Genomic DNA, 227,396 nt, shown 5'->3' on the forward strand with positions numbered 1-227,396 from the left:
ACTTTTTAGCATTATGTAATAGTAATTTCTGCTTTACTTTCCCTTTTGTTTTACATCTGGTGGCTGTAAAACTATTTTCACCCAATCTTGTTGCCCTAGAAGCTCTACTGCAGGGCTAAAGTTACAAAAGAGCAGTTGCAATGTAAAACAGCTGCCCTTATGCGCTTGTATATAGATACAGGTTGTTTCTGCAGATTGATGTTTTAATAATCGGCCTGACAAGCAAATACTAATATGCACAAGCCTAAGATATGGTCGGCAATCTGGTGGTGTGATTATTATTTGATTTTGCGATTGTGTTTTGTTAAGCAACTCTGCTTCCGTGAGTGACGTTACTAAAAGTGATTAGTTGTTATTCATTTAGTACACCTTTACCATGATAACTCTTTTTCCTTCATATCAATTCTGACCAGCTTCTTTGTCCCTGCTGAAAAAAGAATTCCCACAGCATGATCCTACCAGTACCATGTTTCACCATGGGGATGGATGGAGCTGTGTTTAAACAGTTAAATTACATACATGTGGATTCTGTTTACTAGCTGGGTGACTTCCATGGAGTTTATTTAGGTGTAACAGTATAAAGGAGGCTGAATACAAATGCATTAGTTTGTGGCTGTAGCTTCACAAAATTTGGAAAGGTTTAAGGGGTATATTAATATGTTTGCAAAGCAAGGTAGGTTTCAAAGAATTCACACTAATTTAATTTGACAATTTTGTCCGTTTTTGATTTATGGAACAGATAATTACATCACAAGAAGTCTCATTAATTTCTCCAGTCAGAACAAAGTCTGTCACTGGAGAGAGTTTCTCCTGATTACTAGAAAATGATAGTCTTCCTGTTCCTCACGCCACAGATTAGTAAAGTGACATTTTATTTCTGGGTTTTAAACTTCAAGAGTATTAAGAAGGATGAAGCAGATCAAATATTGAGGGATCTATCTCCTATCCTTTATTCCCATGTTTGATTCTTTTAAATCATCCCCTTGGCTCTGTCAACTCTATTACCATCCAACCAACAAATATGTAAGACAAATTGAGTTGCATGCACCCAATACCCACCACAATTATAGAAGGCCCAATAAGAAAATGAGTCATTTGGAAGTATAATTGGAAATGTTCTTTGCTTGGTCTCTCTGGTTTCCCAGAGGGCTCTCTTCATTTGGTGGCATGCAAGGCCGGCTAATTCTGCTTTTAATCACTGACAAACTGCAGAATCAGGTTAGTCCTCAGCCAATCAAAAGAAGGAGGGAGTTTAGTAAAACTTGTAGGGAGCTGCTTAATGCCTTTAAACTTGTTAACCATCTGGACCCAGAGTTCGGAATTTACTTTTTGTCACATCATCAGTCTGGATCAGCTTTACTGGTTCTGAAGCTTTAATGTTACAGTAAAAGATCTACTGTAAATGGGTCACTTTTTAAATTTCTCAAACGACTAAACCCCAGTTTCAGGCATAACCTTCTCAAAAACTGTATTGGGAACAGAGAGAAATCCTAATGAAAAAGAGGAGAAAAAATCAGTGTGTGTTGAAATTGAAATGGTGGCCTTAATATAGCACAGAGGGGGAGACATTATCACGCATCTGAGGCGCCCATAATTCCACATTCACGCGTCTCAACGACTTGACAGCACTTGAGAGACAAAGCCTGTGACCCAGTTGCAGGATTCCAATTAGCAGGGTGTATGCAACAGTTGATATGAAAAGAGAACAGGGTCTTTACAGAGCCCCAGGGCTGTCTGATTACTGCCTGAAAATACAAGTCTTTTGCCCATGACAAAGGGTGGAGGGACACAGAGGGAGCGGCAGGCCTCAGCTGCTTTCCAGGCTGAGGATTCTGAAGAGCTCATTTCATCTCATCTAAGCCTGTATTGCGAGCCTTTTTACATTTCAGCGAGAGTTAAAGTGCATGGTAGCATCCGGGTTAAGATGCTTTTTAGATGTGTCCAATGGGTGAAGTGGTAGATGTTCCTCCCAGACTGGGGTGAAAATGAATGACCTTTAGCTCAAAAGCCCATAGGGTCATAGGAAAAGTATATTACATACAGGTCCTTCTCAAAATATTAGCATATTGTGATAAAGTTCATTATTTTCTATAATGTCATGATGAAAATTTAACATTCATATATTTTAGATTCATTGCACACTAAGTGAAGTATTTCAGGTCTTTTATTGTCTTAATACGGATGATTTTGGCATACAGCTCATGAAAACCCAAAATTCCTATCTCACAAAATTAGCATATCATTAAAAGGGTCTCTAAATGAGCTATGAACCTAATCATCTGAATCAACGAGTTAACTCTAAACACCTGCAAAAGATTCCTGAGGCCTTTAAAACTCCCAGCCTGGTTCATCACTCAAAACCCCAATCATGGGTAAGACTGCCGACCTGACTGCTGTCCAGAAGGCCACTATTGACACCCTCAAGCAAGAGGGTAAGACACAGAAAGAAATTTATGAACAAATAGGCTGTTCCCAGAGTGCTGTATCAAGGCACCTCAGTGGGAAGTCTGTGGGAAGGAAAAAGTGTGGCAGAAAACGCTGCACAACGAGAAGAGGTGACTGGACCCTGAGGAAGATTGTGGAGAAGGGCCGATTCCAGACCTTGGGGGGCCTGCGGAAGCAGTGGACTGAGTCTGGAGTAGAAACATCCAGAGCCACCGTGCACAGGCGTGTGCAGGAAATGGGCTACAGGTGCCGCATTCCCCAGGTCAAGCCACTTTTGAACCAGAAACAGCGGCAGAAGCGCCTGACCTGGGCAACAGAGAAGCAGCACTGGACTGTTGCTCAGTGGTCCAAAGTACTTTTTTCGGATGAAAGCAAATTCTGCATGTCATTCGGAAATCAAGCTGCCAGAGTCTGGAGGAAGACTGGGGAGAAGGAAATGCCAAAATGCCAGAAGTCCAGTGTCAAGTACCCACAATCAGTGATGGTCTGGGTTGCCGTGTCAGCTGCTGGTGTTGGTCCACTGTGTTTTATCAAGGGCAGGGTCAATGCAGCTAGCTATCGGGAGATTTTGGAGCACTTCATGCTTCCATCTGCTGAAAAGCTTTATGGAGATGAAGATTTCATTTTTCGGCACGACCTGGCACCTGCTCACAGTGCCAAAACCACTGGTAAATGGTTTACTGACCATGGTATCACTGTGCTCAATTGGCCTGCCAACTCTCCTGACCTGAACCCCATAGAGAATCTGTGGGATATTGTGAAGAGAACGTTGAGAGACTCAAGATCCAACACTCTGGATGAGCTAAAGGCCGCTATCGAAGCATCCTGGGCCTCCATAAGACCTCAGCAGTGCCACAGGCTGATTGCCTCCATGCCACGCCGCATTGAAGCAGTCATTTCTGCAAAAGGATTCCTGACCAAGTATTGAGTGCATAACTGTACATGATTATTTGAAGGTTGATGTTTTTTGTATTAAAAACACTTTTCTTTTATTGGTCGGATGAAATATGCTAATTTTGTGAGATAGGAATTTTGGGTTTTCATGAGCTGTATGCCAAAATCATCCGTATTAAGACAATAAAAGACCTGAAATATTTCAGTTAGTGTGCAATGAATCTAAAATATATGAATGTTAAATTTTCATCATTACATTATGGAAAATAATGAACTTTATCACAATATGCTAATATTTTGAGAAGGACCTGTATGAGGACATGGTGAAAAAAATCAACTGCTCTTTACCAGGTTCTAAAAATAGTTATATTTAACCTGAACAGTGCAAAAACACACAAGAGAGTCCATGTTTATATTATGTATTAAACCAAGATAAAGTCCTAAATTATCTTGAAGTGGTTGTTTTCTGTTGATCATCCTCTCACATCAATGTAGGGGAATTTTGGCTCCCTTTTCTACACCATTGCTTCAGTTCATTGATGTTGGCAGAGATTTAGGCACACCTCTTTTCAGGTCCCTGCATAGCATAGCATTTAAATATAGTTTAGGTCTGGGCTTTAACTGGGGTAATTAAAATCTTTGCCAGCCATTCTGCTGTAGATTTGCTGCGGTATTCAGGCTTACTGTCCTGTTGATTACCCAGTTTCAGCCAAACCAGAGCTGGTAAGCAGATGGACTTACATCTGACTCCAGACTATTTTGATGTACAGAGGAGTTCATTGTCAACACAATGACTGTAAAGTCATCAGATCTAGTGGCTGCAAAAACATGCCCAAATCATCACCCCTCCACCACCATGCTTGATAGGTGGTATGGGGTTTTTTGTGCTGATGTGTTTGTTATTGACCAAATATAGTGCTGTGCAGTAAGCCCAGAAAGCTCTACTTTGGTCTCATATGTCCAAACGACAATGTTCCAGAAGTCTTTTGGCTCTTTCAAATGCATCTCTGCAAACTAGTGGTGCCATATTGTTTTAACAAAGGATGCATTTTCCAGAAAACCCCCATAAACATGTCATATTTGTTAGATGTTTTAAATTGTACCATTTACTGTGCTGAGGTTTGAAGAGTATGAGATGTTCAGTTTCCCTGAGCGTTGCACAATCTGACATTTCAGTAAATTCTCTGGACAACAATTGCTTCTCATCAAGGTCATTTCTGATGTCCTTTCACCTTAATGTTGTGTAAACGCACACCTGAATGCTTAATTGTCCACAAACTGCTAGAACTACTGCTTTTGTAGAGGTGATCCCACTTTCTGATGACCAAATAGTAAACTGCATTTATTTAACAGGTCTGTCTTGAGGAGATCCCATGGCAGACATATATATGCATAAATAAGGGTTAAAAAAACACTACTGGCCTCTTTAATTCAAAACTGCAAAACTGAAAAAATAATATCCGAAAGTTTGCATATTTACATGGACATTTAATAATTCATTTTTATTCTTTTTTATTATTACTTGATGTATATGCACACAAGGTTTAGTATGTTTGTAGATAGTGTTTTATTTCTGCATCAATCTCGCTTTTAAATTTATAACATTTTATTACAGTGTAACTTTAAAGGCTTAAATAACTATTAAAAGCAGGTTGGTGAGACTTAGTTAAGAAACAAAATGAAACGTTACATAAATCGGCTGTGCTTTTGGAGTAGAAATATGAAGATTTTAAAATCTGGGAAAAAGACAATGTATCTGTGGTAAATTATTTGATTCTTTATCAACATTTCCAGAGCGAAAGCAGGGATTTAACAAGAGAAGCATTAAGATCAGAACTCTGAAGAGTTAATAGATCAGAACAGCAAAGAGTGCCGAGACTGAAGCAAAGCCTTTCTGACCTGAAAAATAACCTTTTAGGATTGATGTGCCAACAATTGGGACTCCTAGCTTTGATAATATGCTTGGAAGACTTGTTTTATATAGAGCCTCTGGGAGCAGGGAGGCAGCCTGTCAAACAGATGCAAGGGTTAAAATTTACAAGACCCTCCAATCATCACCACGTAATGCACACATTTTCAGTCAGCAGGGCTAAGCAAATATTAAAAGAGCACAAATCGCAAAGAGAAACCCCTGTGGACAAAAAAGAAGGAAGAAGACAAACTCTGGAGTCTACACAATTGCAATAAATTGCTTTAATCTTCTCTACTAAAATTGAAAAATTGTTCCTTATTTATTTATTTTCAAATTAAGTTTCCAGCAAAAAATAAATCTGCCATTCCATCATTAGAAGTGAAATTACACTTTTTCACTATTCATGCAAGTGTCACTATTTAATATTAAACATGATAAATGCAGCAAATCCAATATGAACCATCATATGCAAAGAAGCTCCTGTGTATTGCAGACCAGGTGATGCTGCAGCCTCTGTCATTTGGTTCCCTCCTTTCCTTTCCTCCCCTCTCCTCCCAGCATTAACATTCATGGAGCCAGTGGAGTGTGGCGAGCCGCATACATCGAGCCAACCACGAGATGCAGCATGAGGGTTGGAGTGGGTGTGGTGGGGGCTTCCATGATGTGGACGGTACAAGAGTGGGGGAGGGTCACAGGGGCATGATGCTGAAGGTTGCCCAGTGTTGGATGGTGGAAAGGTCAGCAATCAAAGTGCCACGCCTATACGGTCATACATCACAATTATCACTGTGGGTCATTGAGTGCGGAGGAAATTATAGGAGCAGGGACAGGTTCATGCTGGAAGAACGGGCAAGGCCAGGTTAGCTGCTCTTACTCGGTCTTGAGGTAAATGTCAGGACAAATATGGCTCGAACTGTAGCAGTGACGGGCCTCTGGGGAGGGAAAAGTTGGCCTTGTGGTCTGCAACCTGAAGCCATGCTAAAAAATATGCCAGAGAAATACTCCAGAAGAATTTCTCAGATTTTTGGTAAAACCATAAAATTACTTTTAGTGCAAGTGAGACGCACCAAAAAGGCACCATAAAAAATTTACAATTTGAAAATTGTTGTCTGATTTTCATGAATTCAGGAGTAGCATAAAAGGAGGAAGAGGAATTTTTAACATTTTAAAGTTTTATTTTGTTTCGTGGGATTTCAAAGCAAAAGCATAAATGGACTCAGCATGCAGGAAGGTGATCATGCAGGAGATCTTTTCAACGTGTTGTCAAGACTGTTACATAGGCTAGATGCAGCTCATCTTTCAATAAAATGTACCAAATCAAACGAGCAAATCTTTTCTGGTTCATGATTGAAAGATTTTCATGGAACAAAAGTTTGTTGCCATTACAAAAAACAAACAAAAAAAAAAACATAATGAATCAAGGTTATAGAGATAATTTTACCTCTAAATGTATCCATTACGAGTTACTGTAGACTTACAGTTGGTGGGTTTATAAGTCGTAGTTCAATGCAAACTCCAGTCCAGCGGTGGTTGTTTTTGGGATATGTACTACATTAAAATCTAAGCGTTACCAGCACATCAGCGGAGCGTGGAAAGTCAACTCCACATGGAACTGTTTGTTTGTTGGCTTCTCGTCGCCTCTGTGAAATAAATTGAGTTGTGACCTGTGTCCTCTGTCTTTAAAGGACAGAGGCAGCTAGAAATTGTAATGCTTGAAGGCACTTTTGCTTGTGTCATGTAGCAGCCTTTGCAAGTTCTCAGGAATTTGTGCCACCTCATAAAAAGATGCAAGAGTAGAATGGTGCAAGAGCTGCAAATAATCTGTTAGTGTAGGATGAAGAAACAACTACTCATATCCTGTTATTGCTGAGCATGGACAAAACAAACGTTTTAAATCAACAAAACAGTAAACAATCAACCCCAGAAAATTAAGAAATTGTATGCCATTTTTTATGTTGGATGTTGAATGATTTACAAATCCCTCAGTCCCTCAGACTATTTTGTTTCAATAAAGGAGAGGTAAAAATATAAACAAAATCTTTACCAATGTATTTTTTCATTTTTTTAAATAAAACAGAAGCAAAACATTTGTGTGGCCTGCAAGTGCTTTCAGCTTGGTGATTTTGGCCTGTGTGGTAAAATGTTTGGACACCACTGGTTTAGGTTCAGCCGAGAGGCTTACGGGACCTTGCAAAAGTGTTCTTAGCCATAAAACTTTTCTGTCATGTTACAACTAGAAACTTCAATGTATTTTATTTGGGTTTTATGCAAAAGGCCAACACAAAGTAATTTATAAATTTGAGTTTGAAAGAAAAGGATGCATGCTTTTCAATTTCTGAGTGTGGTCTGCATTTGTAATCATTCTCCTTTAGTGTTATACTCCTAAATGTAATCCAGTGCAAACACTTTGCTTTCAGAATGTATAAATGCTGTTGTTCTTTGAAGTAAGTTCTGTTTGTGGTGGAAAACTAACACCAAACATCACCCTGAATACACCATCCCCACCGTGGTTCTACTAATGGCTCTGCAAAATATCCACTCAGGAGTTCTGTATATAAATGCACCCATCCTTTTTAGATTTTTATTTATAAACTTGTCAACATAACTTATTATTTTTATTCTACTTTATTATTATGCTCCACTTTGTGTAAAATCTCACTGAAATTCACTGCAGTTTTGACTGAATACTTGATATATTTACTGTATAAATATCTGTGAGCAATTTTATGTTAAAGTAAACTGCTTCCATAAACATTTTGACAGTGAATAAAATGGATTTCTTCTACTTCACGTGAGGAAATTCTTCTTTCTTTGTTGAAGTGACAGAAAGAAAAGCAGAACTGGGTGTAGGCTACATCCCCTATTCTGGCACCTCCGTCCTGCTCTTTCACCCCATTACACACATGTACGCACACGTTCATTGTAGCAGAGCAGTTTTTTCACACTTAAACACTGTGTTGTCTCGTCGTTTTAGTTTTCCTACTAGAATGCTCAGAGCTTATAGGTAAATCAGTCTATAAAGTAAATCACCTGGAGACCAAATGAAGCCAAAATGTTTCAGAGAAATTATTGTTGGTGTTAGGGATCTCTTTAGGTAAACCTATATGAAGAAAAAGCAGAAATTGTTCATTTCATGGATTAGCAGTGACAATGCTCGCAATCATGTTATCTTATAGACAAAAATTAGGATCTGTTTTTCAGTTTACATCACTGCTGTGGGAAATCTCAATCTCATCAACATAAATGTGGAGCAAGCTTCCTGAACATCCCTAAAAATGAGCACTAAGTGATGGAAATCTTAACAAGCAAAGCGAGGCTGCTTTTTCTCTGAATGAATGACTAGTCAGCATCTATGGTTGAAATCTGCTCCTAGGTCTCGCAGCTTAAACACCAGTGGAAAAGACAGTAGGTGGGGAACACATAATTCTGTCCTCTTCAACTTTAATCAGGAGTACACTGACGCGCCGCAGCCCCCTCCACGTCTTTCATAATAATAGGCCGCTAAAAATTCAGGAGGCAGGCTCCACATCAATCACTCGCCAGATTTGAGTCCAATGCAATAAATATGTAAATGAGGAGAAGCCAATGTCTCATAGCTCTGAGATCTACACAAGGAAAGGCGGGGAGGCAGAGGAGGGCTAGAAGGGAAAACTGTATTAATTGCCCGTGGCCAGAGGAATCCTATTACTGTGGGCATTGATTATAAAATTGTACGTGTGAATGATTTTCATGCAGAAAGTGGATGGCCGAGCCCGGGGCAAGAAGTGTAGACAGAGTTGAACTGGATTGGATTGTGGAACGAATTAAAGGGAAACAGTCACAACAAAAAGGCCAAATCTAAGTTGAAGCAAGATTTAGATTAAGGAATAAAAAAGGATCTGGCTCCAATTACAGAAAAATAATTATTCCGTTATGAATTGCTCCATTGTACTGTTTCTAGAAACTAGTTTAAGCAGTACAGCAAACTATGGATTCCAACGTTTTGGGTATCCTTCTAAAATAGTAACTATAACATTAACTGAGTCAGGTTTGCAGACCACCTTGCTCGCACACACCTTTTCAACCACAAGCTTCCTATGGGATGGAGATCACAGAATAATATTGGATACTCCAACTGTGTTGTCCTTATGCCACTTTGTAACACATGTCGTGTTATGCTTAAAGTAATAGTCCATTCATTTCCTGTCTGATGTCTTGAGATGTTGCTTCAGAATTTTCACATGTATTATTTATCCCTTGTGATGCTATCTATTTTGTGAAGTAGATCAGTCCCTCTGCACCAAAACACCAACACATCATGACGCTGCCACCCCGTACTTGACAGTTAGGATGGTGTTTTAAGGCTTGTAAGCATACTCCATTTTCCTCCAAATGTAGTGGTCATTATTGCCACACACTTTAGTTTTTGTTTGTTCAGACCACAGGGCATGTCTCCCAAAATAAAGACCTTTGTTCCTGTGTACATTTGCAAACTGTAATCTGAATTTTTAAGTAGATTTTGGACTAATGGCTTGATTTATTTCTCTTAGATCACTTTTAGTCATTTCCCCTTGTTTAGTAGTTTCTTTTTGTCTTAGTTTAGCTGTTTAACTGTTTATTAGTCTCCCTCCCTCAGCTTCTCTTTTTTTTTTATTTTGCCACAGCTGTTTCACATCTCCACTGATTAACTGATCTGGTTTCTTTGTCATTTTCCACTCCTGCCTCAGTATTCAAGCTCCTGGTTTTTCACCGTTTGTTCCTGGATTTTCCTGTTACTCTCTGTATTTCCCTCTTTGTTTTCCAGGCTGTTTCTCTGTCTGTGCTCCATGACCATATGATCCTGTGATTCCAACTTGTAAGGTCTAATTCTTGTTTATCATTAAAGAACTATGTTTACTACTGTCAGTCTGTGCACCTTTTCAACTTCACCATGACAGTATATTTAAAACAACTCTACTACCAGCCTATTCATACAAAAGCTGCTGTGTTATTTCTTTAAACCAGATGCTAAATTTATGTTTTTGGGAACAGAGTTTTTACTTTTAAATAAACATTGTTTCAAAACGTTGTGACCCAGGTTTTTGTTTAGAGAAAAAATAAAATAAAACCCATTTGGAACAATGCAATGACCTAATCAGATTTTATTAAACTACATCCATAGGTTGAAATAGGGAGTGCTAATATGGTTAATTGATGCTGCATAAAAATGTTAATTTGTCTCCTTTTTCATTGTAAAAGTGACATCTGTTAGATATGCTACTGGTATTGTTTATTTTATGTCAGCTGTATGTTTGTCTATGTGTAGCACCTTACTACAAAAGCAAATTCCTCGTACATATTAAACATTACTTGGCAATAAAGTTGTTTCTGATTCTGATTCTGATTCTGATTCTGATACATCTAGTATTGTACTGTAGTTGTCTCTGTTGTCCCTGCTGGTCATGTTGTCTTTGAGCAGTTTGAACCAGTGTCTTTTTATTAGAACAAAATTGTGCAACACATAATAGCTATCAACTGCCCCCTTGACTTTCATCCTAAGTTGTTGAAAGAAGTTTGATACTGTCAATCATTTTGTCTCACTAAAGCCACAATATTGGAATCCCCTCAAATGGTTTACATCCTTTCTGACAGACAGGTCTTTCAGTTATGATTAATAACTTATTATGGTCCAGTGCTCCTCTGTTATATGGAGTGCAACAGAGTTACATTCTTGGTCCCCTCCTTTTTTCCTTTTATCTGCTGCAACTTGGAGCAGTTACAACTCTGCATCAACTGTCTTTCCACTGATATGCAGATGCTGTTCAGATTTACCTGTCTTTAAAACCAAGTAACACATTCAACACTCCTTTCCTGATAGTATCTATGTAGAAAACAGTGGTTAGACCAAACTGTATTGTTTTTAAATGAACAAAAGACTAAATACATTTTGTTCAGTGAGAATGGAACCATTGATGTTACTGTTCTAAATTTTAAATCTGGGGTTGTTTTTCAACAAGGATTTTAGATTCCACAAACAAGTTGATTCAGTAGTCAAATGAAGCTTTCACCACCATAGTCTTTTAGCTAAAGTTAACTCTTTTTTTAAACCATGCTGATCTTTTGAAGGATATACATGCCTTTTAAGTTCATTAATTGGATAGTGTAACGCTCTTTATGTCATTGTCTCTCAGTAGGACCTTAACAGGCTACACTTGGTCTAAAACGTGGCTGCATGTCTTGCCCCTTAAACTAAAACCTCCTGACGTGAGCATATCACCCCTGTTTTATCCTTCCTCCACTGGCTGTATATCTGTTTTGAATGCATTTTAAATTTTTATTGTTAATTTTTAAAACTCTTAATCCTTTGGCCCTACTCTACATTTCTGACTTATTGAGTTTGTGCATGCATGGTAAACCCCCTAGGTCATCGTCTCACTTCTTTTTGAATGTTCCAAAAACTAAACATTCACTTAATTCAGAGCATACTTTTTTATTCCTCATTAATTCAAATTTATTAAGCCAAAATATAGTTTGTAGTTTCTCGGGCAAGCAAAGTCTCAGATTAAGTCAAATCTGTCATAGTGTGTGGAGTCGGTGGAGCAAGGTGCAGACAGGAACTTGGGAGCCACATGGTGAGTAGAAGGCTTAATACTCAGAATTGAAATGTTACAGGGAACACTTTAGGCATGAAACAAAGAACAAGTAGATAAAGAATCCAGAGAACAATGATTATGAGGGAAAGAATAGGGTAACAGAAGATTGGCAAAGAAACATTGAACCAACTGGTATATATACACAGGGAGTCAGTGAGAGAATTGCAGGGCAAGCAGGTGAGGGTAATCAGGTCAGAATGAGAAACAGCTAAGGGGAAAATTAAAGCAGGGAGCTGGAGGAGAAAGAGAATAATAGCAGGGGCAGACAGGGAGGAACATGGGGAAGAAATTTCAGAATATATAATAAATAAAATAAAGCAGGAGAATAAACTATAAACTAAGCACAAAGGAATTAAATGATAAGGCAACATCCAGCAAATGAAATACATGGAAATAAGGAAACAGAAGCATAAAACTAAACTTAAAAACCCCCACAAATCAAATATTTTGAATATTTCTGTTTTAATGATTGACCTAAAAACTTAATTTTCACTGTTATGGATTTTAGAGGAAATAATTTTGGCTTGACCATCTTTAAACAAAAGCAGTGCAGCCTTTCAGGCCAAGCCCAGGAACCAGTCCCCTCTAACTAGGGGAGACCTCCCAGAGCCCCAAACATGTCAGACAGGCACCAGCTCACCACGGAGTTGACCATGGTAGGAGGGGCACGTTGTATTTCACTTTGGGGGGCCAGTCCCCAAGAGGTCTAGAGGATGAAACACCCACCAGAGCCTAGTGCAGCCCCTGCGGTCCTCACATAAGCACAGCGCTGACTGAGGCCAGGGACTCCCCAGAGGTCCCCAAATACACCAGGAGGGAGCACAGAGCAGTGGAGCAGGCAACACAAGAGGGCACAGCGGCCCATTGCCCAGATGCGCCTCAATGACTGCAACCTCTGACACTCCCATGCCAGTCCCACTGCCCAACAACCAAATGGCCAGACCACCTAGGGACAGCACCGCGCCAGCACCAGCATCCCCATACCCCCGCCCCAGATGACCATACCCCCTGTGCCACTAGGTGTGTAATTAGCAGTCAGTTATTAGAGAACAAACCAATTTGAGGTTATTTTGTTGACTTTCTCTCCATAGAAACAAATTCTAATACTTTTTTTTTAAAATGCATATTATTTAAACTACTTATTTATTCTTCCATTTTTTAAGTATTATTTTTTGTGCAATGCCCAGAACTGCAATAAGGATGTTGCATCTTTTTGTTTACAAATCTGCCTTTGTGATGTCACCAAGAAGGCAAAGTAAGGGGCATATTGGAACTGTATACTTAAAGCATTCACATAATTTTAGCCAGAAGTCATAGATGGGCGTACAGTGCCAGAGAGCATGTAGATAGTCGTCAATTCCCATGCAGTTTGGACATGTGTTGGTAAGTGAAAAACCCATTTTAAAACATCCTTTATCCTGTGTAGTGCATTCTATGAAGGATTTTGCATTAAAACTGCTGAAGGTTGGCATTTTTGGTCATTCTAAAGGCATTTATGCAAATTTTACTCCAACAGTGGTTTGATCTTCTGTTAAGATTTTCGAGAAACTTGATGTATAAAAACGATCCTTCAGTTAATGTCTCACTTGATCAGCTGCACTGATTTCCTTTTTAGTCAACATTGCTTCGGGATTTGACACTCAGCATTCGTTCTGTCCTCCTTTGTTGTTCTTTAATCTTCCCCGTCTCTAAAGCAGTCCTGCAGCCATTAGCCTCTTCTTCACTCCTCACGTTGGTGTTTCAACACCTGCATCTGGTGACATCTCAAAAGGATTATTGCTCACACATCCCTTCATCGTATCAAATTCCACACTTGGCAGTGTTGTAATTCTTGAAATCCCTGTGGCTATAACAACACATTCATTAACTAAAGTACCAGTACAAACTACATGTGCATTAATCACAAATATTTGAGCAAACTCACCCTTAATTAAAGTACCTTTATTGGGAGTGTTCTGATTTTGAATCCCAGCCATGGTCTTTTTGCCTGACATTTGAATGTTCTACCTGTGCATGATGATTCTCTCTGGGTACTCTGGGTTCCTTCCACAGTCTAAAAAAGTGCATTGTAGATTGGCATCTCATATCCTTAAAAGTGAGTGTGTGCTTGCATGGTTGTTTATTCTGTGTGTCTGTGATGGACTACTGACCTGTCCAGGGTGTAGCAACCTCTTACCCAGTGAGATAAGGATTAGTCAACATGCAACCCTGACAAGGAATAAACTGATGGATAGGTTTAGCTGATTGAGAAAATTAGCACAGAAAACATCACTTGTACCAATTTTAGTCCAAATGTGTTTTACAGCAAGAAACACTGTCAAGATCACCACATGCTGCAGGTCCAGTTTTATTGATAATGCAGATAATGGCGAAATTCTACAAAAAAAACAAATGGCTGTTTTTTTAACCCACACGATAGGTTTATGCTATTGGGAAATATGTAGGGTAGTTTTAACCAAACACTGGGTCAAAAGACCAAGTTTTCTTGGGTTAAAGACAGTTAGACTGAGCATCATCATTCTTCACAGACATCCATTTTGGACAATACCATGATGTGATTGGACTTCACTAACCAGTCAGTTGGGGCAGATGGCCGCTCACACTGAGCCTGGTTCTGCTGGAGGTTTCTTCCTGTTAAAAGGGAGTTTTTCCTCTCCGCTGTCGCTACATGCATGCTCAGTATGAGGGATTGCTGCAAAGTCAACGCCAGTGACTGTCCTCTGTTTCTACATGCTCATCCAGGAGGAGTGAATGCTACAAGTCACTGACTGGATGCAATCTGCTGGGTTTCCTGAGACAGAAAAACTTTTTATCCAATTTGAATAAATAACTGGATCTGACTCCACTGTTCAATGATTAGGATTTATTGGAATGTATGTACCTGACTTTTGTGAAGTGCCTTGAGACTACATGTGTTGTGAATTGGCGCTATATAAATAAACTGATTGAATTGAATTAAATTTGTTCCATAGGATCAGATAACAGATGGTAAAGTTATGCTCTGTATTAATGTTCACACTTCAGACCGGGGCTGTTCACATGAAAAATAGTCTGTTCCCTGATCAGCTAGTGCAAGCTAGAAGTAACTACTTTCAACAATCCATCTTCAACCAAAGAACTGGTCATCTAGTTAATGCAAAAAGGCTAAGAAGCTTTATTTGTTTGTGCTGTTTTCTTGCATTTGTGTTACAGTATTACTTTTTAGCTGAATTCATGACATGATTTATTTTTTATTTTTATTTTTTTTTACCACTTAGTATTATTCTTCTGTTCAAAACAGTGTTATAATTTAACGGTGATGTATGGTGTCCAAATTAAACTGTTTGTGCAAAATAAAAGTATTAGATCTTATATTTATTTTGTTACAGTAATAAAATATCCAAGCCTAATGCACATCTACAAGGCTTAAGTGGTTATAGAAATGAATGGATGGATCATTGATTTTGACACAGATATTGCTTGTTTAGAACATCAGGCTATGGGTTATTCTTTTCAGTTCACTATTTGGTAGTCCACTCATTAGTCACTTCACCCTATTTTTGGGGTTGAAAACTTAACCCAGTATTCTGAATTAAACCCATAACCTAACACTTTAGTGTTGAATCATCAGAAGCCTTGGTCAGCCCATTTTTGACCCTGGGCTAGGTTAGCAAAATAACACAGGTTGGGTTATGTTAGCAGCTTCTAGAGTCTAAAGAATACATGAAACAAATGTAAATCTCTTTATAGACTTAAATTTAGGGTTATATATCTTCTATTTTAGCAGTCATATAATGAAGGTTCAACAAGATGCTTAAAAATTTGACAATCTAACATTGTAGAAAACAACTAATAAAATGTTATTCAACGGTATTATATAATCATTAACAAATTAGACATTTTGTTATAAACAGCTTGATCGATTCCAATACCATAATACGGTTTCAGTATGAGGATCTATTGTGAAGGGATTTTGGTTTCTACAAAGGATATCCCAAGTGTGTTATATCATCAAAATATGATGTAGTCCAACAAAGCCGTATATACAGTATCTTTATAAATAAACTTAATAAGGACCATTTTAGCCCTCAAATTGATCAACAGCTTACAAACTTCTTTTTTTAAAATAATCAATAAGGCAGCAAAGCTTATATTGTAGTAGGGAAAACATTTCCTGTAGCATAGAGTGCTGTGAAACCCATACATTTTACATTTGAATCAGGCTGAAAACATCTCACAGAGTTTGCTGAGCTTGTATGAAATGGATGGCTAAAATGCAGGACTGGATCCATGTTTTGCCTTAAACTTTCCAACAGAAAGAATTAAGTTCACCTAAATCAAACACTCGAGTAACAGAGCCTTAAGAAAACCGTTTACTGTTCTGTACATTATTCCTTCATAAGCCACATACAGTTGGACTCACGTTGAGGCCAAATCATCTTTCTTCGCCAATATAAAATCATCAGACTTACAAAGATATCATTCTAAAGGCAGACATGTAAAGACGTTACAAAAAGAAATCTGATCACAGTCCTGAGAGACATACCGTATTGATCAATTAAGCGTCACAGTCATAGTTTGTGATTTGTAACCAAATGATAAAATCCCGTTCCACATAATTACAAAGAGACAGAGTTTTTTGTGACAGTTTGTATAAAACATATACAGTGTATCATGCATGTTCATGTTAGAATCTCAGACAAATACATCCTAAGACAGTTCTGCAAAAACTTCAAAATTATTATGTAAAATAATACCTTAAAATTTTATAAATTTAACTGAAGACAAAGTGCAATGTAAACAAAGTAAAGCAAATAAATGCATTTACATTGTCCTCCTAAAACCAACGTCACATTCATTTAGTTGAACACATATTTTAAGATATACCGGGCAAGTTTGTTGCAGGTCTCATTAGAATTTTGTTACAGCTCTTTGTTACTTTCATGAAGCCTAAACTACCTTTGGGTCTGCTAATCTGCTTTAAACCACAGACTAATCCAAAGAGGCTGAGTTTGGAGATTGTTGATAATGACTTTTGCTGCCCAGCTTCTGAAACTAACAAAAAACCCTTTTAGTTGCATTTGTTTATTGCTTGATCAATGAGGCCTAGACTTCTGAAAATACTGGTGGACATTCACATTGCAACTTTTTTTGATGTCTGTTGCCAAAAAGAAATGCGTTAATGATAGATAAATAAATAAATAAATAAATAAATAAATAAATAAATAAATAAATAAATAAAAAGTGCTTTCTATTGGTTAGATTACCAGGCAGTGCCTTCACTCAGTTCCGAGGAGGGCTGTGACAGCTGGTTGGTGTATCCGTTGTCATTGAGAGACACGGCGAACGGCGTGCCGGGGCCACACATCTCGCTGGAGATGCTGTGAATGGAACCGGGCCCGCTGGGCTCCGGGCTGGGCGAGTCCGCGGGGTGGTGCGACGTGCCGTCCGAGAAGCACGGAACGTCTGCGCCGCAGTGGTGCTGTCCCACCCCTGCGTGTTGGTGGTGGTGGTGGTCCATGCCTCCTAACGGCGTGCCGGCGGGGACCGTCGAGGGCACAAAACCCAAATCTGCAGGGGTCTGAGCCAGGGACGAAGGCGGGCCTTGGAAGTACTCGTAATTCCCTCCTGAGCCGTAGTAGTCACCCGGATAATCTGCGTTTGTTAAAACATGGGATTAGCTCATGGATCGCGCCAAACCACAAAGAAAGAAACAATTTACAGCAGTTTTTTTGTTGTTTTTTTTTTTATGTTTACAACGTGGAAGTTAAACTAATAACAGATTTAAACGCCGTCAAGTATCTGACCTCCATAATAAGAGAAATGGCCCAGCTCTCCTGGCTCCAGTCTCTCTCCCAGAGCTCTCATCCTCCTCGGACTCCGGAAAAAGACGTGTCTGCGTGCGCTCAGCGCGCTCAACTGCTTCATGCGCCGCTCTTTGGACCTCCGGTTTTGGAACCAAACCTTCAGGAGAAATGAATTAACACTTTCACTCACTAATACAGTGCCACCTGTATCTATTAATAAAATGGATACAGGTGGCACAAAGAAATCCCCCTGCGTGGGCCATTTCCTCTTATATTATGACTCCATATTTAGATCTTAAAATAGATAGGTGAAAAAAGAGAGAAGAGAAAAAAGGTAGCAATAAAAAAAATCATGCAACTTTATTCTTTTATTGTGCTAAACACACCAGAGATTTGAATAGTTTTAATGGTGTGGGCAAATGAATTAAAGAAAAACATTCAGAAGTTAATTAAGTATTAGCCATTAAATTGTTTAAATTTTATCCAAGAATATTAGTTTGTAAAAGAAATGTTTAATAAAGGATCAATTTTGACATTTTGTTGTTACCTCATTTGGTAATAAGTCCCAACAGTTTGCCTCATTACTTGTGTGAAGCTCTACAAGACAATGACTGATAAAAAACTGATAAATAAGCTCTTAGAATTTAACCAATCGAAATTACTGTAACAGATTGCATACATTTTATTTGGGGAGTTTTTATAATTATTTCTGGGTAGACATTTTGTAGGTTTGGCAGCTAAACGATGCTTAAACAAGTATGTAAAATTGCAATAGATTTTTAAAATGTACTTACTGAACTAAAGCTGCTAAATTCTAACAAATTATTTCAATAATTTTTGTTCAACTGGTTCATTCAAAAGAAACAATCCCAACCACGGCTGATGGGGTTAAAAAGCTAAACTTGCCAGCAAGTTTGACCTCATCCCATATAAATATATATCATCCTTATTGCTCTCTGCTAGCAAACAATACAGAACAAAGGAGGCTGACTGCTGACTTCACAAAAACTGTACTCAAATTGTCTAGGCAGGATGTGTTACCAAAACAAAGTAGTAAAAACTGGTAGAATTTAGGCATTATAGATAATACCAATACATTTTTTTAACTGATTTTTCAATGGCCGATATTTTAAACTGTAAGACTGTAAAAAAAAAAAAAATTTTTTAGAATGTAATGTGTTTATATGGAGGGCATTAATGTATCAGTTCAATAAAAGGTCCCAACTGCCAAACGACCTGAGTGATAAAGTTCCTTTGACAAAACAAAAAGTTTGTATGTCGATTTAAACTAAAGCTAGCTAACATCAAACTCATTAGCTAAGGCAGCGGTTACCAATGAATGACACATGTGGTCAGGAAATAGGTTTAGTTGCAAACTTGTCACTCTACATTAAGGTGTATTACTATTTCAGGTACCTTGTATGCCTTGTAATTATAATTATTTAGACTTGAACTAATTTAGTTCAGTAAGTCAATTTAAAAATGTTGTTGGTTTATTTGATTGTATTTTAGATTTAAAATTTATACAATCACAACTCATTGTTGATGAATTAAAAACTATCCCAAATAAAACATGGAAATTGTTACATGGATATTACAACAGTTTGTTTTATTAGTGTTGGAGAGAGAGATAGACACATAAGCAAATAATATCGATCAGGTCTTTTGATTGGGGAAAAATAGAAGGGGAAAAAATGGCAATAAAGATATGATAATTAAACGGGTAAAGGCCTGCACTTGGTTTCTGTAGTCTAATTTGAAGCCAAATACTTTCTCGAACCTGTCATCACATACTGGGCTTTTCCTGTCTGCTGTAAGATACCTTAATAAAAACGGTTTACAAAAAAGGGCATCTTATTTATTAACGCTTTCAGCTGTTGACTATCCCGAGTCTGGCTGCCTTCTCACCTGGATCACCCTCATGTTTAGGCCGGTCTCCCGGGACAGCTGCTCCCGGATGTGTCTAGTGGGCTTCGGTGTGGCAGCGAACGCAGCCTTCAGTGTCTCCAGCTGCTTGGCCTTGATAGTGGTCCGAGGCCCGCGTCGCTTGCCGACGGCGCTCTGCTCGTCGTTGTCGTTGCCGCACGCCTCCTTGTCGGACGCGTGTCCGCCCTCCGAGTCCTTCCCGTCGTCCTGCGGGTCTTGCGAGTCCGGGGAGAGGCTCGGGTCGCTGCACGTTGTAACTGTCATGAGAGTAAACTGTTATAGGTAAGAATGTTGCTTAGCAGTGAAATATAAATGTGATCTTCACTAAAACAATAATGCTCGATTCAACTAAAGATGCATTTACCTGAAAGGAGGATTGTGTCCTTCCCGTTGTTGTTCTGATAGTCCTCCTTGCAGACAAACTTGAACTCGTCCAGGATGTACAGTTCCTCACCAGTGGACAGCTGCTTGTTACACATCATACAGGTAAAACAGTTTAGGTGAAATACTTTGCTCTTGGCCCTGCGGACAAGATCACTGGGCAAAATCCCCTGCGAGCAGCCTCCACACTTGGTCCCAAATCTCCTGTTTAGGAAAGAGCAGAAAAAACAGGAGAAAGTTTCAGTAGTCTATAACCAAATCAATGCATATATTTATATGTATAAGTAAGTAAATACACATTTTAATAATCGTAGCCCTTGTGTAAAGCACAGACTCTGTTTTTCAAACAATATTGTAAAAACTCTAATTTTATTTATGTGACCATAATTGTCAGGTTCAATGTTAGCCGCTGGTAATTTATCACAATGTCTACCTGATTATTAAGAGAAGGAATACTCAACCATATAATAATAAAATAATAAAATAATAATAGTATAGCCCAAGTGTAAAGCAAGAACAGAATCGGACCCTCAGCAAATCAAAAGCCAATATATCTTATATATAAATTCCACTAATTCCATCGTCTTTCTATTTGATCATCTGTTCTAATTTTTCTAACATTTCCATATTTCAGTTTATCTGGAAAAAAAAAAAAATCCTACATCTGTATTACATGCCCCCTTCCTTCTTTGGTTGAATTAAAGAGATAAACGCTTTTAAGGCTTACCTAAAGAAGTCATTCTTACAATACAGTCTCCCATCCCTAGAGAAGCACTTCTCTGTCAGACTACATTTGCACTCGCAGCACTGGACGCACTTGATGTGCCACGGTCGGTCCAAAACTTTGAGGAGGAACCTGTCCAGAATAGGCTTCTCACAGTCGGCACAGTGTAGCATTGTCCGGACTCTGTCCCGGTCCAAGCTGATTAGAATTGTACTGTTTGTGCCCCCCCCCTCCCCGCCCCTCAACGATCTTCGATCGCCCGAGTGTTTCCGATATCCGTGAAATCCACTAGGTCCAAGTTGCTCTGAATAACGAGGCTACATCACCATTCGTGTGCAGGGTCCTGTAATCCTCATCCAGACATCGGCTCCGAACGAAAGATTGTTTGCATCATATACCAAGAAGCATCTCTGGGAGCAAATTGTTTATTGTAAATCAAAGCCCGTCAACATTTTTCTATGTTTGCCATTTTATCGGAGGGAACAAAAAAAATGCCGAAATAAAATAATAATGAAAAAAAATTATAAGATATCCCCAGTGCTGTCTGAAGAGCAGAAAAATAATGAACAGCAGTCGGAGCGCTCTCTCTCGTTGCTTGTGCTCCTCTTTTCCTCTGATGAGGTCTGAGCCTGAGAGGAAGGCTGTAATGAGCTCACCTTGTGCTGCTCAGTCTATTGCCTAATAAGGAAGAGACTACGTCATCACCACGAGAAACCTATGAGGGCTCATTTCTGTTTTTGTTTTGGTGCACATTAATGTGATACATCAGCTATACAAAATAAACATAAACGAATTTTGTTTTAAAACAATGAAAGTTGAATGACAATAATACAAAATGAAAAATAGGCCACCTTTTTAGTCAGGGCCTACGCTACAAAAGAATTTGGAGGGTATTAAACGTCAGCCAAACATTATTGACAATTTAGTCACAACATATTATGTTATAAATGCAACGTTTAACAACAGATACATTCTAATGACGTGAGCTATTTCATTTTTGAAATAAATCTTTGGGGACTCATTTGCTCAGTCAGCTGTTAGCTCCATTGATGGTTTCAGGTGTCCAACAGAGGCTCGTATGTTTATGTGGGTGGTATTCCGAATAAAAATACAAACTTAGCAAATGCTAAGAACTGTCAATAGACTTGTGGTTGAGGCTGCTTATGTTTGTATCCAGCCTTAATTAGTTTAGCAACAGCACTTGTTGCTAGTGAACATCACATCTTAGCTGTGGTTGTCAGGGAAACAGTTTACATGCCACCTTGTTAGCATCAACGTTATTACTATTTAAGTAGCGTTTTATACTTTAATAACAAATCAGTTTACATTTTCATTATGTATGCAAGCACCAGTTTTATTGGTTAAATAAAATCTGACAGTTTGTTTTATCAGTGTACATAAAAAAAAAAGATGTTGACTCTGCTTTAGAGCTTTCTTATTTCTTTTTTCTGGCTGTACACTACTCTAGTTTTAGAAACAATAAGAATATCATCTTGAGTCAATGATGATGTCATGAATATGTTTTCCTTGGAAAAGGGCTTGGATGCGCTGGCAGGTGACTGATGATCAGTAGGTCTGTCCCTTCAGCATAGAGGAGAGGACAGATAGATTAATGTTGTGGCCCAGCATTATTCTTCATTCCTCTGAAAGGACGAGCATCACTAATGGTTATAATTTGAGGCGATAGGCCGTCTTATAGATCTTATCGGATCATGTTGGTGCACATGGGGACGCAGATAGCGCACTTCCCCCTCCCAGGCTCCCAGCTCTGTTTGACTCTGATAGCTGCAGCTCCCGGCAGCAGGAGGAACTGTACTGTAGGGAAATGTAAGGCCCCAATTGTGAAATCTTTCTTGAATTAAAAACATAATATAGATCAGATATTTTCAGATTTTCTTTGTTTTCATTTACTCATATCTATTTTGTGTTGATCATTTATTTTTATGTGGAAAGAAAATGACAGAATAGCATTTTTTCCAGGATCTTAAGTCCTTCTTTCTGTATAAATATATATTTTTAATCTATTTACATTAATCAAACACAGTCAAATAGAATCCTGTCAGTTGGATACGGAGGTGTTGATTTACTCTCTTTTAAACTCTTATTGTACTTATTTGACAGGTATGCATAATGGATATGGAGTGCACTGCAAAACAGGTTTAAGACATGCTAGAAAATTTCAGATTTTCCCTGCAATTAGATTATTTTGATATTTTTGTAAATGAAGTAATACCACATGAAGTCAATCTATGTTATTCTCATTATTTAGCATGCCTTACCAGAGACAGGTTATATACTGTATAAAAGAAAATCACAACACACAAAATTTCTCTTTTATTCTGTTTGGAAACCTAACCGCAGTAGTCGCATATATGGCAATACAAATGTAAAGTGGGAAAGATATTCCTTTCAAAGTAAGTGGGATCTCCTTGATGAGTGTGTCTCAATGGAGCCCCACCATCACACTAAAAAGGTCTCTTTGCAGTGCTGGAATCTGGCAGTATGTACACTGTTTGTTTTGGAATGAAAAGAGGCACGTCATTAGTGTTTGTTAATTGCAGCTAATTGGTTCTAACAAGCTGAACAAGACCACCCACTGGGACCAGTCACACAAATAAATTGTAGAAAACAAAATTAATTACTAGATGCTAATTAAAATCAATTAAAACTGATTAGGCAGGAGTGGGATGGGAAAGTTATAGAGAGCAGGAAAATACCTGGCAGCACACAATATGGCATGCCAAGTAAGTCTGGCAGCATCGAAAGAGACTTGCTGTGAAACATGATGGCTCACCTCCTCTCATATATAGGTACTCAGAAGAGCTGATTCCTTTACCTATTTGGCTTAAAGAACAACATGATGATTAAAATAAAAGCCAAAGTTGATCTTTTTCTTTTATGCTGTCTAATACATGAAACACTACTTATTATTCTATTTTTTTAAAATTTCTATTGTATTTTTTAAAGTCTTCTCCGTATTTCGGGAGGTGGCCTTTGAGTTGGGGAATTTCCAGGTTAAAAGGACCTCTTTGCCTATCCTCCCCCCTTCTCCTCTTTATTAGTTGTCAATCCCACTGTTTCTTCCCTGATTTTAGCCTACAACTATAAGTTTTTCTTAGCTGAATGTCCCAGTAAATTTCTTCAGTCATACTTCCTTCATTTTTTGTGATTTGTTTTCTGCCAGTACTATGTGGTGTAACACAGCCCATACCATAACATTCCCACATGCAAACTTCACCATTAGCATGGCATTTGAGGATCATGTGCAAAACCATTCATTCTCTAAGCACGATGTGCACACTGACATCCAAAGTGTTCTGCTTTCTCCTAATCTGACCAGACGGTACTCTTCTAGTCTTTTACTGGTTTGTCCAAATTTTCTGCAGCAAACTTTAAACATGATTCAACATGCATTTCCTTCAGCATTGGAGTCTTGGACAGTGAGTGTTTATAGAGACTATTGTGTTAGAGTGCAAAAACTGTACCAGCTATTTCCAGTGCCATCCCAACTGCTCATTGGCTCTTGCACAACTCTTTTGATTATTCTTTTGACTCCTCTGTCATAAATATTATGGGACACCTTGCCATGAATGGTTTATGTTAAAATGATGGTCTTTCCACTTCATGGCTCCAAAGGTGCTCACTGTAATATTCAGAATTGTAGACTTGCTGTTGCAACCAAAAGCATTAGTACATTTTGCAACAGTCATTTTTTTTTTTGTGAAGGCCTGTTTGCTTTTACCAATCAAACCACAGAAAGTGGTAGTAGTTAATATTTAACCAGCTGAAATTGATTTGCCTTTATCAGCAGGAATGCTTTCTAAATACAAACAAATTTAAGTAGGCATATTGGCTTTCTTTGCCTTTATTACATATCCTTTTCCTGATGTGTTTAGTACTTAGTCCCTGTATTATTCCTTCCATAATTTCATTTTGGGACTAATCCAATAAGATTTCTTTGTACGTGTGGATAATTTGGCTTGCTTGACCCATTAGACATATTTAAACCAAGTAAAATTTTTAAGTATTCAATACTTAATTAACAACTCTATGTATCTTCAATTGTAGAAATAGTTTGTAATTATTTATCATGATCTCTTTTTTTACATCACCAAACTCTGGTTATTTAAACAGCAGTGCATAAAGTGCACCAGCCAGTTTTAAACAAAGTTTATTATTATTTTTCTGGCAAAGTGGTAGACCATCTGTACCTTCTCTCCTCTGTGCCAAATGACCTGAAAGCCTCAATATTTTTAACAGAAAAGTAGAGCAGCTTAGCAAGTCATTGGCAGTTCAGCAGAAAACACACATATCTCTCCTCCTACTGAACGCACTCTGCTTCAATCAGCTATAATTTTATAAGAAGGACAGAGCAGTACAAGACTAATCAGTAGTCAGTTCTCTCCACAAGTTTCTCAAAGATGAATATATACATTAACAGATTATGTAGGGTGCCTTATAAAAATATTCATACATCTTAAACTTTTTGACACTGTTTTGGGAACCATGAACATCAGTATATTTTTTGGGGGATTTCATGTAATAACCCAACACAATGTAGCAAATAATAGTGAAAGAAAAGCGATGCATTCTTTTTACTCTGATGGCCGTGATTAAAATCCAGTGCAACCAACTGCTTACAGAAGTCACCGCATTAGAATACAAAATACAATTCATTTGTGTGTAATTTTACCTCAGCGAGCTATAAAAATCTCATGGAGCACTGTTCAATCCATTGTCCTAAGAAAGAAAACAGTGGCACGACTGCAAACCTAGACAATACATGGTTGTCTAATTAAATTGACTAACTCTGGAGGAGCTGCAGAGTTCAAAAGCTCATGTGGGAGAATTTGTAAACATTACAACTATTAGTTGAACACTTTGTTTTAAGGGAGTCCTGTATGCAGTTCTACACAACTCATGTAGGTACCTTTGCAATTTTTCTTGTCTACCTACTAAACTCAACATGTGTTGTAAAACAAACACTGCATGTCTCCCTGAACACACCATCTCCATTGTGAAACATGGTGGTGTCAACATCATGCTGCTGAGATGCTTTTCTTACACAGGAACAGGGAAGCCTGTCAGAGTTGATGGGAAGATGGATTGAACTTAATACAGTTCAATTCTCCAAGACAGCCTGCTAAAACCTGCAAAAGGCTTGAGACCAGGGTAGAGGTTTACCTTCCAGCAGGACAATGACCTTAAACACACAGCCAGAGCAACAATGGAGCAATTAATTTTTTTAATTCAGATATCCTTTATCAGTCTAACAACTAAGGAAGATTATTAAATGTAAGGATCCTCTATGTATGTTCTAAAAATTCTTGAAAAGAACAGCATATGCTAGGTTAATGATAAAACTCCCATGTGTATAATCCAACAGCTCTTGTGAATAAGATAAAATCACATTCGCATACGATAACCACTATAAAATTATTCTTAAAAAGGCAAAATCTCAGCTCTAATACTAAGGTGATAAAATCCTGCTCACATCTTGACATTCAAAAATAGTTTGTAATTATATTTTGTTGATGACGGTTAGAGGCAGTGTTGAAGTAGTGAAACATTGTTTGCATGCACGAGTACGACTGTGAGGTACCCAGGGCGACGAGATGGAAAACGACCCCATATGAGAGGAGTAGGGAGAGAGTGATTCGCCTAAGGGGCTGTTCGGTAAGAGGGCCCAGGGGACTAGGGGTGCCCACGGCCCCGGCGGTGATGATAGTGATTGATGCAGGCACAATTCAGACAGCCCAGACGCTGCAGCAAATTAAAAGGCTATTTTGTAAAGTTGTAAAAGAGCAGAACGGCAAAGGGGAGTGACGAGCCCCCGACAACTAGCACGCCCCACAACCCCCACCCCACTTGAATGTTCTGTCATAACATCAGCTCCTGTTTGGTTTCCTTGGCATCATCAGTCCCGCGGGGAGGAGAGCTATCACAGGCCTTTCATGCTCATTCATACTGGATGAGTACATTGCTGATGCTGCTTGTGGACGTATGAGAGATTGGATGAGTGTGATATGAAAGTAAATGACTTTAAATTCCATTATTTTCCTTAGTATAAATACAGAGCCTTGAAATTACACAAATAAACCCTTTCACATTATATTACATTAAAACTACAAAACAATACATATATTTTAATGGTATTGTGATAGATCTACAGTAAGCATTGCTTACATGTGAGGTGGAAAGAAAAGGACAAGATTTTCTAAATGTTTTGTAAAAGCAAACTGTGGTGTTCTTTTGAATTTATCTCTCTTTACTGTGAGAACCTTAAAAAATCCAGTCAAACCAGTTACTAACAAAAGTTGCCTAATTACTGTATAGTGTCCCCGTGTGTGAATTTGAAAAAACTTACAATCCTGGCATGAAGAGAACAGGACATGGAACAAGCTTGAATGAAACAGAAGAACCCAGTAATGAAAAATGCAAACCAGGGAGCTTGTATACTAAGGCAAGACTGGGAAATGGCAAAGAAACCAGGTGAGCTAATCAGAAGAGATGTAGAACAACTGTGGCAGAATAAGAGCAGGGATACTGAGGGGAGGGAGACTAACTAATACAAAGGGAGCAGTACTAAGACTCAAAAGGCTATACAAACCGAAAGGAAAGATGCCTGAATCGCAAGAAACGTAAGAAACTAAACACAAAGGATGAATGGACACTGAAAACCCTACTGACAATAATAAATTGAAAATGCCAATATTTTACAATAAACTCAGAAAAATCCAGAAAAAATCTTAAAGGAAACAAAAGATAACCAAAACACTAACAGTCTTGGATTATGATAGCGTCTTATTTGATCTCAGTATAAATATAGCTGTTCTGTGAAGGTCTCAGGAGTTTGTTAGAGAACATCAGTGAACAAACAGCATAATGACGATGACGGTGAACACATCAAACAGGTCATGGACAAAATTGTAGAGAAGTTTAAATCAGGGTTCACTTACAAATCAATATGCCAAGATTTTAACTTCTCACAAACAGTCTTCAATTCATCATCTGAAAACGGAAAGGGTATGACAAAACTTACCAAGACTTGGCTGTCCATCTAAACTGACACTCCAGGCATTGAGAGCATTATTTAGAGAAGCAGCCAAGAAGCCATGGTAACTCTAGAGGAGTTGCAGAAATCCAAAGCTCTTGTGTGAAAATCTGTTGATAAATACTACAACTATAAGTTGTAATCTCCTAAAATCAGTCCCTTATGGAAGAGTCAGAATAAGAAAAACATAGTTGAAAGAAAGCCAAATGCAGCTTGCCACAATGTAGGCAAAACAGCAAGACATAGTGGCAGCATAATGCTAGGGAGATGCTTTTTCTCAACATGATGCAGTATGATTCCAAAGAAGATGGACAGAGAAACTGGTCAAAGTTGATGAGCAGATGGATGAAACTAAATACAGGGCCATCCTGGAAGAAAACCTGCTAGAAGCTGCAAAATCCTTGAGACTTATGCAAGGTTGACCTTTAAGCAGGACTCCCAGTCAGTTGTTACAGATGGCTGCTCACAGAGCCACGTTTGACTGGAAGTTTCCTCCATTGAAATTGCAGTTAGACTCATTGAATATTATGTTCATAACATTACAAAAAGTCAAAATCTATGGGTTACAAATAGTTTTGCATTGCACCACACATATTGTATTGTTGGGTAATTTGTTATTTCGGCTTCCTTTTATACGCTGTTATGTTTTCTCTTCTTCCTTTAATTTGGAAAGATGGCATAAAGGTTGAATTAAAGTGCTTCATAACTTTGCAATGACCTGTTAATAGATAATTAATTATCACTGAATATTTTTTAGTGCTTCTGCAGCTTAAATATAAATCTTAAAATGTAAAAATGAAATGAGCAGTAAGGTATACCCTTTTCACATTAGTTCCTTATTTCAACATCATTTCCAAATCATTCAGTCTTAGTTTGAATTGAATTAACCTGGTTGACCTTTGTCTTGCCTGGGAGCAGTAAACAGTGTGTGTGGTTAAAGTAGATAGACAGACAAACTGTGTCAGGCTACAGGCAGAGCAGCCTTTGGGGAGGACAAGTCACATGCTTGAGGTCAAACTGGTGTCAAGTGGGGAGTGAAGACAGCTGAGCTGCCTGGCCTGAACATTGTGCTCATCATTGCAGCTGCTGTCACTTGTCACGAGTGTGAGGCAGGAGAAAATGGCCGAGAGGGGGGTTGCTGCCTGCTTGAATAAAAAGGAGCGTGCCTGTGTGTAAGTTAGAGAGTGGTGGGTGGGGGGATTGTTGGAGCTTGGGGGCATATGGGCCAGAATGGGGAAAAGATCTTTCGTTCATGCAACACATGTTGACTTTCTCGCAAGCAGGTCACCTGCTTTAGATCTCTAATTATCAATGTCTTCAATTTACTATATATATATATATATATATATATATACATAGTACTGTGCAAACGTTTTAGGCAGGTGTGAAAAATGCTATAAACAATGCTTTCGGAAATATAAATGATGATTGTTTATTTTTATCATTTTACAAAATGCTAAGTGAACGAACCCAAACATACAGCCAAAGTCATTAAGAACTATCTTCAGCATAAAGAAGAACAAGACTTACTGGAGGTAATGGTATGGCCCCCACAGAGCCCTGATCTCAACATCTTGGAGTGTATCTGAGATTGCATGAAGAGACAGAAGGATGTGAGAAAGCTTACATCCACAGAAGATCAGTGATTGAAGCAAACTACCAGCCGAGTTCTTTCAAAAACTATGTGAAAGTGTACCTAGAGGAATTGGTGCTGTTTTGAAGGCAAACGGTGGTCACACCAAATAATGATTTGATTTAGATTTCTCTTTTGTTCATTCACTGCATTTTGTTGAGTGATGAAAATAAAGGAGTAACACTTCCATTTTTGAAAGCATTCTTTGTTTACAGCATTTTTTCATGCCTGCCTAAGACTTTTGCACAGTACTGTATATATGTATATATATATATATATATATTCTCTGTCTATGATTTAGATTTTAGTTGACAAATCAAAGTCTATTAATCCAGTCACATTCCTAACCTGCTTTGTTATATTTAGGGCCAAAAGGGATGTGAACACTGTTTGAGTGTTTATTAGTAAATCCATCCATCCATTTTCCATACCAGCTTCTTCCAGCGGTCTACGGGTGAGAGGCAGGGTACACCCTGGACAGGTCGCCAGTCCATCGCGGGGCAACACAGAGACATACAGGACAAACAACCATGTACACACTCATTCACATCTAAGGGCAATTTAAAGAGACCAATTTACCTAACAGTCATGTTTTTGGACTGTGGAAGAAGCCGGTGTACCCAGAGAGAATACACGCACAGGGAGAATATGCAAACTCCATGCAGAAAGACCTCCGGCTGAGAGTTGAACCCAAGACCTTCTTGCTGCACGGTACAGTGCTACCAACTGCGCTACTGTGCAGCCGTCATCAGTACATTTATACTTAAATTCAATAACAGACAGGTGGACTGTATTTACTGTAAGTGACATCTGAATGCGATTCACCGCACCGGATTTCATTTATTGTTGTCAGCGTAAAGGTTGCTTATGTTGCTACTGAATTAAAGCAGCCCTACATTAAAAAATTGTAGTGGCAGCATCATGCTGTGGGGATGCTTTTCTTCAGCAATAACAAAGAAGAGTTCTTCACACCACACATTGAATTTAGAATTTCATAAAACAACCGCATTTATACAGACATCGCGTTAAACACTAGAGGATTTATTGCATTCGATTTTATTTCAGGGCATTAGAAATAAGGTAGGCTGAATACAAAGGTAAGTCACATTTTACAGATTTTTCTACCATTAGGCACTGCCCTGTATTGGTTTATTACAAAATAATAAAATCTATTGATGTTTGTGGTTGTAATATCATATAATATGGACATGACATTACAACCACAACCAAAGATCATGAACAAGTTTGCAAGAGACTGTATAATTAAAATAATAATCAGGATAAAAACTGAACATAATTTTTGTCATTATTTCTTCTTGCAGCATGGTTGCTAATTCCTGTTCATCATTATTTGTACTCAATAAAGCAAATTTTAAACATACAGTTTTTACAAATCACAGTTTGGCACTATGCCACAAAATAACTCCCTCAGTAACATCTCAGTGAACTGAATAAATCCTCTGATATCATAAAATAAAATCCAAATCAGAATATCTTCCATTCCAGGGAAACAAATATGTGGCTTTAAATTAACAAAACAAAACAGCTTGGAATAACAAAAGATGGTGATGGTAGAGTAAGAAAAAAATCCTCTTAATCTAATATAGAATTCTAATAAGTTTATATTGTAGTTTTTACTATTGTGCCGTAGTGTTTAGAATCTCTTACATGGCTGTTGTGCTCTCAGTCAGTGGTGATATGTATATTATAGTGTCGTATGGAGGCTTGATTCCCAGACGGCGCAGCCCTGGCTAAGATATAATCAGCCTTTCTGCAATGGGGTCACGACTCTCACTGGAAGAGGTTGACTGGCCTGCAGAAGCTTATCACCTGCTCCCAACCAAGCCAACGAACTCTGACAACACAGACGGTGCAGCCCACTGTATAAATCGATCTGTGCTCACACAGATATGCCCCGCCAAGGGGGACACCAAGGATGGGTAATGTGTGCACTGTCAAGTCAATAGGAAAATATTAGCTAAACAGCTTAAGAGAGAAAGAGAGAACACAGATGCTGCATGCATGAAAGGATGGAGCTTGTGTTGGACACCCCAGTCTGCTCTTCTCGGTGCATCTGTCGGTCTCTGATCTCAGCCTTGTATGCAGGCTGGGGAGTCATAGAAGCTGAATTAGAATAAGAGTGGATGGCGGGAGTGCCTTAGAGGCAGACGGTTTCCTGATGCGGCCGCCCACCCTTGTCTCTTCAGCTGGTTCTTCTCATGCTGGCCTCTTTCATTCCTGCAGCTCTGGGGAGACTGGGCTCGTCCCAATGCACTAAACAGATGGGCGTTTCACAATAGGCTGTGCTTCTTCGCAAGCTGGTGTACTACATGGATGATTACTCCTAAAAACTGAACCCAGAATTGATACAGTGGCTCTCAGTCACATTATGCAACGGGTGTAGAAACGTTGAAAAGACTATTAATGTTGAAACCAGTATGCATTGTTTACTAACATAAAAGTTATATATAATGGTTTTTTTCATGAGAAATGCAAACAGCATTATTTTACTGGGATTTTGTGTGGTATGTCAATAAATAGCACTGCATAACAATGAACTGGAAGCAAAAAGGAATTACCTCTTATTTTTATAAAAAAGAAAACGTCAAAAGGATCTGCATACATCAATATCCATTTTTACTCTGGTACCCCTAAAAATCTAGTGCAACCGATTAACTTCATAATTTATTTCAGTTCGGTTTATCTAGCACTAATTCACAGCAAACTTTATCTCTAGGCACAAATAGGACAAACATTTTTAATTCATATTCACACAGTATACATACCGTATATGGCCAAAATTTTTGTTTGTCTACTTTTACATGTACATGAACTTTGGGAAAATCCTATCCTGAATCTGTAAGGTCCTATTTGTTGATGGACCCACGGTTGACAGCAATAGAAACTTTAACTATTCTGTAAACATCTTCCACAAGGTTTAGGAATGTGTTCATAGATGAGAAAACCAGAATTGCAGCCTCTGCTCTAATTCATCCCAAAGCTGTTCAAGAAGGTTGGGGTCAGGACTTCTTGCAGGCCAGTCAAGTTTCTCCACACCAAACTTTTTACACCTGCAGCCATGGAAGTGATTATAACACCAGAATTAAATGATTTAGTGGTGAGACCCAATACATTTGGCAATATAGTGTATATTTGGAAATCAGACCAATACAATCAAATAGACACAAAATGACTTAATTAAATGCATTCCTATTTGATCCCAGGTATAATACAATCCTAGTTAGAACATAATGCATTCAAATTCAGTTTATAAACCCAAAGTTCTTTATAATCTGTAATTCTACAATCAATAATACTAGTGTACCTACAGCTGTTTTATGAGGGCATCAAATGTTAGTAGTGAACATTAGTGACAGTCGTAAAAATGCTATGTATTTAGGAAAACACTGCCTATTGCCCTCAATACACCATCCCAACCATGAAGGCTGCTGTGAGATTTTTTTTATTTCTTCAGCAACTATAAGGACACCTTTCAGAGTTTATGGAGAAATGGATGCAGTTGAATACAGGAAAATCCTGGAAGAAAACCTGTTAGAAGCTGCAAAAGTATTAAAACTGGAGCAGAGGAAAATGTCAAAAAATGAGCAAGAACAATGCAATGGTTAAATGAAAGCATCTTTATGTGTTACTATGGTGCAGTAAAAGTCGAAACTTGCAGTAAATCTAAGTGAGAACTTGTGACAAGACTTGAAAAGTTCTGTTCATGGGTACTCTCTATCTCTGTGCTGTTGTATAATAAAACCACATGAATGCTCATCTTTCCATTTGGAGGAAAAAAGGGAGGCTTGCAGGTCTGAGAACACCATCTCAACTCTTAAGTATGGGTTCACAATTTTGAGGACTTTGAAGTGAAGAATGCAGATTTTTAAGTGTGGAACGTCAAGAGAACCTAGCTCATTCAACTATGCTTTGTTTGGGAGTGATCAAAAGAAAATAATTACACTGTTTTTTTTTTTAGGCAGCTTTGGCTATTTCACAGAGAAAGAACTAAAACACTTCAGTCAGACACTCTGTCTCTGCAGTCTGTGCACACGCGGTCACAGAGACGCAGTTGTTTTTGAGGACCTATATCTACCTCGCTTACCCATCGTAAGGATTTTTTTACACTCAGGGGTTATTTGCTGCCCGATTTTTCTGCCCTTTATGGACAAGAGATGGAGCAAACAGAAGAGAAGCTGTAGCTTTGAACTCTTCTCTCTGACCATCTTGTGGTTAAGTAACTGAAAGAACAACAGGGATGCATTTAATTTACACAATCAAAGATGATGTCAACTAATGTGTTGAAACAAGATTTTATTAAAGATAAACATTGTGGTGGGTTGACTTCCTTATGACCAAAATTATAAACAGGTGATTTGAATTCATTTTGTGGTTTGTAATGTGAAAAATTTTCACATTACAAGGGGTTCAATGGGTATAAATACTGTGATATTTTATCACTATGGGAACATTAATCATCCCACTGTCAGCAATCTAAAATTAGAGAACTCCTTGTTGCTGATCAGCTAACTCAGCATCATGTTATTGGATATAAAATCCTCACTGCTTCAAGTCTCTTCACACTAATTACTCCAGAACGCTGCCATCTTTTATGTTACATGTGCTAAACGATTCTGTGGATAAAATCAGAACTCATGCATTGTGATTTGAGTTCTTACTTAAAATGTGTATATTTTGCAGTAATTTCCATAATATGAAACAATAGCATTTGTTATGTACAGAGGGATGTACATAATTGCAAATAAACATTCAGGTTACTTACTTATTTCATGAGGCAGATGAGAATAGGCAAGCTTTATCCTTCATCACTGAGATAGGACTGTTGTTGATGTGTGTCTGTATATCAATTCACATCTAGTGCTGTGCATATTAGATAGAGAAGGACAGAGCAATGGGAGAGTCTACATGCCTATAGCCAGACTCACCACATTTTTTATCAACACAAGAAGAAAAAAAAGAAGGGAAAACAGGGTTCTTATCAGCAACTGTGTCCTTTCCTTCCTCTCAGACTACCCTCCCATCCTTGTCTGGCCTCCCAGATATGCTAATCGCTATGTAAGAATATCCTGTTGGATAATTACCATACATTACCCCGTGCTCATCTCCGGATTAATTCTTCATGTGCATAATCGCATTTTGGGCTTCTTTTCCAGCGTAATGTTAAAGGTGAAATGTGGGTAAATACAATTTACCCCGGTCGAACATTATTGCTTGGAATGTGTTGGCAGTTCCTAGCTCCGGGACATTGTCTGCAGCCAGAGATGGCTGAATGAGGAGGATAATCTCCTCAGTCATAAACTGTCTAGGTTGCTGGTTCTTAGAGAGTTGTAATACCACCCAAGGCTGTTTTCAGTAGTGGATATGCTTGCATTATCCTTTGTGTACTTGCGGTTTTTGCTTCTTTTGGACATGAATGGTTTTATTGATCTTTTACAAGGGAACAGCACAAAATCCCTAATTACAAGAGTTAAACTTTCTCAACAAAGAATACAGCTCACATTTAACAAGCAATGTATTTAGAGGTGCCAAGTTTTATGATTGCGGTTTTGTTATTGTTTTTATTCATTTATTTTGCAAGAAGTTGAGCAGATGAAACTATTCAGAGCCAGCATGAGGCAAAAGCAATCCAAGAGCTTCATATGACCTGAAACCAGCAGTGGGTCCCCAAGAGAGCATTAATTGTTAAATAAATTAGGTTTACAAATGTATATTTTATATTGCTACCACATAATATGTGTACAGTTTGCCAATTGTCTTGTTGTGAGAACACAGTTAACTGCAGTAGATGGTTCAACAATGCCGTGAAAATAATTTTCACACATATATTTCTTCCTTGTTGCTTTTTTGACACACTTCAATGTTACAAATCTGTAAATAAAATGTTGATACCATACAAAAATGACCTGAGTAAATACAAAAAAACTGTTTTCAAATGTCATTAATTCTGGGGAGAAAGCTATTCAAACCAGCCTGGTTGTAAGTGAAGATATAACTAACCCTTTGTTACATTGACTGTAATTAGTTCACTATTCACAGCCAGGTCGAATGACTATCTGACCCATAGGGTCATGAAGTAACTACATGATGCAGACAAACAAATTTAGAGAAGCAAAACATTATGCCCCAGTCTAAAGAAATTCAAGAACAGATGAGAAACAAAGTTAATGACATCTATCAGTCTGTAAAGAGCTACCATGCCATTTCTAAGGATTTTGTACTCCAGCAACCATATTATGAGCCATTATCTGCAAATAGACAAAACATAGAACAATGGTAAATCTTCCCAGGAGTGGCCAACACAATTACTTCAACAGCACATTAATGATTCATTGAGGAGGTCACAAAAAACCCCAGAATAATATCAAAAGCATTTGCCTCAGTTAAGGTAATAGTTTGGGATTTAACAATAGGAAAACGAGTGGGCAAAAATAGCATCTATGGGAGAAAATTACTGCTGGCCAAAAACAACACTTGGGGCTGTCTCATATTTTCTAAAAGACGTCTTGATGATTCACAAAACTTTTGGGTAAATGTTCTTTGTATTGATGATAAAAAGGTAGGCTTTTTGGTAGATGAACATCCTGTTAAATCTGCGGTAAAATAACAAAGCTTTTCAGAAAAAGATCATCCATATAGTCAAACATGGTGATGGTAGAGTAATGGTCTGGGGCTGCTTTGAAATTAGTTCAACATTCATTAAAAAGTGTTTCAGTATGTTAACAATACATTCAGCGCTATCAATATGTAAATCATCTTAAGTGACTCACATGAAACCGACAGAACAAATGTAATTAATGTGATATATTGTGTGTTTACTTACACTTTAGTTGTAAACTATAATAATTATTATGTTATGTGTATTACACTGAAATGTTCAAGGATAGGTGATTTAACATAGATATGAGTTGAGCTGTGACGAGCAGGATGTTTACCACAATTCAAATTCTGTTTACGGCCCTATACAACGTTGGGCTGGCTGTAAGCCTATGAAATAACAAAGGCGTGTGTGTGTGTGTGTGTGTGTGTCATTTTTTTCAGCTAACTATTCTAAAGTGTGCTGCCTTTTTTCATTCTTTAAATTACACGTGGCATAAAAAAAACATCTGGCTGTCGCTTTTGATCATTGCATTCTGGTCAATGATGCTGCTGCAAAAACCAACCCAATAGCAATAGGGCTTTTCTTATTATTTTTTTTTATATATTGAGTGGACCATCTGTAATCCATTTATCAACATCACAAAGCTTTTTGACCAGTCACTCCTCCCTTTGGCCCTACCTCCAGAAAAAGTCAACACAAGCAATCGTGAAAAATTGGCATCCCCTACTGTGGTATTACTTTGGATATTTGATATTTAATATCAATTTTAGTTTGAGTACTGAGAAATTCAAATACATACAAAAAAATTATAAAATTAATGTACATAAACAATGAACAATAACAGGTGTCAAGCCTTGATAAGAAGACATATTCTGTTTTGTGGTTGTAACTTTAGACTCATCTACAGAGAGGTCAGAACAGTTTTATACAAACATTTCTGCCTTGTATCTGTAATCAGACATTCACAAACTGCACAAAATTAATTCACAAATAAAACCTTTTCTACAGACACACATACAAACCTGAACTATTTTTGTAGTTTACAGAGATGGATTTTCAAGCACAAAATGGCTATGGCAGCAAATTGTGGCCATAGTCATCCACCATGTTTGTCAAAAATATCAGGCTGCTTCAGCACAACCTCAATCCAATTGTAAAGCATGATGGTGGAAGGCATATGACTTCAAGAGTCAAATGTATGCTCATCTGTCTGACAGAAAGCGTTTGGCCAACATTTGGTCATCATCAAGACAATGATTTAAAACACAACTGCAAATTAGCAGATTAGCAGAAAAAATCAAGGCATTGCAATGGTCCAGTCAAAGTAGGGCTGATAAAGCCATAGAGTGAAGGACTACTTAGTCCATGCCATGCAATACATGCTTTGTTTTTGTTTAATGATAGGCCTGGATATGTGCCTGAATGTGGAAACAGTTTTAATGTATTCTTCCTGACAGCTGATGTGTAGTCCCTGTATGTAGACCTTTCAGCAAAGCCTTGTTGTGGCCTCATGAACAAACCATAAGACCACCATTACAAGAGTAATGAGTAATTTAACAGTTTGTTTCAGCACACCTGGGTTCCAGATAAGGATTGTATATTTCCTCTGACAGTCCCAAACATCTCAGAGTAGCCAAGCAGAACATAACTGGCAAGGTCAACATCCCCAGAGAGAAAAGAGAGAGTGGTTTAAAGATGTGATGCATTTCAGAGCTCCTGTTTGTGGCTGTATAAATGCCATAGTGGAGGACAGCTGAGACTGGGATCTATCTATCTATCTATCTATCTATCTATCTATCTATCTATCTATCTATCTATCTATCTATCTATCTATCTATCTATCTATCTATCTATCTATCTATCTATCTATCTATCTATCTATCTATCTATCTATCTATCTATCTATCTATCTATCTATCTATCTATCTATCTATCTATCTATCTATCTATCTATCTATCTATCTATCTATCTATCTATCTATCTATCTATCTATCTCTATCTATCTATCTATGAGCCGTGTGTGTTTCTTTAATCATACAAAAACAGGCTAAAACTGAATGTTTTGTACCTGATGCAAAGTATGAGCCTTAATCATGGTCTCATTTGCAGAAGTTTCTTTGTGGTTTAAATTTTTTACTCAGGTCTAATCATGTCAGTTTTCATAAATCATAAACTCAAGGTTTGTGGATGGATGCATTAAGTGCCAACCTGAATCAGCTGTCTCAATTTGAATTGAAAATAGACTGAACTTATATAGCACTTTTCCAGTCATACAGACCACACAAAGCACTTTACACTAGAGCCACATTCACCCAATCACACTCACTAACACTCACACATTCATACACCAATACACAGATCAGTAGGCAACTTGAGGTTAAGTGCCTTGCCCAGTGGCACATTGACGTATGGCAGGAGGAAGCTGGAAATGAACCCACAACCTTCAGATTGCAAGACAACTAGTCTTCCTACTGAGCCACGGTTTCCTAGCTACAGTCATTTGCCCTACCAACTGATCTTTCTTCATCAGGTGCATGAAACAACACAGCACTCCATCCACCTTTTTGTGAAGACAGATTACTCTGCAGAACACCATGGAAGAAAAGTCCAAACACAGATGGGTTCAAATGATAGTATGTCTGGCACTTTTTTAAAGATGCTTCTTGGACTGTGAATTAATTTTCTAACAAGTAACCCACCAGAAAGGTTTTTCCCACATAAAACATGATTGCGTGGGAATTCCTGTCTGTGGTTCTCACTTGTTTTGTATTTATATAAATTAGGCTTGATGATTATTGTCATAAATGGTGTTCTATAACAGTTCTTTCCTCTGTGCTGAGATCCTTAGGCTATGTTCACACTGCAGGTCTCGATGTTAAGTCGTGACTTTTTGCTGCAATTTCTCCGGTTGGCGTTCAAACTACAAATAAAATGCGACCCCCATCAGACTTCGGTCTGAAGGGTTCACGACCCCTAAGCGACCCGCATGTGCAGAAGTAGAATGTAGATGTCATACAGCAGCACACTGTTTACGGAGGCAATAATGTGTTATTATTAATTTGTTGAGCAACGGGAACCGACAATAGTATGACCACATCATAACCAGACGATGAAAAGTAAAAAAAAAAGGAGCAACTAATTATAATGCCCTTTGTGGCGACTACTACTTCGGTAGAAAAGTCTGTGTGGATGCAAAGTCGGAGCCAGGGCAATGACGCAAAAGTCGGATGAAATGCAACATGACATAAATGAAACTATCGGATATGTATCTGATTTAGTACCACATATGAAAGTGGTCACATTCTCTTAGTTTCCCTGTTCTGGTTCTTCTCCAGCTGCACTGCTTTCTCCTGATTAGTTGCACCTGGTTCTCATGCCACTCATCAACCCTCTCATAGTTTAAAAGTCTGTTAGTTTCCTCACCTCCTCTCGTTTATCCTGTTCTCCGTGTCGTACTTCCTCCTTGTTAGTTTCCCTAAATTGTATCATATACCGTAGAGACAGTTGATGTAGTTCCACTCTGTCCCTGTTCCCCATGTTCTGTAAGTCGTCATTAAGTATAATTTCATCTCAAACATCAGACTTACATTGTCTTCTCTGCACTTGGGTCTGGCTACTACACAAAACCTAACACTTTCATACAAGTGGGTATCCAATGTGTAAAATGTGTAAAATAAAGTTGTAAAATATTTCTGGTAAAGAAACAAACACTGCTAATCAGCCAAAAAAACAAAATCCTACAGTAAAACACAAGGTGGGCGAGTCTTGCTAAGGGATGCTTTTTCTTGAGCAGGGATGGGGAAGTTGTTCAGAGTTGATGGCAAAATGAAAGGAGCTACAATAGGGGTAAACTAGAAGACAACTTGTTATAGTCTGCAGACTGGGGTGAAGGTTTGTATCTTAAATATGCACGGCAAGAACTGCAATGGGAGGGTTTAGATCAAATCATATTTACATGTTAAAATGACCCACTTAAATCAGTTTGAGAAAATTTGTCAAGGCATGAAAATTGATTTTTACAGATGTTATCTGTCTAATTTAACTGAGTTTGAGCTATTTTTGGGGGATAAATGTCAATCTGATAGAGACAGGCCTCAAAAGACTTGCAGCTGTAATCGAGGTGGTTCCTCAAAGTTTTTATTCAGGGTGACTGAAAACAATTGCACTTTCCACTTTTCATATTTTTATTGTAAAAATCTGGAAAACTCTTTTCATTCTACCTCTCAGATTTGCACTACTTTGTGTTGGTCCAGTACATAAAATCCAAATAACATGCAGTTAAGGAGAATGAATGCTTTGAAAGCGGTGATCTTTTTTACGTTTATCTAAACAGGAGGAGCTTTAAAACTAGCTTAGAGCAAGAAAGGGCAAGGACTCTGGAAGGATTTTTTATTCCATCTCTGATTTGCTGTCTTTCAGTGATCCAATAAAGAATGCAATATATATATATATATATCATTAAAAAAAACATTTCTTTACATAATATTTTTATGTTGTGTTTCAAGCTTTTGTTTAACTTTTTTTAATATGCCTGTTGATAAAATCTGCATGTTGATTTAAGGCAAAAGGTTTGCTTCCTTCCCCCATGTGGCTAAAATAAATACTTAAATACCTCATATAAATTAAATTCTAACTTATTACCTGTACACATGTTTAAATAGCAATGAAAAATACAATGTAATGTCTTCTCTCCCCTATTGTCTCTGAGCAAGTTATAGATGTTGACAGTCAGAGGTGTTCAAAGAGAAAGGTGCTAGTAGTGCATCATAGTGAAACAGCTGATTATAGCCATCAGTCTGCCCAGCTCTGTGGTATATACTTCTCCACATCTGATATAATCCAGCTCCGGTACCCCTCAGCCGATTTATTCAGACCACCAATAGTATTCCAGTTAAAATCCTCTCGGCCACCAGCCATGTCTTCCCACCAAAGCAAACACACGATTAGATTTTTTCCAGTTCATTCATACTCATAAAATCTCTCAGTATCAAGACATGGAAATATTGCATATATTTCTAATTTCTAATATATATATATTTCTAAAAACCCATTGCTTCCATATTATAATCTTTGTTTTTGTCCAATACCATTTAACTGAACAGCCACAGTTATGCAGATGTCGTGTGCACAATGTCAATACAGCTATTTCTATGCAATTGATCTGTTGGTGTCTTGCAGCTCCCATGAGAAATGAATGATAATCAGAGTGAGAGACAGAACGCATGTGAGAAGCACCTTTTCCCATCTGACCTCAAGAACTGTGATCTGATCCTTTCATCGTCTCACTGGTGATGTGGCTTTGGTTAAAAAAAAAGATTGATGCAGTCTTTTAAAATCTATGTAAAAACTGTGGAATTGGTTTAGCATATGATAAGTGATTATGAAGTTTAAAAATACAGTGTCCTTTGCTGCTGTCATTGGCCCTCCTAGTGAAAGTAAGAACAAAATCTCAAGTAAATGGTAAATGTATAGGTAGGTATTTTCTTAATTATAAAGATCAGAGCACTGCATGAATTGAATGTCATGTTCTCCTGGCATTCCCATTTTGTAGAGTGGGTAAGAAAAATGGGCCTCAGTGCATGTCCTGTTTATACCTCCGGGAAGTCATGGATTACTAATTAGTAACAAGTATGTATACATGTAATTAGTAACATGTACATTTTTATAATCCATCCGTCCGTCCGTCCATCTTTGCCTCCAAACAATAAAGGTGTTGTTTTTCCTTTGTTTTCTTTTACTCAATCCAAAATGTCATATCATTGAATGAGCTGTTAGCAAGACCATAAAGTGCAGTCACAAAAATCTGGGCTAATATAGTAGACCACTTACCAGTTACCTTCTGGATCTTTGCAGGCTTTTGTAATTAAATGGTATTTAACATCACCCAGGCATCACTGTCAACTGAAGACAGATAATGCAGTATAGTCCATAAGAACAGATCACTGCACACAACATAATATAAATGATCAGTGCTTCAGCCAAACGGCCTTTGTCTCTTGCTTTTACACCACTTCTTTTTTTTTTTTTTATATATATCTTAAAGTTATAAACATGTACTTGAAGCTTAGTGGTTTTTAGCATGGCTTCTTAAATTTTGTTATTCTCAAACTACTCAGTTTGGTGTTGTTCAGAAAATGGGCTCAGCTGTTAAGTGAAGTAAAAAAGGCATCCTACATCCTTCCATTACACATAAAATATTAGTGTCATATGAGTTGGCGCTCCATCCTTAAGTGTGTTTTACAGTGTTGGTCCAGCCCTTTCAAGTGAACACACTGGCTCCTCAGGAGGGGTTAAGTATTGACTATAAGAGGAGAATAAATCAACCTTTGCAGGATGTGGAGCATTAATTACCTGAGGGACATAATACAGAGAGATGGAAAATGGAAACGGGGACAGCCTGTCACTGTTTGTGATAAATGGAAATGGACCTCTCTTCTTCATCCTCAGCAGTCTAGCATTTCCTGCTTCCTTGAATGACATATTTCTCATCAGTCATGTTTTTGGACATTTGTTGCAAATAACTCCACTCGACATTGCTGGCATCTGTCTGTACCAGAGAAAGAAAGCGTGATGTCTAACGGACAGCTGATTGACAACAACGAGGGGACCCAACCAGCAGCAGAAATAGGGAAAAGAGAAAGAAGAGCCAAGGATGAGAGAAGCTGGGAACCCTTTTGAACATAAATCCCCCTGGGTAAAGCTGAATCAGTCAATCTGGGGCTAATTCATGTCAGAGTGTGTATGTTATCTCACTGAGAGGCCAGCAGAGGGTTGAAGAAATTCAAGCGGGTGGACAAGTGTTTAGATATAGCACAAGTGATGAGAATAGATGTTTTAATAATATTGTGCATTAGTATCTGATGTTCAAACTGATTATGACCCCATTTCCAGCCTTATGTGAAAATGATTCTCTTTAAAGTATGACAGTACATTTAGGTTACCATTTGCACCAAGTTTTACAGCAAATTTTCTATTTTTGTCTGAGTTCTGCTTAAATTGCTAAAAGAAGATAGAAAATTAGATGGTGAAAATACGCTGCAGGAGTTCAGGGAAGGAAGATAGGTTCTCACCAGTCACAGCAGGCTGGTTAGAATTTAGAGCAGATGGTGACATTGGGGCTCTGTGTTGAGTGTATAATGTGCCCTCAGGCCTGGGGAAGCAATGTCTAAATTAATATGATTTGTCCACCTTTGATATTTAAGAGGATTATACCTTATACTCCAACACATGGCTGTGAATGGACTTAGATGAAAAGTGACACATAACAGAATAGAATTAGAGGGTCCTGAAGGACCTTTACATTCATTGTTAACTTCAGTCCTAATCCCTATTAGGATGTACAGGTCTGAGGGAACAGGCTGTGGCTAAAGGGACATGCTTCCCATTGTGCCAGTGATGGTTAATTGTGCTGCCATGGTAGGAGGAGGAGAAAGCAAGTGGAAGGAGAATAAGGGATCAAGAAAATGCATTAAGCCCCCCTGCTTTTATGGGTGTTACTCAGTCTGGCTTTTCTCTGATCCTCTATATTGCTGAATATGAATTGCGAAGGACAATTAATGGCACGCTTTTATGAACTCATGAGGTACGTCATATGTGTTTACATACAGAAATTTGAAAAAAATAAATAAATACAAGCGGGTCCACAAAAAGAAACACGAAGGCTTTACTGAAACATTTCTAAATATGGATTTCAAACTTTCTTTCTGCTGACTGGAAGTGATTGTAATTAGGTTGTGGTGGTATAAAGCAGCTGCTTTTAGTTTAGATTAGGCGCTATAGCTTATATGATGCCTGTAAAAAGAGGAAAAAAAAGTTGCTAAATGTAAATCTGTTTTGAAGATTAACTTTGTAAAAAATATCTTGTGTTCGAAAGCTAATTGAAATGTAGGTTACATGCCAGCTGAAATTTATAACCGAAATAATATGTCCCTACAACTGTTATAAGACCCTTCTTGAGTCTGTAACTTTCTCAGTTTCTTGGTACAGTTCCTTGGAATTGTGTTGCCAAGGACCTGGAATAATTCTGACTGGATATTTGATGATTATTCTTATCAGAAATGTTAGACTTCATTTAAATGGGTGTGTTTCCTGCAATTGGCTCATATATGTAGAATAGTTAATCAATTCTGGAACACTGTGACAAATGTCAAGCATGGTGGTAGCAGCAATACTCTGACAGTTTGTTTTATCCTCTAGTGGTGCTGGTGCATTGCACACAAGAAAAATTGCCTCAAAATTCTTAAACCTCACTTCTCATTAACAATAAAAATATTATAATTGGACACAATTGGGTATTCCAGTAGGACTGTCATCATAGCCACACCTTAAAACTGGTTTTGGACTGGATAAAGCCTGGCTATCATTAAGTTTCTGGAACCAGATTAAATTTGTATGGATTATTTTCAAAAGCTGTGACTTTGCTAGGAAACTTAATTTCAACTGATAAAATAAACTCCATAAATCCAGTCAGGATTATGTTTCAAATAAATCATTAAAAGCTATGTCGATAGTGATGTGAATTTCAACAGTATATGCAAAAAGTCTGGTCATGTTCATAGTTTATGTATAAAAGACACAGCAAGTATTTTGTTAAGGTAAAAAATGTTCACATTCTTTGTCTTCTATTTTATTATAGGTTGTCAGTTTGCTGGTTTCTTATAGGATGTGCCAACAAACTGCACAATTTTTAGGTTTATTGTCAGACATTCTGAAATAATTCGTTTGTTTAACCCCATTTACATTAAACTACTAACATATGTTACAGGAAGAAAATAAGGTGCTGAATTAGATGTTAACATCATTTTTATATGGGGGACCAAGCAAACATGGGGAACGTGCTGCTTTGGTCAGATAAGACCAACGTTTGCCTGTATGGCATATGTGTAATTTGCTTATGTGTAACAGAAAGGTAACACCATCCAAACGGTGAAACATGGTGATGGCTGTATCATGTTGTGGGGTTTAACAGGAAAAAGGAAGCTGGTCAGATGTAATAGCAAGATGTATGGAGCTAAATACATGGAACAAAACCCTGTTAAATGCTGCAAAGACATACAACCTTCACCTTCCAGCAGCACAATGTCCATAAACACACAGATCAAAGCATATGCATGCATTAGAATCATACAGAATGGCCCAGTCAAAGTCTGGACAGAAATTAAAAATAGCAAGACATGATGCTTTTCACAGACACTCTCTTTCCAATGTGACTTTTTTGCAAAGAAGGATGGGCAAATATTTACTCTCCAGATCTCCAAAGAATAAACTCAATAACAACATAATTACTAAACCATCATTAGGATTTCTATTCTGGGCAGGACAGACTACCACTGGAAGACAATTATTTACTTATTAGCACAACATGGAAACTTATATAAAAAAAAAGCTAAAAAACAGTGTAGTACATTTAGATGCATTTTAATATCTGCTCTATGCCAGAGTGCTAAACAATGTGTCACATAGACAAGAATCTCTTGATTAGGGTTATACTTGTATAGTTAAGTCCTGAACTGTTTGTTCATCCATTATGAAAGCAAAAAAAAAAAATAAGAAAATAAGAAATAAGAATTGCAGAAGATATTTTTTGGCTGAATAAAGTTTTTTATTATTTTCGTTTAAATTAATTGAAACAGATGAGTACTCTAACCCTTTCCCTCGTGTCACTTTTTAAATAGATTTTGCAGAACTGTAGACACTGTTCTAATTATCAGTTTATGTGTCTCTGGCTTTTGTGAACCTTTGCTTACATCTTTTGTCAGGAGAGAAGCATTCGTCCTTGCTTGTGTGCACACAGAATATTGGGGTCACTGTAAGCTGTAAGCCAAGTCATACAACAATTCAGCGCAGGCCTTTGTTCAACAACCATTACCTTTTGCAATGAGAGACATAGTTGCTCCCATTTAATATTGTAAGTCTAAAAAAAATAAATGGCATAATGGTGGTGGTTAGAGCAAATTATGACACTTGTAGTTGTGGGTAAATGCTCTGCAAACTGCCATTAGAGGTGAGAAGGCTCTCTGAGCTCCATAAAACAGAGCAGTGAGCAGGTGGAGGGGTGGCGAGCTTTACCCTCAGCAATCTGCTGTAATCACACCTCCACTTACAATACAACACCTCCAATCTCCCGTTTTTCTGAGTTGCAGAAATAGTATATTGACAGCTTCAACAACGTTTCTTCTGATACCAGACACATGGTGTTAAAATTGGTCTTTGCTGAATATTTTTTTACCCAATTTTAATACCTGCCTTTAGTCTGAAATAGTTAACAAAATAAACAGGATCTGTAATTGTGAGTAGATGTAGCAATCTACGGTCGCAAAGCTTAGTAATGTTGGTCTTTTTTCCCAAAAACTGCATTCATGTTTTCATTTTTCTTTTTCTTTAAAAACTTATCATAATGTGTCAAACACTTTTTAACCATAAAGTTATTGTGAAAATATTCCAACACATGTATAAAGTTAGAAAGGAAGTTCTGGTTTAATTAAAAACTAGCTGAATCAGCTTTTTATTCTGTGGTTGCTCCTCAAAGCTTCTGATTTCAATAATTACACAGGTAATGTTGTACTTGTTTTCAGTGACAAAAAATGTGCTCTCAGACATGCAGAGAGCAGATTATGGCTTACTAAGGTTACAGACTCTGTAGCTGAAGCTCCAAAGTAGTGATATTAATTAATCTGTGCAACGAGCCACTTATGTAATCTTGGAAAACCCTCTTCTTTGTCATCTCTTGTAAAGGTCCTCACCACTGGAATTCCAAGAAATAAATCAAAGAATTTCTCAACTTCACCAAAAACAAGCTTTTCATGATGATGATAATGATGATTCTTCTTCTTATTATTATTTATATTCCTGGTTTATTTTTAAGCTTTCTTTGTAAGTTGAGGTTCCATGTTACCATAGCTTAATTATTATTATTTTTTGGTCTGCTGTCCCCTTTAATTACACATCAAGCCTGTACAAACATGTATACTTAATTGATATGTCATTAGGAAATAAGACAAAATATTGCTCCAAATACAAGTCATATATCAGTAAAATTGTAATGAAACATATTCATTAGTGTGTCTGATTTGGACTTTCCCTTCAAACACTAGATGTCCATGGGCATTATTTTCATTGACATTTCAGGCTGGCCAGGTAATTGCCTTAGTTTGAAAAAAGAGGTTCACATTTTTAGCCCATACATCAGGTCCAAATTTAGCCTAAGTGAACATGTTAAAGGTCAGGCCTGGTTACCCCATTTAAACAAACTTAAAATTTTTTCACTCAAATTTAGACATCAGGAGAAAATAAACTTTCACCCTTCACTTTCAATCACCTTTGCATATTTAGGAATATGACCAAGTGATATGCCTTTTGTAATGTAACTGTGCGGTGTTGGTAGGTTACCTAGCTAACAATGTAACAGCTAGATTTATTCACATTATTTCTATAACTCTTTTGTAAACTGGGTATCGGTTGTTTACACTTTTAAAACATTTGCAGCCATCTGAGTAATAACCTGTTCTCACTTTACACATACTTTACAGAGTATGTCTTCTGTGCATTTTGCACTGTCTGGCTTGTAGGAATAGAATAGCTGAACATTTTGTAAACTGTTATTAAAATGTATGGCTTCCAGGTTATATGAACATCTCCCAAATTCATGTCAGATAAGAAGTTCATTAATGCTTTTAGCCTAACACTATTGTTCACAAATGGCTCGTTAAATAGAAGCAGACCCCTTGATTATCTTAGCATAAAACATATTTATATATGTTTCCATGTAGACAGGCACTAAGATTGCAACGTAGAAATAAATACCCTCAGGCTTCAAAGCAAGACTTAGCTTTGTCTTTAAATAAGTAGTCTTCTTTTCTTGTCATAGTGTTACTACAGTACTGACAGTCTTGATGATGGACTCCCTGCAGCACTGTTATTCCTCAGCAGTGCTGGCCCAAAGCATTGGTTACACTTGTCTGTCATAATGATATTCATGGCAAGACATCTAATAACTATGCTAATTATGAAACAAAGAAGAGCATTTCTTTCTGGTTTGGTTATCTTGGAAATAACAGTAAAATCAGGAGCAGTGTGTCAATTTGGAATGGAGACAAAAAAAAAGCACTCGGAGGGAACTCAACGAGGAGCTCATGCTTTATCATTAAAGCAACTCAGTCCATTACCCAAATCTTAAAACACTGCAATTAACCCTGCAATCATTTATTTAGGCTCTATATGTGTGAGACTCATAATTAATCCCCTGTATGCAGTTAAGCCTAGGCATCATCAACTAAGCCTGTCATGAAGTTAGTCTGCCTAATCTTCTTGACCCCCACCTCTTTACTGGCTTTTCTTATAGTCAGCAGGAGTTCCTCATTGCTACACAAAATATGCCCACTCTAACATAATTTACAATAATAATTTATTCTGTTCTATAAATTCTTACTATTTCATTACAGAATTTTACTGGTGAACATGACTAGGTCAGCAGTCAAGTTTGAGGAACACATGACATAGTTTAATATGTTAATATGATCAAAATGAAGTGATGTGAAAATCTAACTCTTAAATTTATTTAAACATGTAGGTAATTCAGGAGGCTTTGAGAGCTCAACGAAATGATAACTATTATTGTGCTACAAATGCAAATTAATGTTTTTCAAGGCTAATGGGAAATATGTTGACAGTTCCGATCAGATATTTAGACAATCTGCACTTTACCACTGGCATGAATGCCATACTAAGCTGCAGTATAGGGAGTTCTGTGAAAATCGTGGACTTATCCTGAAAATCTAAGCAAGCAGACCTTACAGGTCCCTCCTCCTTGCTCCCTTCTGTGCCTGCTCAGAGCAGAGCCTGCCGTGAACAGGTAGGGCCGCCGAAGACGGTAGATAGGCAGCTATGGCACATTGACTGGTAGGGACAAAACATCAACAATATGGATTACATTGACTCTGGCCTGCCTTTACTTGGTCCTCAAATTATTAGCACAGCACCATTTGCACAGCTCATGCTCTAATTGGTTGTTTCTGACCAGGGGTTGTGCATTTCTGCAAATGGCAGTAGGACCACTGGGAGGTTCCAGAGGAGCTTGAGTTTTTTCACAGATTTTCTGTTTCATATTCTTCTGTCAGGATATAGTTACAGTTTTAAGAAATATGTATAAAATACATTTTAACAAAACTTGCCTACTGCAGCTTTAATTTGGGGCTCTAAATGATTGTATTGAACAGTCAGAATGATTATATAGCATAAAACCTCTGTGATTTTATTTTTAAATTTGGTGCAGAAGTTTAAATTTAACATGAATTTTCTCCTCACAGAGTCAAAATATAAATATGTATGGTCAAATTCATACACCCCCCACAGCGGTGGTTCTTGCATGAATGGCTGCCATGGTGAGCCTTTCCTTCCACTGCCCTCCCAACCAACTAAAATGCAAAAAATCATGTGACAATCTGTTCTGCAAAAAGCATATTTCCTAATCCTCTTATTCTCAGCAGCAAGGAGGGGGCACCAGGTTAAAACACACAGCTGCACCAACTCTCAATTAACTGCACATGCATAAACGCAATTGAAAACTTGTTCGAGGACAAACTGACAGTTTTTTATCTGGTGCTGGCACGTCTCCCTTCTAATGCAGCCCTGGGCAACTACCCACATGGCTCTTATCAAAAACAGTCAACGCACCCCACACAAATATTTAGATAAATATCCCAGAGCAAAATGCACAGAAACTATATGTTTCTGGATGCAAATAACCAGGTAATGGCATCATTCTGTACTGAATACCAGAAATAGTTTGTTTAAATTGGTTTGTTTTCTATCATGCTTCTAGGGATAGTTTATAAATTTCTGGAAGGGTTAAGACGAGAACTTTGGCAAGCCTGGCAAGGATTGAAAGTGGACTGAGCATCTTTTCTGTTTATGGTATTGTAAAACCTACTTCATTGGTGACAAGGACATTAGTGTTAGTTTCCATGTTATTTTAGGCTTAAGCCAGTTCAGTGACATTTTATCCTGGCAAAGCTGCAGGACAATGTTAAACCACATCCTGGAGGTATAAAAATCTGATCATGCATTAACGTTTGTGTTTCAGTATAAAGTGCAAAAGGTGAGACGCCTTAAATAATAAATACATTTTACAGGAAATTACTTTAACAGCTACACTAAAATTACATTCATTAAGTAAGTAGAAGAGAAAATCAATCACCTGAGCTAATTAATATATAATACACAAAGTGTAAATCCTATTGCTATTATACAGCTGACTTAAAAATACCATATAAGCAGCATAGAATATGGCCAGTCAGTCAGTCATTTTCTACCACTTATTCCATAGTGGGTCATGGGGGAGCTGGTGCCTATCTCCAGCAGTCTATGGGCAAGAGGCAGGGTTCACCCTGGACAGATCGCCAGTCCATTGCAGGGCAACACACAAACAACCACACACACACTCATTCATACACCTAAGGCCAATTTAGAGAGACCAATTAACCTAACAGGCATGTGTTTGGACTGTGGGAGGAAGCTAGAGTACCCGGTGAGAACCCACGCATGCAAGGGGAGAACATGCAAATTCCATGCAGAAAGACCCCCAGCTGGGAATTGAACCCAGAACCTTCTTGCTGCAAGACAACAGTGCTACCAACTGCACCACCATGCAGCCCATGAAATGAAATATGGCACTGAAGTTAAATGGACACCGGTAAATCAAGCAGTTAAATTCCAGTTGCAATTATGAGAGCTTTATTAAAAGGATGTCTTGCAAAACTCATTTAAGCATGAAATACTGTTTTAACAGTAGGACTGATGTAGCCTATTGATCTGGTCTGACATTCTGGGAGCAATGTATATGTTTTTATTGAAACATTTTCTTTAAAACAGAATCAATTTTCTTTTAAACTGAAAAAATTCCCTCACTTCTTCTTACTGATAAATATCTGAGCGCAATGGAAATTAACTGATTAATTATAGTATAATTTGAAAGTGCATTTCCTGCTTAGTGATTAATCAAGACACTTACATGATCTTTTACTACCTCCTGGTTAACATATTAAAGAAGGAATTAAAGTTTAATGTTTAATTATAAAAAAGATCTAAGATTAAATATTGATGACATTTGATGAATAAGGCGTTGATTGTCGTTCTCACATTTTACAAATAGGATTTTAACTTCTTTTTTGAAATTCTTAGACTTTGACGCAAAATGAAAATAATTATAAGCTCTATTTTTCTTTTAAGTTGACTTTTTGCCACAAGACATGCGTGCAGCAATCTTATCGTGCATGCTAATGGTTTGAACATAGAGCCCTTGACAAATGAAGTTGAACTTCAAACCAACGCTGGAGTTATTAATGTTTTAATTATCTACTCCACTCAGTCAATTTAAAGTGATCTTCCCTTTTCCTTCTTTTTTAGAGCTTACCACCCGCTGTCTTCTACTTTCCGTCTGTCATTCACTGCAATATTGCATTTTCTTCATTAATATTTGATCTCTCTATCTATCTATCTATCTATCTATCTCTCTATCTATCTCTCTATCTCTCTATCTATCTATCTCTCTATCTATCTCTCTATCTATCTCTCTATCTCTCTATCTATCTATCTATCTATCTATCTATCTATCTATCTATCTATCTATCTATCTATCTATCTATCTATCTATCTATCTATCTATCTATCTATCTATCTATCTATCTATCTATCTATCTATCTATCTATCTATCTATCTATCTATCTATCTATCTATCTATCTATCTATCTATCTATCTATCTATCTATCTATCTATCTATCTATCTATCTATCTATCTATCTATCTATCTATCTATCTATCTATCTATCTATCTATCTATCTATCTATCTATCTATCTATCTATCTATCTATCTATCTATCTATCTATCTATCTATCTATCTATCTATCTATCTATCTATCTATCTATCTATCTATCTATCTATCTATCTATCTATCTATCTATCTATCTATCTATCTATCTATCTATCTATCTATCTATCTATCTATCTATCTATCTATCTATCTATCTATCTATCTATCTATCTATCTTTGTAAGGTACTTTTTGTTGGTCTAACTTGTAAGTTGCCCAAAAAGTACAAGTACAAATAGAAGTTTATTGTTGGAACATGACAAAATACAAAAGGATGTTTGCAAGAAACTCTGCTTAAAATGCTTAAAATTAAACATAAAGACTCATGACTAAAGTTTTAGAAACACACAGAGTGGTGGCTGTGCGCAAACACTGTCTAGTTAACATTGTTTGCATCTCTCAGTAAATGTTGTGTTGTAATTACACCACATGAAGACAACTTTACTTCGCATGACTAGTAACAGCTAAAAATGATTCTGCATCACTGGTCTGAATTTCTATACAACTACAAGAGGTGAATAAAATCGATACAAGCCACACGTTCTTCCCTTCCATAGCAGAAAGGGGATCTATTATGGTGAAATCATGATTTATGTCAACGGCAGAAGGGATGTCAGGTTGAGCAAGGGATGGAGGTAAAAGCCAATAATGATAAATGCCCTCATGAGTGCCCACATAGCCCCTCCCCAGTCCACATACACAGTGTCACAAGTGCTGAGGCTTTTCAGGACCTGTCTGAATCCCTCCTAACTCTGTCACAACAATGTTTTAGCTCTCATTAGTTTTTGACCACAACACCTTTCAGCCATGTCTCCTTTTTTCTTCTGATCAGATGTAGTTATTAATCCCCTCTTGTGTCGCCCATCTCTTGCTGTCCTTCCTGTGAGATCTGTTTATGTGGAGGCAGGGGCTATACGGCCCATGATGGATTCCAATGATGCAGCGCTTTGGGGAACACAGACCGAGGCAGTCACCTTTAAGCTGAGGTTGAACAATCTGTCCTTGTCAGACATCTCCTGGACATACAATATGGGCCAGATATTAAATTAGTGAAAGTGGCAGGAGATAAAGAACATAAGCCTCCAATGTGTTTTTTTTTCTTTTCAAAAGTATATATTCTGCTAAACCTTTTCACATTTTTTATAATACAACCACAAACTTTTATGTAAATTGAGGGAATTTAAGTTGATAGAACATCACAAAGATTTGCATAATTGTAAAGTGGAAGAATTATGCATTGCTTTTAAAAAGAGTTTACAAATAAAAATCTAAAAGGTCAATAATTTACAGAACCATGTTTTGCTGCTATTAGAGGTTTCAAGTTATGTCTCTACTAGCTTTGCACATCTACAGACTCAAATAGTGCATATTCTTCGTTGCAAAACAAAAGGAACACAGTCAAGTTGGATGGAAATTGTCTGTGAACGTCAATTTTCAAATCTCACCAAAGATTCTCCTTTGATTTACAGTAGGTCTGGACTTTGACTAGGCCATTCTAACACATCAACATGCTTTGATCTGAGCCTTACCATTGTAATGCTGGCTGCATGTCTGGAGTCATCCTTCTGGAAGGGGAACCTCAAGCACAATTTTCAATTTTTTGCAACCTCTAACAGATTTTCTTTTAAGACTACCCTATACTTTAGCTCCAATCATCTTACTCTAACTATTTTCCCTGTCCATGCTGAAAATAAGCACTTCCCCACCCCTAACCACTCTTCTATAAGGTTCAGATTTGAACAAACCAATAGTTGTACTGTAAGCACCTTACCACATTTCTTTAGATTTTTCTGACAGCTTTAGTAGTTATGAACCCCAATTATCATTAAAATGAATGCTTTATTAATGTGCATCACCAATTGCGAATGGTACTCTGTAATTACTTTGTTTTCTTAGAGACAATTGATATGTTTTGAAAACGATATTCACTCATTATCCAGGTTATCTTGACCTCTGCTTATTACGTTTCCCCCATCCTTCACTCACAGAGTAAAGTGTAAGTAATTGCCATTCAGTATTAGCGTTAAGCTTTGCTCCCCGTCCAGGGAATCAGACGTTGCCACCTCTCCTCTCTCAGGAACTTCTTATTAACTCCCTTAAATAGGAATAAGCAGGCTAAGTCAATGAATTAAATCAGGATTGTCTACAGAAGCCAACTCTGCACCTCACTGCCTATTCAGATAGATTCATTAAGTGTCTGCTGTACATGCATTGTTGGATGTGTTTCACTGTTTGGTTGCATGAGGGCACAAGGTGCCAAGGGTGTGTAATTGATGGAGACAGATAGCAGTCAGATGAAATCGGTTCCAGTTTGGTAAGCAGTCCATTGCTATCATGGCTGACAGAAGAAAACAGAGAGGTGCAAAAACAGCAGCGAGATCCCTACTTTAGCTCTTCTGATCATAGAGAATACAATCCTAATACTGCAATGCATTGAAAAATAATCCTTCTTGCACATGACTTAGTTTCTGCTTTTTTTTGTCACACTTCAATGTTTCGCATGATCAAGCAATTTTTTATTATCAAACTTAACCTGAGTAAACACAAAATGCAGTTCTCAGGTGATGATTTCATTGATTAAGGAAAAAAAAAACTTAGACATATGTACAAAGTATTTGCCCCCTAAACTTAATAACTGGTTGTGTCTTCCTTGCTAGGAACAACTGCCATTAAATGTTTGCAGTGACTGAGAATTAATATTGTATATCACAGTGAATGAGTTTTGTCCTGCTCTTCTTTGCAGAATTTGTTTTTTTAATTTGGTCACACTGTAAGATTTGAAGCATAAACAGCCTGTTTAAGGTCATGTAACAACAACTTAATCAGATTAAGGTCCAGACTTTGACTAGGCCACTCCAAAACATTCATTTTGATTTCTTTTAACCATTCAAATGGTGGATTTACTGGCATGCTTCAAAAACTTTTCCTGCTGCATAACCCAATGGTGACTGGGTTTAAAGTTGCAAAATAATGGTCAGGGGATCAAGATTTTATGCTAAAGAGCATAAATTCCAGAGAGTCATCCAGATGTGATGGGATGGACAATTTCCAAAAAAGTTCATTTGTCACCTGGTCAGTCCACAGAATCTTTTATATTTGTTGCTAAATTTCAGATTGGCTTTGTCTTCCTTTTGGTCCACATTGTTTTTCTTTTTCATGGAAATCTTTCATGGATAGAGGCAACTAATGCCTTGAGTGCTTCAGATGTTTGGTCGGCTGACTGTCCGTAGGAGGATTGATTACTGTTCCACGATTTCTCTTTTTTGCTATAATGGCACTCATTGTAGTTTGCTTGATTCTCAAAGCCATTGAAATGGTTTTCTAAACCTTTCCAGATTGCTCAATTTCAGTGACTTTTGTTTCTCTTCTGTTCTTCCATTTCTTTAGATTGGGGCATAATGCAGTCAGGCAGTATTCATACCTGGATGTGGCTAGTCAAAATAAGCTTATCTTTCGAAAGAATACGCAGATGTGCAGTTAATAATGATTTCACAAGAAGGAAAATAAGCACATTTTCTGCTTTACACTTTTCTATGTTATTTGTGACAATCAACTAAAATGTTAAAACTTTTACATTTAAAGAGTATAATTTTCCTTTTTGCAATTATTGTAATTAATACCAATGCTGATGGTAAAATAAGCTGGGTAGACTATTTAGCATGCATAGGTGAAGATGACAGGCGTACACATACGCCATGCCTCCATATTTGCAATGTGGCAAACAAATGCCTCCCATCTCTTAAGCTTTCTGCAAACAGGGCTGTCAGGTGGATATTTACATATGGAATAGATGAGCTATGATCTGGCATTGCACTTCGACAAAAATGTGTTGGAAGCATTCAAAAAAATCTATGTATGCTTTAGAAAAACAAGTATTTAATAACAGGAAAGTATGACGTTATCATAAAACATTTATTTTTCAACTTTATTTTTTTAACATTAGCATATCGTCAGTTGATGTTGTCTCACTGCATTTGCTCAAAAAGGTTTTTTAGGACATAAATAAGTTATCCTCCCTTAGCAGCAAAATGTCTAAAGTTGATTATTCTAAAGGTGCCATTATAATTTCTCTGGAGAGGACAGAGCAACTGCAGACGTACTTGTGCCCAAACATCTGACAAAATGTTTCTTCTGCTGGACATGATCAAAATACTAATCAAACATCATTTACAGCTGGCTTTATTCGAGACTCCTGAGAGGCTGTCCCGTCCCGCTTCTTCGCCATGGTAACCAGAGATTCATTTCAGAGGTGTCATGCTGCATTATCATCTCACCGGCTCATCCAGTACCCTCCGCCCTCTTGCTCGCATGCTTTTGTCCCCTCTCTGTTCAGACCCCTCAATCTCAAACATGCCCGGCATCCTGAAAGGAAAACATCGCCTATCTTGCTCAAGCTCAGATAAGACACCGATTTGATTTCTCTGCCTCGGCACACATGCAGAAACAGACACACTGAATGCAGAGTAGCAGTGGACACAAAAAAACAGCTACACACATCCCCACTTTCAGAGGATTCACAGCATATGTTAAAAAGGAAGCAGTCTGACATGTCTTTAAAGTGTGTTATTGCCTTTCAGAAATGTAAAAACTCGAGAAAGATTTGTACTTATAAATGTGCTTCCGTTCTCAAGCCAACTTTTTGCCGGGGGACCTGTGTTTTTGGATTCAATCACCATCTGAGTTAAATTTGTAGTAATGCATGATCTGGTTCATCATAGCTTGCAACTTTTCTCATGCAATCAAGGAGTCTCACTCCTAGATAACTGTTTGCTTTCAGTGACAACATCTCCTGTACAGTTTTAATAAACTACAGATGTTTTTGGCTCTTGGTCGTTTTGCAGAGGGTCTTTGTGAAGATTATCATTTTCTCTCCACAACCATGATCTTCATTATGATAATTCAATATCCACACAACTTTGTATTTATTCTTTCTTTAATTTTTATGTTGTCTTTCTTGTATCTTAACTCTTTCATGGTATAAAATGGCTAACTGCTGCCCGATTCTGTGTGCCTGTCTTAGATTACCTGTTAATCTCAGACAGCAGTCTAGTACTACATTCAAACAATGCATCAATAAAAATCAGTTTTCAAGTATTTATATGTAAACAAATTTATTTAAGCCCAAATATGAAAAGCAAAATTATCTTTATGATTTATGAATGTATTTCTCAGAGAAGACTCAGACTTTTTACTTATGCTCAAAGGGATCTTGCCAAATAAAGAAACAAACACATGCCAAGGGCTCAACTTTTGTGAAAAAAAGGTTTTCTAAAGCTTCAGTTTTTTAAGACACTAATCACTGTCTTTAAATATGACAACACTGCTCCACCACTGTTCCTGAATCCTAAATACACTGAAGAACATCAAAATTAGAAATAATGTCTTAAAGTGTAAGAATAAACCATCAAACCTTAATTGCAATAAATCTTACGATTAACCTAAATTATAAAGCTTATATTTTTGTTATTTGAAATTAACAGGGGTTAGCTGAACACATCTTTAGGACAAGCAACTAAAATTGTACACACTGAAAACAAATTTACTGTGTAACACATTGGGATGAGCGTTGCCTGGGATGCAGGCAGCACCTCTTGCAGTAATGAAAGCAACTGAAATGCAGAAGCAAAGAATAAGGGTTTTTATTAGTAGAGATGCTAACAAAAATGTTGCTAGGTGTGTTGCAGGTTTGATGCGAGAACAACAAATACTAACCCCCACAAACAGAGATTAAAATGTTGAAGCTGTGCTTCATAAAATCCTCTTGAATAATCTTATGACTTGAATAAACGGCAGTGACACGGCAGTCAGGGGAGGCAGGTCATCATGACAATGACAAGAGAAAATCAATTTGTCCATTCCATTGTTCTATAAATTATTTTCTTTTATTATTTCAATATTTTATGGTCAAAATCTGTGAATTTATGCCATACCGATTTAAATACATGGTAGAAAAGCTGTGCATCACCTGACTGATGCAGGCAGTTGGATCATGCCCATTGCTATCTCTCTTTATTTCACCAATATGCATGCTGGATAACACATGTACTAAACATGCCAACATTCCACAATCTTTTTAATTTGTTTAATAAATGTGTGTGACATATTTTATCTTTCTAATTGGCCATAAATGCGCAGTAACTCTTCAGCTACGCACAGGGCAGGTGTGTTTTCATTGATAAAACATGTAAACCGTACTCTTATTTAAATTTGGAGTGGTACACCCAAAAAGAGTGAGGAGTACACAGATTCAACTTGGCATTGAACAGACAGCACAGACTAATCATTAGCTTCCATGGACTTCATATACAAATAAAGATAAGATCATACACAATTTTCAATAAAAAAAAAAAAGATCAGCATAAACATTATTTTTAAAAATCTATTTTGACCTAATATGAAACCTACTGTGGTATTGTCGAACAGTATAGAATTGATTTAAAACAATGAAATGATTCAATTAAGGTCGATATCAATTAATCATTTGTACATCTGACTCCAGAGGAGTCTGTGTGTGTCGAGTCATGAACCCATCGCACGTCACTTAATATAAGACACACAAAACGCCAGTATTGGAGGTATTCAATAATCCCACTCCGTCTCCAGTTGCAGGCTTTTGTAAACTTTGTCATTTGGAATATTTAAAATTTTAATAAATGGGGCTGCACGGTGGTGCAGATGGTAGCACTGTTGCTTTGCAGCAAGAAGGTCCTGGGTTCAACTCCCTGCTGGGGGTCTTTCTGCATGGAGTTTGCATTTTCTCCTCGTGCATGTGTGGGTTCTTATCAGGTACTCTGGCATCCTCCCACAGTCCAAAAACATGACTGTTAGATTAACTGGTCTCTCTAAATCGCCCTCAGGTGTGAATGAGCGAGTCCATAGTTGTTTGTCCTGTGGTGGACTGGCGATCTGTCCAGGGTGTACCCCGCCTCTCGCCCATAGACTGCTAGAGATAGGCACCAGCTCCCCCGTGACCCAATGTGGAAGAAGCTTCATAGAAAATGAATGAAACTTTAAAATATAAAAAGACATTACACTCAAAATGTGCCTCCCCCTTTCAGCAAAGGTGTCTTTGTTGAAACCACCTTTAGATTTAATGCCAGCATTCAACTTTGGGTACACAACTGATTTTCTTGACATTTACTCATTTGCATGCCTTAGCTAAGTAAAACATGGAAAAGATGATTTCTCTTTGCAAAAGTATCATTCATGGGGAGAGGTACAAACACATCCACAGTATTGCACATTTTGCACCGGTGGCTCAGGAAAAATAGTTGTCCATGACAGGAGGAAAAAAAGGACAACAGTTAATTACCAAAACTTGGCAATTAGCCACCACTGTAATACTTTCACCAACAAAGACCTATCTGTGGCCAGTGTCCATAGGACAACAAATCTGTGAAAGCTAAATGATTAGCCCTTTGCTTAAGAATCAAAATATGACACAATATGAAAAAATCCCAGTTCAAACAACTCAAAAATAATTATTTTAATGAGTATTGATACATCAGATTAAATGAAATGGTTCTTTAACATTTAGGTGTGAATGCAAGTCAAAGAAAAAACAACTAAACATGAAATCAATCCTTGTTTCTTCTGCCGCTGATAAAACCTTTTCATGGCTGCACAAAATAAACATCCTTGGGTTTTATTATAGATGTCCATTTCTTCCTTTTCAATCTTAAAAGTTTAGGGATTAGAGTAATTCCTAAAAAACAAATCCCAGGGAAGAAGAGCTCTCTTTCAGTCAAGTTAAATAAATGAATACATGGATAAATATGAATGAATGAAATAAATAAATGAAAGTAAATCTGATTAAACTACAAAGCTTACAACAAACAAAGGGATGAAAAGGTTTATTTTTCTTGTTTTTAGTGGTAAGTCCAGGACAGAAATTGTGTCTTTTAAGACAACTTCTGACCCGACACTGCATAAAAAAAAAATGTAATCATTATCAGTTTTGTTCCATTTTATTCCATTCACAGTGTATATATTTTACAGTGCAAAATCTGACTCTGGTTCTGACTTTACCAACATGGTCAGCGGACACTGCACCCCGTGAGCTTTGAATGGGTCATTACATTAAACTACATTTACCAATCAACCCTTTGGTGAGAACGATGCGCCCTGGAGCAGCCGACACAGAGCGGGCGGTCTGATAGTCTACTGTATTAGCAGGTTAATTGTCTCGTCTTGGTCCTGGATTGTGAGCAGGACATTTTACTTTAATTGTGAACCATCTGCAGCCTGCCACTTGTGCACGGTGGGGACATTAAATGTCGGAGATGGTTTCATGCATTTGATTCAAAGCTGGTCTCTTTTCAGACATCTGAGTTGGTAGTGTGCTGCCATCTGTTGGCATTCCTGAAAACTGCTGTTTGGAAACAATGGAGTCCACACAAAGGACAAATGCTTTTTAGACTGAAGCTGTACTCAATCTGTAGTCAATCTTTAACATTCACTTTCATTGGTGACTCGCAAGAGGAATCTGGGAAAACACTTTATGCATAAAAAAAGACACCTCCTGACTATGTAACAATATGTTTATGCAAATGCATCTGTTTTCTAGATGGTATTGCAAAAATATGTTCGAACGTTGAGGAATATGCCTATTGTTTTATTTTCAATTAAATTCTGAAGCTGCATTAAGCATTTCAGGTAAATAACAACGAACAATACAGAAACTAAGTATTGCTGTGTGTGCAGCACCTCATGCAGGGACAGAGACACACACAACAGTGTATTCACTGCAACAATAAGAAAAAACGAACAAAACAAAAGTACGTTTTTTCAGTGAACTTTTAGGTTATCATTGGCAAACTTCAGGTCTATGAGAGCAAATGTCTGACTGCCCTGCCAGCGATCAACATATAAACTAAAGAAAACAAGTTAATAAATGAGTGGACTCTCAGTGTGCTCCCCTCCTCACAGACGCATTTTAATGGCTCAAGCTACTCTACATGTCCCCCTGCATCAGAGTGAAAGCTCAGCTAAAATCATGGGTGACTGCTTCCAAATGATCCACGGTGATAAACCGACTGCCACATAAACACAGATACAAAAAACAAAAAAACCCATGACATGCACGTAAACCCTTCTTGGTTGGATGCACCTCATATATAGCAAATCGTTTTATAAGATGTAATTTACTGTGATGCTAATGAACCAGAGGGCCAGAGTGAAAGAACAGTTTGTCAGGACAGAATAAGGTTAAACTTTATGAAGTTTTTTTTTTATTGTTTTGTTTTCTGTCACATTTACATACTTGTGGGTCAGTAGATGACAGCTAGAAAGCCTTCTGTTCAGGTGAGATCTAGTTATTTGACTGTCTCCAAACATCTGCTGCTTTCACAAAGCAACATCCATCAGTGGCCTCAAACAAAGAAAAAAAAAACTATTTTAGAAAATTATTTAAGAAAACTAAGCTATGTTGCCTAATTAAACACTAACAATTTTAGTAGCAAATATGGGACAAAACAACAGGCATGTCCATGCAAAATAATTATTTAAAATCATGATGAAAACTTAGTTAGTCTGATTGTATCATTCAGTCTCAGTCAGTATAATTCATCTGCCAGCATTGTACAGTACAATATAGTTCCCCTTTGGCATATACAGACTCTTGCAAAAGGATGAATAACTATGGAACTTATTCACATTCTTTCATAGCCATAAATTTCAATAGGTTTTATTGGGGTTTTATTTGATAGAACTACACAAAAGCAGAGCGTAATTGTGAAGTACATTGTTTTTAAATATTTTTTACAAAAAAACAATAACTTTGGACTAGTTTGGCTTGGTTTTGCATTCAGACCCTATGAGTCAAGACTTTGTGGAGCTTTTATGAAAATAGATCAAATTCACTCAGATTGGATTTATATAGACTGTAAAGAGCAATTATCTCATCTTGCCCTAAATTTTGCCACAGATGGGCTTTTGGTCTCGAGTTTTACTGGGCCATGGATGTGCTTTGATCGGAACCATTCCATTGAAGATTTGACTGTAAGTTTAGGGTTCACGTCCTGGTGGAAGGTGAATTTTTACCTCAGTCACCTGTTTTTTTTTTTTTTTGCAGGTCTCTAAAATGGTTTCCACCAGAGCTGCCCTGTTTTAACTACGTCAATCTTTCCATCAACTCCACCAACTTCCCTATTCTTGCTAAAAAGAAACATCCCCACATTGTGAAACTGCCACCACTGTCTTTGTTTTGGTGCTGATGGTGTGCTCATGGTGATGTGCAGTGTTAGTTTTCTGCCACACATTGTTTTGCATGTTGGCCATTAGGTTCAGTTTTGGTCTCTTCTGACTAGAACACCTCCTCATGTGTTTGCTAGCTCTCCTTTAAGGCTTGTGGCAAACTGCAAACAGTTCTTATGGTTTTTCAGTAATGGCTTTGTTTCTTTTCAGTTTTTACAGACCAGATTTGTGGAGTGTCCAAACAATAGTTGTCCTCTCAACATATTTTCCCCCCTGAGCTGTAAATCTCTGAAGCTCCTCCAGAGAAACAATGTGTATCTTGACTACTGCTCGGATTAATTGTAGGGTTGCAGTTGTGCAATACTCCTTAAATTTCAGAAAATGGATTGTGCAGCACAGTACTTTGTGAGAAGTCCAAAAGCGTGGGACGTTAGTTTTATAACCCAAATCTACTTCAAACTTCACGACACCTTTATTTTTCACCTGTGCTGTGTTCCTCAGTTTTCAATTGTATTTATACAGAGATTATTTTGATATGGTGAGATTAAATTGCAGTAACTAAGAACTCACTTACTTATTAGGGGACTTCTAAAGGGCATTGGTTTGACAGAATTTTATTGTAGGGATATGAAAACAAAAACGCAAGGGATTGTTTTCCAGATTTGTATTGTACAAATTGTACTGCACTACTTTGTGTTACTCAATCACCTAAAATCCTGAAAAAAATACATTAAAGTTTGGGGTTGCAATGAGACAAAATCAGAACAAGGTAAAGGACTAAAAGCACGTCTCTAGGCATATCTATATACAGTTCACTTTTCAATATTTAAATGGTTTCTTGTTGGATATGTAAGAATAAAAAAAGTATTTAGTTATTGAATAATTATGGCCATTTCTAAACTTTTTAAAATGTGTGTTTATGATAAAAAAAGTTTTTAGCACAAGCAAAGATGTGAAAACATGATCTTCCCTTCAGTTGTACAGCTTTCAAATCTTACCTGTTACTCTGCTCCCATCTAGAGGTTAAAACGTGTAACTACGTGTAACTACGTGTATCTATTCTTCAGCCATACACCCACACTGCTACATTATTTTAATGTGCAGCTAGGACACGTTGCAGTACTATCAGACCCAGTCTATTTGAGAACAAATAATTTTATTCTGCTGACATTAAACCATGGCTTTGTTCCAAATAATAATGGAAAATCATGTTAATTTTCACAGCACTTGTTGTAACATGTGGAGTGCTAGTATACAAAATAAATTCACTCAAGGAGTCAATGACAGAGATTAAAACAGTTGTTGTTTTTATTATTATTCAGGGAATCATATATACACTTAAGGTGATGTGGTTTCCTGGGTGTGGCTGCAGTGGCTGTTAGGCTGAAAGAAAATGGCTATCTCAACATAAAGTCAATGCACAGATAAGATAAATACATCCATCTTTAAATTCAACACAAGCAGATGCAGAACACCTTTATCGTCACTCATCAGTTTTATATGTTTTATTTTATACACTGCGCTTTACAAGTCATTTTGTAACATCGTACAATTAATCTGATACTGTTTTTATATGTTAAAACTGGGGGTTATATTGTCAGGAGCTGCAATCACCTGTTGCTATTGATGCTTTGAGGCAGACTTTAAAATGGGGCATACAGTAGTCTTTACTGGCATTCATAACTGATAAAAAAAATATCTGAGGCTATATGCTGTTGGAAACCACACATCAGCTGGTGGGAAATCTTTCCATAAATATCTTGTAGAGAGATTTTATGAAGGTAAAGTGGAGTGCTACTTTAAGCCGAAACAATATAAGATAATAGTTAAATCTAGATTCGAGTTGTACAGATGTTTTCATGTGTGATCTCTCAGGTTATAGTCAGTCGTGAGGCACTCATATCGGACAGGCAGTTTATTTGTCCCATATACACACACAAAGAAAAGAAAAAGAGTAATGACAAAATTTACAAAAACTGTGAAATGTACAGGGATACTAAAAAAAACTACCTTTTCCCTCTTCTTTAAATGTAGCTTGCTGAGGCCATCAAAAAGTACTCAAAACAATCACCAATGGTCGACAACTTACTTTATAAAAATATCACCATGGCATCAAACAGATTCACAGATTTGACTGTGCAGGAAAGAGAGACTTATTTACAATAATACAAACATAGCAGAAGATGAAACATAGATTAAATAAAATAAAAGGTTGGAGATTAAACATAAGCAGTGCAGAGAGGGTCCCAAAAGCCAAAGCTTGAGCAGTTCTTGCTTTAAATGGACACCTCTAAATGTTTCTCATTTGTCCTGTAAAAACCAGAGAGATCATTGATTAAACATTTCATGAAAATTACAGCTAGAGTTTGACAGGTTTAAACAAAGCTCTCCTAAAAACAGTATACATTGTTTCCTGACTTGACTGACACATGCAACATGAGTTTAAACTTTTCAACTAATCTAGAAAAGCAAGATGAAATATTTTTATTTTTCTCTGTTCAGTACATGGCTTCAATATCTGGAACAGAGTTTGTGTTGTTTGTCGATGCATTCATAAATATCCTGCTTAATTGTTTCAGTTACAGTTCAGTATGTTCTGCGTTATAATGTCAATACAAAAACCAATACTGTAAGTAAATAATTAAGAAATAGGCTGTTGAGGATAGCTATTGATTGCAGTAGACTCACTGTAATAGAGCAGACAAAACAACAATAATCAACAATGTACATCAGTGGCAATTCTTGGTTGAATAGCGCCCTGGTCACCCCAATCCTGCTGGGCCCCTCCAACCCCCTAAAGCATCTTTTTGTGTTTTCGCATAAAGAATTTGTGTTTTAAAGAATCTCTGTGCACTGTTGAACAATCATATTCCGCTTTGCTCCGTTTATGATTTTATTTTAGATGATCAAAGGCATTCCAGATTTCCTACACAAAACATTAAAGTAGCCCTTTAATTTACTCTGATTTGGAAGCTGCAAATCAGATTCCAACCAGCCACCCGTTATGAATGGCTATATACTGACTGAACATGCAAATAAGCAATAGAAAATTTGTTCTGGTTGCATTTGACAGGCAACTCATTTACTTTAAATACTTGTCATGGCCCCAAGACCATGCTGCCCGGGGCAGTGAGCCATATTGCGTCCGAACAAAGAAGTTGTCCTGTTTGCAAGTGACAGAGATGTCATTTTTTGCTACCAAATTTACTGATTGTTTGACATGAAAGAGAAGCAGAAGGGGAAAAACATCTTTAAGTAAAAACAAAAAAAAAAAGTTTAAATTAAAATCTGTATATAATTGATAAGATACCAAGGGATGCCCCGATGTTTACTAGAGTCCTGACTAATCTCGACTGCTGACACCTGTTGGCCTGTTTGTTAATATGCCAGCCGAACTCCCAGGGAGCTGTGTGGCTGTATTTGTACATTTGGAATTGAGTTATATTAAATATATTCACAGTTTTTAAGTAAATCATGTAGTATGGTATTTTACAGTTAAGAGCTGCTAAATAATCAACCATATAAATAGAAATAATTTTAATCATTTATTAGGATTGCACTTGGTGTTTGCAAATTCCTATACTTGAATGATTAAGATCCATATTGGGGACAATAAATCCCGGTTCAGGCATCCCTGCAAAACTGTTCATATTAAAAACAAATTACAAATACGTAGTATAAGACACAAATAGAAATTAGATTAATATGTGTGAAAAGATTTTTAGAGAAAGCTAAAAACATGTGGCAGGAGGATCACTGGACAGTGAGCATGCTGGGCTCTAGATGTTAAAGAGAAATCTCACCTTGTAGTTGTTGTGTAGTAAAGCCAAAGTGGAAATACTGACAGGATTTAGTATCTACAACGGGTCTGCCAATGCTAAAGAAGCAGAGAAAAGAAGAATAATGGGGAACGCTTATAATTGCTAATACAAATATCAGCCATGGATGTGTGCTGCATTATAAAAGGATTTGTCAAAATATACATACCACTTTTTGACATTTGTCACGTTACAACCAGAATCAGTATTTTGATGTATTTTAACACTAATTAGTGGATAATTGTGAAGTCGAAGGGCATTATACATACAACTTTTGTACTAATACAATTTGGAGTGCATTTGAATTATGCCCCCTTTACTCTAGTACCCCTAAAAGAAATCCAGCCCAATTGCCTTTTAATAGATAAAGTGAATGTAGTAAGGCAATTAGCTGCAAAGCATTGTATTCAGGCTGATCAGAATAAAAAGGGTCTGCATAGAAATGCATAACACTTTTCTGATTTTATTTGTAAAAAAAAAAAAAAAAAACTACCTCTACTCCACCATAGTGCACTACTTTGTGCTAAAAAGTATTCTGAAGACGATTACTTGGGGTCTTCAGAATAAGAGTTGTATATAAATGCAACTTACTTCATCTGCACAATTATGCTACTATGTGTTGGTCTATCATGTAAAATAATACAAAAATGAATGAAGTTTTGTGATTATAATACAAGATGTGTTTTGGTATAAGCAGTATGAATACCTTGGCATGGCAGTGTATATTCTGTGTATATTTGTGGCTAAAGTTAATGCAAGCAGAAAGCAGAGGGTGGTGGAGTATAGAAATGCAGTTTAAAATCCCTAGGCATGGCTTTCAGTGGTAATTATCATGTGGTTAGGTAACATGTCACCCTCTTTGTCAGGTTAAAAAAACGACTGCGAAACAAATAACATTGCAGTACATCTGCATACATCATAGGAAATAGAAAGTACAACATGCCCCTATCTGCATGGATACAGTATAAAATATCCAGCAGGCCACTGATATCACAGCAGGGTAAAGAAAAGTGTCCATTATTTGCTCTCACTGATGGTATGGTGGAAGATGAAGGTGCCCTCTGCTGGTGGAAAATGAGATGACGTTGGGATGAGAGCCACGGATGGGAGAGGATCAGGACAGCACACTGGTGTTCTGTGAATCAACGTCCTGCATGCTCATGACATCTATACTTACTCCGCTCTCATAAATAGGGTTGTCGAAAGCCGACTCTTCCGTCATGTTGTCATAGGGTGGAGTGGATGTCGGCATTCTGATAGACTTGCCCTGAAATCTGAGCAAAGAGTGGAAAAACAGAGTACATCCTGTAAAGTCTCCTTTGATGCAAAGACAATATAAGAACTTTAAAGATATTACTCACTTCGCAAAATAGACATAAATCCCCAAAACGATCACCATGACGACTGCGGTTGGAATAAAAACTGCAAGAGTAATATTGGTCCCCTCCATGCTGTAATCCATACTAACAACTGAAAAAAGAAAAACAGTGCAATTTTGACAACAAAGAAATATCAATATTAACTGGGTTTGTGATTCTTTGTAACATGGCTCACCATCAAGCCTTCGTTCATTCACATGGTTTTCTGAAGATGCTACAAAGACACCAAATCATCTTTGTCAAGGATATGTACAAAAGCACAGTGCACACCTACGTATAGTACTTAGGTGTAGAAATAGTAAGTCGTCCTACAAACAGCATCAGAATCAATACCAGACAGCTGTGTAATTCTAAGTATTTGGACAAATACTAACAAAGGCAATGATTTGCAAGAGTCGATGTTTCACCTCTGCAGACAGGAGGAGTGATGTTCCACTGAGACGGGTGTCCGGGGACACAGTACATGGTGGCCCCGCCCCGAAGCTCATAGCCAGCATGGCAGGAGAAAGTGAGAGTCTCCCCTGCTTGATAAAAGGCCTTTTCAGAGCTCTGGATGCTGGTGGAAGGTGCACCGGGATTTCTACATGGCTCGTACTTTTCAGCTGGAGAGCAGAGAAGAAAATCAACCATTCTCAACGTCAGTTAGTGTGATTTGGGGCTCTTACATACTTAAAATGTAATAAAAGTAGATGTGAGACACTTACAGACACACTTGGGCAGTCTGTCGCTCCACTTGGGTACTGCTGAGTCCCGGTTGTAGCAGGTGAGGAGACTGGAGCCGGAGAGAACGTAGCCTTTATTGCAGATGAACTGCACGGTTGAGCCGACATTGAAGCGGGTGCTGGTGATCACTTTTCGACTGTGCTCCACGTTTCCTGGATCTCGGCATGTCAGAACTGATGTATAACAATAAACAGAAAATTATGACTTGTTTATACCCTGTGGCAATGACGGCAGCAGAGTTTAACGATAACTCTATATATAAAGGGCATTAAACGAACAATTTAAAATGACGTCAGATCTCACCTGGAGAAAAAATTATGTATATTGATACTGATATGGAATGGCTAATGTGTTAGGAACAATAGAATGCCTCACATTATTTGACGAAAATGAAAATCACCAACTCACTGAGGACTTAATCTAAAATCAGCAAGAAATCTCAACTGTCACAACCAAGCTCATTAGTTATGACAAAATAGGGAAAAGACACCAGAGAAGAATTTACAAATACTTATTTAAAATTAATTAACAGAAACTAACAACAGTTTAGTGTATGGAGTCAGTAAAATCAGCCATGTCAATGCATATGAGCGGCAATGTTAAATGCAAACCTTGAGTGTTAAATTAAGCAAACCAAATTTAAGCAGACCAAGCCAATGCAAAGCAATGCTAAACTAAACTAAACCAAACCCTGGACGACAACCATGGCCAAGAGGGGTAGAGATAAGCCCATTCCCCCCTGTTGTCCAGCACTCAGGTCTTTATATAGGGGTGAAGGACAAACTCAGGTGTTTCCCCTTAGTATGCCTGCTGCACTCCAACCAATGGATACATTCCTGCAACAGCTCAAAGCAATTAGTTACCCATAGTGCTGTCACAAAACTGAAAACCTGATGCAACAGGCTAGTCCAATTTGCTGTAATGTCACTGGAGCAATTCAAAATGGTAGTTGTCTGTATGACTCCTACATGCTTGTACGCATGCTTGACAATGCTGGGGCATGCTCCTTGATAGATGACGGATGGTGTCCTAGGCTATCTCCACCCAGATCCTGATCAGGGCGCCACTGAGCTCCAGGACAGTCTGAGGTGCAACCTGGTGGTATTGGATGACCCTATACATTATGTTCCAGAGATGTTCTATAGGATTTAGCTCAGGAGAGCAGGGAGGCTAGTCAATGGTATCAACTCCTTCATCCTCCAGGAACTGCCTGCATACTCTTGCCATATGAAGCTAGGCATTATCATGAACCTGGAGGAACCCAGCATCCACTGCACCAGCAAAGGGTCCAACAAAATTACTCCATGCAAAACTACTGAAAGCAGTACAAAAAAAGGTATCTGGTCTCCACCTGCAAAACTATTCCTGTTTTTGAATTCGTCTCATTGTTGCCTCTTTAGTCCACCTGTTGTTAAGTTCAGTGACACCAAAATGTCAACCACCCCCCTCTACTACTTGTTTATTTTATCATTACAGCATATCTCAGCTACGTAGTAACCTTAAAGCTATGTTTCTTTACCACACAATGCTACTTGCCATGAAAAGTTAAAAAGGAAAATTTACCCAGTGTACCTAAAAGCTCTCTAAAATCATGAGACCTTGCAAAATGTTTTAGCCATAAACAGTTAATTAATGAATTTAAGAAATGTTGTCATGTAAATTTAAACTGGTTTTAAATTATTTTAATCTTTCAAATAATATCTATCCTCAAACATTTCACTGGCCTTTTCTATGATTTGCCTCAAGTGTCCTAGTCTGTTGTTAACACAGAGGGTGTGAACATTAACACAAAAACGACTGAGTTGTTACTTTAATCCAAATGCTTATTTTGTGCTGTTTGGACTAAATTGGTTCAGAAATGGTGATCCAGTTTGTTGGGTTTGAGAAAAGACTAGAAGGAGCTTCATCATTCTTCAGAAGCAGCATTTTTGAACCATACAAAAACCTGACCAGACATCACTGAACCTCTTCCTTCCACAGGATGAAATATGAAATGGTAAGATGATGAGGCTAAAGGTTATGTTTTTTATAGGTTTTTCCCCTAGACTATTTTGTTTAGAGCCTCAGTAACAAGTGTGCACAACTTTCTGAAAATGCAAATTTTGACACCCTCAGTGTATATCAATACCTGAGAGGACATCTATTGATTTCCTCTCACCTTCATCACACTTTGGTACATCACCACTCCAAGTAAGATCCCACTGGCACATGAGTATCTCAGTGCCTGCCAGCGCATATCCTGGGTAGCACTGGTAGGTGACCACTGTGCCATGGATAAGGTCAGGATGAGATGTGCTCTTCCAGCCGTTGGGGATCTCCGGCAGTTCAGGACAAGTGTCATTCCTCGGCACCTCTGTTGACAATTGAGCAGTGAACCAAATAAGAAAAAATAATAGTACTAGACAAACTAAAGGATTTAAAAAAATATATACAAAACACAATTGCATAAAACAGCCTTAAGGAGTGTGAAGCATTAATATTTAACAACCTCTGGAGGGAAATAATATGACAATTGTGTGTGTTTTGCTGTGGTCTAAACAGCCACTGTTATAGTGGAAATCTAAATAGAAGGCGTGTAATGTGCTGGAAGGAACACGGCATGTGGTTTGGCAGCCTTAAATCTCTTCATAGATGGCCAGCAGCATAAAAACATTTGGCAGAGGCAGTTGATATAGATGTTTGCAATATTACTGTGTTTATCTGTTTGCTGTTGCCTAATTTTATGCATCTGACACCTTTTTTTTGGTCCTTTTTCATCCAAAAGATGTAGGTTAATACTCATTTTATTTAGACATCTAATCAAAAAAATGCAATAACTCTTCCATCTCAAAGCCACAAGCAACAGTTGAATTAATAAAGGTGCAATGCCTTGCAAAAATATTCATACTCCTTGAACCTTTTCATAGTTTAAAAGCCAGAGAAAGGTGCTCTGGTCCGATGAGAACATTTGGTCTATATGCAAAACACTGTGTGGTGGAAACAATGTACATCACCTTGAACACACCATCAACATCATTTAATCAATTAAAACTTTATTTATAAAGCACTTTAACATACCATAAGGCAACCAAAGTGTTGCACAGGTGATTAGAAAATATGAGACAAAATCATAATAAAAGCAGTAAGCAATTACAACACAATAAAAAACAATGAAATAAACAAAAAAAGAAAAATGACAGTTCTCAGGAACTGGATTTCCTAGCGAGCATTAGAAGGCATTTATAAATGAACTCACCTCAGATTTGTGTACAACGTACAATTATGCCCTCCAGAGGTGGCAAAATCGTGGTCCAATGCTATTATAACTGGAAGGGAAAGACCCTACACTATGTTTAAGTGAGCGAGCAGTAAGCCTGTTATGGGGGAACTTATCAAAGTAGTGCAAAAATATGTAAGAAAATTAGTTAATCCCAATTAAACAGTGTTTGTCAGTGGATGTAATGGCACAAATTCTATTAGGAGGTCCGCAAAGTCCTGAAGAAAGTCTGTATTAAATTTGGGCAGCCGGTAGATCATCACACAAATCAGCAGGTATTCACATTTTATCTCAATCTGAAAGTTGAAAAAACTTTTAGATGGAAGCTGCCGTCAAAAAAAACTTGATTAGAGCAATCCTCCCCCTTTACTTGCAGTTTGGCAGGAGCAGAGGAAACCACAATCAGGAAAAAAACTTTCTGAGAATAGGTTGAGCTCACTAACTAAGAGCCATATCTTTGTCAGAAACATAAATTTGAACTCACATAATGTTAAAAAGTGATTCAGAATATATGGTTTGTTTGCTGGAGATCTAGCATTGAAAAGAGCCGAGTTGACAACCACCTCATCCACGGCTGTAGAAGGAACAGGGATGCTGCTCAGGGTTGATGGAAAGATGAATGGAGCTAAACAGTATAAGCCTGGAGTAAAATCTATTAGATGCTGTAAAAAAGACTTGAGACTCGGGTGAAGGTCCACCTTTTGGCAGGAAACATACAGTCAGAGCTGCAATTGAATGATATAGATCAAAGCATTCACATGTTCGAATGGTCCAGTCAAAGTCCAGAGGAAATATACTTGAGAATCTGTGGCATGACTTAAAAACTGATATTCACAGATGATCTGCACCCAATCTGAGCATGAGCTATTTTGCAAAATAGAAGGGGCAAAAAATTTTAGGCTCTACATGTGCAACATACCTCAGACATACCCCAAAAGACTTGGAGCTGTAATTGCCTATAAAGTTGGTTCAACAAAGTATTGACTCAGGGCACTGAATACAGATACAAACCAGACTTTTCAGATTTCTGCTAATTAAAAAATTTAAATAAACAAACTTCTTTTAATGCACAATTATACCCTATCTTTTGTTGGTCAATCACATAAAATTCAAAAATTATACATAAAAATATGTGATAGGATCTGACAAAATGGGTAAAAGTTAAGAATTTATGCATGCTTTTGCAAGGCAATGCACTTTAATGATTAAGTTCAAATCTAAAGGAACAGCTTTCTAATAAATACAATAAAAATTAAAGCTGCAATCTTACCAAAGAAATGAACTACAAAGCCGTTGTTGTAGCCATAAATGTTAGTTGCAGGATCTGACTGGAACTGAATAGTGACGTCAGCCATGGACGTGTAGAGCTTGAGATGTGGCCGAGCGCCGCTATACTGGCCCAGGATGTTGGCTGTCAGGTCATCACCATCATAGAAAGTCAGTTGGTCATTCTTACCCAGATTGAGCCTGAATGAAAAGAGACGTCTGTTAATGCATAGATAAAAATGGCATACAGTTCTGTGATAGTGTATGTTTATTAACGGAAGAAAGCAGAAGCTTATAATAAAGGGTGATGTCAGCAATATTTTGAAAACTGTAATTCTGTTTATATTGAAACAGAACTGATGTGGAGTAAACACTAAATAATTTATAGCCTGCTAGCCTCAATTGCCTCATGAATACTTTCTAATGTGTATATATATATGGGCAAATGATTATAGGAGTGAGGAACATATTAACGAACAATATAAATGTTGGAAAAATGTCAACAATTATTGGAAACTAAAATCTGAAAATTAAAATTGGACAGAAGGACATAATTAATAATAATAATACTGAAATGATGAAAAGTAATCTAAATGCTGAAATCTTACATAGTTTACCTCATCTTGCAAACGTATTTATAACCTTTAGACTTTTTCACTGTTTGTCATGTTACAGCCACAAATCTCAAATTATTTTACCTGGATGTTATTTGATAGATCAACACAAAATAGTTCATAAATGTGGAGGAAAAATCATAAATGGTTTTGAATTTTTTACACTAAAAACGAGTTCTAGTCTTTCACTAGTTATAGCAGCATGTCTTTTGGGGTATGTCTCTACCAGCTTTGAACATCTAGATACTGAAATCTTTGCCAGGTCTTCTCAGCAAAATACCTCCAACTCAATCACATTGGATTCAAAGTATCTATAAAATCAATTCACAAATCTTGTTACAGATTCTCATTTGGATTAAAATCTAGACTTTGAGTGGACTTTTTTAACACATAAATATGGTTTGACATAAACCATTCTATTGTAGCTCTTGCTGCATGTTTTGGGCCATTGCTCTGCTGGAAGTCTCAAATCTTGTGCTGCCACTAACAGGTTTTCCTGCAGGTTTGCCATTCATAATACGTTCTTCTTTGGATCAGGAAAGATTGGAAATACTCACATACAGAGGATGGAAAATTGGAAGACTTGAGAAAAAGAAATGTTAGTTCCCCAATGAATTGTAAACATGAGTTGGATGGTACCTAACGATGTTGGTAAAAGTAGCACTGTTGTTTGTTTATATAGCATAATGTAACGATCAGGTCAGTGTTAGGATTGGAATTTATATATTAGAACTACACCACCCAGTGCAATTTCTGTACATTGGCCGTAGGTGGAGAAAAAAAGATTTTCTGGATATATACCAAATGTACCTCACCTTACAAAATGCTTGATCAAGCTGCCACTTAGGAACATATTGAAAAACTATGTTTTACTTTTTCTTTGAATTTAATAACAAAAACTGGAGTTAAGAATACAAGACAATTATAAATTGGATGGTGCGGGAGTTGATAAGAGGGACTTGGATTGAGTACACAAAAACAAAACTAAGAGATGAAAAGTTTAACAGTGACCAAATACAAAGCATCTATGCAATGGGCCTAGATTGTGTTCGGCAGCAGTCTAGGATTCTAGAAGTGTAAATGATCTGAGCTTGAATATTGTCCAGTCAGGCTGTTCAGTCAACCTTTTTGGATAAAATCATTTGATGTCAGTTTGCTTGCATGAGAACAAGAGAAAGCATTGCAAGATTTTACACAAAATGTCTCACAAACAAGACCTGAGAGCGTTTCTCTAACTGCATGTGTAGACACTGACCATTGTTAGCATCGTCTGTTGAGAAGCAGCTCTGCTCATTTGAACATCCAGTTCTTTTCATCATCGTCATCACATGTGGACTCTGTGTGTGCTGAAAGATTATTCTGGCTTGTGCAGCATGAACACTCTGGTAAAAAGCTGTGCCAAAACCTTTTTTTTAATGAGGGACAGCCAGTGGGAAAGCTCTAACACTCGGCTGGCTGACCGCTTGAGTCCCTTCATCAGTCAGTCAGAGGCAAAGAAATTTGTGAAAAATGCCTGCAAAGCCTGCACACTCCTGCCAAAACCCATCTGAGTCACAAATGAAGTGCAAGTATTAAAATATCCGAGATTTGCTATGATGTAGGAATCAACAGCACATAGACATGTAAAGTAGTTTTAACAGGCCCACAAAAGCAAAATAAATCCATTTACGTTTGGGGAGATTGGGATAAAGTTCTTGTGTCAGAAACAATAATTGGCAATATTGACTTGTTCTACAAAAAACAACTTCTAACTGGTTACATAATCACTACAGTGGGTTGCAGCAGTTTTCATATCCCATAAGCTTTTTAGCAAACTTTAATGTATTTATTCAGATTTTGTGTAATACACCAACACAAAGTAGTGCATAACTGTGAAGTGCCAGGAAAAATATTTAACTATTAACTATAAGTTTTAATTATTTTTAAAAATACAAACAAAAAAATCTGGTGCTCATTTGTATCAGTGTTCCCTTTACTCTGATATCTTTAAATTAAATCCAGAGGAACCAGCTCCTATCTCCCTTTAGATGTTTTTAATGAATCACCCAAATAAGGTACAAAATTTAACAAAAAACTTCTCTCCACACATTGGTGTAACATCGTAGTTGATGCAACCATTCAAACCCCCAGTCACAGGTGATTTGTTTTCCCTTTTTTTCAGCGCAGTGGTGCTTTCATTGTCTGCAGGTTAACAGCCCTCCAGATGGTCTCACCCTATTTAGTCAAAATAACATTTCGGCATCGTCTGTGAGAAACACAGGAGACTAGTGCAAACAGTTGGTTTATTTTTCAGTGTTTCATTTTATTTATGTTTTTCTCTATCTGCTGATTACCGTATGTCATCAAAGCTTTCTCTGCATTTTATTGTTTTCACTCCAAAAAAGTCCCCTTGATTTCAGGCTACACTAGAGAGAAATACATTTTTCTTCCAGTTGGCAGTCTCGCTGAGCTATTACCTTCGGTCACAGTATCTTATCTCCTTCAAAAGACGTTCCTCCTTTTACTGTGAATAATTCAGTATTTGCCATCATAGCTAGTTTAAATGCATTATTGTATCCATTCAACAGATTGCTTTGAGTGTGTCCCCAATCATATTGCCAGAACAGAAAATCCAAGTATGTATTGCCTTTACTGTGCAGTTACAGACCTCTGACAGCTGGATCTTTCAAGACTACATAACTGCCTTTTGCTAGAGCACCACCACCCAAATATCCCCCATCCAAAATTCTTTACTGACATTTGCATTTACATTTCTCTGATTCTTTAAAGGTTCATCTCAGGATACACAATTTTAAAATAATTACAGTGTTTATTAGAATAATGTTGGCCCACTGTTTAATGCACGTCATGACTTGCAAACAGCGAGTGGCAAGTACAGATTAAAAATGGGTAACCCATATGAGAAAACTGTAACAAATAACATACATACAAAATGTGTGTGCCTTCTTGAAATGTTGAGACAAGGTTTGATTAGTCTGCTGCTATGATGCCTTGGAAAAATATTCATCCCATTAAACTTTTACACATTTTGTCAAGTTACAACCACAAACTTTGCTGTGTTTTATTGGGATTTTATCAACACGTGAAGCAGAGCAGCTTCCATGCAGAAAAAATGCATTCCAACAGCATGATACTGCCACCACCAATGTTTAACTGTAGTGATGGCTGAACTTTGACTTTGTTATTATAATACATCGATATGCCTTAGTCCAACGTATTCCACTGCAGCTTTGTCCTGCTGGAAGGCAAACCTCTGGCCCTGCTGAGGACAAACATCCCCTGATCATGGAACCTTTGCCACCATTTGTCACTTTGGAGATGTTATGTTCAGGATGTTGGCCAGTATTAATTTTGTGCTAAAGATATAATTTTGCATGTTAAAAAGTAAAATTTTGGACTCATCTGACCAAAACACCTCCTTCAATATGTTTGTTATGTCCTACATATGGTTGGTGATAGGACTCTTATGACTGTCTTTTATTTAAGGATTATGGGACATTGTTTTATAATCTCCCCTTACGTTAAATTTCGTTTTCCTCAACCTGTCTGGTGTATTTTTCTTCATGTTAAAGTAGTTGTTTGTTCACTAGTTTTCTTAAACAAAACTCACACTTGTTCATGGCTATATTAATACTTAATTTACACATTGTTAAACTAATAAGCTGACTTTTGAAAGCATTTAGTTACCCTGGATTTTATTTAGGGGTATCAAAATAAAGGGGGCTGAATAAAAATACATACCAGACTGTACACTTAAAAGCCCCCTTCCACTTCACAATTGTGTACTACTTTGTGTATCTACTTGGTCTGTCACACAAAATCCAAATTTAATGCTTTGATGTTTGAGGTTGTAAGGTGACAAAATGTGAACATGTTGAATAAATATTACAGATTATTGAGTAGTCTTGCATTGCACTATATCTGATGATTTTCTTTTGCAAACCTGGTCTTGGCCTTTTCATACTTTTAGAGTGTAGTTTAAAAAAGAACGGAGAAGTTCTCTGCATACCAATCACACTGACTCAGTTCAGCAGAAGGGATGAGGGGAGAACAGTTGTTTTTCAAAGGCCTCCAGGCATTTGTCTCCTTCACCAACCTGACAAGTTCAAAAAAGCCACAGCTAATCTCCAGCAACTCAGACAGAATTGGAATTGTTTTCTTTGTGGTGCTTTTATAGGAAAGCTTATAAATCTTCTTAACATACAGATTATACATTTTCTTTTGTTTTTGTTGTATCAAACACATTTTAAGCACTTAAAGGCACCAAGTGCACAGTAAATTGACTTGTGGATAGCATGTAATTCTTAGAGATTCCACCAGAGGTTGCAACCCAACCAAACTTAAAGGTTCCTGTTCCTGGTCCGTAAACATACATGCAGTGCAATTTGAATGCTAATCTATATCTGAAGAATTTACCATGGTGTATTCTACAGGTGGGAATATCAGTCATAACCTCTTGTTTCTGGCTCCTGGTCGCGCCATGCTCCACACTAATTAGCAAAGAGCCAGCCCTCCTGTTTGGCCTAAATTAATTAATCAGTCCTCATTATGCACACTGCTACTCTGTAATTGCCAGCACAGGCACAGTGATGAATGATAACACAGAAAACATTCTCATTAATGTGGAAAAGTGTGTTCCCACCCTTATAATGAGACAGCTCTTATCCACAAGAGCCTTTTGCGCACAAACACACATTGACACAAATTGCATGTTGACCAAGCTTTTAGGAATGCTGTTTCTCAAGCTAAACGAAGCAGACACAAAGGTAACGGTGAGGTTTGCAGGGATCAGAGGGCTGCTTCAGCTGCCACGACAGACACGCCTGACCAACTTTGAGATAAACTAAAGCCGGCCACAGCACTATTAATTTACAGTGAGCAGCCTCGTGCGGCTCAGATTAAACAAATATTGAAGACAATATTTACAATTTAAAGAGATTTAAAGAGAGATTCCTGAATTAAAACCAGATTATTTTAAATCAAACTTGTTTACTTCTGCTGTGTAAAATCCCCTCTGATCTTTTTGATCCTAGGTACATTGGTAGACTTTCAACATCAGACATTAATCACAGAGTTCTATGCAAGTAAAATAGTCTCATTAGAATCAGATATTTTTTAGACATTGAATTTATAACACTGAATTTTTATCCTGTGCAATTATGTATGTGAATTTTTTTTTTCTTAAAAATTGCCAGCAAAAATGCACCTGCAAGAATCCACCTGAAAATATTCACCTGCAGAAATTCACCTGCAAAAATTCCCCTGGAAATGTATTGACCTTCTCATGACTCAAGCCAAAGCAATCAGCACTCGATCGAGTCGAGCGTCTTTTAGCCAATCAGATTACGCTTATTTGATCACATGACACACCATTGCCTTGGGCAGAGGCGAGTCTCTTAACAGTTTGCTGGATAGTGGCTTAATGAAGATCAGTGATGAGATTCAAATGGGTGTTAATTACCTGGTGTTTTGTAATAATATATTTTTGGCAGAAAAATCTCATCACTGATCTTCATTAAGCCACTATCCAGCAAACTGTTAAGAGACTCGCCTCTGCCCAAGGCAATGGTGTGTCATGTGATCAAATAAGCGTAATCTGATTGGCTAAAAGACGCTCGACTCGATCGAGTGCTGATTACTTTGGCTTGAGTCACGAGAAGGTCAATACATTTGCAGGCGAATTTTTGCAGGTGAATTTCGGCAGGTGAATTTTTGCAGGTGAATTTTTGCTGGCAAATTTTTGCTGGCAAATTGTAAGTACAAAAAACAATTCACATACATAATTGCACAGGATAAACATTTCAGTGTTATAAATTCAATGTCTAAAAAATGTCTGATTCTAATGAGACTATTTTACTTCCATATAGTTCTAAACTTGATCTAAAGAACAGAGAGGGATGTGGGGTCACAAAAGCCCCATGTGGCATTCAGACACTGTGCACCTTTTGTTGATATACTCTCATGCTATTATTTCTTCAACTGTGCATCACTCAGAGTGACAACTCATATCTCAGTGGCTGTAAGCCTAAAAGATGCATTGGTAAATTCATGTGTTTTCTTGCTGAGGCAGGCTACACAAAACCAAGCATGTACACAAACCATACACTTTTTAATAAAAGTCACTGAGAGATTTGAAGATGTATTTGTTTCATATGCTTATGTCAATACGTGTAAAAAAAAAATCTAAAACAAATAAACTGTAGAGAAATAAATTCTTTTCAGGCTAACCTTTTTTGAAAAATTCTGTTGATTGTTTTACAGAATGATTTTTGAATCCCACACTAACATGGATGTTTAGCAAAACTGAGATTTTGTTGAGATTTTGTTGATGTGTTTGTGCTTCCCATTCACAGGCAAACAGAGTTTTTGGTGACTGAATTAAATGGAAAGGATAACATGTACAAAAACCGCCAGGATTGTTTTAAAAGAATATTTTCAGTCTTTAGCCTGCTCTGCTTTAGTCTGGCTCAGGATCGTCCAACAATATTTAGCTCCCAATTGTCAACATCATTCTGAGCCCCTGCATCAGAAAACCAAGTTTGGTTCTTGCAAAACATTAATGTTCACAGCAAATGTTATCTTCTGATTAAGGTCTTTGCATCCAATAATTAATAATAGGTTATTTAACAACACACAGAAATACAGTTTGTGTTTAAGGTTAGGGGTGGGGAAAGTGGTAAGGATTATGGTTAGATGTCAAGGTTGAAATTAAGTTTAGGGGTTACCCAGTGAGCATTGTTTTGTTGAAAATGCATCTAAACAATATCATATGGTCCATAGACATATAGGCTAAAATTTGAATACTTGGGTAAATATAAATTATATTTATGGCATCCCATAAGCCATCTTTTAAGGAAGTTTTTTATTGGGTTTTAGCAAAGATAGACAAGCATACAAAAAAGAGAAAAATTGTTGGGTTTGAACTTAGGATTTTGATCATTTTACTTATAACCTTATGAATTTCTAAACCAGGTCTATATGTAGCCTTAACAATGTTTCCAGGTCTATTGCTCAGCAGGTATGGCATAAATTTATGAAAGAGACAGGACTGAAAGTGGTGGGGCCTTAAAATGTGCTGCCTTAGAATAACACCAGACACTTCTGTGGTCTTCCTCTTTTAAATTTGGCTTTTGTGAATGTTGAGGTTGTTGCCATCTATTGATGACTAGGTATTACAATATTTCTGACTGAAATTCCAAATTCCCAAAAAAAAAAAAAAACTGGTGAAAAATATCTGTTTAGAGCAACACAATATACTGAACAAATACTAGTAAAAAATATAATGTTGAATAAACTTAATTTTCCAATAACAAATATTCACCAAAATTGGTAACAACATGTCACTAATGGTGGTTTGGTCCATAAGAGACTCTGAAAATGATAATGACTTGATTTACATCATCTGTGGTCTGTTGCAATAAAGGTATTTTCTCAGTGTCCAAAAATAAATTATGGATATGAAAAAGAGAAACTTAAGGAACCAACTGCAAGCTTGTATAAATGAGAATGCAACCAATATCTCACACCAGCTATGGTTACCATCTTTTCATTGTCTTTGTATGCTGGACGTATTCCTACCAGTATAATTTTAACCTCTCTCTATGCTGTATTGTTTTGTGTTAAGATGGATGTACATGCTGAAATGTTTGGAATCCCTCATCCGAAACAAACTCATGAATCTATATAAGATAATGAGACAATATGTGGATTTTTTTATGCACTTGAACTTGAACACTTTAATCATTTTGGTTTTAGAAAAATGCTCAATGCACCATAAAAGAAATCAAGGTGATGAGATATTTTTCACCTAATTTAAGACCAATAGGAGGTGCGGATATGAGAAAGCAGATGTCTCTGTGTTTGTGCAAGTTTGATCATGTGAAATGGGGCTCATGAAGGTGAAGAGTGAAGGTAACACAGTGTGCATGTGTCCATTATGACATCTGTACGTGTTTGCTGGATTCCGTTTGGGTAGACTGGATAAGTGGCTCAGAGTAGTTCACTTGCCAGAGCATATTCATTTCAAAGCCAACTCCAAGGCAAACACCAGGGAAGTGGGAGCAGGGAGGCTTACTGGCTAATCTGGTCAGAGAGCGAGCTGGAAGCAGCACAGAATCCTTAATGTAGGCGCATGTAAAGATTTAGAAAAAAATGTAGTTAATGAGTGCTGTCATAGAAAGACTTCTCTTTGTGCACATGCCTGCTGAGAAAATAACAAAGATGAGGAAGTAACAGAAAAGTGTGTGTTTGTAGCAAGAGATGGAGGGTTAAATGTTAGCAGCTCAATCTGACCTCCTCCCTGACTCCCCCTTTGTGAGTTCCAGTCTGAGACCTGTGTATGGACTCTTACACTTGGATGTCAAGCATGATCCTTTTGTCCTCTTCCACATGGATACCCCAGATGCAGTCCTGCCCCTTGTCGTAGGCCTCAGGCCAATTAGGAGACAACACCACGCCAGCAGAGTCTGTGATCTCTCCACTGCACACAGCTGTAACACACAGAGACAGCAAAGTCAACACAAAGAAACAAACTGTAACCAATTTACAGACAAAAAGTATGATCAAGCTGCTCTAAAAAAGCATACACTGGTGCAGGCATACCTTTATTTAATTCAATGAACCTTGACTTTAAAGGTTGTGTGTAATGGAATGTGAAGCTGCTCGGCTGGATCGCTGTGAAACTGTGTACTAACAATAAACCACTGGGTGACCATGATCTTAAAGAGCAAAAAATTTAATTTTCCTATTTCTAGCTTTACAAGAACGCTTTTCAATATCACTCTGTGATGGAATAACCACGCAGGCATTACAGCAACCAGTAAGGTCAGCAAGTGGTGTGTATGTGTGTGTATACAGGATGAGTGTGAATACAGAGGGAAAGGTTTAGCAGGCTGTTAGTACTGTGCATAGTCTGCGTTCTGCAGAGAGTTCAACTCAGGGCAGCTATTGTGTGCCTTTAATCTTGAGCACTTGAAAAATCTGCCCTGCAAGCACAGATATCAAAGTAAATCATTTCTATTATAAGGAAATTTATCATGGATCAGTGCATACCAGCTTAGAAAGACACAGTTAAATGCTGTTTGGATTTAATGTTTGAACAAAAGACATCGCCACCTACTGAAATGATCAAGCATATACCATTAAATCATTAGATTCATAGGTCAGACATATTTGACTAGGCTTATTGTTGAAAGCATTTTTTATAAGTTGAGGTTTTATAGCAGAACATTGCTGGATTCATTCTCCAGCGTTACCCCTATTCATAAGTAACTTAATCTGAAGTCACAAATGGGCATGGGCCGCTATGAGATTATCATGGTATAATAACCTTGTATTAAAAATACCACAGTAACCTGAAGTTTCATAAAAAATATTATATTTAGATGTAAAACAAAAATGTAGAATATTATCTATTGCACTGCCTTTATTTAAAACACTTTTTAAAGCTGTTTAAATAATCTAACATATTAATTACAGTTGTAATATTTTTAACATTTATTTAGAAATGTAGAATATAGAAAATATAGAAGAAACACCAACTGAATTTAGTAGCAATTACAAAAAAGTTCTTAATAGGCAGAATATAATTCATAAGAAGTGGATATTAGCTGGTTAATTAGCTATATGCTCAGGTAGCCAGCCTGCAGTCAGCTTCTTAACAGACTGTAGCTGCCTGTATCTTACCAGCTGAAAATTTAAGATAGTGCCCTTTAGTTTCCAAATAATGAGTATCTGTGTTTTTTACAACCAGAAACCTTTCTAAACTTCCACGCAATGACAGATTTTTATGCGAGGGACAACCATAGAGTCCTTATTTTAGCTAGCTGACCTTCAGTGAACAACTGGTGGGGGAGGGGCAATGCTGTTTTACTATGTGCTTTAAACAAACCGCAAGAACTTTGGTTACTCTGGTAGGTTATCTGGCCTCTTATTAGAAGGACTTTCAGCAATAGAAACCACCGGACGGAAACTTTTAGTGGTTTAAAAATCATAGCATCTCTAATCATAAAGTTTAGGGATACCTAGTAAGGTCACTGTAAAATCTAGTTTTATGTACTGACTTGTATTAAAGTTCTTAACAAAATTAATGATCCTTAACAAAAAAAAAACCCAGAGAATATAGCATTACATTTATGGGTTGAAAATGTTTTACTGTCAACAACCAATACCATGCCTAATTATTGTTATGATGATATACATTGCCTTTGAAAACACATCAGATCTCAAATAGAATTAGAAAAAGAAATCATGGGGGATATCCATACTGACATGGAACGGGTAATGTGCTAGGAACAAAATGATGCAACAACATTTGATGAAAATGAAAACTATTAACCACAGATGGCCTAGTTTGAAGTCACCGAGAAATTTAAACTCAAAAACTAATGCAACAGGCTAGTCGAATTTGCTGAAATGTCACTGCAGCAACTCAGAATGGTACTCAGTAATATGTATGTTCCCCATGTGCATGTATGCATGTCTGACAATGTCAGGGCATGAGATGAACAATGGTGTCTTGGGATTATCTCCTCCCAGATCCTGACATGGACATCACTGAGCTCCCAAACATTCTGATGTGCAACCTGATGCCGTTGGATGGACCTAAACATGTTGTACCTGACATGTTCTATTGGATTTAGGTCAGGGGAGCATGAGGGCCAGCCTTTATCCTCCAGGAACTGCCTGCATATTTTTGCCACATGAGGGACCCGCAAAGGGTCTAACAGTGAGCCTAAGGATTTCATCATGATACCTAATGGCAGTCAGGGTGCCATTCTTTATGCTGTACAGGTCTGTGCATCCCCCCATGGATATGTCTGACCCTCCACCAAACCTACTTTTAATTTTTTTGAGCAGGTTAATAGTGCAGGTTAATTTTTCTTTCATTCCTTAAAGTGCATATATTATATAGCAGCCTTGCATGCCATAAATGGACAACTTGGTGTTGTGACAATTTACATCATATTAACTTCTAAAAAAAGTATCCCCTTTTTACTGTGGAATATTCTCACAGCTACTTGTATTACGTGCCACGGGATGGGAGTGGTAGGAGGCTTGGTAGGACATGTATGGGTAACACAATGCAATGTGAGCCTTATTCCCAGGCATGAACACTGTAAACACAGAAGAAGGCCTACTGAGCAGGGTGTAGGTTAAAATGGAGTACAATCAAAATCTGTTTACTTACCCCTACAGGCAGGCTCTGTCTCATTCCATTGTGGGTTTTGAGCATCTACACATTCAATCACTACAGAACCTTGCTCCAGTGTGTAGCCAGGATTACAAGAGAATTCAACTACCGCTCCCATGCTGTAGCTGGAGTCGCTGCTGCTAAAGTTGCCATATTTTACAAAAGGCTCATAGCACATCCCTTTGGCAAAGGCTGCATGAACAAAGTAAATACAGTTAGGGATGTGTGACATGGCCTGTACAAAATGTATAACTGCAGTCTGTGTGATTTGCTTGCCTTCGTATCTGATGGCTGCGCCAGTGGAAGTCATTGTCCCATCTGTGGTGAACTCCACAAACAAGTAACGGTCAGTACTGAGCACACCCTCATTTGGCAAGTATTCTACTTCATAGGAGTCATACACAGGGGGAGAGTCAATGTTGTTCCCATTTTTAATTATCAACCTGTATAAACACACACAATAGAAACAATATGGTCGTGTGAATTACAATGTACTGGAATTAGTAAAAACAAAATGTAATCGCTTACTCTTCTAGTTCCAGTTGTGGCAACTTTGTGTTAATATCTTATATCGCTGTTATAATGAAGCGAATGGCCTTCCATGACAGCAGCCATTTGGATCAGCAAATTCAATTGAAACTATAATGAATCTACTGTCCCCTATTTCATGCTACATCACTCTCCTCAATTCGCTGGATTTAAAGAATGCTCTTAAAGGATTGTAGTGACAATATGTGCTTTCAAATTCATCCATTACTCTAAAGACTTTGGTCATTAATGACCCTTGAGAATGTAATGCTCTGTTCACATGGATAATGTTGTTCAGATGGTGAGTTTAGGGCTTGATACTATCAGCTATTAGCTTAAGAGAAAAACAACAGCAAGTTCAATGTGTTGACTTGGCCTGTACATTCTTTGGATCTCAATCCCACCAAGCATCTGTTGGATGCAGTTTACAAACAATTACGGTGATTTAGCCTCAATTTTGAAACTGGCAGCACCTAAATGATCCATTTGTAAAGATTTAGATAAGATAGTTGACTACTGTAGGGGTAATTGAGACTCTTTCTTGATGGATCAGGGCATGTTTTTTGGCTGGCAACGCTAATGTTTAATTTTAACATGTCATTATTTGAGTCTTTTTTTTTGTTATTATGTCAGCTATAAGTCACCTGTCATCATCCTCTGCCAGAGCAACCTTCTCAAAGTGAATGTGAAGCCGGTGGCCTTCTGGGGCTTCCAGTACCCAGTGGCAGGTCAGATTGTTGCTGTAGTTGCCAGGGAAACCAGGAGAGACGATACGACCATAGGTGGCATTCTTTATCATCCCCCCACAGGACGCTATATTGGAAGAAACCGAGCAGGAGAAGGGAGCAAGAGGATAAAGAGTTAGAGGGTAAAAGCTAGATGAGAAATGTAATGAAACTATGGAAGGGGGATTTCAGAGAAAGTCACTGTCTGTGCAAAGATTGCATCAATATCCAATGGACTGTGGCTGTGCAACACCAGGCAGCTCTCCTGGGTCTAAGAGTATCTTAACGCGGCAAAATGGCAGCAGTAACCCTATCAGCTGAGAGCAGCTGCAGGCAGGCAATGTGAAAGGCCGGAACAGGAAGATGAGCCTTTACAAGCAAGAGACTGACAGCCACATGTTCTAATCAAGGCAGCCAGGTCCGACGGCTTTGTTTTGCCCCTTCTCTAAAGAATAGCTCTCTGTGCACAGTTGCTCTCTCAAATCAACTCAGTGGGAGACAATCTGGTGAAAGTGTTCATTAATCACAATTACCAGTTTTCTTCAGGAAGGCTGGAGAAATATAAGGCTCACTTAGTTTGTTTTGGAAGGCACCATTTTGATTTCTATTGTCAAAACTGTAAAAAAAAGTTCTTATTAACAAGATATTTGTTTTGATTATCATTTTGTAAAATTGTTTGGAAAAATGTCATGCAGATTGGTTTAATACAAATACTAAATCTACAGTTGACTAGAAAGTAGCTATGGGGCATTGACACATGTCAAAGTGTAGCGACATGAAAAAGTATTTGCCTGCTTATATTGCTTCTATTGTTTTTTTTTCTTTGTCAGACATTGTCAGATGTTAAAGTATTTTTATATGAAACAAATATAACCTGAGCAAATACAAAATTCTGTTTTAAAATGATGATTGCAATTATTAAGAGAAAAAAGCTACCCATAATAACTTTCAATCCTACCCCATAAATGTCATAAGGACAACTAAATTATTATATATAATTAATTTAACTATGGTACTCAATGGTATTGTACAATAAGAACATCATATCCGGCAATGCCAACTTGAAGGATTCACTTAAACATACCTAGCAAAGGTACTAGTTATCTTACCTACACATTGTGGTTCTTTCCCACTCCAGTAAGGTGTGGTTGCATTGCGACATGTGAGCATTTTCGGACCTTGCAACTTGTATCCAGTAAAACAAGTGAAGTAGGCCTCTCCACCAGCATGGAGATGTGTCACCGAAACTTCTCCACCCGCAGGTTCTTTGGGGAATGCACAGCTGAGCACAAATGCTGGAGAGAAGAGAAACAGAAAGAAAGAAAGAAAGAAAGAAAGAAAGAAAGAAAGAAAGAAAGAAAGAAAGAAAGAAAGAAAGAAAGAAAGAAAGAAAGAAAGAAAGAAAGAAAGAAAGAAAGAAAGAAAAAGAAAGAAAGAAAGAAAGAAAGAAAGAAAAAGAAAGCAGAAAACAAATGCTTCTCTAATCAATAACACTATGAATTAGTCAAACAGGCAAATTGTGCATGGTGCTTGGCAGTGGCGGTTCTTGCTTCAAAAAAGACTGTTTGGCACAAGCCAAGGCAGACACCTTGGCTTGTGCCTCACAATATTATATCTACAACTACAAAACAACATTAAAAGAAACATTGTTCTGGGTGAGTCACCCAATTATAGCACAAACTTAGGGTTTCCAAAAGGACCAAATACAATGCAAAAAATAAAGAAATAAAACATACAACACAGTTCAAATGGTAAATACTGTATGCAAAATAGCACAAAATGACTACAGAGAGGCCTATAATTGCACCAGAGGTACAGATGTCCATAAAGAAATAAATGCATAATGTAAATAATATAATTTAATAATATTATATTATAATATATATATATATATATATATATACATATATATATATATATATATATCAGTGAGTCATTTTCTACTGCTTATTCCATAGTGGGTCGCGAGGAAGCCCTGGACAGGTCGCCAGTCCATCGCAGGGCAACACACAAACAACCATGCATACACTCATTCACACACCTAAGGGCAATTTAGAGAGACCAATTAACCTAACAGGCATGTCTTTGGACTGTGGGAGGAAGCCGGAGAACCCACGCACGCACGGGGAGAACATGCAAACTCCATGCAGAAAGACCCCTGGCCCCAGGACCTTCTTGCTGTAAGGCAACAGTGCTACCAACTGCGCCACCGTGCAGCCCCTATATATATATATATATATATATATATATATATATATATATATACATATATATATATATATATATATATATATATATATATATATATATATATATATATATATATATATATATATATATATATATATATATATATATATATATATATATATATATATATATATATTAATAATTATATATATAATAATATGTATAAAACATATATAAAAACATGAGCAACTTAAGCCTGCTGTCTTTTAATCTACCTGTAATGTCATTCTCATATTTTGTTTATCTTCCGGCTTTATTTTTGGAATCTGTCAGATTAATATGCATGTCCTACCATGTGTACAGTCACCACTATTTTGTATGTGTGTTTTGAATGTGTTCACCACGCTGCCCCCCCCCCCCCCTCTAAATTATTGTTAAATATTTGGATACAGAAGGGGAGCTGGCTTTTGTTGCCCATTATTTCTTCAAACAAATCAAGCACTACATTTTGGCCAACTGTTTTAGTCCTCCTCAAACACATATTCACACAAATAGAGTTGGTCTGAAACCAACCATTAGTTCTCTTTCTAGACTCCATCTGTTATTTGTAATTTGTCAATAAATGTGATATGCAAATATACAGAGAGATGTTTGCAGCCCTGGTAAATAATGGCACTGTTTGATTCATGTTGCTGCAAGAACATTGACAAATGGAGCTATTGCTGATAAGCTGAACATCCCAATGGCTCTGTAACATGATAGTGGGAGGAAGAATAGCCTATGTAACGTCTGTCCAAGAGTGACTATTGCTGTGGGGTAAGATCAATGTTCCTGGAGTAGCTTTGCATTGTTGTCCTGTCCCTGTTTTTAAATAAATAGTGTAGAATTGGATGAAGTTAGCAAAGATAATGAAGTAAGCTAAGCAAGACTTTAATGGAAGCTATTAAACAACCTTCTCCTCCTGTCTAATAACCACACTGTTCTATCTCATTAGTGTAGGCACTTTAATGACCACACAAAAACTTTCAAACTTCTTGAAATGTGTGAACAACAGAAATAACAATATAATTGGATCCACTATGACTGGCGCTACAATAACGAAGGCATTGTGAAAGCCTCATGAAACAGAAACTATTTTAGAACTAGAACTTTGCCAGCCTAATTTGAACAATCTTCTAAAAAAGAATGTTACTAATGAAGAATTACCAACAATGATGCAACTATAGTTCAGCAGATAGCAGCAGGTGCAAGGCAGCACAAGGGATAAAGCAGGTTCAAATCCACACAGAGCTAAAAGGGAACAGCGCACATTGAAGGTGAAGCACAGTTATGCTGCAAGTTGCTAACTGCTTCTGGACAGCATTTGTACAATTCATTTGACTTGCCTTGAATAGAAATGGTGGAAAAAAGGTGTTTTTATAAATTCTTAATTATAAAAATTCGGATAATCTGTTGGCAGCAACTAAGTTATGTGATACACAAATCTGGCCTTTAGCAAGTGGATGAACCTATTGCACTTCAGCCCATTAACACAAACCATTGTACTGGTTCATTAGTCTATCAAGTAGTTCTCAGCATTACAAATTGTGGAATTAATCTAAAGTTATTGACAAATACTGTAGCAAATAACCTAAAAGAACGAGGCTCAAGAGAAAACAATGTGGAACTCTAACCTTTCACCAACCAATTCAGAGTTCAACTGAAAGTTCAACTCCACAAAAATTAGAGCCAGCTCAGCTCAAGGATTTTATGCTATTACCTTGAAACTAAAATGTCTATCTGTATATTGCCTTTAAAGTAAAATAGCACTAAAAGGGAAAATAGCACTAAATGTTTAATGGCCATGAAGGTTTCTCAAAGTACGGATTTGTAAATTTCTTTTGAGCAAACCGCTGGTTTCTTATGAAAGAGGGCTTTGCTTTGCAGTAAATCAGTGAGCCACGGGGACAAAGCACTCTGCCCTTGGGTCATCCATTCCATTCATAGATTATCACTAGCTCCAATGAACCTAGTTATTGCCATTATCATAGCAGCATTTAAATCCCTATTGAGCATACGACAGGGGAGCCAGAGGCAAAAATCGTGCAGCCAATTCCTGAAGTATTAAATTACGTGCTGCTTCCATTCCAGTAGATGTGGTGCTGGGCCATAAAGTCTGATTGTTTTGCCATTAGAAATAATAGATCCACGGTGCAGGCAGCCACGAAGATTAGCTGCCAGTGCTGTAGAGCCACAGGAAACAGATGTGGAGTTGATGTCTGTTTTTTGTTGTTTTCTTGTAAAGAGTTGAGGAGAAGACATACACACATATATGCTAAGGTGTAGAGCTCAACAAGTATGAACCAGAACTTCAGACCCAATTTTAGAATCTTACAAAGAGCAAATAGATCACAAAGAGCAAATCAACTTTATTTACTCTTAAATAATGCACATTTGGTGTCCTTTAGATCATATAATGTTGACGTTAACATTATGACACATGAGGATACTAACATATCCAACTGTAAACAGTGTGTCACAGCATTATGTTACAGTGTCAGGATAATGGTAGTATAGAATAAAACATTGAATATTGCTGACAAATTGCTGCCCTCACTCTCTAATTTTCTGTAAAGTACTGAATCCTGTTCCGGGTCACTGTGGGGCTGGAGTTTTTACTAGCAGTTATCGAGTAAGAGGTAATTCCTGGACAGGTCAAAGATCCACCATTTTGACACGCAAAGATCCAAGAAAGCTGTCATGGTAAATTTAGAATTTCCATTCCACGTATTCTAAAACACACCTGGGCTAAAAACAACCTGAATTAGGTTATTGTGCTAGCATAATAGGATCATATTTTAATCCAGAGGATGGGTTGAGATGAGTAATGTTAAAAGTATAGACAAAGAGTGGGTTGAAAAAATATCAAATAACCTGGATTACCAAAGAAGTAATACTTGGGGTTTAAATAACTGATTTATGTCCATCCATCTATTTTTCTATAAGCTCCTTATTGTTGAAAGGTTGCCGAGGGACTGGTGCCTACCTCCTGCAGTCAATAGGCTAGAGCCGGGGTTCACCCTTGAGAGGTTATTAGTCCATCACAAAGACAAACAAAAAATTACTGCAACCTCACACACACGCCTAAGGGTAATTTAAGATGGCCAATTAACCTGACGTGTATGTTTTTAGATGACGAAAGGAAGCTGGAGCGAAGATGCAAACTACAACCTAAAGATTATTATACAGCATCATTTTAACAATCTTGCAACTTATTTTGTCATGCGGTGCAAGAATATGTTGCGTAGTTCAGAACAGTAGTCTGTGTAGACGTCTCTTCTACACTCTTCTCTAACCAACTAACTGGGTTATAATTATCAGAGATGTTCACAAGTAATTTTTGTGACAAGCCTTAACACTTTGAGGAGCAAGGAACAAGTCTTTCACCCAGATTCATAATCAAAATAATTTTAACACTCACATTCTACCCCAGATGCTGCTACACCCACTGTATCTGCTGCTGCTGTGTAAACCTTCCCGATCTGTGAAACAGTCTAGCACCTTTCACAGATTAACAAACTAACAATAAGTGGACACACTTATTGTTAATTTAATTAATACCTTCCTGTCCACAGGTGATGCCCCAGTTGTCTTTAAGCATGCTGTGGTCCAACCACTTCTTAGGAAGAACAACTTTTGTCCCTTTTCCACTGGCTCGTTTTAGGTGGCGCAGCTCCACTTTACTCGGTTTTTCACTCGCATTGATTTGTGTGTTTTGAAGAAAATGTATGTGCGTCTGAACAGCTGATTTTATGTGTGATCAGCTAATTTAGGATGTTATTAAATACAGTGCTCTGCCTGAGTGTACTTCAGAAAGCTAATGTGTCCTTTTTTCTTTCAGCCTTCAGGCATGGTTTATGATTTTTAAATAATAAAATTATATTTCTGTTTGACCCGCTCCAGCCATTGCCTTAAAATTATTGAAGTTGATCTTGATTTTCATTAACTTTTCCTTGCACTATCTCTTTGAAAATCTTGTAATTTCTTCTGGGGCCATGGCCAATCGTGAACAGGAGTCACGTCACATGTAGTCCCTACTCAGGCCCTTACATTTGTGACTTAAGTGTGACTTGACTTGGAGTCTCGGACTCGAGTTGTCTTCTCTGCCCAATTTTTTATTTTGTTTTTGTAGCACTAGTGGCCTTAATTTTTCTCATTTTTTGACAATAAGCTGACAGGAAAAGGGTGGAGCCTGCGACTGGCTGCTTGGAGGACTGAAGCCTCTGAGTATGGATTGCGTGTTTTACCCCTGTGCTACCGCCGCTCCCATTTCTGCCCATTTTTGACCCAATGTTTGGTTAAAACTACCCAATTTTTGTCCCATTAGTATAAATCTAGCATTTGTGTTAAATAAACGACCCAGCAGTGTTTCAAGCATGCATATTTCTTCATTGTGAGGACAATGCGTGTATCTGGAGTAGAAATGTTGAATCTGAGACGTTTTTGGTTGTGAGGAGAAAGTGCTAAACACCATTACATTGTATTTAAAGCAGAACAATGAAAAAAAAAGTTAAAAGCAACTCTGATTTGTACACTCACCAGCCACTTTATTAGGTACACCTGTCCAACTGCTCGTTAACGCAAGTCTCTAATCAGCCAATCACATGGCAGCAACTCAATGCATTTAGGCATGTAGACATGGTCAAGACGATCTGCTGCAGTTCAAACCGAGCATCAGAATGGGGAAGAAAGATGATTTAAGTGACTTTGAACGTGGCATGGTTGTTGATGCCAGACAAGCTGGTCTGAGTATTTCAGAAACTGCTAATCAACTGGGATTTTCACGCACTACCATTTCTAGGGTTTACAGGGAATGGTCCGAAAAAGAGAAAATATCCAGTGACCGACAGTTCTGCGGGCGCAAATGCCTTGTTGATGCCAGAGGTCAGAGGAGAATGGCCAGACTAGTTTGAGCTGATAGAAAGGCAACAGTGACTCAAATAACCACTCGTTACAACCAAGGCATGCCGAAGAGCATCTCTGAATGAACAACACGTCGAACCTTGAGGCGGATGGGCTACAACAGCAGAAGACCACTCCGGGTGCCACTCCTGTCAGCAAAAACAGGAAACTGAGGTTACAATTCGCACAGGCTCACCAAAATTGGACTATAGAAGATTGGAAAAATGTTGCCTGGTCTGATGAGTCTCGATTTCTGTTGCGACATTCTGATGGTAGGGTCACAATATGGCGTCAACAACATGAAGGCATGGATCCATCCTGCCTTGCATCAACGGTTCAGGCTGGTGGTGGTTGTGCAATGGTGTGGGGGATATTTTCTTGGCACACTTTGGGCCCCTTAGTACCAACTGAGCATCGTGCCAATGCCACAGCCTACCTGAGTATTGTTGCTGACCATGTCCATCCATTTATGACCACAGTATACCCATCTTCTGATGGTTACTTCAAGCAGGATAACGCGCCATGTCATAAAGCACAAATCATCTCAGTCTTGTTTCTTGAACATGACAATAAGTTCACCATACTCAAATGGCCTTCACAGTCACCAGATCTCAATCCAATAGAGCTCCTTTGGGATGTGTTGGAACTGGGGATTCGCATCATGGATGTGCAGCCGAGAAATCTGCAGGATCTGTGTGATGCTATCATGTCAATATGGACCAAACTCTCTGAGGAATGTTTCCAGTACCTTGTTGAATATATTCCACGAAGGATTAAGGCAGTTCTGAAGGCAAAAGGGGGTCCAACCCGGTACTAGCAAGGTGTACCTAATGAAGTGGCCGGTGAGTATATACCACAGTGTTGAAAATAGAAAAATGTTTTAAGCTTCCTCGTCTGCTGACTTTCTCAGTAGCTTTTATGTATGTGTATTAGCAATGGATTATCACTTGGGGAAAAAAATGGCTGCAGTTGTGCCAACAAATACAAACCATGAATGAGTATTTTGTATTCAACTGTTATTTTTGCCAGTTCCAGATAATCAAAAACTGGTAATCATTCAAAAACATCATCCACTTCCAGAAAAAAAGTATCTGTCGTTCACTCACACTTTCATCAATGATATTTTTTTTCTTCTAATGCATGCACATTTTATTTGCCTAAATACTTAAAATTGTGTTGGGACCCAGCCATGGATTTCAACATTAAACTCCAGTATGGACTTTCAAAATAAATAGCATTTAACTGACTTCCAGCAACTGAGGAAAGGGTGGTAGCAGCAGACTTCCCATGGTGCCTCTGTCTGAATAAGAGCACCGCCTCTCCAACAAGCCGACCTCTTCCACACCGGTGTTCATCGGGATAGGAGGGGGACAAAGCGCGCTAATGTCTTTTGCTGGCAAAAAACATAAACTCTTCAAACTGGATCCAGGAGTGTCATAAGATCACGCGATCATATGCACAAGTTAAGTATGAGTGAAGCACTGTTTGTGTACCCGATGATTTCATTCATAAAGAGGAGAAATTGAGGTATAAGCATTGCTGACTTTCTCTCCGAGCCCTGCAGAAGCAAATGGTGTTTGAGAGAAACCCCTGCAAAGAGGCGGTCTCCCAGTCTGGAAGGAAGACAGCAGAGACCGCATCATCGTGTTAACCCGTGTGGTCAGCGGACAGGACGGGCCGCCCAGCTACAGCTCCGGAGCTAACCTTTTTGTTCACAGAGCGAACGCACCTTCAACCCCCCGCGAAGCTACCGAGCTAACCGCTTGTTGACTGACTGTGGACGTTTCTTCAAACTTCGCCCCTTGGACAACATTTCCTCACCATGGTCAGAGGTTAGGTTTGGGCAGATTAACAGTTAGGATGAAATGATCTGAACGTTTTCATTCTATGAAGTCTGGTTTTATTTGTGTGAAACTCGGCTATCTTAGTGCTAGCAGGCTATCTGCAGCATACGTGCCCTGTTTGTGTTCTGTGTTTTTGTTTTTAAAGTTAAGTCAAACTTTACTTGAAGGGTGATTTTAAACACAGAAGATTGCTCATAACGCGCCGTCCGCACATATGCATTTTAACCCTTTTGTTAACTGTATTTTTAAAGGTGTGTGTTTTGATTCTGGTGCTAAATAATATTTACCCAAAAAGGTTTAGTCTTCAATCCAGTAAATGATAGTCCCTAAACATCATTTACTAGATTTGATAACTAAGTAAACACCATTAAGCCCCATTTCTCCAGAAAGATCTGGCCCGTTTCCAAAATACTCCCTTAATCATATTTCTTCAAATATTATTTCAATAAATAAAGGTTGTTAATTAGACACTGTTGAGAAATGGTCATCCAGAAGGTTGGTTTTATTCAGCAGATCATTATTTAAAACATTATTTTATTAAAACAATTTATCTGATCTTGCATTGTGAGTGGTTGTCTAAACGTTTGTTGATTATTGCCTAAGTTAGTTCCAAGACTAACTTAACTTCCTTTCCAGATTCTTAAAGATAATCCTTGGTTCTCAAACATAAACATTGCATGGTAATGTTGCATCACTCTTTTGGTCAACTTGTTTATATTGTCCAAAGCCCATTAATCTTCCCTATTCTTTAATTCTGCTTAGTAGTTTTAGTTGGATTGTTTTAGCATAGTAAAGAGTTTGTTGATTGAAATATGTTTGACTTTGAGTTGACTTATTTTTGTTAATAAATTCTGGTATTTTAAGAAATTGTGTGAATTCATTCCATGTGTGTGCAAAGTTTATGCTGTTCAATAATGTCAGAGCTCGTCTCACACCTTTCTATTTTGTCCTAATACCATCGCCGTACTGGGCTGGTATTCACAGGACAACCCTTAACAGACCGAAATATTATTTGCTAAAATATTAAAAAATAAATTTTAAATATTAAATAATATTATCAGATTAATAATCACAACAATTGGGAATGCGTCTCTTCAACCAGTAAGGGACAAATGCTGTGGGGGAATTGTTGAGGTGAGAAAGCTGGTAATAGTGAGTTACCCAATAAAAATGTGTGTGTGTGTGCATATTTAGGTGTGTTGCCAAAATGAATCCCATCACACAAGGAGCTGGAATTGGATCAAATTGGCCAAGGTGAGGGCAGGAGATAATGAAATGGGGTGACTGAAAACAAAACAAACCATGAATGTTGTGTGAATTGGTATTATTATTTAATGGAAGTTTATTTGTGGAGTATCATTTATTTTCTATTACATGGACATTTAAAGTAAAATGTGTTGTCAGGGGAAAAGTGTGCTATTCCAATGAATAGTCATTTCCTGTCAGGAACTGTTGTGATGAACAGATTCAGCAGCAATTCTTTAGGAAGCGACGTGTGGGAGGAGGTGATTGTCATTGTATCCATGCCTCTTGTCCATGGCTGTGCATCAAGGCATTGCCTTTTATAGAAAAATCAATGGTGTTGTCCCAGGGAAAGTGATTCAGTTGTAGAAAGTCAAAACATAGCTCTGGCCTATTGATATTTACGTGGTTGGGTAAAATCTTACTTAATTTTAATTGTCATTTATTCAATAAAGGTTTTTTTGTGGCACTAGTGGCCTTTATTTCACAGTATAGACAAGCAAAAAGCAGGGAGAGGGGGGAGGACATGCAGCCAAAGTCCCATGGTTGGGAATCGAACCCAGGACAGCTGAGTCTAGGGCTCATAGCCTCTGTACAGTATATGGTGCACACAAAAATCCATTGGAAACAGGATTTCTTTTCAGTTTCTGTTAGCACATACATTTGGAAGTTTTAATTACAATCTCAGTTCATACGTCAACAGTAGACTGGTGTAAATCTTGTAATTCCCCTGCCAGGTTGATATCTATGTCTTCTGTGGGTTTCAAACTGACCGACAGCCATTAGGTGTTGCCCGCGCGCATTAATTTCCACTGATTTCAGTCATACTGTGCATGATGCATGACATCTTTTTGGCCTGGAGAACAGATGCACAACCACACGGTACATGCAAGAACTGTATGTAAAAGATAATGGTGTGGAAACATGCTGAAAGTAGTTACTCCTCCTTCATTCCCCACGCCTACTTCCTACTGTCTTTGCATTAAACATAAAACGCATCTTAAATCATGTTCCAAGTGTCAGGCACACTGCTGATGTAATAGAGGCATCCATCAGTGTGTCATCACAGAAAGAGCTAACGCTGTAGAAGATATTAATTACCTTGAGCTACGAAGAACCTCTCCACGGTTCTGTCTTCTTTTCCACGCTTGTCCGTTCACATTACTCACAACCCATTCTGAAGGATAAGGTGATATTCTGCTTACGATGCAGAGAAACACAAACTAAAAAAATCTTCTGTCTCCAGCACATTTTTTTTCTTCATAAAACTGCCTTTTTTTTTATCTTCTTAACAGAATTTGTGGCACCAACATAAATTTGTACCATTTTTGCCTATTTTGCATTCCTGGCAAATATCACACAAAGCAGTTTTTATGGTAATTTGATACCTTACAGCTTAAGATCACAAGAGCAACCCGTGAGGATTTCACTTCAGAAACACATTATTTATTGAAGATGCTGTTTTTATTTATTATTTTTCCTACTTTTATTACCCTCTGCATGATCTCATATGTCTCTTTATGTTTAAAAGTAGCATGCTGTTTTAGCTGTAAGTCTCAACATGTCAGATATTGAGCACTGGAATACATGCTATTGTCTGAACTGAAAAGCAGAAAAGAGTTTAACAAGTGGACACCCATGGTAAACAGTTACTTTACCAAAGTGCATATTTACAAACAGTTAAGCCCACAGGTCTTCGTATTCCTGACAGATTTAGGTTTAAAGTCATTTTAATTTTTAATATTAACAACACTTTTTTTCTGACTGGAAGTAAAATTACCACTTAGTAGTGACCCAACCACAGTCACTACCTGACTCTGACAGAAAAACTGTGTAGGGAGCTAAAAATTAGGGTGACAGCAAGGAGACCTAACCTCAAAGACTTGGAGTGTATCACTTATGATAAATTCTCAAAATACTATTTGAAAGATGCAAAAGGACTGTTCCAAAATTTTTAGAAGGGTTTGATTACTGTACTTCCAATAAAGACTTTTCCATCCATTACTGGATGGGTATAAATTATTTTCAACATGCGGTTTTTCAACAAAATTTACACACCTTTTACATTGTTTTATTATCTTTCAGAGATGTCTGTCTCATTTACTATTAAAAATTAACTTCTTTGTAGAAAAAAAAAATATTTTGAAACTTTAATCTGACAGGGGTAAGAATATTTTGGCCTTAACTGGACATAAGTCAACATAGTTTCCAGTTTTCTTTTAGTTACGTTTACATTAATTCGCAAGTGATAATCTTGGCTCTATGAGCAGTTTCCATGCTCACTGCTTAGAGATGGAGTGATATTTATAGATAAGCCAGATCATTGCAGATATTTTAGTGTGGAAAATAGTGTGTAGAAACATTTAAAATCAAAACATTATAGTAGTTAAAGCTAGCGATGCTATCAAATTTTAAGGGGCTAATTGCTAACAAAAGTTGTTATAACCATTTCAATCTGAAAAGACTCACAAAGAAAATGGATGGCAATTAAAAAAGTTTTAATGATGTGAAATTACATGGATATTTCTTTGGCGCTCGGACCTGGGAGGAATACATGAATGCTGAGAATGACATGAGTTAAGATGAACATTTGTAAGGTTTAGATTTAGAGATGTCTTCACCCTGGTCCGACACTGGTGGTGGATTGGAGGCCAGGGAGCGAGGAAGTCGGGAGGAGATGGGAAGTAAGATAGAGGAGGTGGGGTGGAGGAGAGATGAGCTCAACTGACAAGCAAGGATGCACATCGCTGAAGGTCCTTTAAAAGCAAGGCATCGGAAGGTGATTGGATGGAGAATCAGGCGGACAGGTTGCTGATTGGAAGGCCGGGAGACGCACAGAAGAGTCATTGGAAGGTGGAGGTGAGTCTTTCATTCTGAATTTTCATCTAAACTCCATTTGTCGAAAATTCCACCCATTGTTTGATTGTTTCACGTAAACAGTGAACTAATTTTTCAGCGTCAGGAGTGTTGCCCTGACTTCTCTCATTCCCTTACTACACACATGTTGTTACTTATTGACCATTTGCAGCAGAAAAGGTAATTAAACTGCACTATGAAAAGTGGCTTTTTAGACCAGTTTATCACCACCACTTTAGACCTAATAACGCCACAAAGTCATTGGGCATTGACTTTCATTGTGCCCCCAAAACTCCTTTGTCCCAGCAATCTGTATACAAATCCGTATTTAAGACTATAAATATAGATATGGAGTGACGATTATGAGGGTTTGTTGTGCAATTATCAGTCTTATAAATATAAATACTGTTATATTTGCACTACCTGGACCAGAGCAGCTGACAGTTCCTGGCTGATTTAATTATATACGCTTATGCGACATCATGACAAACGCGACTGTTGTGTGTTTTGCTTCCCCGGCCCAAAGCAAGTATCCTTGGCCTGGTACTATACTATTTCTTTGCCTTGTCCTCTTTACCCCCAGCCAGTTAAGCCAGATGGCCACCTTTCATGACCACGGATCTTTTAGAGGTGTCTTCCTTTTAAAAAACAGGAGGTGGGAAGTTAAACCAAAATGAAGATCTAATGCAATCAGTTGGCATCTTTAGGCAGTCAACTTTTTTACAAATCAGGATTATATAAAAAATTTACTAAAACTGATTCAAATAAATTTAATTACAACTGGGATGAATTGAAATGTGTTAGTTTTAAATTGTTTAGTTTAAATGGCAATAAATGTAACTGAATGTATTAGAATGGAGGAATTAGTAATAAAATTGATTGAGTTTGATTCTATGTAATATTATTATTTTTTCTATAAAATGCACTTTTGCCTTAAAGTGACACCATATAAAGCAGCTTTCTAGAATAAACTACACTTCATATTGTTGTTGCTTTCAGTGCCATGCAGCCTTAAGCAGAACATGTACTGTACATTACACCCAGAAAATAAAAAAATAAAAAATTTATTTGGACTATAACTAGTCCAAAAATGGTTATTTCTGACCCATTGTGCCAGTTAAATGCCAAACTAAAATATACAAACCATTATGTGACATTTTGATTACAAACATATTTAAAAAGTCTATTTGTACTTCCTGTGCGTTTCCAACTCATCCACAGTCATCCACGTTCATATCAAGTGACTCTTCTCCTACAGAGTGTACTGCAAACAAAAAGATTAAACTTTTTTTTGGTCAATACATTGTATAACTATTTTTTCTGCAGTTACAGCTGCAAGTCTTTTGGGCTATGTCTCCACTGGTTTTGTACCTCCAGAGACTGAAATGCTTGCCCATTCGTTTTTGCAAAAAATGCTAAGAATTTAGTTACATTGGATAGAGAATGTTTGTGATTTTTTTAAACCCTTTTCAGTTTATTTTGGTTCCGGACTTTAACTGGGCAATTTTAACACATGACTATTGTAGAGACATAAAGCTGTGTTTGCATAGATTAAAAGTGTTATTATTGTGTTTACCATTATAAGATGAGTTCTGTCAATTCTTTCTTCTGTGCATAAGGAAACAGGCTTGTCTGGAAACAGATTACATTAGGGAAACGTTCTTGGCGAGAGGTAAAGACTAATGAGCTTGTTATTGCAGGAAATCTTGTGATATTCTGACTCTGCCAGGTCAGTGTGACATGGAATGATAAGAGCTTGCATTATGTTTCAGCTGGGAAAGTTTTGATATCCCTAAAAGTCCTGCCAGGTCAATTTGACCTGAGAGTTTGCATCCAGATAAAGTCATGAGAGTGTTATAAAATGTCACTTACACCAATCTGATGTCTTCCAGATGTTGGGCCGGAGTGTATTCTCGGAAAAATAGAGAAAGCAATGTTGTGGATGCCAGATGTATTACGTAAATGAATATGATGTATTTCAATTGGCCAAGAGAATCCAAATACACACCAATGCTTTGTATCTGTATAAAAACCGCCCCGTAAAGACTGAATGGGAGGGAGACTTCTGGAATTTTTTATGAAGATGATTCTGTGTGCTTTTCGAAGAATAAAGTCCCCTCTCGTGAGGGCTGTTTGATGAGAGAATTCTCTGAGTTTTGTTTTAATTATTTTAGTTCAGTGATCAGACTGCTCGCTCACAAACTATGTTTTCAACTAAAAATAATATGGCTCACCTGACCTAAAGGGTGTCATGGGAACTTGGAATATATACAATAATAAGTTAACAGTTTAATCCCAAATTAGTTTTCTGCTGCTTATTTGCATGTCCTGTCAAAAGGAAGTGGGTGCCTCACAGCGTTAACGCTTACAGAACATTTGGCCATACATCTTATCTTGCTAGTCAAGATAAGGTGCCAGTCAAGCTGTTATGTACTTTGATACTCCCAATTCTGCTCTGAATTCAATACTTTTTTTGATGAGTCTAGATTAAGTATTTAAGTCTGATTACAGATGCTTTAAAACAAAGTTGGCGATATTTAAAACCTTTACTTCTATGTACACTCACCGGCCACTTTATTAGGTACACCTGTCCAACTGCTCGTTAACGCAAATTTCTAATCAGCCAATCACATGGTAGCAACTCAATGCATTTAGGCATGTAGACATGGTCAAGATGATCTGCTGCAGTTCAAACCGAGCATCAGAATGGGGAAGAAAGATGATTTAAGGGACTTTGAACGTGGCATGGTTGTTGATGCCAGACAAGCTGGTCTGAGTATTTCAGAAACTGCTGATCTACTGGGATTTCCACACACTACCATCTCTAGAGTTTACATGGAATGGTCCGAAAAAGAGAAAATATCCAGTGAGCAGCAGTTCTGTGTGCGCAATGCCTTGTTGATGCCAGAGGTCAGAGGAGAATGGCAAGACTGGTTCGAGCTGATAGAAAGGCAACAGTAACTCAAATAACCACTCGTTACAACCAAGGCATGCCGAAGAGCATCTCTGAACGTACAACACATCAAACCTTGAGACAAATGGGCTACAGCAGCAGAAGACCATGCCGGGTGCCACTCCTGTTATCTGAAACAGGAAACTGAGGCTACAATTCACACAGGCTCACCAAAATTGGACAATAGAAGATTGGAAAACGTTGCCTGGTCTGATGAGTCTCAATTTCTGGTGCAACATTCGGATTGTAAGGTCAGAATTTGGTGTCAACAACATGAAGGCATGGATCCATCCTGCCTTGCATCAACGGTTCAGGCTGGTGGTGGTGGTGTAATGGTGTGGGGGATGTTATCTTGACACACTTTGGGCCCCTTAGTACCAATTGAGCATTGTGTCAACGCCACAGCCTACCTGAGTATTGTTGCTGACCATGTCCATCCCTTTATGACCACAGTATATGCATCTTCTGATGGTTACATCAAGCAGGATAACGCACCATGTCATAAAGCACGAATCATCTCAGTCTTGTTTCTTGAACATGACAATGAGTTCACTGTACTCAAATGGCCTTCACAGTCACCAGATCTCAATCCAATAGAGCTCCTTTGGGATGTGTTGGAACTGGGGATTCGCATCATGGATGTGCAGCCGAGAAATCTGCAGGATCTGTGTGATGCTATCATGTCAATATGGACCAAACTCTCTGAGGAATGTTTCTAGTACCTTGTTGACTACTGGAAAAGCAAGCTGGAGTCATAAGGCTGAATAATGCACCTTCTCATGTAATATAGCATAATACATGGGCTTTGACATCAACACATTTGTCATTGTCCTATTGTATCGCATTAAAGATTCACTCTTTAGATGTTTACAGTAAAATACAATTTATCATCATCTGTCTATAGCTATTCTGCATCACTACACACAACTTGTGTAATCTGTAATGACTTGTCACTGTAATGACCTGTCATTGTCATCACTGGGCCTGACCACACAGTGATATTCATATAACAGAGAAGAGCTGATTCATCTCATGTCAACAGCAATGTTTTGGTGCTTTATTTCATTTTCTAACTGACCAAAATGTCCTATTAAAGTAGAGGAGTGAATGCTTTGTACTCCAGCTTCCCCCCATCTGCTAAAATCGATGGGCCATGTAATTGGTGGTCGCTTTGTGTTATTGCTAAGATAAACAGACATTGTTAAAGGCACTGAAGATCAATGTCAAGCAGAAGCAAGTGTCGGATATGGAGTATGTATGGACCATATTTATACTGATTGAGAACAGAGTAACTTTATTTCTGGTGACATGCTTTGTACAACTGTCATTGGACTATTCGATCACTTTTAAAGGGGACATAAAACGCAAGATCCACTTTTTTAGCCCTTAAATACATTTTGTTATGGTCTTCAAGTCTGTGGGAGTGCAGAAAGGCTGACTTTAATCTCTCCAGGTGCTACATAGATATCTTTATATTTTGTTTGGGTCGTATCTGTCAATCCATTCAGTTTTTGGTATTCTCTGGTACGCTTTTTGAACTGTTACATCACAGTATTTGCTGTGGAACAGCTAAACAAGGTCATGGACGTCTGGCCACCAATTTTGCGCATCCTCCATTTTTATTTTTCACTGCGATTTTGTAGTCCACACTCAACTATGCTAAAGCTGCAAGTGGATAGGTCTAAATGTTCATTTTTTGGTTATATTAACCCACACAATTCATTACACCGTCGCTAAGCATCAGAACCACTTCAAAGTGTCTGGTTAAATTTTATTTTTCACGGAAATGTTCCCACATCAGTGTGGCAACTGGATTTGCCAAAAGACTTCATCTGATTAAGGGGTCAGTTCCTTCTTTCTATGGAAATGATGGTCACAGCAAAGTGGTAAGCTGCAAATAACGCTAAAAGGATGGCAAACTTTATTTAGACATTAATTTATTGTGTGTTGATATTACATCCTGGCCACTGTTTTTATAGCAGTAGCATCATGCCTTCTACTTATGTTACTGCTTTGTGCTTTCTTTTAGCTCCTTGAGGACATAACCATACCGCGTATTCTGAATAATATTATTATATAAACAGTTTTGCATCGTTTTTGCTGTTTTTGTCTTGTGTCTGTGCTGTTAGATACCTGCATCTCTGCTATCAAACTACAAAAATGGGCGAACGGGTTAAAGTGAAACGCTCTTTGACCTGGTGGGGGACAGGGTGTGAAGTATCTCAATGAAGAGACCACACGAAAATGAGTCACTCTCAGACACACCTCAGAACAGGGGTAAAAGAGGGGCCTGTGGAGCTACAATAACAAGGAATTCAGACCAAAGCAGTTCCATGTTACATAGATCCCAACTGAATGATTTAAATGTAAGTTGGATTGCACTTTTCGGTAAAAAAGCTGTTTTTATGTATGTTTCTGCAGGTGTAGAAGCAAGCAGTGTGTTATCTTGTAATCTCTTCATCCTTTCTCTTCCCCATTCTTTTCTCTTTCTCTCCTTTTCCCCTTTTTGCCCCACCTCTCTCTCTTTCGTACTTCTTATTTTTTCCTTTTCGTTTCTGTCTCCGTGTCCGTAACAATTGAAATAATCCCATAGCAGTTTATAATAAAGTTTATTTTGTGAATATCAAACAGAGCAATAAAGCATTAGCTCTAATGCTCCACTCGTGAAAGAAAATCTGTTGGGCTTCTTCTTGGCAATCAGACAATTCTGAGGGCTACTCTGTTGGACAGGACACAGTTTAAAAAAAAAAAAAAAAAGAAAAAGAATATATATATATATATATATCAGTATCAAGAGTCCCTAGGGAAACTCAGCCTCTGATTACTGGTCTACTTGCCTAGTGCACCTAAAACATTGGTCAGAAACTTTTGTCACAATAAAAATAAAGCCCTAAGTGTATGAAGCAAGAAAGCATTTTCTCCAAGTTCTATCTGGACATGTTACAAGGCCATTGTTAGTTTTACAAGTCATTTCAAAACAGAGGGAATAACATTAATCTACCACTTCAGCAAAGTATAAACAGGTAGAGCAAGGTCAGGAGGAGCAAGATAGGAATTTATGGAAGACTGTAGGTGTATCTATTAAGGAACAAATGTTGAAGCTGTGGGTGTTTTGGGTTACATGTCAGTATCTTATAGCAGCTTTCTTGATCCGAGTTATCTTATATTCAACAAGCATATTGTGGCTGTCCTGTAAAGCCTCCAGTTGGAATGAGATATCTTTTGCTGTCAAGATACATGGATAGGTGACACTGCAGCATCCTGAACATCATTGGGGAACATTTGCTGCAGTGTATATATTACATCTCTAAGTTGTGACACTTCTGCCTCCTTGGCAGCCTGGGTTAGCTGGAGGTCACATTACATGCTACAATATCAGATGTGTAGAAAAGCAATGCAGGTGCATCATTGGCACAAAGCTAAAAAAAAAATCCAAACTGAAACAGAAGACAGACATGCAGTTGTGTGCAGGGGTATATGTTTTTAAAGTCACTTTTTTAAATGAAAAATGAAAACTAAATGCATTATATGTGTCCTGCTAAAGCTGATAATTATTTTCATCTTAGATTAAATGTCCACTGTGCACTGAACTGTAATGCTTTATATCTCCACAAACATGATAAAAAATGAATGTGATTGCTGTACATGATTTATTGCTTTTTCATATACTTCCAAACACTTCTGTGGGACACACACTTTTCTACAAACCAACTTAAAAAAAGTTTACTTTTATGTTATTGCATTGCTATAGCCCAGAGACTATAACACAGAGACTATGAAATAAGTCCCTAATTTTGTATGCCAAATTGTTGTGAACAAGATGAATATAACAACTGTTGAAAAGACTTAGCTCACCTTGGTAATGCAGCAGGAGGAATCCTGAATTGAGCCGCTGATTGCTACGGAAATGAATCGAGATTTGGTTGCTCCAGCTGCGAAGAACAAGGCCCCTTAACAGGATTGACTCATTGGCGAGGAGGAAAGGTTCTTGACCACCTGTGTCCTCCACTGTTATCTGCTCTCCCTCGATCACACTCACATTCAGCACCTAACAAAAAGACAATGAGGTTAAATATGTGCTTCTTAGCCTGGAGATGAATGCAAATTGTATGATGGTACAGAAACAAGGTGTATCCTAGAAATCTAGGCTCTGATTTTTCAATAGTTTCAGTATATATTTGAAACCAGATGTTTATATACAACTAACCTTTTTTCTTACTGTTTAAGATAGAACAAGACTAAATCGTTCATGTTTGAGGTCAGTTGGGATGACCACAGTTATTTCTGTTTGCTAAATATGAGAACAATTAGAGAAAGAAATGGAGAGATGTTCACAGAGAGAAGTCAGAAGTTTACATTCAGTTAAGCCCAAAATGATTATTTTCATGACAGATTTGGGTTAAAGGGATCTTTTAATTTTACCAATGTTGTTTTTGTTCTGGCTGGAAGTAATATTAAGCCAGAGCCTTAACCTGAATTTGAGAATGTGCAGAGGGAGCAAAAGATTAGAATGATCGCAAAGAGGCCTTCCAACATCAAATGACTTGTTTCTTGTCATCAAAAAGAAAACATCAAAGTATCAGCTAATCAAGGGTTTGATTAGCTATAACGCCAATAAAGATTTTTCCATGGGTTATTAAGAACATTATAGATATTTTTTGACATGCCATTGTTGCCATAAAATGTGAACAAAAGTATTTACTTTCAAACTGACACACCTTTTACATAGTTTTGTTATCTTTTAAGAGGAGTTTGTCTTATTTCTTAGCAGAAATATAAATCATAATTAAATTAAAATAATAGTTCATCTAAATTGGCAAGAGTTATGAATTATATTGATCATAACTACACATTCAGATTACTATGCCTTTAAATAATTGGGGAAGGCCTAAGCTATGATGTTGTAGCTTTGTGAGCTTTTTATTGGTTATAGGTTTTATAGGTTACACAGCATTTATGTATTAGATGCATTTTAAGGCTTGTGTGAGAACAAGAAAAACATCTAATGATATCAATCAGGACATGAGGAAGAAAATTGTGATCCTCTAGAAATCTGGTTAATTCTTATGTACCACCTAGATACCACCTGTACCATAAGTATAAATTGTGTGTATCTACCCCAGGACAATGGCCAAGGCCTTGTGAATAAGCTGTCTGATTCTGATAAGAGAGTGTCGTTATTCATAGTAAAACAAGTCCTGATATGGCATGAAAGGCCACTCGGAGAAGAAGAAGCCATTATTCCAAAAGTAACATAAAAAGCCAGATTACAAATGAACTAAGGAACAAAGACTTTTATTTTTGGGATACATGTCCTGTAGTCTTATGAGTTAAAATTGATTGTTAAAACTGCAGGAAAAAAGGGGGAAGCTTGCCAGCCTGAGAACACTGTCCCATCTGTGAAGTGCAGGGGTGGCAACATCATGTTGGGGGAATGCTTTGGTGAAGCAGGAACGCTTCACAAAATAGATAGCATGAGAAAACAACATTAAGTGGAAATACTGAGGTGTCATCTTAAGGCATCAGCCAGAAAGTTAAAGCTGGTGTTGAAATGTATCTTCCAAATGGACAACAACTTTAAGCATACCACCAAATTAGTTAAGGCAATCGAAGTTAATGTTTTTGAGATTTTATTACAAAGCCCAGATCTCGATTGTAAAGGAAATTGGTGAGCAGAGCTAGAAAGGTGTGTGCAAGCAAAGCACCCTGCAAACATGACTTGCACAAGTTCTATCAGGAGGCAAACATTTTAGCAAGTTGTACAGCAAGAGAATTCTACAAAATAATAAGGAAATACATGTACATTTCTGAATTTGAAGAAAGTTAAAAAATGTCTTTGCAAATACAACGTATTTTGGTAATCCTGGGTTTAATCTGATTAAGTCTCCATAAATGGGAAAAATATTGCTGTCTTTTGTAAAATGTATGCAAATATCTGGTTTCAACTATAATCACTACTTTTCTTTGAAAAATGCAAATAGATGTCTTTTGACTGGAAACTATGCCTTGAAATGCTTTCATAGTAATGTTCATTTATTCCCTGAAACCTCAGTTTACATAGATTCAATTCTAAATAAGCACCCTATACTGCGTATGCACTTACAATCAAGCTTAATCAGTTGCAGTTGCTGTGAAAAATTGGGTCACCTGCTGAGTTAGTTTGCAGACATGTCTACCAACGCAATTATTGATAGAAACATCTAGCCAGTTATTTTTTGCTAACCTGCTCCCAGGCTGTAGACATGGTTTTGAGTAATTGTAGAATCTGTCTGGGTCATTCCACTTATGGTTTGTTGCACAAATGATTCATCCGCTGTGCCTGTAAGCAACTCTGTCAGCAGTGCTTTATGTCTTCAACAGGTTGAACAGCATCTGCAGCTAAATCTGGTGAAGAAATCTCAGGAGTACAGCATATAGTTAAACTGTCTGGATAACAGAGCACTAACACCCTTTGGAGCAGCATCTTATTTTTCCCTGTAGTTTTATGGCTGCTAGTCCAACAGCAGGTCATCTTTATTTTTCTATATGGCAAAGGAAAATGCTTTCACTTTGAGTTTTAAGAGTTTTCTTACATGAAAATATAACCCACCCTTGAGTTTTTTTCATAGAGTCAAAACCGATCATATGAAATGTTCATGAAGTTTTGCTAGTGTAACTAGTGGAGAGAAGCCGGCACACTTGATCTTCACAGTATTTATTGATAACGTTTCAATCATGCATGGATCGTCAAGTGAGACATCTGGATGTCAATGAGACGCACCCATATAGAGGCAACCCACAGAGATAATAAGCTTCATCTCATTGAAAATTAGTATTTGTGTGATGAAAAACATGTTATTTCAGTAACATCTGCCCACCTCAGCTTATTACCTCTATCTAAATGTTTGACCAGATGAAGATCAAAGTAGGATCAAAATGTTGTCAGTATGCTGTGAAGATCAATTGTGGGGGACTTACCTCCATTCCTATACATTTACAACCTTCATAGCCCTGCACCTTCATCTGTTGATGGTCATGTAAATATCCTTATTCATAAGGGTCCAATGAGTGCAAAGACATCTTGCGATTTTTATATGCAAAAGATTTTCTCATCAAAGTGAAGCTGGTATTAACTTGTGGACAAAGTCTAAGCTTCTACTATAAGCCCCAGATATGAAGGTAAGTGCTTTAAACCTGGCAACTATTTTGAGATTCTTATTTTGAAGGAAAAAAGGAAATAGTTGAAGAGTTGTCCTGGTGTGGTGAGTTGCCTGACTATTAGCTAGTAGGGCCCAGCCCCTTTAAATTGTTTGTGTGGCTGCATTTTAGGTACTCAGTAGTAGGGCTTTGCCACATAACACCATCAAAGATAAAACCAGGAAAAATCATTATGTGGTAGAAAAATGTTATTAAATGTTATTTATCATGATGAGACAACAACTCAACTGCATGACCCAGAGCACACACAATTCCTGCACATTCTTAGTTCCAGTTGGTGGCAGTGATGCATTTTTCACCCAACATGGTGGCTGCTTTAAAAACTCAGAAGAACCACAGGAACAATAACATCTCTTATCATTCACATGTTAACCCATTTGCCAGTGGACTAGCTGAAAAGTCTACCAGACAGCATACACACTACACACTGCAGATGACCAGACATGTTCAGGTCACAGATTGGACCTGGTGAGGTTTAAGAGCAGGGAGTTGGGCTCAAGAAGCTGCTTATTTTAAATGAGATAATGACAGGACATGAGGAGGACACTGAAGCAGCTGCACGTGCAATTATGATGACAGCAATTGCTAGGAGCACTCTCAGTGACACGAAAATCAAGACATTTTTTAGTATATTCTGGTGCCTCATAATACTGTTTGCCAAGACTTTGATGCCTGCAAGACTGTTAAAAATCCTGATAGATTTGCACACAAATTGCTCTTTCTGTAAACGTATTTTTATATTAATGCTCAGTTTTATAAGTGACAGTCATGTTATTCTTTACAAACAAAGATAAAGCCAATTTAATAACATGAAAAACTAAGTACACCCTAAAACCCTAAACTATAAAATAACAAATTTCAAGAGATAAAAACACTAATAATGGTAAAATAAACTGCTAGTGCCACCAGTAACTTTTCATCATCTCGCATATTTTTTAAGTATGCTTTTAAATGATTTAATTATGGCCCGTTACACTGACTGAAGATGGTGTTTAACGGGTAGTTGATGAGCCCTACAGGTGCATCATCTGGCAGGTTTGTTCCATTCTCATTAGTAATTTTCACTCTGAGATGCAACAGCGTATCGTTGAGATCCAGATACTTTTCTCCGTCTCCCGGAATGAAAAACTTGATCGGGCCTCCATCAGTGATTGCTGATAAAGGCTGGATCTCGGTGTAAATTTTATCTTCGATCGATAGCTGCGTCATCGGGGCAGAAAATAAGTCCAACTCTGCCAGCGTGCACTCTGATGATTTGTTATGTAAAAGAGCCATTATTTAAATATATCAAAACTTGCGGATGACTTCCTTCCTCTTCGTTTGTCAGCTGCGACTGATCTCCTTTTTCGCGTTTGTTGTTGTTTTTTAACCGTCCTTAAACGATCACCAGGGGGTCTTGTTCTGGGTCTTTTGGATAAAATCATAATTCCTGAACCTTCTTGACCGTCGGTGTGTGTAGAACCACTCATTTTACTCACGGCTCTACCGATGACATCCGAAGCGATATTTGATGCAGCCGTTTTAAGATGGGGTTTTGCAATTGCAAATCCTTTTTTAACCAGAGGGGATACGAAGCGGAATAATTTTGAAAATAATAATCCAATTCCGCGTCCGTACATGACCGGGGCCCCATAAAACCCTGGCAGATTACCGCCTGATTGACTTACATAGTAATTTACAAAGCGATTTGGATCACGTCTCAGACTTAGCTGTGCCATGTTCTCTCTTGCCTGCTTGATGCAGTGTTGAATGACCAGCGTAATATGAATGATAACCAATCAGTCTTAGAGGTTATATACATATCTCTGGAATAGTTTATACAAATAAAATTTATCTCAGGCTACGTTGTGATATCACCGGTCTGAAGTGTAGTCTTATGACGGTCTTTCCATAGACTAAATTTACAGGAACGTTTTGGTCCGATTTAATTTCTATATTGATATATTCAATATGTCTTCTGGAGACTGGAAGGTAGTGGGCGGGGTTAAACGTCTGAGTAATCATATCACTGAATTTGCCTTGTACTTTGACGGTCCGCAGTAAAGGTGCAAAAGTGTCGCCTACTATTTGTGGGCTGACCACATCGCTGTAACAGTATAGGTGATAGAAACCAGCCTTTATATCCGCCGGAAAAGGAGCCAGTTTTGGTTCAGAAACATGAATCCATTCCCCTGGTTTCACGCCCATCATATAAGCTAGAGTGCTGAAGAAGCGTATTTCATACGGACTGTTTGCTTGAAATGCAAATCTCTTTTGAACTTTGCTGAATTTAATGCGTAAACCCGATTTCAATTTTTTGAAAAACATTTCCATCTCTGTCTCGAGTTGAATAACGCTGTTATAGTAGCCACTTCTGATCCTTTGCGTATTGATCTCCACATCACCAACCTTCCTCCATTCAAAGTAGGCATCACAATCCGGTAAATTATGCCATGTATGAGGATATGAAATCTCTGCTAATGCAACCATCCATTGGCCTTCTAAATCAATATGTTGAGCTAAATTTACACGGAAACTTGAACTGGTATTATTTTTAAACACTTCTATGCTAGCATTAGATGGAAGAGTAACGTAAAAGTCATCATCCTCTACCTGACGGTTCATGATGCTGTGTCAACTGTGAGGTTTAGTGCAAACCTTTTTTATACGTTTCGAAGTTCATCAAACTTGATCCAACTGTTGAATTTCTCAGGCCAGTTTTTCCAACTTACAAAAACCTGTTTGACTCCCTTGACCGTACGTCGTTTTAATATTTTTTCCACTTGATACATCTTGTCGTTAAATATTTTTACTTTTTGAAGTTCCTCAGCGTAAAAGGAACCCTCGATAGGTTCTCCATCCAAATCTTTGAGTTTGTATACAGGAGGAGAACGGGGTATCCGCTCATACACTGTAAACACTTCATCCGTAAAACTCTGTTCGTATTTTTTGTCAAACACTCCACGGACCTTGGATATTCTGACAAGATCCCCTTGTTTAAACGTTGTCACTGAGTCCTTGCAATATCTGTTGGACTTGACATCATACAGATTCTGAAACACTTGAAAGGCATTTTCTGGGGTCACTTCCATAGGGCTCATTTTAATGCTGGAGTGGTAGGAATGGTTGTAGCTTTTAGCTAGGTTTTGCAGTACATCGACGTACCGCCGGGTATTGTTAGCTGTAAAATATCTCCACATCCTTGTTTTTAATGTGCGGTTAAATCTCTCGACCACTGAAGCTTTTGCTTCACTCGCTGTGGCAAAATGTTCAATACCGTGTTTCTCCATTAAAGCCTTACATTTCTTGTTAAAAAATTCTTTACCGGCATCAGTCTGAAGTTTTTTGGGGATCTGACTTTCTGTAAAAACTGATTCAAAAGCCTTTACCACCTCAGCGGCTGTTTTCCTCTTCAAAACTCGTACATACGCCCTTTTTGAAAAGATGTCAATGACTGTTAATAAATAATTATAACCATCATTTTCCATGGCCAGAGCTTGCATGTCACAGAGATCAGCCTGGAACTGCCTCAATGGTCTGGTGACAAAAACTCTGTTTCTCGGGAACTTTATTCTTGCAGGTATCTTCTCCTGATAAAAAATCTTTAACTTTTTCAACCGCAACCTTCTTTGCCGTTTCATCTTGCATAACCCTCCTCAGCCTATCTACACCCCCAAAACATCCCGGATTTGAAGGGCTATAATATACTTTCTTCATCAGCCGTCTTCCTGCCATCTCTGCCTTCTGCTCACTCTGCCGATTACTTGTTAAATAATGAGAAAAAACACACAGGAGGGTAGATTTATCCTTATTTTTTTAATTTATTTTTGTATTTAATATAAAAAAAAAAACAACCAAAAAACAAAATCAGATAAAATGCAGATTAATGCAGATGAATTCAAACACTACTAGCTTTTAAACAACACTTTCGGGAAAGGTTACTATGTTCCTACTTTAATTGTATTTAATAGTAAAAAGAAAAAAGAAGAAAAATCATATAATGCAGATTAATTAAAGTACTGGAATACTAAAAAAAAAAATGATACAACAAGTCATCAAACATGTGAGATCAGTTTGTCAGTCCATAGCACTCTGAACCAGAATTAAGTTGTTTGAGATGTTTCTCATCGACCATGCGATCATAAACGTGCGCTATTGCACTGTGGATGCCTTGTACCGATTTCAGTTCATATAAAACCGTCTTGGCAATCGTCTTCACTCTGAAGTCATCCGCTTGTATGCGTCGAAGTACCAGAAGATTCTGAATAGCAGGAACGAGTTTGGGGGTTACGAGTCGTCGTACGATGCGTTGAAAGTTGACTGCGCTAAAGAGAGGTTCTCTCTCAGCTATTTCAACATCGGATGGTATATGAAACATTCTTGCCCGTTTTACAGGTCGAGGAGACAGTTCATTTTCTTCTTCTTCTTCCTCCTTCTCCTGCCTTGAGACTGTTTCAGGGCTATCATTAAGGTGCAGGATTGCAAGCCTTAACACAGCCCAGTCACTGTGGGTGAGAGTACACAGAGCCAGTGATCCATTAAATACCTCATCTTGATCCAATTGATACAGGCAAAGCTCTCCTATTTCATACATGAAAATATAACCCCAGCTGCCAACCAGGCCATATGGCTCCAAAGACCATTCTTCCTGCAGAGTGTCGAACGGGGGTCTTTGTACCCTGCAGATGTAGTATGTTGATTTCTTAGGAGCATTCAATTCACAGGATGAATACTGGTAGACGGTCACTGGGGTTTCGCACAGAACTGACATACCTCTTGGCCGACCCGAGGTCTGATTTTCAACCATGGTTGTTGAAGTTGATGTTGGATCCTCATCATCGGTAGAGTATGTCATGACGGGAATTCCTCCGTTGAGGAAGTATATGATGCAGTTGCTTGTTCATCATCATCATCATCTTGGCACGCGTTGCGTTTCTCCTCCGCTTGACGATAAACTCTCTTAACTCTAGCCATTGTTGAACAGGTGTTCTTTTTTTTCCAACGAATGCTGCATGTAAAGTGCAAAGTTTTATCTCTGTATTTAAAGTAAACACTAAAGCACGCCCTATTGTTTTCATTGGGTTATTCAAGGTTTAACGATGCTTACAAACACACCCCCTCTATTTTTAATTGGTGCTGATGCCAAACAGTTTCCGATAATACCATATTTGTCTTGTTCTATTTATAACAAACACACCCCTGTGTTTTAATTGACTCATTTAAGGTATCGCCCCTAATGACGACAAGCAATCAGCATCCACGGTTACGCCCCCTTGGACACACCACCTGCTTGACCACGTGACCTCCTGCCCACATGGCACCCACATGGCGCCAACCGGAAATCCCACCCTCACCAGAAGTCCCACCCACCTGTCAAAAAGTTTGATGAAAGGGTGTACTTAAATTCTCTGTTGTTGTTATTCTTCTGTTTCCTTTAGTTTATGGTTATTATAGTATTCGTATGCTTCATTTGATTATTTATCTTTGTCTATAAGTTTGCTTGGTCTGTGTTTCTCTTTATTGTTAATTAGTCCCTTTGCCATGTGTTAGTCTATGCATTAGTTCCACCTGTTCCTTCAGCTTCCCTGCATCCTTGTCACACCTGTTCTTAGTTCCTTTGATTACCTGCCTTTGTCTCCCTCAGTATATTGGTTGGTTTTGTTTCATTGTGTGTCGCTGGTTCCTCTGATCACAACCCCTAATTAAGTTCAGTGTTTTTTGCTACGCTCCTGCAGTGACTAAGTTTTTGGACTGTCTCATGCGTGTACCTGCAGCGAATTTTGCTACGTTTTTGCTATGTTTGTAATCACTGCATAAAACTGAAGACTGATTCAAAATGCTGCTACCAAGCTCTTGTCTGCACCCCTAAACCCCATCGTGACAAAATTAAATCTTTAAAACACTGAGATTAATTAAAACCGTTATTATTTTTGACAAAATATAAAAAGGACATTGTGACTGCTTGTTTGGCCCCAGAGCAGGCCTTGGATTTGGATAAGCTTAAAAACAACGATGTGTGAAAGAGTAAAACCTGGGCACGATTATTTTAAGTAATATTTAGGATTCTAATAGGATTCTTTTGATGGTGATTCTTAGTTTTACATGGACCCCAATATTGTCAATTAACTTCAGCATATTGTATTGTTTTATGCCTAGTTATATTAGGTGTGTATCATAAACTTTTTAACTGATACAATAACCTTGTTGGGAAACAGGTTGTCATATATCTGCACAATAAAACTTCTTAATTTACTTCAGTTTTATCTGAGATATTTTGTGCCTGCAATCTCTGAGAGAATGTGTCTTCTAAGGGCTTCTCCATGTTTAGCCACCTGCCAGCTGCTCTGTTTTCTTTTGGGCTCTCAGTCGGATTTTAGAGTAGACTCTGTTTAGCAGCTGCCGCTACAGCTATAAACAACATTAAGAGTTATGAGAGCTGTAAGCCATAAAACAATGACCCGAGATACACCATAAAGGCATCGGTGCAAATAAATGCTAGATTTCTTTTTTAATTCTAAAAAAATGCACAAAATACATCTATACACCTTTTACAACCCAGCGAATCCGATTATTCTCAGGCAACATTGAGACAGCTGGGGAAAAGGATCTGTTACCCATCATAGCCAATTCAGCCACATCTTTTTCAAAAGCCTGTTGAATTCCTGACACATTCTTTAAGCCGGTGCTGTCATAGGCAGTGGGCTCAGGTATGCCATGAGGCAGAAAAGGCTTGCCCTCCATAGGCTGGAGTCCCTGAGGAAATTTGTAAGCAGAAGTGTTAGAGCACTGGCCTAGAAAAGCTGAGACAGTGGTCAGGTTGAGCACTATTCACAGTGTTGTTGGCAGCAAAATGAAATTGGTCATGTAGGCTAACTGTCACTCAGTCGAACAGGATTTGCCAGTTGAGGGCAATAAGTCTAATGGATGCTGTAGGACTGAGTTTAGAGGTGACCTTTTCCAGAATGATTCATGAGATCAGCAAATTTGATTGATTTGTTGTTTTTTTTTTAATCACCAGACTTAAACACAACAGCACTCTAGAGGTATTCTTAGGCACAGTTAATAAAGAAAAGGGACAACCATGCTGGAGGTTTTGCATCTGTGTTAGAATGATCGCTCTGTGAAAATAATAACAGAGCATCACAGTGAATAATAAATGACTACCTTGTAATTTTAAAATGCAAGATTCTCCATCCCTCAAAGGCATGGCAATGACAAAGCCTTAGGCAATTTTCACATGTCCTTTTTTTCTTATGGTTAATACGTAGAACTTGACTGTTTTGCAAGTGGTGTTTCTTCTCCACCTTTTTCGTTATCTAAGTGTAAGTGTCCTTCTAAAGTACTCAGATATTTTTTTATTAAAATGTTCAACATAAGACTGTACTTTGCAAAAAAACAACAAAATGAAAAACACACACAAATTGGTATTGAGATTTCATCAGACTAATTGGAAAATCAATAAAAAGCAACTATAACGCATGTTTGTAATTGAAACCAAACATTGATGGTGGCTTAAACTTCAGATCTCATATAATTAAGAAGATAATCAAACCGGTATGCCAGCTACAGGCCTGTTCATGTTAGCAGTAACCTCACAACAACTACAATGACTTCTCTCTAATTGAACTCTGTATTAAATTACTTTGACTTAATTCAAACAAAATAACTTTACTTAACCCTCAGATCCTAATTACTGTTAGTATTATTAAACAAAAAAACCCCACTTCTAACGTATCAAAAAAATGCTCTGTTCTTTCCAAAATTAGTCATTCTCATTCTCTGCATCTTGCAGTGTAGTAAATTATAGAGTATCACGCAACATGTTTACTGTTTAGACTTGACCACACAGGTTTTAAGTTGTAAATTTAGAACATTGTTTTCCAATAATCTTAAAAATGCTCCAACTCAGAGTGAGAAGAAAACTATCTAAACTCTACACAGCACAGTATACAGTGCAGGAGTGGACAATACAAACACAGGGATTAAACAGCAGCAACTATGTCATGATAAAGAGTATATAAAAGCATTGAGTCATTAAGAATTTTGACATTTTAAGGTATTCATCTTTCTATTGTTTTTCTTTGAACATAAATGTGTTTTTATATTTTAATGGGGTAAGCTGTAAAAAAATTTAAGGGGTTGGACAATGAAACTGAAACACCTGGTTTTGGACCACAATAATTTATTAGTATGGTGTAGGGCCTCCTTTTGCGGCCAATACAGCATCACTTCGTCTTGGGAATGACATATACAAGTCCTGCACAGTGGTCAGAGGGATTTTAAGCCATTCTTCTTGCAGGATAGTGGCCAGGTCACTACGTGATAATGGTGGAGGAAAACGTTTCCTGACTCGCTCCTCCAAAACACCCCAAAGTGGCTCAATAATATTTAGATCTGGTGACTGTGCAGGCCATGGGAGATGTTCAACTTCACTTTCATGTTCATCAAACCAATCTTTCACCAGTCTTGCTGTGTGTATTGGTGCATTGTCATCCTGATACACGGCACCGCCTTCAGGATACAATGTTTGAACCATTGGATGCACATGGTCCTCAAGAATGGTTCGGTAGTCCTTGGCAGTGACGCACCCATCTTGCACAAGTATTTGGCCAAAGGAATGCCATGATATGGCAGCCCAACCCATCACTGATCCACCCCCATGCTTCACTCTGGGCATGCAACAGTCTGGGTGGTACGTTTCTTTGGGGCTTCTCCACACCGTAACTCTCCCAGATGTGGGGAAAACAGTAAAGGTGGACTCATCAGAGAACAATACATGTTTCACATTGTCCACAGCCCAAGATTTGCGCTCCTTGCACCATTGAAACCGACGTTTGGCATTGGCATGAGTGACCAAAGGTTTGGCTATAGCAGCCCGGCCGTGTATATTGACCCTGTGGAGCTCCCGACGGACAGTTCTGGTGGAAACAGGAGAGTTGAGGTACACATTTAATTCTGCTGTGATTTGGGCAGCCGTGGTTTTATGTTTTTTGGATACAATCTGGGTTAGCACCCGAACATCCCTTTCAGACAGCTTCCTCTTGCGTCCACAGTTAATCCTGTTGGATGTGGTTCGTCCTTCTTGGTGGTATGCTGACATTACCCTGGATACCGTGGTTCTTGATACATCACAAAGACTTGCTGTCTTGGTCACAGATGCGCCAGCAAGACGTGCACCAACAATTTGTCCTCTTTTGAACTCTGGTATGTCACCCATAATGTTGTGTGCATTTCAATATTTTGAGCAAAACTGTGCTCTTACCCTGCTAATTGAACCTTCACACTCTGCTCTTATTGGTGCAATGTGCAATCAATGAAGACTGGCTACCAGGCTGGTCAAATTTAGCCTTGAAACCTCCCACACTAAAATGACAGCTGTTTCAGTTTCATTGTCCAACCCCTGTATTTGTAAAATGTTCCTGCGTTAAATCATGCCTGAAGATGAAATGTACAGCATTTTAAATCATAACCTACAGCAACCCAGTGTTATAGGCAGGCTAGATTGCATGCATTTGATGAGAAAGTGTTTATTTCAGTGATTACAGACTAGAGTTTGGAAAACAACCAATGGACATTACTGATTGCTGACCATTCCCATCTTGATAAAAAACTTTTTTTTAACTAGAGAATTGCAAAAACTAAAAAAGGTTTGTCATGTACTTCTTAGACTAGAAGCTAATTAAAGCTGATTGCCATTCCAATATGATTCCTACGTTTCCCTGTCAGTCTGTGAAGTGATTTTCACCTACATCACTGAGAGAGTTTTTTGCAATGCAATGCAACAATTATGTGGTTCTATCCATTAGTTTGCTTGCCAAGTTCCAAAAGGTTTACAATGTGGCAGCAAAATTCTGTTGCACTAATTAAAACTGCAATTTTTAAAGAAGCTTTAAAAGAAAAAGTCTCCTGTCTGTCAAAGAGTATTATACCAAGTCGGACAAAATGAAGGTGTTTTGTCCAGAATTATTGTCTCTTGCTGTCACAGAACTGCACAAGCCTTTATTTTTCCCTGCTTGAACACCTGTGATCATTTGATTCCAGTGCCGCTCCACTGAGTCCAGCTGGTGGACAACTTTGAGGCTTGAACCAGTACTAAGAAATATGAGCAGTAATTCTGCAGCACTGTGAATTTTAAAATTATTTCATGGTAGGTTTTAAGCTAATTTAACCGTTTCATTGCTTCAGCATGCAGCATTTTATTCAGAGCATATCATTGATTTTTGTCTTACTAGAGCAGGAAGACAATTTCAAAGAGGACGTATGTAAAAAACAAACAAAAAAAATTAATAACAAGGATATTTACGTGTATTTCACACATTTATGAAGGTTGCAATGAGCAGAGTTGTATCTGCCACGATGTATCCATCCAACCTGTGGAAGCAACATAAACCTTTTCTGTGGTTTTATATTGGAGCTTTTGTTCCAGCACCTAACGAGAAAGCCAGAGTCTGCAGTGATAGCTGTTAGCGCTTTCACTCAGGAAGAAAACAATATGTGGTGTCCTCAATTTCTGTAAAACTGTTACATTGCCGTCATGATCTAGAAGTCATTCGTATAATCTTGAATAATTACTGTTGCATTGCAAGAATTTACCAATTAACAAGTTTGCTGTTAGTCCAAATGTTTTTAGTACTTTTAGTTGTCCAGTAATCTGCAACTGCCTCAGTGCAACTGCTTACAACTTGTTATGTCTGACTTTTTTTTGTTTAAATCATTGATGCTTCTGACTTGTCAATTTGTCCCTAGTAGACTCAGCTTGCTGCAGTGAAAATCTACTTAGTAATTCAAAACTAAATGACTTTGTAAATATTTGATGTGCTCTATGTAGTTGTATTTAAGAGCCTTTAATTGTTAATGTGCCCATAATTACTTAAATTGTAATTTTGGCAGTAATTAATATATTCATCTTCATTCTCTCTGCTTACATTCTCTTTATGCATTTTTTTCCTAGTGGGGAGATAGATGTGTTACGTTGCTTTAAACTAATGCTATAAAAACCTATTTGGGATGTGATATATGTAATTCAAGATGATGATGCATATAAAATTATATGATGAAATGTCAAAGTACTGGTCAGTTATTAAGTTTTCAGTTATTACTTACCATGCTCATTTTATATAAATGGCTTAGTTGTGCTCTGCTGTTTTTTTTTTTTGTTTTGTTTTGTTTTTTCTTAATAGAGAATTATCCAAGCTCCTTAAGTATCATTCAGGCTGATAGATTCTGCAAATCTATCAGCCTCAAAGAACAAAACACCACTAAAAACATCACTGATGTTTGGTACAAATTGCACTTACATGTTAGGTACACCCCTTCCATCTATTGTTTTACCTTCTATAAGATACCAGAGACAGTGCCTTCATACATCTTTGACCTTTTTCAGATTTGGACATGTGTTTTTCAGTGAAGAAGGAAAAGATGGTGGTTAACATCTGGGCAGATGTTATACAATATTTCCCCCAAAAATAGTTATTTTTAAATACCTAATCTGAAACATTGTATACCATTCAAACATAGGCAAATAAAATCAGAGACACCATTTTCAAATATTGAAATTAATACCCTTTAAACTTAAAGGGCAGCAGTCAGGCTTCCTTTCTTACAAAACTATGATGGCAAATAATCATGACTCTCCCTTTGGCAGATGTCTGAAAGGAGCTTATATTTCACCAGTCAGGCTGAATCTGGCATTCAACATTCTTGTTCTAAATCTTTAGATAAAAAGAGGCACCTTGTTTCATTGTGTCTGGGTTTCTGCCAAATTAAACAAATATATTAAAAGAGAGTTTTTCAATGTATATTTAATGTTGAAATGTTAATGCCAGAGTGCCAGTTCCCTGTCATCCACAGTTATGTATACTAGGCATGCATCCAGAAGGCTTTGTGGTGAACTTAAAACAATTTATGTTAGATGGATTGTCAATAAATCTCATTCAGTTTAATTATACAGTGCATAGTCACTACAAATGTCATCTCAAGGCATTTTAAAAGACAACCAAGTTCAATCCATTTCCAACTCTACAGAAATACATGACAAATTTAAATCACACCTATACAATCTAATTATATAGACAGATTACATTCCATAACACAGTCCAATCTTATCCAAAAGACATATTATCTAATTCAGGTTATGTCATAATAATGAGCGCATGGGGCGACCGAACAAAGGAACTCCCAAAAAGAAACTTCCAACAGAACCCGGCTCAACGTGAGCAACCACTTGCCTTGGACAACCAGGGGTTTGAAAAGACAGAACACAACGCACTTTTAAAAGGAAAGAAAATTCATCCAGTACATAGAGTTACTGGCAGCGGAAGCTCAGTTTGTGGCCCTATTTCGGAAAGAGGAGTAGTTAATTCAATTCAATTTCAATTCAGTTTATTTATATGGCACCAATTCACAACACATATCTCAAGGCACTTGAAAAAAAAAAAAAATTTAGTTTTCTAGCAGATTGCATTAAGCCATTCACTGTTCCTTTATGAGTATGTAGGGACAGTGGAGAGTTGAGCATGCATGTAGTGCCTGGGGATAGGGAAACACCCTACAGGAAAAAAACCTCCTTTAGAACCTGGCTCACTGTGAACAGCCATCTGCCATTAAACACTGGGGGTTTGAGAAGACAGGGCATACATGCAACAAAAACAAACACAGAAGTACTAATCCAGGGGTACTTTCTGCATTAAATAAAAGGAAAAAGTTAATGGCAGTAGTAGCTCCTTTAGTGGCTTCATCTAGGAGAGAAACACCACTAAACAAATAAGCTCTGAACCAGTCTGTAGGATGAAGGAGAGCACATACAGTTAGTCACAGTAAAAGGTCAGCCAGCAGCTATGTTGAGGACACAAAACGTTGAAGTAAAGGGCCAAGTGTATCATCTACAGGAGGAGAACATGAAGGTTTTGACAGAAGTAACCCAGCTGATGCCCCCCACAGGTGTCACAGCTATTACATTTGAAATAACAGCAAAATAATGCAAAATTTGAGAGTAGTTGGCGAATGTAACAGTGGTCATGTGGTTATGTCCTCTAGCAGCCTAAGCCTATAGCAGTATAACTAGAGAGTCAGAGGATAAGCTAAGGCAGTCTAACTATAAACTTTATCAAAAAGGAAATTTTAATTCTTAAAAGTAGACACAATGTTTGCCTCAGACTAAAACTGGGAGCTGGGTCCACAACAGAGGAGCCTGATAACTAAATCTGCCTCCCATTCTACTTTTAGAGACTCTAGAGACTACCAGTAAACATGCAGTCAAGAGTGAAATGCTCTGTTATTAACACATTGAACAATCAAATCACTAATGTATGATGAATGTAGAGTTCTGGACTTAACAGGGAGCCAATGAAGGGAAGTGAACTTAGGAGAAATTTGATCTCTCCTTTTAAATTTCATCAGAACTTATTTTGAATGAGGTGAATTCTTTTAACTGCATTTTGTGGTCCTCCTGATAATGAAGAATTACAATAGCCCAGCATTTAAGCAACAAATGCATGTACAGGTCCTTCTCAAAATATTAGCATATTGTGATAAAGTTCATTATTTTCCATAATGTCATGATGAAAATTGAACATTCATATATTTTAGATTCATTGCACACTAACTGAAATATTTCAGGTCTTTTATTGTCTTAATACGGATGATTTTGGCATACAGCTCATGAAAACCCAAAATTCCTATCTCACAAAATTAGCATATTTCATCCGACTAATAAAAGAAAAGTGTTTTTAATACAAAAAACGTCAACCTTCAAATAATCATGTACAGTTATGCACTCAATACTTGGTCGGGAATCGTTTGGCAGAAATTACTGCTTCAATGCGGCGTGGCATGGAGGCAATCAGCCTGTGGCACTGCTGAGGTCTTATGGAGGCCCAGGATGCTTCGATAGCGGCCTTTAGCTCATCCAGAGTGTTGGGTCTTGAGTCTCTCAACGTTCTCTTCACAATATCCCACAGATTCTCTATGGGGTTCAGGTCAGGAGAGTTGGCAGGCCAATTGAGCACAGTGATACCATGGTCAGTAAACCATTTACCAGTGGTTTTGGCACTGTGAGCAGGTGCCAGGTCGTGCTGAAAAATGAAATCTTCATCTCCATAAAGCTTTTCAGCAGATGGAAGCATGAAGTGCTCCAAAATCATCTGATAGCTAGCTGCATTGACCCTGCCCTTGATAAAACACAGTGGACCAACACCAGCAGCTGACACGGCACCCCAGACCATCATTGACTGTGGGTACTTGACACTGGACTTCTGGCATTTTGGCATTTCCTTCTCCCCAGTCTTCCTCCAGACTCTGGCACCTTGATTTCCGAATGACATGCAGAATTTGCTTTCATCCGAAAAAAGTATTTTGGACCACTGAGCAACAGTCCAGTGCTGCTTCTCTGTAGCCCAGGTCAGGCGCTTTTGCCGTTGTTTCTGGTTCAAAAGTGGCTTGACCTGGGGAATGCGGCACCGGTAGCCCATTTCCTGCACACGCCTGTGCACGGTGGCTCTGGATGTTTCTACTCCAGACTCAGTCCACTGCTTCCGCGAGTCCCCCAAGGTCTGGAATCGGCCCTTCTCCACATAGCTCGTTTAGAGACCCTTTTAATGATATGCTAATTTTGTGAGATAGGAATTTTGGGTTTTCATGAGCTGTATGCCAAAATCATCCGTATTAAGACAATAAAAGACCTGAAATATTTCAGTTAGTGTGCAATGAATCTAAAATATATGAATGTTGAAGTTTCATCATGACATTATGGAAAATAATAAACTTTATCACAATATGCTAATATTTTGAGAAGGACCTGTACTTGTTATTTAGCATCACTCCAGGATAGGATATTTCTAATTTTGCCAGTCTTCCGAAGGTGAATAAAGGAAACCCTAGAAACCTGTTTATTATGAGATTTAAATGATTTTTCCTTGTCAAAAATAAACCAAGGTGTGGGGCGCAGCGCTAGTGGTGCAGGGGGTTAAGCGTGCGAACTACATATGGAAGCCTTAGTCCTCGATCTTGGTTTATAGTTTCTTTTAGGTCTGCTCACTGTCTTGTCATTTAGTTCTTTTCCTCATGCTTTAGTTTTATTAGGTTCACCTGTTCCCTCCGCCTCCCTGCCTCCTTGTCACACCTGTTCTTAGTTCCCTGATTACCTGCTTTTGTTACTCCCTCAGTACAGGTCCTTCTCAAAATATTAGCATATTGTAATAAAGTTCATTATTTTCCATAATGTCATGATGAAAATTTAACATTCATATATTTTAGATTCATTGCACACTAACTGAAATATTTCAGGTCTTTTATTGTCTTAATACGGATTATTTTGGCATACAGCTCATGAAAACCCAAAATTCCTATCTCACAAAATTAGCATATCATTAAAAGGGTCTCTAAACGAGCTATGAACCTAATCATCTGAATCAACGAGTTAACTCTAAACACCTGCATAAGATTCCTGAGGCCTTTAAAACTCCCAGCCTGGTTCATTACTCAAAACCCCAATCATGGGTAAGACTGCCGACCTGACTGCTGTCCAGAAGGCCACTATTGACACCCTCAAGCAAGAGGGTAAGACACAGAAAGAAATTTCTGAACGAATAGGCTGTTTCCAGAGTGCTGTATCAAGGCACCTCAGAGGTGGTGACCAGACCCTGAGGAAGATTGTGGAGAAGGGCCGATTCCAGACCTTGGGGGACCTGCGGAAGCAGTGGACTGAGTCTGGAGTAGAAACATCCAGAGCCACCGTGCACAGGCGTGTGCAGGAAATGGGCTACAGGTGCCGCATTCCCCAGGTCAAGCCACTTTTGAACCAGAAACAGCGGCAGAAGCGCCTGACCTGGGCTACAGAGAAGCAGCACTGGACTGTTGCTCAGTGGTCCAAAGTACTTTTTTTGGATGAAAGCAAATTCTGCATGTTATTCGGAAATTAAGGTGCCAGAGTCTGGAGGAAGACTGGGGAGAAGGAAATGCCAAAATGCCAGAAGTCCAGTGTCAAGTACCCACAGTCAGTGATGGTCAGGGGTGCCGTGTCAGCTGCTGGTGTTGGTCCACTGTGTTTTATCAAGGGCAGGGTCAATACAGCTAGCTATCAGGAGATTTTGGAGCACTTCATGCTTCCATCTGCTGAAAAGCTTTATGGAGATGAAGATTTCATTTTTCAGCACGACCTGGCACCTGCTCACAGTGCCAAAACCACTGGTAAATGGTTTACTGACCATGGTATCACTGTGCTCAATTGGCCTGCCAACTCTCCTGACCTGAACCCCATAGAGAATCTGTGGGATATTGTGAAGAGAACGTTGAGAGACTCAAGACCCAACACTCTGGATGAGCTAAAGGCCGCTATCGAAGCATCCTGGGCCTCCATAAGACCTCAGCAGTGCCACAGGCTGATTGCCTCCATGCCACGCTGCATTGAAGCAGTCATTTCTGCAAAAGGATTCCCGACCAAGTATTGAGTGCATAACTGTACATGATTATTTGAAGGTTGATGTTTTTTGTATTAAAAACACTTTTCTTTTATTGGTCGGATGAAATATGCTAATTTTGTGATATAGGAATTTTGGCTTTTCATGAGCTGTATGCCAAAATCATCCGTATTAAGACAATAAAAGACCTGAAATATTTCAGTTAGTGTGCAATGAATCTAAAATATATGAATGTTAAATTTTCATCATGACATTATGGAAAATAATGAACTTTATTACAATATGCTAATATTTTGAGAAGGACCTGTATATTAGTTGGTTTTGTTTCATTGTCCTTTGCTGGTTCCTTCGCTCACACTCGCCACCCTCGTTCATGCCATGTTCCTGCAGTGTTTAGCTTTGTAAGTTTTTGGATTGCGGTTCTATGTTGTACCTGCAGTGATTTTTGTTACGTTTTTGATCCTTCAAATAAAGTAAGGATTTATTTAAGATGCTGCTTCCAAGTTCTTGTCTGCACTTTGGTCCACCCCAAAACCCCAACATGACAGGCTTATAATTTTTCACCAGAAAAAGGTGATCTGTCAGACAAATCAGATTTGATGTAGCTTAGTGCTGTTCCTGTGATTCCTACAGCATGTTCAAGCCTTGCTAAGAGAATACTGTGATCGACTGTATCAAATGCAGCACTGAGACCTAACAGGATAAGCACAGACACGTTATCTGAGGCCATTTGAATATCATTAGTAACTTTTACTAGTGCTGTTTCATGCTAAGATGAACTCTGAAATCTGAGTTATTTTTAACAAGAGAAGGTTTCTTGAGTAAAGACTTAATTACAACAACCTTAAAAGCCTGTTGTACGTATGCATTTATTAAGGATGGATTAATATTTAAAATGGGGGCGGTGATAAAAGGGAACAGTTCCTTAAATAATTTGGTAGGGATTGGGCCTAACATTCAAGTTGAAGGTGTAGATGAGGCTAATATTTTTGATAATTTAGGAAGCTGAACTGGACCAAAACAGTCCAAACACAGATCAGATTCTACAATTACATCCAGTAATTTACTTATTGAAGTAAACATGTTCAGGAGGAAGCCAATGATTTTATTTTAACAGAATTAATTTTATTTATAAAGAATCCCATAAAATCATTACTGCTGAGACCTGAGGGAATGAATGGCTCAACAGAGCTATGATTCTGTGTAAGTTTGGCAACTGAAAATAAAAGCAGGATTATTCTTACTCTCCTCTAATATTATGAAAAATACACTACAGCAGACTATTTTTCCAAATTATTTAGGCCTCCTCTAGATGTGCAGAGGGCCATTTTCATTCTATATTTCCTAGTTTTGCGTTTTAAAGTATGCCGCTTTGAATGAAACCAGGTAACAAGCCTTCAATTAATAATTACCCTCATTTTTCAAGGGTGTTACATTGTCTAATGCCACACACAGTGAGGAAGTAACACCATGAACGAGAACATTCATTTGTCAAAGGGTAGAATTTAAATTGTTCTTCTGTAATACTGTGAAAATTAAAATTAGAACAGATTCTTTAAAAGTTGCTGCAGCACTGTCTGATAAAGATCTTCTGTAGTGACTTTTTTTTTCAATACTCAGTTAAATGAAACGCTTTGTCTGTCTCAGTTGTTGTTTCCTTGGGCAAGACACTTCACCCACCTTGCCTGCTGATGGTGGTCAGAGGGCTCGGTGGCGCTGGTTGTATGGCAGCCTCAGGGGAGCTGTGGCTACAATGTAGCCATACTGTCAGTGTGTGAATGTGTGTATGAATGGGTGGATGACTGATTGTAGTGCAAAGCACTTTGGGGTCTCTGGGGACTAAAAAAAGTGCTATACAAGTACATTTACCATTAAAAAATTGTAAGATAGGACAGGGTTATGAATAAATATTATATCAATGTCATATATCAGCACAAGGTCCAGAGTATGAAGACAGGAGTGAGTAGGTCTGCAGATGTTTTGAGTGAAGCCAATGGAATCTAAGATAGGTTGTACTGTTTAACTTGTACTGTATTGCACCGACTACGCCAAAACAAATTCCTTGTATGTCCAAAAACGTACTTGGCAATAAAGCTTTTCTGATTCTGATTCTGATAGCAATAAAAGCTACATTAAGACCATAATTTTCAATGTCTACATGAATATTCAAATTCCCCACTATAAGGACATTATCAGTATTTAACACTAAATCAGATAAGAAATCTGAGAACTGATCTAAAAATTAAGAGTAAGTGTCTGGTTGACAATATAAAACAACAAACATAGGTGATTTTGCTGCTTTGCGATTTGAATGAGGAATACTGAGGGTTAGATATTCAAAAGACTTGTACCTACTAATCGGCCTGGGATTAATCCATAAATCTGACTGCTACTCTTCCTCCTCCCCCCGTACTTTGAGGAATGTGAAAATTCGACAATTGCTAGGCCAGTAGACCTATGGAATGAAAAACACAGTACACATATTTGCAGCAGTACCCCCTTATTTTGCTGTGTCCATATCTCAATCAGCGTCATCCTGTAATGACAATGATAAACTCTAATTGAATCAAACCACAAAAATCTATAGTATGGTTGGGATTGTTAGTTTTGGTGTAACTATTTAAATTTTTTTTTTTGGTTCCACTGTTTAGCTGCACAGTTGCACTACTTAGTATAATCGGTGTTGTTATGAAGCCCATTTGTTAATGGGTAAGGTTTTTTTAAAGCAAAGTTTGCATTTGTAATGCTTTGACTTTATGCTGTGTAATAACTTAAAAAGACTAATGATAACTAATGATAACAGGGATGGTAAATAACTTTTTAATCATTCCAGTTGTAATTACAATTAACAACACAAAATAGTGGGATAAAGCAATATATTAATTATATTAAATGACATCCCTATGTAGAATCCAGCTTTTTGTTAGAAAAACTAAATTATAAAGGTAAAGGATTAGAAAAAGAATTTGAAGAATTGAAGTTTGGCAATCTTTGGTGAAATTTCTCACTGAGAATGATAATCAACCTGGACCTGTTTGTGTTAAGCTCAACAAAAATAAAAATAAAAGCTGTGGCGCTGGTGGTGTAGGGGTTGAGTACGCGACCATGTTCAGAGGCTATAGTCCTCAGTGTTGCTGTCCTGGGTTCCCAACCTGGCACCCTTTGCCGAATGCCTCCCCCTCTCTTTGCCCCTCTTTCCTGTCTACCTACTGTTGAAAAATGAAATAAATAAATAAATAAAGGCCTTTAGTGCTGCAAAAAAAATATTAAATGAATGAAAATAAAACTATGTATAGATAGCGGGAAAAATGTGTTAGGTGAGAATCCCTGTTGTGCATATATAATTTTTTGTGATGTATGTTATCCTCTGTGTGTTACAAATGATTCCCACATTCAACAAGCTCAATCTGATGGAGTATCTGTGACCACAGCCTTTACATATACCACGGAGGCTCATAAAGGATAGGTGAGCAGATAGTGTACAGGGAACATTTGGACTGATAGATAGTTCAGCCCCAGAGGGCCCTATCATCTGTCATCCACCCTGGGACATGTCAGTGCTGCCTGCAACAGCTGTCCTGCTTCAATTATGAATCATTGGCCATGTCAGGAGACCTCAGACTACCTTATCTACGCCAGTACTGCTGCCAAATGCCCAGAGGGATTTTTTTCCTCAACATCTCTCACTTACACACACACAAACACACACATACACAAATATGTGTGTACATGTACATCTATATAGGTGTGTCTGTATGTGTATGCACACATGCTTGTCGCTCTGGAGTGTAATGAGAGGCACATTTTTGTAAGTACAGGAATATCTGCTTCAGCAGACACATTTGTGGGACCGAGTATTTGGCTGAGCAAGCACACTTCTGCACCAAACCATAACTTTAACAGTGAATCTATACACTATGCTGCTGTGTTCCATTCAACTTTGTTGACGTAAGAAAAAAAAATTTCAGAGATTCTTCTTCTTTTTCAGCTCCTACAAAAGATGAGGTATGCAACACTGTCCTCCAAGAAGAAATGCTTTTACTTCAAGTTTTCAGCTTCTTCCGAACAACTCTTGTGAACAGTATTTTGCACATGAAAAAATCAAATCGAGAAGGTCCAGAAAGGGGAAGGTTATCTCTATCCTCTTTTCAATCAAACCACTGTAATAAACACAAGATCCTGCCAGGCTGTGGAACAATATACAGGCCTCGACCTGCACAAGAGGTACAAAACATTTGAAGAAGATATTTCAAATAAACTTTGAAAGACTGGAAATATTTGCAGGAGTGGTATTGTTCCTGTGTTACCCACAGTCGTTTTCTGAACACAGAGCTTCTGCTGACCTGCAAAGGAGATGTATGAGAGTAATCAGCAACATATATGAAGATCGTATCCCATCTAAATGGAAACCTGCTTGGTTTGGTGTTAAATCTGGACTAGAGACACACTTAAAAGAAGATACAAAAATATCTACAGGGGGCTCTGACACAATCTGTCAAACAGGCCCACCAATCCACACGTGACATATTGTTGTTATTTGCTAATGTATTCATTTATCTGTTCGTGCCGTGCACACGATGAGTGAACCATCCTTAGAGAGCGTGTCTGACTGATGTTTTATTGTTGAAAACATCTGGCGGTGCTCTGCCTTGCACATTTACACTGACTCACAGGAGCTATTGCTAAGGTGGAAATGAGACTCACGTAATCAAAATGATACAGTGACACAATACATGGAAAATAAATGACCCAGCTGCTGTGGGCAATGAATCAACAGCTAGTGGACTCGCCAGCTGCAGTGTCATCATTACCATGAAAAAACCCAGTGGATTATATTGTGGGACATACTGGTTATGTGCCCTCTAAATACAGCTTCTATCCCTGGCTTGCATTCGAATCATCTTGGTACACCATGCAATTGCTGTGTTTTTGTGCATTTCCTAACAAATTCATCCAAAAAAAAAAAAAGATAAAGCTTTTATACAATTCATTATAAGAGAAATGTTATCTTAATTGAACATTCGCCTTGCCATATAACAGCCCAGGCCATTTCCTTTTTTCCATGTTTAAAACAATAGGTTTAAATAAATCAGCAAAAAAGCTGAATTGCAATGAGTACATAATGGGGCCAGCAGATAAATACAATACAAGTTTGCTTATTTTCACTCATATCTCATCTACACTGATAAAACAAATCAAGAAATTTGGTGTAACAATTTGGATATATGGATAATTTGGTACCTGAGATAGTTCCAGCTGCATGTGGAATGAGTTATTCTTACTTTTTTGAGTTGTTGGATAATTAAATACTATAACTATTGTGTCAGCTATACAAGTTTTTTCAGGACTCTGCAAACAACAAAAGTGAATATTGGTTGACTGACATCTAAAGGTAAATTCTGATGAAAACATTTAGGTAATATTTGGTGCCAAAAATGTAGTTATGCTATTAACCATTAATAAACATTGCTATTACAAAAGACTATGCTTGCCTAAACTGTTAACATTTTCAATGGTTAATATTTAACAACCAGCAAAATCAATTTTATAGTGTGAGCTAGGAGAGCACTATAATATGCTTTTTATTTAACAAATAACATGTAACAGTGATCATCTTAATTTTCTTCTTTCAGACATATTCATTGATGCTGTCACAAAAATCTTACATAAAATTTTAATTTTCAGATAAATCCGTGCCCCTTTTTTTGATCATTCATTGGCCTTGACGGCTCAGTTTATTTACAAATTATGCATTGCTCATTACTCATCACGTATTTTCCAGCGTGCATCTTCACTCCTATCTTCATCATTCTGCTAAAACAGTAGGAGGGAACTCAGACTTCTGCCAGATAGAATTCTTCCTCAATGACAGCAAGCTGGGTGGAGGAGCAATTAGTGTCACCTGAAAGCTTTCCTCTTGGGATGGCTAGGCCCCATGAAAACTCATCTCTGCAAAGCCTAGACACCCTAAAGAGCCCATCAAGATCAGGCTAGCCATCTTCATGTCCTGGCTTACTACCCCACATCACAGCATGATGAAGGTTTTCCTTTGCCTCATCTCAAGTTGATTAAAGCCTGGAAGCCTGTCCTGGTTTCCATTACTCAGTCAGGCTGGCTCTGCCTCTGACACATCGGCTATGTCCTGTGACATTTGTGCAATGTCCCTGAGTCAAAGGGTGTCTGGGTTGAAAAAAAAAGGATCATATTCAACTGTGAACTTTAAAAAGAAACTTGTAGATTTAAAAAAATAAAAAGTTGACACTTGCTTGTGTTGGAAATATTACTTCTTCTTGAAAGCTGTTCACCTGACTAGAGCGCTAGCAGCCACCAAAACACCAACAAAAACAATTTAATTCCCTCTCTCATCAGCCACCCTAAGCCAGGGTCCATGCCTTGAGCATTTTGCTCCTCTTTGTAAAAAATACTGGAATTAAAATGAAAGTGCAAGAATCAATACGGCAATTCAACCAGCACTGAGAGGGACCTGCGTGTCAAGTATTGTTGCTGCTTATTAACATGCCTATTGATTGGAGTCAGAGGAGCGTGGTCACCAAGGCACCATCAATTACCAATCGTTAACCTTCAAGACGGGGTTAGCTGTAAACACTTGGCATGCTCGGCAACATTTCAATCCTTAGAGGGGCGTTTCATTGATGAGCCTCCTCAAACAAAGAAGAAGAAAAAACTTACCTTGAGGAGAATTCATTTGCACATCTAGCCTTTAGCTCATTATATGCTCTCAAATTGATTCTATTTTGTCTGAAAATTTGTGAAACAACATTCATTTCTCTGTTTGTTAAACGTGGACATTTTAATTTTCCCCTACGAGACTCAAGACCATTGCTTTATATTTTAATATTGTGTCTAACTACACTGATAAAAGTTTGAGTTTTGAAATTTGTTATTTGAGCGCAGAATATTACTGATAGTCCTAAATAGCATAATTTATTTATCCTTAGTAAAAAAAATAGTCAGCCAATTCATGTTTTATTGTTAAGACCAGGTTCCGGATAAACAGCTTTACAAAAATATTCACCCCCCCTTTAAACTTTTTCACATTTTGTCATGTTACAACCACAACTTGGACATGTTTTGGGATTTAACATTGATAGACCAACACAAACTAGTGAATACTTGTGAAGTGAAAAGAAACGTAAAAAAAGGTTTGGAATTTTTTCACAAAGCAAAATCTAATAACTGTGACCTGCTTATTTATTGAGCCACCTTTATTTATTTATTTTATTTAACCCTAACCAGGGATTACAGATTAAGTGCAACTTCTTATTTACAATTTATACTTCTTAAAAATTCCAGTGAAACCAAACCTTACAGACATTTAATTAATGTCTAGTATAATTAGAAAATGTGTTTACTCCTGGCAGAATACAGCTTTTCCTTGAAGGCAGCATATGCATGTGTTAGAAGGACCTAATCAAAGTCCAGACCTATATCTAATTGAGAATTTGTGGCTAGACTTAAAAGACTTTTACAGACATTCATCACTCTACATCCAATCTGGGTTTGAGATATTTTGCAAACAATGGACAAATATTTCGGTCTGGAAATATGCAAAACACATGCTCAGACAAGACTTACAACTGTAATTGCAACAAAATGTGGTTCTATAATTTATTGTCTTTTTGAGATTGTGGTTTGTAAAATGTCACAGTAATATAAAAGAGAGATGAATACTTGAAACTTAGAGTAAATAAGACTTGAAAAGAGTCAAGCCAAGTCAAGTATATTTATATAGCGCTTTTCAGCAACAAGGCACTCAAATTGCTGTACGTGAGGAAAAACATTACAATGATACAGAAAATCAAACAGAAAAACAAATCAAATGAAACTAATAATCCTTGGGAGTTTACTGGTAAGAGCTGGTTCTAATCCAATCTTTCTAGTAGAGGTAATTAGCTTATCCGGTGCTAGGAGAAAAATGATAATATTAATCCTTGAGGTCGCTGGTTTGAGGCAGTTGTGGTCTCATCATTCAAATAAGCTGGATCACTGGTATAAAACAGTTTGTAGTCCAAACTTTTGAAATACTAATAATGTTTGGCTGTCACTGGTATGATATGGTTGTAGTACAATCCTTTTAAGAAATCTAAAATTCTCTGGTCATTGGTGTAAAAACGGCCTCAGTGTAAAATGTTCAAATACTAATAATATGTGGCTTTCGCTGGTAATCCTTCTGAGAAATCTGAAAATCTATGAAAAGTAATGAAATGAAAGAGGTGAAGTGACCTATAAAAAACATACAATGGAAGGATGGCAGAAGATAAAAATAACAAAATGGATGAAAGTAAAGAGAAAAACAACAGCAGCAAAATCCACCCTATCATTTTCTCAGAGATTTTTACTTTAAGCCTTTTAGCAGATGGGATCACTGCTGCAATCACCCTTTACAACAACGTGAGCAGCCCAATGTTCACTTCTATCCCCAATGCTTCCTACACATTCTTACATTCTGCTTTAGAAATACTGGAAGATGTTCCAGTAAACAGGCCAATCAGAGTGTTTGCACAGGCTCATACTGAAACTCCTTAAGACCCAGGAAAGTAAGTCGGTGAGAAAAGAAGATGCAGAATTCGGAGCAGGACAGATGGCCTGGAAGGAGCTGATAGCTAGCTTCACCCAACAAGATTAATTTGATCACATGAAAGAAGCTCCAAAACAGATTTTAAGCTCTTTAATGCCATAGCCCAGCTCTAGAAAATCTCCATCTGTCCTGTGCTAAAAACGTATTGCTAAAGTGACAGCGGTGAAGAAGGAGATAGAAATGATTCATGATTCAGAAACATGATTCATTTTAAATATGATTAAATCACTGAAAAAAGCTCACAGGATGTTTGTATTAAAGTAGAACTATTTTTTTGACACTTTCATTTTTGTTTCCAATCTGATGAAGTTAGTATTCACTTAAATGCATTGTGTTTTGTGTATAAGACATAAATGTAATATGAATAAAAATGTGACAACACATGTATGTGTATATATACTACTACTACCACAGCTGCTACTATTACTAAATATAATTACATTTAACTGTGTATATAAAGTTATTCCATTTTATACATTGTATAAGATAACACATAACCTTCTTCTCTCTGATATAAAATTATACTTTTCTTTTTGTGGATTAATTAGGATTACAAAAATTATTTCTATTTGCTAAGTGTCAGAATAATGAGAAACAATTTTTAGAGATTTTTTCTAAACTTGAGAAAGTTCACATACTGTTGCTATTTGTGCTTGGTAGAACTACCATTTATGCTATATGACACTGGTTGAAAGTTTTGGATATCTGTCCACAAGTTTCTCACAATAATTTGCTGGAATTTTGTCCCATTCCCTCAGACAGAACTGGGGTAACTAAGTCAGATTTGTAAGATGCCTTGCTTACACACACTTTTTCAGCTCTGCCCCTACATTTTCTACAGAGCAGTGATCAGGACTTGGTAATGGCTGTGCCTAAACATTGACTTTGTTTTCCTTAAGCAACTTTACAGGTAATTTCGCTGCCTAATTAGGCTCATTATCAATTTGCAAGACCAATTTGTGCTCAAGCATAAACTTCATTGCTGATGTTTTTGGTTGATGTGTTAATATACTGGTCCTTCTCAAAATATTAGCATATTGTGATAAAGTTCATTATTTTCCAAAAGGTCATGATGAAAATTTAACATTCATATATTTTAGATTCATTGCACACTAACTGAAATATTTCAGGTCTTTTATTGTCTTAATACGGATGATTTTGGCATACAGCTCATGAAAACCCAAAATTCCTATCTCACAAAATTAGCATATCATTAAAAGGGTCTCTAAATGAGCTATGAACCTAATCATCTGAATCAACGAGTTAACTCTAAACACCTGCAAAAGATTCCTGAGGCCTTTAAAACTCCCAGCCTGGTTCATCACTCAAAACCCCAATCATGGGTAAGACTGCCGACCTGACTGCTGTCCAGAAGGCCACTATTGACACCCTCAAGCAAGAGGGTAAGACACAGAAAGAAATTTCTGTACAAATAGGCTGTTCCCAGAGTGCTGTATCAAGGCACCTCAGTGGGAAGTCTGTGGGAAGGAAAAAGTGTGGCAGAAAACGGTGCACAACGAGAAGAGGTGACCGGACCCTGAGGAAGATTGTGGAGAAGGGCCGATTCTAGACCTTGGGGGACCTGCGGAAGCAGTGGACTGAGTGTGGAGTAGAAACATCCAGAGCCACCGTGCACAGGTGTGTGCAGGAAATGGGCTACAGGTGCCGCATTCCCCAGGTCAAGCCACTTTTGAACCAGAAACAGCGGCAGAAGCGCCTGACCTGGGCTACAGAAAAGCAGCACTGGACTGTTGCTCAGTGGTCCAAAGTACTTTTTTCGGATGAAAGCAAATTCTGCATGTCATTCGGAAATCAAGGTGCCAGAGTCTGGAGGAAGACTGGGGAGAAGGAAATGCCAAAATGCCAGAAGTCCAGTGTCAAGTACCCACAGTCAGTGATGGTCCGGGGTGCCGTGTCAGCTGCTGGTGTTGGTCCACTGTGTTTTATCAAGGGCAGGGTCAATGCAGCTAGCTATCAGGAGATTTTGGAGCACTTCATGCTTCCATCTGCTGAAAAGCTTTATGGAGATGAAGATTTCATTTTTCAGCACGACCTGGCACCTGCTCACAGTGCCAAAACCACTGGTAAATGGTTTACTGACCATGGTATCACTGTGCTCAATTGGCCTGCCAACTCTCCTGACCTGAACCCCATAGAGAATCTGTGGGATATTATGAAGAGAACGTTGAGAGACTCAAGACCCAACACTCTGGATGAGCTAAAGGCCGCTATCGAAGCATCCTGGGCCTCCATAAGACCTCAGCAGTGCCACAGGCTGATTGCCTCCATGCCACGCCGCATTGAAGCAGTAATTTCTGCCAAAGGATTCCCGACCAAGTATTGAGTGCATAACTGTACATGATTATTTGAAGGTTGACGTTTTTTGTATTAAAAACACTTTTCTTTTATTGGTCGGATGAAATATGCTAATTTTGTGAGATAGGAATTTTGGGTTTTCATGAGCTGTATGCCAAAATCATCCGTATTAAGACAATAAAATACCTGAAATATTTCAGTTAGTGTGCAATGAATCTAAAATATATGAATGTTAAATTTTCATCATGACATTATGGAAAATAATGACCTTTATCACAATATGCTAATATTTTGAGAAGGACCTGTACATGTTATGAAGTCCACCAGTCCCTTCTGCAGCAAAACACCCACACACCATAATGCTGCCACCACAATACTCCACTGTTGGGGTGGTTTTCTCAGGCCTGCATGCTTCCCTGTTTCCTCCAAATCTAGCAATAGTCATTATAGCCCAGCACTCAAATTTTTGTCTCATCAGACCACAGGACATGTCTGCAGAAATCAAGGTCTTTCCCTAAGTTAATTTGAAATTTAAAATCTGGCTATTTTTTGTTGTTGTTGTTGTTGTTGCTTTTACAGTAATGGCAACTTCTCTGAGTGGCTTTTCAGCCCATGTCAGTACAGGATTTGTTTCCCTATAAGTAATGACTCCCTATCTTCCCAGCATATGCACATTTTGCACCAAAACATGTTAATCTTTTAGAAACAGAGCCCATCTCCTTCCTGAATGGTATTATTACTAAACACTGGTGTACTTTGTTTTTAAATCAAGGTTACTAAAAGGTAATCCATTATATTTTAATTTAAACCCGATTAACGACATGATAAGAGAAATGGATTAGGTGAATATCATTCTAAAATCAACATTAAATATCATATTTAAATGATTTTTATACTCTTTTCATATGAGTATCTTCTACACTGATAAATACACCTCAATAAATTAATTAATTAATAAAACGTAGTGAGAACTAAAAACAGCAATACCTTTAAAACAAGAAGAAAAAAAAAGCTTCCACTATTTATAACATTATGTACCTTTCTGCTGAAAGTTATGATATATCAGCCTCTTAATATTCTCACAATAATTCTGCTACTAAATCATAATGCGGTCAGAAACACCAGCTGGGGCAATGCATTATATGCTGCGAGAGGGGTAGAACAGCGAGGCTGAGGGCAGTAAATTCTCCTGCTACATTTATCACCCTCCTTCGTCCACAAGCTGCCACACTGCTAAAAATAATATAGACTAAATACAGGAATTGTCTTATCATGCTTATTCCTTGCCCATATTTTTCATCCCACTTAAAGGCATCTTTGAGGGCTGGAAGTGGCAATGTTCCTGTTTGTGTGAGATGTGTGAGTGAACTAATGATTAAAAAAAAAAAGAATCTGAAAATATTCATTTCAGTTTTCACATCTGTCCTCCAGATTAATTCGTTAATTTAATTACCATGCTCTGCCCTTGCAAACTGCTGGACTGTCAACTATAATGAAAACCTCCTTCCATAACGAAGGCTGGCTGCCAAACTATGAACATGCGCTTCAGCCATAATGTCTTTCCTACAGCTCATCACCTCAGAGTTGTCAGTGAAATGTCAGCCTGTGATTGGCACTGTAAATTATAAGACCAAGACCACGGAAATTGATTGAGCCTAGGAACCAATGCAAGTCAGGAAAGTCTGAGAGCCTTGACTGGATTTTTAAAACAGTATTTCTTGATTTTTTTTTTATGTTTTGTAATGTTTTTAAGATCTGGCACTTTTGTTTTTTTTAACAGATTTTGCAACAAAAGAAAAACCTCTGCTTCTTTAGTGTTTGGGGAAAATAAGCAGTCAACCTATTGGACATTACAGACATTACTACAGACCTTTTTCTGCCCTTTGATAGGATCAGTCATTCATTCATTCAAAATGCAGTGGCATCATTGCAACAATCTTGAGTGATCTTTTACTTGCAATAAAACAAGCTTCTTAAGACATTTCTGTCAGTATGGGACAACACTCTCCCATTTTGTATCACCACTTAGTATTTTATCTATCTTTTTTAATTCTCTCCATGCAATCTGTCTGAGCTTCAATTATTTTGCAAAATGGATAGGCAGACATTTCAGTCTCTAAATGTGCAAATCTGGTAGAGACATACTGTCATTTAAAAGACTCACAAATTTAACTGCAGGAACGTTGGTTCTAAAATGTATTGACTCAGGGAAGCTGAAACACTTCAGAATTTGATTGCAAAACTTTTTAAAAAAGGGGAATCACTTTAATTTCTGTAATAAATTACTTTTAGATGGTATACCACACAAAATCTCATTTAAATATATTTTTAATATAAGTTTGTATTTGAAAAATGACAAAGAATTGAAAAGCTGAAAGGCTTTGAATTATTTTGCAAGGCTCTGTAACTTACTGAATGGCACTACTCCAATACTTTACTGTATTCTGTTTGATTTTATTGTCAGCATTTCTTTACAAACATATCAAAAAGATTGTTGACTTTCTGTCTAGTTTGGAGCACAACAAATTTTCGTCAGATATACTGTATATCATTACTGATCTTACCGAAGAAGCGTAGAAGTATGCATGTAGTATGTATTCTAGTTTTTCCAGTGTTCTCCATGGCATAATTGGGACATTGGTTTTGTTTATATATATATAAAAAAAAAAAAAAAAAGGCTGCAGTAGGGAATGAGGCTTCGGCCTTGTTTCATAGATAAAAATTTAAAATCACTGCTCCAAGTGAGTCCGTTTCTGGCTTAAAGAAGTAGGCATAATACTAGGAAAGATTATTAGGCTTATTGGTCACTTGTATTGCATAAAAAGTGAACCCAGAATGACGTTAAATCCCCCAAACTACTAGTGAGAATGTATAATGCATTTCCTTTTGTTGAATATATGCTTTCCTGTAACAAAAAACATTTTTTTACAGCTTGCTATGAAATAATTTTCTCCTCCGACTGTTACAGGGAGCCACATAGTAGCCCCCATCTGTTTGCATAGTACTTGAAATGCATGACATCCTTCTGGGTTTTCATGCAGCCTGGTTGAACTTTTTCATAAAGTTACAAAACAAATGTTGTACCAAATACACCAGAAGCTGTGAAAGCCAACGGCTGATACATCAAATACACTGACAATGTGAGTGTGCACGCAGGTGAATGTGTGTCTACTCATAAGTAGTTCAGAATTTACTTAAGTTACCCAGAGAAAGCCTTTGGAGAAAAGCACATTCTCAAACATATACTCTGTCAAGACTTATCTTAGCCCTCCAGAGGCAGCAAGACAAAGCTTGTGCATTTTAAAGTCTCCAGTGGTAAATGAAGCGTTTGAGGAATTGCAAATGCTCGGGAACATGCTCACACTGACAGTTAATTTTTATAACCTTTTGTGAAGAGACTTACCGAGCAAATATTCAACCTCAGACAAGGCCCCATCACTTGTGCCCCCATTCACCCACTCACTCAAGTAAATTCACTTACTGTCTGTCTCCAACAAGCGACAAAACACAAGCAAATTTTTCTTTCTTCAGCTGAAACTAAACCAAAATAAGTCAGGGCAGTTCACTTCTTGAATAAAACATTGTGGTGCAAAAGGGAGTCAGTCTAGTAGGTGTTTCCACAGTTTAAGTCAGCTAAGCTTCCATAAAACATTTTTTTCATGCAGTGCTCCCCCAGCTTTACTAACCTTTCTAATAACTTTGATGGTTTGTCTTTTGGTTAACTGTCCTACAGATGCAATTCAGGTTTATCAATTTCCGGCATGTCTTTTGGGTCACCATCAGTTGAATTTACAGGAACAGATACCAGGTTTTGACCTACATGAAGTTCCTCACTTGCCCTGCACCAAGCAGCAGATTAATCAAAGAACTGGTGGGTGAAGCTTTTGGGTAATTCCTTTTAGACTGGCACAGAACAGAAAAAGAACATAAATACCATATTTTCAAAGCTGTGGTTGGACCTTGGGGTCTTGCTTGTAGTTTATTTTAGCTTCCTTGCAGGGTGCTAGTTGATCCAGCTTTAAAGATGTGTATTTGAACCTACCAGGGATGCTTCCAAGTCATTTTTTTCCAAGTTTAAGTCAAGAATTTAAGCAGTAAGTCTAAGTCAAATCTCTGATGACTGAAAGACATATATGCTCATTGACTGTATGCCATCTAATGTGCCTATGATGTACTCTTACATACTCATCTCATTTAACATTATGCACATTTATGATAATTTTTCATTTCAAATAAAATCCTGCAAGGATAAGCAGATATAGACAATGGTTGGATGGATGCAAACTGTTATGAAAATTGTCAATTATTTTAAAAAAATTCTAATTGACCCCATAAGCAATACAACTATAAATTTAAGTTCATCAAAAAATAACAGGAATGAGTAGACTAAACAGGATGTACTATTTTTTGAAGGACCATAAGTGTGTTTGTAATGACATTGCTGACACTTGTTAATCCCTGTGTTCGTGTTGTCCAGTGCTTTATTGTACAGTGGGACATGGAGTCTTTTTGTCCTTTTCCTCCAAGTTGGTGGATATTCAAGAATCATTGAAAACCATGTTCTAAATCTTAATTTAAAACATTTGTTGTTACGTCTAAATTATAAAGTTGTTCCAAGATATGTCATAGATTACCAAATAAAGGGTAACAGAGCTCATGTTGTGAGACATCCCTTTGGTCATTATTAAGATGCTACAGCTAACATGAAAAGATTGCTATAATCGATTTATAACCAACAGTCTACCAACCTCTCTGGCTAATAAATCAAACACACCCCTTAACAAAATATGTGCATACGCTGTTAGAGGTGTAGCCTGTATATTAGATGTTCCCTCCTGATTACAATAGATGAAGATTAGTCCTGAGAGCAATTAGATTTAAATCAAACACCAAGTCACCAATTTTGATGACATCTCTGGAACATACAAAAACAATCAAAATGTTTTAAGATGACCAACATTAAAGTTTTTAGCACTTACCTGAATCTCAATGCCATATCCTAGGTAAACAGTAATCAAGTAGTTGCATTCCACCCCAGGGTCAACGTGCTGCTGGATTTCAATGTTACCCTCAGACTCAGTGAAATTCATGCTGCACGGCTCTGTTGGAGAGAGCAAAAATAAAAGTGATTTCTGTTTTTCCCAGTCCACTGATCTTTCTGACAGCCCACCTGTGTCTCTCCATGCCCCCGTAACCCTCCAACTATCTCGGCAGATATCCTTTTTGATACCGCTTATCTGGGCCTTCAGCCCTCTGTGACCAGTGGAAAGGACAGGCAGTACACATCGGGAAAAAATCTGATTGTTTTTGTCACATGAGCAACTCTGTTATCCCTGGTGGAGTGATGAATAGCGAGCTGTGTACAGAATGCTAAAATGAACAATGATGTTGATGACCTGATGCTTAATGTCTTCCCTGCTGGGAAAAATGGGTTAAGTCTTGCAGACTGATACATCTAACTTTAAAGTCCTTTATTTTATTTATATATATTTTTTAGATGATTTTTGAAGGTCAAAGGAAAGTATCAACATGCTTACCTGATGTTTGCATTGTAGTGATGGTAGTCGTGATGACAGTCGTGGATGCCACGCTTGTGACTTCTTCATGAAATGATGAAGGAATCTTAGAGATCAGAGAGTCAGGGTTTAATTTTTCTTTCTCTTTTATTGTTGAAAAGGGTCCAGGTGTGGCATCAAGGAGAGAATCCCTTTCCCGTGACAATAAGGATGCTACTGGGGTGCCTGGGCCTCTGCTGTATAGTGTCACTTGAGTAGTGAGAGAATCTGTTGTTGGCACCAAATTGCCTGAATCCGGCATCTTCTCCTTGGGTGATTTCTTCTGAGGAAGAGGGACAGGCGGGCCTGGTGTTGTTGGAGAGTGTGTCGTCAGTGGAGATGTGGCAGGCTCCGTAGCAGTAGTGGCAATGTCTGAGAAGGCTGGGGCATCCTCATGGGGCACAATTTGAGTGACAACGTCTCCTGCATTTGGAGCAGAGACAAAGCCTGGCATGGTGGGGTTTCTAGCCACAGAGCCATCCTTCCTGAAAAAATGCTGGTCTCCCTGGAAGTCTCTAGTAAGTAGGTGTTCATGAAGCAGCAGACCCTTGAGGACAGGCTGGTGGTTGGGCATATTCATTGGTGAGGCAGTGGTGACTGAATAGACTTCACTTTCTGTGTCCTGTGTGGGTAAGTGTGTCAAGAGGCCCCTGTCTCCATCTAACGTCTTCGCACTGATGCTGTTCAATTCTCTTGGACCTTAAGGTAAAATAAAATTTTTATTAGGCAAGCATGTTATACTCCAATGAACTATAAAATCCTGCAAGTCTGTAGGCTACCAAAATTGTACTTAATAAAGTGTGAGGCTTTCTTCTCATGTGATTCTATTACTCATTTAGCTACTGCCAATAAGTTCATTATGTCTCCGAGTAATTGCCTTGTTACAATGGAAACTGTCAAAAAATAGAGCATAAGAAGCAAATGATGCCTCAAATTGTATGTTCTGAAAGACATAATTGTCATGATATGACATCTTTGACTTTGTTGTGGTCTTGTGTTTTCAACTTTTTATTTAGTTTGGGTTTTTGCAGTTTGTTTATTTCCTTTTGCCTCCTGTTAGTTTTGTTCCCTCTACCGTCTCCTAGTGTGAGTTGTGTTTCTCTCCTCTCGTTTTCAGCTTCTTACTAGTTGCTTTCTTTTTACTTTGTGATATTATTATTATTATTATTATTATTACTATTATAGTTGTCTTCCTTGGATTCTTTAGTTTAGTTCCTCATTTAGTATCTCTGAATTTAATTATGGTTAGGTATTTGTTCTCCTTCTGGCTCTTCCTTATAGGATTTTAGTTATTGTTGGTTTGTACATATTCTGGTTCTCTGTTTCCTTTCCAGTTTTGTTCTATCAGTGTTGGTTTAGGTTTGTTTACTTTTGTAGTCAGGTTTCCCTTATGGTTTCTATTTTACCAATTGCTTAGGTTGTTGTGTCCCTTCCAGTTTCTCAGTTTCCTTCAGTTCATGTTTATTCTTGATTCTATGTTTTATTTTATCTTGGTATATAGTTTCTTTCAGGTCTGCTCACTGTCTTGTCATTTAGGTCTTTTCCTCATGCTTTAGTTTTATTAGGTTCACCTGCTCCCTCTGCCTCCGTGCCTCCTTGTCACACCTGTTCCCTGTTTCTTTGATTACCTGCCCTTTTGTTACTCCCTCAGTATATTAGTTGGATTTGTGTCATTGTATTTTGCTGGTTCCTTCGCTCACACTCGCTACCCTCGTTCATGCCATGTTCCTGCAGTGTTTTCAGCTACGCAAGTTTTTGGATTCTGGTTCTGTGTAATACCTGCAGTAATTTTTGTTACGTTTTTGATCCTGCAAATAAAGTAAGGATTTATTTAAGATGCTGCTTCCAAGCTCTTGTCTGCACTTTGGTCCACCCCAAAACCCCAATGTGACAATAATCAGAGCAAAAATCAGAACAACTTTGACAATGTCAGGGGGTTGATGGCCAAACCGCATTGCGTCTGTAAAAATGGTTAGATATGAAGCATCCCAGATGTTAAGAAGTTAAAACCTACAAAAAGGAATACATCTGAATAGGGATCAGGACCAAGTTCTGCATTCAGCATGCTGCAAGTGTGTCAAATATTTGGTGGCAGAAATAAGAGAGATTGGATAGGACCAAAACGTGTGGATGTAGTTAGCTGGGGACTGTTGACATCTATTGCAACTGTCACCGATGGTTTGGTAAAGATGTATATTATTTTTATGTAAACCAAAAAAACAGCAAACATACCCAGTGCTGCTAAAAATCCTAAAATAATATTTTGTGACGTATATTATGAGAATAATGTTATATTGCGTGTTGTTGCTGCCAATAAATGTATTGTGAGGAATTCTTTTGATATGATAGAAACTTTAAAAGCAAATGATGCTTACTGAGCATTTATTATTATGAGCTACTTACACAGACATAAAGAGTGGGTGAACCCAGGTTTGTTATCAGATACACTTTAAACATGACAATGATCTACCAGTCAGCTAAAGACAGTTTAAGGTCATATATAAAAATTCTAATTTGTTTGCAAGGAGTCATTTAAAATGAAAATTTAAAGTCCCAGCCAAAACGCAGAGAACCATCAGGCCATTTTAAATGTAACTTTATTTTTTCTTTTCACAGATATGCACAAAGGTAAAAGACTCAAGAACAATAATAGAATAAACCATCTAAATTCATTTCTAAATTAAATTCAGTTGTTTGTTTTTGGTTTTTTTTGTGAAGTTGTATATTGGGGCAGAATGTTATCCTTTTTGGCCTAACAATGACAGTAAAACAAACTCTTATCAACTGGCAATGAACAGCAACAGGCAGGAGTACTTAACTGGTCACTTTGGCACTATCTTTGTTTTTTGTTTTTTTATTAAAACAACTTTAATCAGTAGAATGACCAAAATATTTAACTGTTCTGAAATCACAACATTTTTAAAACCTTGAAATGCCTTAATACCACTAACCAGAATATTCCAAATAAATACCCCTGGTTACTGGTATTAAATAAATAACACCTCAGAACAAGAACAGATATAGATTGGTTGGTGACTGAAGGTCACATTGACCTTTCATGCAATCTTTGTGTTCTTGAGATTTTAACTGATTCTTTTTAGCTTTGGGTTTTATTGTCACTGAAAATGTGTGGAAGAGTGAGTATGATTTATCATGGTGATGTTTAATAGCTTTTTGGTGTTTTGTTATATAGTAAGTAGGGGAGGAATGGTAGACGTGTTCTTACTGGAACATTACAGTACAAACATGGCATTCAGGTACAGGCTGTCATTCAAAGAAGATGTTTGATACTGGTGATCACCACTCTCATCCACATGTTTTTCATCACTTTTTTGTTGAGTCCCATAATAGAAACGGGTTGAGCAAAAAAATTCAATCGTAAGCCACTCACACCAATGCAATGAAAAAATGACAGATGCTGATGACACATAAAAACTTGAAGACCTGCTTGCTCAATTTTATTCAGCAGTGAGAAGTGTGTTTTGGGGTTTCAGTTATATAGCAGCAGTAAAGAACCAGTGATGAAGTATGCAAAGCTCTGTGGTCATATAATCATGTATTTTTGTTTCACATGAAGTTAACCCCCAATCATCTAAAACAAAGAAAGATACCTGTCAGTTTTGGACTTGTCCTTTTAGCTTTTATATATATGGTACTGTTAAGTTTAACTTGGATAAATAATTTTTTACAGTTTGTTTTTATTTTAAATCTTTTAAAGTCTTTCTGAATGTGCTTCGCCTACTATGTTAGAGCACCCTCAGCAAGGTTGCTTTATTTATCTTTCTTAAGGATAGTTGCTGAAATGTAGGAATTTTCATTTGTTTCATTTTTTGCTGCTATATTAGACTCGTAATATACTGTGACTCTATGATCGAGCTTTGTACTCAACCGCGACTTACGTGTGTGTACCATTAAACCCATAATAGTGAGCTTATTTTGAAACAAACCCACTTAATGGGGTTTGTCTATCTTATGCTTTTCAGTTTATATTATTCAGTAAGTAATATTACATATTACTGAGAATCTATACTTTATAAATATTTAAACACAATAAAGGATGTTTTTCAGGGTTTCTGTACCCAAACAATGCTAAGAGCATTACAGAAAGCCAGTTTATTAAAACTGAATTAAAGAGTTGTACCCTGCTGGCAGTGGAATCAAATAAATAAACAAACAGTCAGTAGAAACTGTGTGTTTGCCTATTAGATGAAAAGATGCTTTCACCACCACAACATAAAGAAGGTAAGCAAATAAAAAAAATAGATAAAGAAAACAAAAAGCAATGAATAGATTAACTTTGGAATACAAAACACATATGTATTCAGGGTTCCTACTTTAATGAATAGCAAATAGATTAGAAAAAAACATTTATGTCTTAATATTATAAAATATCAAAACAATAATGTATATGTTCTTTTTTGAATTAAAAAATAAATATATGGAATAAATCTGGATACTTTAGTAACAGGAAATGAATTATGAAACTGAAAATATTAATGCAGCATACGTAGATGTCAGCTACCCCTATCTCTGCGGTACCATCTAATTAGACTACATAAGGCTGCAGTAAAACTAAATTCAAAGCAAAAGCCATTAATTCCTCCATTTCTGTCCAGGAACAGACTGCAAAAACTTGCATTGAGTGCAAAGTAAAAGCATATAAATAAAAATAGTTCCATACTCTCCATAATGTTTCCTCATTTTAAAATTTAGCAAAGCTTTTACCAGCCACACTAAGACATAATGATCAATCGCCTCATGCTATGTGATTCTGCAAGTAATTGTGCTGTGTGTCCAAAAGAACAAGCATATTCCCTATTTTCAGCAGCAGTTTTCTGGCTTCGGATGTTAGAAGAAATCTAACAAATAAATTGTTCTCACTGCTGCAAGACGTCAAATTATCCAGACAGTATTTCAGCAAAGAGGAAGGGATGAAAAGGCTCTAATGTAACACATCTATCCTGAAGTGATTATAAGTTTGCCAACAGTAGCTACTTTCACATGTTGAGGTTATTGTTTATTCTACCTAGATATTAAGATATTTTTCCATGTTTGGTTGGTAATATTATGTAAGAAACAATACAGATAACAGTTGGTTCTTTCATTTTCCATATTTAAATGCATCTTTAATTTTCCTCTAAAACCACAAAAATGCTGCTGATATTGAATACTCATAGGCATTTCAAAAAAGGTTTTACAATGCACACATGAAACATAACAGCCAAAAAATAATAAAAAATGCAATCAAAAGAGAGAATAATCTCAAATCATCCTTTCTTGTGTTTGTTAATGTGACAACATGAAACAATGCTGTCTGCTTTGACACTTTAATTAGCTTCCATATGGGGTGACTGTTCTTCTTAATGAGGCAGAAAAGCTGCCAACTGATTTTTTTTAGATGAAAGACTTTGTAGACACAGGCTGCAAATGAGTGAGACATCCCTACAGTGCCCCTTAAAACAAGTTTTACTGTCGCATTAAAGCCACACACTTCAATATATTTTACTCTCAATATATGTGATATACAACCACACAGTAGTTTATAATTGGAAGGAAAATGATACTAACTGTAGCTTTAAAAATATTTTTCTAAAATAAACAATGAAATGCCATGCATTTCCATTCATTATTGGATTGTATTAAGGTTTGGACTTTGATTGGGCCATTCTTACAGTTGAGTATGCCTATGAACCACTTGACTGTGTCAGGATCTGGGTTTGTGTTTGTGTTTTTGTGCTTGCTACATGTGCTCATTCTCACGTGGTGCTGGAGCTCTCAGGTGTGCTGGTGACAGGTGCAACTTATTCCACTGATTGCCAGGAGGAGTACTTAAGCAGGAGGCAGGTAGCACTTCAATGTGAGAGTGTTTTGCCACAGTGGTACAAACTCTAGCTACACTCCAAGTTATACTTTGTACGTTGACCTTGTTTAACTTTGTTTTTTTTGGCTCCTCTGCAGATTGTGGAAGCCTAAGCTTTGGATCTATGTCACTGAGTTTTCTGGACTATGCTTCTGAAAGTTACTCTGGATGATCAAGCCTGTCTTCATTCAGAGGATTCCTATCCTGTGATCTACCTTCGTTTGGATTTGCATCAAGCTGGCAGCTTCCTGTCCTCTTCGTGTCCTGAGCCAAGACACAAGCGTACCCTGTCCACCCTCCAATGTAAGCCACCGCACATTGAACTTGTTTACTGTAACCTGAGCTCCACAGAACAGCACCAAGTGAACTCTCTACGGATCTATCAGCTTAAGACCTGGATCCTGAATCTCATTCCCCCTGGCGACCTGACTATCATAACTCAGTAAGCCGATCTCGGTAGCAAAATAACCATTTGCTTAGTTTCGCTTTTCCCTCAGTTACCCGTACTCATCCATTCTCTTCACTTCTCTCCTTACAGTGAGATATTTTTTCTGTTCCTGACTATCTTCAATAAACCTTTATTTTAATTCCTCCTGACTGTTCTCTGTATGTGGGTCTGAGCTTTTTCGAACATAATGACAAGATTGTTTCTCTGGCTATGTTTAGGATCATGTCCTGTTCAAATGTGATCCCCACTTTTCAGCAGCTTCAAACTGATTTTCCTCCAGGATAGCCCTATATTTAACTGCATCCATCAGCTCTGTATAGCTTCACTGTCCATGCTGAAGAAAATATTCCCCACAGTATGATGCTGCCAGCACTATTTTGCTGTGGGGATGGTGTGTTCAAGATTTGTCATTGTGGTTTCTGCCACAGATAGCATTTTGTATGTAAGAAAAAATGTTTTGGTCTTTAATGACCAACTGGCTTTTCTAAATTGTATTTGGAATATCAGAGCTAATGAGACTGATTACAACTGTGTGACACACCTATGAAATTTCATTTTTTGAAATATATGCTCTATGATCTAACACAAGTCCTAACAAAATGCATTTATGGTTTCAGTGTAACAAGATGTGAAAACATCCAAGGGGTTTCAAGGCATTGTATCTAAAGGCTTTAGTGACAACACACCACATGAACCAGAGACAGGGCTTTTGTTAGATATGAAAAGACTTCTAAATGGTATATAAGAACTTGTTGGACTTTTGAATGATGTAGAATTTTAAGCCAATTACAGTAACAGGAAGTCTTATAAGTAGCACATCAAATTGGTATCAAAAAAGACATTTGAAAAAACCACCCCTGAGCTACAGACTCAATGTTAACTTTGAAGCTAGACATGACCTTCATTTAAAATCAAGCTGAAGTCTACTTGATTTACACCTTTAATTTCTACTTATAAATTTATAAAAAGCACGGCTAAATTCAGTAAATCATTTAAAATTTTTAGAACGAGCAAACTGAAACACTCGTTCAGAGTGTGATTATCAGCCATTAGGGGCAAAATATTTTGTCGTTACAGAATCGTAGGAAGGTTTTGGCTCAATTGCTTGAATTGATTAAGGTTTCTCAGTGTGCCTCACAGTCACAACCAAAGATTCAACGGATGTCCCTGTTGAATGTCCTGATTTATTATGCTGTGGCAAGAAATAAGACCGAACAGCACTTGATACATTGTGACATGTTTCTGCAAAAAAATGTAAAGTGACATGTTCAAGTCCTGTACATGTTTTATCAATAGTTTGTTGGGCTGCAAACACAACTTTATATATTTAAATATGGTCTAAAAGTCTAAAAGCAACTCTTACTTTCTTTTAAGATATTGCATTTGCAATATAAAAATGCTTTAAGAAAAACGTATTTAATGAAAAGAGACTGCTAATTCTTTTACCAGGTGAAAAAAAGATCTGCTCAAAAAACAAAACACTTCAGAGCACATAGCAGAATCTCTGCACTGATCCGGGTTGCCCACATTTAAGTATATTTTTACGCATTTATACATTTTCATGTAAATTGCTTTAGTTCTGGCATACTATCACTGTTGGCGTCACGCTGATTCCAAAACAAAAACCCGGGTCATTCTTAAGCAGGAAAAAAAAAAGAGGGGAAAAAGCTGACTGCTGCTTTACGAAAAGAAAAGCAATCTTGAGCTAGAACAACGGTACATACTGTGCAAGGGGGAGGGTGTGAGAAGCATACATGAGCTTGATTGACACTGCTAAGGTATTTCTCCTGGCTCTGATTGGTTGGTGCTGAACTGGAGCGGTGTATTTCTGCAAATTGTAGCAATACCACTGGGAAGAGCCAGAGGAGCTTGATTTTATTTATTTATTTTTTCACAGATTATCTGTCAATATTCTCCTGTCAGGACATAGTGGCAATTTTAACAAATATATAAATCCTACATTTTAACAAAAGTTAACTAATGCAGTTTTAAATATATGATGGTATTTCAATAAATTATGAAATTACCCAAGCCTTGTAGAAGCTCTCTTTTTGCTCATAAAACTTTGAAAGTAATTGAATGCCCCAGCAACATTCTGCTGATGCGGAGTCATTTTAGCAGAACTAATAAAAGTTTGATCAGGCTATTCAAGAGGCTCGGTAAACAATTTTGTTACAAAGCCCGTCCCGGGCTGACGGAACTGACACATGCTTTTACATTATGTACTGACAGACACAACAGAAGCATATTTCTTTCCTGGCAGCAGAAGCAATTCAAAGACGTTTCAGATGTTTTAGGATGGAGTAGAAAACATTTCCTTGCAGCCTTATTCTGTCACAACAAGAGCAGCTAAACAGCACTATAAAGGCAAACTAAGCGTATTTGACATGTCCCACTCCCAGACAGAATAAGGAGTGTAAAGAGAGATCTTCATAAATGATTGAAGCATACAACACTGCCCTCCTCCACCCTTCATGAAACCAAACTACAGAGGAATTTCAAGCACACACTACTGTACAAATAAACATCGGGAATAATCTTTAGCCAAGATGAATGTTATAGCTGCTTCAGAATCTTAACTAATGCCTCCTTCATGATTTCTTTCCTCATCTGTTTTTGTCTCCCTTTCTGTTTCTGTGTGGTACAGATTTTGACCATCCAGTTGCTGTCCTTCAGAATATCGAGTGTACACCGACAGTGAGAAAGGTAGAGGACTGGGCTGAACTAGAGTTTCTCATACACAGATCAATACAGGATCAATGGGTGAAGGCTGGAGACCTCGCTGTAGTGATCACAGAAGAGAGAAGTGGAGCTAACATATTGTTCCGATATCTAAAGCTTAATTGGGTGTTTATGGGTAACGTTTTATGAAGCACTGCATAAAATATTTTTAATTTTAAAGTGTAATTTGTGTTGTGTGTTTGCTAGCTTTTTTTATCGCACAGTGCTAATCAGCTGTTAGCAGTATGTCACCTGGTGAGCTAAGTCTGAGCTTGTATAATGAATATGAAGAACAGTGCTTTAAACCTGACACCCTCTAGACTGTGTCTGTTTGAGACTCTTATTTATTTAGAAATGAAGTGGTTCTGGAGTTGTCATCTGGTTGAAGACTGCTCAATGAGCCGGCCAATGGCTAAAGATAAGATTTGTTGCTCTTTAAAGGGAGCCAGATCTTGTGGATCCCTTGTAAAGAATTTGCCTTGCCAGTTGAGCGACGTGGACCTGAGAAAGATATTTTTGGCAAATATCACACTTTGATACTAGCTGCTTTTTCTTTGGTTGAAAGTAATAATTAAAAATTTTTTAGGTGCCTGTCACTTCAAATAAATCAGGCCCTATTGTACCCCTTGGACAACACTTCGTCCTCAAGTGAAAGCAGTGTGGACAACTGAGATGATGTCATGTACTCTGCCATTGTTCTTATGTTTTTTCTTTTTTTTTTTTTTTTTTACAGTTAGGACCAACATGAAAATTGGACAAGCATAAAAACACAACATGGTCAAACTTGAACTTAATAATTCAACACTGAGAAACACTGAAAAAAATATATATATATATGTGTATATATATATATATATATATATACTGCTCAAAAAAATAAAGAGAACACTCAAATAAAACATCCTAGATCTGAATAAATGAAATATTCTCATTGAATACTTTTTTCTGTACAAAGTTGAATGTGCTGACAACAAAGTCACACAAAATCATCAATGGAAATCAAATGTATTAATCAATGGAGGCCTAGATTTGGAGTCGCACACAAAATTAAAGTGGAAAAACACACTATAGGCTCATCCAACTTTGATGTAATGTCCTTAAAACAAGTCAAAATGAGGCTCAGTATTGTGTGTGGCCTCCATGTGTCTGTATGACCTCCCTACATCGCCTGGGCATGCTCCTGATGAGATGAGACCTGGACTAAAGCATCCACCAACTCCTGGACAGTCTGTGGTGCAACGTGACGTTGGTGGATGGAGCGAGACATGATGTCCCAGATGTGCTCAATCGGATTCAGGTCTGTGGAACGGGCGGGCCAGTCCATAGCTTCAATGTCTTCATCTTGCAGGAACTGCTGACACACTCCAGCCACATGAGGTCTAGCATTGTCCTGCATTAGGAGGAACCCAGGGCCAACTGCACCAGCATATGGTCTCTCAAGGGGTCTGAAGATCTCATCTCGGTACCTAATGGCCGTCAGGCTACCTCTGGCGAGCACATGGAGGGCCGTGCAGCCCTCAAAAGAAATGCCACTCCACACCATTACTGACCTACTGCCAAACCGGTCATGCTGAAGGATATTGCAGGCAGCAGATCACTCTCCACGGTGTCTCCAGACTCTGTCACGTCTGTCACATGTGCTCAGTGTGAACCTCCTTTCATCTGTGAAAAGCACAGGGCGCCAGTGGCGAATTTGCCAATCCTGGTGTTCTCTTACAAATGCCAAACGTCCTGCACGGTGTTGGGCTGTGAGCACAACCCCCATTTGTGGACATCGGGCCCTCATACCATCCTCATGGAGTCGGTTTCTAACCGTTTGTGCAGACACATGCACATTTGTAGCCTGCTGGAGGTCATTTTGCAGGGCTCTGGTAGTGCTCCTCTTGTTCCTCCTTGCACAAAGGCAGAGGTAGCGGTCCTGCTGCTGGGTTGTTGCCCTCCTACGGCCTCCTCCACGTCTCCTGGTGTACTGGCCTGTCTCCTGGTAGTGCCTCCAGGCTCTGGACACTACGCTGACAGACACAGCAAACCTTCTTGCCACAGCTCGCATTGATGTGCCATCCTGGATGAGCTGCACTACCTGAGTCACTTGTGTGGGTTGTAGAGTCCGTCTCATGCTACCACCAGTGTGAAAGCACCACCAACATTCAAAAGTGACCAAAACATCAGCCAGAAAGCATAGGTACTGAGAAGTGGTCTGTGGTCCCCACCTACAGAACCACTCCTTCATTGAGTGTGTCTTGCTAATCACCAAAGATTTCCCCCCGTTGTCTATTCCATTTACACAACATCATGTGAAGTTGATTGTCAATCAGTGTTGCTTCCTAAGTGGACAGTTTGATTTCACAGAAACTTGATTTACTTGGAGTTATATTGTGTTGTTTAAGTGTTCCCTTTATTTTTTTGAGCAGTGTATATATTTATTTCTTTCTTTATTTATTTTTTTATTATTGTTTTTTTGCGGCACTAGTGACTTTTTTTAAAATTATTTTTCAACAGTAAGCAGATAAAAATGGTGGTGAGACTAGGGGAAGAGTGTACAAAAACCGTCTTCAGGGTTGAATCCTAGAAGAGCCTGCGTCGAGGACTAAGGCCTTCGTACATGGGTTGGATACTTAAACTCCTGCACCACCAGTGCTGCACCCATCACAATATTTCTTGTCAGAGTGAAGGCTGTGCGAAACTGCAACTGCTATGCAAGTAGGGGTCAGTATAGAAATTTGTGATTTTCTTTCATGGACAACAAAGGAAAAAACAAGTTGTTAAAATGTAAAAACAATGTAAGAAATCATTAGCTTTTCTTTGACAAAATGTTGAAATAGTTTCACTCAGGTAGCCACATCATCAGAATCAAGTTTATGCACATCATCCCTAAAATTCGCTCATTATAAATTCTACAAATAACAAGATCAAGGAGATCATTTTTTATTTTTAAAGTACTTAAAAAAATATTTCAGTGTTCAGAAAATCACTCCTTACTCCCAACACTTTTACAGTTATTGTGGTTGAAGGTTTCAAATCAGCTACAGACGCACTGCGATAAGATGGCACAGGCTGTGTACTTCCACAGCTAAGTGATCCTGATATGCTGTGTCGGGTCCACAAAATGGATGTCATGCTATCATAACCCATGACACACTAGGAAGTTGCATCAAATCATTTCGTGGCCAGACTTGTGACAAGATTCATAATAAATCAAAACTGGATGACAGATGGTAACTCTTCTGAAAGCTGTTGTTGCTCTGCTCCTCGTTTAGGCCTGATTCAGTGCCGCAGGCCTGCTGGCTAAAACCAGGGGGTTCTGCGTGTGCCTGTATCAAATTGCATGATGCTGTAGCTGGTTAATTAGAGCTTATTCATAAATTAAAGGTGGTAATTACTATAATAGAATGAGATCACTGTTATTTTATTTTGAGCATTGGCACAAATACAATAAAAAACCATTAGCTGTCCCACTGGAGGGGTTATTTTTGCCTTGTCAGCAACAAAGCGAGGAAATGTTTTTAGAAATATAAAGTTTTACAGGCCCCTAGAAAGAACTTGTTGTGTCCTCCACTGCATTCAGAAACAAAGTAATATAGCCAAGGAAGCATCTGTGCACTGTTTTCATAGGATGATCCATTACTAAAAAAATAATGACTAAACAACAAATTATGAATTGTTTAAAATGTTGCAGCTCATCTCTGACTTACACCAACGATGTTCAGAAACAAAGGTTCCCACAGTTATTTGGAGGCTACAAATGACTTCCAAGGAGAGTAAATGGGTTATTTTAAAGGTTGTTTATTTAAAATGCCTTAATTGGACTGATTAAGGAATTTCTAGATTATTTTAATTGAAGATAGTAATTAAACTCTACCCTACATTTCTGTTGTTGGATGTACTACATGTAATTTTATGTCAGTGGTGTTCATGGTGTTAACCATTGAGCTGTGTGCCACCAATCACAGCCTATTTTCATTTCACACCTTCCAAGGCTTTATTATAGGTACTGCACATTACTTTTGTTGATCTAATGAACAAGTGTGTTCCCTAATAATCAAAGCACTTTTTATTCTTTACAATGACATTAGCAGTGAAAGACAAACTTTATTGAGTTTTGGCTAAAGATTGTTTAAATGTGTTGTAGCCTTTTGAATCAGAAAAGATATTCACAAATTTAGGAAGAAAATAAGCAGGCAGGGGTCCAGACTTTATGATGCTGGAGACTCACTTCAAAAGTGTCTCATGCAGGTTGCTTACTTTTTTCTCCTGATTTAAATTTCCAAAGAAGGATAATTATCCTTTTAATCACACAAAAAATAACCTAAAGTGTATTTGCAGAGATATGGTCTGTAGATTTGATCATAATAAAAGGTGCTCAGCTATGATGTCTGCATGTGACATTTACAACAAAGCTACAAGCGTGTGTTCTGCACTATATGATGTGGATCTATAACAATCACTCAGTCCACACTGACAGCTTGAGCAATCATAGGGGAATGATCTTCAAGAAGGCAAGCGAAAGACTCTTCTCTCAGGTTGTCTATCTACGGAGTCATCGGTGAACACTCAGTGCATGTAAAGAGCGCTAATAAGATGGGATAGGCCACACTTGAGGCAAGCTGCTGATTGACATCAATCTCCTAATTTCCAGGGGTTTTATTTCCTTAATATAACAGAGGGCCACTAGAAAAGCAAATCAATAAGAAGCTTCCGCTGGGCTCAGATACAAGTCCTTCAGATTACCCTGCATGATTCCTCATAGCTCTCTCAATAGAGGTCTGCACTCAAAATGTTATACCAACATATAAAGGGCAAATTCCATGTCACAGCAATTTTCTCTGTTTTTCATGCAGTATGTGCCTGAGTCTGCATCCATAAAATTCTAAGCAAGACCGATATGGAGACGGATATATTATGAGTTTAAATAAATGCAAAGACAAAAAATAAGTATTGAGGCTACTAGCATACATTTTTTACCATATCTTGGTAACAACCCAAGTAATCTAGTAATAAACAAAAATCTAAGCACATCACTCTAAAAACACCATAGTGAAGTTTGGAGGCGAGACAATCATGGTATGGAGCTAGTCTTCATTATGGTACTGGTAGACTTTATATAAATGAAGAAAGTTTGAATAGAAAAATGTGAAAAACTATTTTTCCTGCTGTAATTGTTGATCACTTCATCTTATTTATAAAATATGTAGCTTACAAAAAGTGCATTTCAAAAATAAAAAGGCTACATATTTATCTCTTTATCTAACAGATAAAGAGAGAAACAATCTTAAAAACATTTGCCACACTTCAGAAATTCCGGTTTCTATGGATCACATTGGCCTTTTACTGACTGCCTAGTTTTGTAGTCACAAGGAAAAACAACTTGCTGAGATGAGATACACTCCTATCCTCCATTTGCCCTTTGACTTCATTGAGCGGAACCACAACTTTTCCTTTTCATTTATCACGGCCTGTTGATGTTTCGGTTCATTGGACACTCTCCTTCAGACAGACTTTAGCAAAACGGCCTTAATGGTGCTCATAAGGCCTGACCTTTAAACTGCAGCAGAACAAAAACAGGGTCGCTTGGCTCTAAGATTTGCATGTAATATGCACTAAAGCACTTAAGCTACAGAAGATAAGCTGGACAATATAAGAAAAATGGCTCGATAATAATTGGTTGACTGTATTTTAATTGGTAATAAATTGCCAGCTATTTTTGCAAAAACCTCAGATTTTCTTATTTGGTTTGCCTCTATCGTTATTTTCACTTTTTTTTTACACTTGGATTCACAAAATAAATGTACCATATACAAGTGCCGCCTCTGTAATGACGGTGGGACCTCTCAGGCGCCAACGTCGAATCCTTGCTGTGTTTCAATTTAACAATGCTCTGCATCCTAGAAAATTCTTGGAGGAATGTCTTTTTCCACACTTCATTTCCTTTCATTAGAGTAATTCATCTTTTCATTTTCTTCCATTTACTCCATGGGTGAAGTCAATTACTGTGATAAGAAAGCTTTGGGTGAAATAACTTTTAAAAATCTGCCATCTATTATTGTACAGTACTGCAAGAAATTTGTTACATGTCTGCTAGTATTTCTTGTGAAGTAATGAAAGTTTGATATAAACACAAGAAACTTTTAATTGTGATTTTGCACTCTTTTTATTGCAATCTCCTTTACCTTTAACTGCCACATCCAGTGGAGGCTGATAATTAGTATGAAGAGGCGAAAATAACTGGCATACTCATGCTTTATTGTCTAGAGTGTTCTTTGAGAGAGCAAGTTGTACATCTGGTTCCTACCCTTGACAACAGAGACATTAGTGATGAGTTTAAAAGCTGCTTGATTGATGCCACACTCTCCATCCATCGTCAAATGATTTCCCTGCCCCATAACAAATCCATCAGCTCGTGCAAAGCATTGCAAAAAAACACGTCGGCAATTTTCTACCTCATCTGTGAGCTCACTGTAAAGTGCCATGCCTACGTTGGCCATTACACTTGTCAATAATCTGTATCCCCCCCAACCCCCCGTTTCAGTGGGTTGCCTGCTTCTTAAAACTAATAAATAGTAATGCATTCACTGATTAAATTAAAGGGTGACCACATGGCAAAACTCAACAATTAGGTTTAGTGAGAGTTTTAAACTGCCACTATACAACTTACCTATAAAGCGAAAATGTGACATTATGTCATCCTATTCCTCAAAAATGGAGGTATTACAAATGTGCCCAAACAGGTGATTAAGCTAACTGCTGAAGTCCATCACCTTATGTTAAAAACACTAATGAAGTAAAAATAATAAACTAATGTCTTCAAAACACAGATTATGAAAAAAAAAACTATTTACAACCAAAACATTCTAGAAAAAAAAGGGAGAAGATTACTGTAAATCACTAGAGGAAAGGAAAGGGCTGCACGGTGGCGCAGTTGGTAGCACTGTTGCCTTGTAGCAAGAAGGTCCTGGGGTCTTTCTGCCTGGAATTTGCATGTTCTCCCCCATGCATGTGTGGGTATTCTGGCTTCCTCCCACAGTCCAAAGACATGCCTGTTAGCTTAATTGGTCACTCTAAATTGCCCTTAGGTGTGTGCATGGTTGTTCATGAGTTGCCCAGCAATGGACTGGCGACCTGTCCATGGTGTACCCCACCTCTCACCCATAGACTGCTGGAGATAGGCACCAGCTCCCCCGTGACCCACTATGGAATAAGTGGTAGAGAATGACTGACTGACTAGAGGAATGGAGATGGCTGTCTAGCAATGCTGTATCAAAACATTAAGGAGGTTAATGTTATGCTATTTTGCTCTGTACATTTGTGTCAGGTAGGTGCTATTACCCTACAGTTGTGTTATTAATTAATATTTTTTAAAGCTTGATTATTTTTTTTAAACATATAGCATTCACCTTGTGTGATTCATTGTGCCCTGCTGGTTAGCCCATTCACTGTGGGACCAGCGTCACCTACCCAATAGTTCAAAGGTTTCCGCATGTTTTTCCAGTTTTTTCTGCTGCAACCCACATGGTTCATGTTTTAATTAACTTGCCTTGTCATCAAGGTCTACCAAAGACTACCAATTATGTACTCCAACAAATTCAATGTACTGAAGAAAGAAAACATTGAAAACCATCTGTGTTTGTTCCTTTCTTGCTCTGTGCATGAACTTCTTGTTTGCTGTAAGCTTTCCTCCCAGGGCAATAACAACACAAATACTTTTTATTTACTATCTGTTTTTATTTATCTGTTTATTTCTTTTCAAATTTAGTAGCCTTTCAAGCCTAAAATACATCAGGTCTTCTGAGGTGTAGGGCCTTGGCCTGAAGACCAAAGTGAGAAGCATTGGGTCCAGCCTCCAACCATCAGCTTTTATGATGATCTTCATTCCTGAATAAATTAACATTTTTCATTATGTGGTGCTTCTTAGTGTGAGGTTTAACACCATTCCAAAACACTTTCCCAAACACTGCTTTACTAATCACCACGAGCACCTTCAGTATGACCTGGGACTTTTGAAATTTGATCCATAGAGCTAATTGTCTCCTGCACAAACAGATGCAAATAGAAATTTTATTTCTGCCTTAAAACAGCCTGTGTTCATCTCTACTTAAAAAAGACTGTTCAACGTACTTTAGATGTTTAACCAACAACGGGTCCTAATGCTAACAGTAGCAATACTAGCAAATGCAATTAGATTTATTGAAAGATAACTGCCTTCATTTAAATCATTAAATCATATCAGTTTAAAAAATACATGCGATATTATAACAAGAATTAGGACAAAAACTATTTAATTGGCATTTTAAACTAATAACACATTCAAAGTAATTTCTACTGTATAATGATTTCTAGTATTTTTATTTAGGGAATGTTTTTAATTCACATTCTCAAATATTCAGGATCAGAATCAGCTTTTTTGCCAAATTCGTACATACAAACAAGGAATTTGACTCCGGCACACGTTGCTCTCTGGGTTTTCTTTTTTTTTTTATGCGTTATAAGATATATTTATGCATATATCTTTATGTCCTTAAATACATATATACATATATACAAATATACAAAGGGCCATTTGCAACTTCAGTGTGCAGTTGTTTGGTACTCTATTAAAGAAATCTTGTCACCCACAGCTCAGTTAAAAATCCTGACATTTGCAGTGAAACAGGAGCTGGTTTTGTGTCTTTTTAAGTTCAGATTAAAGGTCCTTATACCTTTTTTCTCACCTTACCAGCTGTTCCTTTTATCAGCATCTAAAGGGTTGGCTGCTCAGTGTCACTTCTGTGATCTGTAAAGCATTTTCCTTTCACTCCCACACACATATGGTACACTTCAAAAGCCAGATTTAATGCTGCTCCCATACTTTTTATATATTTTTTAAACACACAGTCATTCTTACATTAGAAAATGTATGCCTATTTATTCAACAGCAGTCACAACCTATAAGTGTTGAGGCAGGTCATTACAGTAGTCATGCTGAGTCATGCGTCAGGAAGATAATAAAGACAGCACTTTAGAGCACTTTTCTCAGAGAATCAGCCTGAGCATTTGGCGTGATGCTTTCAATTATGGTCTTGGCATTCTGATCTCTTGCTTCAGGCCAGTGCTGCCGATTTCCACACGGTGCCATGAAGAGCTTGTTAGAGAGTCATGACTTGAATATTATATTTCATCAGTGATTTCTGATACTACTGCGAGGCTGCAGACAAAGCGCAGATCTATGAAATGAGCTATGATCTTCTGTATCAAAATAAAATATGTCTGCACCCATGGCCTCACTTTGTCTCATTAAAAGTTAAATTTGAAATAATGGAGAAATGGTTCATAATACCATGGTTTCTAAAAGAATAACTGACCAATAACCTTTCATTCGAGAGTGAATCTTCACCTTCCTGCATTTATTTGAGTGGATGAGAGAAAAGAAAAAGGATTAACATAGTTAAAAACAAAAAAAATGCTGTTTCTGAAGTAACAGATTCAAAGCAATGAAAGTGTTTTCTGTGGACTGTGCTGAAGCAAGTGAGCGGAATAAAGTGTAATTGGTCATAAGCGGTAGAAAAAAATGAGAAAGGCAGAAAGTGCATGAACACAAGGCTTTAAAATGATGAATGTTTTGACACATAATGGTTCAATCTCTTCTAAAGAAAACGACGACCATTCAGACAGAATCCTGTGCAATTAGGTTATTATTCTTGGAGGCTGATGTTTTTTTTCCTTTTAAACATGACAGCCAAGAAGCCAAATCTGACAGCAAAGACAAAAGAGAAGGCAAGACAGCATGCATTTGTTGGATGAGTGATGAGAGAGCTCTTAACAAAAGTCTTTTATATGTCAGTTTAGACTTTCTAAAAAACTTCTTTTTTCATTGTGCTGGTGTGGTATTATTAAGAACACAGGAAGGCAACTTTCCTAGGACAGCCAGAACAATTGATCTACAAATCAAAGGATCACAAAATACCATCTATGCAAACACCTGTAGCAACATTGTATTGCTGTAGATTTATATAGCAGTCAGTCCTTGAAATAATGGCTACGTGTGACTCATTGGTAGAAATAAAACTATGTATGGTGAATATTAAACCCTTACTGCCTGACTTTACTTAAAATTATAAAATATTTGTGTTTTTTCTCTTAAACAAATTTTAAATTAAATGAAGCTTGTATGTAAACAGGAATAATAAGGGGAGGTTCAGTTTTATCCGTATTTTTCTCAGTCCCATAAAACAGTGCTTCAGTTTTTTTTAGCATAATAATTTAATTTAAAAAATATAAGAATAACTTGACAAAATTCACTTTTCCTGCCAAAAAAGGGGGGGCAATGCTTATAGTAATGCATGTATTTCACTCCATTTCTGTTGAGAGATCACTTTCTTTAATTTAGCAGAGACATTCATCTGCAGCACTTTCAAGGATACAAGGCAGTATCGTAGCAGTTATGATATAAAATTATGCAATATGCCATATTGACCGTGATTGGAGAGTTTGAAAATTGGCGAGAGCAGCCGTGTCAATATGCTGCATGTGATGTTGAAATTGGGTTTTATGGGTTTTGGCAGAGGGATGGCAGAGAGCAAAACCAGGTGAGAGCCCGTGAGTACACAAGTCTCAAACTATAAACGCTGTAAAGCAAAACAAAAGCTGACTATTGGGAGGAGAGGGGAAACAATATTAACTCTGACAATGATGGATGATGCTGCCTCCTGAAGAGGGGTGAAAAAAAACATCCTGTTTTACAGCTGAAAGATGAAGCTATAGACCAAAAATTGTGTTTTCGACATACATAACACTTTTATGTTTTTATTAATATGTCAGATTTCTATTCTTTAATTTTTGCATGTGATTTTTACCAAACCAGTAAATGTTGGAAAATCACATTTAGACCATACAGCATAGTGCTTGTTGTTGACATTGGTTGTATTATAGACTTGTCAATGTTAATTGCTAAGTAACAGAATAATCACCACTGCTTAGACCTGTGACACACTCTTTTTGTTGATGAGCCTTTAAGTCTTTGCATTTAGGAAGCCTCCTTTTGAGCAGACAAATCCTCCACAAATAAATAAAGATGGATGATATATAATGATAGTGTATAAATTCGTTGCAATCATGGTATTGTAGAAGTTTCGAAGGATGTGCAAGCTGAAGTATATAGTCAATAACTAATTATTAACGATTGTGTTTTAGCCCCACCTCTATCCTAACCCTCAACGCCAAGCATGTCAGATACACAGCAAATAGGAAGATTTACGTGCATGTTTGATACACTTCGTCTTTTTTTTTACTGTATTTCCATGACTGTTACCCTGTCACCGGAAGTCCTGGTGTAGTTGGTATCAAGTTTCTGATCACTGTCTGTATGGATGAAGACTAACAATGCCTTGTTTATAAAGGAAAAAGTTTTATTTTCCAGAGCCTACATCCTCCTCAATCTGACCCTGCCTGTGCAAAACCAGAGTGCAAGAACTTGACAGAATTTAAGTATATATTAATTTGCAGGTTTCTCACAAAAATAGAAATAAAAGAGCAACTACAGGTCAACAGCTATCTTTTCCACAGACAATATAATGTATTTCTATTTCTCTTGCTCTCTGAAGCTAAAATCAATACAGGTCTTCCCACCAGGACAATTATATTTACCAACCACTGTGATAATTTGAGATTAAGGCTATTCTCTTCAAATTCCCAACCTATATAGCATTGCCACTGTTTTTTTCACCAGCTAGTGAAAGGTTAAGGGGAGATAAGGTCCAAGAAGTCCGAACAAAAACATAAAATTGCCACTGATAACAATAAGAGATAATGGTGTATTTGCTGGACTGTAAGGAAGAGGCAGAATGAAAAACACAAAGACGAAAAGGTCACAAAGAATTGCTTTTCCTTCAGGTTTTTAGCTTTTTTTTGCAATTCCACTACTAAGTGTATCATTGCAGAGGGAGCTGTTGAGTTGTTTATTTATATACACTCCTTGCAAAAATTTTAACTTTTAAATTGTAACTTCAAATTTATGTATATATGTATTTTATAGGAATTTTATGTGACACCCCAAAACATGTTTGCAGCTCATGAGACAATCTGTCATATGACAGTTATGAGTTGTGTCCTCCACAAAGAAGTCCTGTTTGCTGTTTGCCACAAGCCATTTAGGGGAAACGGCAAAAACACATGGAGGAAAATGTTCCGGTCAGATCAGACCATAAACTGAACTAGTTGACCTAACTGCAAAACACAGTGTATGGCAGAAAATAAACACTACACATCCCCATAGTGTAAGACGGTAGTGGCAGCATTATACTTCGGGAATGCTTTACTTCAACAAACAGAGGGAAGCTGGACCTAGTTCAGGGCAAAATTGATGCAGGGCAATCCTGCAAGAATACCTGTTAAAGACGGCAACTCTGCAGAAGCTGTAGTAAGATTTAAAACATGTTCAAAGATGCTCTCTATTCAATATGCTTTACCTTCAGCTATTTCGCAAAGAAGAATGGGCAAACAGTTCATTCCAGAGATGTGCAAAGCTGGAAGAAACATACTTATAGCTGTAATCATAGCAAAAATATATTCTAAGCTGAAAAGTGTGGCACACATTTGTTTTCATTTGTAACTGTACAAATCTGTCCATGTTTTTATTACAAAAAGAATGTTAGAGAAGGCAGTTTTCAGATACCCCAAAGAACGAAAACTCACAAAAAGCCAAAATGTACTGTTAGCTGTGAACAGCTCCCAGTTTTAACTTTTATGATTAAACATTCCGTAAATCATATTTATGTTGACCTAATGGTTTTTGTTTTTTTTTGGGCGATGGTGGCTCAGGTGGTAGGGGTTTGTCTTGTAACCGGTCAGAAGGACCGGCAGCACCAATTGTATGGCAGCACGGTGACACCGACTGTATGGCAGCCCCACCTCTGTTAGTCTGCCGCAGGGCAGCTGTGGCTACAATGTAGCCTACAAGTGTCAGTGTTTGAATGGGTGGATGATTGATTGTAGCGTAAAGCCCTTTGGAGTCCTTGGACTTGATAAAGTTCTGTATAAGTGCAGGCCATTTACCATATTGTTGGGAAATGGATCGCTTTACAACAGGTCTTTAGGTGGCATCTTTAAGTAATTACAAAACACAGCTGTTTAAAATGGTTTTAACATGTTTAATAAACTTTAGCTTTAACAAACAACACTGTTATCTGTGACTGACTCCAAATGATCAACTATCATCTAATTACATTTTTTCATAGAACAAAAATGCCCTTTTTCCTCCTGTGAGAGCATATTATTATGGAGTGCTTTAATTGACCAGGTTATATTTTTCCCGTAAAGCTGAAACTATAAATTAAAAGACCCTGCAAATGGAAATAATGAACAGTTATTCTGGCAAGCCACTACTATTATGAAGCAAAATTTATACTTGCGTTGCTGATCTAAAGAGTTCACCAACAAACCACCCTTTTAGCCCCTAACTTTAAAAAGTGAGTTCCAGCTTCCTTGTATGTAAGGAGTCAAATCATCACTGTTTGTAAATTTTTCATAACCTTTTTTTTCCCTGTGCTTTTCTAACTTCACCAAAATTGGATTTCAAGCGTGGCTACCCTAAAACGATCTACAAACACATGTCGCGCAAGAGCAAATCTGTGTGGAAGAGACCGCTGAGTGAAAAATAAAGCTGAGAAAATTAAAGGTTTAGCTCGAATGGACTTAAGGGCCAGAAATGGATTTATAGTGCCCAGTGAATCATTCTTTTTTCATCCCTGCTAATATGCATTTTTAATGGTTTGACTGTTTCTGTTTCAGCACAATAATGCCTTGATCAGGGGGTCTTTCATCCTCACCCTCTCTCCTGTAGCTAAACTGTTGTGTGGGTGGCTGCATCGTTAATGCAGTTTTATTAATTATAGCTCCCTGCAAGCAATGACACACAAAGCGATATCTATGATGAGCACCTTCACATATGATTTCACACTAGACATTAAGTAAGTCTCCTCATCTATAATAGCAGGCTTTTCTCCGCCTAAACCTGAAATTGCCTAAACTTTTTAACATTTTGATATTATAAAAAGGAAATTAATAATAATCCAAATTGTCCTAGTAAGTAAAAGAGAAAAGTGCATTTTATTAATTTAGCACCTTTCACATTATCCCTCACATTATACAGTGCTTCACAAAGACAGTGAATAAAATTAAAACATTATTAAACAGACAAAACAAACTAATGAAATAACGATAATTAAAAATGTTTTAAAATATTAAGGATTAGTCTAATATAAATTATGCTTCTTAAGGATTAACTATCACATTCTGTAAGGTCTCTGGTCCGCAATAGTGTGGAACGTCTTTGTTGCTAATATAGCTGTTGGTGTTTTTGAGTGCGATTCCTCCAGCTGTGTAAATCAAGAGACTGGGCTGTTTGAAAATTCTTCTTTGTAAAATAACTCATGCTCAGATGCTGAGCATCTATGAACATTCATTTTAAAGGTTAACCATGAACTTTGACTGGACCATTCAAAATAAATATTTTTATTTTTTTTTTCTGTTTTTTATTTGTGGCACTAGTGACTTTTAACCATTAGTAGCTGGAAAGGCAGAATGGCACAGAGAGAAGAGGAAAATATGTAGTAAATAACCCAGGTCAGGAATCGAACCCAGAACAGCTGTGTCAAGGACTATAGTCTGTCTTTATACCTAGTATACCAACTCCACCACTGAGTTATACAGTTCCCCATATATTTTGATCTAAGCCAAGTTTAACATTGACTACCTTCCTGGAAGGTGAACCCGCTATAGTCTCAAGTCTTTTACATCCTCTAACAGGTTTTCTTCCCAAATTGCCCTGTATTTAACTCAAAACAAAAGCATGCCTGCAGCATGATGCCACCCAAACCACATGTCACTGTTTAAATAGGGTGTTTAGGGTGATGTTCACTGTGCCTTTATCCATACAAATCATTTTGCATGTAGACCAAAACAATTAATTTTGGTGTTATCTGACCAGGGGATTTTCATCCACATGTTTGCTGTGGCTTGTGGCAAACTGCAAACAGGTCTTTTAATGGTTTTCTTTCAACAATGACTGTCTTCTGGCCACTCCTCAATAACTGGCAGAATTGTGGAGTGCACAATCAATGATTGCCCTGTTGACACTGTATATTCACTGCCTAAACTGTGGATCTCTACAGCTCCTTCGTAGTTCCATGTTGCTTTTGGCTGCTTTGGTTAATGTTGACCTTGCGCAGCCTGTCAGTGTAGCTGGTCAGAAAAGTCCTGGTAGCTTTTTAGTTGTAGCATACTCATTCCATTCATGACTGACGGATTAAGCACCTGTGGGTTGCTTTCCACACTCTTAATAATTATTTTTGGTCATTTCTGTTCTCTTACAAACCTCTGAGGTCCTTACAGAACAGGTGCATTTATGGCAAGACTGAATTACACACCGGTGGACTATGTTTATGGATTAGGTAACTCTGAAGGCAACTTTACAAACAAAAATCAGATTGCTAAATGTTAAAATGTTTTAAACCATTTATGCAATTCCCTCCACTTCACAGTTCCATATTGCATAGTTGGTTTATCTCATAACATCCAGATCAAATGCATTGAAGTTAGTGGAAGCAATATAACATAATTTTAAAAACTTCAAGGTATATGAATACTTTTTCAAGGGACCATACATCACCATTTGTGCCCATCCTCAAAACCCCCCCTACTTCAAACTGGCACCTAGATGCCTCTTGATAAATGCTGTTCATGTAAGAACAACACATCAACAATAGGCTGACTTTTTCGAAAAGGTCCTGAAGATTTTAGCCCCGGTTAATTGGCCTTGTTAGAATACTGTGAGCATTTTAATGATGCAGATCCCAGGGTTCAGTTTGAGATTATATGCTTATCGACATGTGGGGCTGCAACATATAGCTTCAGCAGCAACCCTGACAAAGAAAGAGCTTTATCTATAACATTTGCAGACTCCTGCACTTGAAGATAAAAGATCTGGTGTAATATATAGATTTGTTTTATCTCAGTTGTTTTGTTTGGTCTAGTATAATTTTTTATGACAAAGTGAAAATCTAAGGCTTATGGTTATAGGGATACAAAATATAGAAAAGTCTGTGCATCACTGTACCTTGAATTAAGAGCATTCCCAACCTCATTACACAACAATAAGCATGTTGTGTTCCAACATAATGTTCTTGAATTCAAGGCACAATGATTAAATGCTATCTAAAGTATAATAAACTAAATTAAAATTAATTGATAAGCAATACAATCGCCACCACTACAACTATAAGGGAAATTTTCTCTCATTTTCCTCTTTCATGTCTCCTATTTTTCCAGTATGTTCCTCTCTGAACCGTCATAACAGTCTAGTGCAGCTCCTCAAGGTCTTTAAAGACAGCATGTGGTCACCGCACCCACGCCAGCGCAGACTCATCTGATATCACACATGCAAGAGACGTGCATCAAAGCGATACTTGACTCTGCAGCTGTTTATTCAGCGGCCATGCAGGAGGTGAACAGCTCTTTATTTTAGCTTTCTGCTTTGCATAAGCTCAAAGACCCTGTCTCACTTTTATTAAGTGAAATCTGCTGATTCTTCATGCTGTGTTTTGTTCAGTACACATAAAACATGGACATTGTCAATGCTCTGTTAAAAAAAAGCTGTCATGGATTTTTTTTTTTAACAGCTGGGTGAACTTTGATGGTGTCTTTTGTAAATAACAGCTCACCACACAAGGCACCATTCCATCGATATGGAATAAAACATGTAAATAAAATAAAAAGATGTCAGTCGCACCCAAAATGAGCTTTCTGATGCTTATTTACTTGTTCAGGCAAGGGAAACTTGCTGTCAATGCATGCTGTGTGCATTATATACATGTGAACATATATATACACAAACTTCAATGTATTATATATATATATATAATACATTGAAGTTTGTTGATGTAAAGTGTGATATAGTTCAAGGTCTATGAATACTTGTGCAGGGCACATAAGTTTTTCACCTTATTTTAAATTTTATCTTTAATGTTTGCTGCCTTTAACATAACAGTACCAGTATTTGTCATATTTGTGAAGCATGTAAAGTTTCAACAAGTGATCAGAATGGGACATGCAGAGTAAAAAAGAGAGTTCAAAATCATTAAGCAAAAATAAAGTAACAATGTGTAAAAATGTCTTGCTGACTTCCACTTCCATGTCCACAAAACAAAGAAAAATTCTCACCAAAACCATCAAGGCGTATCTGTTTCTATCCTCTGGTAGGTTTTTGCAAACATGACCCAAAAACCTCTATCTTATCTGTTTTTCAAAGTGATGTGGCCTGACAGTAGCAATATCATGCATGAGGCAGAGTGAATAATTCAGGGTATTTTTGTAAACTACAAAAGACTAGGGGAGAGTGTCAACTCATCAATGCTGGATAAAGGGACTGTATGAATAAGAAATCCAGCAAATAGAGGCGCGGCAACAGATTCTGGTACCCCAGCGCCATCCATTTTCTGCAGTATCATATCATATGTTTATCTTCTTTACCCTGCATGTCCCGAAAAGATTTTTTTTAGCCGAGACCAGTTCAAAGGAGGTCATGGGGAGTGAGGTGAAGAGAGTTTTAATGATGACTAACGCTGGCTGCTAATGCCTCCGGCCACTCTGTGACTCACTTTATCTCCTGTCAAAGTGAAGTCTGACCACGTCTGTCCAACACGGCCACCGTGCACAGGGCTGAAGGGGAGTAACGCAGATGAGACAGGAAGGGGAAGAGTGTAGAGTGTAACTACGGGAGTGGCCAGAAGGCAGTTTCTGCTATGATTTGACAGTTTATGGTCACTGCATTTATCACAAATGTCAGCCTTCATCACTACTGAGCTGAAGCACACAGTCCATGTGTGGGACATATATGGAAAAGGTCTGAATAAACACATCAGTGAGGTGGAAGTGTTTGGTGAAAGATGCAGACATAGTAAAAAAACAACTGATGAAACCACCAGAAAACAATGTTTAGGATCATCTGCTTAGGTGTTATTTCATTCCATGGTTGGATAAAAAGCATCTTTGAGCAATTTTCAAGTCTTGACACAGATTCTTAAGTGGGCATTGACTGGACCATTTTAATACCTTAAATACAAGTCATTAGATACAATATACTCTTAGTTGTATTGTGAACATGGACTTAAAGTGCAGGCTTGCAGCTGTGTGGAAATTGTATCTTCAAACTAGGGGAGGAGACTGAAATTGCAGTGTTTAAATGTGCAAAATATGTTTTATTCATTTAAATGCATTTTTAGACTGCATTTTAGAGTGTATTGTGTTATCCACAGATTTGTTGCTTCCATCAAAAATTTAACCATTTTCTAAAATTTGATAAGTAGGCAAAAAGAAAGGTCAGGAAACGCACCTTTCAATTGTGTTTAGGCTCAATTTAATCTTTTCTTTTTTTACCTTTAGGGATTACAGTAAGCAGTCTAAATCCACTCAACCATTATTTGAATTGACCACGTTTTTTATAGATATTTGTGTCATAAAATATTACTATTGAAGCAAAATAAAATATAAAGGAAGTATTTGACCGGAAAAACACATACCACTGAAAACTGATCTCTGGTATGAAATAAGGCAAATTACTACACGGAGTACTAATTAGGTAGCCATCTAGAGATACTGAATTATGAAACAGCTATCATCTTCAGCATCAAAAACCCTTTAAAGCCTTTTAATTAGCCGTGACACCACTCATTACTATTATTCATCAGTTTCAGGTGAGACACAATTTGTTTTACATGCTCTCTGTAGCACATTTTGCAGAGTAATTTTAACTCTATATGCAGTTCTGATTATATCTTTATTTAAGGCATCTCGCACTTCAGAAGCACTGATGCCAATTTCTTTTTTAATTCGATATAAGGCATTATAAATTCACAGCCTGTGTCAGTGTGTGTTAGTGATATGGAAACTTGAAATTCATGATTGTAGAACATGTCAAAGATTTGCTTATAAAATGTTACATATTTTCCTAGTGGATAAAGCAAATAAAATGGACCTTTAGCAGCATGAGTGCCTTAGGCAATACGATGAAGTGTACAGTAGATTGTTAATCTTAGTGGAAAGCAGTTTTTCAAAGGCCAACAGATACGGAGCAATATGGATGAAATACAACTCTGGTCTATCAGAATAAAGAAAAGCAAGAGTTATTTGAAATACATGCAGTAAAATCTTAAATATATTTTACTTTTAAATGTTTAATTTGCTAAGCCTTCTGTTAAAAAGGTCTTTGTTCACCTGTCATTGTCAGAATAAGGATGGAAAGAAAAACGTAAATGTAAACAACCATGGAAACTCCATTAAAATTGTTGCATTGCCTTTAGTTGTCTATTTATTCTGGAGAAAGGAGACATTTTCTAGGATTAGCTCAGTGTAACTCCAGGGTTAATTGTGTATATTTTTTGACAGGTGTGTATGAAACCAGTTTTCAGAACGCTGGAGGTCTTATTGGCACTTGCAGAGTGTGACTTAAATATTTAAATAATATAAGAGACTCTGTTTAGGGCTTGTTACAGCGTCAGCTGTCAACTCTACAAAGTCTGCCAGCCATCCTCATGCAGCTCAAGCTACCTGCCTACTCTGTCCCATGGGGAGCTTTATAGGCAAGGATTCATGCACATCAGAGTGTCGGTGCTTCGAGGTGTGCCAAGCATAAGGTTAAAAGGACATCAACCTACATGTAAGGCTGTCCACAGAGAGGTTTGGTGATTCTGATCTTAACTCAAACTGAAAGAGCTGTTTTCCTTTTTTCTTCTACTTTCAAGCAGAATATCATTAAGGTTTTTAAGCATCTTTAGAGGGCGAGAGAGCAACATAAAAAAGCAAAACTAAAATGGAAATTTTAGCCTGAGAGTATCAAACTTTTTTTCCCCATGTTTTAATATTCTACAGCCAGAACACAAACACATTTAAACATGCCTCTGCCCCTAAGGTTGTTTAGTGTTGAACAAAAAAAAAAAGGCAGATTGAAAATGAGCATGCAAATGACCAAAATGGGAACGAATATAAATAAGATATTTATGAGCATATGTCTGTAAGTATTAAGATAAATACTTAGAAATTACTCAGATGTCTCTAATTCAATCACTATGGCTTAATAAAAATTCAGCTTTGATTCAATTTAGAAGATTGGCTCAATAATTTAACATCAAGACAATCTTTTAATGATAGTTACAAAAATGTTAGGTGTAATTAAATGAAAAAAATAACACAGCTAAACCCAAATCTCTAGTTATTGGTCCTGTGTATGCCAGATAGTAATATCACTGCAGCACAGCTAGCAACTGTAGGAAGTTTAAAAAGAAGCAATTTAAGCTTCCTATGAATCGTTGCTTTAAGATTTGTTAGATTGTATACTATTTGTTTACTAACCTTGGGCATGTTCTAACCATGAGTCTGATTAGTACTATTGTAATGAGGTTCAGACATTTTTATTATACATGTTGCTTAGGAAATTGCTTTTATTTTGGCAATGAATGGCCAAAATAAAAACATGTCCTCCTGCAATGTTATATACTGCTTCTATGACAATGAGTTGATGAAAAACCAAGGCAGCAACACTGACAGAAGTATTTTTAAAGTAGTTATGTTATTCAAAACATTGGGAATCCGTTGCCTACCCCACAAAATCAGTGGTGGTACTATCTGAAAAATGCAATTGGAATATTTACAATTGTATACTCTATTTAACTGATAAGCGTTGTGGTAAATTATCACTCAGAGAAACAAAAATCACTTTTTGTTTCTTTTGATACAGGGGAAGTATCCAAACCTCAGCAGTATATTTTACACTGGTAAGATTGATAAAACATTCATTATTGATTCTATTGTTTCAGCACACACACTTCTACTTCGAAATATGGAATTGTTAGCCTGTTAATACTTCTTTGGTGACATTTTATCAAAATCTGCGAATCTTGACAATTTACTGTCATTGCCCATGAGACAAGAATGCTTTGAGTCCATTGAACGTTTAGCTTATGTGTTTTGTGTAATAAACACACAAAAAATGGCTGATTTTTTGTGTATATCTGTGCAATTGGAAATGATCTAGACCTGTTTTTCCTTGAGAGAGGCAATAGATTTGTTGTCAATCAGTGTTTTATAAATAAATTCTAATGAACTGAATTGTTATCCAGACATCTTTGCCAGGGAAAGCCTTACTTTTTTCTGCAAGACATTAACAATCCACATTCTGCAGCAAATTCTTTGGACAACCATGTGCATCACTTTCATGTATTGTTGTTTTTATCAAATTCATCAAATTCATCAAAAAACATGCATTTGATGTAATGAACAGTACTGCTTTTACAGTTTAAAGAATTTTATGTTGGACTCTTTCATAGTTGATGTGCTGCACTGTAGATTTTTTAAGTCAATGCTCTCTAACATCCCTTATCTTTCATTGTTAGTGTGATTAGTGCTGACTCGCTGTACTGGGGTCTGAGAAAGGGAGACATGCCTCAGAGTGCCAAAGGTATGATAAACTCACTTTGTACAATAAATAATAACTCAAGAATAACTACCTATTTAATGGCCATTTATTTATATAAAAAAACACATTTGTGCTTATTTTCCCAAGCAATAGATAATGTCATTGCTGCTGTATTACTTCACATTAAAAAAGCATTAAAGTTTGCACTGTGAATTAAGTGTAGAGTATACCTCAAAAAAAGTAAATAGTGTTTAAAAGAGTCAGAGCAATTCAGTGACAACACAACCCACATTAGTCACCATTCATAAAACAAGCCAGCCAGATGTTCTGCAAATGAGTCCAGCAGTAGGGATGACCATCCACCTTGCCTGAAAAATGCTCCTCATGTCAGATGGGAATTTATGATAGCATGTGTAGTGTGTGGAATTCAGTTGCAGATAAAACAGTCTAACTGTTAGCCTAACAGCTGTGGACAAAAAGAGTATAGGTCATGTTGTAATAACGGAAGAGAGACATATCTATGAGTCCATGATGTTGTAGAGATGTGGCACAGCTTGATGTTGTATTATTCAAAAAAGGTCATCGAAGCCAAAATGAAAATCAGGTTATAACTACGCTGACGGGGTTGTTGATTAAAATCCAATGTTTTGCTCATTGTGACGTGAAAAACATAAGTATGAGTCAGATTCATCAACCAGTCTCTCTATCAGCTTTACTCTCGGACAAAGGGCATTTGGATAAGGCGATAAAGAAAATCAAGTACTGACATTTGGGGGCCACAAGTGGCCAGAAACGGAGCTAGAATAAACAAAACCTACAAGGGACTATGGTGATGTTTGACAGCAGAGTTTAAAAACAAACAGGCTTCTGCACAGTTCAGAAGTTGGCTGCAGATTACTATCATTAAACATATTTTTTTTTTAATGCAGGCTACTCAACTGAGGTTGCAGTCAGATGTGTTTAGGTAGAAAACTGATTGCTTCTTTTATTCATGTGATCACTGTCATTCTCCGGCCAAAACACACTAAAAATCACAAATCAGAAAAAGCACAAATGTCTACAAAGACGTCAACACATTGGACATGGCACATAAAATATTTGCATTCTCCTTTTGTAGGTTTCTAAAAGGATTCAGCATTGCCACATAAGTGATACAAAATAACAGATAGACCACTATTATCTGCCCCACCGTATGTCCCTAAACCCAAAAAAATGGCTTGAAAACATCGGTATGTGTGTACTTTAGGTATATAATTTGTTTCACCTTGTGAATTGAGTTACTGAAAAATGAACTTTACAATAATATTCCAATTTTATATGACTGTGCTTTCAATAATCCAATATCTGATGAAGACAAACTTTTCCATTATATTTTTTTATGTAAGGATAATACAAGAATCATGCAGAGGTCTCTTTACACCATTGCGAGTCAGGTCCAAATGGAAGGCATCGAGTTTGTTTGTGGAAGTAATAAATTATTGAAATGTCTGTCAGAAGCTAAAAACAGAGTTTGTACTGATTTTGCATACTGCTGATGCTGCACAGAAATGCACAATGGAACATTGTAGTGCCAGAAAATGCAGGTTTACTGAGCAAGTGAGCAAATATGCAAGAGAAGGAGATTTACATTCTCACCTGATATCCATTTCCAGACCTCACCATAACAGCGATTCATATCAGCATTGTTTTCCTAAAACATTAAGACATTAATAGTGAAAAATTAACCCTTGTCCATTTTATTTTTTATTTTTACACCCCTTGTATCTGTTGAAATTATGAAGACACATTAGTGAGCAAATCAGCTGTTTATTCTTGAAGATAGTATGATTTTGACTGATTTATATACTTGTTATTCTACCATTTATTCTCAAACATTATTCAGTACAGTTGTCATGTCACAAACACAAACCTCCTAGTGTTTAATTGGGATATTATATAATAGACAAACCCAAAGTAGTTCATACATTTTAAGGAAAGGAAAAGGAAACGTTTATGTATTTATTTATTTCCAAATGAATAAATAGTGTGACTTGCATTTTGTCTTCAGCACCCCTGCGTCACTACTTTGTAAAGTGACCTTCCATTAAAGTTAGAGCTACAAATCCTTTGAGATAAGTCTCTACCATTGCACATCAAGAGACTGAACTTTTGGAAAATAGCTTAAGTGCAGTCAGATTGGATTGATAGCAACCAGGAACATTTCAAGCTCTGCTACAGATTCTCAATTGGATTTAGTTCTGGGCTTTAAACATTCCAACTCATAATATGTTTTGATCCACTCAATTGAAGCTCTGGTTGCATGTCTATCCTGCTGGGAGTCCTGGTCCTAAGCCTTTCACTTTGGCTTAAGCTCCATCTATTTCTCCATCCACTCGATCAGGTTTCCTGTCTCTACTGAAGAAACGAGATCCTTCCCACAGCAAGGTGCTGCCGACACCATGTTTTACAATAGGGATTTTATGTTCCCAGCAAGGTGTATTGATAGTTTTTTACAACAAATAATATATTGCATGTATGCCAAATATATTTACTTTGGTATCATCCAAATCAGAGCACCTTCTTCCATATACCATAAACCCACATGGTTTATGGCAAACTGGGCTTCTTATAGCTGTTTTTCAACATTGACTTGTGGAATGCACAACTAATAGTTCAACGGACACATTCTCTCATCTAAGCAATTTTATCCATGTACTTTTCATTAAGCTTGTTGGTCTTTGTGATTTAGTTTCTTTAATAATAGTTTCAAACAACCCTTCACATACCAGTTGTAATTATACTCTGCTCATTGCAGTCATTCACAATCCTCATTTTTTGTAATGGTCCTTTGTTTGTCCTGCTTATCTACAGCTAAATTAAAAATGAATGTTGTTATCATGGCCAAAATGTATTGTAACTGATGAATATAACTCAGAGGGACAAAAAGACAAAGAAAGTGAGCAATAGAGATCATGTGTGATGCTCGATGAGATGGTGGTAGGAAAAAGGCTAGCTATCCTGCAGAATTTTAATTACTGCAGGCAGCAGCACTTCTCAATGACTAATCTTCTTCATGGTGGGATTTATAGGCCTTACTGATCCTAACGAAACTGATCTCTTAGATAAAGATATAACATTTAAAATAAAGAATGGAAATAACTGTGAATTATGCTGATTTCAGTCAAAACAGTTGTTAAGATGGTTAGAATTTGAAAAAACTATTTTCAGGTATATGCATGGGAAGAGTAAACTCATTGTTAAAATAAAGTCCATTTCAAAAAGTGAGCATTACACACATCTATTATTACACATCATTGCTATTTCAAACTATGTGAAAAGAAGTCCCAACAGAAATTTAACAGTACAATTATGAATTTTTTCAGCATCAAAGGTCAACGCTGTTTTAAAGCCAATGCGAGCTGGAAGTAATTATGATGAATTCCGCCCCAGCTGTGATTTCAAAGGGCTGCACTTATGACACCCCGTCACCCCTCCTATTTCTTGCTCTATCCCCTTCCTGACATTTCTATTATTGAGAAACAGCAACTCAAGTATAACACGCTTCCACCGCCTGACTATATCCGCTCTGACTTAATCCTCCTGGCATTTCGGTAGCCAGCTCCCCTTCCTGATACATGCCAAACTGTTTAATATTCAATCCACACTGGATGGGATTACCATGGTATGGGTTAGTGAGAAATTGTGGCAGGGTATGGCCTTATCAGTGTTTATGATGCAGGGCAATTTTTCTCTTATTCCTCTTTGGCCATTAAGGACGCAACTTGATTGTGCCTGTTGAGTGTGAACAGGGATTGATGAGAGGTCTGAGCCTGCAGCAGGAGTTCCTAATGAACAAATAAATCAAACATCTCTCTAAGATCGAGTCAGTCTCTTGGATCTCGCAAAGTCACACCACATCAGACTTGCTGAAGACGGTGATCGTAGGGCACTAATTGAATTGCAGTGGATGCACAGGCACAGCGCAATAAGCTCCGCCCCTGGACAACCTCGCATCTCACCTCGCTGGGTATTTTTTTCTTTAATTCCACAGCCTGAAGTCAATTTCACAGCCTGCAATCTCCATATGTTTATCTACAGAAATGTAATTTGTGTTATTAGTGCCAGTGATTCGGCCGCATGCTCAAGTGCACCCACACGCCTTATGAAAAAAAAGTATTTTCCCCGTCAAGGATACAGAGTTAATAAAAACATATACACCCACAAATTTAAAGTATGAAACCAAAACTGTTTTGTAAACTATGGCTTGTAAAAGTATTCATACCCCTTCACCTTTCCACATAGTACTATGTTACAACCATAAACTGCATTTGTATTCAGAAATCTTAAATCTGATAGCCCTTATTAAAATCTAGTGCAAACAATTGGCCAATTAAAAATCACCTGAAGGTCTCAGATGCCTGTTCACCTATACTGTCAAGCCAGGTAAGGAAAGAATCAGAGAAATAGCAAAGAGGCCAATGGTAACTCTGAAGGAGCTGCACAGATTTAGAGCACAGGTGGGAAACTCAGCAAGTGTACCCCCAAATAGTAAAATTAGTAAAGTTACAAATTCAATATTTCAGACATCTGTTCTGAAATATTTTGGCCTTTATGAAAAACCATTTGTGCAGCAAAAACAGTGCAAGTCACCCTGAACACACAATTGCCACAGAGAAACACTGTAGTGGTAGCATCGTGTGGGGAGAGTAAAGGGGACTCAATACAATCATTTCTGAAGGAAACAAAATGAAAACCATTTTTTGTTTTCTTTAACTATGCACAACTTTGTAGACAATGGTCTCATGAAACAATGAATTTGTAATTTCAATGCAACAAACTGTGAAAGAGTTCAAGAGGTATGAATACTTTTGCAAGACACTGAATATATTTGATATATTTGATATATTTTTCGTCAATCCAAATTGACTGCAATTTGAATTAGATTCAACCATAAGAAAAAGATTACTGTGCTTTATATTACTTGGCATTGTTGGTTGAGATAACTAAACTAATACAGAGACAGGTTCGCACAAAACATCTATTAATTTCCTGTAAAGGACAGCTGCTGTGTTGAAGCAGAGCTTCAAGATATGATTAATGCTCTATGCAAAGTTTTCCATATGTCCATAATGTTTTGATGCCCCTTAGATTTTAGACAATGAGACTAGCTGCTTGTCTACGGGGACTCCTACAGCCAGTCTCACTGATGGGAAACACAAGAATCATTACCAGGGGGGAATCTGGTTCTATTCTTGTTTGATAAAAAAAAAAGAATCAGCAAGGGTCAAAGAATAGAAACAAAACAGGCACACTAATCATATGAAATCAATGCATTGACTAAAATCCAATCGAACTGGTTTCAAAGAATTCTAAGGATAACAAGCAGCTGCATCGTTCAATGTGGTAAATAAAGCAGACTTTAAACTTTCTGACAATACAGGTGCTTCTCTTCTGCTAAATGTTTTCATTTTCAATGATGTGTATCTGTACCAATTCAAATCAGCCAAAAATGCCTTCTGCAAAAACAATATGGGTGACGCATTCAATCTGGCTTTTTCCATTCCATCATGAAATCATAAAGAAACATATTTTTCTAAGGATTAAGATTTATTTAGAATAGAAGAAAAATATACTTCAACAAAAAATATACGAAAGACATTCTATGGCTAGGATTCACTAAATCAATAACTGACTGGGAAATCTTAGTGTAACCCGTGTTTGAAAAGTACCTCTGTGGCAGGTAGGCTTTCATTTTTACTGCTGATCGGTGGATGATCAGGTTGTTAATACAAAGAGGAATTTATTTAAGTTAGTAACTGACATTGATGATGTAGTCAGACAAATTCAATTTAGTGAAAAATTTACACAAATATAGATAAAGTGACAAAGCATATGATGCAAACAAAACTATCTATTGCAACTGATTAATTAGATCTTTCTCTGACTCGGTCAGGCAAAAGCTTCTCAAATGATTCTGAAGCTTTGGTTTGAGTCTGAACCAAAGTTATAATAATTTTAGAGCTTTTAATTATAGTTTAGTTTTTTTCATCGTGACTATTTTCTCTAATTAAGTTAGTTTTAATGGGTTTGCTAGTTTTAGTATTAGTTATTATTATTTTAATAATGCTTAGTTTTAGTTTAGTTTTTATTAGCTATAGTTTATTCATACTCGGGTTAATTATTAGGTGCAGGATTCAAAAAGGTCCACAAGATAGCAGCCTTAAGTGCAAAATGTGTGTAATACTGCAGCTGCTGAAAATAGTCCAGACACTAAGGACACAAGTGAACATAATAATACTAACAAATATGCAATACAATGTAAACTTAATCTCAATCACATAGTGGTGTGGACATCCCAGTCTCAATAAACATATTTACTGACGCATCCTCCTTGTTGTGTTCCTGTGTATTAACTGGCTAGCAGTTTGGTCCACAGTAAAGCACTCCATTATTGTTGTTTCCTGCAAGGTGTTACCTGGCTGGGATGTGGCTTCTCTTCCGGGGCAGCTACTCAGAGAGGCTAGCTTGTCAAGTTACTCGCAACTTCTAACCTGTGTGGAATGAGAGGTTATGTTGACTAGACCTAAAATCCAAAAAGGACATTTTGAAGAGACCTGAAGAAATGCAGAGCTTCGGTTGGTAAAAGGTAACATCTAAGGTGTTCATGTACACTATAAGATATATCAATTCCTGTTGTTCTATCTCTTTATGGTCATTTTGTGGCTTGTTATTTTATCCTTTTTCTATTTTGCAACCATTTTATGGATATTTTGCTGTGAATCCATTAAATAAGTAGCTCTATGCCTTCTTTATACCACTCTCCAGGAGCTCTTTATGAATCAGAAAACATCACAAAAAGTCACATGTGGAATTGGGGACCTGTGGGAGAGGGATTTAGACGTGTCCCCAACCAGTCTCTGTGATTATTTGTAACTGTGTGAAAGCTCAACATGCCGCCATGAAAAATGCGATTTTTTTGGCTGGCAATGATTTCTCGGCGTAACGCAAATAAAAAAAAATATGGGAATGTCCACTGGCCTCATTCCTGCAGCCTTACATTTGATAAGCTTCAACTATCATGTCTTGAGTTGCCAAGTTGGTGTGTAACACAGCCTCATCTGGCCAGGGCAGTGAGCTACGACATTTTCACCCAAACACTCCACCCAACACACACACACAATCATGAAAAGAAGATCCTGAGTTTATCTTCTCTTTCGAAAGCTCTTGTGCCTTGTGGCCTCTGAGTGTACCATCAGTATGCAGCTGTCAGCTGAGGGTGATTGAATTAACAGGCACAAAATCGGCTCTGCTTGCTCAGCCTTGTGAGCAGATGAATGCATCGGTTGCAGTTTGAACCCAAGCAATGCGAGTTTGTGTCTGATATAAGTTTTCACTGACATATAGTGGTTCAGACAGTCTTTATGGAAAAATAGATTCTCAGTGAAACATCAAATAAAGCTAGGATTCCTATATCAACTCAGCATTTTCATATTCTATTGAGCAGGATCAAAGGCTGACCTAATTGCTGGATTTCATTTGGCTTCTGTGGTGTCTAAAGTTGTGTCTATGGCTTACTTGGAATGTCTGGGAAATTAATAGGAAAGTATTTTCCTGTGGTTGTAGAAGGAAGTCATCATGTATGAATTAACATCATTCTACAAACTCAACGTAAACCTCCATTCCTTACATTTGTGTAAGGAATATAGATTAATGTGACCTAAGTGTACTTAATACTATATCCTGTGAAATAGTTGGCAATATCTGCCATTTGTGATATAGATACGGCTAGAGGGTGCCCTAAAAAGAGGAATAAGTAGGAGACCAGTTCAACAAAAATTATGCAATAGTTTCAGGGTTTCTTACATAAAACAATGTGTGTTGTGGAGGCCTATGCAGATGATATCCTGATTTGATGGGTGAATATCTGATTTGATGTGAATTTGTATAAATATGTCAATAAAGCTATGTTCTTAATGAGGAAAGATAAAATTTTGCACTGAACCACACAGCAAGGACAATATGCCATTCAGTATTTTCTCCTAATTTGATGTTGCTGTCTCCACAACAAGATGTGTGCTTATGAGTTCTACATGGGGAAAAACCCCAAAGGACAGGCACATGTTCAGCCTAAGGGATTGATTCATTGATTCGCTTCAACCCTTGAGGCAGGTTTGAGAGCCACTAGGCAGGTTTCAAGGGCTCTCATTACCAACATGTACATGTAAAGCTGTTCAGTGCTGCCTGAAGACGTCTGGCAAAAAAAAAAAAAAAAAGAAAGAAAAAAAAAAAACTAAATCGGGTGCTGCAGTGAGGATGATGGATAGCCTTGTCCGAGATACAGATGGCTCCTGCAGCAGGGGGTCTGGTTCCCCTTTGGGATGAGTCAGCCAAGCTGAGGACCTCACGTTGATAGCCAGAGGCAGTGCAACAAAACACACTGTAGACGCATCTTAAACAGCTTGGAGAACAAGCACATCTTTAGGATGCTGTTTTAGAACCACACAATCAACAAGACACACTAACAGCATCGAATTGCATGTAAGCCAGGTGATGAATGTCCCGGCAGAAACGTAACATGAGAAAGTGAACATGTCATGCTTTAGTCCTTTGATAATGATGATGATGATGATTAATATTATTATTTTATTATAACTATGCTGTGTACTGAAAGACCCATTAAATTTAACTGTCCAAACTAAAAAAAACTGTAATATTTGTTATCATCTGTCAGTTATTATTATGGTAATGATTATTATTATTATTATTATTAGTAGTAGTAGTATTGTTATTATTATTGTGCAGCTGCATATGAAGTTTGGTTCTCAGCAGCACAAACAACATAACAAAAGAAAATATTTCTGGTCACCATGCACTGCAGTCCTTCCCACCTATCCCAATAAAAATACAAAACCTAGCAACATACATGCAGATTATCTCATTCTGTGCTTCATTATAATTGGATTTAGAAGATGATTTTAAGAAATGTATTAGCATCAGAAATACTTAAGACAGTTCTATCTGTGAAAAAATGTTTGCACTATATTAACGTTTTATATTTGACTCATAAAGCAAAGAAGGAATTAATAACCATATGCTCAGAAAGCAAGGCAGCTGTTTAAATAAATCTACGCAATCAAAGTGTATTGTAATGCCGTGAAATAGAACGTGCTCTCTATATCACTTTGAAGGCAAAACAGTTAGGTAGTGCTTGATGTAGTGCATGAGCATGAGAGAGGGCTCCAGAGTCTTTTGTCTTTGTGTCCTGCCCTTTGCATAGGCCTTGCCCTCCTGGTCCTGCTGGCCCACAGCTTGTCTGTTGGTGCAGGTAGAGCTAATCAGACATTGTGACACAGAGTCCACATGGTGTCAGGACTGAATAAAACATGTAGGAAGAAAAAATGCAATCAAGAGAGGGCATCTGTGGCCCTCTCCTTCAGCTGCTCCCAACACTTCAGCTATTCGCCACATGTGTCCTCATACTAATGACAAGCCTAAAAGGAGGCAGAGGGCACCCTCTTTTCATAATCAAAGTGTTTTTATTCATAACATGTCTATTAATTAGTTTGGAATCGTCAGCTCCATGTGCTCTGGAGAATTTAAATTGGCTGAAGAGGATTTGCCCTTCCTCTGTTGTGCCAATGATTTTTGGCAAGTCTTTATGATTAGGGAGGGACAAAGAGGAGGAGAGAAAGAGACAAGGAGATGGAACGGAGATGTGTGTGTCTGTGTGTGTGTGTGTGTCTGTGTGTGTGTGTGTGTGTGTGTGTGTGTGTGTGTGTGTGTGTGTGTGTGTGTGTGTGTCTTTCTTTTTGTCTTGCGAATCTGTACGGGGCACCAAAATTGAAACTGTCAGTAGCATCTGCTATGATGCACTACATTTAGCCAGGTGTGTATTTTATTAAAGTAACAACAAAGGCAGTTTTTGTTTTATGCTGTATGGGCAACATCTAAAGGAGAAATCCATACAAAAAATAGAAAATGGAGGACAGAACTACAACAATTAGAATAAATTAAAACAAAAAAAAAAAAAAAAAAAGACAGATGTGAAAAAAAGCAGATTAACAGTTTATCTTCGCAGAATATAACAATAGCTGTAGTACCCACTGAGTAATATTTTATATTATCCTTATTTAAACATTGCACTAAATTGTATATATATATATATATATATATATATATCAATTAATGATAAATAAAGAAATTATTTTTATAAATTTTTTATTTACAGGCAAAAATTGAGAGGATTGCATGCATATCTTTATCTAAAGTGTCAAACATTCAACGTATCCAGGTTGCGCACTGATGACAAGATTCTTTCTGTTACCTCACCAAGTCGACACCTTAACACAGAAATGATGCAGACAGGATGTTTCTTAGGCAGGAGAAGAAGGGATTTAATTTTTGATTTGCTGAATAAAAAGTCAGCTAATTCTGTAGGAATGACGAAAGGAAATGGCAGAAACACATGACAACTCAGGTTTGCACAAAAAACTATGTATTTGAGTATTTCACAAGTTTCAGACAGTATTCTTGCACCTGAGAGGACTTGAGTTTGATTCCATTGCAAGTGTTATATTTATTTCATCATATCATTTTATCCTGATATTTTTGGCAAAAAAAAAAAAAAGTCTACATTTAAACCGTTACTAAACATAAAAACAAACAATTCAGGCATCCAAAAACTTGGATCTAAACTTTCAAAAGGGACCATTGTTGGGTTTATTGCTCTTTTCTCACCCAAAAATAGTTATTATAAACTAGAAATATGCTGGTCGACGATATACCTTAGCAGCTGCGACTCACCATTCCCCTGCTTTTAATTTTAATTTGTCTTGGAAGTTGAGGCTTAGATTTGGGAATAGGTTTAAACCCAAGCTGTGTGCGGTCCAGTTGCAAGTCAGAGAACCACTAGGATTTGATATTTGTTTTGCTGCCAACTGCTTGTAGCAATGTAATCCAATAACAATTAATTTTTCTATTTTTTGTGATTCAAGCACTAAAGGAACATCTTTACAAATACAGCTGTACAGCGCCTCGTACTTCTGGTTTAATAAGATATAAATATCCATAAGTGCTAATGAATTGTTTATTCCTGCACTTATGGATGTTTATATCTCATTAAACATCCAGAAGTGCTAATGAATTGTTTATTCCTGCACTTTGCAGTATGTTTTCTATGAGAGACAGCCAAATTAGAAATTGAATTCTGACTTCAGGAGGTTTGTATTGTATTTCTAATTTGGAAAGCACAAAGTGAATGCACCATGAATCTTCCAAGAGGAGTGCAAAGTTTTGGATTCTGAGTCAGACTGTTATTCATGCAATGGTATTGAAGATGATGGGTTCCTGTGCTTTTCCAGGACTCATTTTTAAATGGAAATAATCCAGGCGGACTTACAATGAGCAAGCAGACTGACAGCCCACAGCCTCATCAACATAATATGGTGACGCTGTCTTACTAGCTGTTAGCATTGAACCATTCTGAGGAACTATTATGAATAACTTCACAGAACCTCACTTAAAATAATCTAAACTATCTCTTTTAAATCTAAACCCTGTTTTCAGTAGGCCAAAACACACTTATAATCCAAGATCTACTTTGTTTCACGCCAATGGTTTTATGCTAAAATTCCTAAAACAGATATTGATATCTCTTTTAGATGTTGCGTTTCCATTACGAAATAAAAACTGCCTATATAAGGCACCGTATTGCCTATCTAGGGACAAATAATTTGAACCATTCCTGTAAAAATGTCCTTGTAAAATAAATGTGCCAGTTGCCTGTGTCATACATTGGCATTAACAAATAAATAGGACTGATTAAAAGACATTAACACTTATGACTTGAGAAAAAGCTAATTAAAAACCTTATGACATCTCAGGATTTTGCATTATGCTTTGAAATCCTTTACCGGTAGCTTCCAAATAATATTAAACCGTAATAATTGACTTAACACTGATAATTTAACATCTCCTCCTATGGTTTAATCTGTTTTTCACCTTCACATAAAAGAAGAAATGCATATTTTGCTTTTTAAAACAGCTCTGGAACCCGACCGTGTGAAGCAAAACAACGTGGCACATAATCTGCTTTCATTCACACTGGTATCCTGTTAAAAGCCACAATAATGGACCCCTCATAAACAGCCTGTCTCCTGTTAGGGCTAACAAAAAGGCGTGCAGTATTGACACTTGTCAAGACATAATCAGCGCTGATGTTTTAGTCATGCTGGAGTATGAAACAGCAGGCAAATTGCTCGCTAATTCTCATTTCACACTCCCAATGTGAAATCAGCCAGGCACACAGAGCACCGGTTCTTCTAACACGCACAATGGCCTGGCCCGCTGCATAACGCCAAATTATCTTTCCCCTGGCTTAATTATTCATTAGGCAAACATAATTAATTTAAGAAGCTTCTCTCACAGGAAGTGTTTCAAATAAAGGCCAGGAGGACAGCTTTCTGCTTAATCATTAACTGAACACAGCCAAGAACCTGTGAGGGTATGCATGCTTTGTTGAATAGAAATAACAGGTGCCAATTTGTTATTTTATCGTTTTCCTTTTTCTATCTCTCTTTCTCTGCATTAGTTCACCAGATATGGTACCTACGAAGCCCACTATTTTAAATTGAAGCTATGTATATACAGTGGATGTCAGCAGTTTTCCCTGCAGATTGTCTGTCTGTTCTAGGTCTTGATTCCAAAAAGTTTTTTTTTTCTTTTCTAGTAAAGAAATTGCTTTATGATCTGGTGTATGCCAAGACTCACAGTGATGCTGATAAAATCCCTCTTAATTTCTGACTTTCTTGCAAAGAGCTGAAGGTCTTAGATCAAAGATGATGCAGACCTGTTTATGATTTCATCCCCCTTAATAAAAACCTCAGTTCCATCTGAAGAAAAATAACACAACAAAATAAAGCTCCTACCACCACGTTTTATTGGGGGTATGGTGCTCTTTCATTGATGTGCTGTGTTGTTTTTCTGCCAAAATTACCTTTGGAATTGTGCCATGAAGTTAAAGTTTGGTTTCAATACAACATAACACATTCACTCACATAGTTATTATCAGGTCAGGCTAGTTTGCTGACCAATCAAGTACGGTAACATCATGGTCACTAAACCAGCTTTTGGTACCTTTGGCAGTCTGGTTGGGTGCAAATCCCTGCTGGAAAATGAAATCAGCATCACCATAAAAATTGTCAGCAGAAGGAAGGATGACGTGCTCTAAAATTTCCTGGTAGATGGCTGCATTGACAGTGGACTTTATAAAACACAATGGACCAACACCAGCAGATGACATGGTAGCCCAAATCATCACTTCTGATGATTGTGGAAACTTCTTTGGGTTTTCATTATCTGGAAGCCATAAACAACAAAATTCTAAGAAATAAAGGCTTAAACTATTATACTCTGTGTAATGAATCTATTATATGAGCTTCACTATCTGAAATGAGTGATAAAAAATATTTAATTTGGCAACAAAAGTGAGTACACTCCTAAATGAAAATGGCCAAATTGTGCCCAAAGTGTCAATATTTTGTGTGGCCACCTTTATTTTCCAGCACTGACTTAATTCTCTCAGGTAAGGAGTTCACTAGACCTTCAAAAGTTACCCCTGGAATCCTCTTCCACTCCACCATGATGACAATACGGGGCTGGTGGATTTTAGAGATTGTGCGTCCCTCCACCTTCTATTCAAGGATGCCCCACAGATGCTCAGTAGGGTTCAGATCTGGAGACATGCTTGGCCAGTCCAGCACCTTTATCCTCAGTTTCTTTAGCAAGGCAGTGGTCGGCTTGAAGGTGTGTTTGGGGTCGTAATAATGTTGGAATATTGCCCTGCGACACAATTTTGGAAGGGAAGAGATCAAGTTGTACTTTAGTATGTCACAGTAGATGTTGGCATTCATGGTTCCCTCAATAAACTGTAGCTCCTCACAGCCGGCAGCACTCATCCCCAAAACAATGACACTCCCACTGCCATGCTTCAGCGAATTGTTTGCAGGCTTTCTTGTTCATCATCTTCAGAAGAGGCTTCCTCCTGGCATGACAGCCATGCAGACCAATTTGATACAGTGTGTGGCGTATGGTTTGAGCACTGACAAGCTGAGGGGGTGGGAGTTCAACCTCTCCAGCAATGCTGGCAGCACTCATGTGTCTATTTTCAAAAGAAAACCTCTGGATGTGATGCTGAGCCCGTGCACTCAATTTTGTTGGTTGACCATGGCGAGCCCTGTTCTAAGTGGAACTTGTCATGGTCATCCACTTTATGGTCTTGGCCACCGTGCTGCAGCTCAGTTTCAGGGTGTTGGCAATCTTCTTATAGCCTTTGTTGTCTTTATGTAGAGCAACAACTATTGTTTAGATCCTCAAATAGTTTGTTGCCGTGAGGACCTATGTTGAACTTCCAGTGACCAGTATGAATATGAGTGTATATATATATATATATATATATATATATATATATATATATATATATATGTGTAATTTTGTTGAGTATTACAGGATACATATCACAATGAAGTTTGTAAAATCTCTGAAAAAATTGAAAAAATGTATCTTCATTATCACTAGCAACTCCTGTTTTAACACGTAAGTGTAGACTTTTTATTTTCACTGTAAAAATAAGTAGTAAATCTGTTAAAAATTAGCATTGTGCCATATTTTAAAAGAAGTGGCAACATTTATATTTCCTGGGTTTGATTCTGATGCTTTTTTGACCCTGGATGTCAAACTGGAAAAGAAGGATTTGATTCTCTTCCCTGCAAATTCATCTTACACCCCACAGGTTTAACAGAAAAGAAAATCACCTTGGTTACACACACACACACAGACACACACACACAAACACACACACACACACACGCACACCCACACATTAGTGTGTAGTCAGGGCTCACAGACATATACAAACTTTGCCCTTTACACTCCTCCTTTATCTTTCCTCCCCTTTCCCTCAATCTTTCTGACTCTAGCGGAAGCATGTTAAAGAGAGGGAATGGGCTTTGATGTATCTTCCCTGTGATTCCGAGCTATCAGATCAAGGGGCTGTTTGTCTTCAAACTCACCAAATCTTCAAATGGCCCCAGACAAAGTGATAACACACTGAAGTGCCTTTCCATATCCATTTGCATAATGGAAGACCTGCTTCTCCTTGATCGTTTTTTTTTTGTTTTGTTTTTTTTCCCGTTACCTATCTTTACTCTCTCATACAAAATTACTTGAATCAATAATATCATTGTCAATATTTTTGAACAGTAATGAAATGTTTTCACAGACTGGCCAGTTTTTGTTAATCTTGACTTGAAAGATTCCAAAAAAAAAATTGTTTATTGGATCACTGGTTGCATGTGAACAATACTCACACATATTACCATGGAAACTACGAGATTTCTTTTCCACAAAGATCTAATAAAACTCCTCTATTTAAGGGATCAAATCACGACTCAGTGAAAAGGATGAATCTCACTCTTCTGACCTACATCTGACTGAAATTCTCTTGGTCAATAATTTTATTTTTGAAATTTTAAAATATGGTTTATTTGAAAGGGCATTTATTGTGCTCCCAGCCATGGATGCGAACATGGGTAAAACATGGACTCTGAACTGTAGACAAACAAGTGGCTGGAAGCAAACTGCAACTTTAAATACAACACTAACCTACAGGGGTTGGACAATGAAACTGAAACACCTGTCATTTTAGTGTGGGAGGTTTCATGGCTAAATTGGACCAGCCTGGTAGCCAGCCTTCATTGATTGCACATTGCACCAGTAAGAGCAGAGTGTGAATGTTCAATTAGCCGGGTAAGAGCACAGTTTTGCTCAAAATATTGAAATGCACACATTATGGGTGACATACCAGAGTGCAAAAGAGGACAAATTGTTGGTGCACGTCTTGCTGGCGCATCTGTGACCAAGACAGCAAGTCTTTGTGATGTATCAAGAGCCACGGTATCCAGGGTAATGTCAGCATACCACCAAGAAGGACGAACCACATCCAACAGGATTAACTGTGGACGCAAGAGGAAGCTGTCTAAAAGGGATGTTCGGGTGCTAACCCGGATTGTATCCAAAAACAGAAAACCACGGCTGCCCAAATCACGGCAGAATTAAATGTGCACCTCAACTCTCCTGTTTCCACCAGAACTGTCCGTCGGGAGCTCCACAGGGTCAATATACACAGCCGGGCTGCTATAGCCAAACCTTTGGTCACTCATGCCAATGCCAAACGTCGGTTTCAATGGTGCAAGGAGCGCAAATCTTGGGCTGTGGACAATGTGAAACATGTATTGTTCTCTGATGAGTCCACCTTTACTGTTTTCCCCACATCCGGGAGAGTTACGGTGTGGAGAAGCCCCAAAGAAGCGTATCACCCAGACTGTTGCATGCCCAGATTGAAGCATGGGGGTGGATCAGTGATGGTTTGGGCTGCCATATCATGGCATTCCCTTGGCCCAATACTTGTGCTAGATGGGCGCGTCACTGCCAAGGACTACCGAACCATTCTTGAAGACCATGTGCATCCAATGGTTCAAACATTGTATCCTGAAGGCGGTGCTGTGTATCAGGATGACAATGCACCAATACACACAGCAAGACTGGTGAAAAATTGGTTTGATGAACATGAAAGTGAAGTTGAACATCTCCCATTGCCTGCACAGACACCAGATCTAAATATTATTGAGCCACTTTGGGGTGTTTTGGAGGAGCGAGTCAGGAAACGTTTTCCTCCACCAGTATCACGTAGTGACCTGGCCACTATCCTGCAAGAAGAATGGCTTAAAATCCCTCTGACCACTGTGCAGGACTTGTATATGTCATTCCCAAGACAAATTGACGCTGTATTGGCCGCAAAAGGAGGCCCTACACCATACTAATAAATTATTGTGGTCTAAAACCAGGTGTTTCAGTTTCATTGTCCAACCCCTGTACTTCTAGCCAAGCCCAGGAAGGAGGAGTTCCAGCTGGAATCCCCCGTGATGTCATGGAATCCGTGAATAAAACTGTTCTCCAAGCCACACCTAGTTCTCCACCCTGCTGCATTGCAGCAAAAGGAAAGGCCGTGCTCAAAACTGAGTATCCAACTTGGTAACAAGGTGGACTAATTAATCAAACCTGGATCCAGAGTTGACTACGAGCTGACGTTTGAGGAACACCTGATTGAGAGCAACCACAAAATTAAGTATGATCTGCTGCAGTTAGCAGCATTTATCCAAAAAGAGGTAATTAAAACAAGCTGGTCTTGAAACTTTTCATTCTGAGCTTCTGCTGAAAAGCCGACCAACATCAGCTACCCCCTAAAGCTGCTACTGAGAATAGCTGCAACGTTTCTTTGTTCGTACTCGCCACGTAGCAGGACTGGGCCACCTTCGCTACTCAAACCAACGACCATTGGAACTCCAATCTCCGTTCTTCAGAACGATTTATGTAAGAGGTGGTGTTTGTTCAGAGAAAATTAGTTTAGAATTAAATAATTTAAATATTGTTAATTTCATGATGTTTTGCTTTGTTTATGGTGTGAAAGCTAAACTAGCAGGCTATCTGCTCAGCTATGTGAACAGGCCTCTCAGCCTTGAGTGTAAGGATTATGATTCTTGATTAATTAATATTTATCAAACATTATACTTAAAAATCTTAATTCAGGAAAATAATTTCTTAACCAAAAATCTTTGCATACGAATAGAAACCAGAGATGCACTCTGGTGTGGTGATTATGGGCTCAAAGCACTTAAGAATTACAATTAGTTAATTCTCATTAACAATTGGTAATTATTAATCAAACCACGCCAAATGTCACTGTTTAATCAGCTGCCTCACCGATAGGTGGGGGAACTTTGACCTTATTTTGACAGATAAATCACTCTTGTCCAAAATAAACACAAATGCTTCTCTCTGTGATGCGCCACAGGAAAACCAGGAACAAGTCGGCAGAGCACAAATGGAGAAAATGAGGAAAAACTGTAAATTTCTGAGAAAATAGTGATTTTCGTTTTATTGCAAAATGTGCAAGTTGAAATTATGAAGCATCCACTCAGTTCTTTAAATAACAGTTTTGGAGGTTTTAAAATGGTAAATTTTATGTTTAAACTCAGCTTGTTTTCAGCCTAAAACTCAGCCAGCTCGTATTTACATTTTGGGGAGGGGAAAAGCCTCAACTCATTTCTGTAGCGCTTTTGTTTGGTTCCACGCTGGCTTTTGTTCTGCTTGTCGACCAATAACCAGCGTGCTTCAAGAAACCTCGTGGCTACTTAACAGCTCCCATGAAAACTAATGTGTTTCTTCACGATGGATTAAGCACAACGAGTTGCAAACGAACTGAATCGCGGCTGTTACAGCGCAAACATAAAATTTGATGGGTACAGATTAAGTATCTGCAGCACCAGTCTCTTCTAGATCAACACATATTCAAAAGGTGTAAGCTATTAGCCCATAGCTACATTCATACCTGCACACATAAAATGAAGACTGATAAACAATATTTCTGCATGCTACAATAATCTTTGGACATGTCATATTACATATTAAGAAGAACACATCCATATTACCCTGATATTTTTCTAATTGCTGTGAGATAGGATTTCAAACTCTGCCTGAGGCAGAACATTTAATAAACTAGAACTTTAAGTGAGACTTATCTAAAAACAAGAGGAAACCAAAGCAATCACCAGGATGCAGACATTAGGTTGCAGTCATGATGCAATTTGCAGACATAAATAATATAAATAATAAATTGTAATCCAGTGCTGTAAATTATCTTTACATAGAAAAATACTACTATGAGTTCAGTGACAGAAGTCTGTCGCTGTCAGTTGGAGCTTTGGTTGACAAACAGTTGGGGGAGGTGGGTTATTCAAAGTTATTCAAATTAGCAGCTTTTGTCACCGCCTTGCTTTCAGGGAGAGAAAACAAGGAATCTTTCAGGGTTGACTTCTCAGAAAAGTAGTCTGGCGAGTGCAGACATTCAGATGGTCATGTCTTCTTCAATTCTTTTTCAATTTCCACAAGTTTGACATCATTGGAAAGCTTAGACTCCACTCTTTCAGGATCTGTAAATAACTCAAAACGACCCCAGGTAGACTTGTTCCTGGTTTTGCCACGGCCAGTCATATGTGAACATTTATTGAAACTATATAGCCCTGAAATAATTACTATTCTGGTCCAAAAACCTTCCCCCAACTAAAGCACTATTCTACCAAAAGAGTAAAATGACTGCCTAAACTAACAACTAAAAGAAACCATATGCGCATTGAGTGTCTATAAAGATCAAACCAGCAGTTTTATGGACAAAATGTGCAATTTGGATTAACTTGGAAAGAGAAGCCCTCCTGGTGTACTGATGTGTCTCGATGGCGGCTATCAGCTGGTAGAATGGTGGGGCCGCACCCTTAGCCACTAACAGCTGATTGCCCCAAATCTCGAACAAAGGCTCATAAAACTCTGAGGTGGGAACTCAGTGGAAAAACTTCAGAAATGAAACTGGGACAAACAAGTGGTCAGGCCACAAGGCCCAGACCGCAGCTGCTTTGTCCAACTTGTAACTTGTGGCTGATTTGGGATCAGCTGGACCGATATATTAACATGCACCTTGCTGATCGCATCCGCACTCCACGATTAAGCAAAACTTGTACAGCAAATCAAAACAACTCAGCATAAACACATCAATCAATATTGCATGCAACAAGTTGATACCTTGGACTAACTACTGGTGATTCTAAATCACCTTAAACTATGCTTCACCCTGCCCAAACCTCTAAATACACCTATCCGATTTAATATAAAAAATAAATAAAAATTACTTTGACGCTTTCTTCTCTTCACCGGGTTGAGAATGGGTTGTAGATGTGAAGAAAAACGAGGGGCAATCCAGAGTGTCATGCGTCCGTGATCAACTCAAAAATGGTAAACTTCTCATCCGTCCAAAACGAGACACGCTGGAAATGACAACAGAAGTTTGGTTTTCCATAGGTTTTTTAATCCTGGGTGACGTCAGAGCTGCGACGCCTGTGGAGCTGCGCATGTTGAACTGCGCAGCCTAGTCGGTCTGTGAGTTGGTCCAAAATGGAGGACCCCAACATGAGGCTAGTTGTTTGTGTTGTGTTTTGAAGTTGACACAAACTTTATTTAAGTGGTTTTAAATAGAGACACGTCGACAGCACCCATAAGCACATTAATATGTGTATAAATGCTCAATGTACATGTTTGACTTTAAAGAGGTGGTGAACAAGCTATAGGTTTTCCTTTATTAGCTTCAACCGCCAACGTCTCTTGCTAGCGCCAGGCATGTCAAATATTTACATACGACTCATCACCATCTTGTGAGAGTCAATAAACTTTCCTCTCCACCATTTTAGTAGTCCATTATTGCATGTGATGGCAAGTTAAAACGTTAAGAATCTGAAAAAATGGTTGTTAGTTTTCAGTCCAGAAAATATTTCCTTAAATATTATTTTAATAAATAAGAATAGCTAATTAAACAACATTAAGAGTCAATTACACAAAGGTTCATTGGTTTCTAATCTAATAAATTCACGAAATCTATTATTACTAAAATAGGGATGACAAAGTGAACTACATTTAGAATTAGTTATCCAGAAGGTCGATTTTTAAACCCAGCAATAATTCTTTAAAATATTATTTTATTAAAATAACGTTTTATCTACTCTTCTGATTTTGCATTGTGGTTGGTTGTTTGAAGATATACCAAATATTGTAATCACTTAGTTCTAAGATCAATTTTTTGACAAATAAATATACGTCTACATTTTTAGAAGACCTAAAACTGTAGATGTATATTAATGATGGTTCAATGTGCCACCATTAATATAGTTCTAAAACTGACTTGTTCTTGTATTCTATATTAAATAATATCAGCATCCTGATTGCTCAACACATAACATGATATTTGTTTTGTTGCCATCTTTTTTTATATATTTGTCTGTAAATTCTCAACGTGTCTTGTAAATTGAGGTGGTCATTTGTACCTTAAGGACAATACCTTGCAAAACTGTTCCAAGTCCATTGAACATTTTTGCATTTTGTCATGCTACAACCGCAAATATCAGTGCATTCTACTGAAATTTTATGTCGATAGAACAACACAAAGTTGTGTATAGGGTTGGTGTAAGGGTTTATATGGGGTGTATATAAATAAAAACTGCAAATAAAATTCTTAAAACCCACCCCTGGAGTCAATATACTTTAGAACCACCGTTTACAGTTCACCGTTGTTTGGGTATGTCTTACCCAGTTTTGCACATCTACACAATTACATTTTTCCATTGTTCTTAGCAAGATAAGCCATGCTCAGTCAGACTGAATAAAGATTTTATTTAAACATCAGTTTCAAGTCTTGTGACAGATTCTCAACTGGATTTAGACCTGGTCTTTGACTGGGTCAGTCCAACACATGAATACATATTGACCCCAATCACTTCTTGTAGTTTTAGTTTTATGTTCAGGGCTATTGCCCTGCGGGAAGGTGACCCTCCATCTAAGTCTTAATCTTTTGAAGTATCTTAACCAGCCTCTCTGTCCCTGATGTAAAAATGCATTACCCCAGCATGATGCTGCCATCATATCTTTCACCTTTGGGATGCTGTGTTTAGGATGAGGTGCAGTGTTTGTTTTCCATCAAAGACATGTAGGTCAGACAGTTCTGTTTTAGTCTCATCTGATTAGAGCACCTATTTGTTTGCTATCAGATTCTCCCCCTTGAGCTTCGTATCTCTGCAGCTCCTCTAAAGTAAGTATCTTGGTTGCTTCTCTGATTAATGCTCACTATGCCCAGCCTGTCCGTTTAGGTGGCGAAGATGCAATTAAACATTTTTTCCTTAAAAATCTGTGTATCCATCTAACTTTTGTAAACAAACTTCTTTATGTTATTTTTTTTTTCAAAGTAATGACACTTGAACTTGTATTTGAACATGAGCCTTCAAAATTTACTGCATATTTGCCTTCATAATCAGTCTTCAGTGACTGGATTGGGCCGTGAAATGAAATCACAAATCCCATTGGCTTATGGGGTGACAAATCCGGCTGGCTTGAAACCTTTCTCTTATCTTTGCTTTCATTTAGAGCTGAGTGCAGTAAATACAGACAAATCTGGAGTTAACTTTGTTAGGGTTTCGAAGGTTAAAGCATGGGGGGAAGAGGGGGTGCAGATATGACCCTCTTCTACCCCCACACAAATAACATAAGATTTTAAGACAGAGAGGTCATGGACAAACAATAAAAAGGAAAGGGTTGTCGAATAAAATGACTCCAGAAGTCATTGCAGAAGCTTAATCCTATTTCCTTGGCAGTCAGAGCTGTGTAAAAATCACACAGCGGTATAGTTCTTCTAAAAACCACAAAGATGTGTCATCCAAAAGGGGATGAAAAAATAAAAACCCCAACAGCAGACTTAATCGATAATCTAACAAGAACAAGGCATATTTGAAAAGAATTGATTGCAGCCAATAAGAGAAGGAAAACCATGTCCAAACAAAGTCAGACATGGTCTAAAAGGAAACAGGCAGTCTCTGTTTCTTATTTCTCATTCTTGGTTTTATAGAAATTATTATTTGAATTACAATTTAGCATTTCTGCAAGGATTCAGTTAAAGGTATTGGTTTATTTCAGCATTTTTAAAAGACTTGCAATTTTTATACCTTAGGCATTTGACATTTAGTGTGGTGTGCTCTTGACAAGTGAGAGTGAAAATTATGGTGAGATATGCAGTTTTTAAGGCCTTCTGAATTGTAGCATCTTAAATGTCTAGCAAGGGGTTTAAGGAGTTCTCAAAAAAAAATTTATTTAGCCATTACACTGTAAGGACAATGCTCTACAAGTAAAACCACTGCCAACATGTCCAGGTCTAGCCATCCAAGCAAACTAATCTTGAAAGAAGACAGCACAAGGCTAAAACGTCTACAAAAGCTGTTGGAGTGAAAGTGTATGCCTGTACAGCAAGAGACTGCACAATTTTTATTTTCATTGGAGCTATGCATGAAGAAAGCATTTGGTCTCTAAGAAAAACATAAAGGCCAGACTAAAGACCAGTATTTATATGTCAATATTCCCTTGATGAGTTTAAAAAATGTGTTTTTGAAAACCAGAAGAGAGCATGATTGGTATAAACCAAATACAATATTTCAGGAAGACAATCTTATGCCAACTCTGAGACATGGATGTGGAAGTATCATGGTTTAGAGATGCTCTGCGGCAGCAAAACCTGGCTAGTTCTAGATTAAAGAATCCACCATGAATTCTACCATGTATCATAGGGGACCTTAGGAAAGGTTTAGGTTAAGATAGATCTGGGCCATCCAATGTTACAATGACCAACAGCACACAAGTAACAACAAAACATACACATACACACACACAAAACACATAAAATCCCAATGCAACCAAATGTGGCAAAGTGGTATGAATACTTTTGTGTAGCACTGTAAATATAGAATGCCGGTTGTAATAGAATTATACATAAATATCATGGGCATGGATGTCAAACATTTGATAGAGAATCCTTTATCTTATTTCACTCCATGCTCCATGCTTTTAAAATATTAAAAACACTGTTGGCTGACTTGCACCAAAAAAACTCCATTACTGTGAGCTGCCTCATCCCTCCCCGTCTCTGTGTTACCTTTCATCGCTACCTTGAATGTTCATCCACATGCAGAGCCGGGGCTCCTGGAGCGACGCCAGCCAGCGTCCGCACAGCCTCCCAGCAGAAGCAGCTTTGTCAAACTCAGTTAGCCGCCTCTGAGGGGAAACACCTTTCTCCACAGTAATACTCCAACTATTCACATCATGCCCCTGCCTGCGCCTCAGCCACCTCATCAATCCACACCACAACAAAGGTAAACAGCCTCGCACCTTCAACACAGAGGCCTGGGTTGCTATGTTGACACAGTGTTCGTGCACAGAGAGAGAGCGACGCACAGGACAGACTGAGCTTCATTTACAGAAGGTAATTGCACTGGAGCCAAGTGGTGCACTTTGTGATGAGATTTTTTTTTCCAGCTTGCCAAAACCTTCCCAACCCTCTCAATTTGTTTGCTTGCCGAATGAAGCTTCTATGACAGCGAAGTATAATAAGTTCAGGTAAACACAAACATGTCACCTTCTAGGTGGAATGGTCACACGCATTGACAGGTTATTTTCCAACAGGCCCACTTATTGTGCACACCTAGCCATAAAATAACATGACACTTGTCTGCTTGGGATCACCTAACATGCTCTGAATGAAAACACTCATAAATATGAACATTTTACAGGTTAGGATTTTGAGCTGTGTTGGGTCCTTCACGCTCCATTGGTTTTAGTCATGCACTCTGGATAAAAACATTCACCAAGTGAATTCAGTTTCTATCTAACAAGATAATGACAAGCCAATGTTTGAAAATGTATTTTCTCTATCTCAGCCATCATCTTCGGTTAGTGCTGATTTTGTTAAAAAGTTGGAAACCATTCATTCATTCGTCTTCTACACCGCTTATTCCATAGTGGGTCACAGGGGATCTGGTGTCTATCTCCAGCAGTCTATGGGCGAGAGGTAAACTGGACAGGTCGCCAATCCATCGCAGGGCAACACAGAGACATACAGGAGAAACAACCATGCACACACTCATTCACACATAAGGGCAATTCAGAGAGACCATTTAACCTAACAGTCATGTTTTTGGACCGTGGGAGGAAGCCGGAGTACCCAGAGAGAACCCACGCATGCAAACTCCATGCAAAAAGACCCCCGGCCAGGAGTCGAACCCAGGACCTTGCAGCAAGGCAACAGTGTTACCAACTGCGCCACTGTGCAGCCCAAGTTGGAAACCAATTTTTTTTTATAAGAATTGTGCTTTGATTGAAAAAAAATAATAATAATTTGGAAACCAATTTTTCAATCAAAGCACAATTCTTCCTTTAAAAAAGTCAACAATCATGACATTTTTTCCCTACATGTTTGGTTATTTAATCTTAATCTGAACTCTGGTTCAGAAATAAAATGTTGACGTGAGATTCACCGATAACTAGCTGGTAAAAAGTCATACAATTTTTTGCACGATAGGCTCTGATAGGTGATTGGTCAGTCAGAAACTTTAAATCTGATCATCTTTTTGTGTTCAATAAATAAACCATACTTAAGTACAAGCAGGTCACTGACCTTTGGTGTGGAAACTGTTGTTGGGTAAAGAAGGGTCAATGTTAGCTATTCGTAGTATCACTGAGGTGTTTAAAACAGAGACAGCTGTTTAGTGATACTAACTGTATTAATCGGGCTAACAATGCGATTAACTAATATACAATGCAAAATACATAAAACATGCGAGGATAAATACATTTCACCCAGGACCGCAGGAATAACTATGATTGCTGTTAAGAGACAGATCATTGGCTGAAATCAATTATTCCCTAAATATTTCCGTTTACTTGACATATAGTTTTGATCGCCCACTTGTAAGATAACCATTGTTGTTCAATCATAGAGTAAGCATTTACAGTTAGACTTAATCAAACTGATTGGAAATCTAATTTTCATGTAAAGTGTGTATTTATGACAAGTGAAAAAATACAACCGACAAATATTGTATTACAAACAGTCCTTTGCTAAGACTATATGTACACATGGATATTGCAGTGACATACTGTGTAACCCTTACCTCAAGGTTCATGCATTATTAGAAACTCTACAATATGTTTAAATGAGTTTTAAAATGGGACCCTACATATTAATGAGCATTAGCATGTAAGTTTGTGACATCACAGGCTGGTGACTCATTTCCATATCTTGCCCCATTGGCAGGTTGGTGTCAAACACATAAAGACAATAGCTTATACAACAAGCAGATGTAATACCTATATATACAATTGATAAAAGACCATACATTTATCATTTGCTACAATTTAATATAGTTATGTTAACATTTCTGCTTTTCCAGATGCTTTAGAGAAATTTGCGCTGTATTATTTCTATTTGAATCTGACTCTCTTCTAGGAATGAGCCAACATTGGTGGAAATATAAGGAGTACTAATTTAACTTACCTAAGCAGATAAACAACAGCAGTCACCTTTAATTTAAAAGCCTTTTGTTGTTTTTTAAAAACAAGCAGATTGCTTGGATTTGCAGATGAATTAATACTTTATGTATGTTGTTAAAATTTGTTTTTTTTTCTATTAAACACTATGTGCCTGTCTGATACAAAATGCCCACCTCTAGTTTAAAATGTCAACTCTGTCATATTGTCTTTGTTTTGAGGCAACAGTGAAACCCTATTAAATTGCAGAGCTATTTTGCACTGACTGCTCCCTCTCTAGGCTGCACATGTTGTGATGTCACCTCTTATCCTAAAGTAAATAGAAAATAGGCCCCTAAAGCCTATCAGAGCTTTTTCCTCTGCAATTTTGGTTGAAAAAGCTGTTATTTATTTAAAATGAATTTTATAAGAATATCTCTATTTATTTGACTTTAAATCTAAACCTGCCAGGGGAGTATGAATAATTTGGAGTTTGTAAATAATAAGAATTGGCCTCAAATTCTCTTATTAGTGCATCTCTAATTCTGATGGCAAATAATGCAATCAAAGAGAAAAAAAAAAAAGAAATAACAAATGACTGAAATTGTGTAATGGATTTTCTAACACAACCCTTATTTCAGCAGTTGTCCTAGCACATTCTAAATTCAGTATTACTCTTTTTTGTGCTGATGAAAATCACTGCATGCAACCGAGCAACAGAAATGGAGGAAACCTGTGAAGTGTGAGAGTGTGCACAATGGCAGCATGGACATTTTCTCAGAAAATGCCCTCCAAATTAACTTTTACAGAATATTTACCTCACTCCTAAAGCTGCTTACAGATAAACATCAAAGCCTTTTGTTCTCCCCCAATCAGGCTCAAATATATATATAAAAAAAGAAAAAACATTCTTTCTGTGCTCATAAAATGAAACAAGACAAGACAACCTGGAGTTGCAAAAGATTGATCTCAGGTGTTTTCTGTGTTATGCCTCACACTCAGGAATGTTTACAATGTGCCGACTGATGAGTTGGGCACTGGGGGTTTGCTGGGCAACAGACAGTGCTATTAGTGTGTTGTAACCTGTAAAGAAAATACTTCAAAATCTGGTGTAGTAATAAGCAGCATTGTATTACACAGTGCTTGCTTCATAATCTGTCCCACCAGAGCTGAAACAAAACAAAAATAAATGACAGCTCAATACGTTGAGGCCAGAGGCATTTTTCTATTAGTCATCCACACTTTTGAGGTCACATTTGGCTCTGACAGTGATGTATGTGATGTGCAGCTAGATCATTAATATATTTTTTTTTGTGCCATGCTGCTTTTTCTTACCACTTGGAATGTATTTTTAAAAACATCACTGAATGAATACACTTATAGCTTTCCCAGCAGGCATTTTCACCACTCTGCATGGTTGTAAAGACTGGAGTTTGCTAAGTTGAATCTATAGGTCATGCACAAGGTGTCAGAGGAGAAAGGAAGCATGGTGGCAGTAAATAGACAAATTGCAAAAGCTCCAACCTTCAAAGCCAGCAAATATGGCCCCAATGTCATGTGAAGTATCTATGTAATCTTACATTTGAAAAATGTTAAATGGAATCCAACTATCAGTAATTTATAATTTACTTTTATGACATTTTCAAACATCTTTAGTTTATTGGACTTTTTTCCTCACCTATCTACCAGATAATTTCTTTATGATTCTAACCCTTGGTTCATCTCCTCATCACTGTCTGCCTATCTTTCAAGGCACTCCAACCTACTTTTTCTACAGTTCCCTTATCTTCTTTTTGTGTTCATATCCTGTCTGCCTACGTATCTTTTTATGATTTGATTTTGTGAATTTCATCATTTTCACTGTGTTCCTATGTTTACAGAAAAAGCAGCTGTCAAATCAAGGTGTCTGCATCAGCCTCCTGTGTGGTATCTGTAGATGCACTGTTCATTCCATGAAACTGCCTACGGATTTTACCCTGTTAGTCTGACTCTGCAGGTGCCCTTATCATCTAAGAAAGGTAATACTATATTTTAACACAGTGTGTAACTCCAAACATCCCTATGTGCATTCAGCTACATATAAATCATATGACATCAACCTTTGACTCATATTTAGATGGTAAAATTAGGGTTGTCCCACTCAAGGCATTTTTGAAACACCATTATCGAAGTCTCTGATTAAACTCAGTTCCCAATAGCTGTTTTTGTTCTGTCGGTTATTTTATGTCAATCCTATTCATAATGTTAGCCAATGTGTTCTGTATCTTGCATGGTGTGCTAAACTGTCTATATAATTTTTTGATCAAATAAATGTGGATGCTGCCTTACAATTTAAGTGATTTTCACCCTTTATATTAATGTTCACATTGAAAGAGTACTGGCTACTGTAGCTGTCCGTATTGGAGTAAAGCATGCAAAAAGCGGCTAAAAAGCTACATATTACATTTTACAACAATCATAGCAAAGTGCCAAATACAATAACCAGGAGGGTATTATATTTAACATGAAAATATTGTCAGAGGGAGGAAGATGGGGGTTTATTGAAGACTGTAACTAATAATGACTATGTAATACTGTTAAAATATAGTGTGTTGTTACAATGCACAGTGGAGATACTGCGTTATCAAGCATGATATTAATTTTTCTTAACTTTAATGTAGCTTTGAACTGATATTAATAAATGTGTAAAATGTAATGATTTATTACTGATATCTGATCTAATTTCACATCTCTACAAAAACTGTCAGTTATTCTTCATATTCCTGAGCACTTACTGGTGAATAAATGAAGATTCTCAAATAACCTGATGAATTAAAACAGAATCAATTAATAAATAAATTAGGCAATGGAGAAGTGTTTACAGTCACCCCAAATTTTTTACATGTTTAAGTTTTTCTGTTTTATTCACAAACATGCTTTCTGCACACTTATAAACACTAGTGGAAGATATATGTAGTCCTTGTCTTTAGAGCACATGTTTTGTCTCTAAGTGCTCATCACATTCAAACATCGATAAAATTAGTTTGATCTGAAGTAAATTTACTCAAGATTTAAAACTGACTTTTCATTGTTTTCATCTGTCCAACACAGGAGTGATGTCAGCACTTTGGTTCACCACAGGGGCTAGCATTGTGACTATCCTTACAGAATTATCTGGCCTATTAGCAACCAGTCAGCTCCGAAAATACATGCGCCACTATGCTAAAGATTTATACTACGGTTTGAAAGGAGGGTCCCCTACAGTGTCTTTCTTAATGTGCCTCATAATTTGGATTTAGTTAAAATGCAGTATACACAACTTGAAAGACAGAGCACAGGGAGGTTTTAGGATGATTTCTCTCTGAGCTTATTATGAAGGATTTTTTAAATGTAAGTCATTGATAATATAAATACAAAGAGAAGTGCATAGGTGGCCATAAACTATTAAAAGAAATTGGCATAACAATTAAAAGAAAGTAGGGACTAAAACCTTAATGTAGGTTTAATTTTTGTTATTGTTTCACTTTAGGATCTTTCGATGATTACATTTTAATTTCAAATAAATTTGCTTATTTTTGACTTATTTTTGCTCTTAATATGGCTGCCTCAGTGGTACTTAATTAATATTTTTTTTCAGAGAAATCTGAGGAAAAACAGAGGAATAGCAATACAAACGATCACTAAAGATCACTAAAATCTTATGGGAAGCATGAACATCTTTGAAAGTTTTAGGGGTGAGAGAAAATAACATACATCAATGTTTTGCAAATGTATTCACACCTCTTAAACGTTTTTACATTTTGCCACTTTTCAACCACAAACTCGGATGCATTTTATTTGTATTTTGTTGGTGGCTTCTCCACAGATTATCCTTGACCTGTCAGCTGTGTTCCCCGGTCTTCATGTTGCTGTTTGTTTACTTACGTTCTCTAACAAACCTCTGAAACCCCCAAAGAACAGCTTCATTTATACTAAGATCAAATTACACACAGGTACAATCTATTAACTATTTAGGTGACTTTTGTTTAGGGGTATTAGGGTAAAAAGGGTGAAGCGCAATGCATACAAAACATTTTTCAACATGTGTTGTAAAAATTTTGAAAATCATGTATTGTTTGTTTTCCGCTTTACTGTAATGCTCCACATTATTTTGATTAACAATAATTTCTTTTTGTCATATGGAAAGGTTTGAACATTTTTAAGGAGTATGAACACCTTTGCAACACTGTACATTGCAATGAAAGTACTGAATCATTTGTTATATAGTCGTCAATATCCTAAATTGCATTGCTGGTTACACACAACGCTATATGTAAATTAGGTTTGGTGCATCTTTATACAAAATAAAGAGAGACAATTTTTTCACATCACATGTTGAATCCAGTTTACAAGGAAATGATACATGGTTTTTGAAAATGGCATCATTTACAACCCTCATTTTCCCAGTTGCTGCTGAGGAAAAGTATTGTTACAGCATGATGCAGCCACTAAGCCAATCACCTTCCTTCACTTCACAATTATGGGCTTCCTAGTGTTGGTCTATTGCATAAAAAAAAGCACTGGACAAAAATTACTAAAATTAAACAAGCAACTAAATGCATACACCGTTTTCAAATGTAATATTTGTTCTAATTTGCATTGCTCATTAGGGAACTCCAAAGGGTCATTTTGTCATCTATCATGTCCATTTTTTTTCCATTTGTGAGAATATCCCTCTGCAATCTGTTCACTCCTCTGACTGATGTGAGAATCACCACAATAAGCTGGCTGTTCATCACCAAGAGAGAACCAGAGGCAGACGACCGATGCCTTATACCTGACAGACAATTGGCTGGCCACCGTGCAGTCAGTGGGACTGACAGGGTTCGATAGCCTGAAGATGGCGGTCGATGTTAGAACTTCTAAATTATACACAAGGTCCTCTGGGACATGACTCTAATATATCTCTGAGGAGGGAACAAGGCTAGCAGTCGCAGTGTAGGCCTCTATTCTATCTGTGATGTCTAGACTGAAAACCTCACTCATTCAAAATGCTTAATTTATGCCTGCGATACCTCACTTCATTTTAGTCAGTCACTGAAACTTGGATGGCTAGTCCATATTACAAAGAATCTTTATACTTAAAACCACATATAGAAGGGTGAGACAATGGAATAATCTCAAACTCTTTCACAATGTTTCTAAGCGCCAAGAACAAGTTCCTTGCTTATGTTTCTCTTTGACTATTTTCAATTATTTGCAGAGCCACTATCCCCTTCCTTGATCTAGCCACAACATTATTATCTTTCTCTGCTACTTATAATATGTTTACTCATCCTGATGAATTCAATTACATCTTTGCGGAGGAAATTACCGTGGGGTTGGTTCAGCCTGTCAGAGGTCAGTACTAACTGTGAATACTAAAACCAGTCCCCCCCTCCAAACACATTACACAGCCTATTACCTGCTGCTTTCCACACAGCATCCTGCGACCCCACATATAAGCCTTTCCACTGCCACAGATGAAATGCTTTTTAGATGGGATCTGGCATGGGGAAGACGGGGAAGAGAGCCGGAGATGTCCCCAGGCCTAATTGTTTCAGAGAGCCATCCCCACTGCAGCTGCAAAATCCGCCACTCCTGATTAGGGAGGTATGTACACGGCCAGGCAGAGCGTATAAGGTGCTGAAAGGAAGCTTGACCTGGGGGAGGCTATTGCAGCTGACTTCCTTATTTATTTATTTATTTATTTTTTTTTCTTTAGCTCCATGACTGTTCAGATCAATATGGCACCAGGCCAAAGGCAGCACAGGTACAAAGGAAGCCTGCAATGTAGTGACTTGACAAAGAGGTAGATGTCTCTTCTTTTCAACTTGTGCGACAGGGGCACTCCTGACTTGACATAAATTAAATGTTGATGTACCAATCCCAAATTAACAGGAAACAGTTTCTGAGTCTGTGACCATTTCTGTCCCAGTCCCCTACTTTCCTTAGTGGGAGATTTAAAATGTGGAGCATCTACAAAGGTGCCCCATCCCTGTCCTGAGGAAATTATTCTCCTTTGCTCAGCAGGCTGACAATTTCATTGCGAACCTGTTCCATTAAATCTCTGAAGAGATGATTGTGTTGAGACAAAAACAAGCTGTTGGAGTAAGTTCTCACGTAATTATTTTGATGCAGAAGCCCATTTCAGCTCTATCAAAACTGTCAGACTGATTAAACAAACCGGAAGGGAAAAGCTATCAGGAAAAGAGCCTTGCGCTGTCCTCACTCTGAAGGGTTTGCTATTTATAAACTGTTTCTTTTGTGTGGCAGCAAAAATAGAGACAACAAGAAAAACCTGCATGTTTTAAAAACAATTTTACCTGTCCAAAACATCTGGTAAATGATTAATATTGTTCTTTAGTATTTGCAAGTATGTACAGGTCCTTCTCAAAATATTAGCATATTGTGATAAAGTTCATTATTTTCCATAATGTCATGATGAAAATTTAACATTCATATATTTTAGATTCATTGCACACTAACTGAAATATTTCAGATCTTTTATTGTCTTAATACGGATGATTTTGGCATACAGCTCATGAAAACCCAAAATTCCTATCTCACAAAATTAGCATATCATTAAAAGGGTCTCTAAACGAGCTATGAACTTAATCATCTGAATCAACGAGTTAATGCTAAACACCTGCAAAAGATTCCTGAGGCCTTTAAAACTCCCAGCCTGGTTCATCACTCAAAACCCCAATCATGGGTAAGACTGCCGACCTGACTGCTGTCCAGAAGGCCACTATTGACACCCTCAAGCAAGAGGGTAAGACACAGAAAGAAATTTCTGAACGAATGGGCTGTTCCCAGAGTGCTGTATCAAGGCACCTCAGTGGGAAGTCTGTGGGAAAGAAAAAGTGTGGCAGAAAACGCTGCACAACGAGAAGAGGTGACCGGACCCTGAGGAAGATTGTGGAGAAGGGCCGATTCCAGACCTTGGGGCACCTGCGGAAGCAGTGGACTGAGTCTGGAGTAGAAACATCCAGAGCCACCGTGCACAGGCGTGTGCAAAAAATGGGCTACAGGTGCCGCATTCCCCAGGTCAAGCCACTTTTGAACCAGAAACAGCGGCAGAAGCGCCTGACCTGGGCTACAGAGAAGCAGCACTGGACTGTTGCTCAGTGGTCCAAAGTACTTTTTTCGGATGAAAGCAAATTCTGCATGTCATTCGGAAATCAAGGTGCCAGAGTCTGGAGGAAGACTGGGGAGAAGGAAATGCCAAAATGCCAGAAGTCCAGTGTCAAGTATCCACAGTCAGTGATGGTCTGGGGTGCCGTGTCAGCTGCTGGTGTTGGTCCACTGTGTTTTATCAAGGGCAGGGTCAATGCAGCTAGCTATCAGGAGATTTTGGAGCACTTCATGCTTCCATCTGCTGAAAAGCTTTATGGAGATGAAAATTTCATTTTTCAGCATGACCTGGCACCTGCTCACAGTGCCAAAACCACTGGTAAATGGTTTACTGACCATGGTATCACTGTGCTCAATTGGCCTGCCAACTCTCCTGACCTGAACCCCATAGAGAATCTGTGGGATATTGTGAAGAGAACGTTGAGAGACTCAAGACCCAACACTCTGGATGAGCTAAAGGCCGCTATCGAAGCATCCTGGGCCTCCATAAGACCTCAGCAGTGCCACAGGCTGATTGCCTCCATGCCATGCCGCATTGAAGCAGTCATTTCTGCAAAAGGATTCCCGACCAAGTATTGAGTGCATAACTGTACATGATTATTTGAAGGTTGACGTTTTTTGTATTAAAAACACTTTTCTTTTATTGGTTGGATGAAATATGCTAATTTTGTGAGATAGGAATTTTGGGTTTTCATGAGCTGTATGCCAAAATCATCCGTATTAAGACAATAAAAGACCTGAAATATTTCAGTTAGTGTGCAATGAATCTAAAATATATGAATGTTACATTTTCATCATGACATTATGGAAAATAATGAACTTTATCACAATATGCTAATATTTTGAGAAGGACCTGTATACCCCTTAACGTTTTTAAACTTTGTCATGTTACAACAACAAACGTAAATTTATTTGTTTGCAACACAAAGTGTATACTTGTTAAATGGAAGGAAAAGGAGGAATGGTTTAGTTTAAGTAGTTTTACAAATAGAAATCTGAAAAGTGTGGCATGCATTTGTGGTCAGCCCTTCTGAGTCATAACTTTATGCAACCATCTTTTGTTGCAATTACAACAACAAATCTTTCAGAATTTGTTTATACCTACTTTAAATAATAGGTCAAGATCTTTACAAAATAGCTCAAACTCAGTCAGATTTGATGGAGAGTATCTGTGAGCAGCAATTTTCAAAGGGCCATTTTAGCACAGAAATATGCAAATCCAAACCATTTCTTGGAAGCTCTACCTGTATGTTTAGAGGGATTGTCTGGCAACAAACATGTGTTTTTTTTCCAGAACTGATCTATATTTAGCCATCCATCATCTCATCAAGTCATACCAGTTTCCCCATCTCTGTGGAGGAAAAATGTCCCCACAGCAAAATGCAAACTCCATTGTGTTTCAATGGGGAGGATGATGTGTCCAGGGTGATGTGCAGGGATAGTTTTTTCTACACATGCTGTTTTGCATGTAGAACAGAACAGTGCATTTTTGGTCTCATTTGACCAGACCACCATCCTTCAAATGTGTTTTCCGTGTTCCCTTTATGACCTGCCATTAACTCTAAACAGGACGTCTTGTTGCTTTGTTTAAAAAAACCCTTTCTTCTTACCACTTTTCCATTAGGGACCAATTAGTGACGTTTACCACTAATAGTTGTCCTGCCACCTGAGATTGGATCTTTTCTGCTCCTACAGAGTTGCCATTGGCCTCTTAGATGCTTAAAATTCCATAGCTTTATCCATAACCCATAGGGTGTGTTCTTTGCCCTTCATGATGCTGTTTGCTCACTAATGTTCTATAACAGATGCCTTCACAGAAGCAGCCGTACCTATATTGAGTTTATTACACTCACACATGGACTGTATTTACATTACTTTTACTGGATTTTATTTATGGGTATCAGATCAAAGGTGGTTAAATATACATGTATGCCACACTTTTCAGTTATTTTATTTGTAAAAGGTTTTGAAAACCATGCATCTTTCCTTTCCACTTCACAATTATTCACAATGTTGTGTTGGTGTATAATAAATAAAAACTAAATAAAGTTTTAGTTTGTAATGTGACAAAATGTGAAAAGGTTTAAGCAGTATGAATATTTTTGCAACAATTTGTAGTTCTTAAAAATACAAGAAACTGTTTCTGTATTTACCTTCTAAACATATATTTTTCTAGTCATTAGTGCAGGAATTCTATTCCACAATAAAATAATGAATGATGTTTCCATCAAAACATTTACAAAAATGTATTGATTAAAAACTTAAACTTAATCCTAACTAGTCTGCTGGAATTGTTTCTGTACAAATAATAACCAAAAAATGTTTGTGAATTATATATGCAGAAAATGTTACAGTTAATACCTTGTGTCAAATATCTTATTTCGTTAAGCATGCATTAACCAAAATGATGGGAAAAAAAATTTTAAATATGTCCACAGAGGATCATTTAAATTTTGATTTGAACTGTTGCCTCTGCAAAGATTTACAGTACAGCCTAATTTAGTAAGCACACCAGGGCTTCTTTTCCTTGCTTTTGAAATAACAATCAAAGCAAAGTAGCAATAAAAATCCAGAACAGATCCTCCCCAAAAATAGATTCTCCTTGGCAAATAAAGCGGCAAACACTTTTGAGGAAGAAAATTTATGAGGCAATGAGTCAAATTAGAATGCATAGACCATTCTCGCAGAGCAGGAGAGACATTTGCACATGAAGAGTTGAAAATGAGTCGCATTCAGCCAAGCTGTGAGCTCCACCTAGGAGGCAGTGAAAGGGACCGAGACAAGCACAGAGAGGGGCTGAGGCAGGCATACGCCAAGCCTTGAAGAGGGGCATTCTGGCATAATGACTCTCATTTACCATTGACAGGCCTTGGGAAAGTTAAACTAATTATGACGGCACACAGATGCTGAATAGCCCTTGATGAAGTTAATAACTGGCAATCCGACAAACAGGTGTTGAGTGATTTTTGTTACCTCCCCTGAAATTATGAGGTATTCATATTTTTCCAGGAGATGGCTCAAAGCAGCAATCAAACCAAAGGAAGAATCACTCTGCCAAAAGTTGTCAACTTTGGTGAATTGCAGCCTGAATAACTGAATCACTTTAGTTTGTCATGCTAATAAGAATTATCATTGAAGAAGTTCTCACAAATGGCAACAAAAGGACCTTTATAAGGTAGTAACAGGTGTCAGAATAAAAACTCTCCTGTGGAAATGCTCAGCATACTTTCTCAGTTCAGTTTTGGAAATGTCTCTGGTACACACATGTGATATGCACCACTGCTAAGATGTTAAATTATACAGGTTTTCTAAATAAATAAAAAAAAAGCCTAATTGTGTTAAAATTAAGATTATCACATTTTAAAGGACAGATTTAGGGACTATTAAAGGATTAAGGAAGGATTATCTAAAACTCACTAAATATGTGGATCTATATTGGTCTGTACTGTCATATTTTCTGAGAAATTTACCATATACCATGAAGGCCTGATACAGTAAAGATTTATTGAACTCATGTTCTACATTTGTATATGTCAAGGATAAATCTACAATACATAAAACAAACCTTCATCCAAACCCCACCTCTACAGATCTTAGTCAACAGGTAACATGAAGGTAGCAGTCTAAGCTGAATGTCTTCAAATTGTGCAACATTTATAAAGTGAACAAAAGGTTTTCACTCTCAGAGGATGCATAATTTCATATATATTTAAGCTAGGCCTTTGACAAATTCCATTTATTAACAATGTAAATGTTTGGTATTCATGAATATATTCCTTCAGTACAATCGAACCTCACCCAACTCTTTAAATTCTCTTTAAACTCTTTAAATTCCATTTATGGATTCATCAATCTGTAATTTCCAAGTGAAAGAGATGTGTAAATTGGTATTTGTCATGGGGATACAAAAAAAATCTCAGAATTATTGACTGTCCTCTTACTTCTGAAGTTTATAAAAATCATATTGGCATGATTTATATCATAACATATATATATAAATTATGCTGTTTTATTTAATTCACAAATTTATGGTAGGAAACAAAGATATATCAGAAAAATTATCCTGCTCATTTCCCATTTTTAACAAATTATTTCCATGGTATTACAAATAATCTATTTTAGTATTTTTGACACACACAAGAAAAACAAATGTTTAGGCACAAAAGAAAAATGCAAGAAGCATTCAGCAGCATATGGAGCTACACAGCCATTTCCCTGGAGCACTGGCCAGAGTGAGAGGAAAATGGCAATTCCCCCTAAAAGGCTGTATTTTGTAATCCGTTGAAGATTCTTCATGTTTTGCCAGTCATCACTTGGAGATATGAATGAAATTAAATAACTGATATAAAAATGTTTTTTTACAGGGGAAAACCATCCAGTGAAATGAAAAACTGTCATTGGGATCAAATTATTTTCCCAGTTCCTTTGTGAAAACATGTTAGAGATCACATGGATGGCCCTATTAATTGCCTTTTTTTAATCCCTATGTCTCTTTTGGTTACTTTATGTGAGAATAATTGTTGTATATTTCATTCTTTCAATGTATTTGTGCTTAAAGCTAAAATTACTTTCTAAGTGCATAATATAACATTAAATAATCTATTGGAAAATTATTCATTTGCTTTTTCACTAAAGATAAGAAGTTAATGTGATTGTCATGGGCTATTTGCCTATTTGTTCGCAGAGTTTACTCTAATATTTCACAACAGTCATGAGAAAGACAGAAAAATTCTGACGGGTTTGCTAATTTGTCTTAATTTGTCTTAATCCGCTTATCTTAAACATAATAAAAAAAAGAGAAATCCTACATGTTTACAGTTTTTACAGTGAAAATGTTAATGATCTCCATGTGGCGAGAAAAAAATTATGCTCTTCATCGAGATTCTCTGCACATCAATCAAGACATCTGTACATGAGCAGTGGAAGTTCATGTTTTATAACATAAAATCTCACATAACAAACAACCTGATCCTACATAGCAAAGAGAAAAGGAATTGAAAAATAAGCAAACTTTTCAGCAGTTACAGAACAATGATAGCTTATCATTTTAGAAATCGAATGAATAATTAATGAAACATATTAGTGAAATTACTCACTTTAAACAATACATCTCTATGTACCATAATGTGAGAGTGCAGCATGCCGATGGAAATATAATCCCCCCAAAAAATCCCCCCTCTGACATTTGGTGTCTGTATTCCCCGCTGGATAACAGACTGAAGCAAGTTTATAACAACATGAAGCCCAAATGAGAGATTAGTGCCTATTTTGAACTAAAACGCTAATTATTCATGTAGATGAGTATTTGCATTCAGACCTTTCAAAAGTGATGAATTATCAAATCCTGTGGGTTCAAAAATTAAAATGCCCACTTCGTAGAGTTTACCAAAAAGTGAGTGATTGTTTGCTAAGCAACAGCCCAGAGTTCACTAATGGAACCCAGTTAAAAATAATTTGCTCTAAAAATAATGCATTGTGCATTTTTCCCTATCCCTCAAGTTGCAAGCAGTGAGAGCACATGATGTGGGACTGTAATTTCCAAGCATTTATTTTGCAATGCTGCATGTAATTCCACTGCTGAGGCTGTGTTTGCTCAAATAAGTTAATCGACATTTAAACTATTCAAACATCTTCTGTGTGTGTTAGGGTCCCATCTAAATAACTTGGTTTGCTTGCATAAGCCTCTGGATGTCTGCTCAGCATTGATGCAGTACCTTAGCTCCATTACCTATTAAATCAGCTGGTGTTTTATTGAGAGCGTTAAATATTATGTCTGGCCAGTGCAAAATAACAGCTTATGTTTATTTAGGGAGCTGGGATTAAATTAGCACTGACACTGTGTAGTAAGTATGGGGTGGTTACCATTATCAAAGTATACAAAGGCTATGAAGAGTGAAGGTTTTAAAGTCCTTTAAATGAGATGCCAGAGAAGTATCGGAGTAACTTGACTTTTCTCCAACTGTACGGACATGAAGCGGAGCAGTGCAGCCCCTCCTCCACCTGTTACTGTGCACTGCCAGTGAGGTGACTTAAAGAAGGCTTCAGTATTTTTGCAGGTTGGAAACTGAAGATGCATAAAAATCTGTTTTGCAATACGTGTTACAGATAGCATATGAAATCAGTGAAACAGAGAATGGTTGTACATAGAGAATGTATAAAGGCAATATTTAACATGTTATGTGTGTACTTAATTATAACGTTTTCTTTAAATATAATGCTGGAAGACTGATCTGTTAAGTTATTAACAGATCATAGATTCTGAGGTATCTACGACCCCCCCCACCACCCCCCCACCCCACCACCACCACCCCGCGCCCCGCCCCCATTGGGGATAGTCGGAGGCACAGATGGTCAAAAACAACATAGTTAAACTGATGAAGAGGGGAAGCAGACTCGCACCATTGGGAAATAATTAGGACAAAACCACTATGCACGAATCTGTTGCCGCTTCCCACTCAACTGTGTCAAACAGCTTGGTCAATAATCTTCCGCAATTCCAGAGGATTAGAGTCTTATTAAGGAGCACCGTCTGTCACATGGACCCTCGGCGGCCAAACAAGTCACTTCTTAACTGTTTTCGCAGGGTTTCAGAAGGAGAATTAAAGTGTAAAAGGAGCGGCGAGGTAAATGATCACATTAGGTGGAATATATTCCATTACCGTGTTTGCTTTGAGTGTCTTATTAACTTCTCCTTATCCCCCTGGGGTTGTTTTCATACTTGTGATTAACAGTATTACTGTTATGTAATTATGTAACCGAGTGTTGAACTCATTCTACCCTTTCGGCAGAATGTGAGAGATCCATAACTTGTAACTGGGCGCATTCCGAGAGCACTACGATTAATATAAAAATTAAAATAATACAAGTAATGGTTTAGATTGGGCCGGTTTTTTTTGTTTTTTTTTTACTGTTACTTTCTTAAGACAATAAATGCAAGTCTTGTTATGCATTTAACACTCGCACTTGTAGATCTGAACATGAACAACCCTATGCCCCTGTCCAGGCACTGAGCTTTGTCATCGCCTTTTGTAGTTCAACACAGAGCAAACAACCACCACAAAAGTGCGTACAGGAAGCCAAGTTCTTACCTTCTCCGTGGATTTGAGCGATTACAGCAGCGAGAGCCAAAACCGCAAATAGAGCCTTTAACTGACAGTAACGTCTCATGCACATGTCTGCGAAAGTCGAGGTTTGCTCTTCCCGATGTAAAACAGAATGTCCGTGTGTTACAAAGAATAACGGTGGTACTTCCAGTGGCCGGGGAAAGAAGAAAGAGAAAAAAATATATAAGCAATGACAGGATTTAGAAATCGTCCTGCCTTCTAGAATAATTCGCTGAGTGAAAAGAGTCGGGAATAATCAAGTGTGTCGCGGAGGTCCCGTTTTAATTTGAATGCGCTGTAAGCGGATTCCTGGCTGTGGGAGATGTCGGCACTGAGAGAGAGTCAGAACGAGGAGATGCAGTTCAGCACCGCGGACAGCTCCTAGCGTCTGCTGAAGGAACCGCCTCTAACAACTTAGTCGGAGGAGTTTAAAAAAAAACATTCCGCCCCGTGTTTCTCTTTGTTCCCGAGTAGCGTAATCATGCAAAACAATGACAGTTTTTAAAATTCCATTCTGCTTTTAATGACAACGTCAAAATCAGGTAAAACATAAGAGGTCGAGATTTATGCCAAACCATGGAAAGCACTCTTAAAGACTTTTCTTTAAAATCAATCAATCAAATGCATTTCAGATGTAGTTTGACATATAGTGATTTTCCCACTATCTGCCATCAAATCAAGCATTTTTTGTTGTTTAAAATCAGTTAGTGTTATTATAATTACTATTTGATAAATGCTGCAGTAATGGATTTATTCCCCTTATTTTTGTGGAGTCTTTAAAAAAGAAACTGCTTAGTCAATCACTTAACCTGGATGGCATTAAATTGACCTCCGGTAATAAAGTAAAAAACCTTGATGTTTTTCCTTTGACCAGGACATGTCATTTAAATCCCACATTAAACAGGTTTCTAGGATTTTCTTCTTTCACCTATGGAACATTGCCAAAATTAGAAATATCCTATCCAGGAGTGACACTGAAAAACTAGTCCATGCATTTGTTACTTCAAGGCTGGACTATTGTAATTCTTTACTATCAGGATGTCCACAAAATGCAGTTAAAAGCCTTCAGCTGATTCAAAATATTGCCTGTTGGATGGATTAAGGGGGAGTCAGGTTTAGCCTAAACCGGCTCCGTTATGGTTGAGGTGCAAACACACCCTCCATTTCTGCTACCTGTATGACCCTTTCTCTTTTCCAATGGTTATAATCAGTCTGACAGAGGGAGGTATCCCAATCCTTGTGGTTTTTAATATAACAATGACCATCAGTGGGACCCTTTGTGGGGTCCCTTGAAACGACATTGTTGTAAATAAGCACCGTTTAACTAAATAATCTGAACTGAAACTATCTGTGTAGTTATGCTGCTGTAGGCTTAGGCTGCTGGAGGACATAATGACCACTTTCACCCTCTTCGCTACATTCTCACACTACTCTCCAATTTTGCATTATTTGCTGTTATTTCAGCTTTTAACCTTGTTCTCTCTTTTCTCTTCCTAGAAGCTACACCTGGCCTGGCTCTGTGTCTACCTGTGACACCTTTCTGGAGAGGGGAATCGTCCGAGCTTCTGCTGGCAACAACTTAATGCTCACCCTCTCCCAATGATCCACTTGGCCCTGTCTTTCAGTGTTTAACCCTTTCTATCTCCTAGACATGGTGATTGACTGAGCTTAACTGTAACAAACTCTATGTGCTCTCTTTCAGACTCTAACCTTGAAAACTGGCTCAGAGTTTATCTGTTCTTTCTTTCTAGGTGAAACGACTAAAGGAGCTACATCCATTAACATTTACTTTTCCTTCCCATAGAAAGTACTCCTGGATCAGTGCTTCTTTGTTCTCTTTGTGTCTCTGCTCTGTTCTCTCTAACCCCCAGTCGGTCGTGGCAGATGGCCGCTCACACTGAGCCTGGTTCTGATGGAGGTTTCTTCCTGTTAAAAGGGACTTTTTCCTCTCCACTGTTGCTACATGCATGCTCAGTATGAGGGATTGCTGCAAAGTCAACGCCAGTGACTGTCCACTGTCTCTACATACTCATCCGGGAGTAGAGAATGCTGCAAGTCACTGACTGGATGCAATCTGCTGGGTTTCCTTAGACAGAAAAACATTTTATCCAATTTGAATAAATAACTGAATCTGACTGCACTGTTCAATGGTTACAATTAATTGGAATGTATGTACTTGACTGTTGTGAAGTGCCTTGAGACGACATGTATTGTCAATTGGCGCTATATAAATAAAACTGAATTGAATTGAATTGAACTTGAGGTTTGCATGCATTTTCTTAGTTTTTGGTAGCATTGAATTTAAACTGCACGAATCAGGTCAAATGTTTCTTGTATCTTTCAACAAGCTTCTTACTATAGTATATTGGAATTATTGCCCCTTCCTCAGGAAAAATACTGGTCTAACTGTGTCAGGTTTGTCACCTACCTTGTTGACATAGACCCTTTTAGCTCTGTCCACAGTTATTCTATGGGATTAAAATGAGGGCTTTGTGGTCACTAATCCAGTTATTGACTTTGCTGCCTTCAAGTTACTTCGAAACTATGATTTGGACCCAAGATATGACTCATTTTGTGTTGCTTTTGGAGTAGTGGCTTCTTCAGTGGCCTTTCAGCTTATGTAGAACAAGAGTTATTTCACTTTTGATAATGACACTCTTTTTCTAACTTCAGCCTGCATTTTCACAATATCTTTTGCTTTTATTTTGGGTCTTATATGCAAATTTTATCACCAAGACATAACAATCACATAACCCATCTCCTTCCGGAGTATGATGGCTGGACATCCCCATGCTGTTTATATTTGCTTCTAAACAGATAAGTGTGGCCCCCTTGGGCATCTTTAAACTGTACCCAAGAATAAACCAGACTAGTGGAGGTCCATAAGTCACTCCCTGATATGTGGCCTGATTTCTTTTCTTTTTTCTTTTTTCCATAGTGTCACAAGCAGTGTGCTTGAGGTGATGCCTTAAAATGCTTCTACATGTTTGTCTCATTTTATTTAAAATGTTGTGAAACACCTGGTTTTAGACCACAATAATTTATTAGTATGGTGTAGGGCCTCCTTTTGCGGCCAATACAGCGTCAATTAGTCTTGGGAATGACATATACAAGTCCTGCACAGTGGTCAGAGGGATTTTAAGCCATTCTTCTTGCAGGATAGTGGTCAGATCACTACGTGATACTGGTGGAGGAAAACGTTTCCTGACTCGCTCCTCCAAAACACCCCAAAGTGGCTCAATAATATTTAGATCTGGTGACTGTGCAGGCCATGGGAGATGTTCAACTTCACTTTCATGTTCATCAAACCAATCTTTCACCAGTCTTGCTGTGTGTATTGGTGCATTGTCATCCTGATACACGGCACCGCCTTCAGGATACAATGTTTGAACCATTGGATGCACATGGTCCTCAAGAATGGTTCGGTAGTCCTTGGCAGTGACGCGCCCATCTAGTACAAGTATTGGGCCAAGAGAATGCCATGATATGGCAGCCCAAACCATCACTGATCCACCCCCATGCTTCACTCTGGGCATGCAACAGTCTGGGTGGTACGCTTCTTTGGGGCTTCTCCACACCGTAACTCTCCCGAATGTGGGGAAAACAGTAAAGGTGGACTCATCAGAGAACAATACATGTTTCACATTCTGTGATTTTCAAGTAATTCATTTGCATTTTATAACATGAGATAAGTATTTGATACATCAGAAAAACTAAACTTAATATTTGTTACAAAAAACGTTGTTTGCAATTACAGAAATCAGACATTTCCTATAGTTCTTGAAGAGGTTTGCACACACTGTAGCAGGGATTTTGGATCACTCCTCCATACAGATCTTCTCCAGATCCTTCAGACTTTCACCTCCCTCCAAAGACCTTCGATTGGGTTCAGGTCTGGAGACTGGCTAGGCCACTCCAGGACTTGAGATGCTTCTTACGGAGCCCCTCCTTAGTGGCCCTGGCTGTGTGCTTCGGGTCGTTGTCATGCTGGAAGATCCAGCCACGACCTATCTTCAATGCCCTTACTGAAGGAAGGAGGTTATTGGTTAAGATCTCCCGATACATGGCCCCATCCTCCCTTCAATACGGTGCAGTCGTCCTGCCCTCTTTGCACAAAGCACCCCCAAAGAAGGGGGACCCTTCTGTGCGCTGCAAGATTTGAATCCATGGCGACGTTGTGTGTTACTAATGGTCTTCTATGAGACTCTGGTTCCAACTCTCTTCAGGTCATTGACCGAGTACCGCAGTGTAGTTCTGGGCTGTTCCCTCACCTTCCTCATGATCATTGATGTCCCACGTGGTGAGATCTTGCATGGAGTCCCAGACCACGGGAGATTGACCGTCATCTTGAACTTCTTCCATTTTCTTATAATTGCACCAACAGTTGTTGCCTTCTCACCAAGCTGCTTGGCTATTTTCCTACAGACCATCCCAGCCTTGGGCAGGTTTACTACACAGCCTGGCCAAAAAATAGTCGGCACCCAAAAAAAAAACAAGTCACACACTCTAATATTGCGTTGGACTGCCTTTAGCTTTGATTATGGCACGCATTTGCTGTGGCATTGTTTCGATAAGCTTCTGCAATGTCATAAGATTTATTACCACCCAGTATTGTATTAATCTTTCACCAAGATCTTGCATTGATGACGGCAGAGTCCGACCGCTGCTAAAGCCTTCTCCAGCACCAAAGATTCTCAATGGGGTTAAGGTCTGGACTCTGTGGTGGCCAATCCATGTGTGAGAATGATGTCTCATGCTCCCTGAACCACTCTCTCCCAATTGCAACCCAGTGAATCCTGGCATTGTCATCTTGGAATATGCCCGTGCCATCAGGAAACAAAAAATCCATTGATTGAAAAACCTGGTCATTCAGTATATTCAGGCAGTCAGCTGACCTCATTGTTTGAACACATACTGTTGCTGAACCCAGACCTGACCAACTGCAGCAACCCCAGATCATATCACTTCCCTCACAGACTTGTACAGTAGGAACTAGGCATGATGGGTGCATCACTTCTCCTGCCTCCCTTCTTCATGATGTGCCCATCACTCTAGAACAGGGTAAATCTGGACTCATCAGTCCATATGACCTTCTTCCATTGCTCCAGAGTCCAATCATTATGCTCCCTTGCAAATTGAAGCCTTTTTTTCCGGTTAGCCTCACTGATTAGTGGTTTTCTTAAGGCTACACAGCTGTTCAGTCCCAATCCCTTGAGTTCCCTTCACATTGTGCGTGTGGAAATGCTCTTACTTTCTATTAAGCACAGCCTGGAGTTCTACTGTTATTTATCTTTGATTTGATTTCCCCAAACGTTTAAGAGATCGCCGATCACAATCATTCAGGATTTTTTTCCGGCCACATTTGTTCCTCGAAGACGATGAGTCCCCAATATCCTTCCAGTTTTTAATAATGCGTTGGACAGTTCTTAACCCAATTTTTGTAGTTTCTGCAATCTCCTTAGATGTTTTCTCTGCTTGATGCATGCCAATGATTTAACCCTTCTGAAACAGACTAATATCTTTTCAACGACAATGGGATGTGTCTTTCGACATGGTTGTTTAAGAAATGAGAAGCAACTAATTGCACCAGTTGGGGTTAAATAACTTGTTGCCAGCTGAAACATAATCGCCCATGCAGTAATTATCCAATGGGAGGCTCGTACCTATTAGCTTAGTTAAATCCAGGTGGCAACTTTTTTTTTTGGTCAGGCAGTGTATTTTTCCCTGATGTCCTTACACAGCTCTCTGGTCTTGGCCATTGTTGAGAGGTTGGTGTTTTTTTGATTGAGTGTGTGGACAGGTGTCTTTTATACAGATAACGAGTTCAAACAGTTATAGTTAATACAAGTAATGATTGGACAACTAGAGGGCTTCTTAAAGAAGAACTAACAGGCCTGTGGTAGCCAAGATTCTTGCTGGTTGTTAGGTGATCAAATACTTATGTCATGCAATAAAAGACAAATAAATAACTTAAAAATCACCCAATGTGATTTTGTGGATGTTTGTCTTAGATTCTGTCACTCACAGTTGAAGAGTACCAATGCATTGTATCAAACACTTGTTCTCTCTACTGTATATATCTCTCTATATATAGATATATATATATATATATATTCAAAACATATATTTTCTGGTTTGCTTGTCCCCCAGATAGAACTATTCAAGCGAGCATTACTGCTGAATTGTCTGCAACTAAAGTATTCATTCAGGCAAACAGACACACCAATAATAGGCTGAATTGGGTTAATTGGAGTCAAACCCTGGCTAAAACATGCAAAGCTGAACCCCCTGCAAATCAAATGCAACCTGAATTCATTAAGATCTGTGTCAAAATTTGTCAAACATCGCTTGGTCACTGTTGTGTTTGCTCATGCCAGCTAATAAGCTTGATTCTTGTGCCCCATGTGATGACATCAACCCAAACACACACAAGCATAATTAGCTGTATTTTCTTCATTATACTATTGAGAAACATTGCATTTGGTGAAATCCTTCAGTGGAAAACAATTTTGCAACACCCAGTTCTGTGTTTATTGTCAGTGTATGTGTATTAGTGAAAAAAAATCACCACTGGATGGTATCTTTAAAGAAAAAATGGAAAGGTACACTTGCACATCTATAGTCTATATAACATTATTCACAAATATTGACTTTGCATTGGTTTTGCATTTGGTTCAGGACATGTTGTAATTGTTGTTGTATTGCTATGGGTGGAGTAAATCTTTCATTGTGCTGTTATGTACAGTCATTGATCTAAGAAGCAGCAGGATGGTTTGAATATGTTCAAGAAAAAAAGGAAAGGGTTAAACAACTGAGTTCTGTAAAGAAATCCAATACTGATCCTGACTGAGTCCAGTCATATTCTTGTATGCTAGCCACTGTCATCAACACCAGCATTAAATTGAATTGCTTTTTTCATTTCTAACCCTAAATTTATCACATACCGTTATGACTATTTTTTATCCCTGCCCTATACAGAAGTCAGAACAGCAGCTGAGTGACTTTTTTTTCTATAGTTCAATTCTCAGTAAAACGTACACCCCACTGTGCATGATAAGCCCCATGGTGAGACATTCCTCAGGTGCTGGATATAACCATGCCAAGCTCTGAGTCTGTTAGGTCACTTTTCTGTCCCCCTTTTGTGTTTGGTTTATGTCTCAGGGCTGTAACAGTTTGCCACTGAGCTATATCTGTCAACTCCTTTCTAATGAATAAAGTGGTGCTGTTAAATTGGTGACTGTGAGTAAGCCTATAAAATACAGCAGGCACACCAGGCAGAGCCTAAGCATCATGTAATGAACAACAAGAGGGGATAAACGTCCATGTGTTTTATTGGGATTTTATGTGACAGACCAACACAATACAACTGAAAAATGATACATGATTCTCATTTTTTTTTTTTTTTATGTTTTTTACAAATAAAAATAAAAAATGTTTGCATTGCATTTATAGTCTTCGAGTCTTTATTTCATAGAACTACCTTTTGCTGCAATTATAGCTGCAAGTCTTATGAGGTATGTCTCTACCAGCTTTTTATCCTGGCACATCTACAGGCTGAAATGTTTGCCCACTCTTCACTGCAAAATCTGACAGGCTCAGTCAGTTTGGATGGAGAACATCAGTGAAGAAGTTTCAAGTGTTTTCACTGGTTGTCTAGTTTTTGACTGGGTCATTCTAACACATGCTTTGATCTAAACCATTCAATACTCAGGCTGTACGTTTAGGGTCATTGCCCTGCTGGAAGGTGATTCTCGGCTCAAGTCCCAAATCTTTTTCAGCATCCATCAGGTATCCATCCAGGTCTGTGTTTAGCTCCATCAATCTTTATTACAGAGATTCTGACCTGTCTTAGTGTCTGCAAATGTGATGCAAGTTGCAAATGCAAGCTGCCAATGTGAATGAGCTGTAGCTCTTCCAGAGTTGGTGGTTGTAATGTGACAAAACAAAATATTTCAGAGGGTATGAATATTTTTGCAAGGCACCATATACTGTGATTTAGCAGTGGAGGTGAGGGGGGTTCTGCCTTACAGAAATTTAGTTGACACTGTTCCAGAACACCCTGAAACATTAGTAGTCTGAGCTTGTGTTATCCACATTACTATTGTATAATACATTTGTAGGAAGATTCTTTTTGAGATGGTTTGGCAAACATGAATGTGTACACTGCACTTTTTGGGATAGCCTCAAAGAGACAGGGGCTGAAATAAACCATTTCAATCAAAACCCAACAAAAGATGCAGCAGTGTGAGAAGGAAATGTGTTTTTCTCTTCATTTTGAACATTAAATTATCCAAAACTGGTCTAGTAAAGCTTGAATTGAGCATCAAATGTGGGTCCTTAAAAACCTGTAACTAGATGAGTGTATTGTTCTGTGTGGGCATACATTTATCAGGCTGCTGCAGGGAACTAAACTCCTACAAAAACCAAGGGTCAGTCGCTGTTACCTCCATGACCTCCATGTTAAGTCTGAGCATGTTGAAAACTAAATGAGGCATGCATTACTGGTCTTCCAATGTTGTAACAAGCCTTTTGTTCACTAGTAATCTTGTTAAACAGCATGACAAACTGAAATATGCAAAAAATTATTAAATCTCTTTCACCCTATTCACTGTGAATATTAGATATAAGTATACACCATGTTTGTCTTTGAACCACCTTTACCAATGTAGGTCACATTCTACTGTTGTATTAGAAAAATAAGTTTAATCTAACCAGTAAGATAATTCATGCCAGCGTAATTTTCACCTTGTCAGTAACTTCTGCTCAAGTCATGCATTAAGAACACTATTTCAGTATTGCTTCTGCAGAGAAAAATAAGAAGCAAGCAATATTATGTATTGCTCCCCAGGACTGTTTCTTTGTTGCTTTCTAGCACTCAAACAAAGCAAGTTAGAGTCAGCTGGCCTGCATTCATGGGCAGTTTTGTAAGACATTCAAAGACCGTGTGAAAATGAAATGCATTTTGGGGTGAAGGAATTGTGATTAAGGCAGGACTGGGGAATAAAAGAACTGGAGGAGGGTAAAAGCCTAGCCGCATTGGAGAGAGTAAAATATGCATCGGTAAGCAGGTGCTATTTCAAAAACAAGACCACTAATTCTAAAAATAAAACGTGTCCATTGTAAGCAATAAAAATGTATATCTGTTTTACTCCACCATAAGCTGCACAGGATGGGTTATCATCTGTCAGTTCGTTTTTCCTGTCACACCTCTGGGAATTGGCAGCCTGGAAAAAACACAAATCTTATTCTGGAAATATTGTGAATGTCATTTCCATTACATGTGGGCTTTTTTTTTTTTTTACATCGTTTCACTTTTTTCTCTGTCTACCTTCTTCTTTTCTTCTTTGAGTTGACATTTCTTTCAGGTTTTGTTTGACTTTGTCTCACTTTGCCTTTCCTCTGTTGCTGTGCCAATGTCTCTCTCTTGTTTTTCTAAATTTATCTTCCCCCCCCCCATTCCTTCTGCATCCCCAAGCATGGACATCACTTCTTGCATCACTCCCATAACTCCCCGTGGCCTGACTAAGAAAAAGGCTCTAATAGTGCAACCTTCTCCTCGGTGAAGCTCGATGGAGCCATAAAGCAGCCCTGAGGTCTGGTTGGCAGCCAGATGGTTGCAGCCGAGCTTTCATTCTGCTAATGGGTAGGGGGGTGTAGAGCAGTTAATGAAAATCAGACCCTTGAAATGAAATGACCAATGTCCCAAGGTAATGAGGCACACATCAGCAGCGAGCTTTTACAAGCATTAAGGTAATCTTAGATGGCAGGATTATGTAAAAAACATCTTATGATGGCTGTTCATTAGATTGCTTAGAGCAAACTGATTATTATACAGCAGCTCAGCTAACAAACCCACTCCCATTGACTCAGGGCGCTGTCTACGATGTTTAGATTGACTGGCTTTGCTAATAAGTGCTTCACCCAAGCAAGGCTGTGCGCCAAATGCTATCAATGAGCGTCTGCCCACGCAGCATTACAGCCTCCAAATTACAGCTCATGTCACAGGCGGCAACAATATCACAGTAACATTACACACAATAGCATGCAGGGCTAATCATTGTGCATTACATTCACAGATCTGAACCGTGACCCCTTTCAGCCAACAATCACAATTAGAGTCAAATCTGTTCAGCGTTCGCCATCATTTAGTGCTATTTCTCCTAAATTAGTCTGCTTGGTCAGCCACTGAGATTTAGTCTGAACCTGAAGGAAAAATATCAGACTTTGCAGAGTTAGAAATAATATATACCTGATTCAGCACAGTTAGCAGCAGCACACTTCTTTATCTGACGCAATTCAGTCCCTAGTTGATGATTTCCCCTCACTGTTTTACAGGGGTTGTTTTCTTTGTTGGACACTTTATTCCATAGGTTTAAAAAAAATCCATATTTTTTAACAATTAAACATTATTACTAGACACAAAAAAAAAAAAACATTTGTATAAATCTGATCACATAGATAAGAAAAAGCCTGTGTGTTTAATCTTTAAAATTGTAAAGGACATTAATTTCTCCAAGTTTGTTTTGTATCTTTTTACTGATTGCTGGAAAAATATTTTGTATATTTTGTTTTTGAGGAAAACATAATTCCAACAGCTGAATTGGGCAATTTTCAAAGCTGTTTTTTTTTCTTCTACACATTCAATCAGTAGAATCTAGTCACAGAAGGGAATGTTTTAAAGTTTGAATCAGTGTTACATTTGCTATTTGCATTAGGACCATGAAAACAAGCAGATTCCTAACGCATAAGAATGCATAATATATTTTTCTACTATGCAAGGAATAGAGAAAGAAATCTTACACCTTTTTGTATTCCTTATACTTGACCAATTCCTTAAACTCAGAAATGAAACTTGCCTAATTTTACTAGTGAGACATGAGCAAATATAAAAGCATAGTATCAGAATCAGAATCAGAATCAGCTTTATTGCCAAGTTCGTACAAACAAACAAGGAATTTGACTCCGGTACACTTTGCTCTTTTGTTCTGTTTTTGCATTACAGAATATACAGATTTACAATGTACAATATACACATATATAATAAAAAGGTGCATTTGCAACATCTGTATGCTGTTGTTCTGTACTCTATTGAATGTTCAACAGAGAAACAGCCTGGGGGAAGAAACTGTCTCTGTGGCGGCTGGTTTTAGTAAACAGTGCTCTGTAGCGGCGGCCTGAAGGTAAAACTCTAAACAGTTTATGTGCAGGGTGTGTGGGGTCTGCAGAGATTTTAGCAGCTCTTTTCTTGACCCTAGACTTGTAGAAGTCCTGGATGGAGGGAAGGTCAGCCCTGATTATTCTCTCTGCATTCTTGATTATTCGTTGCAGTCTGGACCTGTCCTGTTTTGTGGATGAGCCAAACCACACTGAGATGGATGAAGACAGGACAGATTGAATGATGGCAGTGTAGAAGATGACCAGCAGCTCCTGTGGAAGGTTGAACTTCTTGAGTTGCCTCAGGAAGTACAGTCTGTGCTGGGCCTTCTTTCGAACAGTGTCTATGTGTGAAGACCATCTCAGGTCCTCAGAGATGGTGGTTCCTAAGAACCTGAAGTGGTCCACGGCCGATACAGTGTTGTTGAGGATGGTGAGGGGGGCGTATGGGGGTGGTGTTCTCCGAAGGTCCACCACCATTTCCACAGTCTTGAGTGGGTTCAGTTCAAGGTAGTTCTGACCGCACCAGTGTACCAGCCGATCCACCTGCTGTCTGTATGCAGACTCATCACCGTCCTGGATCAGTCCAATGACAGTGGTGTCATCTGCAAACTTAAGGAGTTTCACGGACAAGTCCAATGAGGTGCAGTTATTTGTGTACAGGGAGAAGGGGAGTGGGGATAGAACACACCCCTGGGGGGCACCAGTACTTATTGATCTGTATCGGGAGAAGATGCTCGTAGAAAAGCAAATCTGTTTTGATATGACTGGTATATTTATTGCAAAAGAATTTGAAGACCTTTTTTTTTATTTTGATATCAAAATGTAATCATCCATCCGGGTTACACCCTGGACAGGTTGCCAACCCATTGCAGAGGCAGCACAGGGACACAAATGACAAACAGTTATTCACAGTGGAAATAGCAAGAACCAGTGTTAATTCTGACAGCACATTTTTATTTTGTTCGAGTTTAGATTTTGATTTTAGTCTAACTTTAGTCAGCTAAATTTCTTGTAACTTTATTCAACACAAATATGAAATAATGAAGGGATGATTGTTTAGGTCCTTTTACAACTTAAAGAAAACTTATTTTATACACCTAGAGAAAGTATTGATGCTTGAATGGAATGGAGTTAGTTACAGAAAACTAGTCCCATATTTTCACTTGACTAAAGTTAGATCTGTTTGTATTTTGTCTCCCTACAATATTTTAGTCTTTTTTTATTCATTGATAAAAATGTCAGTGATGTTTGTCAAAGCTATCATCATTTGAACAGACTTTGTATCTGGTTTTACTTCAGTAATTGCACAAAGAAAAGATTTTTGATGAAATATTCTTGTCCAGAATTAGTCAATTAAATTAACATTGGCTAGAACAAGATATGGAGCTTGGAACATTTAGTACCCTATAAGATCTTTGGAACCCCCGTAAAGAAGAAGTTAAAGTAAATTTGTTTACTTGTGACCCCCAAGATGCCACTGTTAGCTGCAGTGTCATGGCAGTAAGCCTTACTTGTCACAGTGCCACATTTTAAACTTTTTAATTATTGCCCTGACTGTAGATGTTTAGGTGTGTAGCTATTTTCTTGTAGGTGTTGGCTTATTTATGAAGATCAACACAAAACACCCTTCTTCTTTATTTGGAATGGATGTTTTCATGTTCTCTTACAAAGTTCCTAAGCACTACAATCAACTTAAAGAAATAAGGTTTACCTTACAAAAATACTGAAGTTGGATATATTTGAAGGAATTGACATGGTTGCCAGTAAAAGTGGCACTGGTGATTTTGTAGAAAAAATCATCTTAGCATTGGCTGCTCTCATTAAATAAGTGGACTCAGATAAAAAGTAAACGTGTCACAGATGTTTGCACTGTTGAGAAGTACCTGAGATTAAATGCTGACATGAAGTTAGCATGTTTTCCTGTTGTATTTGTGGGTTTTCTTTGGAGTCCTCTTCCTCCCACAAAATATGCCTTTTAGGGTAATTGGTAACATTAAATCACGCTTAAATGTGAGTGTGTTACCTTGTGATAGAACTGGTGTCCTGTCCAGGATGCAATCTGGACAGAAGGTAAGTTTTTACATTAACACGGAAAAAATGTCAGTCAGTCAGTCAGTAATTTTCTACCGCTTATTCCATAGAAGGTCATGGGGAAGCTGGTGCCTATCTCCAGTAGTCTATGGGCGAGAAGCAGGGTACACCCTGGACACGTCGCCAGTCCATCGCAGGGCCAGAAAAAATGTCTTCATACAAAATCTATTTTGCAGTTATTTAGAAAATGAAAAGTTGATTTGTAATGGCCATTAATTATCACTTATCACCAAAGAGGAAATAAATTAATTTCCTCTCCTGGCTACTTAGATGCTCCATATTTCCGATGATGAATACTAATATGCATAAGCGTACCTGTCCACATCTTTTACATGCTGATTAAATATACATCAGGACCCAAAAATACAAAGTTTTTAATATTAATGCATTTGAGTACCTCAAATCTCTGGATGTTGTGGGGCTGTCATGGTTGACACGCCTCTTCAACATTGTGTGGTGGTCGGGGACAGTGCCTCTGGACTGGCAGACTAGGGTGGTGGTCACCCTACATAAGAAGGGTGACCAGAGGGTGTGTTCCAACTACAGGGAGATCACACTCCTCAGCCTCCCTGGTAAGGCCTACGCCAGGGTATTGGAGAGGAGAGTCCGGCCGATAGTCAAACCTCGGCTTCAGGAGGAGCAGTGTGGTTTTCGTCCCGGCCGTGGAACACTAGACCAGCTCTATCTATACCCTCTACAGGGTACTCGAGGGTTCATGGGAGTTTGTCCAACCGGTCCACATGTGTTTTGTGGACTTGGAGAAAGCATTCGACTGTGTCCCTCGTGATGCCCTGTGGGGGGTGCTCCAGGAGTATGGAGTTGGGGGCCCTTTATTAGAGGGCATTCGATCTCTGTACAAGCGGAGCAAGAGTTTGGTCCGCATTGCCGGCACTAAGTCGGACCTGTTCCTGGTGCATGTTGGACTCCGGCAGGGCTGCCCTTTGTCACCGGTCCTGTTCAACTTTTATGGACAGGATTTCTAAGCGCAGCCAAGGGCCGGAGGGGGTCTGGTTTGGGGACAAGAGGATTTCGTCTCTTCTTTTTGCAGATGACGTGGTCCTGCTGGCCCCCTCTAGCCGAGACCTACAGCACGCACTGGGCCGGTTCACAGCCTAGTGTGAAGCGGCAGGGATGAAAATCAGCTCCTCCAAGTCCGAGGCCATGGTTCTCGAACGGAAAAGGGTGGCTTGTCCTCTTCAGGTTGGAGGGGAGTTCCTGCCTCAAGTGGAGGGGTTTAAGTATCTCGGGGTCTTGTTCACGAGTGAGGGAAGATCGACAGACGGATCGGTGCGGCTGCCGCAGTAATGGGGGCGCTGTGCCGGTCTGTTGTGGTGAAGAGAGAGCTGAGCCGAAAAGCGAAGCTCTCGATTTACTGGTCGGTCTACGTTTCTACCCTCACCTATGACCATGAACTTTGGGTCATGACCGAAAGAACGAGATCCCGGATACTCGTACACGTCGTCTTCCGCTTATCCGGGACCGGGTCGCGGGGGCAGCAGACTCAGCAGAGACGCCCAGACGTCCCTCTCCCCAGACACCTCCTCCAGCTCCTCCGGGGGGAGCCCAAGGCGTTCCCAGGCCAGCCGAGAGACATAGTCCCTCCAATGTGTCCTGGGCCGTCCCCTGGGCCTCCTCCTGGTGGGACGTGCCTGGAACACCTCCCGAGGAAGGCGTCGAGGAGGCATCCGGTAAAGATGCCCGAACCACCTCAACTGGCTCCTCTCGATGTGGAGGAGCAGCAGCTCTACTCCGAGCCCCTCCTGGATGGCCGAGCTCCTCACCCTATCTCTAAGGGAGTGCCCGGCCACCCTACGGAGGAAGCTAATTTCAGCC

General features: G+C 37.9%; 2 protein-coding genes across 2 annotated transcripts; both read right to left on the minus strand.

The window, feature by feature from the left end:
- Window positions 1-15,877: 15,877 nt before the first annotated feature.
- Window positions 15,878-21,324, minus strand: LOC124876037 (LIM/homeobox protein Lhx1-like). The gene is made up of 5 exons (XM_047378514.1): window positions 20,683-21,324; window positions 19,939-20,159; window positions 19,557-19,831; window positions 17,649-17,805; window positions 15,878-17,496 (listed from the first exon to the last, which is right to left on the minus strand). The coding sequence occupies exons 1-5, from the start codon at window positions 20,850-20,852 to the stop codon at window positions 17,105-17,107; spliced, it is 1,215 nt and encodes a 404-aa protein (XP_047234470.1). The 5' UTR covers window positions 20,853-21,324; the 3' UTR covers window positions 15,878-17,104.
- A 42,008-nt stretch (window positions 21,325-63,332) lies between these two features.
- LOC124876619 (seizure protein 6 homolog) lies at window positions 63,333-212,710 on the minus strand. The gene is made up of 18 exons (XM_047379545.1): window positions 212,301-212,710; window positions 141,619-142,335; window positions 141,061-141,182; window positions 105,431-105,623; window positions 86,659-86,844; window positions 85,469-85,637; window positions 84,573-84,739; window positions 84,294-84,488; window positions 81,456-81,594; window positions 72,496-72,692; window positions 70,128-70,322; window positions 67,951-68,142; window positions 67,654-67,848; window positions 67,422-67,460; window positions 67,229-67,337; window positions 67,045-67,141; window positions 65,853-65,926; window positions 63,333-64,359 (listed from the first exon to the last, which is right to left on the minus strand). The coding sequence occupies exons 1-17, from the start codon at window positions 212,383-212,385 to the stop codon at window positions 65,900-65,902; spliced, it is 3,024 nt and encodes a 1,007-aa protein (XP_047235501.1). The 5' UTR covers window positions 212,386-212,710; the 3' UTR covers window positions 63,333-64,359; window positions 65,853-65,899.
- Between the last annotated feature and the right edge of the window lie 14,686 nt (window positions 212,711-227,396).

The sequence above is a fragment of the Girardinichthys multiradiatus genome, chromosome 11 (assembly GCF_021462225.1).
Source record: "Girardinichthys multiradiatus isolate DD_20200921_A chromosome 11, DD_fGirMul_XY1, whole genome shotgun sequence".
Lineage (NCBI taxonomy): Eukaryota > Metazoa > Chordata > Actinopteri > Cyprinodontiformes > Goodeidae > Girardinichthys > Girardinichthys multiradiatus.

What these genes read in the sequence shown, in the direction of transcription:
- LOC124876037 (XM_047378514.1), bottom strand. Translation starts at nt 20,852, where the DNA reads ATGCTACACTGTGCCGACTGTGAGAAGCCTATTCTGGACAGGTTCCTC. An exon ending in TGTAAGAATGACTTCTTTAG is followed by an intron (nt 20,160 to 20,682) that starts GTAAGCCTTAAA and finishes TTTCCTAAACAG; the next exon opens with GAGATTTGGGACCAAGTGTG. An exon ending in CCATTTCTCTTATTATGGAG is followed by an intron (nt 17,497 to 17,648) that starts GTCAGATACTTG and finishes TAACAAACGCAG; the next exon opens with ATTATCCGGGTGACTACTAC.
- LOC124876619 (XM_047379545.1), bottom strand. Translation starts at nt 212,385, where the DNA reads ATGTGCATGAGACGTTACTGTCAGTTAAAGGCTCTATTTGCGGTTTTG. An exon ending in CACTACAATGCAAACATCAG is followed by an intron (nt 141,183 to 141,618) that starts GTAAGCATGTTG and finishes TCTCTCCAACAG; the next exon opens with AGCCGTGCAGCATGAATTTC. An exon ending in GAATGAACGAAGGCTTGATG is followed by an intron (nt 67,338 to 67,421) that starts GTGAGCCATGTT and finishes TTCTTTTTTCAG; the next exon opens with TTGTTAGTATGGATTACAGC.